The sequence below is a fragment of the Cyrtonyx montezumae genome, unplaced genomic scaffold, assembly GCF_038088225.1.
Source record: "Cyrtonyx montezumae isolate F1298 unplaced genomic scaffold, pur_monq_1.0 scaffold_29, whole genome shotgun sequence".
In the NCBI taxonomy this organism is placed as follows: domain Eukaryota; kingdom Metazoa; phylum Chordata; class Aves; order Galliformes; family Odontophoridae; genus Cyrtonyx; species Cyrtonyx montezumae.
Window position 1 is genome coordinate 6,672,116 of NW_027072033.1, and position 288,358 is coordinate 6,960,473.

General features: G+C 44.2%; 2 protein-coding genes across 2 annotated transcripts; one reads left to right on the forward strand and one right to left on the reverse strand.

Annotated features, from left to right (window-relative positions):
- The first annotated feature begins 17,393 nt into the window (after positions 1 to 17,393).
- Positions 17,394 to 143,890, forward strand: PAX5 (paired box 5). Its single transcript, XM_065740640.1, has 10 exons — positions 17,394 to 17,545; positions 23,471 to 23,636; positions 27,633 to 27,830; positions 31,800 to 31,864; positions 32,999 to 33,127; positions 63,674 to 63,849; positions 85,315 to 85,444; positions 118,334 to 118,435; positions 136,579 to 136,665; positions 142,750 to 143,890. Exons 1-10 carry the CDS (start codon positions 17,500 to 17,502, stop codon positions 142,824 to 142,826), a joined length of 1,176 nt encoding a protein of 391 aa, XP_065596712.1. The 5' UTR covers positions 17,394 to 17,499; the 3' UTR covers positions 142,827 to 143,890.
- A 113,271-nt stretch (positions 143,891 to 257,161) lies between these two features.
- Positions 257,162 to 282,712, reverse strand: LOC136051290 (maternal embryonic leucine zipper kinase-like). The gene is made up of 17 exons (XM_065740646.1): positions 282,584 to 282,712; positions 281,152 to 281,237; positions 280,593 to 280,709; positions 279,318 to 279,461; positions 278,469 to 278,537; positions 277,361 to 277,453; positions 276,142 to 276,240; positions 274,909 to 274,977; positions 274,241 to 274,339; positions 273,272 to 273,358; positions 271,833 to 271,961; positions 267,394 to 267,531; positions 266,465 to 266,684; positions 262,835 to 262,928; positions 262,230 to 262,398; positions 258,251 to 258,354; positions 257,162 to 257,611 (listed from the first exon to the last, which is right to left on the reverse strand). Exons 1-17 carry the CDS (start codon positions 282,645 to 282,647, stop codon positions 257,434 to 257,436), a joined length of 1,959 nt encoding a protein of 652 aa, XP_065596718.1. The 5' UTR covers positions 282,648 to 282,712; the 3' UTR covers positions 257,162 to 257,433.
- Between the last annotated feature and the right edge of the window lie 5,646 nt (positions 282,713 to 288,358).

Sequence of the window (288,358 nt, forward strand, 5' to 3'; positions counted from 1 at the left end):
CCTGTGGCACTAGGCATGGTGCTGAGCATGCTTTCCCAGTGGGCGCACAAGGGACAGCCCAGAACTTTCACTTTCCATTTCTGTAAGCCTTTATACAGGGACTTTCCTAATACTTGTACCACATTTTCAACATTACTTGCATGTAATTGCAGCCTGCATTTTGAGCCTAGGAACATTAGCACAGCCATATATGTGTTGGCTGGAAAAGTCTATCTTGAAGGGCAAAATGATCCAGTTCTCTCATCCCCTCAGCTTTGGGCCAGGTAAAGAAGAAAAGTGAACAACCTCCCAAGTATGAAGGTTTTCTTTCCTAGCTGCATGTAGGCAGATCCTAGAAATAGAACTGCGGCACCAGATATATGCAGCAGATAATTTCCAATAATCTAATCATGATGCCTTTCAGAATAGTATTTTTTCTGCCTCTGCTTATTACAAAAACCCTCTCAAACATATCCAAAATTAATTGTTGTAAAATGATTGTAAGACACTGTGAAACATTGCCAAATGTTACTTTTAATATGGCAAGAGGATGATATTGGGTTGTAATACAATAGGCAATCACTGAGGCTTTAAGGAACACTGATGGACGTTCCTGCCTTGAGGCTGTTGACCCTGGTTCCTTTCCCCAGGCTTAGTCTTGACGTCCTGGCCCAGACTTATTTAACATGTTTGTGACACTGTTGCAATGGACACTTGGCAGTAACGGTGTGTCTTCTATTGCTCTGGTTTCCGTCAGTGTAGATGGGTATGTGGAAAACGGTACAAACTTTTCCCTCAGATAAATGCCAGTAGCATTCAGAGCCCCAGTCTGTGAGAGTCATTCCCAGCACTTGCAGCACAGCTTTTTCTAGTTCAGCAAATTATGTGTGCAGGTGAGGTCATCAGGAGCCAGAATGACTTTTTCTGAGCCTGCCTGAAGAAGAGCACTGAAGCACAGTAGTTTGTGTAGCACTAGATTTCTAACTTTGCCTTCATATGGCATAAGAAAAGTAAGGTCATTTGTTTGCCTTCATATCTTTTACTTCTCCTTGAAGGAACAGCCCTCATCAGAGCTTGTAGGTCATACTATCCAAACTGCCTACATCCTGGGAGGGGAAGAGCCATAGGTCCATTGTACAGATGCATGCAGGCTTGTGTTGCTGCTGCAGAGCAGATTGAGTTGCCTGCATTAAATGCAAGGGGATTTACATGTGATGCTCAGGCACTGGCAATTTTGCACATGCACCCTTTCACACTTTGAGTCCTGCATGGGCCTTTGCTCAGCAGTGCAGCTTCTCTGAATGGATGATGAACTGCACCTGTCTTGCATCTGGACTCAGTCCAAAGCTTTCACATCCTCTGAGCACTTCCCATGTGATATGCACTGATTTGCACAGTAGGTGGGAGGCCCTGAGCACGGAAACTCAGGCTCCAACACTCAAGACAACTAGAAAAAGAGGGCTGGCAGCCCCTTTTTATCTGGTTGCTGTTGTTGTGAGACCTCTGTGCACCATGTTCTGCTGGGTTTTGCTTCCTGCAGGGAGAACATCCCCTTTTCTTCCTCTTCCAGAACCCACAGCTCACAGCATTCCAAGATTCTAAAGGTAGATGGGAACATTCAGAGATGTTGCAGAGGAGAATTTGCAACATCTCCAACTGCTTGGAGACACTTCAATTTCCCGAGTTTTCCCTGAGACTGCAGAAGACTAGCTGTTATTACCCAACAAGCTTTAAGCATTCTAAAAGAAGGAAAAATAGGTTTCCCACATGCGTAAACTGGCAATACGCAGTCCGAATGCCAGTAGGTGGCACCCAAGAATGTGCAGCTCTGTTGGTAGACTTTGTGCAAGCCTTGCTGCTTGCTGTCTGCAGCAACTCTGTGCTGTCAGCCTCTGCTCTCCCTGCGGCCACAAGGAAACCTGCAGGACTCTGCTCCGGGGCAAAGAGCTGCTGAACACACCCCCCAGCAAGGAAACACTTGTTTCTTTTGGCTCTTTTTTAAAATGTATGATTTCAACTGCCGCAGGAAACAGTGTGGAGGAATCCAGAACTATACTCAGTGATTATATTTGTTATTAAGTTGTCTGTGCTGGGATGCTGCTTTCTGTTGCACGTAGCTTCACTGGACATCAGTCCTGTGCAGTGAAATGGCCCCAAGAGCTGCTGCTGCTTCCTAAGAGGCTCTGTTCAGAATGTACAGCTAGAAAGAGCTGGCCTGTCTGAGAGCATTGCTGGGGTATAACACGAGCATTGTCCACGTTACTGGTCTTTACTGCCATGTTTCTTACATCTCAGAAAAGTGTGAGAAAGCATCTTAAGAGTGTGAGCCTCCAAGGAAGTCAGACTAAGCGTGCATAGCTGACCGTGCCCCAGTTTCAAGATCTTAGTTTTGCAGTCTCTGTGAAATGCTATTTGTACTTAGACTTGTGTAAGAAGGTGGGTTGTGTTTGTGTCTGATTTCCTGTGCTGAGCAATGCTGTCAGTGGCAGACGTACTGCCCTCATCCAGCAGCTGTAAGCAGAGATTGCTTTTGTGTGATAGGTAGGCTGAGGGTTCCGTTGTTGTTCGTCCTGGTCTGGCAGAATGCTCACGGCTGAGGGGATGAGGCAGTTCTGCCCCTCGAGGTGTGAAGGCAGAGCTGCTCCTGCCACAGGAGCACACGTTTGGGCACAGGGTGGACGGCCTTTCACAGGACACGGTGGGCGTAGGGCTGCAGAGAAGCTGCGTTTGTCCAGGGAACACTGGGCAGGGGACTAGGAGAGCAAGAAAGAGAAAGCAGATGAGCCACTAACAAATAAACGAAGTGGCAGCTGTCTCCTACTGTGAGCACCAGTTTGCTGCACTCACCAGCTGAAGAGCTCCGCCCAGAAACATCACTTCCAGAAAACTTTGCACTGAAACGGGGGAAAAGCCGTCAGAGGAGCGCGGGCAGACCTCGAGGCACTTTCCTGCCGAGTCCCAGCGGGGAAACCGCCCGGACAGCCCGGCTTTAACCCGGGCCGCGGCCCATCCTCACCTTATGTGAGCGCCACAGGAACGGGAGCACTCAGAAGTTAATTAAATTCCCACCCACCACCTGGGCCCGCTCCTCCTCCTCCCACTGCTCTGCTTTGCCACTTCAACAGAACAGCGGGAGAGGGGTGGGAGCGTAATTACGGAGCTCCATGGAGCCAGCTCCGCGGCGCCTCGCGGCTTCTTAGTTACAGCTTCGGCTGCACCGCTCCGTGTGCGGACAGCGGGGCGAGGGGGAGCGGGGCCGCGGACGAGGGGCGGGCAGCAGCAGCCGCCTGTAGGGCGGCCCCAGGGAGAAGCCCAGGCGGGGGGATGGAGGGGCTGGGGAGAGGGGGCCGCGGTGAACGGCAGCGGAGTAAAGGGGAGAAGAAGTGCTGGCGGAGGGCAGAGCGCGGTTTGCCAGCTGAACGGTGAGAAGCAGGCTGGGCACCAAGGGATGCTGAGCGCTGACGTGGCCCTGCACGCCCTGCTCCCCACGGTGCCGCATACCGGCTCCTCATTCCTTCTCGGGCAGTGCTTAGGCTCCAAAACTGAGTGGACGTCCCTCAGTGCGGTTGTGTAGAGGGTGAGTTGTGGAGGACAGAACTGCTTTCCCAGTATATCAAAACTTCTCCGAGAAAACATTTCCTTTTCCAAATCACCCTAATTTTCTCACTGAGTGGGCAAAATAATTGCAGTGGTGTCCTGCCTATCTCCCAGTTCAGGCAAATAAGAACCTTTAGCGTTTTCACGTGAAAACCAACAACAACAAAAAAATCCCTTCTGTAAAGAGCCAACGCCCTTGCTGTGAGGATAGACAGACCATGCCAGCCAGGAGATGATGCCCGTTGGCTCCGCTTGTCCTTGAGCAACCATCCTCTGGAAAACAGCATTTCTGCTGCCCCCTGCTGCAAGGGTCCCATGCCCAGGGGAACGCTTACCTTTCAGACCCTAAAGATCTGCAAAAGCAAGTCATTCAAAAGAATGTGAGGGGGTGAAGTCAGAGCATGTCTCCAGTATAAAACCGTTTTGAATTTACCTGCAGCTTCTGAAATGAGTAGAATTGTGAATTTCCTCTTCTCATAGAAGGGAATGGACAGTTCAGAGTAGGTAGGACTTTGCTTGAAGTCTTGGTGCCGCTCTGTCAATAGTTAACTCTGACTTCATGATTTCCATTTTATTTCGGCAGCTCCTAGTCACTGTTTCTCTCTCTCTCCTTTTCTTTTTTTTCTCCTGGAAAATTTCCCTTAAGGAACCACCAGTGATGACCCATGAGACAGTGTGTGAATGCTTTGCATTCTGCAATGCTTTGACATTTGGCATTCCTATGGCGTTATCCCCCATCAACGCAGAATAAGTTGTCAGAGCATGAAATTGGTATTTTTACATATTCTTAACGTACAGATGTCATCTGAAAGCCATGCACAAGCATTATGATTAAATTCTCTGTTTCATTCTCTGCCTATGAACAGATCTGTTTGGAAGATTTATTTCCTTTTGGGGGGCTATAGAGAAAAGACATAGCCTTAAAAAGTGGCAATTCTACCTAATATCACTCTCAAAAGGTGAAAGCTAAGTTTAAGACATTGTGCACTGACTGCAATGTAGACTCATAAATGCAGAGCAATAGTATTCAATTTTTAGCACCTGTGTTCCTGGCATGGTAGCAAGAAGTGAACAAGTACCAGATGGGATATAATCAGTGACTCAGTTTCTTGTGCCAAATATATCAACATGTTCCAAATCAAATCTGCTCAGAGTGTACAAGTTTGTTATTCTATGTTAATTACCATCTAAGAATGGCAGACTCTTACGGGAGGATTAGTATGGCTAAACATAATGTACATGGAGAAAGAAGAGGAAGGGCATGAGAAAGCATCCGTGTGGGACCTCACACAGCTTCATTTTGTTTGTTTGATACAGAAGGATGAGGACCTTTTCAAAGCTACCTATTTGGAGGCAGATCTGATGCCCTACCTTTGCTGTCTGCCCCTGTCTGAGGGAGCTATGCTGTGATGGAAACAAAGGTTGGTGCACAGTGATACCAGAGGCTGTGCAGTTTCCATCACTGGAATTTTGCAGATCAAGCTGCAAGCATTCTTCTCTGACCTCATAGCTGACCCTGCTGTGGGCAGGTTAGACTGGAGACTTCCCAAGGTCCCTTCCAGCCTGTATTGGCCTGTGGTCCTGTTTTCTCATAGGCAGAAGCTAAAACAAGAGGTTGTTCAGCTCTGACATAATAGTTCTTTCTGCTCAAATTCTTCACAGATTTTGTCCAAAGGGTTCTTGGCACTGCTAAGCACTTCATCCTGGAGCTGCTGTTTACCATGCTTATTTAGATGCTTGTCTGGAGTCCATGAACTTCTGCTGGATTACCCTTAAAAATGAATTATGCAAAGCCATAATCAACCATTCCACATCCCTTCCCTGTCTTACTCACCATCCTCCCAGTAGCTATTGCTCCATTGGGCAGTTCCAGTTAAACATGGTAGAGTGGTGAGAAACCTGAAAGGAAATGGAGTCACAGACATTTTAGGAAAACCAGCATGCTTGTAGAGATGGGAGAATTAGATCTGTGTCCTCACAAATGACGGGGCTCCCTGATGAGCTTGGCAAGAATCTATGTGGCCACCTGACTTGGATGTGGGCTGGAAACAGCTGCACTACAAGTAATCCCTTGCTTAGTGATGGCTAGAGGGGGTGAACATGGCTTGGGAGTGCTGTCAGAGGAAGCTGGGGACACAGAAGATGTGAAAGTGTAAGTAAGAGGGTGGGGGAATTTGAGAGGAAAACTCCTCCTCTTTGTCAATAAAGTCAGAAAAAAATGTAAGAAGGAAACTGGGCATATTGTGGGGAAAGAGGCAGATAAGGATATAGCAAAAATAAAAACAAAAGTTGTAGACTTCATTTGGTTCCATTAGTTATTGGAAAAATTGCTAGTTGATGATACCCTTATTCAAAATTGAAAAGGATGAAAAAACATGATGACAGTTTGGTTTTAAGCACAGATCGTAGTCTTGAAGACTGTTCAAGAGCAAATTTAGAAAGCTGTAGACTCAGTAAAAGTGAGTGCTAGAAAACTCCTGAGGCTGCTCTGTGATTATGATGTTGCTGCATGTTGTGTTCTGAAATCTTCATTTTTCAATCAAATGGCTAATAACAGGCCACATAGCTGCTCCTTGGCCACATGGTCCATGTGAAAGACCTATTTCACAGGCCCTATCCTCCCATTACAGGGAAGTCTACCATTGTCTTCTGGGCAGATGAACAAGCACCCTCCATCCAAATGCACGTCCACAACTCACAGGAATATAGAGCCTATGCATCCAGGAGAACCTGTGATTCTACAGACACGGGTTGAGCAGAGACTTGTAAGGAAATTTTTGTGGAAGACTGCAAAGGATTTGCCCCAGAGACACCATTTTGTCTCTCTCCCCTCCCCTTCTGCTCAGACTCCTGTCTGAGTGTTGGTCTGGCTAGGAAATGCAGCAGCCAGTTGTTCAGCCAAGCCACTGTCATCAAGTCCATGGAATGCACCAGAACACATCAAGGCAGTGGAGCCTTTACACAGACACTGGGCCTCCAGTGGCATGTACCAATAAAAGTGATGGGAGCAGATGAAATTAATCTGCTTGCAGTACCTCAATTCTGTACCTCTTACTTCTGTTGTAGTGGGCAAAACAGGTGGTAGGTGGATGTTTGGACTAGATGACCTTAGAGGTCTTTTACAACCTTAATGATTCTGCAAGTCTATGTGTTTTCTTCCAGTGCTTTCCAGAAGGCTGAGGATCTTCTTCACTGGGCCCAGGAACAGATGTAAATTTAAGCATGGATTATTTTGCCTGTGACAAAAGGACATGCTGAACCTTTGGTCATGGTTTGTCGTTGCTGGGGTCTCAGAGACCTGTGGCCAACAGGGTAGTCCACTCAGATACATACATGATGTCATCAGAAGCAGGCCAGCAGAGGAGAAAATAACCCATGAAGTTAGTGTAAGAGGACATGGCAGAGCTAAGGGACAACTTCCATTGACTGAAGGAAACAACCAGGAGTAAGAAGTTAATCCTGATAGGGAGAAATCTGTCGCGGTACTCTGCAGGATTTCTCTTACTTCATTAAGCTCTGACATCTCAGAGGGCAAATCCACATTGTTACATTGTCACTTCTGCCTGAAAATATGTGTGCCAGCGCTTAGTGTAAGCTTATTTTTCCTTCTTATTTTGTGAGTGTAATTGTGCAATAAATCGAGTGGAGGGCTTTTATTTACTTGTTAGCAGCCAGCGAGTGTCAGGTCCTATCTTCAAACAAAGGTATCACAGCAAATTCAGAACAGAGTCAGTCTGAGCCTGGAGAAGATGTGATCCAAGCTCTGTAGCCCTAGTACACTGTCCTGCAGTGGTGTGGCCATGGCAGCAGCATGGCAGCAGCACAGCCCCTGGCTTCCCCTCTCGGTAGCACCCACTGAAGGAGCCTGTCTGCCTAGGGAGACTGAGCACTGCCTGTTCCCAGCACAGCCTCCAGCTCTGTTCTCACTCAGTTGACCAAGCAATCTCTGCACCTCTCTACTGGAGATTTGTCATCGTGTTTGCCTCTTTCCCACTCCGTGAACAGCATCGCTAGAGATGTTACATGCACTTTTGGTAACTGGGAGAACTGCTGTGAGTTCACTTGCCAGAGCATGCATCCAGGAAAAGCTGTCCTCTTGTGCATACACCAGGTAGACACACTTTGCATCTAGCAGAGCATCTTTCCTTCCTCCCATGTGTGATGATTACCAGTGATATCAGGCACCTTCTTAGCAGGTGCTGTTGCTGCTTCTGCAGCAGGGCAAACTGTCATCTGTTCCCTTGCCCACGTGGGGTGCTGGAATGTGGTGCTGGATGCTGCTAGTGCGTGTTTTGCAGGAGTGACTTGGAGCCTGCTGCGTGACTCTGGCATTGCACCACACTCCCCAGCTGCAAAAGCCACGCAGGAGAGCAAAGGGCAGGTACGAGAGCAGAGGTAGACAGAGAGACGTCTGTCCCATGTAAGGCTACAGGCGAGATAATTTGTGTGCGCCCCGTGGGTTATGGGAGAGACAGAGGTCCCCCACCGACACCTAATCAAAGCACAGTGCTCACCTGCTGGATGTGTCATTCCCGAGCAGAGGCTGCTGCAGGAGCGCAGCGTGCCGAGGCGGAGTCCCAGAGGAGACCGGAGGCTCTGCTACGGCAGAGAGCTGCAAGCACCTGAGAACAGCAGTCCTGCAGGCAGAGACCTCCCGGTGTCATCGTGGCCGCTGAGGCCTCATTATCTTTACCCCCTCCCCCTTAACAGCTGAACGGCGGGCCGTTTCAGACAAGCAGAGAGGCGCGGGTCCGTCAATACTCCTTTCTGGTTTCCGAGAGCAGGGTACTAGAGGGGTCGGGCTGGGCGCAGGAGATGTGCAGAGCCATGGCACTGCTCCTGGAAGCCCCTCTGCGGAGGAGGGATCCGAGCTGCGGGGAGCTGCCAGCCCCACTGCCCCCAGGCAGCGCTCGGACCTCGTGGGTCTTCTCTCCCAGCGCTGGGGCTGCGCCGGGAGCAGCGCGACGTCCTCTCGGTGCCTTCCCCGAGCGCCGTGTCCGCGTCACACCCTGCCGGGCACGGCCAGCACGGCCGGACGGGGTGAAACAGCCCCGCTCCGAGGTGCACCTCGTGCGGATGTGACAACAGAAACGTCTGCGAACAGCTCTGCGGAAACTTCAGTCGTGGGTCGCCCCGCAGCCCGGCGTCTCTCCTTTGCTTTTACCCTCGCTAGGAGCTGTGGGGCGGACGCTGTGCCCTGGCAGCGCCCGGCCGCGCCGGCTGAGCCGCATCCCCGCTCCCCCCAAAACGTCGCCCGCACGGAGCAGCTCTGCTCGGCCGAATCGTTTCTCCCCGCAGGGCCGGTGCGCTGCCCGCGCGCTGCGAGCCTCCAGGAGCAGCAGCGGGGTAACACGCGGAGCGAGGGCAGGGCGGTGGAGAGGAACGCCGATGGGAAACGCACCGAGGAACGTCCGCTCCCTCCAGCAGAAGGGCGGTGGTGGCTTTCTGTAGATGAACCCACTGCTGCTGGGTGCCCTTCGTCCCCACGTGCTGGGGCTGGCTGCCTGTCGACGAGGCACCTCACATCGTAAGGAATGCAGCGGTTCTGGGGTTCCTGCCCAACTGTCAGGAACGTCCAAATTGAGATGATCCACCCAGCACTACTTCCTCTGAGAGGCAAAAGCCAGGGAACAGGGGAACTCCTTCTGAGGATGGCCTGCTCAGAGCAGTTGAAATGGACCCACTGAGCTTATGAAAATGACACATGCAGGGCTGAGAGAGGAAGGAAGCTGCAACTGTTGCCAAACATAGATGGAAATCCCGCTCTGAGCACCAGTGGCCCATTGCTGCTGCTCACACATGAATGAGCAGTGCACAGCATCCTGAGGCACACATGGCTCTCTGCAGGGAAAAGCAACAGTGCAACGTTCTTGTGGAAAAACTGCTGAAAACATTACTCTTGAAAGATATATATATATATACATATAACATATGTATATATATATTTTAAAGAAGCTATGCTGGGAGTGCAGCAATCATAGTTTTTTTCTTGAGGAAAAGTGATTTTTGTCCAAGGTTTCTCAGAAGGGAAGAACATAATGAGAACAAAAAACAGCCTTTGCTTGAACGATGCACGTAGGTTGGGAAATTTCTGCCAAAACTGTTAGAATCCGGTGAGGTGGTGCACAGTGAAGATCTTACAGTGAGAAGTGACGGCTGTGCTCAGCCGGGCGGTGGAGCTAAAACTGCCGATAATTAGGCAGGGAGACATGCATGCCCCTGGAAGCAACACAAACGAGCTGTCAACAGCTGCCTTGTGACTGCTGGGTGGCAGATGGAGCCCATGGGCTTACATCCTCTGAAGCTGCTCAACTCTTCTTCCACCGCTTCGTCTGCAGCCTCAGCAACCTCCTGCAGCAGGGGCAGAGCTGCCCCCTGGGTGTGGAATGGGGCCACGCAGCAAGTCCCAGTGCTGGAGATGTCCACAGCCAATCTGGTATGAATACAGTGTGGTATCCTGCTGCTATCCATCTGCTGTGAACCATTCACCACGCAGGAGGGCACACAGCACTGCAACACACGGGGAGAGAGGAGGCTTCTTGGAATGAAAACGATGGAATCCTAGAACCATACCATGGCTTGTGTAGGAAGGTCCTCAGAGATTGTAGAACCAGGGAATGGCTGGGTGGCACAGAACTTCAGAGCCCTCACAGCCCCACTCCGTGCCATGGGCTGTTTTCCCCCTCCCACCAGATGGGACTGCCCAGGGCTCACTCAGCCTGGCCTTGAACACCTTCCACGACAAGGCACCCACAATTTCTCTGGGCAGCAGTGCCAGTACCTCACCACACTCTGAGTAAGGAATTTCTTTCTAACATCAAACCTAAATCACAGAGGAGAGAGGGGTGCTCACGTAGGCCACACAGAATCTAAAGGATAACAAAGTGAATCTGTTCTCCTGCTGTTCAGTGGTGCTGCATTAACAGGTGTGGGCTGGAATGGAACACAAGAGGGAGGGCTGCTGGGGTACATCCCAGAGCTCTGGGTTTGGGTGCCCACTGTGGTGTGTTTCAGCACTGCCTCATCTGAGGAGCAAAGAACCAAACCTCTCCAATTTTTGTCTCACTTACCTATAACTAGTCGATTTTCTGCTGTAGTTGCAATAGTTTCCTTTAAAGAAGCACAAATGTTAGGGCTCTGTCAACCAGAAGAGACTCCTCTGATACAAAGATGCTGTACACGTAGAGTCTCAAGGTAAGGCATGTAGGAGTTATTTTGATGCCACGCTCTGCACAACGTCAGCTAACGCTGCGTGGTGGATTCACACGACATTGCCTGCTGGAGTGCCACAGAGTTTCCAGGCTGTTTTCTGAGGTATTTAGGTTTATTTCAATGTTTACAACGCATTTGTTGTTCATTAAACATATTTACCCAGGCTAACCCAACACGAAAGAAATTATCTTGTTTACACTGGAATCTTGACAAAAAACACAGGCAGAAAAGATAGACAAACACTTATAACCTGACTGCGGTGTGGAACATTGATTCGCTGCCACTTCCAATTTTTCTCATTAGAACTTATTTTATTTGAACGTAACTCAGCACTCCGAGTAAATGTGAAGTTGTTAATCTTATTACTGTAAGGAAAACAAATTAATTATTATGCATGATATTGGAAATGGGTTGTTAGGCTGCCATTGGGAAGATTAGGAAAATACACTCATTACTTCAAATGATATCTGATGTACATGTACAGCTCTGTTCTTAATCACTCGCGGTACTCTGATCGCAAACGCAGCAAGCAGAAGAGCCTTTCTGCCCAACTGCGAGACGTCAGCCCGTGCTCTGGAGGTCGTGCTGAGGGCTGCAGCTTGCAGCCAGTCTCTCACGCATTGCAGTGCCGGCGCTGGGCAATGACAGTCGAAGCCGTTGGGTGAATCCAGCCCGGCCGCGCCGTGGTGTTCCCCATGCTGATGTAACTGGGTCCTGCCCCGAGCAGGAAGTCATTCAGCTTTACAGGCGCATGTCTCTGCCCCGACGGCGTCTTATGGATGCTGGTGGGGGGAGCACAGGGGCACTACTCTTCCTGTCTGCGCGCTCACCGCACTCCTCAGGCTGTCTCTGCTCCGCAGCGCAGTGCAGCGTGGTCAGCGCTCACTCCACGTGGGTCTCCTCCTGGTAGGGTGGCACAGACAGCCCCAGCTCTGCCGGCCGCAGAGTGGTAAGGCAGCTGGCCACATCGCGCTGTTCTTGTTTTAATACGGCACGCACCGCAGCTGCCTCCCGCAGCCCCTGCCCCGCCGGTGCGTGAGCTGCTGCCGTGTTCGAGCACAGCCGACAGCCCGGAGCTGTACGTGGATCCTAACGACGGGACTGTTAGCACGGGGCTCGGCAAATCCGTGCGAGCCGCGGGTCTCAGCCCTCCCCTCTCCCCTTCGGCGTCGCCGTGCCCCCTCTCAGCTCGGGGCAGAGCTTCCCTCGCGTGGACACTCGCTCTCCCCGCCTGCCTGGCCTGCACGGAGAGAGGAGCAGTTGTCGTGGCGTGTGATAGCGACAAGCTTTTATTTTAGTATTTTTCACTCAAGCATAAAACAAAAAAGAGGGCAACAAAGCCGTGAAAGCAGCGTGTCGGAGCCGTGCGCGGCGGGAAACAAGGGGTTAAAAAGAGCCCCGTGTGCCCGAGGGCAGAGCTGCTGGAAGCCTCGAGGTCAGCTGCTACCACGGGGAAAGCGCGCGTCCCGCGGGGCGCGGCACAGACACGTGCGCGCAGCACACGCGGAGCAGCGCTGGGGGCGGTCCGCGCGGTGCTCCGTTCGGGGATCGCTCCGTGCGGGGATAGCCGTCCCCGGCACCGCATCGGACGGGCCCTCCCCCGGCCCCGGCAGCTCCGCGTTGCCCACGGGCAGTCCGGCCGGAGCGTAGCCGGTGGCGCGCGGAAACCCTTCGGTTTCCCTTCGTCGGGAACGCGTTGGGGAGCGAACGGCTCTTCACGGGGATTTAGGGCTCCCTGTCGAGCAAATGGGCCGGGCGCTATCACGCGGCTCTTCTCTAATTTTATTGATTTCAAAATTTAAAAACTTAAAGAAAAAAAAAAAGGTTTCAATTACGGCGCCACCTTTTTGTATTTCACACCTAATGATCCTCACGCAGCGGTGTAATTGGGGGTGAGCGACGTCGGGAGTTAATGACAGATTCTGCGCTGCCCTCAGAGCGTCCTTTAGCCACAATTCACCGTGCGGCGATAGCGAGAAGGGCTCGACATCACCTGCTCCGAGCGCCCTAAGCCCGAATTAGAGCAATGCAAATAAAGAAAGAGACAGTGCGCCAAAAATACCCCTAGAAGGGGAAAAAACAATCTCTTGTGGTAACTGCTCTCAGCGGGACGAGGGGCTGAAGCTGCCCCACACCAACGGCTGCGGGTGTTTGTGTGCGTCCCGCGTGGAGCAGTGCGGCGGGTCCTGAGGGACACGGAGGAGCCCCGGCGCCGTGCGGGGAGCGGCTCCGACCCTCCCCGGTGTCAACCTGCGGGTGCTATCACGCTGCAGAGCACGCCCCGTTTGCCGGGAGCATTGCGGCTCCATGTCAAGCACACAGCGATGGGAACGTGGAGCGGTACAATGAAGGGACGAGGTGGGGGAGGGGGGTGTTCGCGAGGGATCTGGGAAGGCGTCTTGGGGTATATCTCTCAACAGAAATAGGAGACGGGAGAGACTCGGTCTCTCTGGACAAAGTGCCTCCGCTCCACCACGGTGACGACGAACACCCAGGCTGCTTTTGGTGGCTCTGAACAAGTGTGACCACCTGATGCCTCGGGCACATCCCTCTAGGGCCCTACGGCAGCGCCTGTCAGGGGAACCTGACGTTCCAGGCACGGAGCCCAGCCAGAGCTCCCCCAGTGTGTGCCTGACAGCCTTTGTACCCAGGGCTACTGGAAATGGAGAAACTTCTGCTTACAGCAGTATAGTCCGAGGCTTGAAAATGTATGAACATATTCATCCAGCCCAGTCCCTGCTCTTCTTACAAGCCTGCAGTGAATGAGTGGCCGTGTTGCACAGGGCTGTGCTAGTTGGAGTGAAAGCACGTCCTGAGGAGATCTGACGTTGGCTGCTGTGGCTGCTGGAGCTGTGTGAGCCACGGCACTCCTGAGGGGCAAGAGAGGTGCTGTGGAGAACCTGCTGGAGGCACATGGCTGTGTTTTTTTTGCCTCTGAAGGTCCTACGGGAAATGTTCAGAGTTATTCGTCTGGTTGGGAGTGAAATATATTGAAGATTCTTTGGCAGCTGAGGTTCACCCCTGCATCTGTGTATGTACATGGCAGCATGCTGATGGAGACCTGCACTTACTGACCCATCACCCATGCAGCTTGTTGGGATCCTGCACTGGGAACTGCCTGGCACCCATCCTGGCCATGTGTCTGATGTGTGTTACGTGTTACGTGCTTGAGGCTGCAGTCCAGCAGCCTTTTGTCATTCTGTAGAGGAGAACTGGGTTCTTATTATGAAACATAATGCAGAGAGGACCTGAGTCCTCTGGGCAGTGCCTGTGTGCATCTCCCTTGGGCCCCACAGACCCCTGGGTTTCCTGACCTCCCTTCCTCTGTGTGTTTTTCCAAGTACGTTCATGCAGACAGAGGGCTGACATCAGCCATACTGTCCTTGCTACTGGCAGCTAATGAAAGCAGACTGCTTGGTGGCACAGCTTTCTCCCCTTCAATCTGTCCCTTCTCCAGGTGATTTTGAAAGTGGAGGGAGAAATCTGACTTTTCTTTTTTCCCTGATGCTTTGATAAGAACAGTATTGGTGGACTGGGGTAGGGGTTTCTGCTCTGGCACGGGCATCCTCCTGGGAATGCCGGTCCTGGTTGCTGTGTGCTGCGGGCTGAAGGCATGGAGAGTGCAGGATGCGGTGCAGGCAGCAAAGGTACCGTGGAGTCATGCAGTCATCTCTCGGGCGGCAGAGCTGGCGCATGTGGTGGGAGAAGCGGGCACTGCTCACTGTGAGCACAACAGCACTGGGTGAGGGCACAACAGGAGCAGTAATGCACACTGATCAAAAAGGAGAAGTCGCGGCATTTCCCGCCCATCTCTCACACTCTGAAGAACGGGCAGGTTTTGCTCGCTGCGGGACCGAGCGGCACTGATGGTCCGGGACGTTGCACCTCCCAGCATCAGCACCGCCGTCCGAAGGGAATGAAGCGCTTCTGAGTGGGGCTCTCCTGCGCGGGACAGCGCTGCAGCCGGGGTCGCCCTTCCCAGCCCCATTCGGGGCTGCCCACACACTGTGCCCTGAGAGTCGCGACCATCACGGCAGGGAGTGGTCCGCTGCCCGGGACAGGCCGGCTCGCACCGCCGCGCTGCCTCCAGCCGTGGCTAAACCCGTCCCAGGGGTCCGTTCTGTCGCGACAGCCTGCTGGGCGCCCGCAGTGGCGATGGGAAGTGAAAAAACAGAGAGGGTCAGGACCCTGTGGCACTGCTCTGTGGCAGAGGGGGATATTTGTGCGGCAGCAAGACGCGCTCCGGTTGCTGCCCAGGGGTGGAATAGCACCGGAGTCCTGCTCTGGATCAGTCGCTGCTGTGCGGCCCGAGGGTGACACAAACGCAAACGACACGAGGTGTGCTGCCGGGGCTCGGGGCTCTGCGCGGCCCTCTGCCCCAGCCCACCCCACACCTCCCTGGGTCACCTCTTGAGAATGGGCCGCCCAGACCCGGAGCAGACAGTGCCGAGTGGGCACACGGTTCTGCCCGCGCTCCGCTTCCGAGCGGCCCCGAGCCGGTGCTGTGGGCTGTGAGAGCACCGCGGGGCCGGGGAATTACCCTTTCACTTCCGAGGTCTGTGAACCAGATAGAAAAAAATAAAAAAACAAAACCCATGACCTCACCACCTGAGGGAAGGCAGCAGCGGCCCTCGGAAGGCCCCAAAACTCAGATTTATGCCGCGCCGCTGCTTTTCTCCCCGCTCCATGCGTGTCGGCCACTCGCCTCCCGCAGCGCACAGCGCAGCCCTGGGGATGCTGCGGGTGCCGCGGGGATTCCCTCTTCCTGCAGCCGTGGCTCCGCGGTGCCCCTGTCCTGGTGACTGCCAGATACAAATCCGGGGTCATACCGCGGAGCTGCTTGTTGGAACGGCGCTGTGGCATTGTCTAGAGACCCTTCCAGCTCCCTGAGCCGCGGCCCCGTGCACAACCCCTTCAGGCCCTGCTGATCGCAGACGTTTGCCGCCAGCAGAAGCGGAGCACTTCTTTTCCTGGGGGATACCTCCGGCCCTGGCCATACTGCTGCAGAGCCGCCGCAGTGCACGGGACTGCGGGGGCACCGGGCTGCCTATCCCAGAACCCGGGCCCCGCTCCTGAGGATAGCACCGAGCGGGGGCTCCCAGCGGCCCCTCCCCAACGTGCGTTACCCGAAGCCGAGCCTCGTCCCCCCGTCACGTCCCTCAGCTGGCGGGGCTCAGGACGAGCATCGGGACCGCAGAGTCCGGAGTGCTATTTTCAAACACGCACTTACACTGCGCAGCCCGGGAGCAGAGCAGAGCCCGGGAGCCGACCATGTCCAGGGGCCCAAGGGCGCGTGGGACGTAGCGGGTGGGGAGACTGTAGGGGTCCATCCCACCGCGGCTTGTTGTTTTTGTTTGCTTCCTTTAAAAATCATTATTATTTTATTACGTTATATACATCTATATATTTCTTTTTTTCTTTTTTTTTCCTCCTGCTCCCCGAGCAGAGCTGCGTTGCTCACACGCAGTGCGGGTGTAGTGGGCTCCGTCGCTGCAGTTAACGGTGTGTGAGAGAGCCGGGGGGAGAAGCACTGCTGAGAGGGGCTGTAGAGGCCGGGGAACACCGCTCAGGAGCGGGCTCCAGTTTTCGCACGGATTTCGTTCGTTCCATGTCCCCGCGGGGAGGGGCCGGGCCCCGCCGGGCGGTGCAGGGCAGGGGCGAGGTACGGTCGCTCCGTGCGGGGCTGCTCCGCTCTGCTGCTGCTTTCTGTTTCTCCTTATTTCTGGGAAAGGAACAAAGAACCTGCTTTTTTCTATTTTTTTTTTTTTGAGGGGCTCTTATTTCGTTTTTTGTTTGTTTTTGGTTTTTTTCTTCCTTTTTTATTTTTTCCCCTTGGCAACCACACTGACAAATAAACGCTGCAGCCCCTGCAGCCCCCGGCCCGACTCCGCGCATCGGCCGCCCTTCTCCCGCCTGCGGCCGTGACACACAGCGCGGGGAGAAGTAACGGGGCCGCACGGGAGTCCACCCACTGCAGCGGGGCACAGCCACTTTCCGCCCCCGCGGTGGGGAGCAGAGAAGGGGAAGTAGGCGGCAGGCGGGGTCGGCCGGGCGCGGCTGGGTCGCTGGTGTCGGTGGACCCCGGGCGGGTCCGGTCCGTGCAGCGGCAGAGTTGGGGCTCAGCAGGCTCGGGTGTGCCTGGGGACATCCTGTGATGCTGCAGCGCACAGGACATGATCTCACACGGCGAGGGGCTCCGCGGCTTCTTAATCATTTCACGGTTCCTTCAGAAGCTTTTTTCCACCTAAAACGTTTAGTTTCAGCTCAGTGAGCGGCTGCAAAAGCTCTGCGGGGAGCGGAAGGGTTGAATTATTCTGACCTGAGAGAGCCACGCAGGAAAGAAAAAAATCAAAAAAGTGAGAAAAGAAAAAAAGAAAGAAAAAAGGAAAAGAAGGAAAAGGGAAAAGAGAAGAAAAGTGAAAAAGAGAAAAGGATAAAAGAAATAAAGTGAAGAAAAGATAAAAAGAAAAGGGGAGAAAAGAAGAAAAAAGAAAGAAAAGGGAAAGAAGAAAAGAAAAGAAAAGAAAAGAAAAGAAAAGAAAAGAAAAGAAAAGAAAAGAAAAGAAAAGAAAAGAAAAGAAAAGAAAAGAAAAGAAAAGAAAAGAAAAGAAAAGAAAAGAAAAGAAGAAAAAAGAAAAACGAGAGGAAGGCAGCAGCACACTAGGTGCAAACTTTTTGTATCTCCTTTCAACCAACTCCTCCAGGATAGCAATGGATTTGGAGAAGATCTACGCAGCCCCGCGGCCCGGGCGCACAGGTACGGCGCGGAGTGATGGAGGGACCGGGGGACGCGGCGGCCGAGGAGTGCGGAGACACTGCGTCCCTCTCGGAGCCGCCGCCGGCGCGGTGACCGGCGCCGTGGGGGGGCGCGGCGGGGCGGGGGAGCGGGGCCGTGCGGGAGCCTTGCGGAATGCGATGAGCAATGCGATTCCGCAGCGATCGATGGGGCCTTTATTGGTTAAATCGCCCGAATAATCGGTCCGTCGATACCGCGCTGCACTGCCGCGCCCGGAGCGCCGTCGGGGGGGAGGGAGGAGGGGGCAGCGGGGGGCAGAGGGGACCGGCGCACCGCACTGTGAGGCTGCGGGCGGGGCGCGGCACGGGGTGCTTCCCGGGCCCCCGACCCTTACCGCCCGACGCCCGTTGCCCGCCCCACGCTCGTCCGCTCCCAAGGAGCGCCGTCACGCCGCAGTCGGGGGTGGCGGTCCCGCGGGGGGTCCCGGTCCCCGTCCCTGTCCCCGTTCCGACAGGCTGTGCAGACGGGACGGAGGGGCCGCAGTGCCGGGGCTGGGGGCGGGGAGAGCCCCGTATCCGCGGGCAGAGAGCGGGGGGGCACGACCAGGGCCGGGCGCGCCCTCGGAGCCCGGAGAGCGGTGGTCCGGAGCGCCCACGGGGCGGGGCGGGGCCCGGGACATGTCGCGGCCGTCGAGGAAGGCCCCACCCCTTCGGCCCCGCCCCGCTCCTCCCGGCTCGGCACCGCCCACGCCCCCATTGGACCGCGGCCCGCCAATGGGTGCCGGCTCTGTACGGCGGCCAATACTGGCGCCGCCGAGCTGAGCGCGGCGATTGGCCGGGGAGGGTGAGTGACGGGCTACCGCCCCGCCCCCTCCCCCTCGCGTTTCGCCGCTGTCCGGCGGCTCGGTGCTGAACAGCCTCCCGCCGCGCGTCCTCCGCGGGCGCGGGCCGGCGCGTAGCGCGGAACTGGGGGGGGAAGGGAGGGGAAGAGCTCTGGGGCGGGGAGAGGGGCGGGGCCCGCGGCAGCGACCGGACAGCCCGCTTCCCCCCCAGCCCACCCTTCCCTCCCCCAACCCCCGCTCACCACCCCGCCCCCGGTCCTCCCCTTCCCCGCCACCCCCCCCCGCCCGGCACAACCCAGCGGCGCCGGGGGCGGGCAGCGCGGGACGCGACGCCCGGCTCCGCGGCAGCTCCGCGACGGCACCGCGGGCGGAGGCGGGCGGTGACGCTCCCCCACGCTGCCGGTGCGGCCCCGACGGCGGCCGCCGACGGCCCCGCCCCGCCCCGCGCCGCGCGCCCCCCGCCCCGCCCACGCGGCCGCCACAAGTTCCCGCAACTCGCACGGCCCCGGACGCGGGGTGCTCCGCGTTCCGCCCGCAGCTCCCAGCGCCGTCGGGGCGCGCCGGGACGGCCTCCCCCAGCCGCCGCCGCCGCCGGGGCCGCGCGGTCCTCGGGTGTGGGGGCGGCGGGCGCGCCCCGCGCCCCGCCCGAAAGCGGCGGAAGAAGCGGGCGGTGCCGCCGTTGGATGCCCGCACGCCGCGCCGCTCCCCGCTCGCTCCTCTCTGCCGCGCCATCCGCCCGTGATCTCCGCTCGCGCTGAGCGCCGCCGCCGCCGCCGCGAGGTGCGCTCCGCGAGGCTGCCGGACCGCCCCGATGGAAATACACTGTAAGCACGACCCGTTTGCAGCAATGCATAGTAAGTAGGCTGCCTGCCCCCTCCTATGGCGCGGCGGGCTCCGGGCTCCCCAGTTCGCGGGGCGCGAACCGAACCGCGCGTTGCGGCCGAGTGGGAGTGGCGCGGGGCCCCGAGGCCGCTCCGCGCCCCATGCGGGGACGGTGCGGGCGCGTTCCGTGGCGGAACCCCGCGCGGAGTGCATTGCTGACAGCGGGTGGCGGCGGCGGGCGCTTTGTTCCCGGGTTCGTTTTAATTCTGATTCATTTTTTTTCCCTTGGATTTCTTCTGTGGTAGAGAAAGAGCCTCTCGCGCTCATATACTCACACACGCTCCAAACTGTATTTTTTTTAAGTCTTCTATTATTATTATTTATAATCTTCTTCGGTCTACATGGCTCGCGGTTATACGTTCGCAGGTTATACGTACCTATTTTCCGAAAGGAAAGCCCCGGGAGAAGCGCTCCCTCCGGGCGGAAAAGTTTCCCGAGCGATACTGTCATAGCATTTTGATGCACATCCATTTAACCAAAATAAACTCAGCTGCGCGGAGGGCCGTGTGCGTGTCGCCCCTAAAGAAGAAGCCGCTGCTCTGTGCTCCGCGCCGGAGGGAGCGGCGGAGCAGCAGCGGAGTGCGGGGCCGGCGCGGCTGTGCCTTTCTCCGGGCGCAGGGAGAGGGATCCTCGGGCGCGGCGCCGTGACACCGCCGTGCGCGGTGCATTCAGCGCTGCGTTACGGCGGGGGACGTTGGGGCAGAACGAATCTCATTTCCTGGTGCGCCACGGCCCTTCCAGCGCCAGAAATTTGTTTTCGACATAAAACGCCGAGAGCGAAGGCCGCGGGTCTGCGCCTCTTCCCTCTCCGCTGCCCGCTCCAGCCGTCCACAGCCGTCCCCTCTCCGTCTGCGGTCCGGGGGGAGCCGAAGCAGCTGGGTGCGGGCGGGACGGCCTCTGCCTTCCCCCAAAACGGCGCTTTTTAAGTTTTTTCTGTGCCTCAGCCGAATCAAACGACACTTTAAAAAGGAGAACTCCAGTGGCGCCAACAACGCGCTATCCGGTGCCGCGGTGCCTCAGAGCTCACGGAATGTCCCGGTGTAGGGCTCCGGGTGCGGGAGCAGTGCTGCCCCGCACTCAGGCACGGCCGCGGGAACGGGCATCTGCTGCGGGGATTCGGTTGGAAAAGGGAAGGGAAAAATCGCTTCCCTCGCTCTGACCCCGCAGCCGCTCACGGGAAAATCTCGGCTCTCTCCATCCTCCGTCTTTTGCCCTGCTCCGCGCGGAGGTGCTGAGGGCAGCGGAGCGAGGAGATCGGGACGGAGTCGGCGTGCGCGGGGCACAAGAGCGCCGTGCGGGCTCCGCTTCGCGGCCCCGCTCCAAGCGGCGGTTCCCGGGACACTCGCGGGGCGCGGCGCCGCGCCCGCTGCCGGGGTGAGGGCCGGGCCGGCCGGGAGCACAGAGGCACTGCTGGCCCAAGGCGGGAGCCACCCGCAGCCTTTGTTCGTGGCGGCTGCGGGGTGCACGGCTCGCCGGCCTCGGGCTTGCGTCCGTGTCCGGGGTGAGGCCGAACCCGTATCCAAAGAAACCCATCCTCCCTTTACTTCTTTCCTTTCTTCCTTTCCGTTCTTTCTTTCTCTCATTTCTTTTTTAAAATGTTTCATTTTAAAAAATTTACTTATTTCTTCCTTTCTTTTCATTCTTTCATTTCATTCTTTCTGTGGGGACCTGGGGGTGTTGGTTGATGCTCGGCTCAACATGAGCCGGCAGTGTGCACAGGTGGCTAAGAAGGCCAACAGCATCCTGGCCTGTATTAGAAATAGTGTAGCCAGCAGGAGCAGGGAGGTGATCATCCCCCTGTACTCAGCTCTGGTGCGGCCGCACCTCGAGTACTGTGTTCAGTTTTGGGCCCCTCACTACAAGAAGGACATTGAGGCCCTGGAGCGTGTTCAGAGAAGGGCAACAAAACTGGTGAGGGGCCTGGAGCACAAGTCTTATGAGGAGCGGCTGAGGGAGCTGGGATTGTTTAGTCTGGAGAAGAGGAGGCTCAGAGGAGACCTTATAGCACTCTACCACTTCCTGAAGGGGGGTTGTGGTGAGGAGGGGGTAGGCCTCTTCTCCCTGATAAGTAATGACAGGACGAGAGGGAATGGCCACAAGTTGCGCCAGGGAAGATTTAGATTAGACCTCAGGAAGCATTTCTTTTCTGAAAGAGTGGTCAGGCACTGGAATGGCCTGCCTAGGGAGGTGGTTGAGGCACCATCCCTAGCGCTGTTCAAGAAGCGTTTAGATGAGGTGCTTAAGGACTTAATTTAGTAGTTGGGTAGAGATAGTGATAGGAGGATGGTTGGACTAGATGATCTTATAGGTCCTTTCCAACCTTATGAACTTATGAACTTATGTGTCTTCCTTCCTCCCTCCCTCCCTTCTTTCCTCCCTCCCTTCTTTCCTCCCTCCCTTCTTCCTCTCTTCCTCCCTTCCTCCCTTCCTCCCTTCCTCCCTTCCTCCCTTCCTCCCTTCCTCCCTTCCTCCCTTCCTCCCTTCCTCCCTTCCTCCCTTCCTCCCTTCCTCCCTTCCTCCCTTCCTCCCTTCCTCCCTTCCTCCCTTCCTCCCTTCCTCCCTTCCTCCCTTCCTCCCTTCCTCCCTTCCTCCCTTCCTCCCTTCCTTCCTTCCTTCCTTCCTTCCTTCCTTCCTTCCTTCCTTCCTTCCTTCCTTCCTTCCTTCCTTCCTTCCTTCCTTCCTTCCTTCCCTCCCTCCTTCCCTCCCTCCTTCCCTCCTTCCTTCCCTCCTTCCTTCCCTCCTTCCTTCCCTCCTTCCTTCCCTCCTTCCTTCCCTCCTTCATTCCCTCCTTCCCCCCTTCCCCTCCTTCCTTCCCTCCTGCCCTCTCTGTTTCTTTCCTTCTCCTACCTCCATTCATTTCCCATCCTTCCTCACCCGGAGAATTTCACCACTGAGCACTCTGCCCATTATTTCGTATATGTAAAGCCGCCGATAGGCGCTGAGCTCCTGGTCCCACTCATTACCACGTTGTAGGGTTGACCCCACGTTTTGCCCTTCCTGAAGAGCCGCGTTTCTCTCCCCTGCCCGCGCCGCCTCCAGCACAGTAGGGCAGCAGCTTCTGGCCCTCCCGGAGTTGCTGCAGCTCCCGGGCTGCCGCGCCGCCCCACTCCACTTCGGACACGGTTGAGATGCCTCGTGAGCACAAGGCTCGGCCCGGCCGCGGGGACGGAATGCTTCCAGCGCCGGTACAGGCGGAGCAGACAGCTCTCCGCTCCCCGCAGGTTGCAGCAATCACGCATCTCACGTGGATTATTGACAGTTTTAGAAGGTGTTTGCAAAGTTTGGCACCAGTATATCAGGGGAGAAATGCCTGTTTTTTTTCTTTTTCTTTTTTTTTTTTTTAATTTTTTTTAACCAAAAACCGCTCTTTTTTTTTTTGCGATTTACGATTTTTTTTCCTTTTTTTCCCCACGGAGGCATTTGACCTGTCAGTTTATTCGGGACCGCTCGGATCCTGTGCAAATAGAGTGATTTTCTTTTATTTTTGTTCCAGCATTAGCACCCGCGCTGCCCGCATTGTCTGTTTCCAATTTCTCCACTCCGCAGCCTGAGTAATTCGGACGGTTGGCAATATGAGGGCGAACTGTATGTTCTTACTCGGTGGATGGAACACAGCCTTCAGGCTTTTACACGGCTCCTCCACTCCGTCTGAGCGGGCCCCGCGTCCCGCCGGACACACGATGCATCTCGCTAGGGGCGAGCAGCACCAATCTGCTGCAAAGGGAGAGACGCGCCGCGCTCGGCTCGGTGCTTGCGTCTCATTTGTGGGATGATAGCACTGCCTAAGAGCGCGATAAATTGTTCTGGCTGAAGCCACCCCGTTTTTTCGTGTGTGTGTGTGTGTGTGTTTTCTTTTTTGTTTTACTCTCGATCAACTTAAGCAATTCGGAAAGAAACGACGCGTTTGATTTCGGATCCCGCAAACACAGAGCGCTCGCGGAGCCTCACTGCAGGAGGGTCGTGCAGCTCGCGGAGCTCCCGCAGCCGTTTCCTCCGCGGAGGGCTGCGGGCCCCCTGCACTCCACCCCCCGCACCCCTCCGCGGCGCGCGGCGTAGAGGCGGTGCGGGGCTGCGGGGAGCGCGGCCGCCTCCGCGCCGGAGGGAACGACGCGTGGTCCGGCGGCATCGCCGGCGCCGAGGGCGGCCGCAAGGAAGCGCCTCCCGCCGCTGACCGAGCCGCTCTTCTCCTGCCCCTTCCCCTTCCCCCTCCCCGTGTGTTGCAGGACACGGAGGTGTGAACCAGCTGGGGGGCGTTTTTGTGAATGGCCGCCCCCTGCCCGACGTCGTCCGGCAGCGGATCGTGGAGCTGGCGCACCAGGGGGTGAGGCCGTGCGACATCTCCAGGCAGCTCCGCGTCAGCCACGGCTGCGTCAGCAAAATACTCGGCAGGTACGGAGAGGGTGGGCGTCCCGGGCCCAGCAGGAGCACTGGGCCGGCCCCGACACCCTGCGTCGCAGGCATGTGGGGTCGGGTTTGGCGACGGCTGCTTCGGGTTCCGTGTGCCCCACGTGAGGAAGTGAAGCGCTTTTGTGTGCTCGTTTTTCCCCTTGCACATCCTGTAACGGGTAATGTGAACGCAAAGCACACGTGCCGTGGTGTGAGCGGCGTGAGTCCTGCACCTGTCTGTTTGGAGCACGCGGAAACCCAGAGGTCATCTCCAGCAGGAGGGAGTGGAGGTGGAAGTCCCCACACTGTGCGCTGGAGAAGACTTCCTGAGTGATTGCACTGTTCTGCATGGCAGGGACATGGCCCTTGCACGCTCACATGCAGCCCCCTTGGAAATAAACCCTGCTGCTTAATTTGTGTCTTCTCCTACTCCTTGGTGGAACCAGGAGCACAGAGTATTGTCAGTCACTACTGATGGTCTTAGATGTGGTCATTTTGGACGTACCTTTCCATTCAGACTAAAGTTGCTCAGATCATCATGGTGACAGCACACTACTCCCTGAATTCATGCTGCTTCCTGGTTTTGTTTCAAAAGATGAAATTGATTCTGGTTAAAAAAGCCGTAAGCACCATACAGACACAGACATCATGTGCATAAAGTACTGTACAACAGTAACATTTGGAGGTACTCAAGTATTTTATATTAAGGATTTTTTTTTCTCTTATTTTTCTTGACAGTTTTGAACAGCCTCTTGAGATATTTATGAAAGTTTAAAAGTCAGCTTTGTTGTTTAGCATTTTACTGTTTGTATACATGCCCTCCTCCTTTTTCCCAATTTTTGACCAGTCTGCCTCACTGGCTGTTAAACCAATGCATGAAGCTGTAAAAGCACTTTTTGGTAGTGTGAGATCTGGTTGGGGTTAGCAGTGTTCGTGATCTCTCAGTGACTTGAGTGCTCAGAAGCGAATGTGCTTGGTGTAGTCATGGGCCCCCAGTTTTCTAGATGGCAGCGTTCTTGTCCCCATAGTGTGCTGTTATCTCCGGTTAGTTTATAGCTGCTGGGCACTATCTGCATGCCCTGCATGGAGTGTTCCTGGAGGGCCGCAAGCCACCACACCGCTCCAACTCTCACATTGTGCCTCGGTTGCACAGAGGCACTCTGGTGCTGACTGCGTGTGTCCCTCTAGGCTGATGCTGAGTGTCTTTAGAAACACTAGTGGCTTTACTGTTAGAGATGGAAACTTCCCTTGGGCTTCCCATGAGCCCACCGTGGGCTGCTCTGTCCTGCTGGAGCTTTGTGCCTGTGCTCTGCAGGCCTCTGCTCCAGGTGTGATGGGGGGGTTTCTTGGTGACTCTGTGTTTTGCTGTGAGTGTGCAGACAGCCCCATCAGGGCTAGTGTATGACTGAGGAACGGGCGACGTACTGATGGGGACAGAGTCTGGTGTTTTCACTGCTGCAGGTTGAAACAAATTTATCACTGGGTACATCTGGAGTATAGAGCCGATAGTGAAGCTCCAAAGCTTTGTCATTAAGGTTGTCAAAAATAAATTGGAATTTCATACCTCATTATTTTCATAACTAATAATTACAGTGGGTAAAATGTCACTGTAATTGGAGCTCTGTGTATGCGTGTGTGTTCGTGTGTATGTGAAAACTGAGGATGCCTGTGAAGCTCCCTACCCCTTGGCATGTCACGATGGGACTCCTCAGCCTGCATCCCCTGAAGCAGCCACAGTGGTTGTCCTGGTGCTAGCCCAGGAGCTGCAGCCTGGGTCTTCTATGAATGGGATGCGATGGCTGCAGCTAGCCTGGTCCCAAAGTGGAGCTGGGATGGGGTGCACCGTGCAGCCTGCCTTTGCCTTCTGCTGCTCCTCACTGGATTGTCTGCATGGGCAGAAGGCAACGGCAGCAGTGTCACTGGGTGACCACAGACTGAGTGTGAGCACAGGCTCTGTGAGTGTATGCTGCTGTGAAGCTCAAGGCGGCTGGGGCAGGCAGGCAGGTAGCGGTTTGGGTGCTTGACACCGGGGTTGTCCCTGTCTGGAGAACCCCACATCCTACATCATGACCACCTGGGCTATCCCCAGCAGCAGGTCTGAGATGTGGGACATCATGCACGGTGCAGTTCAGCAGTGTGGTAGGAAAACACCTAGGTGTGTTTATCATATCTGCAGTGATGTCTGGAATTGAGAAAATGACAATGTTCTGTTCCACCAGTGCGCACTGCACAGCTTTTCTCTGTGTCCTTTCTTAGCAGACAGATGCCACCAGAACAGGAGATGAAGCCAGGGGTGCAAGGCTTTAGCAGGCTTGTTGTCCAAGTGTGCCATCATTGTATTGTCCTCTGGACACTAAGTGGGAGAGCAGCTTAACTGTACCTTCATTGCACTACAGCTTGTTGCTGGGCTGGGTTTAGGAATGCCACTCGTGTTGGTCTGTCTTTGACACTTAAAGCTGCCCATTACTAATATTGCCTGGATGAGACTGAGTCTTGCATCTGTATCCAGAATGTCTGAAAACATGCACAAACACTACAGTGCCAGCACTGTGCAGGAGCTGCACACAGAGCTCTCCCCGAAAGACTGAAAGCCAGCAGCCTGGCAGAAATCTGACGAGCACTGTTGCATGTTACAGTCACGTGGACTTTAGCTGTGCAACCTGTTTGTGTTCTGCCATGCTGGAAATACTTCAGAAATTATTTATTATTATTATTGTTATCATCATTAATTTGGATATCGTGGTTATGTCAAGTAACTTTAGAGAAAATACACTGATAAAAAAAAATCTGCTATTCTTATCTGAGAGTCTTTTCTGAGCTCCTTATGAGAAATAAGGGCACAGATAAATTAATGGATGAGTTTAGGCTGTAAGGGACCACAGCTCAGTGGTAGTTGGATGAGAGCTGAGCTGAGCACGCGCTGCTCAGAAGGTGCAGTTTGACAGTGGCTGCAGTGTTTGTGTTTCAGCTGGTCTCAACAAAATTCACAAGATACAAGAAAGTGCACAAATGCGAGAATATTGCTCCCGGAGTGCTCAGCCTGATTTCATTCCTTGTCTCCCTGCTGCTCCTCAGTAGATGCAACACGACATTTTTAACAGCATTTTCCAGGCTTTCCTTATTAAAAGGGGGATATGTATGGGGCTGAGGATCTCAACTGTGATGCTTTGTTGCAATCCTACTAAAAGCAGTTGTTCCAGTGTGATTTACATGCAACAACAACAAAAAAATCCATCTGGCATATTTTGGTCAGTGTAAGTACTCCGTCCCACCCGCTTCCCTTGTATGACATCGGCAGAACTGTTTGTCCATGTTAAGATTGTGTCTGTGAACAAAGATTGTGGAGCTGGTCAGAAAAACAAACCCCCAAATGAGCTGAGCCTGTCAGGTACACCAGCAGCTCCCCTTTTCTTGTCATTTGAATTACTGAAGGCATTGTATTAAAATACATATCTATTATGAAAAATATTAACTCTTAAAGCAATAGAATGCATATTAAAACCATAAAATGGGAAAAAGGATGTGTCAGCATATGGATTGCAAATGTGCAAATAAAAGATGATTTCATGTCCTCGTGTTGCTATGAAATGCTAACAAGTTGTAGGTATCAGTGGTGTAGTATTGCCTTAGATACAAGAAGCTACTGCAAAAAGTGGTCTTCAGTGAGATTTGTTTCTATTATTGCCAGAACCTCTGATTAATTACACACATTTTCAGTTAATTTTGGATCCCAGCATGCCCTTTAATCTTGCATTGTTTCTTTTGTCTTTCTATTATGAAAAAATATCTGTTCTATCCTACGGCCCAGTTCCAATTACTATAAGTTAATCTATTAGGTGATAAAGCACTACATAGGGAGAAAATGTGTATGTGAAAGTGAAGATGTATCTTAGGATTTGCTGGGGTTTGGTTACCTTGAAATTATGTTCTCTATAAATCTTGAAGTGTGCTCTCTGTCTGTCTGTGATAACTGAAGATTTGCTTTGGATGTTGTCCCAGGTATTATGAAACCGGGAGTATTAAGCCTGGAGTGATCGGAGGATCAAAACCAAAGGTCGCCACACCCAAAGTTGTCGAAAAAATTGCTGAGTACAAACGCCAAAATCCCACCATGTTTGCCTGGGAGATCAGGGATAGACTTCTTGCAGAGCGAGTATGTGATAACGACACCGTGCCCAGCGTCAGTTCAATTAACAGGTAAAGATTTGCATGGTCTTGAGAAGGGGCTTTCCTAGGAAATGTGGTCACTGAATCCTCGTTTGCTAGTAGAAGCTGGGGTGCTTTGTGATTTCTATTAGAAATGCAGTCTGTGTGCATTTAAATAACATATTTAGGGTTTTGGAGCCGCTGTGAGGTCACTCAGGTGGTGAAAACATCACAACCATCACTATTTCCCAGGAGTGGGCAGGCTGTGCTATGGTCCTTTGCTTCCTTTCTGCCCTTTCCCATTCTCCGGTCTGTGACTTGCAGTTCTTGAAGCTGGAGATCTGTAATTATTGGATCCATACGAGCTCTCCACTCAGTGGGAAGTGCCTTTGCTCAGGCAAGGCTGAGAATGCAACTGCGTTGGGTGGCGGTGGTGGTGGTGGTGACCTGAAGAAAGACTGGCACCCATGTTCCTGGAGGAGTGGATCCAAAGCATGGCTCTCAAGGTCTTCCTGACACCTACTCAGTATTGCTGATGTTGGCTCAGAATCATGCTGGCCGCTGTCTGGTACTATCAGCATGAATATAACTAGGGTAACGTGGTTTAGTAGTGTCTGCATGCTAAATGTAATTGCTTGAGTGGCTATGAAGTCCTTTGTGCCAGTGAAGGAAAATCTCATCTGAAGCCTTGGTCTCAAATTTGTGAGTTCCCTCCTGTCATGGCTAGGGAGCATGGCGGTCACTTGCAGTTCTGAAGCTATTGTAACCTGCTTCCATCCCAGTCAAGGATTGTCTAAGCCTGTCACTGAAAAAGCACATAGAAATATTCTGTTTTGTCTCCAGACTTCCCCGACTGACAGTGAGGGATTAACACTTGGAAGGAGAGCACTTTGGCACTCTCCTGCACACCAGCAATCAGAGTCCTTCTGTTTTCTCTTGGGAGTGAGCTCCCTACCAGGCTGTGGCTTCACCGCTCCACTGAGAAAGTTCTCACTTGCATGATTTCATGCAAATTCTTTGAGTCCAGTTAGCTATGAAGTCCCACCTGTGTCTGTGGACATGATATAGATTGATGAAGTATTCTTTCATTGGCTATCTTGACCTGATTTGCATTCGTGGAGTTACTGCTTGAGCAGCAGGAGTAGCTTCCCCAGCAGTAGTGCAGAATAGTTCTCTGTCTTACTGAACTGAGTTGGGTTATTTATCCACATGGTTAAGTGCAAAAACGGGTCAGTTCACTCAGTCTTTACTACTGACTGGGAGTTCTTGTGTAACTTAGACTTCAAAACATCATTCAATAATGCTATAGATGCAGCATTTTCAGTTCAAAAAGCCGTCTGAGGCATGGTATGGATACCATGAGAAGGGAAGGAAAATCCCACTCTGGATGTTTGTAGATAGCAAAGGGCAAAATTGGGCTCATTGATCCTTGTGGGTCCCTTCCAAAGCAGTTCTATGGTTCTATGAGTCTTTGTTTCCGTAAAAGTCAGCTCAAGTCCTGTTGTGCCAGAAGCATTGCTGCTGTTATGAGAAGTACTTTGTTTATGCAGTGAGCCTTCAAGCTTTGTCCAAAAACCCACCAAAAATGTAGTAGTAGCTTGGGAATGCAGTGGGACTACATATGTTCCAGTTGTATTTTGATCCATTTTCCATAGTCTGCCTCTTGCTGCATCTTTGAATGTTTCTACATGGGCAGTGACCACACACTTATTGACATTGCATCAGAAATCACGTTTAATGATCTATTGCCAAATTACTTGGCAGGAAATATTCTTTCTCATCTGCTTGCAACTCTGGCTGAGCCTTCCCTTTACTTAATGAAGGGAAACCTCTTTTGAAATGCACATGGTCTTTGTTTAGAATTATTTTTGCCAGTCTAGGAGAATATCTTGAAAACCAAAAACTTCTGTGACAAGATCATGAAATTTATATCTAAACACTTGGCTTTAATTGTAACTCCTCTCATTTTTGTGGCACATTTGGTGGGGTTTGTCTTTACACACACCAAGGCTTTGTGGATAGGGCCATCACGCACTGAGGACATGAAGTGCTACTCTGAAGATGCAATTCCTTATTCAGCCCTGTGGTGGAAAGTCTTTCTAGTTGCTGATGTGAATCCTCTCCAGGAACCACTCAGGATGTTTTCTGTCTTGGTGGAGGCAAGTTGACCCAGCCTTCCTGCATGGTCCATTCAGTACAGGGCAGGACAGAGCTGCTGTGGTGATCCACCAGTTCTGCTTCTGCTGTGTGGAGGGAGGTGACCCCCAGGGCTATGATGGTGTCTTCAGGAAAGCTGTTGTTGCTGCTAGAAGACTGAGGGGACAGAGTGGTGCACAGAGTGGTGCACTGCAAAGCTACGATGACAGAACATGGGTAGCACATCCTTGCTACAGAGAGCAAATTTTCAGCAGATGCATCTGAGTTGCTGCCATCTTATATGAGTGAATAACAACTACTATTATTAATTAGTAACATTAATTAATATTAATAGTAGGCCAATCCTCTGCAGCAGGAGCAACTCTGTGCAACTAAGGCTTAATTAATCATTGTGATTAGCTTTGCTCAGATAAGCTGCCCAGCTGCTTTGGCATGCTCTGGTCCCTGGTCTTTCCACAGAGGAAGAAATTTTTTGTGTCAGGATGCCTCAGACACTCTTCCTTTGCTGGAGCATGAAGGAAGCCTAGGGCAGGGTGCTGTTTCCAGTCTCGCTCATACAAGGATCTTGGACGTCTTTGATGTGTGTGCTCTCCCTCCAATCTAGTTGCACAGCTGCCTGTAGCTCCCTCGTGCAAGTGGCTGCTTTGTCCAATGCAGAGGAAGAAGCAGAGACCCATCACTGAGTGAAGTCTGGAGATGCTCAGCTGCAGAGTGCTTCACTTTGGTGCTGACTCCCTGGTGCTAACATGCTTTCAAACCTACTCCTGTCCTCTCACCAGCGGCCCGTGTAATGTGATGGGGAGAGGAGGGGCAGGCAGCAAGTCCTGCTCTGAGCGGGGAGGGTCTGGGCGTCAGAAGTGCTGGTTCTTGATCAGGCTCATAGGGCTCCCCGTAAGTAAGTACCTGCTTTGTGTTCTCCTGAGCGCATTGCCCTGACAGACCTCTCTCAGCTCCCCTCCTATCTTCCCTCTTGCAAATTCCAGGCAGGCGTAAATGGTAAAAGAGTTTGCTAGGTAAACACAGAGAAATGCTTACCACAGCATTACTGCTGGGTAAACAGTGCATAAAACAGAGACATGTGATGTGTCTGAGGAGTGTGCCTCGCTCAAGCACATTTTGATTCCACTGCAGTCTGTGGCAGAACCGTGTAATCCCTGGAGCGGCTTCAGACCACGTCTTTTCTTTTTTAGCAGCGTGTCGGCAGGTGAGCATTTGATAGAGCACTTCTTAGCAACTCCCCTTTGTCCTGCAGCACTACACATGCCTTTTGTTGTTCCTGCTTCTTTGAATAGTTCCTGATTTACATCATTATAGCTCAGAGCAGAGGCTGTCCCCAGCAATGGCAATGTGGTTATCCAGCTTTTAAGATTAGCATTTAACCCAGCACATTTTGTTTTTAGTATTAATTTGGCTGAGCATAATCTTTTCAGTGGTATCCAGGTTCTTTAGATGTGTGGGCGCAGTACCCAGGGTGGTTTAGGAACAGACTTAAAAAGGTGTTCAAGCAGTCCAGGCTGAAGTCTGCTGGGGTGGGGTGTCCAGCTCCCTGAAGATGGCATATTGGGCTTCTGGGCTGCCCAAATGGCTACGGATGTCTCTTTCTTGGGCATTAAGGACTGAGTCCTCAGAAGGACTGAAGCACCAAACTCCGCAGGATCCCAGGTAGTGTGCAGGAGTCAGTAATCCAAATGTTCCTAATGGCATGGACTGGAAGCCCAAATATTGCCCTGGGTCTGCATGCAGTACACAGAAATTATTATTTTTTGTATTGGTGCAGATATCCCCAAGTGATAAAACATTTTATCATGTCCCCTGCAATTGATGATTAATACTAAGTAGCCATTTCTTTTCAACTACAAACAGGATCATACGGACAAAGGTGCAGCAGCCACCCAATCAGCAAGTCCCTGCCTCCAGTCACAGCATAGGTGAGAAAAACTTTTTTTATATTAAAAAAAAAAAGAATAATGGATTACAAATATTCTAAAGAACTTTTAATCATTCTTATGGACAGATAATTCTGCATAAAACACTTCAGCACACGTGCTAATGCACCTTCTTTGTCATTCTCCAAGGACTGAACGTAGTAAAGGAATTTTATAAATACTGCTAAAAGGTTTTGAATTTTAGCGATTATTATGATAAATAGCTTTCACTGTGAGATGGAAAATTGAAATCTAAACCAACCCCCCCCATTAATGGGGGTCTATAGAATGTCAGATAATTAAAGTAATAAATCAAGAAGGGGATACTTATTCATAACGTTTTCTGCATCATTAGTCAGTAAGTAGTTTTGAATGTGGGTTTTTTTTTTTTTTAATCTATCACCCATCCCTTCCACAATTCTTTGTGCACTTGTGATCTTCAGTGAAGGGGTAGCAAAACTTCCCAAAACTTCAATGCAAGGGAAATGCTCAGCCAGGAGCCATGCTGTGCCTGCGGGACAGTATCCATAGGAGTGCCCTGGCCAATGGGGCTGCCTCTGTGGGGAGAGCTGCCACAGCTGGGCGGGTTGTATGTGTGCCTCAGTTCTCTCCAGGCTGCAGAGTGGCTTGCTGGCCACTGTTAGCAAGGCCAGGTGGCTCTCATGGAGCTGTGCTCACACTTGGATCCTTGCACAGTGTGGTAGCACGGGCCTTTCTCCCTTCGAAATGCAAAAACAGTCTGTGAGGAGGTTAAGCAGCATCATCCTACTTTGTTAGTTTAACAGTTGCTTCTCACTGAGAAAAAGGCAGAGCAAAACAGATTTATTTTGTATTTTGTTTTGAGGAGCCTCAGGGCCTCTCAGCTACCTGCAACTTACGGCTGGCTGCTGTGTCCTCGTGTCACCCAGTGGTCCAGAGAGGCTTGCTGCTGGGCTGGGCTGCAGGCAGCAGCATCAGTGCCTCTGCTGTGCTCTTGTGCCCCTAGACCCATCAGCTCCCCAGAGGGAGGGTCATGAGCCAAGGGGTTGAGTGGCTGCTGCCTCTTGAGGCCTTCCCTGGCCTCCCATGCTGGTGACACGGTGGCAGCAGAAGGATTCCTTGCAGGCTGCCTTCTGACCACTTGGCCTTGCTTTGCAGCTTCCACAGGCTCTGTCACCCAGGTGTCCTCTGTCAGCACTGATTCTGCCGGCTCGTCCTACTCCATCAGTGGGATCCTGGGCATCACCTCTCCCGGCACTGAGAGCAACAAGCGCAAGCGTGATGAAGGTAATGGCAGCTGTTTTCTCCTAGGGCATTGAAGTGGTGAGGTGGGCCCCCTCAGGTGTGCTGGGGAATATGGGACCGGCAAGGCCAAGGCAGGGCTGCCTGTGATGGGGACTCCTGGTAATGTGGCAGCAGCCCAGCCCGGGGGTTTTCATGCAGCTTTCTGATGCTGAAAGAGGTGCTGTGGATGTGTCAGAGCTTTGGTTCGCTTCCTCCCAGCTGACATGACATCTCCCTGCCATCAGTGAAAGAGGGGAATTCTTCTTGTATGGGTTCTGTGGCTAACTGAAATTGGAAACAAACAAACAAACAAAAAAACAGCTGGGGAGATATCTTTAACTACAGAGAGACAGAAAATTATCAGTAGATTCCCACGTGCAAAGGTATGGGAGCTGTTGCCTGGCTGGATGGCATTGCTGCTTGGGGGAGGCCATGCACGCTGCTCTGCTTTGCCACTGTCCTGCACTCCAGAATATCAGGCTCCTGCTTCTTGCCTTTGAGTGCCTGCAGTAACCTGCTCCAGCTGCTTGCAGAGAGCCTTCTGTTGGCCATGTCCCCTGCAGAGGTCCCACCTGTGCCTTTGAGGAGTGGCAGAGACCTCTCTCCTGAGCAGAGAAGTGGCCCTGGAGTATTGTAAAGGAAGAGGAAAGAGGTTGTTCGACGAGGATTGCCAAGCAGAGGAGAAAGCAATGGTGTTCACCATGGCCTAGGACTCACTGGTTGGCCTGGTAGGAACATTGTGGATGTGGGACCAACCTCCCAACACCCAGGTGTACTGGCGCAGGCCCACACACTGCTTTGTGGTCAGCCCAGGTCATGAGCTGTGCGAGGTGGGGACCACATTGGGTCTTTTGCCTTCCTCTCTATTTTCCAGTCCCTGGAGGTTCCTGTGGCTGTGAGTGGGTGGAAGGAGAGGTGTGTGGGGTGGGAAACAGCAGTAGCAGCACAAACCTAACTTCTGGAGAAAACAGGTTGATGGTAGGTGAGGAGTCTGGAGTCTGAACTGTGAGAACAGGAAGAGTGCTGTTTGCAGGGGAAATGCACTGATGGATTAGAGAGTCACACTTGGTTTACTGAAATTGGGAGAAAAGCTGCTGAGAGCTTTGTGGGGTTGATTTCAGCCATGCACGTGTGAGTCTACAGCTCTGAAATCTCAGGTACTTGATGAATGGGTCTGTCTTAATTAGATCTACCGTTGCACATCTGATTTTTTCCCCAAATCAAGGCCATAAATGCATACATGAATATTTATATTAAAGCATATAGAGTGGAAATTTTATGTTTTGTCAGCCACAGAAGGAGAGTGGCATTTTGTATTGCAAGAGTGTCACAGTGCTGTCCTGAAGCATCAGTTCTTAGATATATATTGTTACAGAGGACTCTCTTATTCAAAAAAGAGGGAAGAAATTCTCTCTGTAACAGGGGAAAGATTGAAATGCTTCCAGATGCATCTTTGAGAAATTCTCCAGCCTTTGGCAATTCATTATTAGAGATCACATAATTTATAAAACAACTCCCATTGCTTTGGCAGCAGGAGTCACAGTCATTGAGGTTGCAAGTTGGACAGCACTGCTGTCTTCAGCAGACCATTTAAACTACCTTTTTAATGGCTCACAGCTGCAAATATGGAGGAGTGTGAGGAACAGCCTTTATGCCTAACCAGCTACTTCAGTGTCTTTGTTTGAAGAGGACCCTGGGAAGACTCTGCAACCCTTCTTCATCCTGCTGAGCAGAAAGTATCTCTGCATAGCTAGGCAAGAGAAGTTCATAGAAGAGTCCCGAGACTCCGTGATGCAGGTGACAGAGACGTGGGACAAATGCTGGTGAAGAAGAGACGTATGTCATCTTTAAACTGCAGACTGTATCATGACGCAGATGCACAAGGGGGCAGAGTTAACTTTACCTTTTGCTGACTTCTGAGGGCCAGAGGGAGACTACTTCCATATCAGTCCTTTTACATCAACTCTTTCTGACACAGTGCTTCCTTTCTTTGTAGCTGTTGTGAGGTGCATGCCTGCTGCTGTAAGCTGGCATTCATGTTTCATGTATGAATAGACTGTGCAGTGCTTCCTTTGGCTGGGGTGTTACGTGAGGTGGATTCACCCCTTGGTTCTTCCAGTGGCATTGAATACTTGTTGTGATTCAGCATCAAGTTTTGTTCTCCTCACTCTTGACATTTTTTTTTAGCAAATGCCACCAGTCTTTAACACAGCAGGGAGCTTGCTGGGTAGCAACAGGGGCAAACCAAATCAGACAGTCTTTATTGGTTTTTGTAACTGAAGGTGTCATTTTTTTTCCCTGATGTAACATGTACATGGAGCAGATGTGCCTTCATAGGGGATCAGTTGCTTTCACTTGTGGTTAGAGGACATGCTACTGGAGTCTGACACAAAAAGCAGGCTGTTCTGTAACTAGGCATAGAGTTACTGTCAACCTCCTTAAATTCAAGCAGCATATGCTGCTGGGAAGCAGTCTTGCTATTTTGCTTTCAGATTCCCTCCTTTGAGCTATGTGTCTTCACATGAATGTGGCCCCATAGAGTAGGAAGATGTATAGGAGCAAGTGGTTGGCAGAAAGGCACAGATTGATCTGATTGAGCCACCTTGTAATGAGCGGGGTTTGTTTTAGGAAATCAAGGATGGACATGCTGTCAGGCAGTGAGGCCCTGCGTCAGAAAGAGCAGTGTGTTCTGCCTAGTGCTTGCTGCTGCTGGTAGAGAAGGAACTGATGTTTCTGCAGGTTTCTTTCCTGCTTACTGCTGGGCTCTGCAGGTACAGGAGAACCAACGAAAAAGCAGTTGAGTTCAACAGAGTCTTTCCCCATAGTTTGATGCTGTCCTAGCTGAGAGGGATCATGAAACAGGTGCACATGTCAGACCAGACAGGGGTTGTGGCTCTCATCTGAGTTGTTTCTATGAGCTGATGCTTTTGCTGAAGCATCACTCCTCCAAAGCCATGACAAAGCTCAGGACTCTTGTTTCCTTTAGTGCTTTGTGCTGTTTAAATGCATGCTGGGCATAGTGTTTCTTTATAAGCTGGACCAGTGCCCCTGGGGCAAAGGACTGGTGGTCCTGAATGCAGCAAGAGTGAGTTCCATAGTGCAGCACAATTCTATGCTTTCCTGTCCATGGGGACTTGAGCTTCTCAGTGTGAACATGGTCCTGTCAGCTGCTGTTTGTAGATCAGGTCTAGCCAAGGGAGTACAGTTGCTATCAGGAGTAGCTCAGGTACCAGTAGAGGGAGGCCCCTTTCCACTAGTCTTGCAGAGAGACGTGACTCTCAGTGTATTTATAAAGAGATGTTGGAAGAATTGGATAAATTTCTGTTCTCAGGCCTCTTCTATGCTTTGCACAATGGATAGGTAATTTTCCTACACGGCAGTGATGACCTTTGGAGCAAATACTTCATCTTGTGACAGTTGATTATATGCCCAGGCATTAGTCTTCTACCAAGCACTTTGTTCTGCATCTGTAGACATTTGCATGCTTTTAGCAGGTTAGCCCTGTCCAAGCCCCACAACTTGGCTGATGTGGAAATATACTTGCGCTTTTATGCCTGACAAAGGATCACAAAATTTGCTAATACCAGCAGGTAGTAGCAGCACTCTGTGAACATCAGCAGCAGCCGAGTCAGGCTGAAATCTGTCTGCACACAGTAGTCACTCAGTAAGTTCAGGACTTTTGTTTTGTCAGTCTGCACTGTTAAACTGGAGAGCTCTGGTGTACAGGCACAGCCATTGGCTGGTCCCATCCTACTATGGTTAGTATTGCTTCAGCATGATTTCGTACTATGCAAGTTGGCATCCTCCTGGTTAGTGTCTGCTATTGCAGAGATTAGCACTGTTTGAACGTTGCTTCTGCTTCTGTGTATGTGCAGCTAAGATATTAACAGAGTAGGGGAGTTTTGTTACAGGTTCACAGGCTGTGCTAGAATAGTCAGGCTGTTGTAACTTGGGCAGCTGGTGAGAGGAAAAAGCTACACGGAACACTGAATGGCTTACTGCAAATTGTCAGCACAACTCTGGCTCCACACAGGGAAATGAGGCCAGAAGAAGTGCAGTAGAATCTAGCAAGACGCTCTCAGGTAAACTCCCTCACAGGACATATGTTACCCACCCACCTCTTGCTGCAGGAGAGGTCTGGCATATTTAAGTACATGTGCAGAACAGCTGTGCTGACCATTTTTCAAATTTACTGGTGTGGAGTCTTCTCAGTAATGTAGGCTAATGGAGAATTGAAAGTAGCATGGCAAGAAGACCTTTGTTCATATGGGTTGTTTTGTTTCCATTCTCAGTAACCAAGGTCCTACGTTGCTCTCTGCATACGATATGATGATGTGGTTGTTTATGCTTTGTTTGCTGAGCTCAGTTCTTTGAAAAATGCCTTTTCTTTAACTACAGACTAGCCATAGACTTAGTATGCTTAAAGGTACTTGGGTCACAGCCTTCTGTTTAGAGGGTAAGCCAACAAGAGGAGCAGAGATGCTAATGAGAATGAAAAGAAACCTTGTGTGTGTATGCATCTGCACAATCCAGTGCCTTATAAAGCCATCCCATTCTATGATCATCACATTTTCACACAGGGATGCTCCAGGTTAAGCACATTTCTAGGCATCCAAGCAGACAATACATGCAGCCTGCTTAAGCTGCAGGACACATTTCCTGTAGTGCTGCTGCTGGCTGTGGGAGATACCTACATTTGGAAATGCAAGTTAATTGCTTTACACTCACAAGTATGGATGCAAACTGACTGTGTCAGTGACGCATTTGGGGGAGCAAAACCAGAGAGGGACCAAGAAAAGGAAAACAGGAATAAATAAGCTGAATGAGGGCTAGTAATAAGAACAGTATTTCTGTATCTGTCTGTTTTTCAGTACACATGAAGTATGCTTTCCCCGCAGGACATAAGCCACACACATTGCTAGTCAGAGACTGAAAGTGCTGTGGGCAAAAGTGCCTCAGAAGTTGGTTGCAGGGCAAAAGGAAGTGCAGCACATGACAAGTATGTGCTTTAAAGAGCTTCCTCATATGGTTAAAGGCTATGCAACTTCCAGGGCCTCTGCTAGATGAGATTGCGGGGAAAGCCTATGAATTATTTTTTATTTAGCTTCCCTTCTATAAATGTTAATTGTTGAACCCACAGCTGATAACGAACTCTGCTAAGCTTGGTCTGACACAATATCCACAGCTCTGGCCCCATCTGAGGCCTGGACCAGTGATCATCAGTTGCACTGCCTGAACTGTTCTCAGTGGCATCCTGCTGTGAAGGAGAAAAGTATCTGTCTATTCTGCCCTCTTGGTCCTGCTTTCCTGCTGATACCCTTTGCCAACACAGCAGACCATCCTGTTGATGACTGGTGCCTGTGTCACACAGATGTCCTGCCTGTGTTGAAGCCCTGTGTGGTGTGAGCTGCCAAGTCAGTCAGTCTCACCTTGAGGATTTGTAAATTCTAGGAGTTACTGCATCACCAGAAAAAGCCATGGCCTCCCATTGTGAATGAGTAAAATTTCTCTAAGTGTTACAGGGAGGCACACGTGAGAATGCTACTTTACAGAGCACTGTGACATCAGCTTCCAGGAAAGCTTAATACAGAAGAAGGCTAACAAAAAGGTAGGAGCTGACAGGGAAAGGAGAAGTGGCTGAAGAATCAGGATGCTGTTCTGGGAAGCAGATCTCATGCTCTCTTGAATTGCCTGTCACTTTTTGAGGAATGGATATGAAGGCCATTGGAGGGACCTGGCTACAGGAGAGAAGAGATGAAGAGATGTCTGGGAAGCTACAGGGGCTCCCTATCAGGCTACAGCTTTCCAAGTCTTCGTAACCACTGTGTAGATCTAATAGTTTTCCAGGCAACTGATGATCTTAGTTTCCCGTTCTTTGAGGGCTGAGTTGTGGGATTCCGCTGTGCCACGTGTGGGACCCTATTCCTGCTAGCCAGTGTTGAGTACTGCTGGTCATGGGACACTTCTGGTTAAGTACTCTGGCATGAAACTGCTTCCTTTCCTGAACAGGGTGTTGGGATCTTGTCTTACTCCAGACTACACCCTTGGAACTTCCTGAATAGACTTTGGAACTTGAGCCTGCCCTGGCTCAGTGCAGAAATTAGCTGCTGGCTCGGACCTCCATTGGCAGAAATCCCCATGACTCCTCTCACCCCAAGTAAGGAACTGAACAGGGAGTATTGATGTCATTCTCTTAGCTCTTCTTTGGGGAGCTCTGTGTGGCAAATTTACAAATTACTGAAGCTTTTGAGGATCTAAACTTGCATGAGAAAGAGTCAAAGCCAGAATGACTGTGGGAGGAAAAATGAAGGTTATGGAGAGGAAAACATCACCTGCCAGTATAAACGTGCATGCTGTGACACTGTACAGCCAGAAAGTCAGTCACAGGATGAGGAAGAGCTGTGTGGAGGGACTGACATGTGCTTGGAGAATGGGACTCAGAAGATGTGTTAGCTGCATTTCGTTGCAGCTGTGATGTCTATCTAGAACATGGTTGTATGTGCATGCAGATGCGACGGTGGAGTTCATAACATCCAGAAAGAAGTGGTTGCGAAGTACATATAAAAATTAAAAATCAAAGTCTGCGGAGTCAAGGCAGTCAAGTGAAACAGGTGTATTTATTCAAGTCTGTGAAGAGGTTAAAGAGAAAGAAACTCCCTCCTAGAGAGGTGCTAGAGTTTACTTAAATATTTTCTAGGACCACTTCAGCTATGCTTATTCACTTGAGTTGTCTTTATTCTTGGAGGTAATTCCAGTGACTATAATGAGATGAAGACTTTGAAGGGAGTCAGGTTTTGCTGGATCAGCAAGTACTGATTTAAATTTCTGTTGCTGATTCAGATTGTCCTTTTGCATTTAGGGATTGCAAGCATGGTGAGCTGTTTGCCATCAGGTTGTTGTCTTCCCAGCAGAAGTGATTTTCCCTTAACCATGCATACACCGAAATAGCCCTTTTTAATAATGTTTACTCTAATTTTAATAGTTCTCTTTTTACTAGTTACATTGCAGTGATGGTTTTATTTGTGCTATATCCAATCCAGTCTACAGCTTTATGGAATCGATGTGGTTTGATTTTATATTTTTTTCTCTCTTTTTTTTTTTTTCATTTTTAACCTAAGTATGAGAATTAAGCTGCTGAAAAGTTTCTTCAGTGGTTATGCAGTTATGCCACCCTGCCCAGGGCCTATCCAACATGGCCTTGTGGACAGGGCATCCACAGCATCTCTGGTGCCTCACCACACTCTGAGTAAAAAATTTCTTCCTAATATCTAACCTTAACTCCCATCTTTTAACTTAAAACCATTCTCCCTCGTCCTGTTGCTATCAGACTGTAAAAATCTAGTCCCCTCCTGCTTTCAAGTTCCCTTCAGGTACTGAAAGGGGTCTCTTGGGAGTCTTCCCTTCTCCAGCTGAACAAACCCAACTCCCTCAACTTTTCTTCACAGGAGATGTGGTCTAGACCTCTGATCATCTTCATGGCTCTCCTGAATTCTCTCCAACAGCTTTGCATCTTTCTTATGCTGTGGGCCCCAGACTTGGACACAGTAGTTTAGATGGAGCCTTACAAGGGTAAGGATACTTCTTACCTGATCAGGTGGCTCCAAGCTGGTCATTGACCATCCAACCTGTCCTTGAACGCTTTCAGGGATCAGGCACTGGTAGCTTTTCTGACAATCTGTTCCAGTGCTTCACCACCCTCACAATGAAGAATTTCTTCCTAAATCTAAATCTACCTTCTTTTAGTTTGAAGCCATTAATCTTTGTTCTACCACTACATGCAAAAAGACATTTCAAACACTAAACTATTATCTTCTGAAGCTGATGCATTCATGTGACTGTTGCTGAGACAGCGTATTTCTGGAGTGGAAGGAACCAGGTCTGTGTAGTTCTGGTGAAGAAAGCTATGGGTCCTCTGTCAATAGGTCAGAATCCCATTGGCTCTGAAGGGCAGTAGGAATAACAAGCTTTTGCAGTTTTCTGTGCTCTTCCAAGCTTCCCATGTGGTTCCCTCATGGCTTAGCAGAGTGTCAAGATATGTGTTGGCTCTGTAATGTGATGCTTGTCCATAGATGATTTTGCACAGTCACAGGTCTGTGAAGGAAATCTCTCTGCAAATGCAGCTGCCCTTTTCAGATGAGCAAATTACCAGGTGTCTTAAGTGCGTGGGATGTTTTTGTCACTTTCTGTCTCATGCAGCCCCAGTTTTCAGTAGAGCTCTCTACCAGATTTGAAGTGGAGACCTGTAGGTTTGTAGGTTTGCCACCAACTTCACCAGAATTGGGATTTCCTCAAGCATTGTCAATGAAAATCCTGAACTTCCAGAATTCCTTACAGACCTCCTGTAGCTTCAGCTGCTCTCACCTGGAACTATCAAGTGTTAGATGTTTTTTAAAAAGTTACCTCTTCATATAGGTTTAACTAAAATCCAACTGAGGGGTAGTATCACTGATACGATCAGTGCTGGTGCTGGCTGGAATTCTTTTGCTGGAATGCATTTTCCAAGGAAAATACTCTTTTGTGGAAAAGCAGGATTTGTCAGTTTTGATGGCTATTTGTTCTAAGCATTAACATGAAATAGATTATGAATGAGTCCTTCTGGCAGGACTCTGAACAGGAACTTGCTATTGTTCAGAGAAGAGGAAATATTCATTGAATAGAATCATAAACTCATAGAGTCCTTAGAGTTGGAAGGGACCTCTTAAGGCCATCTAGTCCAACTCCCCTGCAGTGCACAGGGACACCACAGCTAGATCAGGTTGCACAGGTCCTGATCCAAGCTTTCCTTGAAAGTCTTGATGGTTGGGGCATCAACCACATCACTGGGCAGCCTGTTCCAGTGCCTCATCACTCTCAATGTAAATGATTTTTTCCTTCTGTCTAACCTAATTATACCCTCCCTGAGCTTGAAGTCATTTCCCCTTGTTCTATTACTGCATGCCCTGCTTGAGTCTGTCCCCTTCTTTCCTGTAGCTCCCCTTTAGATACTGGCAGTCTGCTCCCAAGTCACCTCATAGCCTTCTCTTCTCCAGGCTGCACAGCTCCAGCTCCCTCAGCCTGTCCTTGTAGGAGAAGTGTTCCATACCTGGGATCATTTTTGTGTCTTTCCTCTGGATGTGCTCCAGAGAATTCCTGGATTCTGAATTACAGCATCCATATCTACAGCTGCATTTGTGCAGCAGTGGGACTGTCAGGCGGGCTGGTGAATTATGGCACCTGGCTCCTGCCTTGTGTAGGACAGCTGGGATGGGTACAGCAACTTTTCCCACAGGACAGGTCCAATGGCAAACATTAATTATTTGCCACCTCCATGGTAGAAGGAACTATTCAAGTGTTAGACATTTTTACATCAGGCTTTCTTTGTACTCCACTGGAAACAGTAGTGGCTTTCTCAGCTTCTTGTCCTTCTTAGCCTTTGCATAAAGAGACAGGTGAAGGTGCACGGGGCAGCCAAGTGCTGTGTGAGCTCCTGAGTCTTCCCTTGTTAGCAGGGCATTACTTAACACAGGTTTTTTTTTTCTTTTTTTCCCACATGTAACAAAATAGCACCAGTATAGTATCTGACTTCTCCATGGCTGTGCTAAATGTGGCATTATCTGTTTTTGTCAAAGTTGGCCACCATATGATTCAAGGTTACTGGAATTTGCAAATCAAGATTGCTTATTAGACTGAAATTTCAAACTGCTGAAATCTTGAATGATAGTAGATAGCCTTTTTTCTTCTCCTGATACTTTTGAAAGTTAAAATTTTAAGCTGTATTTGCTGTTGTTGCCAAGCAGGGTGTTTCTGGTGAGCAGACAACACTGAATCAGTGAGAGGCAGAAAATAGAGGGTGTCTTGAGGCTGAATTTTTTTTTTTTCATTTCAGTTTTTGTCTTTTTTTTGATCTTTTAGTGTACTCTTTGCACCAAAGTTTATTCATGGCATGAGGTTACTGCACATGGGATTGACTGAATCCTGACCATTTTGGCCTCTCCTAGTATTTGCTTACAAATCTATTCCATTATTCAGAAGATTTGGCTAACACTGGAAAGAAAGACAAGCTGTGGGTTTATTTGCACCAGACTTGTGGCTGCATTTTCAACTTTTTTTTTTTAATTTTCTTTCTTTTTTTTTTTTTTTGTATATTGTTCTCAGGTTGTAGTGATTTTACAGAAATACTGAGTTGATACCCACGGGCTATGCATGTTGCCTGAATGCCCCAGAGTCAAGAAAAGCACCTGTATGAATTGGTCATGGCTTACTGATCAGGACACAGCAGATTTTGAAGAGGCTGTTAGTACTTCTTTCATAATTCTATACTCCCTGCCACAGGGTGGTGGGTATGGCCCCAAGCTGCTGGAATTCAAGGAGCATTTGGACAATGTTCTCAGGCATTGCTCTTGGATTTTGAGTGGTGCTGTGTGGAGCTAGGGGCTGCACTTGATAGTCCTTTCTAACTTGGGATATCCTGCAACTTTGTGAATTTCTTACAAAGGATGCTACTTTATTTGCTGTGTTTCATATTGGAGCACAAAATTCTTGAGCAGGGCCTCTTGCTTCCCAGCCATGGAGCCTGCAGATAGAGATAGGGGAAGACGCCTTCTGCAGTATGTGTGCAGTGGCTCAAGGGATACTGGCATGAGCAGAGTGTGTGAACATGCCAACAGTCTCTGCTGCTCAGGCTTTGTGAGTCCTATGCCTCCTCCCTATGCACAGACAACCCCTGCATGCTCAGCAACTGCCTGGGGTCTCAGACATCCAGAAGCTTAGACTAAACCACAGCAGGCAGCAGAATATCAGGATGTGCTGCATAAAGAGCCAAATCTCGAACTCCTTTTCTGAGCAGATTTTTCAAATGGAAAGAGTTGAGACCTATAGTGTTCCTACCCACCCCAATTGTATAAAAAATTGTCTAATAGATACAGTATTTCACTGATATTTTCCTAAGCTCTAAAAGAAGATGTATGTCAAATTGTTTTGTCATTTCATATTCAGCTGGATTTTTTTTTCTGCCTGTATCTCTGTGCGTTTGCCCCAGGTGGTCTGAGGTTTGCTCTTTGTGAACTCCAGCTCTCCTGTTGTGACAAGAGTGAGCCTTCATTGATGTACCCTACTGAAACTTGAGAAACCTGGCAAAAGTTTTTGCTTGGAATCAGTTTCAGAGCCATGGCCTTTGTTTTTTATTTCTTCATTAACCTCAGTGAGGGAGACTGGTATGTAAATGGAGGTGCTTGCATAGCTGCTTTTTTTGTTTTTCTTTGTTTCTAATTCTTTAGCAGCAACCATCTACATAAAAATTACTGTGACTTTGGAGATGGAAAGAATAGTCAAAATACTTGCACTTCTGAAACAAATCAGTGTCTTTCTTCTGTCAGACACCTAGGAAATTTGTAAACGTAATTTTCCTGTGTTCAATATCTGCTGAGAATCTCCTGAAATATATTTGTGTTTGGAGTGTGTTTATTGTAATTGGTGCATGGCACTAGCAGGAAACGGAATTTCATTTTTTTTTTCTGCAGAACCGTGTTATAGGTTGAGGTTGGAAACCGAAGATCTTAAATTCAGGTGCTTCCCCCTGACCCTGAGTTGAAGGGAAATCCAGTCAAAATACAGGACTTGTTCTCATGGGGGACTTCAACTTCCCTGGCATATGCTGGAAATATAATACTGCACAGAGGAAGCAGTCCATGAGATTTCTAGAATGTGTGGATGATTGCTTCCTGACACAGCTGGTGCAAGAGCCTACCAGGGGAGATGCCTTGCTAGACCTGCTCTTCACTAACAGGGAAGGGCTAGTAGGAGATGTGAAGGTTGGGGATTGTCTTGGCCACAGTGACCATGAAATGGTGGAGTTTGCTATTCTTGGTGACGTCAAGAGGGTGACTAGCAAAACTGCTACCTTGGACTTCCGGAGGGCAGACTTTGACCTGTTCAGGGTGCTTGTTGCAAGGGTCCCTTGGGACTCGCTCCTGAGGGGTAGAGGGGTCCAGGAAGCCTGGATGCTCCTCAAGATGGAAATCTTAAAGGCACAGAAACAGGCTGTCCCTGAGTCCCGTAAGTTGAGCCACAGGGGAAGAAGACCAGTGTGGATGAACCAGGAACTTTTGTTGAGACTCCGAGAGAATAAGAGAGTGTGTGTCCTCTGGAAGATGGGACAGGCTACTTGGGGTGACTACAGAGAACTGGCCAAGATTTGCAGGCAGAAAGTTAGAAATGCTAAAGCCCAGCTCAAACTTAGACTGGCTACTGCAGTAAAGAAGAACAGGAAACCCTTTTACAAATATATTAACAGCAAGAGAAAAACTAAGGAGAATTTTTCTCCTTTACTTGATGAGGCAGGGAATGTAACCACAGAGGATAAGGAAAAGGCTGAGGTTCTCAATGCCTTCTTCACATCTGTCTTTAATAGACAGAGCAGTTATCCACAGGGTACTTTTCGCCCTGACCTAGAAGTCCAGGACGGAGGGCATAATGCACCCCCTGTGATCCAAGCAGAGACGGTCAGAGATCTCCTCCTCCATCTGAACTGCCACAGGTCCATGGGACCAGATGGGATCCACCCAAGGGTGCTGAGGGAGCTGGCAGAGATGATTGCCGAGCCACTTTCTGCCGTCTATCAGAATTCCTGGTTATCTGGAGAGATCCCACAAGATTGGAGGCTTGCCGATGTGACTCCAATCTACAAGAAAGACCGTAAGGAATACCCGGGGAACTACAGGCCTGTCAGCCTGACCTCGGTATCAGGGACAGTTATGGAGCAGATGATCTTGAGGGAGATCACACGACATGTGCATGGCAACCAGGGGATCAGACCCAGCCAGCACGGGATCACACGGGCAGGTCGTGCTTGTCCAACCTCGTCTCCTTCTATGACTGGGTGACCAGACTGGTAGATGAGAGAAAGGCTGTTGATGTAGTCTACCTGGACTTCAGCAAGGCCTTTGACACGGTCTCCCACAGTATTCTCCTGAGGAAACTGGCAGCCCGTGGTATGGACAGGTTCACTCTTCTCTGGGTGGAGAACTGGCTGGAGGGCCGTGCCCAGAGGGTAGTGGTTAATGGAGTTAAGTCCAGCTGGTGTCCTGTTACGAGTGGTGTCCCCCAAGGGTCAGTTTTGGGGCCCATCTTGTTTAATATCTTCATTGATGACCTAGACGAGGGAATTGAGTGTACTCTCAGTAAGTTTGCATATGACACCAAGTTGGGAGGATGTTTCGATCTGCCTGAGGGTAGGGAGGCCCTACAGAGGGATCTGGATAGGTGGAATAGCTGGGCTGAGCTCAATGGGATGAGGTTCAATAAGGCCAAGTGCCGGGTCCTGCACTTTGGCCATAATAACCCCATGCAATGCTATAGGCTTGGGGCAGAATGGCTTGAAGAATGTAGAGAGGAAAAGGACCTGGGGGTGTTGGTTGATGCTCGGCTTAACATGAGCCGGAAGTGTGTCCAGGTGGCCAGGAAGGCCAACGGCATCCTGGCCTGTATTAGAAATAGTGTAGCCAGCAGGAGCAGGGAGGTGATCATCCCCCTGTACTCAGCTCTGGTGCGGCCGCACCTCAAGTACTGAGTTCAGTTTTGGGCCCCTCACTACAAGAAGGACATTGAGGCCCTGGAGCGTGTTCAGAGAAGGGCAACAAAACTGGTGAGGGGTCTGGAGCACAAGTCTTATGAGGAGCGGCTGAGGGAGCTGGGATTGTTTAGTCTGGAGAAAAGGAGGCTCAGAGGAGACCTTATTGAACTCTACCACTTCCTGAAGGGGGGTTGTGGTGAGGAGGGAGTGGGCCTCTTCTCCCTGATAACTAATGACAGGACGAGAGGGAATGGCCACAAGTTGCGCCGGGGAAGATTTAGATTAGATTTGAGGAAACATTTTTTCTGTGAAAGAGTGGTCAGGCACTGGAATGGCCTGCCTAGGGAGGTGGTTGAGGCACCATCCCTAGTGCTGTTCAAGAAGCGTTTAGATGAGGTGCTAAGGGATTTGATTTAGTAGTTCAGTGGGTAGGGATGGTGATAGGAGGATGGTTGGACTAGATGATCTTGTAGGTCCTTTCCAACCTAATGAACCTATGAACCTATGAACAGCTTCAACTGGGCAGTGATTAGGCTGACTTGTAACATGCCAAAAAAGACATCTACAGCAGAAGTCAGGGTATTGGAAATCTATCAGGGATGAACATTAGGGAAAAATGATGGCTTTCTGGTCACATGGCCACTACATATTCACGAAATTACTTCCTTGTAGCTGCTCACTGGGATACAGAAGTAGTGAAACATCAAAAAGTGGTGTCTTCCTCTCTCTGAGTCTATTTGATCACATTCAGGGGAAGGACTTGTTTCTGTTGCCTCTTGTGGTGTGTCAAGATAGAGACAGATCCAGATCCGTGAAGAGAGGTGTGTGGTACTCATGTACACAATTGCCCTTGTTGCAGGTATTATGATTGCTGGGCATTCTAGGTAAAGACATAAGCTTGTTTTACATCAGCTGAAACTGCTTCAGCCCTGTCCCAATTCTAATTCATATGAATTCAGGATAAAACCATGTTGTCAATGTACTCCTGCTGTTTTTTCTTTCCTTGGTGTATAATTTTCTTTAACAACTATCTTAGGTCTGTTTGCATACTAGCTTTCAGATTCTTCTTCATTTGGAAAGTCATAGGACATACAGTTGTTGTAGTGCTTAATGGGTTTCAGCTGTTGGACAGCCCCGAACAAGGGTCCTTTAAGCGAGACAAGTTTTATGTTGGAGTTTTAAAAAAATCATATCCTTCTGGTTTGATAATGATTTCTCAACTGTGTGATATAAAGGCTTAAAGTGCTACTAAGAAGTAGATAGCTGGTGCAGTGTCTTGCATGCTAGCTGAAAACCATTCCTTGGTTTAGAATCTGGTGGATGGGTGCATTTGTCTTCAGCCTTCTCTGACACACCTTAGTGGGAAGCAAACGGAAGTTCTCAAAAAAACCTGCAAGTGGTGTCCCTTGCTCAGAGACAATGGCTGGTAGGTCCTGCGGTTTGTAAGAGCTCAGGAGCCTCCTGCTGTATCATCAGGGCACACTCATGTTTCTTCTCGTGTGCGGAAGGGACCCTTTAAGGTCCTCTAGCCCAGCTCTTCTGCATTGGACAGGGACATCCACACCAATCAGGTGCTCAGAACTCCATCCAGCATGACCTGGAATGCCTCCAAGGATGGGGGCATTCCTTCCACCACCTCTTTGGGCAGCCTTTTCCAGAGCCTCACCTCCCTCACTGCAAAAAACCTCCTAATTTTCAATCTAAATCTCCCCTCCTTTAGTTTGAAGACCTTTCCCGTTGTTCTGTCACAGCAGATCTTGTTTAGTCTGTCCCCTTCTTTTTACAGCCCCACTTTAGATACTGGCAGGCTGCTCTCAGGTCTCCTGGAGCATTCTCTTCTCCAGGCTGCACAGCCCCAGCTCTCTCATCCTGTCCTTGTAGAGAAGTTGATCTATCCTTGGAATCCTTTTTATGTCCCTCCTCTGGATTTGATCCAAGTGGTTCACCCTTCTTCTGTACTGAGGATTCCACATCTGGATGCAATACTCCAGGTGAGGCCTTACCTGTGCAGAGCAGAGGGGCAGGATCACCTCCCTTGACCAGTTGCCTAAGACTCTTTTGATGTAGCCCAGGATATGGTTCACTTTCTGTGCTGCAAGAGTGCATTGCTGGACCATGTTCAGCTTGCCACCCACCAGTACCCCCAGGTCCTTTTCAGCAGGGCTGTGCTCCATCCTGACATCCCTCAGCTTGTAATTTCATATAAGATGAATAAGATTTCATGCTTGAAAATTAGTCAAATGAGATTTCATGCTTGAATAGTGCATGACTTTTATTTTTTTTTCCCACAAGGCTACCATTGCAATAAGAAAGAATTTTTACTTCTCTGATTTCTGTTTCCTCGTTCCTTCCCAGAGAACTGGCATCCTGGTAGCTGTTTATTCAGACTGGAAGATGCAGGATTGAGCTTTTGTAACAGAACAGTACAGAGCAGCTCTTCTCCTTCCGAGCAGATCTTTTCCTTCCAAGGCCCAGTCAGAAAGGAAGAACAACAGTCCCTAGCCATCATAACCTTAGCTGGCAATGGGAAGAGTGGCCAAGGCCTGGGAATAGATGCACCTGAGTCAAAAGACTCTTCTTTTGTGTCATGACTTAAATGTACTGCTTTTAGTTTTGAAATTGAGTAATTCTTCATTTTATTCATTCTCCCTCTCTTGCTGTCATGTTCCTTGTCACAGAGCTGTTTTGGTGCCTCACCAGTGATCCTTAATGGATCCAATAAAGGGAAGATAGAGTATGGTGATGTGAAAAATCCATGGTGCCCCTGAAAGCTGGTGACAGGCAAGTGAAATCAGTGTGAACCTCTGGGATCTCTATAGCTTGCCTAGTCAAAATTCCAGAGCTATGTCATAACTGAGGCAAGTTTTTGAGTATGTTTGCATGTAGGGTGCCATGGGTGAAAACAAACCATTCAGAGCAGTATATTGTTTCCAGAGTATGACCTTAATGTTCTTTTGTCACTCTCTGGGCTGAAACTATTGGAAAGGGAGGTATCCATGACTGGCCTTGGTCATGGCTCATGATGGAGCCTTCAGCAGATGACTGATGCTGGGGATGTGCTCCCACAAAACTTCCTGGCATTCTCACATCCTCCATCCTTCCTCCTACTATAATCCAGGTTTTCACTCGACAAAGCAGAGGGTGAGCCTTGTGATAAGCTGATTTGGTTTCAGTGGCAAAGCGACAAAGTGTGACATCCTCACAGAAGAGGAGGCACCAGAATGACTGCCTCCTGCAAGTTCTTGTTGCAAGACAAGTTTCTCGAAGGGTGATGAAAATACTGAAATCAGTGGCCAAATTGATTTCATTCTGTTGAAATTTCAAGCACTATCTTCACAAGAAAAATACTTATCTTCCTATGTGAGTTTGGGTGTGGCCTTTCTGAGTTTGTAAGCTGTTCACATCTAACCAGTTACCACAAATAGATTCTGGAACCTTCTGTTTAGAAATCTACAAAGACACCCCAGGCAATCTTGCTATCTTCATCAAGCACTGAATGAACTAGTCAGTAATCACCATTGCAAAAACATACAGAGATCCTTTGTATTACTCTTGATACTTTTATGGGCATCTCTGCATAAAGAATAGCTGTATGATTGGACAAATGGAATATAGATGTTTGTTACGCATGTGTACACGTATAAGGTGTAACTGTATACAGGTAGATCTATATATGCATATGCATACTAGTGTATTCCACGTAACTCATTTTCTTACTGAATGAATCATTGTTACAGATGAGTATACATGTTTAAACCAGTCTTAACTGAATTCATATACCTTCAGTCCAAGGGTTTGTTGTGCAGATAATTTCAAACCCCATGATAATCACCCTAACACTTGGCAAGCCCAGGATAAACTTGCTTCATTTCTTTTTTTCAGACACTAAGGAATTTTTGGATGCACTACGAGCAATTTGCAGTGTGTAGTACTCTGCTGATCAGAAGATTTTTTTATTGAATTACAATATGTTCAGTTACACTCACTCCACTAGTGGGAAATTGTGGCACCAGGAGTTGGAAAAATTCTTGTGAAAGACTTCAAGCAGTTGGAGAGCTAAGACTTGTCATCACACTCATGGAGACCCTGCCCAGGGCCCCACTTGCAAGCACTGTGTAATATCTGTGTAATTTATTCAGCTTATGCCAGTGAGCCAGTCCTTGCCCCAGAGATGATGTACTCGAGTGCAGCCATGACTAGATGTTTGTGAACATTCTCTTCCAGTCACAGGAAGGACAGTGTTAGCTGAAACATCTAACAAGAGAAGCATTGGCCTGACTGTTGCTCTTTATTTTCAGGCTGATACGATCACTTCTCTCTTTGCTGGGTAATATGGTTGGCTGGATGAATGCTTGTGTGTGGGGATGTGTTTGTTCTCACTTTGTAAGTGCATCTGTATGTGCAGTATTCTTCCTATGTGCTCATGGGCTGTATATGTGTAATCAACACAGAAGAGTAGTTGAGGTATGCATGTAAAGGCTCTTGCTTCACAGAAAGATGGATTGCTTTGATAGGCTTCTTCCTTCTCCTGCTTTTTCTTGGGTGACCACAAGGAATAGAAGGTGGCATGGGCAGAACATGTGGGATTTAATGCTGCGCTGTGTCCTGCGAATCAAGTATGCTCTGCATCTGAGGATCTTGTTATCTCTGGCTAGTGCTTGCCTGCTCATTCTGATGTGGCTGATTGCATTTCTGTGCTGCTTTGTCGTTTTAGTCATCTTCTAAATCCGTAGCTTTTACTGACCTCTGACTGCAAGGGCTATTCCTGTTTATCACTGACACTCATCTGCTAGCTCTCCAGGCCCATTTAGCATGACTTTGTCTTCCACCTACTTTTTTTATTACTGTGTGCAGAGGCAGAGGACTTGCGATCTGTGGTAGGAAATCATGATGCGTCTTTAGTTGGCTTATAAAGTGAAATATTGTGAATTCTTAAGACAGAATTCATCACAGACACTGGTAGGTTACAGCAACAAGGGGAAGATATATTACTTTGATATACACGCAGAAGTAGATATTATCTTGGTGTAGACCTTTTCTTCAGTTCAGAGCTGTCTGAACATGGCTGTCGTGGGAAGACCTGGTCAAGGAATGGTTGAGTGTACACAGATAGTGGAGAGAGCCCACAGGCAGCTTCTGCTTGGGCTGCTTGTGCCATCCATCACTGTTTGTAAAAGTCCACTCATGTAGCTCTTTGTCACAGGAACAGTGTATAAGCTCCAGCAATGTTGGGCTTGCTCTCAGCTTTGGAAACACAGCTGCTGGAGAACAGCAGCCTAAGCTAAGACAGTCTCTTGAAGGGATTTCCATGAGTGGAAATCTCTTTCAGTGGCTGATGAACATTGTAGGAAAGGAGGCTGCAGTGGCAGGAGGTAACAGAGTGGGTGTAGCACATATGAAGTGAAGTCCGGGAATCTGATGGTTATCGGCACCTATTAAAAACAAATCATAAATGGCAATACCAGATACAATTGCACTGAGATGGCAGAGGTCCTTAGGAGTCCTGATGGGCTGCCGATAGCCAGTTGAAACAAATTGCCCAGTGCTGTGATACCTCAGCTCCCAATAACAGAGGGCAAATGGCCTTCTAGGGGGAGTTATAGATTTTTCTTTGAGATATGGAAGGGGAAATAAATTAAATTATGTTTGAACATAGGGTTCTCTCTCGCTCTTCTCTCACAAAAAGAAAGGAAGAGAGAAAGAAAAAAAGGAAATGAGAGAAAAGAGAGAGTAGCAAAAAATAAGCTTCAGCAGGCATTTGCAATTTAATTGATATTTGGCAGCAGGAAGCCAATCAGTATAAGTAAATTGACGTTATAAGATAAAAATGATCGCTTAATGGGCTGCCTTCCCCTATGGATGCAGCAGACCAAATAAATACCGCCGTGCTGGCTGAAGCAGCGTGGCGGCTGTTACTGGGCACAGCCTGCTGCCACTGAACTGGTAGGGTTCTGTGTGGGCTGCAGTTTATTTTTATGGCATCTGTCTCTGCTCCCTGAGAGAAGGCAATGAGGGGTTGCACATTGATTGCTGCTCCAGCCAACGGCAGTGTGGAGAGAGCCCATAATTAATGACTTTATTTGCTGGAGCACCACTGAGAACGACAGAGTTTGTTATGGTAGGAGCCAATGCCAGCTTTCCTGGCGACACATAGAGGTGTGTGAGTGCAGAAGGTGAGGAGAGCTCTGGCAATGAGATGTTGGCAGCCATCATGAGGCTTTGGCTGTGTGGGTGGCATGGGCACCATGGACAGGGGCTGCTGCAAGGTGTAGCGGTCAGGAGCATGCTTGCATGTTTGTCTTCATGGTGTGGGATGAGTAACAGCTGAGGCAGAGTAGGCTGCAGGCCACTGCCCAGCCTACAGGTTTGGGCAGAGCTGCCACAGTTTCTTTATGGGAAACAAATCCCTCCCTCCCTCCCTCCCTCCCTCCCTCCCTCCCTCCCTCCCTCCCTCCCTCCCTCCCTCCCTCCCTCCCTCCCTCCCTCCCTCCCTCCCTCCCTCTCTCCCTTCCTTCCTGCCTTCCTCCGTCCTTCCCTTCCTTCTTCCAAATTTATTGTCAGAAACCACCACCAACTCTCCCCTGCTTGTTTTCTTGCTCTGTTTTAGACTAGAATTACAGTGAGGAATAAACGTGCCATACAATAAACGTGCCATCCACAAGTCATAGAAAATAATGACTCTTTTTTCAGTTTGATGAAACCTTACAGCTAAAGCAGTAGGGTGGTTTTTTTTGTTTGTTTGATTTTTTTTGTTTTTGAGTGTATGCTCTTTAGCCCTTGTTTTGAAGGCTGGCTCAGCTGGTCTGTTAGGTTACATATGACTGCACTAGAAAAATGCTTTAGAAAGTGTTCTATGCCATATGCAGCGCACTGTGCTGCAAGCACAAGCAGCAGGGCAGTGCTGTGCAAGGAGATGGACAGGCTGGAGTGAGCTGCGCTTTAGCAGTGGTGGTCAGGAGATGGAGACAACAGTAGGCAAGGAGGGGCTGATGCCTTGCCTCATCCAGATGCAACAATGGAAGGCTTATTTACTTTTGAATAGTTATACATATATATCTAAATGCTTTTCAAACAATGCTTTTCAATCAATACAAACTGAAAAACTAAAATAATTTTTTATTAAGAGAGAGTCTGTTTCAGCACATTCAGGGTTTTCCCTGCTCAGTGTTCTGTGTAACACGGTTCTTCAGAGATGATCTCCACTTGTGAACAAGGTTCAATTTCAGCCAGTCTCTGTTTTCCAGTAGATGGAAAGCCTAAAAAAAAATCCCCATTCATGCAGATGTATGGTGCAGTCAGAATCACATTCACTGCTGTTGGCATCTGTGGCATGGAGCAAAAATGAGAGAGACCTGTGTCTGTCATGCTGGACCTTTGCTCTCAAACTGATGTTACATATTCATAGAAATTATTCACTTGCCGACAGCTGGCTGTCGTGAAGAAAGAGGTGGTATTCAGACTCAGCAGTCTTTGGAAATAATTTGCCAAGTTCTGGGCATGTTATTGTTGTCACTTTTTCCTGGAGGAGTTAATGTGTTATGTGGAAGGTGTATAAGTGAGACCAGGAAAACTCTGGCACATGGGTAGGGAAAATCCACCTCTGACAATGGTGTGGTGGAGCTGCTCCCTGTGCTTACCTTGAGTGCAGCCCAGCAGGAGCAGGCTCACCTATGGGAGTTTGCTGGCAGAATTCTGCCCCAAAAGGGACCCCCTGCTCCCCCCTTCATCAAGGCAGGTTTGGAAATAATGGGAACGAGCACAGTTAGGTTCTTCCATAGTTCCCTAATAAGGGTGTTCTTGTGATAAGCTTACTGTCAGGGGAATTGTACAGTAGATTGCTGAGTTTACTGCGTGATAAATAATTAATGTTTAGATGACACTAATTAATTACAGTAATTAGCAAAGAGCTACAGTATTTTCCCATAAAAGTAGGGTCTTAGTTGATCATTTTTGTTTCAGTGCCTCAGAACATTTAAGGCAGAATCATGAAATAAAAATATCCACGTGAAAATGTTATTTCTCTTCTGTTACCAATTATTTTTTTTTTGCCATTTTCTCTTCTGTATCTTTTAGAATAGCCAAGAGTGCAGAGTGGTAAACAGCTGAAAAACTAAAGCAGTGATAATGGGAGCAAATACAATGTTCTGCTGCCTCAGAAGCTGAACTAAGGGGGAAACCTTAGTGCTTTGGCTTTGCTGGTTGGAAGATAGGCAGGCAGCGGTAGTGACAGTGCACCCAAGCCGTGAACGTTCTTCTACACCTCCTTAAGCATGGAACAGTGTGGTGCAGGGCTTGTGCAGCAGAGTGCACACACACTGAAGCAGGCAGAAAGTGGAAGGCAGATGTGCAGCAGCAGTTACTGGATGTGAGAAGCTGTCAGAAATTTTTGAGGTCTGCAAACCTGCATTACAGAGCTACACAGGGTTTTTAAAAATTAATGATTCCACTCAACTAACGGATGTGGATGAAATACAGAAATGCAAGCTTACATTCACACTTGGTGTGAGTTGTATTTAAAAATTATTCCTGTGTTTTGCATTTTGCATTTAAGCCATACAGCTGAGTTCACTGGAGAGATTTCTTTGTTCAGCTTTAAGCACTGACATTTGCAAATACGAGGTTGTGAAATGAGTCTTTATTTAAACTTTGCACGTCAAGAATCCACAGTTAGTAGTGGCTTTTTGTACATACTGCTTGTGGAGAAGGGGATGGAGAGTGCAGACCCACACCTTTCATTGGGCAGTGCCCACAGCTTGCAGCCATGTTGCTTGTGCAGCACCCTATCTCCTCTGGAGTTGTTCCATTTTTCTCCTTTGTGCATGCTGAATCCCATCCTGCTAAAGACTGGTGGCAATGCTTCAATGCCTTGCCAGGAGCTTGTATTTTAGGAGGAATAAAATCTGCCTGTAAATCCTCTACATTTCTTAGGAACTTTGCAGAGACCTTTGACAGGAGACAATAGGAAGGTTTTTCTTCTTATCTAGTGTTTTTCTCCTTATCCTTATCTGCTACCTGTGGGACACAGAAGTGCTCTTGGTGCCAATGAGTCAGGCATATTGGGTGAGAGCAGTGTGGGTGAACCCTGCACTCCAAGTAAGTTTTGCAGATAGTGCACTGCAAACCTTTCAGGGTATCAAGTGGAAATAATGCTTTACTGTTTTAAACTCACATGGAGAGATTAGTTTTGGCTACTGTCAGTTGAATAATAGCCTGTGTTTTTCTCATCAAGTGTCCCTGTCAGTGACAGTGAGGGATGAGTGTCACCAGGCTGCATGTCCTACAGGTCATGCAGAGCTTGCACACGTGCAGTATTAAAATCTCCCTCTAGCTCCTATAGGAAGGAGCTATCTTTTCTGCTCCTGTGCCTTGATCTGGCTGGGCCAAATCAGATTCCTCTGCAGGTACCTGAATCCTGCGCGATGAGGAGGAAGGGCTCTTTTTTTACTCTGCTGATGCAGCATGGTAGTGCCTGCACATCTGGAGAGCAGTGACCGCTAGCCCTGTGCAGCAGTTCTCTCCGGGTGTCGTCAGCACAGCGGTTTCATAAGGCTGTACACTCTCCTTCTGTCTCCTGTAGCAGAAGATTGGTTCAACATTTCCAAAGCTAAACAAACCACAGTTTCATCTTCAATATCTCTAAGTGCATGTAGAAATGATTTTTCTTTTTGAGAATGATAAAAATATGTTATGGTGTGTTATGGAAGTAGGTATGAACTGTGTTAAAGCAGATTTGATTAAACTTATCTCAGGAATTTAAAAGCACACTTTAGTTTGAATCTACATGAAATAATGTCCACACCTACACAGATTGCTGTTGAACACATCTTAGAGAAATGGATTATGGACAGAATCGGCTTCTCAAAATTACTTATGAATAAACTAGTCATGAGTTATTTTATATATGCACACACTGCACTTCTATATACTCTGGCATGCCATGGAAGCCACAGAGATGGTAGCCTTCTCCCATGCTTTGCAGCCCTGTGGTAGGACATTGCAGCTCCATGTGTGTCTGCGCACCGTGGAGGTGCACAAACCTGCTTCCTGCAGGGCAGCTCCAGGGTGTCCATTCCTCCTGACTTAGCTTCCTTGGTGATAAACCTTGGTCCAGAATTCTGCACTGGGGAAGGTATCATGGACATAATTTTTGCTGCTTTTTGAAAATAAAAGCACGTTGTAAGAGCAGTCACAAAGTGCACAGCAGCTCCATCAGCCCTGCTGCTGCTCCCATGGACTGGCAGGTGGCTGTGGAAATTGCAGTGGCTTCTGGTCTTCCTGTACGGTGCTGCCGACAGCCCTAGGCAGTGTGGCAGGCAGCCCTCTGGTGTAGAGGAGGGAAGTTGTCCTGTGCAGTGGTCACTTGGAAAGGCGTCAGGCTGCTGGCAGAGCTCCTACAGGTGCACAAGCAGTCCTGCTCCACTCAGTGGCACTATGCACATGAGCGTTTGCTTCAAATAGATGGGCTGTCAGGCTTCCAAGGGGTGTCAATTGTAAAATTTTTTATGTGGCTACTGTAGGATTCAAAATCATAGTAGAAGGCAATGGGCAGTAATCGCATGGGAAAACTGTTCTGTCAGACAATCTCTCTTTTTCCTGGTGCCTGTTCACCAGCCTGTTCTCTAGTTCATGGTTCATAGAGTCACACTGTGGCTGTGTGGCAGCAATGTGGCATGCATCTTTGGGCATAAACGCCGCACATGTGTCCTGTGTGTCATGCAGGCTTGCAGCTTTCCCAGTGAGCAGAATGCTGCTCTGCTGGTGCACAGAGGCTCCATCGCGTCTCAGCACAAGACTAGAGGTGGGTGTTGGATGACAGAAGTGGTAATTGTTTTGCTGCTGAGCAGCACTGTACCTGCACTGACTGCCCTTGGCAGGAGCATGCCCTTGTCCCAAAGCCAAATGCAGGTTGAGAGCTGGATTGTGAGGCAGCTTGAGGATGCACCTAGGCCAGCCATGTGTTTGAAGGAAAGAGCAGATGGGGAATGGTGACATAACTGTGGCAATCCTGCTCCAGCCAGCAGCTGCTGGGAGCAGTGATATTCCAGCTCCCCACACCCTGGATCTGCAGGGCTAGCAGAGAGGCAGCACCAGCCAGCAGTCTGTCCCCATGGGAGAAGGGTGTAAGCACCACTCCATTGGGTGCTATGCCTGCAGGATGTATTGGGGATGCCATGCTGTCAGCATGTTTGCCCAAATGCAGGATAGTGCATGAATGGGAGCTGACAAACGGCAGGGAATTCTGATTCCTCAGCCTTGTTGTGTTTTTACTGCCTCTCTGACTGTAAAATCAGTGTAATAGGTGTGAAAATGCAATGCTAAGATGGGAGTGTTTAGCAAAAATTCTTCTTTTTTTTTTTTTTTTTCCCCAAGCCTGGACATAAGGCAGTATGCTGCAATAGGCAGGTGCTGGTCTCTGTGTCTCCAATAAAAGCAGAGCTGGTCCTAGTATATCTGACGGGTCAAGCTTTGAAATGAAGAAGCAATAAGCCACTGAAATGGTACTATCACCGAAACATGATTGATCAATTGAATTCTATCAGAGACAGTGGGCAGTGAGATTAACTCAGGCTTGATGGGTTCAATGAGTTAAAGCATGATGTTCATTTCAGCTTCATTTCACCAGTCTTTGCTTGTGAAATTGGTCAATCAATAGAGGTTGAAGATCATATATATATATATTGGTGGCCATCTTATAGGGAATATAATCTAGCGTAGTCAGCTTCTGACTCCGGCTGCCTTCAGTGGGTAATGGAGACAGAGCAGAGACTCTATCAGTGCTATCGAAATGGCCTGATATCTTCTCCAAATGAAAAGTATTTTTGGATCTCTGGTGATTTATCTTTTTTTCCCCTCTTTCTCACTTTGATCTACAGCAAAGCCCATACCCGCCTTTGTGAAATATAGTGATTTCTCTTGAAAACCTTTGTGCGATGATCAGCTATATATACTTCAAAATATGAAGTTTCTTTTTAGTAATACTATCATTTGAAAAAATAAATAACAGACCTTAGAAAACTCAGATGGTGTAAAAACAAAATCTCTCACAGTATATATGATTCAGAAAGTAATACTTTCCTAGGAAGACCAAGAGACTGCTTGCTGCCAAGTACACATGGTCCTGAGAAGGTGGCATAAAAATTCTGTTTACATTTTAAACAAAGCCTCCCCAAGTGGTAATTAAACAAAGTCTTTATCTTCTCTGTACTAATTTACAGACATGCTACAAGGAAACAAATCACCTTTTTACCTCCCGGTAATATTTCATTTGCTTCATCTTGTTTTAAATGTGGTGAATAACATCCTTCCTAATTAGCCCGTGTTTCCCTATAAGGTGGAGTAATTAGGTATGATACCAGGTAATGAAATTGGACAGTACAAATTAGAGACAGAAACCACGTCCTTTATGCATATAGGCTATTCATTGTACTAGCTCCTTACTTCCTTAATTAACCCTGCAAACCCAAGTTGTTTAAAAAATAAAATAACCTGAAAGCCTGAAACTAAAATATTCTCTTTTCTTCATAACAGGCAAATGTACCACTAACATGTGCCCTTCATGGTACATCGTAAATATTAATAACACTGGAAGTATTCCAGTTGAAATTGTGCATGGCACCAGTTTCTCAGTTGCTGTCACCTGGCTTAGGTTCTTTTGTGGAATTACACTCCTTTAGACCAGTGCAGAATCTATCCAATGCTTTTTTGCAGGGCTGTTTCATAATGCAGTAATTAAATAGTGCTGTTTTCCCACTCTGAAAAATACCAGATAGAGTTGATATATACATATTTTTCCTAAATGTATGTCTTGAAATTTTGCCTTTTTTTCAGTACTAACCTGTAGGGTTTTAAAATCTGCTGTAGTGCTTTGTGAAGATAGGACCTATTGCCATTTGTTCTCCTTATTTTAAGCTATGGTACTAGAAATGTATAAGCAAATCACTGTTTTAAAATGAGTGACTTACATGGTGAGTATTGGGAAAAAATCTGTTGTAGGCATGTTTAGCAATTCTGGATGTCTCCTGCAGTTTCAGAAAATGTGTTGAGGAAAGGTAATTAACCATAAAATTATGGTACAAAATGCAGTCACAGTTTATCGGGTTCTTTATACTGATCTTGTCATTTGCTAGGTCCCCAGAAATAACTATGTAGTAACAAAGACCCTGTGTTTCCAGCAGAAATACATACAGGTCAGGCAGCTTTCGTTAGCAAAACTTCGCATGGCACCCCTTGGTTGGATCTGTTGGATCTGTTCTGTGCATAGCTTCTCTTAGACTATTAGGGCTTCTGTTAAGCATGGGAAAGGGTTTGCAGTGTTGTGCTGGCAGGGAAGTGTACAGCATCTAGGGTTGTTCAGAAAGTTGTGGTCATGTGGGACAGTCTCAACTTATCTATATACTCTGGTAGAAATAAAGGACGAACGTTTGTTCAGGATGAGAGTCTTCTTTCCTAAGTAGAGTGTGACACTTGGGCTCTGCATTAACCATTTTGGAAAGATGCCATAGGACAGGGGACTGTTTGTTTTGCAGAGTAGATAGGTACATGTGTAGTGCAGCTGTCAACAAAACAAAACTCTCCTAGATGCATCCACTGACTATATGAAAAATGTTTTACCTCTCCCTGGAGCCCATTTTATAACTCAAACTGTTTCAAATGCGCCTGTGGTATTTTAATTATCAAAGATGTTCTAGTGTATTCAAACAATACATAATGCTGATGGTAATTATCTCACATTTATGTAATGACTAAAAGCCAAATGTACCCTAAAGTCCTTCGTGAACTTTTTAGATGTCTTGTGCAGCATACAGAAAGTCCTTTGCTTGTAAACTGAAATCCAGCAGTTACCTGCAGTTAGTCAGAGTCTGGGAAACACAATGACAAGGAACAATCCCTTTGCTGAAAGGATGTGGTAAGAGAGCAATAAAGAAAGTGAGCATCTTTCTTGGGCAGCAGCCAAACCCTCTGACAAAAATAGTGTCTCTTCTGAGCAGCAGCCAGCTGTCCTGAGAGCTTCAGCTCTGCCTCTTTTCTGCCCAGCTGTGAAGCATGTATGCACTGCTCTCTTATTTCATCAATAGTAGACTTTGCAGGGACGCAAGGCCGAAAAGCTGATCTGGTCTCAGACCCTTGGGTTGTCGTCAGAGTCCTTAGCACACAGCAGTGTTTGAGCAGTGAGGAGGCAGCTCTCTGGCTTGCTCTTCAGGCTGCACTTCCAGTCGGATATCAAATCCTGATCTTGAATTCCAAAACCTTCCAAAGCTCAACTACTCTATTCGTTTGTTCTCATATTTTACCATGTTGCCAGTGTTGTGCCAGAGAGGCACATAATTCGGGAGTTTGTGTCTGTGTTTGTCTGATATGGTGTTTATGTATAGATTTCCCACACAGGGCAGCTTCCTTGGAGATCTACTTCTCTTCCTAGTATTTCCTAAACTTACATGGTCGGTTTCTAGGATGGTCCCCTGCTTGTGTTGACTGGGAAGGAAAGGCATTCAGGGATGGATGTGACCATACCAGAGATGTTGGCGCTTGATGGTGTACCTTTCCATACTTTTCACAAGATACCTGTGAATCAGAAGCCGTAGGGGCAGAGATGACAGCACAGCACCCAGCAGTGTGCCCTGATACTGACCTGCTAGTGCCTGCCCTGTTCTATGATTGCTGCATTCATCAGTCTGTCTTTTCCAATTGTATTTGTCACCAAAAATAGCAGAGCTGTGCTCTGTGCAAATGCTCTGTAAAACTGCTGCTTGTGGAACGTGAGTCTGCTGCACTGTATGCAAATAGAGTCTGGTCTCATTGTACTCCTGGTCTTTAGATGTATAAACTGTGTTAGAGTCACAGGGAATTTCCAGGTAATTCTAATCTCTTGGACCTTTCCCCTCTCTTCTATTGCATTCTTTGGGCCAAAACTGTAAAAAGCTTCAACTTTTATGTCAAATTATGAATAACATTACTGTTGTGTGGGGATTGGAACTTGGTGATCCTTGGGGTCCCTTCCAACCCAAGCCATTCTGTGATTTAACCTGAAATTTAAAGCTGCATTTTCATGCTCTAGAGAGAATGTTCCCCCCAGCCTTTTGCCACCAAGCAGCTAGCAACTAGAATTTTAATTTTATAAGTGATGGTTGACTAAACCCAGCACTAAATCAATTAGATATTATTTGATTTAGAGTAGTAAAAAAAAAAAAGATTTAAAGATACACTGCTCTCTTACATCTACTCATCTTTTTTTTGTACCTCTATACATATATTTGTACATTCTGTTCAGAAAACAGGCTCATATTTTTTTCAGCATGGTTTTAACTGGTTCTAGCACTTTATACATGCCAGCATGGTCTGTTCTTTATTTAAGTTGCCTGACTTAATCTGAACAGGTAAATATTCATAGATTCATAGATTCATAGATATATTAGGTTGGAAAGGACCTACAAGATCATCTAGTCCAACCATCCTCCTATCACCATCCCTACCCACTAAATTACTAAATCAAATCTCTTAGCACCTCATCTAAATGCTTCTTGAACAGCGCTAGGGCACTGTTGTTACCTGAATCATCAAATGAAAATTTAGAAGAATGTTTCTGGCATTACTTTTTACTTCAAGTGCCTGATCAGTGTAAGAAAATTTTATAGAGGTTGGTCTAGATTTTAGAAAGTGTTTCCATGCGTTATTTCTTCAAGTCTGGAGACCTGAAGATTTTCTGAAAGTGTTACATGGCATTTGTTGCAAAACTCAGCTGTGCTAAAAGATGATCTCCAATCAGTTATCCTTTTTGGAAAATCTTTGCTGGACATCAGTCATGTTGCCAGTGGCCAACTCATGTATGAAGACAAAACTAGTGTCTACAGCAGTGTGGTCTTTTCACACGGATGTCATTTGATACTTGCTTTCAGAAATTTTGATACAGAACCCATCAAAGAATATCTAAGCATTAGTCTTCGTATGCAGACAAATCTTAGCGTAAGATTACTTTTTTTTTAATGTTTCCTTCATCTGTGTAGTGTGGTGTTGCCATCTGGAGTCAAAATTTGATGATTACTGCTGTTGTAAGAGTTCCACCTTCTAAAGTCTTTAGAAATACTGCAGATCTCCACTTTCATAACACAAAAGGTGTTTTTCTAGTGCTGACAGATGAAGGAAAGATAGAAAACCACTGTGAATCTGCAATAAATCAAATGGAATAAAGCTTCTATATTGCAAGATTTTGTTTCTAACTGCTTATCTAAAAATATTTCAGACTTGTCTCATGGCTTTAGAAGCCATGAGCAGTCACTTACTACTTCTGGATGGAGAGGAAATTTTCTTGGAGCCCAGGCTTTCATCATGCCAATGAGTTTAAGAAATATAAAGTGAAATTACTACTAAGTAGTATTGTGAGCTGGGAAAGTCCTTCCTCATAGTGTTGTAGTGGCAATTCCAAATCTCAGGAACATCCTGTCTTAGTAGGGTGCTGTTAGCGTCTATGTTTGGAAAATTGACAGTTGCAAGCTGAACATGGTTCTGGAGTATGTGTCCTTGCTTCCTGGCATAGGCACATTCTAGCTCAAACCTCTAGAATGGAGCTCAGCAAGACCTGTAGGTATCACAGAAACAGTAACGGACAGTGACTAGGTAAAGCAGATCGGTTGGAGCTGATCCCAGTTGACTGTGGCTCTAGCATCAGGTTTTGTATTAATCTTCCCATGTCTTACGGCATCTTGACCATTACAAGTTCTCAAATATTCCATTACAGTGTTGAGAACAAACATGTGACTGCTACCTTTTTCATGCCTTTGGATTATGTGTGAAATCACTGATGGCAAATTGCGTTGAGAGTTCTCTGTAATGGAGGATTGATCAACGTTATCTTCAAGCAATATATGTCTTGCTCCTGTCCTCCTGTCTATGATCCTTCATTGTGTAAGCAGTGAATTACCCACCTCTATACAGTGGGTAAAATAGACACTCCTCACCATTTTAATGCCTATTTATTCTTCTGTCTTCTTTGTCCTCTTCGAAAGGTATTCAGGAACCTCCAGTACCCAATGGCCATTCTCTCCCGGGTAGAGATTTTCTTCGGAAACAGATGCGTGGAGACCTATTCACCCAGCAGCAGTTAGAAGTGTTGGATCGAGTCTTCGAGAGGCAACATTATTCTGACATTTTCACAACAACAGAACCTATCAAACCAGAGCAGGTACTGTTCCAAATGTTAAACTGTTTTCTAGATATGGTTTCTGATGGCAGAGGCTTCCTTAGTGGAAAACAACAAAAAATTATTTCTCAAATGTGCAGTAGAAAAACATGGAGAAACAGTTGTACCAAGCTCTTCAACCAAGTTCATGTTGACCATGAAAGACTATTTAAAAATGACAGAAAACACTAGCTGTGTAAATGCTAGCATGTGTTACACCTGATCTGGTCCACTTCTTATACTTTTGCTGGATCTAAAGTAGGCTCTACAGAAAGTAAGTAATAGACCTGTAAAACTCTATGCCTAATTTTGGCCCATAGTTAGCTTGATTATTCACACAAATTAGATTTTTATATCTGGGAACGGCTTATTAGTCATGTAATTGGCCATTTGCAGAGAGAAACACCCAATTAATACATGAAGGTAAATCTGTTGTCTCTTCAGATTAGCAGTATATTTTAGAAGATTTTGCACTATTTTTGGAGGGAATGTTACATTTTAGTTGACACTATACAGAGGCAAAAAAAAAAAAAGCTGTGTTTCTCAACATGCTTTTTGTTTGTAGGCCTCAGACTTAAATTTCACTGCAATCATGGGGGATAGAAGTGAAAGTATTGCTGTCAGATCCAATATAGGCCTAGCATGCAACATTTTCTATATTTAGCAATGTAATTATTAATTGCTAATCCCCAGTGTTATTAATATTAAATCTGAATTTTTAGCAAGGTGTTTGAACTTCTCAAACTGAAAACAAACAGTGATTTCCCATACAGGATTCTAAACATTTGGAAGACATTGGAGAGTGTCAGGAACATGGCAGTATATTGAGGAATATGTATTGGTATAATTAAAACAAGAAGTTCTTATGTGGAGTGGTAGAGTAGAAGTTCTGTGTGCCCTTAAGCTCATGTGCATCATGTGTTATTTTGTTTGTTGTCATTCATTTTTCACCAGTTTCTGCTGGTTCTTTGATTTTCATGATTTATATTTGTGAACACTATAAATCTAAATTCAGTCTAGAAAAAGATGAAGAAGATGCTGAAATCAATCAAAATCAATTAAATAAGCTCATTAGGAAAACTAAGGAAGTAGCATGTTTTGAAGGTGAAATGGCCTTCACGTACCACTAGATGGTGGTTATCCCATCCTTAACATGAGTGATAATGGAGAGGACAGGCACTGATCCACCTGCTTCTACAGGAAGCATTTTCAGGATTAGTCACTTCAAAGGTGTTTGGTTCTAGATCTGTCCCTGTTTGACTTTCATATGCCAATAAAGGACCCTTCCTCATTTTTCTGTATTCTAAAGTTTCTGAGTTATCTAGAACAGTAGCTTATGGACGCAGTCCAGCATTAAAACATGTTTCTGTAGTGTCCTGGCTTCAGAATATTCAGAGATATTCAGCTTTTGTTAGAGCAAGGATCTCCCTGGATCTGTATAAGCAGTTGTATTGAGAATGGCTGTGCATTAAGACTGGGGATATGTTTCTGCTGATTAGGTAAAAAGGACACTTTCTTCACTGACTAAGTAGACAAGCAGATGCTGAGAAACATATTTCTGAGAAAAATATGTTATAATATATGAAAGATCATTAGCAGAATAGTTTTGCTTAGGCGTTTTTAACTACAAATGGAATTTGCTGGTCATTTACTTTAATATAGGCTGGAGCATTCCCACTTGCTTTTGGAAGGCTTGGCTATCATTAAGGGCTCATGGTTGTTCAAAATGGGATTTGCTTTTTTTGGTGGCATGCAAAGTATATTTTCAACAGGAACATGCATAATTAATGCAAATGTTTGATTTTCAAGGGTGCGATATGAACTCTGCTGCTTTAGTAAGCAGTCATGTTTTATCTCTTTAGTAGTAAAGCAAAGCTGTCATGAAACTTACCAAGTGGAGAGTCTGTCTGACTCAATTAGTGAGGCTGAAGAAATCAAATAGAAAGAAAATATTGAACCCTAGAATCACATAATGTTTTGAGTTGGAAGGGATCTTAAGGATTACCTAATTCCAGTGCATTGACCATAAGCAGGGATACCTTTCACTAGGTCAAGTTGAAAACATTAACCATGTGACTTGGAATACCAGAGTTGTCTCTCCCATTAATTATTGTTGTGAACTATGATCTGCATTCAGAGTCTGTCAGTCCAGAATGAGTTTGAACTCAGAAGTGGGTGTATTAGGAGATTGGTCAGCAGTGGATGTTTTTAGCTATTTCTGTAGAGGAAAATAAGGAAAAGGTGCTCCTCATAAAGACATGGGGAGAGTCTAACAGGAGTTGACCCATTACTTATCTACTGTGTTAGAACTGTACAGAAGGAGCAAGTGGAACATTACTAATTTTATTAAGCACAAAAACTTCTTAATGTTTCTGTGATGGTCACCTAAAGAGGACTCCAGGTACTTTACAGGAAGATTCTTGCTTCTTTAGACAAGAAAGTATCTTTTTCTCTCTGTTTTGCTGGTCTTTTCTAATTTTCCTTCTTTGTTTGTGAGCTGGGAGCAGTCCCTTTGTCAGGGTGAGTAGTGCCATGGGGTAGCAAAGTCCATTCCACACAGCTAAACATTTGCAGTCTGAACATGTCCTCCCTCCAGCTGAAAGCTGGCACCTGTTGCTTGAATTCTTTCTGATTTATTTTCTGTGTTTTGAGCTTGTATATTGGAAAGTGTGAATTATCACACACATAAGCAGGTGCTTTTATGTCCTAAGTCAGATTGCTTGCTCACCACTGCCAAATCCTTTACTTTGAGTGCTTCCATTCTGTTTCCTTTACTTTTCTGTTTTTTATGTTTTTGTTCTTCACCTCACTTCTGTAAAATGGAGACCTGTAGGTTAACTCTTCCAAACATGTTGTGCACTTGTCAATCTGAGTTTTCGTATCTACTGTAAAAGATGACGGAGGCAGAGGCCACAGTGAATGACTACGTACCTCTGACTATGGGCTGTTGCAATGCCGAGAGGAAAGGCAATGACAAGAGAATACAATGTTAGACTGTACTTCAGTCAGAAACAAGGTCTGTTGTATGCACAGAGTGAGGCACAGATCCCACCATGTATTCATATAATTAAAGATTTGTCAGACTGTATGCAACAGGGGATGGAAGTAGGGTGTCATGCACCTCATTTTGCAACCTAGAGTCCTAGTGACACAGTTGTATATGCATCGGTGTGCATTCTGCAGCACTGATGTGTAATACTTACAAACATTTAGTGGTAGGTGAATGCTGTGTTGGTGATGTCAAGAAGTTATAAGAGGGGAAGTCTAAGGTGAAGGCTGACTTTGCGAACTGAGTCTTCTGTATCTACATGTTACTGGGGTATAATGTGAGGATAGACAGTCTGGCCTTACTCTATCCCAGGAGTGTCCTGCTACAAATAGTAATTCATGCATAAAATGAATGCCTTTCCATCACTTTTGTCCTCTTTTGTGCTTAACTCTTTTGTCTGCAAACAGCCCACAGTTTATTTGCGCTGACTGCAAATGCTGGCAGAAAACTCATGTATTTCTGGGATATGACTTAAAGCTTCAGGTAGGTGTGTGTTTGCAATGCCATCACTGCAATGGTGTTCTGCTCACGAGTGTTAACCAGCAGCACCATGCAGCCAACACATTAGCCAGTCAATATTTCTATTGACTTCAGCAGGCTTTAGATCAGGGCCATAATGAGGCATAACATGATGTGACCAGATTCAACACTATGTAGGTCACCAACTTAAAAGAGGACAGCTTGCTGATAATAGCAGATAATTCCCTGGCCTTTGCTGATGCCCTCACATTTCAGCTAGTACTAAACCGATTATCGTTTTTTTTTTTTTTTGTTTTTGTTTTTTTTTTTGTCATTCATTTCCAAATGGTACATAGATAATCTAGGTGGAAGCTAGTAACCTGAAAAACATGTAATAATATATTCACTTGTGACATGCAGTATGGCTGATTCTGGAGATGAATACAGAGAGCTGAATTCTGGGTAACTAACACTCCTGAAAAAATCACTAGTAAATCAGAAAGAGTAAAAAAGCTGTCCACAGTTTAATTTGATTGACCTTAGAAAGTGTTGTAATAAAGGAGCTGAACTAACCAAAAGAAGAGCAGGCAGGCAGATGCACAGTCCTTCCTACAGCATTGGATTTTGATCTCCAGGAATAGCAGGGAATGTCCAAGACAAAGCAAGAAAGTAGGACTTACATTTAATTTTTACTTACATTTAATCTTTCAGGGCTTACATTTAATTTTTGTTTTGACTCATTTGCTCAGCAAGTGCAGTCATTAGAGAAGCAGAAGGAAGGAATGAGATATAGGACCTTATTCCTGGTCTCTGGCGTAAAACATATATGGCTTTTTTTCCTAAGGGATACTGTGCTTGGGTGGACAATGCTGCTGAAGATTTTCTGAAATTACTCTGGAATTTGTAACAAGAAAAGTAGAGCTACTGTTTATTTATTTCTTCCCAAAACGACCTGTTTTTCAGTAACAGTTACAAATATGGAACATATCTCTGCATAAAAGGAAATATGGAGCAAAGGGCAGCTTGGAAGGCAGGTCTGTAGTTTCTACTGCTGCCCTTCTATCAACTTTGGATTCAGGCTATGACTTTATTGGTGGGAAGGAAAAAAACAAAAACAAAACCAACTCTAAAATCTAGCCTAAGAAAGCATGTCGGGGGAGGAAAAACCTTCCCATATTTACTCTCGGTAGACTATTAAGCAACACGAGGCTATTAATTTGGCTTTTGAGTCTTCACTGAAGCCCATAAAAGTGCACAGTTGTCAAATGGAGTTCGTTTTAATTTCCTTTCAATCACAGTAAATTATTCAGGTGATAAATCAGCTGGAGTAGCCTCCTGGCTGTAATAGAAACCCTAATTCCTGGCTAATTATCCAGCCCATTGCTGCCAGCAGATCAATACTATTACCAAATGGAAAGGGCGAGGGGTGTGCTTCAGGCAGAGTGGTAGAGGGACAGCAGCTGGGAGCACTGGTGTACTGTGACCCCCGATGCAGTTCATAGGTTGTGGAAGGTTAAACTGTGCAGAGATTTCCTTCTTAGCCACACTTCTGTAAGGGTCCATGTCCCCTCCTGGTCAGTAATATATGCTAAAACCTGTGTTTCAGAGGTGACTGCAGCTCTGCAGATTATGGTGTGTCCTTTTGTCTTTGCAGGGATGCTGATTCTTTGCATTTCCTGGGCAGAACTGGGGCAAGGTGCCCCTGCATGCAGGTCCACATGTGGGAGATGGTGGTGCTGGGGACTGGAGTGCGTTTCAGCTCTGTCCTTTGTGCTGTAGTCTTAAAATCATAGAATCATAGAGTCATAGAATCACAGAATCATAGAATCATAGAATGGTTTGGGTTGGAAGGGACACCAAGGACATCAAGGACTGTTGGGGAATGGCTGCAAAGGACCATCAGGTTCCAACCCCCATGAGACAGGCAAGGCCACAAACCTCCAGACTGGGTACTAGACCATGTTGCTCAGTGCCTCATCCAACCTGGTCTTGAGCACCTCCATGGATGGAGCATCCACGATCTCTCTGGGAAGCCTGTTCCAGTGCCTCACAACTCTCTGACATCCAATCTTAAACCTTCCCTCCTTGAACTTAAAACCGTTCCCCCCCCCCCCTTCAAATACTGGAGGGCTGCAATGAGGTCTCCTCACAGCCTTCTCTTCTCCAGGCTGAACAAGCCCTGCTCTCTCATCCTGTCTTCTTAGGGGAGGTGCTCTAGCCCTCTTATCATCTTTGTGGTCCTCCTCTGGACCCATTCCAACAGCTCCACATCCTTCCTGTACTGGACGCAGTACTCTATCTGGGTCCTCACGAGGGCAGAGTAGAGAGGGATAGTAAACTTCCTGTCCCTGCTGGCCACCTCTCTGCTGATGAAGCCCAGGATCACAGAATCACAGAATTGTAGGGTCTGGAAAAGACCTCTAGAGACCATCTAGTCCAGCCTCCTGCCAAAGCAGCTCCGTAGCCCAGGTTGCACAGGTAGGCGTCCAGGTGGGTCTGGAACGTCTCCAGAGAAGGAGACTCCACCACCTCTCTGTGCAGCCTGTGCCAGTGCTCCATCACTGCACTGGGAAGAAGTTCCCACACACATTTGTGTGGAACACACTATACATCAATTTTTGACCATCTCTCCTTGTCCTATTACCACACACTGCAGAGAAGAGTTCAGCCTCATCCCTTTGCCTCCCGCTCCTTAGATATTTATGGACGTGGATCACATCTTCTCTGGGTCTTCTTTTTTCAAGGCTGAACAGACCCAGGTCACTCAGACTCTTCGTAAGAGAGGTGTTCCAGGTCCTCTATCATCTTTGTAGCCCTCCGCTGGACTCTTTCCAGGGGATCCCTGTCTTTTTAATACCAGTCTTCTGAGCTGTGAGAGCATACTGCTGGCTCATGTTCAGTTTTTAATCCTCCAGGACCCCCAATTCTTGCCACTTTATATGTTGCTGATCTGACACTTTACCACAGTTCCCTTGATTTCCTGAGTTTGGTTGCTGCTGATCTTCAAGATAAGCCAAGGAAAGACTCTCAGAGTGTGTAGGAACAGGCAGTTTAGATCCCAGGGAGCATGCCTGTGTGCTGTGGAGAGGTGTCAACTCCTGGTACCTCCCGTCTGTTCTGGCAGCTGTTTAAAATGGGCAGAGATGGGAAAAGAGTGTCTTTCAAGGGAGTTGGATGCCAATTTGAAGAACATCTCAGTCTGGTAATACTTTTTCGTGTCTTTGTATTACCTTGGAATAGTGGCCAAATTTAATAAGAACAAAAACCAGACTGTTGAGGCCTCAGCCATAGTACAGAACATTTCCCAGGGAAGGAGTAGTAATTTTCTGGAGATGACAGCTGTTCTTACTGTCCTCAGTGAATGAGTCAAGAGGTTACTCCTTGCACAAAACCCTATGGTACCTGAGGTGCTGCTATTAATTATAGCTTGCATTATGTGGGGACCCTATCAGCTTCCAGTGAAGCACCAAGGCAGTGTTGCAGAAATGTTGGGTAGAACACTGTCGTCCAGGACCCTCAGAGGTCCTGCAAGGGAGCTTGGAGCTATGAATTGCCTTTGGCTCCTGGAAGCTGAGCCTTCGGCATGTGAGGCTTTCAGTCAGGTTTCTGATGCTGTTCACTGCCACCACAGCGATTGCTTATGCACATTACCATGGTACTGATGGGACCAAATCAGCACCACAGGGCTAAGTGCTTTGTGCACTGATGGTCTGGGGAAAAGCAAATTCCCTGAAGATCTTGCTATCCTGCTTCCTCCTTCTTCCCTCTCTTTTTAATCTTTGCTCTCTATGGGTGCATTCAGTTTTTTTTGTTTGTTTGTTTTTCCCCTTGAACATCTTCCCTTGGTTAAGTTAATCCAGGATGGCTTCTGTCATGGCCAGGTGGAGCTGAAGTCATTGTTTCCAGCTGCTGGCTGTAACTTCCCAGTGGAACTCCTAGCACTCTCACACAGAAGTGTAGCTTAGCCAGTGGAAAGCGAGGTTCATTGTCTCTGACTACAAGCACCAGCTGCAGACAAGTGCTTGAACCACTTCAGAAACTGAGATGTACTTCAAGGAGAATGTGGTATGCTTTTGTCCTAGATCTCTTGTGCATGAGGGACTGGACAACCCTCTCTTAAACAGTATTGGAAAATTTCAGGCTGAGCTCCATTGCTGTTAGTAACATAATTAGGGAATGTTTCGCTGTTTCCCACTCAGCCTTTTAGCCCTCTGAACATATGAAGTAAAAAGCACTGTGCTCATAGGAGTAGTGCCCCTGTCTTGATAACAAGGATGATTTTGATGTGATTTGCAAAATACAACTCCTCCTCCAGGTTTCAGTTATGCTGGACTGTTTCGTATAAATATGCTCAAGTTGCATGATGTGTCCATAGTGTGACTGTGAGCAGAACTGAATAGGCAGGTATCCCCCAACAGCTTAGCAAAAGGGCATTTTGTTTAGATGCAAAATCTTGCTAAGACAACATTTGTTCTCTTCTAGGAAACTCCTCTAAGTTTTGTAGAGGTGGAAAATTTTAGAGTAGTTCTTCCCTCTGGTTATCTTGCCAAATTTACTTGCCATTTTAGAACTGGATTTATTGGGTTAAGTAATACCATCCCTTTGATCATCATGCTTTTTGCTGATAGTTTTATTTGTTTATTTATAGTATATATTTTAAATCAGTTATATTTATTATATAGTTTAGGGTGAGAAATGAAGTTTATTATTTCAGAATATTTTAAATAAAAAATCATACCTTTATCACAGTTTTCCTTCCAAGGTTTCATGTCAACAATAGACAGCTGATGGAGACTTGTTACAAGAAGCGGTATAGACAGTAGCCAGGCTAATATAGCAGAATCTGTCCATGAGCTGAAGGAGAGCTGTGATGTACTGGCCATTCATAAGACTTTTAGTATCACATGTAAGCATAGTATCTACTCATATAGTATTTTCCTATTTGAAAAATAACGGATGGAGGAAAGAGGAATCTATAGGTAAACACACCTTCCTGTGTATTTATTTAATGTAATGCCTGTTTGCCTTGTAACTGAATGGAAGGGGGTTGTGTTGGAATTTGAAGAATGGGAACAAAATTTCTTTTCTTGGTCTCCAGCAAATGTATAGATCCTACAGGCTTTGAGTAGATCCAAATACAGTTTCTACCCATTGGTTTGGAGATTACTGCTGTTTTAAGCTCATTTTGTGGGCTTTATCTAAATCTGTCTGTCACTTTAATCAGCAAAGGCATTTCTAGAAGTGTTCTCTGCAAAGCTCATGAAGAACTAGAGATCTCAACATGTTAAAGGGCATCTCAGCAGAGCAGGATGGCAGTTCAAGAGATAGCAGGCATGAAATGTCACAAGAGAGGCTCAGGCTGAAAAGAAGCACTTTTTCACCCTGGGAACTGTCTAGCAGTGGAATAGGTAGCCTTGGGAATTGTGCAGTCTCCATGCACAACAGTTTTCAGGTGCAATTGTTGAAATCCCCAAGCTGGCCTGACTCAGAGGCTGGGCCTGCTTTGAGACACATTTGAATGTCTCAGCTTCCCCCACTTTTAAGGGTTCCTTCCAACCTGAATTATCCAAAGACCTTGATGTCCAGCCATTTGCTGTTCATTCCAGCTTTTATGATATGACTAATGTATCACTGTGGAATATGTGAAAATTATACTTAGAAGAAGAGCTGGTGAGGGTGAAGGGCTCTTCTCTGTCTATGGAGTATGGCATGAGCCCTAAGCGGCTCTTCCAGAGCAACTGCTGGATTTTGAGAAGACTACCATAGTTTCGAGTTGCCATTTGCCAAGCAAGGGGTTGAATGAAACAACCTACTAAAGAGATTGTATGATGACATAAAGAAATTACTGAGCTGAGCCACGTCCAGAAGTAAAGCTAGTTTCAGAATTCCTCTCTGTTCATACGAATAGTGACACCTTAAAAAATTGCACGGCAGCAGAATTTGCTTAACTGGAAAAAAAAAACCAAAAACCTGAATTGAGAAAAACTCTCCTGAAGAGAGTGGCATGACATGTAGGGAAATGGTTTTAGTCATGCTTCTCTCCTTGAGAATAAAACTGACTAACATCAACCACAGAGAAGCAGTTCAGACATGTCATATTCAGAGAAAAATCCAAATGGCAAGTATTATTTCACACAAGCTGGAAGCTAAGGTGGGATTTTTTTTCTGGCTGTGAAGTGGGAATGACATGACTTGCTTCCCTAAAGGCAGCGTGGGGAAAGATTTATCCTTCAGACACCTATGGATTTCTTTGGAGTCTCAGAGATGGAAGCAGCTCTTGGCTGTCAGGGTTAATATAAGGCTAAGGAACACTAAATTGGGTGGTATATCCATATCATGTGTCATGATGTGGAGTATCAACAACACAACAAAAACCACAAAACCATGACATCATGTTGAAAGTGGGATGATGCCTTTCTGAAATAGGTGATGCTGAAGGGAGCCAAGCAGAGAAACTGAACTCACTGAACAGTGTTTTTAATTTAGACTATTTTAACAATTGCAAGAGTTTGTCTAAGTAGGTAAAATACATGATTAAGTAAGGGCAAAATTAAGATAGAGAATAAATTGTCATCAAATGAAGTGGCTGAGGAATGTTTTTCAAGTTGGTAACTTGTGAGCTTCTAAAGGAAGTCTTTTGTGAAGCCAAAGATCTTACATCTTTGTTTTCATTCAGGCAAACAGTTGCTCTCTTGCTCTTGTGCTTGTAAAGAAGAGTTTGAGAATATGACCCCCAAATATACTTCCAACATAAAAACATGGTAGAGATGTTTGGGTCATATAAATAATGGGGTTTCCTTTTGGTTGTCTGTAACTGTTTTCTTGTTGGGGTGTTCTAATACTCATGAAGTATTTGGATGTCTTCAGCCTTGTTGATGTTGTAGCAGCAAAATGGTGGTTAGTTAGTTGAACCAGTCGTTCAGAAAAAAAAAAAAAAAAAGTTAGAAACTAGAATATTTCATGAAAATCTATCATCTCTGTTTTTTCCATGCTGGTGGTCCCTCACTGGAGCCACACACGAGAGTAAGGATGTGCAAGGCCTCAGTCGTTGCTAGGCTGTGAGTGTCATTCTGGTTGCTGAGCTACAGAGTCTTTTTGCTTTAAACTAGCAGCCTTAAGCACTTCAGACCAGCAAAGGTACATCTGGAATGCAAATATAAAAAATAAAGAAAATGTTTTAGAAAACAAAGAACGTATCTGAATGTCCAGCCTTCAAAGTGCCCTGACAGGAGTTTGTGGGTTAGAAGGATTTTGCTCAACTTTAACTTTGCAGAATGCCACAAAATACAAAAGTCACAAAGTTGGTGACTTACCCTGTTGGCCCTCATATGGGTGTAAATTAAGCGTACTTGGAGCTACAACATTTTGTACTGTTCTTTGGTAATAAGCTTATTGCACACAGACAAAACACAGAAAAACTCTGTGAGCTGCTGTCAGAATCCCAAGGGATGTCATACAAGCAGAAATCTGGGGCAGAGAAGTCACACAGAAAAAAACATGAATTTCATACTGCACCCTATAGTATTTTCTGCATTATTATATTGTCTACTCTTAATACTGTCTGCTATGACCTTGCTTTTTCTAAAAGATTGTTCAGACACAGAGATGTGTCAGGAAAGGGGTCAGCTGTATCATGTGGCCTCTTTTGGATATTTAGTGATTACCTTCACAACACTGCGTCCCTTCATCTGTATAATACAGACAGTTTTACAAAAGGAGTACTGGGTGGCTATCACTAACAGCATTTATGAAATATCTTGAGGTAGGTCCTCTGAAAGTATAAAAAAAATCCGCAAATGTTTTCTTATAATGTGCACAAGATATCTCAAATGTCTGGAGCAGTCAAATTGATAGATTAAAAATACCTGGTGAAAGATGTAAACCTCATGCACATTCACCGTGTGCCATCATATTTCTGCTTCACATTACACAGTAGAGATATACTGAGTAGAATACATACAGCAATCTTGCATCTTCCTCTGTAGTGAGATGCCTCAGTGGATGCAAGAGAGCCACTGTAATAGGAGGCTTGTACATCTTCCCTCCTCCAATGGCTGAAATTGTCACTATTGTTGATGAAAGTGCCTGGTTCCTTTCAGAACCATGAAAAGCAGTGTGTTTTAGTAATATCTTGGGACAACACGTGTCACAAAATGATTATGAGCTTGGTTTAAGAAAACCCATAACTGCTGAATGCCTATCCTACGAGGACAGTCTGAATGACCAGGGATTGTTCAGCCTGGAAAAGAGAAGGCTACGAGGTGACCTGATAGTGGTCTTTCAATATCTAAAAGGGAGCTACAGGGAGGAGGGGACAGACTTTTGAGCAGGGCATATGGTGACAGAACAAGAGGAAATGGCTTCAAGCTGAAAGAGAGGAGATTTAGATAGGATATAAAGAAAGTATTTTACAGTGAGAATGGTGAGGCACTGGAGCAAGTTGCCCCATGGTGTGGTTGATGCCCTGTCCCTGGATACTTTCAAGGCTAGGCTGGATCAGGCCCTGGGTAATCTGATCTAGCTGTGGTGTCCCTAAGCATTGCAGGGGAGTTAGACTAGATGGTGCTCAGAGATCCCTTCCAACTCTAAAGACTCTGAGTCTGTGATTCTCGTCTATTAGTGTTAAATGTGTTGTTATTTTAACTGGATGTTCCTCTTAAGCACTATGTTTCTATTCTACTTCATGTATAGAATGATGGAAGCTGCTGACAAAGATAATAGTGATCTGGTCATTTCATTTGTGCAGGGGTAGAGATGATTCATGAGATGTAGGGAAGGAACCAGTTATAAGAAGGGTTTTGCATTAACTCATGGCAAAATCTGGAAAGGAGAAAATGAAGGAATCCTTCTGAGAGAGGAGAAGTAAAGGGAAGATGCTGTTTTGAGAGGGAAGATGCCCACATTTTGAGTGTGGGGCATGAATCAGGAGGATAAGCATATAATGCTGCTGCTAAGAAATGGCCAGGGAGAGGCTCTGGAAAATGTGTTAGGAAATCTCTGTACTCTTCAGAAAGTAAAACTTTATTTTAGTTTGTTTCAGCTGTTGCAGAGCAATGCTTACACAAGTCAAGGATTTTTCCACTTTCAGTTCTGCCCTGCCAGTGAGGGCCTGAGGGGCACAAGGAACTGGGAAGGAACATAGCCAGGACAACTGACCCAAACTGGCCAAAAGGGTAGTTCATACCATATGGTGTCATGTAGGACTATAAAAGTGGAGGTGGTGGTGGCTGGTGTGTGTGTACTTCCTGGGGACTGCTTGGGCATCAGTCAGTGGGTCAGCATCATGCATCACCTGTTTTGTGTACTGTATTATTATTTTCCTTCTCTTTCTGTCCTGTTAAACTGCCCTTATTTCAACACATGAGTTTTATCTTGTTTTCTGATTCTTACCATGGCTTTGTGGTGCTGAACTCCTGCTTGGTTAAACAGGCAGCTCTGGCATTTTGATGGTGGGGAAGAAGCTGTGTAGGGATTGTGAAAAGACCTTTGATGAGCTTGGAGCCTGGGCAGTGCTAACAAAGGCAAGTGTTTCTGTATAAACTGAACAGCGTTTATACTGAGAGAGGAGAGAGCCATGAGAAATGAGCAACTGAGGGTGTGTGTACAGAGATGCAAATCACATCAAAATCAGAGATCAGCTGTCACCACTGCTGTCCTCTCACTGTTCCTTCAAACACTTGTTATTTGCCTGGCAAGTCTGAAAACTGGAAAGCCACTGTAGATCACTGAAACGTATGTCTATGTGTTTTTAGACAGCCTTTCTCGTCATTTTGCTTGAAGACTCCTGCTTACAAAACAGTAGGAAGAGCTCTGCTGGTCTTCCCTGCCTCAGTCAGATGAACAGTGCTTTTGCTGACCTGTGAAGGGCTTGGTTAAAATTGTCTTGTGCTCTCAGGCCTTTGCTTTCTGTCCCAAAAATGTTACAGAAGAAGCTCAAGGATGGAGGAGGGTGTGAGGGACAGATGAGGTTCAGTAGTTTTTGTTTTGTGAGGCAGTGGAGTTGCTGTGGGCATCACACACTGGCAGGCAGGGAAGTTTCTCTGCAGGTTACAGAGAGGCCAGGTCTGACTGCATGGCTGACCTCCCCTTTGAGGGCCCTAGGAAGCTCTGAACCATTCCCCCTGAGAAAGACAAGCACTGGAGACTGTGGGTGCCCTGTGTCACTGGGCTGTGCAGTAGGTGCGGAGGCCTGGCAGGCACTGGACCCTGGTGGGCATCCTCGTGACTCAGCCAACCCTGCCCCAGGCTGCTTCCCCTGGGCAGTCCCTGCTTCACCCCCTTGGCAGACCACCCAGGAGCTCTGCAGAGTGCTCAGTACAGTGGTGCTCACCTGCACATTGCCGAGGACAGGCTGCTTTGAACTGAGGCCAGGAGGTGACCTCTGCATCAGGAAGAGTCAGACTGGACACTTGGGAGACATTTTCTTACCACAAGGCTGGCCGAGCACTGGAGCAGTTGTGCAAAGAAGTGTTTGGATCGTGTGCTCATTGCTGCTAGAGGCATATGGTAATTTTTGGCTAGCCTTGAACAACTAGGTGTTCTCTGTTGGTCCCTTCCAGGCTGAGGACAGTTCACAATACACATCCAAAATACAGTCGCTCAGCCCTGCATACTCCTGCCTAGGCACAGTTCAAGCTAATCAGACCTTGGTTTTGTTTAATTTGCCAGCTCTACTTAAAAAATAACAAAAATATCAACCAACACAGCAGGAGAAGGAAGGATTCCAGCCACAAGTGCCAGCTGCTTTCTGTGCTGCTCTTTCACAGGATTTTGTTGCTCACTGTGGGCAGCTCCCAAGCAGAGTGCGTATGTGTGCGTGTGTAATTTACTGATCTGAGGATGCCATGTCTTTAACATTGCAGAGCCCATTTCCTGCTGAAATAATTTCTACAAAGAGAGGCTCCCATTATAGCAAAAGGAGCATGGGCGTCATGATTTATTATTATTTATAGTCCTGGGGCCTTGTTTATGCACGATGGGTTAGGTGCTCAGGATAGGAATGCCATTATGCAAATGACATTGAATGTCCTTACCGAGCCTAAATAATTTTTGTATTGGACGATTAAACCTCATCTGTTATTGATATGGGCTGCAGTCGGGCTATTAAAGAGTCCCAACAGTACTTACTCCCAGTAATGGGAAAATTGAGAGGAAGAGGCTAAACAATTGCCTCAACTGTGCCATGATTGTCTGGTAGGAGTGGAACATAACAAACCCCCCAAATGGAAATCGTGTTTACTACTTAGGGATAAATAAAAAGAGAGAATGCGCAATAAATTATGCTTTGTGATTTGAATCAACGTGGCAGAGAATTTTTGTACTTCCAATTTATTTGAATTTTTTGAGGGGGTGAATGCTGTGAGAAGCTGGGAGCAATCCCTGCACTGCGCTCGGGGGAAGGCCAGCAGAGGCAGCTCTGCAGGAATGTGGGAGCACTGCGTCCTTGCGCTTTCCCTTTGACACAGCTGTGTGTTCACATTTTGATCAGTGTTGATAGCTTATGAATTCCAAAATTGACAAAATTTACAGAAAAATGAGGATAATCCATCTTCCTTAGTGGACTGTCAGGAGCTGGCTATACTTCATAATCTTCAATTACAGATGCTATTTTCAGACATTTACATGCAGATATTAGAAGAAAATGAAAATGAGAAACAAAGAGCAAATGGAAATGCAGCTATTTATATGTATAAAGGAAAAACAGGTAAATTCTGGGCATTTAGATTGGATTTGGGAATCCCTTTGGAAAACCTCAGAATGGCTGCATCTGATTACAGATTTCACTGTGGAAGTAACATGTAGTGTAGAGTTTCACACATGCAGATAATCTGAAGATTTAGGCCAAAAGCCAGTCAATTATTCTGACGTATGAGGGGAAACATGTCCATGGTAGGGTGGGCTAATTTCCCCTATTTTTAGAAGAGTCTCTGGGGATTTACACAATTCTAATTGGATTTAGGTTCAAAGAAACATGGCTGTTAATTTTTTTTTTTAAACATGTATGTTTTATGTAAGGGAGTCTCAGAAATATTCTGTTTACACAAAGGAAACAAGGCTGTATCACTGAAATAAAATTTTCATGCTGTTTAAGGGAGTAGAAGTCAAACACTGACAAAACCAATGAGAAATTGGAGCTCAGCCCCAATTAGACATGTAGATGGGTGTTACTCCAAAGCAGAATTATTTCCCATGGTAGAGGTGGAAATGCGTGCATTACAGAGCAGAGGGGTGGCTGGTGGGGTGGCAGTGACAAGGCTGTGATGTATGGCTTCTCAGACACTATTCTAGTTCAGATCTGAGGTAGTTGAGGAGGGGGACTAAGAATTAATTTTCTATTCCCATAAAATTTGAGAGGGAATAGTTCTAGTGGCCATGTAGCTACTTGTGGCACCAAGTTCCTGGAACCCCAAGGAGATTAATTACAATTGCTTTGGATTAAGCTTTCTGAACCATATCTAATGTTATTAATCTTTTATCTTTATAAGTCAGGTTTTGCTGCAGAGCCTTCCAGGTGCTGGCCAGTTCTGCCCTTCTGTATTTATTTTGGAAATGCTGTGACAGCATGACTTGGACATGTTAAGTGTGAGCCCTCAGGGCTTAGCAGAGGTTTGGTGGCCACAGCCTGGGCCAAGTAGCCCAGCAGACAGCACTACACCTTAACTTTAGATCTCAGCTCTGTGTCAGCCCGTGACATTTCCATCTGACTGTCAGATGATTTGCTCAGGGAGAGGAGGGCCATGCATACGGGCAGTGCAGAAGGAAAGCCAAGTCCTGCAGCCCTGAGTTGGGGCTGTGGCAACCTTAAGCCACTGCCTAGTCAGACTGGGGTTCTGTTTACTGGTGGATACCAAGCAACACCACTGGTCTGCAGGTGGCCACACAAGTAGCAGAAAGGCACAAGACATGCTGCTTTATGCCTGCCTGTGTTTTTGCAGGTGTGATTTGGAAAACTGAGCAGAAGAAGAAAGCACTGCTGCTGTGTTAACCCAGCCCCTGGCACAGCAGAGCCTGTGTTCTCTTTGTGGGATTCCCATGTACACCCCACAGTTGGCTGTACTAGGGAGCAGTCTAGTTCCCCTGTACTATATGCCCATATTTGTCTGCTAACTTAGAATAAGCTTCTGGGTATATCTGAGAAAGAAAATTGCTGTTTGTTTAGGGTATGTTGACCTGGTAAATTACACTCCACATCTTTGCTGAAAGAAGTCAGTGATGGGGTATCTCACCACTTAACTGTAGTCCCACAGGAGATGTGAGAGCACGCCTTCTGACACTGCTTATATTATTTGAAAACAGTACCAGATGCTCCTGTATCTCTACCCTACATACACCCATCACCTCCACCACCACACATGTATCTCCTATGCTACAGCACATCTCCTGCAAGTAAAGAAAGATGTGAAGGGGAGGGCTGTGGTGAGGGCTCCTGTAAAATGCTGTGGTTTGGGAGGCTTTGTCACTCCGTGGCTGAGGCTGTCCCTCTTGGTATGCAGCTGAGAAACCAAGGGCAGTGGAGGTGCTATGGGTGAAGGGGACATTTCCTGTGTTTTCTGCTGGAGGCTATAAGACACGAATAAAAGTTGGTTACTTCTTCCTCTTCCTCATGTATTCACATCCTCATGGACTGCTGGCAAGATGTGGTATGTGAAGTGTGGAGGGTGCTCTGCAAGCACTTGCACTGTGTGCTGCACAGTTCCTGTGCAGGGACACCTAGCTTATGCTCCATCTGTTTTTCCAGGCCATGGTGGCTTCTGGAAAGTAGCCACTGGCTCAGTTATTCCTAAGTACATTTGACTATGTCAGTTTCCCCTTCCATGAAATGAATGGGACAGTAATTGCAGAGAGATTTCAAATGACACCTCCCAGGTATCTTGGTGTCAAATGGTGTTCTCAGCACCATTTGAGGGGAGGCACCAGCACGTGGCACATCCTGGTGCTGATGCAGAAGTAACTGTGGAGGAAAAATCTGGAAATAAGGCCTTTGAAACAAAGACAGATGTGAAACTTTTAGCAGAGCAGAACCTCACCCATCCGCGCTCCACAATGACAACCGTCAGGGAAGGAAGGTACAGTGTGGGCAATCCTGCATGTGCCAGTGCACTCCTGTGCATGCCGAGCTCCCCCCTCTGCCCCAGCCCCTCTGCTAGCTCACTGTACTCCCAAGCTGAGAGCACAGGGCACATGCACATGAGCCTTGCCTGTCCTTTCGGTTTGTCCTTGGTCTCTTCTTTTATATTTTCCTCATTTCACATGTCTGTGTTTTCTCTCCTCCATGCTATGGCAGTGGTGCTCCATGCTGATGAGACAATACGTGGTACAACCGCAGGCAGTCATTTTTCAGGTAATTTCCAGGATACTGAACACCTGATTCTTGCTTTTTCACCAGACAAGCAGGCCAGGGGTTCCTGCTTCACAGGGACAGATCCCACAGTCATGCAAATGCTGACTTGAAAGTAGAGGTGGAGGGGCCAGTTCTGAGACTCCTGTGTTGCAGCATTCATCCCTTCAGGCTGCTTGCTGCCTTGTGTATGTACCCATGTGCATCACGGGAGGGGATCTCTCTGCAAAGTACTGCGCACAGGGCTCAGCATCTCAGCCTGTCAGCAACGACTTTCTGCAGCAGGATGCTTCCTTCTCTTCCAGAGCTGCTTGCACTGCTGTTGCATCGGTCTAGTGCTGGCCTCAGCCATGTCCCAGCCACTTCATGGCAGGTGCTGTGTCTATAGGGGCAGTTCAGGGGCTTGCTTCTGCCCTATGCCATGTGGCTGCAAGGAGGTAGTGCTGGGTCCAGAGTGACTGGGACTCAGCCCATGTCTGCTGCCTAGTGCAGTGACAGGCTTGTATGAAGTTCCTGTGGTGGCCCCTGGTTTGTTGCCCTTCTGTTGCTTGTCAGTTTGGATGTGGAGTGGGAAGCAGCTACTGACTCTGAGGAGGGATGCAGGCATGATTTTGCCATGAGAACATGGAAACAGCTGGAAAATCCTTGAAAATTCAATTGTTTGCACCTGCACAGCAGCAGGTGCAGGCTGGGCTCCATCTCTGGAGCTCATCAAGCTCCTTCTCCCTGTGCAGTGATATGAAGGAGCACAGGTGTGCCGTCGTCCATTCTCCCAGCAGAGTGTGCTATACCCTTCTAGCTCTTTGCTTCTGCTCTGAAACAGGTGAAATCCCTCTGAGTTTGACAAAAACAAGTTCACTGATGTGGAGTTTTCAGATCATTGCAGTTAAAATTTGAGACCTAGTCCTGTTACAGTTTCCTCCTAGATTAGTTACTAGCAACTCAAATCTGAAGGAAGCTGTGATGTTTTGACATTTGCAGCACATCTGAGGCTCTTGTGTCAGGGATTCTGCAGGCTCAGGCTTGCACTGCCTCAGATGGGTATGTACAAGGAGCAGCAGGCCCTACAGCACCTGATGTCTGTGAGGGGGCTAGGCATGAGGTGTCTCTGTGAGACTGCGCCTATGCTTTCATTCCTCTGGTCTCTTTTCAGAACAGGGCTTCAGGATGCTAGATACACACATGCAGGGGAATGTTAGGACTGCAGACATGGGACTGTGCAGAGTAGTGTGGAAGGCTGGCAGCTCCACACAGAGCAGGGACTGAAGGGCCAGACAGTGGCCATGCAGCCTGCTGCAGGCCTGCAGGAAGCAGGAGGGCTGCCATGGGCAAGACTGGGCAGGGCTTCTGTGATGATTGCTCTGGATAGGATGCAGGACCAGAAGCAGCAGCTTTGCCTGGTTGCATCTGCAGGAGAAGGGCTGGAAGTATCCCTGTGGATACAGGATACACCAGGAACTGTGCTCCAAAGGAGCAGAGGTGTCAGAATTGCCACTGAAGCAGAGATGCAAACAGTGCATATCTCTGAGGAACCGGTGTCAGAGGATAGAGTTTGGGTTCATGAAGGCAAAGAAAATGTGACGGTGAGGAGAGATTTGGATGAAGAATAACATGAAAGGACTGAGGAACAGAACAAATCTAATGCAACTGAGGAACACAGAAGATGATAAGTCTTTGATGATTGGTCCTTGATGAGTAGTCTTTTGTAGAATCATAGAGCTGTTTGAGTTGGAAGGGAGACTTTAAGGTAATCTAGGACAACTTCACTGCAATGAATAAGTACACCGTGGTCAGAGTCTGGTCCAGTCTGACCTTGAATGTCTCCAGGAACAGGGCTTCATCCACCTCTCTGGGCAACCTGTTCACCATCTTTATTGTAAAAAAACTTCTTCCTCACATCTGATCTAAATCTTTCCTCTTTTAGTTTGAAACTATTTCTGCCTGACCTGTCACAGCAGACTCTGCTAAAGAGTCTGTCCCCTTTTTTCTTATAGCCCCCTTTAGATACTGATAGGCCACTCCCATGCCTCCCAGAGCATTCTCAGGTGTTCCATCCCTGGGATCATTTTTATGTCCTTCCTCTGGACATGATCCAGCAGGCTCATGTCTCTGATCCAAAGGACCCTGCAGTGCTGATTCTTGCTCAGGGTGAAAGTGTGGGTGGCTGGCAGCTATTCCTTTCAGCAAAAGGAATTTGGCACATTCATCTAGAAGAGGTTTGTATGGGAGATCTTTCAAGGTGATGAGGGTACTTGTGCCTCACACAGATTGCAGTCTCAAACGAAGCATTCTTCTGTCAGTATAAACCTGCTAATAATAAATTATAAAACTAAATTATCTTCATCTTGAGTAATAGCTAGTAACAGAGACACAAACAGGTACACCTGACCCAAAGCGCTCAGCTTGTGGCAAATTCAAATTGTGTGGTGGACTTCTCTGGCACTTGAAAGAAACTTGCAAAGAGTGAGAAGGATGTCTTGACTCAAGAAATGTTTTGTTTACTTAAATAAAAAAGAATAATGTTAACATTTTGATTTGGTTGCTCAATGAAATCATTGCAGGGTCAAGTTCAAGACTCATTACTTCATCTGCAGTGATACAGTGGGAATCAACCTTGGAGTTTTTATTGATTTTGTCTGTTCCTGTTGCCTGTTCTTCACTTGAAGTCCTAATCCTCTGACTGTTCTGAACTTACCTCACAAATAAAGGATTAAACTACTGAAAATAGCAATAGGGAAGGGAGAACACTGTAAAAATGTGTCCTTGTTTTGTGTGAATGATCCTGCTAATAAGAAACTATGGGAAATGAGTAATGAGGATGTGCTTTCTGCCATGTACATGGAAGTCCTTCTGAATGTGTGGATTGGCCTCACTGCTATAGACTGTCATAGCTACATGGAGATTGACAGGATTACAAGACAGAAGAGTCTGGTTTCTGAGGACCTGTGCTCAGTTAGTGAAGGTTTGGCTGGTGTGCTTAAGGAATTCCCACAAAATGAGAGAATTCTTACAATGGTTAAGTTATTCATTCTTAAATAATGTGGCTTTTGAAATACTTGACTCCAAATCCATTCATTAATCAAACACTTTTATTTAAGTGCACCCTACTTCTTATGAAGTAATGAGAAAATGAAGCATGCCTAAGAGAAGCTGGGAAACAGGACAGTCTGGTTCCCATCTGCTTGTTAGTGTTTTTCTCTTCCAATGACAGCACTGAATTAAGGAGAGTTCAAGTTAACAGATGTGAATGGTTTTCTTTGACTCACAAAAACCTTACACTTGTACCTTATGTGGCAGGTGCAGCCTCCACCTTGCTCTACAAAACTTCCTTTATATGGAAAGCTTTGTCCGAAGTGATGAGTTTGGCTTTCATTTTACAAAGAAAGCCCCTTTTGTTGTTTTCAAAGAACATCAGTAATAAGCTCAGACCCCTTTATTATTTTTGAGTGCTTAACACTACAGTTTACACTGACCGTGTATTTATTGCCTTTAAAGCTGGTAACTTTGAGTGAACAAGAGCTTTTTAGAGTTCCTGCATTGCAACTAGTATTTGCCATACAGGCAAAAATCTGCTGAACAGTAAGTTTTTTGTCATTAAAATGCCTTCTGTTTATTTTTCCAGGCAACTGAATATTCAGCCATGGCATCATTAGCTGGAGGACTGGATGACATGAAGGCCAATATAACCAGCCCTACTTCTGCAGATTTGGGAGCAAGTGTTCCTGGACCACAGTCATATCCTATCGTTACAGGTACGTAATTTTGCATGCACCAAGAAGTGTTGTGAAGAAGTATATGTTCACACTGTGGGGTGATGTTCTTCCTGGAGAAGCAATATCAGATGTGTAATCATTCTTTCCTGTCTCTTTGTAAATGTGTGATTTTATAGCAGCTCTGGTGAAAGTCAGATGCATAGCTTGTGTACATCATCAGTGTTCTCTCTGAGCCAGCTGATGAAGCATACCTTTTGACCATGAGGGAATATGCCTCTTTACTCCAAACCTGCATTCTAGGTACCACCATATAACAGAAAAGCAGAATGCTTGCCTGTCCTTTTGGGATTGGGTTGCTTATTTTCTTGTAGGCACTTGGCATTTTTACTGCATGAGATTTTTATGACACTTTGAGCTAGACTGAATTTTGGATGATTTTGACTTCTACGAAGAATCATGTTTTGGACCACTTAACAGAACTGTACTCGTGCACCAAGATGGAGAAATTGAACCTCTAGGATTGTCTGCATTTCTTCAGCAGGTGAAGAATAGGAGTTAAGGAACAGCTGGAATTTGATAATGCCATGGTCACCTGGTTATTTGGGACACGTCATGTAGAAGGAGATTGTCCAAATGAAAGAAAACTGTGTCCAAAAGGAATTATAGGAACCAGAAAAAAATTCAAGGATCTGTACTTCCTGTGTATGTTCCCCTGTGTGTTACTTCAATACCTACGTCTAACCTGTACAAATTTCATCTCTAAAACATCTCTGTTTTGCCAAAGATTGGATTTACATGTTTATTTTGTTACCAGAATGAAATGTGATACTGGTAGTATAGTACTATCTGGTCTTGAAGCACTGCAATCTCATTCACTATATGAGAAGCAAGAAATCACAAAGTTACATTATTATGGAGTGAAACTTAGGAAGGAAAAGAAGTGACGGTGAAGCTGGCTGAATGCTTTCTTTCTTCTGTCCTCTGAAGCTGTCTGTCTGAGATCTGCACCTAGACAAAATCACATTTAGCCAGAAGCTGTTCGAATACTCCAGCAACACTTACTTCCTTTATGCTGATTTAAGTTCTTCTTGTGCTTATCTTATTACTCCTGCTGCCCCATCTGTGCAAAACTATGCAGAAAAACATGTAATGAGACTAAACTGACTGAAAAATAACCCAGAATCCTCCTGATCCCCTGCCCCCAACTGAAGAAACTCTTCAGGAAGTTACTTTTAGGCCAGGTAAGTACTCTGGAAGAGGCTACATCCTAGTATAATTCTAGCACGGTGTTCAGGCTACTGAACTTGTAAAAATTAGTTCTAGTTGTAAAATTCTTTCAAGGGCCTTGGTGGGATGTATTCATGTAGATACAGATATTTACAATTCTGCAGATACATAAAAAGCAGTGTCACTGCTTTGAAACAGAAGCAGTGACGCTGCGGAATATGGTTAGTGGGCAACACTGGTAGTTGGTGAATGGCTGGACTAGATGAGTTTAGAGGTCTTTTCCAACCTCAGTGATTCTATGATTCAATGGTTAGGTTGTCCACAGTAGCTGTTCACTTGCTGCAGTTGTTGGCAAAGCATTTGTGGTGAGTCTGAATACTGAGGGCCTTGAAAGAGCAGATCACAGCTCCTGCAAGTTAACTATGCTAGGCAGGTCTTTGGAAGCAGGCATCCCGGAGTTTCAGAATAACTTCCTATTTAAAGTACAGGGCCACCAGCAGGATTTTGCTTGTTTTATAAACTCAGCTAGAATGGCAGGGGCCTGGTAGGCAGTGAATGTAATTATTCTTTCATGATATTTCAAAAAATGGGAATACTCCAGTCAGAGCTGGTGTTGTTTTGTGCTTTTCTGCATTTGGAGAAACCTATAGCTAGAGACTAATAATATGACTTGCCAGCAAAGCTGTAATGAAAATATTATGCATAACAATCATCAGCTTAGGAAACCTTAAACACAGAATAGGCACGAATGGTTACTTTTCACGATCAGCAGGGATATGCTGAAATCTTATTCTCAAACCATCTTTGCGACATAGGGTTTCTAAAATCATCTTGTATTTATATGTCTCCTCATGATTTGATTGCTAGGTAGGGGGAAGATTGCACGTTAACTCTCAAGGACTCAAGTAATTGCAGGTATCTTGACTCCATGTGCAAGGTTAACAGGAATAAAGTGCTTCTTACAATCTTGCTGCAGAACTCTGAGTTCCAAGTGTTGGAAAGACTCTAGAATTCATCCTGAGTAGGCTGGGGCAGATTTGCTATGAAAAAAGAAAATGAATATTTAACAAGTAGGTGAAAAGAAGGGAAAAAAAATTATAATGCCAGCTTAGTGCAGTGCAGTTGGTTTGGGTACTTCTTGGTATTTGCTCTTTTTAGAAAAGAACATGGAATATACTGAAATGGCAAAATAACATGTATTGGTTTAAAGCTTAAAAAGAACTTGACAAGCTCACAGGTATCCTGAAGATTCTTTTTTCCATGTTTTGCAAGAGGCTGCCCTGGGCAGAAGCATGACATAATTTATCTAGTGTGTTATTATGGGAATCTACCTGGGGTGCTGTTGATGCTGGCACCTTCCAGAAGCAGGACTGTCCTTAGGTCTCACCCAGAAAAATGACCTGAGTGAGCAAGTTCTGTAGTGCCTCTTAGATTATGGAGCGTTGTTCTGTTGCTGCTGGGATATTTCTGCTGTTCCTTCAGCTCTTAACACCAGCTCTTTTGAAGGCTTTTTGTGAGAAATCTCATGTTTCAGACTGCACTCCTGTGTAGCCTCTTCAATTCTATATAAATAATTTCCATCCACACTTAAAAGAACATGGGAACAGCTGTTGCCTCCTTGTTTTACTTACTGGCCATGACTAACAGCTTTCTTATGTTGCTGCCTCCTGTTTGGTGAGCAGACTGCATTTGTCAGAGCATAACTGACTATAAAAATGATGCTTGCAAACCTTGTTATGTATTTCACCTCTGTTCTCCTTCTAAAAAAGCTCTAAATGTTGAATTTACTTGTTCTCATTGAGTATGTGGAGCAAGCTTTATGAACAGCTAGCTTTGAAAAAACATGCTGTTGGTCTTAAGTGTGACAAGCTGAGATCTATAACAAAACGCATTTTACCAAGGCATGAGTAAAACTAGGTGTTTATATCTCTACTTTGATACCACTGTAAACTTTTCTAACACTGGAATTCATAAAACTCAGATTTACAGAAGTGCATGAAAACCCTTTTAAAACCAGTGCCTTTAGATATATTTTCAGGAAATATTTTCAGATTGTTATTTGTCCTTTTTCTTTTGTAACCCACAACATAGCAGCTCTTCTCTGAAAGTGCCTAGAAGCCCCAGGCATGCTCTGAGACCAGTGATGTTGTACATGTACCATACAGCTGAGTTCTACTCTGCTCTGAGGCTTTTGCAACAATCTCAGGGTTTATACAGATCTCAGAGGTAGAAAGATCTAAGCAGCAAGCCATGCTTTTTGTTTATAACAAACAAGGTGTGTGAGTTAAAGTGCCCTTGTTGGTACAGCTCTCATCATAGTTCTGGACATAGCTCCATTTTCTCCCACAAATTAACTAGTGTTTATAATCAGACCTCTTTTTGCTATGTCAGGGCAGGCAATTCAGGTGAGAAGACACATTTATCAAACAATTTTCACTTGTAACCAAAAGCTTTGTACTGCTACAGGTCTTGCATCTGTAGTAGATGCCACTGAAAACTGGAGGGAGTTGAACAAAATCCAACAGATGTTTGATTAAACATCATCTAGTCTGCTTTCTAGGAATATTTTTGTTGTCTTCAGTCTGACCAGAACTATAGTTTAGCGTTTCTAATCTAGGACTGATTATCTGTGGTGGTAAGAGAGAAATATGATGGGCAACAACTGCAAAAGCATTAGCTTTGTGTCAGCCCTACATTAGTGATCAGGAATTAACTCATGGGAGAAGTTCTGACAAGAACAGGTCCTGTACCTTGGGCCCTTGTCTTTCAAGCAATTGCCTGAGAGTCGTGGGTTTCTGATGGTGTTTCTCCTGCAAATTGTTTTTTGTTGGAGGAGGAATGGCAAATGTGAATTCAGTTTTTTTTCTTGAGATTCAAAATGCTGAGTTGCTTTTCTTCACCTTTTTTTTAAGGCTTGCACACTTTGCAGAATCACAGAATTGTAGGGGCTTGGAGGGACCTCTAGAGATCATCTAGTCCAGCCCCCCTGCCAAAGCAGCTCCCTAGCCCAGGTTGCACAAGTAGATGTCCAGGTGGATCTGGAACGTCTCCAGAGAAGGAGACTCCACCACCTCTTTTTACAGTCCATTCCAGAGTTCTGTTACCCTTACTGTGAAGAAGTCTTTTCTCATATTTACATGGAGCCTTCTGTGTTCCAGCTTGTACCCACTGCCCCTTGTCCTACCACTGGATGTTAATGAGAAGAGCTCCATCGTTTTGACACTCACCCCATACAAACTTATAAACATTAATGAGGTCACCCCTCAGGCTCCTCTTCTCCACACTAAAGAGACCCAGTTCCTTCAGCCTTTCCACATCAGGAAGGTGCTCCACTCTCTTCATCATCTTGATGGCTCTGTGTTGGAGTCTCTCAAACAGTTCCCTGTCCTTCTTGAACTGAGGGGACCAGAACTGGACACAGTATTCCAGATGCAGTCTCACCAGGGCAGAGTAGAGGGGAAGGTGAACCTCTCTTGACCCCTTCTAATACACCCAAGGATGCCGTTGTCATTCTTGGTCACAGGTCACAGTGCTGGCTCACAGACATCCTGCTGTCCACCAGGACCCATGGTCCTTTTCCCCTACACTGCCCTACAACAGGTCAGTCCCCAGTCTGTGCTGGTACCTGGGGTTGTTCTTGCCCAGATGCAAGACTCAACAGTTGACCTTGTGATATTTCATTCAGTTCCTCCCCATCCAGCTCTCCAGCCTGTCTAGATCTTGTTGGATGGCAGCACAGCCTTCTGGCATGTCAGCCGCTCCTCCCAGTTTTATGTCATCAGCAAACTTGGATCTGATCCATGTCTATAAACTAGATGTTTATAGGAGTGGGAGGCAAAGGGATGAGAATGGACTCTTCTCTGCAGTGTGTGGTGACAGGACAAGGGGAAATGGCCACAAACTGATGCACAGGAAGTTCCGCACAAATGTGTGTGAGTACGTCTTCACAGTGAGGGTGATGGAGCATTGGATCAGGCTGCCCAGAGAGGTGGTGGAGTCTCCTTCTCTGGAGACATTCAAGACCCGCCTGGATGCCTACCTGTACAACCTGGTCTAGGGAGCCTGCCTTGGCAGGAGGGTTGGACTAGATGATCTCTAGAGGTCCCTCTGAGCTGACAGCAAGTTTCTATTCCCTCATCCAAGTCATTGGATGAATGTACTGAATAGTACTGGTCCCAGTAGCAGCTCTTGAGGGACTTCACTAGATATAGGCCTCCAACTAGACTGTCCCATTGACCACAACTCTCTGGCTTCTTTCCTTCATCCAATTCACAGTCCACCTCACTACCCAGCTGTCAAGACCACATGCAAGGATGCTGTGGGAGATTGTGTCAGATGCTTTACTAAAATCAAGATAGACCAAATCCACTGCTTTTCCATCATCTATCCATCTGGTTACATCTTCATAAAAGGCTATCAGGCTGGTCAAGCAGGACTTCCCCTTGGTGAAGCCATACTGACTGGCCCTAATGACCCTTTTGTCCTTGATATGCCTGGAGATGGTGCCAAGGATAAGTTGTTCCATCACTTTTCCAGGGATGGAGTTGAGGCTGACCAGTCTGTAGTTATCCGGGTCCTCCTTCTTGCCTTTTTGAAGAGTGGAGTGACATTTGTTTTCTTCCAGTCATCAGGCATCTCTCCCATACCCCGTTGACTTACCAAAGATAATAGAGAGTGATCTGTCGAAGACTTTCACTAGCTCCCTCAGCACCTACTGGTACATCTCATCAGGACCCATGGATTTATGGATGTCCAGGTTGCTTAATTGGTCCCTAACCAAGTCCTCATCAACTGAGGCAAATTCCTCCTTGATCTTTTGGGGCCTCAAGGGTACTGGGCTCCTCAGGACAGCTTCCAGCAGAATAGACAAAGAAGGCATTTAGTAAGTCTGCCTTCTCCATATCTTCTGTCACCAAGGCACCCATATCATTCATCAGTGGGCTTACACTGCCTATATTGTCCTTGATCCATCTAGTAAGGTTTAATTCTAAGGAGGTGTTAGCCTTCCTAGTTGCTTCCCTACATCCTCTGACAGTAGTTGCATATTCTTTCCAAGAGGCCAACCTTTTCTTCCACCATATGTAGACTCTCCTCTTCAGCTTGAGTTTGCCCAGCAATTCCCCATTTAACCATGCAGGTTTCCTGGCTCCCTTTCTTGACTGGTGGGATACTCCGATGTTGAGCTTGGAAGAAATGGTCCTTGAATGCTAACCAACTGTCTCGGGTCTCTTTACCTTCAACTACCCTGTCCCATGGGATTTCCCCCAGCAACTACTTGAAGAGGCCGAAGTTGTCCCTTCTGAAGTCCAAGGTTGTGATTCTGCTTGGTATTCTTTTCCTGGCACATGAGATCCCAAATTCCACCATTTCATGGTTGCTGCAATCAAAGCTATCCTCAAGCTTCACTGCTTCAACTCGTTAGAGAGAACAAGATCCAGCAACACTCCCCTCCTATTTGTCTCATCCACCATTTGCATCAGGAAGTTATCATCAGTGCACTGTAGGAACCTCCTGGACTGTGAATGGTGTGCGGAGTAGGCCTTCTAGCAAATATCAGGCTAGGTAAAATTCCTCATGATAACTAGGGCCTATAATTGTGAGGCTGCTGTCAGCTGCTTGTAGAAGGCGTCCTCAACTTTCTCATCCTGATCTGGTGGCCTGTAATAGAATCATAGAATAATGGAATCATAGAACGGCCTGGGTTTAAAAGGTCACCGAAAATCACCTAGTTTCAACCCCCTGCCATGAGCAGAGTCATCAACCGCTACACCAGGCTGCCCAGAGCCACATCCAGCCTAGCTGTGAATGTCTTCAAGGACAGGGCTTCCAGAACCTCTCTGGGCAACCTGTTCTAATGTGTCACCACCCTCTGAATGAAAATCTTCCTCCTAAATAGACACCCAGAACAGTATCACCCATGCCAGCCTGCCCCCTAATTCTCACCCTCAAACTCTCGTCTTGCTCCTCATCCACCACTGGACAGTACTCAGAGCATTCTTGTTGCTCTTTCACGTAAAGAGCAGCTCCACTGCTTTGCCTTTTGGTCTGTCTTTCCTGAGAAGGACATAGTCATCCATGACCACATTCCCATCATGTCTCTATAATTGTCACCATATCATAATGTGCTGCCCAAACATGGATTTCTAACTCCTGCTTTTTCCCCACACTGTGTGCATTGGTGTACAGGCATTTCAGTGAGCAAGCTGAGCATGCCAAATTCACCCTAAGGGGGTGGGAGGCAAGCGTCCTTATCAATACCGGAGCACTGCCCCACCAGTGCAAGTCCATCTACAACCTCACCCCCCTTCAAATCTAGTTTAAAGCTCACATGGATTTTGTCTCTATTCTGTCCCATGTCATCACCTGAAAATGGAGAAAGGGAAGAGAAAATAGCTTATACACTAGACTCTTTCATCAAGCATCTCAAGTCTTTCTCCATTCTCCTCAGACTATGGGATGCTGCTTCCTCCCCACCTGTCTGGAAGGCAGCAGCAGGTAGTAGTCTGTCAGGTGCACCAGGCTGGACAGTGACCTGGTGATATCTCTGATCCAAGCTCCAGGTGGACTGCAGACTTCCCTATGATGAGGGTCAACTCTGCATATTGAGCCCTCTGTTCTCTTCAGGAGGAAGTTGCCAACAACTAGAACCCTTCTCTTCCCTGTGGAAGAGGTTGTCACATTCCTGAAAGGCCTGTTCAACTGAGGTAAAGTCTCTGCCTATCCTCTTTGACAGTCGGTTCCACCTGTTCTGCAAGGGTAACTAGGGAGTTGGGGCTTTTGTTGGCCCTTTCTGCTTTGGATCCCTTCCCCAGCACAGTCTTACCTGCTCTGAAGCTGGTCTCTGCATAAAATGTCTAGTTCTTTTTGTCAGTCTTAGGTCTGTAAGAGAGTTTATAAAAAAATTTAATGCAAAAAAATCTGACAGCTGAGGTTCTAGGTGAATTATGATCATAGACTTTCCTTTTTTTTTTTTTTCATTGCCAGACCATGGTTTGGATGGCAAAGCAGTACTGAGAATTGAGATATAAAAGCTCCTCTGTGTGTAAGATTCATATTTCCTAAGAAGCTGGTAGAGCAAAACACTGGGGATATTTCTTGAAGGTGAAAGGGTTGCTTAAGTTTTGTCATTTTTGCCAGCACTTCCTGCTAGAATACAAGTAAAGAAAAATGTAGTGACTGTTCCATCAACCAGCACTGTTGTGTTATGGACCGCCAACTAAAAAACAACTCAATTTCTTTCCATCATTTTTATGCCACATTAAATATTAAGTTAAAAGGAAAAAAAGAAATCCCTTCCCTTACTGCTTGCCACTATGGTTCATAAGCGCTCTGTCCATTTGCAAGCCAATGACATGTGCCCAGCTCATTACTGCTATAGTCAGCAGTTTCCAAGCTGCCTGTAATTGTTACTAATTACCTGCAGATGCATTTTCCCTGCTCTGGTTGCTGATTTCAGCATGGTCAGTGTGATAACTCTGAGAGGACTAAGTCATTCTGAGCTGACACCTTTTCTTGACTTTCCAATACAGTGTAAAGGGCAGATTGACAAATCCTCAGCCAGTCCTGACTGCAGCTGGCTGCAGCATCAGTTTGCATTAGCAGCTTGGGAATATCTGCCAGCCAGCCTTCTTGAAGAACCAGATAAGTGCATTTAATTTTAGTAGAATCTGACATGAACTCTGTATTACCCTGTTAAAAGAAGAGATGCAGAATGGGTGGGCTCCATTTTTGTTGCTCCATCCAATGTTCAAGTGAGGAATATTGATCTCCTCCCATGCTAGGACAGCTCTCTCACAGCTTTCTTCCCTTAGCTTTCTGGTCTTCCACATCACTACCAGGGTACTACCAAGTGTTCTGGCTTTCAATCTGTGTGTTTGTGCTGTTAGACCTGTACCAATGTGCAGGCTGCAGTACATTTTACAAATCACACACATGCACAGGGCAAGGTGGAGTCTGCAGAACAGTGATTCTTTTTTCTTCAAATATGAATTTGTAACTACACCACAGAAGGAATGTTACTTTATATGTTCCTTCATGGGAGGGATCACTGCTGAAGATATGGTTGCCATACAGCCAATTGCATCGTCTTTCCTGCTCATTCCATACACTTGTCAAGAAGGTGAGAATAAACAACAAAAACAGGAGCAGAGTCCATTTGCAGTCAGGAAACTTGGGGAAGGAATACTGAATGGCAGTCATTTTAGGTTATCTGTTCTGGTTTGCTCTGGGGGACTCAGGGAACCAAAGATAACTGATTCTAGGACCCAGGTTGATTTAAACATTGAGCAAATGGGATGAATGTATCTATCTGAACAGACTGCCATTTTTGGAAAAACCAGCATGGCTTGTTCTTTACTGTGGATGCCCCTAATAACTTAGAGGTGGTATGTTATACCTGGTAGTCATTTCTTCATAGGTGGCACAGGTCTGTGGGTAACACAGATAAAAGGGATGCATTTAAACTTCTGTATTCCTACACATTCTGTCAATTTTTTATATCTGCCAAGAAGTGGTAATGTGGGATAAATGTATGCCAAAAGATAGTTTCTTGCTACTGTTCTGCAGTAAAGCACTGTCCTTAGCTGGTCTTGTGCAACAAATTTGTCTTCAGAAGTGCTTGGTCTTTTAGGAGAAGTCTGTTGCCTGACTCTGGCTTGCTATGTTCATCCCATCACACCATGACTGCATTTTATGAGCCACACTTTGTCCAGATTTGGTAAAATGACTTTTACAATTTGTCATTCCTGAAGCTAGGAGATAGATGGTAACAAAGTACTAGGACCGAAAAGGCTGCCAGAAAGAAATCATCACCTGAGCTGTCCAGTGTTTGCAGCCAAGGGGTGTTCTGATACTTAAACAACAATAAAAGGAAATAATGGCTCCTCTAGAATTGTATACTGATCTTGTGCCAGGATTAAACACTGATGGTTTTTAGCATTTACTCAGTGCAGTCTGTCAGACTGTTTAAAAACAATTAGGATGCAGGTTTCATTTGAACAATCCTAGAAACCATCCTTATCATGGGAAACCTGCAGAAACCTCTCCATCTTCACAAACTAGGATTTGGACTTGTCCTTTATTTTTCACATAACTTATGTTAGGAGGTTTTATAATAGATTTAATCATGGTAACCCTAATCCAGTGGTACTCTGAGTTTTGGATTCCAAGTGATTCCTGATTAAGGAAGCACTTTTTGAACTACTGCTGTGTAAGGGAACAGGATCAGTGTACACTTAACAAGGAGCAGCCAGTAAATTAATATCTGCTTGTACTGTACTATTCTGGGATGTGCAGTAGATAGCTGAAACAGCCTTTGTTCTATTTATTTGTCTGTTTATAAGACCATTCTTATACAAAAGAATGCGTATATAAGACATAAAGATTTTCCAGGCAGTTTTTAATCTAGCCTATTATTTCTGTCTAAATTAGATATCTTAGAAGTGCAACAGCAAAATTGATAGTTTCATCTTAGTAAGAAGCTGCAAGAGTGGTGTGGTGTGGTGATCCAGGTAGAGTTTTTAATCATGGTAGAGGGGTAAGATGTTAAATGTGATAGGCTGAACTCTTTCAGTGTCTGAGTACATTCCAAATAATATGCAGCCTTACTTTGCCATGTCTTCTCTTCCCACACCAAAACCAAGTCACTGCCTCTTTTCCAAACTGCATTCTGTTTTTCACGTGACAAGAATGAAGAGAAGTTTAACTAATAAACAATTCTTCCACACTGTTGTATTTGCTGGAACTGGTGCTTGAAGGAGCTGATAAAGGTTTATTTCTCTTTTGGTCCAAGCCCTTATTTGATTTACCTTCAAAATTTTTTGTGCCTAAGGCTAAAGATCAAGGTAAATGCTTACTTCCAGTGACTATGTGTGAGCAGAAAGCACTTAGCTTAAACTAGAGCTATGTGAGGTGGGGAGTATCTGCCCTGTGGAAATGGAGAATGTCATGAATAAGGTTCTGGAAGGAGTTGTTACCCTGCTGATATTTGCTGAAACGTTGATAAATGACAGCTCTAAAGCAGTGTTTTCATTAGCTGTGTCATGGAATTATCTCTAGATCTGAGTCCGTGACAGGGACACAAGAAAAAAGAAGGGAGACATACATCAGGTGTACTCCTTATGCTCTTAGGATCATGGTCATGGTGTGGATCATTAGGAGCAAACGTGGGATCATACAGCATTTCCACCATGGCTGTTTCTCTCAAATACTGGATGCCTTTCTCAACAATATTCCATCTTCTCATCTCAGGCTCCAGATAGTCTTTGTAGGGATGTCTTTCCTTTGCAGCTAATAACATTTGTTCCCAGATGGTGTTGACTCCATTCAGACATCTACTAATACCTCCACTGATAGCTAGGTCTAGGGCAGTGCTTCCTAGTTGGCGAGCTTTGTTACCATCTAGGGACAAGCTGCTGGCCCCATTGTCCCAGCACCAAAGCAACCAGGTGACAATAGCTTCATCCAAGCGCTGTATAAACTCCTTTCTTGAGCCTTGGATTTCAGTCATCTTCAGGGCTCAACGAGTAGTGTTAACAGTGTCTTCCACATCATCACTCTCCTCTCCATGTCTCTCTTCTCATTTTTCTTAGTGGTGGTGGTTTTGGGGAGTGATCTTCCTCTACTTCCTTAGTTTCTTCTTCTTTCCATTCTAGATGCAAGGACACCCATTTCCATTTCTGGCATTCCACGGGGGCAACAGACATTGATACTGGCACTTCCTGTGATTGGTTGGGTCTGGCTTGGAGGTTTCCCCTTTTGGTTTGAATCTGAATTTGGAAACTCTGTCTCTCCAAAATAGTATTATATAAAGCTCGGTAAACACAAGCCAAGCCCCAAATAATCCATTCCTCCTCAGATCTTTTTGAGCTGCACCATCCCTTAACTTAGTTTCTCAGGATCCCATAGGTGTTCAAGAGTAAAATTGCGTGACACTGGGGGTCCCCATGCTTCTAATCTCTTTCCTAAACCTCTGCATGCCATGCAACTTTCTCTGGTTTTGAGAAAGGCTTCCTCCCCATGATGTAAATTACTATTGCAGAGAGTACATGCAGGGAGACTGATAACACAGTCCCTAAGCTGGCATCCTGAACATGTGTAAGGAACTGAAAAGAGAACCTGGAAACCAGTCCAAACATTGTATTGTCTGTTACATTAGCTGGGATGTATAGGCACCAGGCAGGTATCTCCATCCCTTAACTGACTATACATATATTCAACTCTGGCACTGAACACGATGTGCTTAAAAAGAAACCAATATGTTTTGAGGAACATAATGATCATTAGTCCTCTATATAATGCTCTTATAATGTTTTAGAGATTCATGACTGCCTGCATTCTCTGCCAATAATTATCACAGAGTTATCTCTAGATCTGAGTCCATGACAGGGACACAAGAAAAAAGAAGAGAGAGAGGGAAAGAAAAAACTGCCCCACCTTTTGCAACACAGCTGCCTGAGCAGAGCTGTGAGAGAGGGTGAGGGGTAAGGAGGTAGCAGAGGGGTCTAAAAAAACCCCGACAATGATCTGAAGAGGAATGGGAAGTGCTGATTGGTACTTAACCATTATAACCAAATTATACTTTAATTTCTGTTTTGTAGTGCAAATTAGTGTTGGTTGTTGGCTCGTTTCTAGTGCAGCATAATGCGAGATTTACAGCTCAGTCTCTACATTTAATAGATGAAAGTGCAGATGCATTTTCCAATCATCTATCTGCCACTCCTGATTGGGCCTGTCAAGTTGAAAACTTGACTAAAGGCCCCAGAAACTCTTGTGGAAAGGCAGGCAGCATGAAATACAGAAGTGCCATTTTTAATGTCAGGACAGAGTCTAACTGAAACACTGTTCATTTTTTCCGTTTTTATGTGTTCTGATCATGCTGTTAAAAAGGAACAAGCAAATTTCAGAAAGCAAATGTAGCCACTTGTATCCCACAAAGACCTATGCTATTAATGTTTTTTTTTTGACAACGCATAGCCTGACTCCGCTGGGAATTTTGCTGTGGATTTAAGTGCTGAATTTAACTGTGGTAGACATGTTTTGGTACAAAGCATGTATAGTAACAAGTTGCATTTACACAACATTTTTTACTTAAGGATTTTGCAGCCTCTAATTAATTAAATCTGTTTCTCCCCTCCCCTCAGTACCACTGCAGCATGAATAGTAAATACAATTTTAAATGGAACAGCCATGGTGGAAAGAATAAGACAACAAGGTACCAGTGCCTTCGTGCTGGCTCCCAATTGCAATGAGACTGGGTTTTTTTTTTTTTTGTAAACACACTGAACAGCTTAAGTTCTCTTTTGCTTCAGTCTCAAGTGCTCTGGAAAAAAAAACAAAAAATGATTGTGCATGAAACCATCCCCATGAAATCATGTGGAAAAATCTTCCTGGCTTTACTGGTTGCATATCCCATAGGTATTTTGGACTTGAGTGCACTCACCCATGGTTTTGCTACCATCTGCAGCCAGCTTCTGAGTGGCAATAAGAGTCCTAGGTGCTCAGAGCTGCTAGGGTGTCTTAGAATCATAAAATGTTTTGGGTTGGAAGTGATCTTTAAGATCATCTAATGTCAACTGCTATAGGCAGGGACACCTCCCCCTAGACCAGGTTGCTCAAAGCCCCATATAGCCTGGTCTTGAACACCTCCAGTGAGAAGGCATCCACAGACTCACTGGACATCTTGTTGCAGTGTATCAACACCCTCACGGTAAAGAATTGCTTCATAATATCTTGTCGAAATCTATCCCCTTCCAGTATAAAACCATTTCCTATTGTCCTGTCCACTGCCTACCCTTATAAGAAGTCTCTCCCCAGCTTTCCTGTTGGACCTCTTCAAGTGCTGGAAGACCACTATGAGGTCCCCACAGAGCCTGCTTTCCTCCAGGCTGAAGAGCTCCATCTCTCTAGGCCCGTCCTTGTAGCGGAGGTGTTCCAGCCCTCTGATCATCTTCACGGCCTTCCTCTGGACCAGCTCCAGCAATTCCATGTTCTTCTTGTGTTGAGGGCCCCAGATCTGGATTCAGTAGTCCAGCTGAGGTCTCATGAGAGCAGAGTAGAGGGGCAGAATCACCTCCCTCAACCTGCTTGCTGGTCACACTTCTCTTGATGCAGTCCAGGATACGGTTGGCCTTCCGAGCTGCAAGAACACACTGATGGCTGATGTTAAATCTTTCATCAACCAGTACAGCCCATTTCCTCAGGGCTGCTCTCAAGCCATTCTCCCCCCAACTTGTACCTGTGTTTGGGATTGCCCCGACCCAGATTCAGGACCGTTTCACTTGGCCTTGTTGAACTTCATGAGGTTGGCATTGGCCCACCTCTCAGGCTTGCTTAGGTCCCTCTGGTTTACTGTGTTAGGCTTTATTACATCAGTGGCCAGTTTGATACAGGCATTTTTTTGCTGCCAGAGAAACAATGTAAATCTCCAAATTTAAAAATGAAAAAAAGAGAAAAAAGTAAAAAAATAAAACACTCTATTTAGTGGAAATACTTTTTAATTCACTTTATATTTTTTTAATCTATGAGCATAGTAAAACATCTGATCGTGCCTGTACAATCCACCAAAATGGTATTTCCAGGTGGGTAGAGCAATGTATCAGCATCTATGTTTAGTCATATTACTTGAATAGAGTGAATGGCAACATTTCTAGGTAACATTTCTAGGACAGTGTAATCATTTGATGATGGCAATTGATGAGACCTCCAATCTCACTTTACCATCAGTAATAGCTGGACATGTACGAAATGCTTCCTATCTGTTACATTTCCATGATTGGGCTTTCCTCTTATTCATGCATAATGAATCCAGATGTTTTAATGACAGTGCAGCATATCTTGAAAGACGGGAAACATCTGTTGCAAAGGAGAAAGAAAAACTCATTTTCCATGTAGTCTTATTGAAATAGCTTGTCTGTAGTTATTTCACTGTGAAGATGCTGCGATTTCTCAGTGTCATATTTCTATGGTTCTTGAATAGCTCCAGGGACGGTGACTCCACCATCTCTCTGGGCAGCCTTGACCACTGTCTGACCAGTCATCTAACAGCCTTTCCTGTCCTGTGCTCGCTGCTGGCTGTGCCCTCTCCCAGGTGCTCCTGATGGTTGTGAACCTCTGGCAGGGCTGTGCAGCACCCCTCTTTCCTGCTTGCAGCTGTCCCTTTGCAGGTGAGGATGTCACTGCAGGAATGGCTAACATGTCTGTTTATTAGCCTCCTGTGTTCATCTACATGTGTCATGTTAACACTTGCAAAGCTATTTTAGGCAGGGGGACCCATTCAGTGACCCTGTACAGGAAGGCAGGACTGGAGGACAGGGAGGTATTCAGTCACCCCTCCAGGATACAACCTCTCCCTGTTCCCACTTTCTCTGGGGAGTCAGTTCCTTGATACCGATCTGTGCCATGACAGATCTGTTCCTGCTGGCTGCATGCTGTGGTGGACCTGCAGGGAGCAATCCCCATCTGCTTGCCCAGCTGCTGGATTAGGGTGCCCAGTGAGGGGAATGCTGGGGGTTTGTCCTTGCATATGGGACAGGCCAGGTCCCAGCACTGAGAGCCCTCACAAGCTTACTAGCTTCTTTGCCCTGAGTGAACTCTGGGGGCTGTGAAGAGGCCCCATGGCTTTCTTCAGTATCACGTGTGCCCTGTGGAGAACATGGCAGCTCTGTTCCCCATCATCAAAACTGCTTTCCTGAAGGGTCTCCTTTCTTTGACCTTTGTAATTATTCCTGCTCAATCTTTCTTTGTGTTTTCTTCTAATTATTTTTCCCTTTCTTCTCTCCCTGCCTTTTTTCCCTAAAAGTCTACCAACTTCCCTTCAGAGTATTAAGGATGTGAGTGAAATTGATGGCAGAAATGTCTCAAGTCTTTATGATGATGAATGACTTTCACTGCCAAAGCTTTTATTGTCTGTGATTTGGGAAGAAGGGGAACTGATTTATCATGGCTGACTGTCATGCCATTTAATAAAGTTATAAATCCCGGCCTACTGACTGGGACCATGAACTGGGGACCTCATCTGCCCAGTCTCTCATCTTCTTTTGTTTCCCAGCTTCTTCCCCACTCAGCTGCTTGCTCACCTTCCTTAACTGTGTGAGGGGAAATTCAAACCTGGGGAGCTCACACAATGATGGTGGTGGCTGAGTGTGTCACCCAGATTGGGGTGGGCTTGTGAGGCCTCCCACCTTGGGGAGACTGGACTCATCCCAAATGCATGTGACAGGAAAGGACTTTGTCATAGTGGCCTAAAATCAGTGTTTCATTAGCTGTTTTAAACATGCAGAGAGCTCTCAGAAAGACCTGTTGCTGCAGTTTTCAAATTGCATTTCAGTGTTAATGTCATCCTCCTAGCTAAGACGCCATACCTGTAGTTTTTGCACAAAATAAGCCAGCTGGAGTAACATAGTGCTGCCTCTTATGACTGATCCTGCAGTCAATATGCACGGCTATTTCATTCCCAGTTGTTGGTGAAAGACAATGGGAAGTGTGACAAAGTGTATTAACTGGGAGAGCTGATTCCTTTCCTGTGTTTCCTGCTTGGTTCTGCTTAGCCTGCTGGTCCACGGCACAAGTCTCTGCCCCAGTGGCATGAGCAAATGGCACTTGGAATCATAGAATCAGGATTGGAAAAGACTTCTGAGATCATCAAATCCAACCACCAACCCAACCCACCATGCCCACTGGATCATGGCCCTCCATATCTCCACTTCCTTGAACACCAGGGACGGAGACTCCATCACTTCTATGGGCAGCCTGTTCCAGTGTCTCACAACCATCATGTTGAAGATTTTCTTCTTAACATCTAAATCTATGCCATCTTTGTTTACTGCCTCTTGCCTGAGCCTGTAAGAAGGCAGCCAACAGCTTTGGCTGTGGGTTGTTAATGCCACAGCACTAGGAAGCCACACTCAGTGTTGCACCTTGTGTTGGGAAAGGCACAAATGCACAATGATAGAGGAAGACAACAGAGCCAAGTTATTGTTTTATTAGTTCTGTTCAGGACTCTGCACGTGCTACAGATCAAGCAAGTGCAGTACTATGAAGATCAGAAAAGGAATACTGGATAAACTTTGGCCAACTGCTTCACAGGGCACATGAAAAATGCAATTGTATCTTAAAGTGATTTAGTTTAGCTATTTTTTTTTCCCAACAAAAGGAAATAGAATAGTTTAGTTTTAAAAATCAAAATCATTTTGAAGAAAATTTTGAGATAGTTGGTTTCCTGTATCTTTCAAATGCTTCACTTTTGTTATCACACATAATCCAGATAAAATTTCAGCTTTTTCTCTTATTCCAGGATAAAAACATTGATGTGTTAGAAATTACATATTCGGTTGTCAGTCTGGAATGTGGTAACCCTTAATTACAACTTAACAATTTAGAATATGTTTTCTGTGAGTTTCAGGAAGCTGCTGCTGACATTTGAGGAATGTTCAGATGTTGTGCTGAAGGACATGTTTTTGTGCATAGTAAGTGGACGGTTGGACTAGATGATCTTGGAGGTCTTCTCTAATCCTGGTGACTCTATGATTAGCAATGATTGAAAATGTTTCCATCCCAAACTAATTTCCAGATGCAGATCATAAATTATTCTTGTGAGATGGAAGGCTTTTAGCATGGGTTATCACATCTATGCAACCTCATAGAAGATGTTGTATCTGTTTTCCTCTGTGCTTACTGAGCAAGCAGGGTAGTTGACTGCTTGTCCACTGCTCTCTCACTCATGTTTCAGATTCTGCCTGTGTGCTGTGTTCTCTGCCTGTGTCAAAGTTTGCAGGAAAGTCTGTTGTTGTTTCTCAGTAACATGGCATTCAGCCAGGAGGTACATCTGGAATTGTAGTGCACCTGTGCCTGGCTGAAAATGCCCTAGCCTTGAAAGGCTCTGCAATGAACTGATGCATACTCTGTCATCAGTATTGGTGTTCGTGAAAAGTGCTGAGAGTCCAACTTGAAGCTGGCAAGCTCCATGCCAAGGCAGATTTGCAAAGCTAAAGAGCCTCTCCTGAGGGCTTGCTTTCCATCTCCTTCATCCTGCTCTTACTGGTCCCCAAAGCTCTCCGGATTCATATAATCACAGAACAGTTGGGTTGCAAGGGAACTTAAACCCCCCGAGTTCTATCTCCTGCCTTGACCTGGTTGCCTGCCAAGGCCCCATCATAGAACCATAGAATGGCTTGGGTGGAAAGGGACTCCAAGGACCTTCAAGTTCCAACCCCCCTGATCAGACATGGCCAACAACCTCCAGATCAAGTACTAGGCCAGGTTACCCAGGGCCTCATCCTACCTGGTCTTGAACACATCCATGGACACAGCGTACATAACATCTCTGGGCAGGCTGTTCCAGAACCTCACCACTCTCTGTGAAGAACTTCCCCTGACATCCAATCTAAACCTTCCCTCCTTGAGCTTAAAACCATTCCCCTTATCCTGTCGCTGTCTACCCTTGTACATTGGGTACAAGTTAAGTTGTACCCAATTACAATTGGTAAGTTACAATTGGTAAGTTGATACCCCACCTTTTTATAATCCCCATTTAAATACTGGAGGGCCGCAATGAGGAGGTCTTCAGCCTTCCATAGTTCCATTGATGTCAACCACACCACTTAGTTTGGTGTCACTGGCAAACTTGCTGAGGATGCACTCGAACTCATCATTGATGAAGATGTTGAAGAGCACTGGTCCCAAGACAGACCACTGGGGGGACACTGCTCATCACTGGCCTTCACCTCGGCACAGTGCCTTGTCTACCGCCTTCTAACAGATTCCTTATCCATCAAGTAGACCTCCCCTCAGGTCTGTATCTCTCCAATTTAGGGATACGTATGTCGTGGGGGACCATGTCAAAACCCTTTCACAAGTCCAGGTAGATGACATCGGTTGCCTTCCCTTTGTCCACCAGTGTTGCACCTCTACCATAGAAGGCCACCAAATTGATCAGGCATGGCCTTCCCCTGATAAAGCCATGGAGGTAGCTGTCTTGGATCACCTGCTCATCTCTCATGTGCCTTAACATGTCTTCTAGGGAGATCTGTTCCATGACAGTGAGAGTCAGCGTTTGGCCTCCTTGATCCCCAGCCCCGGCCACAAGCTACTGCAGGTCATCCAGGCTGACAAAACCCAGGCCCAGAAGGCCCAGAAGGTACACTGGACACCATATGCATGGCCAGCTAATGAAGCATGGCTTCACATGGTGGGACTGAGCAAGGGCCTGGGAAGCCAGGACAGGCAGCTGCACGTGGAAGAAAACAAAACCAACAAACAGAAAAAACAGGCCAAAATCCTAAGGTGGGCTCCCAGCTGGACAAAGTATCTACTCTGAAGTTCAAAAGGAACTTGACTGTCACCTGTATGAGAAAGTCCAGGCTGAGGGATTCAGTCCATCTTCTTGGTCTGGAACAGGACTACACAGCAACCTCAAAGACATCAGACAGCTCTAAACTTCACACTGGCTCATGACCACTGGCATGCCACCTCAGCTGAATTTGAAGCATGAGACAGGTACCTGCAGACAAGCAGAACCAGATGGCTGGCCAAGGCACATGGCAGCAGAACCACACTCGATGGACTTGATGATCTCTTGAGGTCCCTTCCAGCCCCTGTGATTCTATGATTCTGTGATTTACCAAAGTGTCCCTATGTAATAGGTTGGAGGCACTGAACATCCCTAGCATGTGGTTTAGAGTTAAGGTTAGGGTTTACAAAAGGCATCTGGTGGAAGGGGTCTACAACAGCCCACCTGATCAAGGGGAGCCTGCTGACAAGTCCTTCTTCCTTCAGCTGCAGGAGGCGTACCACTCACAGGCACTCATTCTGATGGGGGATTTAAACCACTCTGATATCTCCTGGGACAGCCACAGTGAGCTACAAGAGATCCAGGAGATTCCTGGAGTCCGTGGATGATAACTTGCTGGTGCAAGTTTTGGATATACTGACCAAAGGTGAAGCATTGCTGGATCTGGTGCTCACCAATGCAGAGGAGATCATTAAAGGTGTTAAGATTGGAGGCAGCCTAGGCTACAGTGTCCATGTCCTGTTTGAGTCTGTGGTCTTGAGGAATGTGGTCTGGGCAAAGATTAGGGTCAGGACCATGAACTTTGGTAGAGGAATTGTTGGGAAGCTATCCTTAAAGACAAAGGAGAGGAAGAATACTGGCTACTCTTCATGGATGCCTTTCTTAGAACACAAGTGCTTTCTGTCCCTCTGCTTCAGAAAGTGGGCAGAGGAGGCAGAAAACCAGCATGGCTTGGCAAGGACCTGCTGGTCAGGCTGAGGGAAAATAAGGGATTGTACTGGCTGTGGAAACAATGGCACATCACCTGGGGAGAATATGGGGATGCTGTCCAGACTTGCAGAGAGGGAATTAGGAAAGTCAAAACCCAGATGGAACTGAACTTGGTGTGGGATGTTAAAAATAACAAGGGGTTCTATAGGTACATTGGCCAGAAGAGGCAAGCTGAAGAGAGTGTACCTCCTTTGGTAAGTGAGAAAGGAGGACTACCAGTGACAGATACGGAGAAGGCTGAGGTACTAAATGAGTTTTTTATCTTGGTCATCACTGGAAGACAGAATTCTCATATATCTCACATCCCAGGAGCTCACATCCCTGAGAATCTGTGTGGGAACTGGGGAATAAATACCCCATCCCCTGTAAGGGCAGAGCAAGTCCGAGACCGCCTCATGGGACTGAACACTTACAAGTCTTATGTGGTCAGATGACAAGTATCCCAGAGTCCTAAAGGATTTGGCTGATGTGGTTGCTTACCCACCCTCCATCATATTTGAAAAGTCGTGGCTGTCAGGTGAAGTCCTCAGGAACTGGAAAAAAAGAAACATCACTTCCATTTACAAGAAAGGAAGGAAGGAGAACCCAGGGAACTACAGGCCAGTGAGCCTGACCTCTGCTTGGAAGACCATGGAACAGATCTCCCTAGAAGACATGTTAAGGCACATGAGAGATGAGCAGGTGATCCAAGACAGCTACCTCCATGGCTTTATCAGGGGAAGGCCATGCCTGACCAATTTGGTGGCCTTCTATGGTAGAGGTGCAACATTGGTGGACAAAGGGAAGGCAACTGATGTCATCTACCTGGACTTGTGAAAGGGTTTTGACATGGTCCCCCATGACATACGTATCCCTAAATTGGAGAGATACAGACCTGAGGGGAGGTCTACTTGATGGATAAGGAATCTGTTAGAAGGCGGTAGACAAGGCACTGTGCCGAGGTGAAGGCCAGTGATGAGCAGTGTCCCCCCAGTGGTCTGTCTTGGGACCAGTGCTCTTCAACATCTTCATCAATGATGAGTTCGAGTGCATCCTCAGCAAGTTTGCCAGTGACACCAAACTAAGTGGTGTGGTTGACATCAATGGAACTATGGAAGGCTGAAGACCTCCTCATTGCGGCCCTCCAGTATTTAAATGGGGATTATAAAAAGGTGGGGTATCAACTTCGTACAAGGGTAGACAGCGATAGGATAAGGGGAATGGTTTTAAGCTCAAGGAGGGAAGGTTTAGATTGGATGTCAGGGGAAGTTCTTCGCAGAGAGTGGTGAGGTTCTGGAACAGCCTGCCCAGAGATGTTATGTACGCTGTGTCCATGGATGTGTTCAAGACCAGGTAGGATGAGGCCCTGGGTAACCTGGCCTAGTACTTGATCTGGAGGTTGTTGGCCATGTCTGATCAGGGGGGTTGGAACTTGAAGGTATTTGCTAAATAAGTGTGAAGCTACAGTGCGCTTGGTTTTAATTTCTTGAAGAATGCAAAGTTGGCAAGGACCTGCTGACACGCAGCTAAGGTTCACCAGAACCACTTTCCTCTCAAAGGAAGAAGGGGAGAAAATATGCTGAGAAAGGATTATGGGTTGAGAAAAATAGAGGGAGGTTATTTACCAGTATCTGTCAGCAAAGCATACTCACATAGGGAGATTAATTTGTTGGCTATTACTAACAGGTTAAGGCAATGAGAGCTAAAAGCAAACTAAAACCATTTTCCTCCCATTCACTCTTTCCTACCTCTGATCTGCTCTGCTCACAGAGGCCCCCTGCAGCCCTTTGCTACCAAAGTCTTGTTGTGTAAACCCAGCACAAACCTTACTTCAATGTATTTGAATCCTGGAGCATTCATGGCTTATTAGTAAAATGCTGCTAGTTCTTTGATTTTATTTTTATTTTTTTTCCCCTGTGTCTCATAGTATTTTTTCTTGAAATTCTGCTATCTGGAGTCCTATTACCACCAGAAGAGTTTTTAATTTGTCACAATCTGATAATAGCTTTCTAGGCCTCTTATTTGCAAAGAGATACAAGATACCTTCTGAGTATAAAATATTAAAATATTAAAGAGTAGAATAGAAACATAACCAAAATATCCTAATTGAACTTCTTGTAATAGGTTAGCTGCTGTCATGGTTTCTACAGTGTTGTGAACTGCCAGCTCTGAATTTGTCAGCTGGAGTGGGGAGCCTGTGCACCACATGTTTCCTAGCTGCTGATACTCATGGTTGCCATGCAGTGCTCCAGCAGCACAGGGATGGCTGTGGAGGTGGCCTCGCAGAGCCTTGCTGTACCGTTCTTACTTAGAAGCATTGCTCTGTTGCAGAAAGGAAACAACAATAAAGGGAATATGTTGCTTCTGCGTGCATTAAGATCACTGATCAAACCACATGAGATCCCATTTCAGACATAATGTGCATTGGAGGGCAAAATTAGATTGAGAAGTAAATGGAGCCTAAAATTTCCATAACTTTATTCTTCAGAAAGCTGTTCCATTGCGTGGCTTAATTCTCCTAGTTCTTTCATTCATTGCATGTAGCATGCTGGCTGGAGTGCATTTTAGAAATAATGGGTTGAAAGAAAAACCATCGCTAGTTTGGCAGTGTCTGTGAGGTGTGTAGGGGCCATTCTGGCTGAGAGTGGGAGGGGATTTGGAATGCAGAGGAATTTATTCTGACACTTCCTGCATTTTGCCAGGAGGACTTTCTGTTATTGTTGTTTTGGTTTCTTTTACATTTTCTGAAGTTCTGACCAATGGGAAATTGTTTTTATTGTAAATTACACTGCATAATGAACGTCACTTTTAAGTAAAGGTACTTCAGAGTCTGTGGCGGTGGTAAGCCTCTATCTTTCTTTTCTTTGTGAGTTTTTTGTTTCCTTCTTCTACCGTTTTACATGTTATTTTGACAGGAGGAGGCTAACTGATCTCTTAGATAAGTAGGCACGTGTTGTTTTTTGCCTTTGAATGCAACACTCGATGTCATTTCCAGATTAACACGGAAGGCTGTGCAGAGCACCTCATGTACAGTGAATCCCTTCTGAAGCAGGGGGAACTGCATGTTTGTATACTGCAGCAGTGCTGTGAATGGAGGGAAGCATGTTTAGGTGTCTGCCCCTTCTAAAGGTCTATGCAAGTGCGCATGCCTCTAGGTTGTACTTCCCTTCTCAGTTTTCCTTCTAAAGCAGTGAGAGCCAGGATTCATAGGTTCATAGGTACATTAGGTTGGAAAGGACCTACAAGATCATCTCGTCCAACCATCCTCCTATCACCATCCCTGCAAACTGAACTACTAAATCAAATCCCTTAGCACCTCATCTAAACGCTTCTTGAACAGCACTAGGGATGGTGCCTCAACCACCTCCCTAGGCAGGCCATTCCAGTGCCTGACCACTCTTTCAGAGAGAAAATGTTTCCTCAAATCTAATCTAAATCTTCCCCGGCGCAACTTGTGGCCATTCCCTCTTGTCCTGTCATTAGTTATCAGGGAGAAGAGGCCCACCCCCTCCTCACCACAACCTCCCTTCAGGAAGTGGTAGAGTGCAATAAGGTCTCCTCTGAGCCTCTTCTCCAGACTAAACAATCCCAGCTCCCTCAGCCGCTCCTCTTAAGACTTGTGCTCCAGACCCCTCACCAGTTTTGTTGCCCTTCTCTGAACACGCTCCAGGGCCTCAATGTCCTTCTTGTAGCGAGGAGCCCAAAACTGAACACAGTACTCGAGGTGCGGCCGCACCAGAGCTGAGTACAGGGGGATGATCACCTCCCTGCTCCTGCTGGCTACACTATTTCTAATACAGGCCAGGATGCCGTTGGCCTTCTTGTCCACCTGGGCACACTGCCAGCTCATGTTAAGCCGAGCATCAACCAACACCCCCAGGTCCTTTTCCTCTCTACATTCTTCAAGCCATTCTGCCCCAAGCCTATAGCATTGCATGGGGTTATTATGGCCAAAGTGCAGGACCCGGCACTTGGTCTTATTGAACCTCATCCCATTGAGCTCAGCCCAGCTGTTCAGCCTATCCAAATCCCTCTGAAGGGCCTCCCTACCCTCAGGCAGTTTGACACATCCTCCCAGCTTGGTGTCTTCTGCAAACTTAGTGAGGGTACACTCAATCCCCTCGTCTAGGTCATCAATGAAGATATTAAACAAGATGGGCCCCAAAACTGACCCTTGGGGGACACCACTCGTAACAGGACACCAGCTGGACTTAACTCCATTAACCACTACCCTCTGGGCACAGCCCTCCAGCAAGTTCTCCACCCAGAGAAGAGTGAACCTGTCCATACCACAGGCTGCCAGTTTCCCCAGGAGAATACTGTGGGAGACCGTGTCAAAGGCCTTGCTGAAGTCCAGGTAGACTACATCAACAGCCTTTCTCTCATCTACCAGTCTGGTCACCCAGTCATAGAAGGAGACGAGGTTGGACAAGCACGACCTGCCCTTTGTGAACCCGAGCTGGCTGGGCCTGATCCCCTTGTTGCCATGCACATGCTGTGTGATCTCCCTTAAGATCATCTGCTCCATAACTGTCCCTGGTACCAAGGTCAGGCTGACAGGCCTGTAGTTCCCTGGGTCTTCCTTACGGCCTTTCTTGTAGATAGGAGTCACATCGGCAAGCCTCCAATCTTGTGGGACCTTTCCAGATAACCAGAAATGCTGATAGATGGCAGAAAGTGGCTTGGCAATCACCTCTGCCAGCTCCCTCAGCACCCTGGGGTGGATCCCATCTGGTCCCATGGACTTGTGGCAGTTCAGATGGAGGAGCAGGTCTCTGTCTCTGCTTGGATCACAGGGGGTGCATTATGCGCTTCGTCCCAGACTTCCAGGTCAGGGCGAAAAGTACCCTGTGGACAACTGCTCTGTCTATTAAAGACAGATGTGAAGAAGGCACTGAGAACCTCAGCCTTTTCCTTATCATCTGTGGTTACATTCCCTGCCTCATCAAGTAGAGAAATTCTCCTTAGTTTTTCTCTTGCTGTTAATATATTTGTAAAAGGGTTTCCTGCTCTCCTTTACTGCAGTAGCCAGTCTAAGTTCGAGCTGGGCTTTTGCATTTCTAACTTCCTGCCTGCAAATCTTGGCAAGTTCTCTGTAGTCTCCCCAAGTAGCCTGTCCCATCTTCCAGAGGACACACACTCTCTTATTCTCTCGGAGTCTCAACAAAAGTTCCTGGTTCATCCACACTGGTCTTCTTCCCCTGTGGCTCAACTTACGGGACTCAGGGACAGCCTGTTTCTGTGCCTTTAAGATTTCCATCTTGAGGAGCATCCAGGCTTCCTGGACCCCTCTACCCCTCAGGAACGAGTCCCAAGGGACCCTTGCAACAAGCACCCTGAACAGGTCAAAGTCTGCCCTCCGGAAGTCCAAGGTAGTAGTTTTGCTAGTCACCCTCTTGACGTCACCAAGAATAGCAAACTCCACCATTTCATGGTCACTGTGGCCAAGACAATCCCCAACCTTCACATCTCCTACTAGTCCTTCCCTGTTAGTGAAGAGCAGGTCTAGCAAGGCATCTCCCCTGGTAGGCTCTTGCACCAGCTGTGTCAGGAAACAATCATCCACACATTCTAGAAATCTCGTGGACCGCTTCCTCTGCGCAGTATTATATTTCCAGCATATGTCAGGGAAGTTGAAGTCCCCCATGAGAAAAGTGCTGGCCATCATGCAACATCTACTAGTTGCTTGTAGAACACCTCATCTATCTCTTCATCCTGACTAGGCGGTCTATAACAGACCCCCACCACGATGTCACCCCTAAAGACCATCCCCCTGATCCTTGGATGAAGGATGGCTTGTCTCACATTATATATAATGAGGGCTTCATTAATTCCTACCTGTTAAGTGTTTGCAACATTGTCTGTACTTGTGTTACATTATGAAACATGAAAAAGCAGAAAGGGTGCTGTGCCTGTCACAGGCAATGCTCTTGGAAGTGTTTGTTCCCTTTTTGCTAGCATGATGCCAATTTACCATTTATTTTCATACAGTGTGGCACAGCTCCAGGCTTTTTTCTCCATCTCCATCAGTTCCACTGTTAGATGCATCTTCTCTATACTTGTGGAGAGACCGAGCGCTGGGTTGGTGTTCCATGTGCCTCCCAAGAGCAGAGTGTGAGCTTAGGTGAATACAGAAGGTGAGGCCTGTGTTCCTTACTCAAAACTGAGAGAACCACGTGGAATGGATTTTCCTGTCCTGCAAAAATATTTGCAGTTTTTTTCAGGTCTGTTTCCAAGTAAAACCTTGAAATATGAACTAAGTTTAATAACTGAAAGTAGTGAGCAAAATACAAGTAGTTCAGAGCAGTCTATACTCCTTGTTTTGGTCCAAACCACCTTTTCTATCTATTCCCAGCAGTTTATATTTTACATAGTGAAGTCATTCCAATCTTGAAAATGTCCCATCCCTTCCCTTCCTTTTCCTTCCCTTTCCGTGTTGGCAGTAGTCAGGTTCACGTGTTGGCACCCTTATCACGCTGTGTGGAATCAATAAGCTTGTCCACAACCACTGTGCCTGTTTGTTCTGCACTGACAGAGCATGTTTTTGCCACACATCAAGATTTGTGACAGTCCTGGGCAGGAGAGATACCTGCTACAAAGGGCAATTCTGAACTCCAACAGACAGACATCTGTGGCTGCCTTGCAGGTGAAAAATAAAATAAACCCACAACTGCAACTCCCATTTCAGAACAGTGTGCTTAATTTGAATTTTATGGCTTTAATAGCAGATTACAGTAATGCTATCACAAAGCCTTGCAGCCACAGTCACGGTGGACAGTGTGATTTCAATACCTCCTCCACTAATCTTTCACCCACTGCTCCCTTTCCCTGGCTGCTAATTTCACACAGGCACTTAAACATGATGGATAATTGTGTTCTGCTTATCAATGTTTAATTTAAGGGCTGTTCCATCTGACCTGGATGCCCTCTGCAAGAGCTATGCCTCATTATTGATTTCATGGTCACACCTGTGACATTACCTGCTTTGTAGGAAGTAGACTTTGACATTCCTGTGAGGTTTTGGCAGCCAGAGATAATTGTCAGAAGAATAATCGAGTCAGCAAAATCATTACAAGTGATCTGTGTGTTACCACTGTTTTATCTGCCTCTAATTAGGTGCAGGAGTGGTAACTCATAGTGGTGAGCATGCTGCAGTGGTTTTGATGTCTGCAAATAGAGCTCGATGAACACAGGAGGGAAGTTATTCATTAAAAGCTGCGTTCCAGCTTGCCCAGGTCTTGTGCTGGTGGAATATCCTTTCCTGGAGTAACCAGTACCTGGATGTGATCTCATCCAGACTGTGAGCACTGGTGGGGTGCAAAATCTGAAGCATTTAGCATCTCCATTTAGGATGGAGAGTGTGGCTGAAGTAAAGGCTGGTGCATGTTTTTGGTGTCTCTTGATGAAGCAGGCCTGCTTCATTCAACATGGAAAGGGTACAGGAGACTGCAAGGTAGAGGATGGAGATGAGGACACGGACGGGTAAGAAGGTCCAAGGCTGATGACAGGTACACCAATGGGTTGGGACTAGTAGTCCTTGAAGGTCTGCTCCAACAGAAACACTTCCGGTTCTGAGTCCCTTGAGGTCTTCTTCCTGCTGACAGGGTTTTGAGGTCAGTCAGAATGTTTTCCTTATAGTAATGACTGGAACAGCAGGGGTGGTAGGTATCAAAAATCTGCACTTGGAAGAACTGGTGATAGTAGGAACTGGATTTGCTATTAAGTAATAGTATTCTGGTAATAAGTTCGGCTCCTGTGCTCCCTGCTCTGTGTCCTGCCTACTTGTGACCCTGTCTGCTTCTGGTTTCCAGTGGAGGAGCACCCCAATGCTGGGCAGGATGTGAGATGTGCACTGCCTCAGGTGCCCATTTCAGAGACCTCACTGTGTGAGCCTGTCTGTGGCATGAGCAACTGTGTGCAAGGGATTCACCGAAGTGGGAAAGCTGTTTTTTATTGTACTGGTAATCTGTTCTCTGCTTGAACATGTCTCTGGAGAGGTAGATCCACTCTGTGAACCCAGTGCACTGCCCTGTTTTTGACTGTCCCCAAGCTGATGGCAACCTCAATCTGCTGTAAACATGAAAAAATGGGTGGGAGATTATGCCCGGACAGCCCGCGGGGCTTCTCAGAGAGAAAATTTACAAGTCCTCTATTGCAGAGAGTCTGTTCTACTGCATTGGAAAAAGGGCTCCTGAACTAACCCCCGACACCTGAACCCTCTGCATTTTCTAATGTGTCCTTTGCAGTAATTAATTACCTCTCCAGTGCATTCATTTCTTTCATACTGTTACTGGCAATCAGTTAGATAAAGGGAAAAAAACCAACATGTTGGTGCCCTGTGGTATTGAAAGTGAAGGGTTTTCACACTGTCAGGGTAATGAATTCTGCAAGGGTTTGAAGTACCTGAGCTTGGGGAAGTCCTTGTGTCATGTGTCTAGGAGTGACAACCCCCAGTGGTTAATTACTGCCATGGATGAGACTTGAGCTGATAGCAAAATGAGATAATTTCATTAGTAGTTAAGTGTGAAGTTAATTGGACTCACATTTACACACAGCAGTGTACAAAGACACAGTTGGAAATGCTCTTCACCTCTTTTCTTTAACAGAAGGTAAGTAAAATGAAGAATGTTTCTGAGCCCCTCCCTCTTTTCTTTCCTCCCACTGTGGTTTGGGGATGAGGGAGGGTTTCTGCTGTATGCTGCCAGACCATTATCTCGTGCAGGAGCAGAGACCTGCTGATGTCTGAGTGCTGCTTACCTTGTGTGCTTGGGGAGGGTGATTCTGACCTATTCTGCTGCTGGTTGCAAAATAATTTTTTTATGGAAGAAAATTACTTATTTGCAATTTTTCTGGGAAGCAATAATTTGCTCTCAGTGCAAGCACACTGTCAGCTCGCAGTGAATGGAAGGACAGACATTCATTGCATATCTTCTGTGTGCAGGGCCAAGCACTTTGGCACACATCTGCAGCCACTGGTCCCACTGTGCCAGTTGATATTGTTGTTATTTAGCATCATTATGTTCTAGTTTCTGGAGGAATGTAGAATAAATTCCAGCAGGAATATGCCTCCAGCTCAAAACTATGTGCAACATTTCATTCCTGTAGCAAGCTCAAGATGGGCATGTTTACAGACTGGATTAGGCCAATGTACTCCTTGTTGCAAGACACTTGGTTGGGAAACGTCTTCTGAATGTCATGTTACTTGGCATACTGCAGCAATTTAATCCATCAGACTTGTGGCAGCTTGCTAAGGAAGTGGTGAACTTTTCTCCATTGAAGAGATGGAAAAGCCAATATCATCTCCATACATGGTCCTCTTCTACTCCGCATCTGTGCTTTTCAGAGGGTGGTTCTTTGTATGGTGCTGTGACAAGGGCTGTGGAGTGCAAATAATCCTGTATTCACGTTTTTCTGTTCTAACATCACTTCTGGGGTGACTTGTTTTTATCCTTTGCCAATCAACCTTATTCCAACTAGTCCCTGGTTAAATTGCAGTTCTGGTAAATGATGATACCTCATTGTCTGGTTTGCAGAAAAAGGATACTGTAGGAAAGTGGCATACTGTTTGACACTAGTGGTATGCCATACTCCTGTGAAACCATCCCATCTCCTCAGTGTGTGCTCCCAACCACTTTCAGAATATGCTGACACAGGATGAAGATTCAGAGTCCTTCAAGCCTTATTTTGCACACCACGTGGGGTGCCCAGGGTGCTGCTAAAAGTGAAGGCATAGTGCTTCACTACTAAGGTGTGGCGTTAAGTACCTGTGACAAAGGCAGAAATCATATGTGGATGAGACAGAGCTTGCTTGGGACCTGGGAATCAAAGAATTGTAGAATTACAGAATGGCTTGAGTTGGAAGGGACCTTAAAGATCATTGAGTTCTGACCCCCAAATGTGGACAAGTGTGTCACCTTCTCAAACTGCATGGTTGTATTTTGCCTCTGTGGAAGGGCTGGATGAGTAAGTCCCTCGCATATCATGGGTTGGAATCCACATTGCAGATAGACTTTAGGGTACACCCCAGTAATGTGAAAGATCCCAGTGAGGAAGCCTGAAGGAGACAGCAGGGTCTCCTATGTGCTGAAATGGCACAGGAGGCAGTGAGGTATGACCCTAGAGTGCAGCACACTGCTCTGAATATTCATCCTTAGAGATAATGTGGACAGAGTAATTTCATGGCCTTCAGGACTCTCTCCCTTGCCAAGAGGATCAGAAGCAGTTAGTTATCTGCAGAATGTAACCAAGAGTTTGTCAGCTAATCAATGACTTGGTTAAGGCCAAGCATACAGAGTCCATTGTGCTGCTCTTTTCTATCAGTCTCACATTCCATTTGAAGAAAAGAAAATGCTGGCATCTACGACCAGCTGTCTAACAGTGGTTGCTGGTGGAAAATAAATCACCATGCTGTAGTTACGTTGTTGTTTGTTCTTTATTGCATATAAATTTGAAATAAAATTTGCAAGATGGTATCATATGAGAATTACAATCTGTTCCCTTGATGTTATGTGGGGCTGCACTGACTGTGTGGGAGCAGGAGGCCCATCCTCATGCCTTATGTTTCAAATGCAGGCCAGCAGGTACCATATAGGCACAGCTGCTTCTGGCTGCCATGAGGAGGTTACTTGGGGCAATGCTGTGCCAGGCATTGCAGCACCTGAAGTTTGGACAGTGACCTAATAGCGTGGGCAGAAACTGTTGAGGTTCAGACTCCGTGCTAATTGAGCTTCTGAGGCTGGAGGAGGTGGCTGAGGTGCTCTGTCCTGTGTGATGTGATCGCAGGAGGGAGGTAGCTCTGCCTCCAGCTACTCTTACCATGCCTCCAAACAGAAGCATCTGTTAAACTTTAGAAAAGCCCAGGTTGAAGGTACTCAGGAATAAGTGTGTTCTGAAGTTTCTGTGGCCTGCTGCTAAAGCATAGATGTGTTTTGCTCGTGCATGTTATAAACATGCAAGGATAGAGGCTGCTTCTTATCCTTGTTCTGTGCTCTGGTGGTTGGTGTTTCTCTGAAATCAATTATTCATAGAACCACAGAATTGCAGGGGCTGGAAGTGGCCTCTAAAGATCATCAAGGTCAACCCCCCTGCCAAAGCAGACTCCATACAGCAGGTTGCACAGGTAGGTGTTGAAGCATGTCTTGATCATCTCCAGAAAAGGAGATTCCACAGCCTCCCTGGGCAGCCCCTGTGAAACTGAAGCAAGCTGCAGCCTGGATGATCTCCTCCATGCATGACTTTAGGTGCAGGATCATCCAGGTGACATTTGAGCCATGCAGGCTGTGGACAAACCCCTGCTGCAGGTGGTCCCTTTTTCTTCACCTGCCTGGAGATGAAGCTCTTAGCACACCAGTGCAGGAGAGCAGCTACAGGCCCTTCCATGATGTTCCAAAGGTAGATGTTACCATATGTATGATTATTCTTCGAAGGCAATTATCCATGGATGAGTTGACATATCCAGTAGTGTCTTCACAGTCCACAAGGAGACCATGGAGGAGTTTCAGAATTTTCTCTCTGAGGAGGGGCTACACTGCGATGGATCCTTCCTGGTACAATTCACAGAAGCATCCCTTTCCCTGGTGGGCTCCGGATGTAATTTTGTTACAACAAACTGTAGATTTCCCTGAAATCTGTTGCAGCCTATGGAGCAGGCAGTTAGACTGGGATCTGCACTGTCAGAGATACTGTCTTGGAAGGGTGTAGCCACTGCTTCCTTGATACCTTTGGTGAAGTATCCACAGCTGTGGGTTCAAGGGATGTGTGCAGCTCTGTCTGGAGCTGTGTTTGGAGCGAGGGCACCTCAGCACTCTGGATGCGGGGTATGGTGAGATGGGGGACAACTACTGCTTTCTGCAGTGTTATTTGTGTCGGAGACCTGCACGAACCCTAATGAAGAAAGGTTTCCCTAGCATCAGTGAAGTGTGCTTCATAGGGTGCTCTTTTTCTTAAACAACAGCAACGTTTTGGAGATTACTTCAGGTCTCAACGTGTGTGTATTTGTGTTTCCCTAAACTGACAGATGATGAAAAGAACGCCCTTATATATCTCTGCAATCCGTCAACTCACTGTCATAATTTTCTGGAGAGTTTTCTGGGGAAGCCTCATTATAATCAGCAGTATTTCACATTTTGTTCTCTCTGACTTTACAAAGCTGAATTTTGGAGAAGCTTGGGAATAAAAGGAGAGCAGCTAGAGTTCAAAACAGGGCTTCTTCTTCCTTCGGGAATCTGCTCTTCCCCTTTCAACTTCTCACTTTGCCACAGCACGATGGCAGCTGATAGGGTAAGTAGAATTGTTTCACCTGTCTCCTCCAAGCTAGCAGTTCCTGTCTGATACTTGCAGAGCTGTTATGACAAACAGGTGGCTGTCTTCGCAGTAGTCAGGGAGATGTAGAAGCATGTCTGCCAGCAGTGATGCTCACATGGTGATTTGTTGGTTTGATTCCTCAGGTCGTGAGCTGGCAAGCACAACGCTCCCAGGATACCCACCACACGTCCCCCCTGCTGGACAGGGCAGCTATTCCGCCCCTGCGCTGACAGGAATGGTCCCTGGTGAGTCTGCAAAATAAAGGGTGCAGTGGAAAGGTGGCACTATGGAAGAAAGCATGGCATCAGTGGGAGCTGCGTGCTCAGGTTCCTGGCCCTGGCAGAGCTTGGCTTGCCCACATGTCACATAGTCACACAGTGCTCACTTGGTACTGGCTGTGGATGTGCACACAACTGTGCAGGATGGTGACATTTGGGTGTTGGCCGCAATAGCTGGTAAATGACTGGTGTTAGGAAGTCTGCACGGGCTGTGTCGGAGTGCAGGAGGTCCAGTGATGCTGGGAATCACTGCCCTCATTTCAGCCTGAAGGAAACAATAGGATTTATCCCCAGGCTTTGGTGCCTTTGATCTGGGCATAACAGACATTGCTGTCTACAAGGGAAAGAAGTATTCTGAGCCCCAAATGTACATATTAAAATTCATAAATCTGACCCCTAGTATCATACCGTTTAAAAATGAATGGTAACTTGGAGATTCTCTTTCTTTCCTCTACCTGTTGCTTTCCAAGCCTTTAAGGTCTTCTGAGCTAGCCACTTTGGAGCCAGCAAGGTCAGACAGTTACTGAAGAAAATCCCCCAAAACGGAATTTCTTACACTGTCACATGGCTTCAGGAGGTGGTGTTTTGGAAAGCAGCACTCTCTGGAAGCATGCAGTAGTCAGTGGTACTTATTTATTGTCCTGGCTATTCTAGGATTAGGTTTTTTTTTCATCCCAAACTGATTATATTATGTGAAATGTGTTCCAGCAGATCACTGAGAAATTAAGAAAAAGAAAGAGCCATTTTACTTGTGCTGGTTATGGAGGCTAGATCTGAGGTTAAGATGAAATATTTTTTAACATGAAGTATAATTTTTGGTAAGTTCTTCATTTCTTGTAAAGATAAGATGTGAAGATATGTAAGCAGATCTGAAAGGTTTGATTCCTTGCTTCATGCTATTTCTCAAGGACACACAAAGTTATTGGTAAGCTTTTCTATCCTCACTGAGGTCGTTCTTACTTCAGAGGCATTGCCAGCTGCTTATATCATTGAAGATTTGCACTTCCATTAACTTGCTAATATGACTGCAAACTGTGGTAACACTCTAAGGATTTGGAGCACCAGGATCAGTTAATCATATGTGTGTCAGGTAAGCCATGGTTATGAACAAATGAGAATGCCATGCATGAGCTTAATGTTACATATACAGCTTAGAGATGTAGCACAGTGAGTGGAAAGCAGTGGCCAGCACTGTTAGATGTGCCATCCTGCCAGTCCCTTCATCTCTTGCTCAAATACTTCCCAGAGCCCTGAGCCCCTGCCTTTCTTAAGGCTCGTTCTGCTGCTGAGTGTAAACCTGGGGACAAGGAAGGCATGGGGGAGATCGTCCCTCCCTGGCATCTGCACCAGGTGACTTACTCAGGAAATTTCAAACAGCTCGTGTGTACTTGAAGGTGGTGATTTGGAGTCTTTTAGAAGCCTTGTGGGAATCTTATCACCTTCTTTTGGAACACCTTATACCCAGCATATAGCTGTGAGCCTCTATCACCTTCCAGTGAAGGATGGGGTTTACTTTTTCTTTGCTTTTTGGTGGGTGCTGGGGAATGAATGTATCAGTGGTTACCAGCCTTTTGGGTGCACCTGCTGGAGCAGGACACAGAACTGTGAGAGTGATGGGCATGGCGGAGCTCAGCACAAGGAAATCCAGAGGTGGTTCAGTGATGTACAGTCATCTGAGCCAGTTTTCCTGGGTAATAGATTTTATTTTTAACTACACATAGGCCTCTGTGACCCGTTACATTGAATAACTGCACTGTTCCTTTCACTGGTTCCTTTAATAACAACCTTCTGCTCCAGCTAGTGTGAAGGTCAGCTGCAATTTCTTCAGGTCTACTTTCTCATTTAAGTGAGAATTTGCTAACTAGCATCCCAAACACCTTCCCAATTCTTCTTTGCCTCTTGTCATTTGCAGGGCCAGCCTCAGAGCCTGGCTAGGGAGAGCACTGCAGCCTGAGGGCTGACCCAGAGGCACCTGACAGATAAGGTCTGGGGCTGGAGAACATCCGTGGTTTTTCTGAAACAGGCACACTGCCATGACCAAGTGTGTATGCATTTGTTTTACCTTTTCACAAGGATTCATTTTGTGACCTGCTGCTTCCTTGTCATAGTTTTCAGAGCACCTGCCAGAGATATGCTTCCTTGATAAGATTTTTAATCGATAGCCATGAACTGCTCATAAGTAAGTATTAGTGAGAGTGAGGTACTTAGAGGTGTGGGAGAAACATACACATGGTAAGAAGTGAAGGGTTCCGCATTGCCTGCTGCAGGCATTGCTTGTGCTGCGGTGAGTTCATTGCACTGCTGGTGCTTGTCTCATGTCTTTGGTGTTTGTCACATGCACTGAGAAGGGTGAGGAAAATGCCTGTGCCCCTTGGCTTTTTCAGGCTGCGCTCAAGAGCCATATGGATTCAGCTTCTTGTTCTCTTCTCATGGTTTCTCCCACCGCCTTGCTCTCCATCTGAACAGGACAGGCTGTTCCCCACCTTTGCCCAGCCTTTTCTGATTCTCCAGCAGCAGGACCCTCCCACAGGAGCATCTTCCTTCAGAATACCTGTGCCTGGCACAAAACTTTGATCAATGCTTCTAGTGTTTTCCTTCCCTGCAAAACTTAAGTGTCACCACAGAATTTTCTTCTTTTATGATCCATGATGAGTGTTTAAAGTGGCCACGAGAATAAATTAATCCAATATTGTTCTCTTATGAAACTAAAGAAGCAGACATGTGGCTTTGATTTCAGTCCAGAGCTTTACAGACTAAGAGCAGACATTTCCTGTGGTTCCAGTGGGCAGTAAAGGTGACTGGGAACATGCTGCAGCTCGGGCACTCAGCACTGCTCATAGGTGCTCCTCAGAACAGGGAAGAACAGCTGGCTACAAGCACAGCTCTGTGACATGCATCCAGGGGTCCATCGTATGTAACGTCTTTATCCATGCACAGGAGGAGATGATCCCCCAGCACAAGGGTTGGCAGTACATGTTGACTGAAACAAATGAAGATAGGATAGATGTGAAGGCTTCAAACTTCCACCCATCAGGAGGTCTTCAGATGCCTGAAGAAGCTGTGTTGTCTCTCCCTTCGTGGGTTTTCAAGCCCCAAGCACCCTGGTCTGGCTCCTTGCTCACCCTGTTATGTGCAGGGCTAGGAGACTTGCTGCCTGTCTTGTGCAGCAGAATTGCTCCATCATCACTTGACTTTGTGGTTGCAGCACTGCAGAAAACACACCATGGAATCAGGAACTGGTGAGCTTCTTTCTGACATAATGAACAGAGTTGCTCAGTGAGCTGTAACAGAAGGTAGCTGGCTGAGAACCAGTGGTGCTAGCAGTCCACACAGATACACAGGTATGAGAGCTCTGCTCTGGATTGGAACCACTGTTACACAACAGAAGTGTGGATCACCCTCAGGATCTCAGTGGAGCCTACTGGCAGCTGCCTTGTCTCAGGACAGCACCTGATGGTTCCATGAGGACCTGCAGAAATTGCCCTCCACCTTTCTCACACTGTTGACCACAGTGACCTGCTGGAGCCTCCTGAGGTGCAACTTCTGGACCCATTCTGACCTCCTGTCTCAGGCCTGCCTGCTCTGTGCTTAGCAGCTCAAGCAATGTAGCTAGCTCTTGTAAATAGCTGATTTGGCTCTAGTTTCAGAGGTGCTCAGATAACAGCCCCGTTACCCTCTGTGTCCTGTCTTTTCCCCTCTTTTCTCTCCTTGTCTTTGGGAGGAGCCCTCTCCTGTGCCCTCCCTTCCCCAGGGCTGTCATTCACACTGTCCTCCTGGGGCCCTGAGCACAGGCTGACAGGAAAGGGTAGAGCATCCAGAATAGCGATGCTGAAAATACAGTCATTAATGGGACTCCTGAAACCCAGATGTCCTTTCTGAGCACCGGTAATTTGTTTTTAATGAAAAACCATGCAGTGACCCTGAACAAATGAATTTCCTTTATATGAAGTCCATGTGCAATTACCCAACTAAAGGGACCTGAAAACAGTGACATTCAAAACTGGTCTTTGAAAAGTATAAAAATAGCAATGGTGCCACTAACAATTTTTCATCAAAAAAAGAGGCTCATCCTGATGAGCAAAGCACAAAATGATGTTAGGAAAAAAGACATGGTTTTTAGAAGACTTTTTCTTTGTGATTAGTGAGCATTAATGCAGACATGCCAGATTGTGTGTCTTCTCTCTGTTTGGTCTATTTCTCCCATCTAATCCTAGAAGGGAAAACACCCTCTCTCAACCTGCTTGATACACAGTGTACAGCGATGTTTTACAAAGAACAGGAACCACAATTATGGCTGGGATCAAAAGGCAGGAGCAAGTGAGTGGATTGTGCACAGAGCCTTCAGAGATAGGCTTCCCTGACGATCTGAAACCTTTCAGTCACTGCCATCATCATATATCTATGTTATCTGATCTGACTCTGCCTGTGCCAAATTTTTCTAATAGTGTTCTGTAATCCCCTGACGTGAAGCATTAACAAAGAAGCCACTGTGCATGGCTTGGTAGAGGGCATCAGTGGCAGAGCCTGAGAGGTGTCCTCCAGATTTATCATGAGGCTGGAACTGACTGGTGACTGAAACAGTGGAGCTGTTGTCACCAGTTAAACAGAAAATAAAATTGAGGTCTTTTGTTTTTGTTTTTCTTTTTGAAAAGATCTACGAAGAAAACAAGGAATGAACCTTGACATTTCTCTGGTGGGGTGAAAAGCTGCAAGTTGTCCCCTTAGAGCTTGGTGATAATTTCTGAATCTATTTACCATCTGCTTCACTTGCTTCATACTCTGATTTCCCAACAAGGATTTTTGTCCCTGTTCTGATTATGATCATGACTTTGTTCCGGTATCTTGGCTTTTCTCAGCTCTGGTGTGGACCAGATCATACACATTTCCATCACTCCCCACCATGCCCTGCTGTGCCCTCTGCAGCACTCATCTGGCGGGGCTCTTTGAGTCAGGGTGCTCACTGATGCACTGGTATTGCTCTGGTGGACAGGTGGCTTCAGGAGGACATATGCATTCTGGGTTGGTCATTTTGGCTACTCATCTGTGGGGATGCTCTCAAGGCAGAAAGCCCAATCAGAGAAAGGAGGTGCGATGGGAAATCACAGCAGTGCTCTTAGAGGCAGGTGGAAGGTGTGATGCTGGGACAAGTTCTTGGTGTAGCAACCTTAAAGGTAATCTCAAGCTGCCCACTGGGGAGTTCACATTTTGGTCTGTTTGTATGTTCACGCAGTGCAAATGCAGCCAGTGTCCAGCATGTCCCTGAAACACCTTCGTGACCCTGGAAGCACACAGAAACTTGTCACAGCATCTGCCTTTAAAGCCAGAGGACCACTGCTAAAAAATAGTACTGACATTTGGGATGTCTTTTCTACTTAAGTCAGCTTTTTCCCAGGTCTAGGTCTGCTTTGCATAGATGTCTTCCCACTGTTCTGTAGTCTAAGAGAATAAATTCTACAAAAGTTTCATCACATATGATAAAGGAAGCAACGCACCATCACAAATACCTCAGGGCAGAAACAGATTGAATATCAACCGACAAATCATTATTACGTAGTTACTATAATAATGAAGTAGTTAAGAAACTGATATATGTTTATCTGCTGCTCATATACATTTTGAGTAAGGGGCTGCCAGGATGACAGAAGTGTAGAGGAAGATTCTGCTGTTCATCTTCCAGATGTGCACCTTCTGCACTTGCTTGGAACATACATAAGATTTTATTTTGCTAAATTGATGTAGAAATCATGCTGACAAGGACAAGAAGATGAAGGGTTAGGAAGGAAAAGCCAACAGTCTCTGGGCCTTCTGTTCCCAAACAGGTTTCCTTCCTACAGGCCAGATCCTGAGCAAGGCCCACAGGTCTCAGTGCCCTTGGCTTTCAGGGAACTGCTGATAACAGCAGCTGGGGGTGTTGTCCCAGGTATCTGTGTACAACGACGCCAGCTCAGTCTGCTGCACTGGTTCCCTATGCTCCAGCTTATAATTCTTGCCTCCTCCCTTTGAAGTGAAACAGTATGCATAACTAAACATAAGTAAGCAAAGCAAAGTGTGTATAAACAAAAGGTTCCATATTTAGGAGTGAGGAGGAGGAGAAAAAACATATTGTATTGCTCCACTCTTTGGAAATTTCTATGAATTTGTAATAACAAAATTACCATAATTTGCTCGTTAACGCTGCTAGATCAGTCAAGCATTGTTCCAAACACGCAGAGGCTGCTTCTTGCTCTGAGTCTGCCAGCGAGCTAAGCACGGTGAAAATTAGCATGCAAATAGCTCTAATTCGGCGGCGAGCTGTCAGACCCGCGTTCGGTGGCTCGTTCCGTCTGAAATCCCTGACAGCCGCGGCTCAGACAGCCCCCCCCCCTCGGGAAGACCCAATACGGAGGCACCGAGGGGCACCTCCTGAGTGACAGCCCGGCGGGCTCCGCTCCGCCGACCGCGGGGCCGGGGCTGCGGGCAGACCATAACCACGCAGTACCCCGGCTGGGGCCGGCAGACGGACGGTGCCCACGGGGTTTTATTTGGGCACTTAGACTGAAGTCGCTGTTCACGGCATAAAGCCCTCCTGTTCCAGGGCTTCGCGCGGGCGGAGGAGTGCCTGCGGCAGCGGTCATTCTGCCCGTGCTCTGCCCCGGGCAGAGGAAAGGCGTTCTCGGTGCTGCGGGTGGGGCTGGCTGCGCTTCCAGGCCGGGGGAGCCGCAGCGCTGCAGGCTCTTTCCGAGGAGTTCTGTTTGAGCGGCGATACCGGGATAAGCCTTGCATCTCCCAGGCAGGCGAAGCTGCAGCTTTTATCTCTTGCCTCAGTGCAGCGTGAGCTCACGCACCCACATGGAGATGCTGCCAGCAGCCTAAAAATAGAGGCTGTTTTCTGATGTTTCATTCAGTGCTACGAGTTTGACTCTCTGCCCATCATCAGGCAACAGTGCTGGCTGAGGAAGCAACAACAAGAATTTAGAAAGCCCTGCTGGTGTATTTTTTTCCCTTTTTTTCTTTTGTGTTTTGTTTTGTTTATTTTAATGTCATTAGAGGTTTTCCTGACCTGTTTCCTATTCTATATTTGAGAGTCCCACTATTCCCACAGCACAGTGAGCACAACGGTGCTGTTGCCCCAGCACTTCCAGCAGGAGCTGCCTGTTGTTGGGATGCTGGACGTTTGCCTGTTGACCATTAAATGCATGAGCACTGCAGAAGATAGCACAGGGAGTGCTTGGCGCAGGGCTGAACAGCAGAGCTTGCCTTTACACAGTGTCTGCTCATTCCCACTGAGACTGTGTTGCAGGATGCCAGCAGGATCCACTTAGCAGTGGAGCTGTGAGTTGGGCTTTCTGTGCTGTGCTCCACCAGTGCTCTCCTGTTGGCTCTTTTTGTGTTAGTGTTCATCATCTGTTGACAGAAGCAAAACACAAGTAACTACAAAGAAGCTGAATGTAATTAGGAAGCCATGAGGCTTTAGATTTTGGAAAGCTGTGTTTTGGATTAGCAAAGGAAGGCAGTGAAAATACAGGCAAGATACTTTTGTCCTGAGCACAGTCATTGCTTCCAAGGTGTGCGTGAAGGGCTGCCAGCTGAGCATGCACTGTGTGTGCTTGCAGGGCTGAGCTCTGCTTTTTGGGAAGTTCTCAGACCTGAGCATCAGAAACATGAGAGTATTGAAACTACTGTGTAATTTCTGAGCTTTCACCTTTTTGAGGTTATAAAAACACTGCAGCTACAAACAGCAAATAGTCACTGTACAAACAGTAGGGTGTGTCTGCCAGACAATGCTGTGTCAGCCGCTGCAGTAATGTGGGTTGGGTGGTGGTAGTGGAGAAGAGCAAGCCACTAGCATCAAACATACTGACACAGTGTGTGTAGTGTGAGAAAGTGCTCAGACCCCAAAAGTAAGCATAAGAAAAAGCATTTCATGTCCTTTTGCACCCATGACCAGAACAAGCACACATGACTGTTGGCATGCCTGCACCATACTGGCTGCATTTTGTTGTGTACTGGGTCAGCTATGCAATGAAAGCAGCAGTCAAGCAGCACCACAATGGGGGCAGGAGTCTATACTCTGGTCACATCCAAGCTCTACAGCTGAACTGACAGACGTTTTATTGGCCTGTGCTCTGGTGAATGCGGTTTCTTTTCAACTTGGAGTGTCAGACCCTGGCTAGCATGTCCTCAGCCTGCACTTGGCACCCCATGGAGGGGGTGTGCTTCGCATGCATTTTCCCAAGCCCAGGTTTCTGTTTATGCTAAAAGATGCGCCTCATTCTGGGACAAACCTGAGAGTTTTGACATTTGTGCAGCTTCACAGTCTTAGAAAACACTTGCCATGTTAGTCTGCAGTGAACTGGCTGTCTCCTGCTTCCAGTATCTGTGTTGCCAATGGAATGCAATTGGAGGCTGGAGACAAGGATCTGTCACTGAGCCCCAAACTTTCTTCTGTTTGCAGCTGCAGGAGGAGCACAGCAGAGGTTTTATTGGAGTCTGCAGCAATTCTTCTGCAGAATGTTAATTCTGACCTCAGCATTTTTAGTACTTGCTGGACTTGTTTTTGAAGACTGTGAGCTCAATTTTTTCATGTCGTTTGCTGTAGGGAGTTCATTGGACTGACTGTACATAGAGCATTCACCTTGCAGTAAACTCATGTAGTCACAAATTGATATTTAGTCCAAACATTGAAATACCTTGAGAATTAAGTGTTATCTTTCCAGAAGTTTCTGAACACATTGAAACATCAGCAAAAAAGTCAAAAGCCAGGACATCACAGTAGATGACAATGCAGTATGATGCGATGTCATCATTGTGAAAAGAAAGTAAGTATGGAATAATGGAAAGAAAAACAAATTAGGTGAAAAATTTAAGTATGATCTTAGTCAGAATGAAAGACGAAGTTTTAAAGACACCCCGTTTCCATGTCAGCACTTTTTCCTGAGGATATCTTTTTAAATGGATGCAGACAAACAGTACAAAATAGTATTTGTGTTGGGAGACTGTTCTATGTTATGCTCCTGTATCAGACAGTTGTAAGTATATGCATAGAAGGATGTAGGTCAGAAAAGCTAGATGGAGCATCTCATGCATGTCCTGCTCACAAGGACATGTGCAGCCCTTGCTGTGCCAGGGGAAGAGAAAGAACCAAAACAGGAAAGTAAGACATCCCCAGAAAGAACACATTTACCAGTTTCTAGAGCAAGATATGGCCCTGGCTGATGATTGTTCACATGTTGCCTATCAGCTATGGCTACAGTAAATTGTGAATCAGTCTCTACACCTACTGGAAAAAAAAAGTTGTGAAATTTAAATGTATTCCCCCTGATTGCTGCTAAAAGCAGTACTGATCCCATTTGGTGTCTGCTTCACTGTAAATCCACTAAATCGTTGGAGTTTCAAGCATTAGCAGCAAAGGTTACTTTGCACCACAGTACCTTTACTGTAGAATAAGTAACTCCCTCAAATATGTAGGTGTTTTACTGGCAGAATGAAGATGTGTTTGTGGACTCAGTGGCAAGATCAGCAATGTACAGGTAGGAGAAGGGTTGCTTGCTGTGTAAACAGCTAGTCTTTGGGCCAGGGTAAAGATGCTGCCATTTCTTTTCTTCCTCACACGAGCCTTCTTTGTAGCAGAGATTCAACAAAGGACAGTTGAGTGTTCAATCCTTTGCACTTACTGAAGTGGGAAAACGTAAAACCAGCATTCAGCAGGAAGTGTCTTCCCATGTAAGTTTAACCTGGGCAGTCAGGATGTTCCATGAGCTCTGCAAGGGCACAGGCCATGATGTCCTTGAGCATTAGGCTGCCTAGGAATGCTGCTTGAAAGGTATTGAGGTTCCCATTGGGACTCACTTCCTAATGTATTCTTACACTTGGCACAGTTTGTTGGTATTTCAGCTGTATCAGGCCAAGGGGGCTGCAGGTTCCACCCTGATGTGGCTTGGGTTACAAAATATTGGCTGACTTGCTCCCAGCTACTCAACTGGGAGTGTTCATCTGTGCAGAGGTCTAGAAGATGAGAGGGTTTTCCTTGCTTTTAAGGGGCTGCCACCTTGACATAAAGGGAAGGACACAGCTGTGATGTAGTGTTGTCAGAGCTGCTGACCTGGACCCAGATGAACATTGGTCTGCCCCACATACTCTAAAACAATTGCTGAGGTCAGGAGAGCGTCGGTGGAATGTCTTAGAGTATTCTGGTGTGGAAGACTGCACTGTGGGCAATGTACTTTCCTATCACTGTTCACATCTGTATTTTCACATTGATGAAGACTGCTTCCATGTCAACAGCAAAGTACCATTGTCAAGCTACCAAAATTCTTAATTTCCACATTATAGATATATTGTTATAGCTTTTAACCTCATAACTACTTATCCAATTAGTTAAATTACTCATGTAATTCCTGGAAGTAACAACATATTATGCTATTACAAAGGCTGAAATTATAAAAGGAAGGCAAAGAGCAGAATAAAGAATGGAGTGGGATATTTTCATTTGATCCCAAAGTACATTGCAATTACATAGGCAGAATTATTTCTTAGAATAATAGAACCATTAACTTGAAAAAGTCTAACTGTTAACAGCACTGCTAAGTCTACCGCTATATTATGTCCCTCAGCATGCTATCTACATGGATTTTAAATACCTTCCCTGGACAGCCTATTCCAATGCTTCGTAACCCGTCTTCAGAGAAGAAATTTTTATAAATATCACATCTCAACTTTCCCTGGCTTAACTTAAGGCTGGAGAAGAGACTGACCCTCACCTTGCTACGACTTCTTTTCAGGGAGATGAAGAGAGCAGTAAGGTCTCTCTTGAGCCCCTTTTTCTCTAGGCTAAATAACCTCAGATCTCTCAGCCACTCCTCATAAAACTTGTGCTCTAGGCTCTTCACCAGCTTCCTTGCCCTTCTTTGGACATACTCCATCACCTAAATGTCTTCTAGACAGGCTACAGTCTGCCCTCTGCAGTCCAAGGCAGCAGTTTTGCTTTACTCTCTCCTTACTATTCCAAGAATAAAAAACACTATTAATTGTTGTTTGCTATGCCTAGGATGACCTCCAACTTTTATATCACTTACAAGTCCTTCAGTGTTTGCAAGCAAAAGGTGCATTGGGTATCTTCCCTTGTTGGCTCACTCACCACCTCTGTCAGGAAGTTATCTTCCACGTACTCCAGGAGCCTACTAGACTCTTTCCTTTCTGCAGTATTTTATTTCCAGAAGACAGTTAGTAAATTGAAGCCTCTGATTCCCTCTGATTCTTACCCATAAATTTTCAGCCATGTAGTCACCATCATTTTGTTCTACAATGTTTTTGGCCTCTTTTTTTTTCTTTTTTTTTCTACTAGTTGAACTGAAAATGTATTTTAAAGTTCTCTGTGATACAGAATTTTTCCTTTTCATCCGATCTGCAGCTGTTTATTGGAACAGATTAAACAATTAATGCTATGTTGTGTTGCATAGTATGAAAATACTAACATCTGGAAAGGCCTGGGATGCAATAGCAGAGTGCATGTGTGGCAGCTTCAGTAAAAGAAGGCACTCAGTTCTGCCGGAACTCTGTCACAGAGATCAAGGGCAGCCCCACAGACCAGACTTAAAGAGAACTGCAAGTTGTTCTGATGGTATGTAACCCTTATAGCACATGTAGCAGTGCCCCTTGGGTGGAGCAATCTGCCAAGGTATACGAGACAGGCAGCACACTTCATTTTTAGCTCTGATTTCTACAGCAGAGGTATGATGGGACCACCCATCATTAGCTTGGCTTGCTTTGCTTTATTCTTGTGTCCACCCAGAGCCCCAAAATGTTGCGTAATGGTTTCTGGTTAGGAAGGGCAGACAGCTCTGTAGGGAGCAAACATGGGAGAGGAAGGACAACTTTCTTATCATCATTAATTGCAACTCTGTGTTCTGTGCAGGTGAGTTTGTAGTTGTCCTCTTTGTACTGGGAGACAGTTCTCTCCTAACGCAGTTCCAATATGGTTGCTCTGTGGCACCACCTACCTTTGTTGTATTAAAGTTAAATACCTTTGTGTACAAAAGTTTAAAGTGCATATCTAATACCTATGTGCTTGCAGTAATTAAGGTTGTAAATCTTTTTGTCATCCTGCAAAGACTGGGTGAGGTATTTCATAAAAATGTCACAGGCAGCATTAAAATTTTATGGCAGGCAGCACGGGTCGAGAATAGTACAATGACTTCACAGCAAGGTACGTCCACCTTAACCCACAACTCATTAGTCACTGATGGGGTTTCTGTGCCTAGTAGCTTCTTGGAAATGAGTAGTCTTACAAAAATCTGCATGTTTGATTTTTTAAATATGACAGCCTACTCAGGACCCTTACAAATAAAAAGGGTGCTAGTTAATGTAAAGATAGAAGAAAGCAAAAATACTGTACAGTCTATATGATAATAAAATTATATGTATCTCTCATCAGAAGTTAATTGGCAGTCTTGGTGGGACTAGGAACTTCAAAGAGATATTATCTGAATATGACTATGTGCCTTCCAGCTATATCTACAATATGCTGCTTTCTGACAGAAATGTAAAAACATTTAGCCAGAGCTTGCCAATATGTTGAAAATGTATGAAAGTTTGGGCAGTGGTAGCCCGAATCAGTGAATATATTACAGATGGAGGCAGATTGCTTCTGGTGAGTATAGGTGTATTGCTGGAAGGATTCATATGTGACAGTAAGCAGTCCATTGATCCATTGGATATTTACAGTGGATTTACTAGTGGTCTATTAAGCCTCTGTGGATGGTTTTCATTAACATAAGATGTGGCTTAGAAAAGCCAAAATATGTAAAGAGTGTGCATGTATCTGTGCATATATGTTTGCTGACCTCTCTTTTAGTGTGCATCTGTCTGTATGCGTGTTGTTGTGCATGAACTGCTGCTACCTACCAGTTACAGGGGCTCTGTCTTGGCTAGAATGGGCCACACATTTTGTCATAGCTTTATCATACTATTTACAAACAAATCAAACAGTGTTCTAGTCATGTGTAAAGATTTGCTTAAAAATCATTTGCAAACATTGTTCTTTTCCTGAGATACTACTTTCTATTTCATCCCCACTGAATAAAAAAAAAGGGAAAAAATAATTACACAAGAAACATTTCCCCTTTTTTATTTTTATTTTTTTTTCCTGTGAGTAAGGGATAAATTGCTTGACGCATTGCCAGATAACCCAGGGTCCAGATGCTGCCAGCAGCTTCCAATTTGGATGTTAAGGGTCTCACATATTTTGAAAAATACCTTCCTTTTTTTCGAAGCACTTCACTGACAGTGTTTTCCAAAACATAACTTCTTGGTTCCCTTTGGAAAAGTTTCTTCTTCACTCAAGTTCTGTCCTCTATCCAACTGCCTTCTCCCTGTTGCTCTGCTCTTGTTTCAGAAGCAGAGTTGCAGGATGCCCAAATCATTTTATCACAAGTCTGGTAAAAGAAGAGAAGCTTTCTGCCCGCTTCTTCTAGATACTGGGATTGCTGCCTTCTTAGTGTTCTTGAAACTGCTGTGAGAAATGTGGTGTACCAGGCAGATGGAGTAAATTATTTCTAAGAGGTGGCATGAGTTTCTTGTCTCATCAAGCAAACAATGAACTGCCTTTGCCATCACCATTGACCCTTCCTTATCTATGTGCTGCCACACTGCTGCCCTCACTTTTCTTGAAAAAGTGAGACAGTGAAATGCAGCTGTCAGATGGGAAATGCTGCTTTCAGGTCAGCAGCCCACTAAGAAGGAGATGGAGTGCATACTGTGATTGCTGTGCTCTGCTTTGTTCTCATTCTGTGCCCATGTACCAACCTATGCATAAAGATGGGTGGCATGCCAGAGAAATAAGCAGGTGTTTTCATGCTGGAGTCAGCAGAAATGTGTTCATGGGGCCAGTTCTGATGAGGTCTACCTGTGCTGAGAGCTGTCATAGATGAACAAGGCTCGCAGCCTGCACCAAAAGCCAAAATAAAGACATGGTACTTACATGGAAGCTGCTATCTTCCCTCAGAGGTCTCTTGCAGAAGTGCAGTTCTTGCTGTTACATGTAGGACTGTTAACTTTTACAGGTGTATTTTCTAACAATCCAGTCATAGGAAAACCTTCCAATCCTGAAGAATTTGCAAGAATTTAAGTATTTGTGACACTTGTCATTCAGTGGAAAGGTACCACTGGCTGGGTGGCAAAAATGCTTTGTGTTTGGTTAGGTTTCTAGCATCTATGCTTATACATGGTCTGAAGAACGAAGATCTAAGGGACAAATTCATTACAGCTGTGTTACCTCAATGGGGTAGGACAGCACAAGCCAGATTTCCTTCATGCTGCATGGTGACAGTGCAGTCAGCTGGCCAGAGAAGCTGTGGAACCTTTACCCTGGGAGAACCATAGTCATTAAGGTTTGAAAGGACAGAACAGGACATGGTCTGTTTCAAAGCTAGAACCACAGAATGACAGAACTGTAGGGGTTGGAAGGGACCTCCAGAGAACTAGTCCAGTCCCCTTGCCAAAGCAGCTCCGTAGCCCAGGTTGCACAGGTAGGTGTCCAGGCGGGTCTTGACATCTCCAGAGAAGGAGACTCCACCACCTCTCTGTGCAGCCTGTGCCAGTGCTCTGTCATCCTTAATGTGAAGAACTTCCTATGCTTCAGTTTGTGGCCATTTCCCCTTGTCCCATCACCACACACCACTGAGAAGATTACAACCTCATCCCTTTGCCTCCCACTCCTTAGATATTTATAGACATGGATCAGATCCCCTCTGAGTCTTCTTTTCTCAAGGCTGAACAGACCCAGGTCCCTCAGCCTTTCCTCATAAGATATGTGTTCCACGCCCTTTATCATCTTTGTAGCCCTCTGCTGTACTCTTTTGTACTGGGGAGCCCAGAACTGGACACAGTGCTCCAGGTGAGGCTCTGCTTTGAGCATGGATTTGGAGCAGGTAACCACTAAAGGTCCCTTTCAGCATGTATTTCTCTATGGTTACAACATTCCTTAAAAAAAAAAAAAAGTCAAATATGTACATTATTTGCCTTTTTACCTACCAAGATCCTCAGCTGGTTCAGTTTGACTGCAAATCTTCCCTTAGGCTGGGAAGATATTTAACGAAGTATGTGATACCCACTGTGTCTCTATGGTTTTGGTGTCCTCATGCATATCTCAGTTCCACTGGACAACCAACATTTGCACTTCTGATGTTCTGCCCCATCCTTCTTCCTTTCAGTGAGAGATGGTTTGCAGCAACATGATGCCCTCCTAGAATGGCTCTCATAGGTGTTTTCAGGACGAATGATGTTAGATGAATTCCGTATTCACAGCACCCTGTGTATAGATGTGCATGCTGCCTTCCCTGTGCAGGAACAATTTTCTTAAGTCATGACATCCTTTTCTTCATGTACTGCTTCTTCTGAGTTTTGAATTCAGAGTTTTCATTTTTTCTGCACATTGCTTTGGAAACGCAGTGGAACCTTACCTTAAAGCAAACAGGCTGATAAAAGCAAGCTGGCTGTCCCTAGGGAAGACACAGCAGAGTGGACAAGTGAGCTCACCTGCACTACCAAAGCTATGTGGTTCAGCCTCACCACTGCACCATGGTCACTGAGCTGTGTGATTTGGCCCTATGGCTGCACTATCACTGCTGGTCTACACAGCTCAGTTCTGCAGCTTGCCCAGAGGCACAATGTTCTGCTCCAGTGCTGCTATTCTGGAATGGAGCACATCCCAGGGCCCACTGCTGCAGCGTTGCTCTGAATTGTTCATCCCTCTCAAACCTTCCACCAAAACTTGCAGCTCTTAGTGTAGCAGCAGTAAGCATCACAGAGGCAGCTATCAGACCTGCACTGAGAGAAGGTATGTGCTGTTCACCATAAAGGTCTGCCACTCACATCTCTGCAGTGCAGACAGGCATGTGTGTGGGTATATGTGCGCCCCTGGGTGAATGATTTGTTGTGGTTTGTTTTTATTTTTTTGTTTGTTTGTTTTGTTTTGTTTTGTTTGTTTTGTTTTTTTATATAAAACTTGGGCTGGTTGGCAGTGCTGTTGGAAAGTATTGCTGTTGGGCCTGGAACACTTGGTGGAACCCATGATGTATTCATGCAGCATTCATTCATCTGGTTTAGCTCACAACTGCACCGGTTGCCTGCTTGTATGCTGTGATGATGATAGCAGGGCCTGAGCCATTCTCTCCCATCCCTCCTTTCAGTCCACCACTTGTTTCTCTCTCTCATTTGCTATTCCCTCTCTGCCCCTCCCCCTCCCCCCACTTCCTCAGCCTCTTTTTGCAGGGCTGATGGATATGCAGAGTATGTTAAGAAGCACACGGTACTGTCACCAAGCTGATGGTGCTCAGTGACTCCTCCAGCTCCTGGCTGGTGTGTGCTGCAGGAGCCTGACACCCTGACTACTGAGGCATAAAAAACAGAGAATTGGAAGCCTCAGCCTGACAGGCACCAGCACATCCCCAGAGAGGGTCCTTATGTGTGTGTGAGAAGGGATGTGGGTAGCAGAGGTTCTGAGGGGAGGAGAGCGAGGCAGGAGAGAATGGAACAATGAGATGTCAGACTGCTTCCATCTGCAGCACGGCTGTGTGCTCAGGAGGCATTGCTGCCTCCTTAGCAGCGTGCATGGCGTCGAGCGGGAGGGAGTGTTGTGACCCATTGCAGTGCCTGGGGTACTCAATGCTGTGTTGGTAGGGATGTGCAGTTCTGTCTCTGGTGGGTGCAGGTCATACAGGGTACATGTCTGTATGTGAGTGTTGTAGGAAGCCTCCGGTGTTTGCTGTTGAGCAGGGGAGCTGCTTCTTATGCAAGGGCAGCAGGGAGCAGGTGCTGTCCACTCCACCTTGCTCTTCTGTCTGTACACCACACAGCATCCAGCAAACACAGATGCTGCTTCAGCCCAGCAGCAGCCAAATGGTGCTCTCCCAGCAGCACACAGCTCAGGAGGTTTGTGCTACCTGAACAATCACTGGAACATCAGCGCCTCTCTCCTTGGACCAGCAAACGAGCCACTTGCCAGACATGCCCTGAGTGAGAGGCTGCTCTCTGAGCTGGGAACAAGGTGATGGCCCCAGGTCAGGCAGGTGGCTGAGCTGGGTGGTTGGGATGGGGTGCTGACCCAGCAGAGCTGCAGCTGGAGTAGGTCTGCCACTTGGCTGAGGCAGAAAAGTTCCCAAGTATGAGATGTGAGCCGTTCCATGTCTGAGAACTGGAACACATGAAGGCTGCAGACAGCATCTTCTTTCTTGCCTGGCAGCCTTCTCTTCCACCTTGACATAGGAAAATCATTCTTTCTCCTTTGGTATTGTCTAGTGTGTATATGTTTGTGAACCTGGGATGGAGAATGAGAGTGGAAGAAAGATAAGAGAGCAGAGGAACTTTCATTCATGGGAGATGTTCTCATAAAACAACAGTGATGTTTCTGTTTGCATAGTGGTGGAGCCAGGTACCCTACCCAAGGTCAGAACCTTTTATGCACTGTGCTGCCCTGAAGAGACTGCAGCTCAAGTATGAAGTAGGAGATGACATATGTAGAGAAAAATAAGATGAAGAAAGCAGCTTGTGAATAGATAAATACCAGTAACTGCTTAAGTCTTCACTGTGCCTTTGTCTGGAGGGTTTCAAAAACTCCTGAAACTGATGCAAGCATCCCTCATTCTCTGTTAAAGTGAACAGTGGAAGTGTGGGTCCAGGGCCATGTTTTGCTGAGGAGCCTAGGATGGTATTCACTACCTAAAAGATTGGTTGTTTGATCTTCTGCTAACAGGGAGACTGGCTGAGCAGCTGTGTCATAGCATTTCTTGCCCTGAGTGTTGTAGGGACATGGAGGCAATGGACAGGCTTTTAGGTCACTCTAGGATTCTTCCTCTCCATTCCCGCAAGCCATCTTGTTCCTGCAGCACAGGGTGCATGAGGAAATCCCACTAACTCGGGAGATGTGAGCTGGATTGCAAAAGGACACATAAAAGATGACTGTACCCATTTAATAATTGGCTATCCAGATGACCCTTCTACAGAGAGGGTAGTTGGCTGTGAAAGCCTTCTGTAGAATACAACACATGTTGAATAGCCTTTTTCCCCACACAAGTAGCTGTATTCTTAGATCAAATGACCTTTATTTTGTGTTTTTCTGTTTCCTTTTAATTTAGGGAGTGAGTTTTCTGGGAGCCCGTACAGCCACCCACAATACTCAACGTACAACGACTCCTGGAGGTTTCCCAATCCTGGACTTCTGGGTAAGTTGCTGCCCCTACTTTGGGGGCATGCTGCTACCTGTGCTCATTTATAAGCCAGTGGCAATTATCAATCACCAGAGTAAGCAGAATGCGTGTCCTGGAGCTGTCTTGCATCCCAGTGTTCTTCACTGATGAGATCTCCACTGGGTACAGTAAAACTCCTAGCTTCTTCGCCAGCAGGAAGCCCACTGCCATAAGCCCTTGTCTTCCCATTTCTGCCTCATAAAATCATTTAGCAGACACAAAGCATTGCTGGAAGACAGAATGCCCATTTCCTGAAGTTGATGAATCTTGTTCCTACAAAACTGGTGGCATTTTATTGCGAATGCCTTCTTCAGGGGGATGCTGTGTTTTGTGACTGGATGTTAGCCCCAGTACCCTGTGTGGTGGTGTTTTCTCGCTGGTTCCAGCCATTTGTATTTCTCCAGACCTCATGTTACATTTGTTCTTCAGTTGTGGTTTTATGGTGCCTGTTGTGCTCATGCAGTCTCTCAGATGTCTGCATGGACTCTCGCGAACAGTGGGGAGCAGGAGCCCCATGGCTCATGCAGGATCATGGCCCTCGTGTGAAGCATAAACACAATCCATTTTACACCACTGTCAAAAGATGGCCCACTTTGACCTTGTACACATGTAGAATGCAGTAATTAGAATTTTTCCTTGCATAATTTGCATGGATGAGGTAAGTAAAATACCAATTAATTGTCATCTTTCAACAGAGGAATAGCGTGCCTTAGAGATTTCCAGATTTATGGATGACAGGGCTGTTGTATGTGACCTCCAGCAGAGAAATAATTTTGAATTTTTGTCTTTTTTTTTCCTCCCTATCCAGTTTCTTTGTTTTAAGTAATTGAGTCCCCATGTAATTGAGCCACCCAGGCTGTATTCATCATGGTTCTTGTCCTTAAACAAATCCTTTGGGAGCAATAGACAGCCTCTGCCTCTCATGCCATGGTGCTGGTACGCTACTGCTATTTTCTGTGCCACACTTAAGGGTTTGTTAGTGCTTCCTTCATAAATCAGAGAACAGATCGTCAGCTAATATAGATGGGCATAGCTGTACAAAGCAAGAGGAGTCCTGGTGCTCAAATCTACAGTTACCATGGCCACAGCCAGGACTGCCTGAAAGATTTTGGTTGGGCTGTGTGGAGGAAGGTGCTTTAACCAGCCTGAAAAGTGAATGTAGTGATTTCTTAACTGATGTTTTTGTACCTCCTTTGGAATCAGATGAGATATTGTAAACTCCTGCTGCTGAAGGAAGGACAAACAAATCTCTGAATCATGTGAAGACAGGCCACAGAAACCAGGCTTTGCATGGTTTTTGTTTGTTTGTTTGTTTTGTTTTCCTTTGTTTTGTTTTGTTTTGTTTTGTTTTGTTTTTACCTGCAAATCTGTGAAGAAACTGCTAGGATATTCAGAATAAATGCAAACCCAACAAGAAACCCATCCTCCTGCATAACAAGAGTGGCTTTTGGCAAGGCTGGTTTGCAAACTCAAACCTGTGTATTTCCACTGGTGAAGGGAATGACTTGCTTTGGTGTCCTTGCTTCATTTTTGGATGATGATAATTTCTGGGGGCAGAACACAGTTTGAGTACAGTTGGAGCAAATGCATTCTCCCCTCAGTAAAGGGAGTAGACTGTAAGGCTTAGTACTTGGGCCTGTGAGAGCTGATACTATATGATATGGAGTGTCCCTTCCATGAGTTTAGGTCAGTGCCCCAGCAATGCCCCCTCCTTACCTCTTGTCCACCAGCATCTGCTGTCTCTGGGAGCTTGGAGAGAGCCCTGGTGCTATGTCAGCCGGGCTCAGTGAGAGACAAGGCACTGTTGGGTCTCAATGCTGTGCCACATGCACAGGGTGCAGCCTTGCAGGAGCAGCCTAGGGAAGGTGAGCCCCATCATAAACAGGTCCAGTGCACTGAAACAGCCAGCAGGTCTCCAGAGCCCTGCAGAGAGCCCAGATGTCCGCAGCTCTGCCTGTAGCCTTGTAACCTAACCAGGCACTCCGCATGTGGCCAGGGCTCTGTAGCTCACAGGTAACTCTGGACAAGGAGGAGCCTTGTTGCACAGCCTTGTTACAGGCCTTGCTGCAGAGCCTCAGATGCCTGATCTACCTCTCCATGCATAGCCAGAAAACTCATGTGATGTACCTGAACACCTGCACTGGAGGGGAGTTTAATGTAAGCTATATCTGGGATGCTTCCACACTTCTCAGTATACGTGAGTATATTTACTAATTCTCTCTGGAGAGCAAGCTCTGGCAGTATCAACATCAAAGCAGAAACCTTGACAAAATTAATCAGTAGTAGTACACAGACTGACACAGTTTGTTTTACTAAGTCCTCTCCCTTCACCAAGATGAAATTGTAATACCCCAAGCACTTAGCAGCACCTATGTTCAATTAACTGCCTGTTTTGACCAGGAAGAATTACTCTCCAGCAATCACACCAAGTTCAGGTCTGTAAAAGGAATTTGGAAGACTTATTTACAAGTTCAAGAAAGAATATTCGGGTTGAAAAATGATTAGGAGGAGGGAATAAGAGTAGGAACAAAGAGCTGAGGATAGCATGACAGTTTCAGTGCTTAGTCCCTGGTCTTTCTCCAATGAGTATGGAGCAGCAGTGAGAGGTGAGCCAGCTTTTCCACGGTAAGGCCATTCTTGGGAAAGGTGTGTGGGTGGAGCAGATCTGTGTGATTCCTCAAGGAAACCAGCTGCATGATGCCAGTGCTGTGCCTGCAGTGTGCTTGCTGCTCCTTTTGCACCTGTAGCTCACTCACATCTGCTCCAGCCAGCATGAGAACTGATACAAACGGGTGACTGTGCAGAAAGGCAAACTGGAATGCTGTGATCCACAACTTTAGCAGAATGACAGAAACCAACTTCCTGTCCTCCAGGGTGGTCAAGAGTAGTGAGGGCAGAAGAAGAAATCACTTTTACTGAGGCAGCTCCCCGGCCTCCTCGTGCTCTTCTGTCTGCTGTCAGCATCACCCTCAGCTCTGTACAGGATATAGCCAGCACCTCCTGCATGACATGGCACAGCTCCATCTATCACTGTCTGCAACAGCAGTGTAACCAGCCCCATGTTCCTGGAGGGCTGTGCTGGGAGGATCAGTAACAGGCACACTGGCTACTTATCTTGCATCCATCTCAGAGCTGCAGCCAGGTGTCCGCATGTATAACTCAGGAAACAATATGAGGAGGTGCCAAAGAGGGCATCTTGAGTTTTCCGTACTGTTCTGCTGATGACCTGAAGCTCCTATAATGTAGCGATGTGCACAGAAGCGTGTGCACAGACATGCTGGGAAGCAAGCATGTGCTTGGGGCTCCGTCCGTCACTGTCTGCAGGGCCTGGCAGGCACGCCAGCTCAGATCTTGCTCAACATGCACACGCTAACAGTGGATAACAGAAAGGCAGTCTAATGAAGAAAAACGATTCAATTTCATGCTGGCTTGTTGCAATAACTTCTTTGCCATTTTCTCTCATTGCTTTCAACTCAGTGCTGCCTGTGGCAGCTTTTGCTTCATGCTCTGGATTGGATGTGGTCTGTGTATCATATCTCAGTGCTAGGGCTGCTTGTGGTCATGGGGCTGGAGTGGAGTCCTGCAGGGAAGTCTGTGGGTTGCTCAATGGAGCAGGAGGCAAGTTTTCTGTGAGCAGGTGGAAAACAAGGAGGGGCCAGAAAGGGTTGTGTCAAGGAATATATGGAAAGTAATACTTATTAGAAAGAAAGAAATGGACAGAGAAAAGGATGGACAAGTCTATTTTGGATGGGAGCATGCTGAAGGAGAAGGAGTGACTACTTTGTGATATGTTGTTCTCACTTTCTACATAAAACACAACCCTTTTGTTTCAACTGCAAACTGTAGAAATAAAACTCAGCAGAAGTGCAAGGCCTTTGGAAAGCTGACACCTGCTGCACCAGGCCTCATGGTGCCTACTGACTGCATGCAGAAGTCTCACCAGGTGCTTTACCTGGAGGTGCTACCTTGCTCTGCAGCAGCTGAAACAACCCACACTTCACATTGGGTGCACTGACTCAGAAAGAAAGAACAGTAGACTGATGGTGTGGATGGAGTTGCCTTCCTGACAAGGTGCTCATAAAGAAGACAGAAGAGACAGATGGGCATGTGTGAGGGCCTAGCAATAGGCATGGTGAGTTGGAAAGGTCCTGTCTTTGGGAATTGTTTGGGCCAGTAGGGCTGGCCCTTTCAGGGTCCCCATCTGGGGCAGCAGCACTTCCTTTGCTCGCTCTTCTCATTTTGTGTCTGAAGTGCAAAGCACTGAGTCCTGGTGCCTGAGCACTCCAGGAGGTGTTTATGGGGAGAAGGCAAAGAAATCCCTGGATGTGGCAATTATCACAGAATCCCAGGGGTTGGAAGGGACCTCAGGAGATCCTTGTGTCCAACCTCCCTTCTAAAGCAGATTCCCTACGGTAGGTCACAGAGGTAGGCATCCAGACAGGTCTTGAAAAGCTCCATAGAAGGGCACTCCACAGCCTCTCCAGGCAGCCTGTTCCAGTGTTCTATCATCCACCATTTGAGCTGATAATTAACACTAAATGTCTGTAGACACTCTCTTTGAGTCCGGTGAGATTCCAGCTCTGTGCTTGACCTTTGGAGCAAGCAGAACTTGGCAGAATACCCAGAGGTAGGGAAGCCAGCTGAAAACACATGGTGTGCAGAGGACTTTTCTCTCCTGCTGACCCTCCAGCCTGCGGTGACCTTATGGGCCTCAACCCTCTGCCCACCCATTGGTCCAAAACACTGATCCTAGTGGCTCAGGAATCTCTGCAGCCCCATACAGAGTGGAGTGGAATGCCACAGAAGGTGTTGTCTCACATGCAAGGAGTGGATCATGGTAGTGGAGGTGGAGTAGCTTGAGTATTACTGTGTTGAACCTGTACATAGACGTGGGCTGGCTAACAGAGTATGGTAGAGTCTCACATAGGAAGCAAATGGCAGAAAGTGAACTTTTGGCTTCACTTCCATTATTGCTGTGCTGATTTCTGTACACACCCAACTGAGGACTCGTGTCACTCCCATCTCCTGGAAGCAGCAGCCCCTCTGCTTTGCTGGAGTTGCAGAAGTTACCAAATCTGTGTTGACATGCTTGATCATGCAGCCAAGCCTGCTCCAAAGCAGATCCTCACTTAGGTTTTGTGTTCCTCTGCTAAACCTGTCGGTGATGTAAATCACAGGAGTCTAGGAGCAAGTCCTTCCAAGGGACTCTTCCCCACTGTGGCCCATTCTGTGTATGGTGGGTATGGAACTGAGTTGGTGACATGAAGGCTGAACTGAAACAACTTTGAAACATTTTGTAATTCTTTCCCTACACCGTATCAGTTTGTTTCCTCTCTTGTGTACATAGAAATCATTTTATAGCTTGTACTGTCAAAATATGCACATGTGTAGATACAAATGATGTCTAACACGCTTCTGTATTGCAGCAAACAGTGCAGATTCCAGGAAACCCTTCAATGATCACCTAGTGGTCTGATGCTTAGCACTGCAGGGCAGAAAATTCATCAGTGTCTTCTTTTTCAGGCCTTGTGTTAGTACGTGAGTGCTTCAGCACTTCTCAACCTGCAGAGCTCTAAGCCTAGTCTTCACAGCTCACCTGTGGTTCTCAGAGCTCTCAAATTGTTGCCAGAGCAAAGCAAAGCCAAGAGACTTCTTCCCTGAAAGAAGTAGTGTGAGAAAAGGGGTAATTATTTCCTAGTCCAGGAAAATATGTTGAATACTTCTGTGTGCAAGGTTCTTATTCTTCAAACACAAGTTAAAAAAGAATTAGAGAAGTCAGAGTGTCGTAATCTTCTGGAGACAGAATAATCCAAACTTTCATTCTTAAACGTGATAAACATTTTGTGATGTGAACGACAGTAATGTTTTAGGTGAGGGGCACCAGCTGCTCTCCAACCTGCAGCAGAGCACAGCAGTTACAGTAGTGCAGCATGTGAGTTTTGTTCTGATCGCTTGACCTTCATTCTCATGAGTCAGAACCTAAGTGAAAGAGCTCTTGTTGCCGTGAGCTGGCACCTTTCCCCCCTCCAGTTCTCTTCATAGCAGTCTCTTCTCTTCCAGGCTCTCCTTACTACTACAGTGCTGCAGCCCGTGGAGCGGCCCCACCTGCAGCTGCTGCTGCCTATGACCGCCACTGACCCCGGACCCACGACTTGAGCACTTACTACAAAATACCGCCTGGGACAACTGCATTGAGTCACCTTGCTACAACCATGCAAGTCACCCTGCAAGGGAGGAAGAAAGTATATAGTAGGAACAAGCTAATTGAAGTTTTACTTTTCAGATTCTGCCAACTTAACGTTGTTTTCTTAATTCTGGTGATGTTGTCTGGGTCTCAAATGAAAGAAAGAAATAGGAGGACATGGTTCTCCTGGCACATCATATGGTCATAGAAATGCAGTAGTTTCATGTTGTTTGCAGCCGCCTGGCTACTGCTTTAATTGCTGTGGGTACCACGGCTGTAACTGGGGATAAGGAAGAGATGTGGGCCTCCCTGTGCGGGACAGCTTCCTCTTACTGCACACTGAGACAGGCTGTGAGACTCACCACAAGCTTTTTTTAATTATTATTGTGGGTTTATTTTTGTTTTGTTTTGTTTTGTGGCAAAGAAAGATCAGTCTGCTCAATTTTACACAAGCAGCACTGTAAAATACTTGCTTGTTTATACTGCTATGAGAGTGACAGCTTATGCTAAGCTTATACAGCAACATTGTACAAATTGAGGCTCAAAATACATCTAAAAATGTGTTTTGAAACTGGTGCACTGATTCAGAGAATTCAGTAAGCTTTAAGCAACTTTGAACCAGGTTAACACTCATTGTGGCTATATTTCAGGCTGATGTTACTGCTGTATGGTATCCTGTCCAGCAGCTGTGTGTGATCATGCTATATGCTGGTACCAAACCCATGAGCAACAGAAAGACGTGGGCAGTTTTGTCAGTTTACTGCCTAATATCCATTTGTGTTCATTTGTCATCATAATGAGCACTGAAACAAATTCTCTGGTTTCAAATTAAACAGCATTCAAGAAGGGGTAATAGTAGACACCTTATGTACATCTCAATAGGTCGTCTGCTAAAACTCAGTTGTGGGCATCCTGAGAGAAAGGGGGATCATATGACCATAATGATTTCTGTGGACGTATTGACCAGAGTATACTGAGCACATGAGCAGACACACCTGCTTTCTGAGGTATCTTTTTTGGGGGCGGGGGGGGTGGCCTGTCCATTTTAATGAAGGCGTCTCAAGTCATTCTAATAATATGGAGGAGAGCAGTTCTGAATTCAAGTAATGGAGAACTTTGCCCCATTCATCCTGTATTTCTTCCCCTCCTGTTCAAGGAGGGAGCACTGATGATGACATTTCATTCAGTACTCACTGCTTCCTGGGGTTATTGAAGAGAGCAGATTACAAGTGACCTGGGAAGCAATACACCAAGTTTCCTTTTCCAGGAAACTGGGAGAACTACCGATTTTTGCCTGTGCTGCTCCTGCACCAGTCCCAGGAGCAGCTACTTTTTGCTGTGTATTGTGATGTGCATATACCCAGCCACTCCTGGAAGCAAGGGGAGAGCACACCTTGCTGAGACCAGACTTAGCTCCAGCCTCTGACTACATACTGACCATACCAGCCATGCTTCCTGCAGTGATCAGCACTGGCACTGCAAAGAGACCTGTCTCTGTTTGCCTGTGTTCTTCCCAAAGCTGAAAAGGGATTGTTGGTGGTGTCCCATGAATGAACAATCAAGCTTTAAGTATTTGCTTCCAGCTTTACAAATATTTCTTTGTAACTGCAGCTTCTCCTTGCTGCCAGCACCTTGCCTCCTGCACTGCGTGTGCCTGCCATCGGTGAGGACCGAACCTGCCACGCAGTCTCTGTGTGTTCCCCAGTCTCAGTGGCATGCTGTGTACATTCTCATGCTACAAAAACACGTTAGGTTCAGGGTTCCATGCTAGGTGTTCTCTGGTCCTCAAAAGCCATAAAGATACCTAGGTCCCATTGGCTTTATGATTTGCCTAATCCAGAATTTAATTCTGTGAGCATGCGACAAAATTATTGCAAGGAAAATTATCCTTTTCACTTTTCAGTATTTGATACCTGAAACACAAACATGGAAATGCGTTTTTAATTGAAAAGCACAGGCACATAATCTGCCTGGGAAATTTTCTGAAGCTTTGCTTTGGTGTCATCCTTTCTCAGTTGTCATGACATACTGCATGGCTGTTACAACCCAGTGGTAAAGCTGCAAAGGGAAGAGTGGCTGTGTGGGGATTCTTCACACATGCTTTTGTCTGAGATGTGCACATCAGAAGTAGGGGCATATCCTGAATACACCTGTCTTTTCTGTAAGCTTGAAAAGTTAGTAGGTCATCTGACACTAGATGAAGAGGCAAGAAACAAACATCTGACTATATATCACGAGAGTGTGGGTTATGGCCCCAGAGCTGGGGTGGGGATGAGCTACACGGTACAGAGATGCCACTTGACCATTGATCAAGCTGGTCTCAAAGCTTTAGCTTGTGTCTTTCCAGTGCAGAAGAGCACCTCTTGTTGGTTATGTATATGTGCTTTCACCAGTGCTGAGTACTACAGCAAACTATTTTTTTTATAGTTCCCTGGTGGTAAATAACTTACATGGCTTTAATTTGGATAACACTGAGAACAGAGGGCAGAACAGAGACTCCTGTAGTTAGTCTACGGATTTATGAGAAGCATGGTACATATGTTGGTCGCTCTGAAGGTAATGCCTCCTGTTTATTCCCATGGAAACTACAACAGTTATAAAGAGCACAATAACACTTTGACTGAGCAAATTCTCAGCTACAAAACACTATCTTTCAACACAGCCACCACCATTAAACAATTTGAGTGCATGAGCTTGGGAGACTTCATTTTGTGTTGTAACAGCTGTGCATAGCTATTCAGAACATGGCTTGTCTTTCAAGTCAGTGTTGTTACTGCTGAAATGCAACACCCACTGCTTTGCTGTGCTCAGATCCACTCTTTGGCCTCCTTAGATCTTCAGCAAGCACCCATAAACGTCAATTGCTGCAATTTTTTTTCACATGGAGGAATTCAGTGACACAACTTTGCTTCATATGCACTTCAGTGTCAGATTTCATTTTGTCAGGGTGCCCCTCTCTTACCATCTGTCTCATGGCAACAAAATGGATCAGAATTTTGGTAGGAAGGTTCAAACTGTACTGCTGTATCACCCACATCCACCTCTGCTGTCGTGAGCCAACATAATGAAATAGGAGGCTTTACTTTTAGAGTAGCCTTCTTACATTTCATCCCAAGGATGTATGCATGCCTGTGGATTAAATGACCACGGGTGCTTAGACTCAGCCCTGATTTGCCTTAGTGATTTCATCAAGAATCTGTAAGAATTGGTCCTTGGCCACAGTTGTCTTGTGGTGCATGGTGATGGCCTCCGTCCAGTGAGCCACAGGTGGGGTGAAAGGCAGAGAAGGTGCATATACACAGGCCTTGCACAGGTCCTATCTCTGCCTGTGCACTCCAGCTCGCAACCATGGAGATGAGCCACAGATGCTCACCCTTGCACATATACCAGTGTCTGGTCCACCTCTCTCAAGCTCTGCTGAGGATCCCTGCAGATGTGGCTCCTTTATATGTGCTAGGGCTGTTTCTCTGCAAGAAACACAAGCGGGATTTAGCCCTCTAAGCATGCATTCAATCCATACTTCTAGAAAACACACATCAGTGCTTTCTGCTTTTGAGAATGACACAATCAACTATGTATATACCCTCTCCAACAACCAGCTGCTCTGCAACGAGCCTGGCTGAGAGGACATGAGCAAGGCCCTCAACATGCATGCTGTGTTCGTATGTGCTGGCTGCAGGGGAGGATGTTCAATGAAGTGGAAACTGTAAGCTTATGTCCTCTTGGTGTTGTAAAGGGTTGGGAATGTGATGAATACCATTATTAATCTGCTGAGGCTGGTTCAGTTTTTTCAGGATTAGTTTCATGGGCCATTTTTACCCAACTAGATTTACTGGTGTTGGGGCGTGGTATGTGCTGTTCCCGTTTTGGTTTGGGCAGGATGTCCTGTAGCATGGCATGTCATTACCAATCCCTTGAAGAAGTCAGCCCTATAGAGTACTTTCAGGTAGTTTCACCACTGAGCTCTTTCTTGCGGCTAGTTGGATGGTTTGAGTGCCAGCAATAGCTTGTCGGCACGGGCAGGCCTAAAAGTAAAGATTGAGAGCTGAATAGAGAAGATGCTGACATAAGACTGAAACAGCAGAGGCCATAAGCTGGTGTTATACAAACTATCTTGTTAAGGAAACTGTTGGTTCTGTGCTGTAAATGTAGCCGTAAAGAAGTCATGTTGTGGGCACTGAATTTAGCATTTGTGCCCAAAGGTTTGACTACAGAGGCATTGTTGTAAGATGGCACCCATTGCCTGCAGATCTAAGCGCAGCTCAGGACAGGATTCCTAGACTAAAATCTTTGTTATCAATCAGATCAGAAAAATGCTCCAGGATCTGGGGCCATGAGGTCAAAGAGCAGGTGTTTCTTTCAGAAACATTGAGATGTCAAAGTAGGACTTTCAAGAATGGTGGGACTGCAGGCTCTGGGGGGAACTTTGGTGTTGTATGCTGGTTTGAAGGAGACAGCAAAGGAGGAGAGAGCACCAGGAAAAAGAAAAAAGAGAAGAAAAAAGAATGGCAGAATTGAGCTGAAAGGAAAGTGAAGTTCATCAGAGAACTGATGGACTTCTGTAATCTCTCTACTAACATTCTGTAGCTGAGCTCTCTTGCACAATATGTTGCAATGGCTGTGTGTTGAGGAAGGCGCAGAGGAGTTCACTTGCTCCACTGTAGTGTACTGGCAGCTGCTTTTTGTTGATACTCATTCTGCCACACACTGCCTTGACTACCGGGATTGCATTGTATTTTGAAATCTTCTTTATTATTTTTTCTCTTCTACAAATCCTTTATTCTGAAAGAGAATTGAAGCCATGTTATGATGTTGCTGATCTCCAGGCATGATTATCCGATAGTTCCAAGTGTTAGGGCACATAGCCCAGTTAACTTGTGGGGCTGGCAGCTGGGGCAGTGCCAGTTTCAGTAAAGTGTCCTCTGTGGTGCTGTATTCTTTCCTGCATGTATATGCATGTGTGTGTGTCACTGGGACTTTTGTGACCGTGGTCCATGATGGGAGCACAGCATTAAACTTGGCTCATCCTGTAACTGTCCCTACAATGCTGGGAAAATCTACTGCTTCTTATGGATTCACTGAGAAAATGACAAGAGAGCTCTAGATGGCCAACAGCTCCTGGGCTGTGCCCTGCAGTCTTGTGCAGAGCAAAAGCAGTGCCAGACTAGGCTGCTTGCAGTGATTTGTGTGCTGGCTCTCATTCTGATCCCCAGAAGTCACTCTGCACTGAAGGTAGAGAGCTGGGTGGCAGGGTATGGCTCAAGACTGCATCAAGAGAACTGCTGTGCCCCTCTGTCAGAATTGATTAAAAACAAGTAGAATTTCTTTTCTGGTGAAGCTAATCACAGAATCATTAAGGTTGGAAAAATCTCTAAGATCATCTAGTACAACCATAAATAAGACTTGCAAATACTGAGCAAAAAGCATTTTCAAGAGGTGCTTGGTGCAAGCCAAGTGTGTCAGCATGGTAGCAAGTGTGAGTGCAGAGACTGATACACACACCTGTGTGCACTCACAGGCCCATGTGCACCTCCCAGACTCTAGGGAGGGGGGGGGTGGACCCAGCACCTGCTGACAGCCTTCCTGTGCAACTAGTGACTACACCATTGGACTCCCGTGTCCAGATTTTTCTACTCTCACCTTGTAAATAGAGATGGAAAAATGGTCAGTGGGTGTTCAGATCTTTCTCTTGCTTCATTCAGCCTTGTAGTGCAAAGAAACTTTGTCCTGGTTTTTCACTTTCTAGTGGCCTTTGTACATTCTGAAATTACAGAAAATCATTTCACTGCAAATGGAATTTATTTCCAAGAAAATAAAAAAAGAACAGGCTTTTTTTTTTCTTTTTTTTCTTAGAGATAAACTACTTTCTATTAGGAACTTCTAGCAACAAAGAAATACATATCTGTCGTATCCACCAAAGTCTGCAATGCCTGCATTGAAGCTTACTTCTTGTAAGAGGAAAAGAAAGAGAGGGAGAGGAAAAAAAAAACAAGTCTCCTTTCCTTAAAAAATGCAAATGGAAAAAAAAAGAAAAAGAACACAGACAAAAAACTCATAAACATTACTGCTGAATTGCCTTTGAAAGTAGGGGATAACATCTGTTGCAAAACAGATGAAAAATTGCTTCTTAAAATGTGTATGTTTTGTATTCTTTTTTTCTAGTAGGAAAAGAACAGACTTGAAATTTTGGTGTTTTTCCTTAGTGCTGTGTGTTGCTTTTGTGTGTTATAATATTTGAATGTAATTACAGCAGTGCCAATTTGCCAAAGATGTTGAACATTATTTTGGGGATTTTGTTTTGCATTTTACTTTGGGGAGAAAAATGGGAGGTGGGTTGGGGAGTGGGTGTGCTAAGGTGTGGGTCATAAGGGATGGGTCTTCTGAAGTTTTTTTAAATCTTTTTTTCCAATTCTTTTTCTTGTCAAAACTGAAATTTGTGATTTTATTCTAAGTTAAATGGTTGACTGCAACATGTTTTATTTTTAGATTAGTTGAAGAAACATGCAATAAGATTGGAGTAGTTCAATATCTGTGTGTCTTTTCATGAGAGTGACTGTTACTTGTGGACATTTGATTTTATGTAACCTTTATGTGAGATAATTATTTGTAAATATCTGCCATAATTTTATTGGTTCCTAAAATAAAAGTAATTTTTTTAAGTTCCAAAAGTCTGTTTTCACCTCATGTACTGGGTCGCTTGAAAAAATACCAGGTTGTTGCATTTGAAATGGGGATTTCTTGGGTTCTTGTTGAAAAGACACCCTTTGTGCAAGAGCAGCAGCTCAGGACTCAGTGCTCCTGCTTAATTAGCTGTTTGCACCATCAGCCCCAGCACCATGCTGACAGCTCTGTGCGGTGGCCAGCAAAGCCACAGTTACTGTGCAAATGGTAGTACTATACGTGTGAGGAAAATCCAGGTCCCTAGACTTCCCTGAACCCACAGGCAGGCAGCAGCCGCCATGAGGCCTCCCCTCAGGCCTGGGGCTCTGGGCAGAACAAACCCAAGGACAACTGCTGCTCCTTGCACACCTCTCCCTCCAGACCCTTCCCTGTCTCAGCATCAATCCTTTGGACATTCTCCAATACTTTTATGTCTTTCTTACACTGCAGCACCCAACTGCACATGCAGTGCTCAAGGTGAGGTCACACCAGGCAGAGCAGAGCAGGACAGTCCTTCCCCACACACACTGGCAGTGCTGGGTGTGATGCACCCCAGGACACAGTTGTCCCTTTACGCTGTTAGGGCACACTGCTGGTTCACTTTCAACTTCCTGTCAGCAGAACTCCAGATCCCTTTCTGTGATGCTGCTCTTCAGCTCTTCATCCCCAGGTCTTTATATAGAGCCAGAGTTGCTCCATTCGAGGTGCAAAATCTTATGTTTGCTATACAATTCAGTGTTAAATAGTTAGACTTGAGAAACAAAACTCATTTAAACTTTCCACAGTCCACAAATAATCCTCAGCAAACTTTGGTTTGGGGGGATACGTAGATTCTCTATTCCAGCTGCCCAAAGCAACTAGTCTGTCTGGACACACTCAGTTCAGTGTAGGTTTAGGTTTAGGTTTGATATTAGGAAAAAGCTTTTTATGATAAGGGTGGTGAGGCACTGGAACAGGTTGGCCATGAATGCAGTAGGTGACCCTGAAGTCATTGATTCAGTGGCATCTGGGCACCTGATCAAGCAGCATGTACCCCTGTTCATGGCAAAGGAATTGAACTAGATGACATTCCAACTCAAATCATTCTACGATTCTGTTAAACTGTGCTTCAACTCTAGTGCAAATCCCATCTGATGGCTTACACTCTGGTTTTCCCATCTCAGAAGGACTGTGACTGCCCTCTCTGTACCCCCAGCCCTGGGACAGACTTTCTAATAGTTACTGGTAATTCACTGGGGTGTGTAAGACTGCTCTCATGGGCTAGCATTTTTTATTGAAGCAGTATTTAATGCACTTGAGAGTAAGGTGTCATGGAACTGACTTAACAAGCATTCAAAAATCACTTTTCTGGAATTTTCTGGTTCATCCACCAGTGCTTACTCAGCCATATCTCACATCCCATTTGACTCCTGAGTCCACCTTCATACCTCACACCTCTCTCTTACTGTCACTCACCAGCTGTTCTCCACGCATGACTTACCTTGCAGCTCTGTGGAAAGCATGGCATTTGCAAAAGACCCTTTACAGCAAAAGTTATAATGCAGACAATCGTCTCACCTCCCAGTGTCAATGCCTGTATCAGTGCTACAGGACAGCATTTACCATACTCCATCACCCTTCAAGTCACCCCCAGCAAAGGCAAATCAGAGTTACAAAAAGAGGGCAGAAATCTCCTGTTCTCCCCTGTGAGACCTGCAAGACTCTTCTCATGAGAGACATCTGCTGCTGGTTACATCTCCTGGGAAGAAAGACACCAGCCCTTCTAGCCTTGCTAATCAAAACTCAGTTTCCAGACAGCAAGACTGCAGAACTGGTCTTGAGCTGAAAGATCACACTCATTCTATGTCTCAGCAGCCTATGTTCAAGAGAGATAGTACAGCTTCCAGAAACACAGAAGGAGCAGAGGGGTGGAGGAATACAATCTCCTTCCTTTTCAAGAGTGGGTGCCAGTGCTTGGGTAGCTTTCAGGGGAGAATCATAGTAGAACAGCTAAGGGATTTTTCAGAAGAGTCACAAAGAGACAACATAAAATGTGATTATTCATTCCCTTCAAACAGATTCTCGCTGCTGGGATTACTGGTCCTGGGTCTGTGTTTTAGACTTTTACACTTCTGCTCTCTTTCAGTCGTGGTAGGCTAAGAGAGCATCAAACAGTCCTGCAGTTTGCAGGCAATGCCCATTCCTCATGAAGCTCTCATGGAATTAGAGAGCTGTAGGTGCTGGAAGAGCCTCTGGAGATCATCTAGTCCAACCCCCAGCTAAAGCAGGTGCCCTACAGATGGTAGCACTGGAAAGAATCCAGGCAGGTTTTGAATATCTCCAGAGAAGGATACTCCACCACATCTCTTAGCAGCCTAGCTTGTTCCAGGACGCTGGCTTCCTCAAAGTAAAGAAGTTCTTTCTCATGTTTTTATAGAGCTTTCTGTGTTCCAGATTTGCCCATTGCCCTTTGTCCTGATGCTGGTCACCACTGAAAAGAGTCTGGATCCCATCCACGTGACACCTATCCTATAGATATTAAGGAGCACTGATAAGATCCCCTTTCAGCCTGCCTTCTCCAAGCTGAACAGCCCCAAGGCTCTCAGCCTTTCCTCATATGGGATGTGTTCCAGGCCCTTAATAATCTTTGTAGCTCTCAGGTGGACTCTGTCACATTTGGATGTGAAATACCACTTCTACTTCTGGCAGGAGAACATTGGAATTAGACCTGACAAAATTACGGTGAGAGGCACAGAAGCATTCCTCTCTCCAGGTGTGAGGCCCCATACTGCTTTTTTCGATGAGAATGCCCTTCAAGGATGCAAATGCAGTTTTACCTAAAGCCTGTGCACAAACGGCTATTGTTTAAGATGCCCTGGAATTGTCACTTAAGCTTTTCATGAATAGGAAATGAAGACCCTTGTTTAAGCAACGTTATGTCTCTGTAGTGTAAAAGATTTTGCAGACAAGGGCAATGGGCAGTCCTGCCAGGAAAGTCAGGAACAGAGTTGGCGGATACACAAAGGCTTGTATAAAGAGATCAGAGTGACAGCCCCTCTGCCAGGATCCCTGCAGTGGACCATGCTGGCTAGAGCTGGAACATCTGGAAATAATGTCAGATATAGCCAGTGAGAACTTGTAGCTTCTGCATCAGCATGTTGTGACCTAATGTCATTCTCAGTCACTCAGCAAAACAACCCCAAGGACTTGAAATGGCCGAGGGAGTAAAGTAAATTCTTTATATGCACTATCTTTGTGCCATCACATAGCTTCCTTCTGGATTCCATTTCCAAAGAGGTGGGGATACTGGCTGTATCTGAAGGATGAATCAAAAAGTATGCTTCAATCACTATCCAGCTAGGTTAACTTCTCTCTGCCTGCAGACATGTACTGTTTCTTATTTATTCAGCCTTCCAAAGGCTGTGCTGAACAAGAAGCTATGAGCATGACAGAGTCTGGATACCATGCCCTAATTTCAGGCTGAGTGCTAGGCAGTGAAAATATAGCCAAAGCTTACCAGTGTACGCATGGGAAATGTGTACATCAAGGGTAAAATTGACAAAATCTGACAGGTCACAGTGATTTCAAACTCAAATAAGGTCTGGAAGCACGAATTACCAATTGAACATATTTATAGAAGAAGCATTAAATGCAGATATTAGTTTCATCAGAGAACTTCTTCCAAAATATATACATTTGTGCACTGTGCTGCATAATCTCATCCGTGTGTGCAACCAGACTGCCAGAGCTGCTTTGAAGAGACAAGATTCCAGCAAAAGGACTTATGTACTATGTACTACAGGTACATAGACAGAAAGAAACAGACCAAGGAGAGTGTTCCCCCTATGATTATTGAGGTTGGAGAACTGGCTTCCTTAGAGGTGGAAAATGCTAAGGTGCTCAATAAGTGCTTTGCCATTGCCTTTACTGCTGGTCAGGTTCCCTGTGTCTGCCAGGACCCTGAACTTCTACATGTGGGTGAGAGGTGCAGATTCCATCCCACTGTAACAGTGGAACAAGTCCAAGACCTCCTCATGAAACTGAATGTGTATAAGTCCATGGGGCTGGATGACATGCCTCCAAGGGTTCTGAGAGAGAAGGCTGTTGTGGCTGCCAAGCCACACTCCATCATATTTGAAAAGTCATGGCTGTTAGGTGAAATCCCCAGTGACTGGAAAAGGGAAACATTACTCCCATTTTTAAGAAAGGGAGAAAGAATAAGACGGGAAACTACAGGCTGGTGAGCCTCACCTCTGTGCCTGGGAAGATCATGGAGCAGATCCTCCTGGTTACCATGTTAAGGCACATACAAGTAAAAAAGGGAGACAGTCAGCACTTCTTCACTAAGGGCAGATCTTGCCTGAGCAATCTGAGGGCCTTCTTTTATGGAGTGATGGCATCAATGGACAGGGCAAGGACAACAGATGTCATCTACCTGAACTTCTGCAAAGCCTTTGGCATGGTCCCTCACCACATTCTTCTCTCTAAATTGGAGAGGTATGGACTTGAAGGATGGACTGTTTGACGGATTAAGAAATTGCTGGCTGGTTGCAGCCAAAGGGTTGTAATCAATGGTACTATATCTGGGTGGAGGCCAATCACAAATGGTTTTCCCCAGGGTTCAGTCTTGGGACTGGTGCTCTTCAACATCTTCATCAGTAACATAGATGATGGAATTGAGTGCACCCTCAGCAAGTTTGCACATGACACCAAGCTGAGTGGTGCAGTTGATACACTGGAGGGAAGGGAAACTATCCAGAGGGACCTGGACAGGAAGAAGAATTGAGCCCGTGTGAACCTAATGAGGTTCAACAAGGCCAAGTGCAAGGTGTTGGACTTGGGCCAGGACAGTCGATCCCAATTGTGCAGACTGGGGAAAGAACTACTGGAGAGCAGTCCTATGGAGAAGGATGTGGGGGTCCTGGTGGATGAGAAGCTGCACATGAGCCAGCAGTGTGTGCTTGCAGCCCTGAGGGCCAACTATATCCTGGGATACATTAAAGGAGAGTACACAGCAGGGAGAGGGAGGTGATTGTCCCCCTCTATTCAGCTCTTATGAGGCCCTATCTGGAGTACTGCATCCAGGCCTGGGGTCTCCAGCACAATAATGATGCAGAGCTCCTGGAATGGGTCCAGAGGAGGGACACTAAGATGATCAGAGGGCTGGAGCATCTCTTCTGTGATGAAAGGTTGAGGAACTGGGCTTGTTTAACTTGGAGAAGGCTCCAGGGAGACCTCGCTGTGTCTTGCCAGTACTTGAAGGGAGCATATAAACAGGAGTGGGAATGACTGTTTACATGGGTTGAAAGTGATAGGACAAGGGGGAATGGTTTTAAAGTAAGACGGAAGATTTAGGTTAGATGTTAGGAGGAAGGTTTTCCCTCAGAGGGTGGTGATGCACTGGAACAGGTTGCCCAGCAAGACTGTGGATGCCTCATCCCTGAAGGCATTCAAGGCAAGGCTGGATGTGGCTCTAGGCAGCCTGATCTAATGGCTGGTGACACTGCCCATGGCAGGGAGTTTGAAACGAGATGATCTTTGAGGTCCTTTTCAACCCAGGCCATTCCATGATTCCATGATTCCATGATTCCATAATTCTATGAGTCTATGATTCTATGATTCATTAAGATCTCCCTTTACAGCTGGGATGAACTTAATCTTCTTCCTAGCACCTGTTGTGTTGCTGCATTTTGGTTTTGAAATGAGAGAAATGCTGATAGCAAACCAGTGATTTAGCTGCTGCTGAGCAGAGCTTACTCAAATCCCAGTACATTTCAGCTCCCGTAGCGCCCTGCCAGCGGGAGTCTGGGGGGCACTTGAAACTGGGAGGGAATAGATCCAGGATAGCTGACCCAAACTGTCCAAAGGGCTATTCCATACCATCTGGTGCCATGGAAAACTATAACAATAAGGGAGTTGGCCATGGATGGGGGGCTGCTCATGGAATGATTGGACATTGTTTGGTAGACAGTGAGCAATTGCATCACATATATAATATTTGTATATTATTATTATTATTATTTTACTTTCATTTTCTGTCCTATTAAACCCATGAGTTTTACCTTTTACATATTTTCTGATTCTCTCCCCTGTCCCAGTGCGAGGGAGTGAGTGAACAGCTGTGTGGTGCTGAGCTGCTTCTGGGTTGAACTACACCAGCAGAAAAGCAAGGAAGCCTTTTAGATTGAAATAATGACAGTTTAATAAGAGAAGTGAAGCTTTGTGCACAGGGAAAGCACCATGGAGTATTAATTCACTTATTCCCATTGGAAGGCAGATGTCAGCTGTTTTCTGGAGGATAGGAGGGCCTATCCTAAGCTCAGAGGTAGAAGACCAGTGCCACCAGCATGTACATTCTTCTCTTTCTCCTCTCTCTAAGCTTTTCTTGCTGAGCACATTGTATGGTATGGGCTATCCCTTTGGTAACTGGAGGCCATCTCTCCTGGCTGTTCCCCCTCCCAGCCTCTTGCCCACCCCCAGCCTAATGACTGGAGGTCAGCATGAGAAACAGGGGAAACAGAGTAGCTCTTGAGGCCATGCAAGCATTGTTGATCTAAATATTGGTGTGTAGTCAATGCAATTTTGTTCAGCAAACTGAAATATATTCCTACCAGGCTGCTCTGAAGGAAATTAACTCCATCCCATTCACTGCAGCGTAACATTCCTAGGACAGTCAAAGAGGAATGAATCCAGGCACCACTGTGGTGTGACTTCCCTATTAAACCTCAGTCACGTCACAGCACTGGGAAAGGCACACCTGATATGAGATTGCTAAATTCTGGCACCTAACTCTATTAAACTCATTGTAAACAGTTCCTGATAACACTTTAAAATAATGGTCCATTACTGCAGTAATGCTTAATTAGAATGGAAGTGACAAATGGAGTCATCATGATTAATGTTATTATAATGAGTACATCTGCAATTTGCTGTAACATACAGAAATGTCTGGCTTTCCAAGAAACCCTCAGATACAGAGGGTGTCTTTTGTATTCATAGGGACATAATAATTCCTCTGAAGGAATCTCATCATAATTTAGCTTGAATTAATGTACATTTATCACACTGTGTTACCCAGTGTAGCAATTTATCTAAATCCTATATATGTAATGTAGACTGTATACTCTTGTCTGAGAACACTCAGTAATGGAGAAATCCTTTGAAGGAATACATTTACTGTAGATCATTAATGCTCAGTGTGTTAAGTGGCCTTTAAATTAAATGAAATTAAATAAACTCTTCTTTAATATACCAATATAACTTCTTTCATTAACAAACACATTAAGGCTTTTTTTCATTTACATACAGCTGATGTAAGCATATACCAAAATGTTCCATTAGTGGCACAAAATGTGATTCAGGGTGTCTATGGTAAGAGAAGGCAGATGAATGCATGGGCTTGGCACGCTAACTTCAAGTCTTTAGAAAACTAAATGCTGTCCTGCATTAACGTGTTGGAAAACAAACAAACAAACAAACAAAAAACCATCAGCAATGATGCCATCAGCAGGAGGTGGGAGGGGATCATCTCTCTGTACTCAGCAGTGGCGAAACTGCACTTCAAGTTCTATGTTCAGTGTTGGGCCCCTCACTGCAAGAAAGACATTGAGGCCCTGGAGTGTGTCCAGAGAAGGACCATGAAGATGTGAAGCATCTGGAGCACAGTCCTATGGGGAGCAGATGAGTGAACTGGGATGGCTCAATCCGGAAAAGAGGCTCAGGGGAGACCTCATCACTTTCTATAGCTCCCTGAAAGGAGGTAACAGCAAGAAGGTGGTCTCTGGCAACACTGACAGCAAAGCTATATGGGTCAGAGATAAAAGTGGGTTTCATCAGTGTAATAAATCCCCAAAATAGCACTTTCCTTCTAGAAAATCTGTGAAACATGGTTTTCATCATGTTTTTGAGTAAGACTTAGCCACAGCTTCTACACTGGTGTTTGATACCCGTATTTATATATATCTTATAATAAATCTTATTTATACAAGAAGTCTGCCTAAAAGTTTTCTGATGTGACTTTGCAATCCTTTTTCCTTGGCATTTTTAATCAACAATAAGCATCTCATGAAAGTGGAGGAATAATCTGCCTTTGTCCCTGCCGTATGATTTCTGCCACTTCGTGTGTGCAATCAAGAGTAAGACAAGTGATGGCTGTTCTTGACTGGAGGAAACATCACTTTTAACGATCTTCTCTAGAACTTGACTTGAAAATAGAGTAAGTTTGCAGACAACACTAAACTAGGAGGAGCTGTTGACTCTCTCAGGGTTAGAGAAGCCTTGCAGAAAGACCTTGACAAGTTAGACGGCTGAAGAGTCAAAACTGCATGAATTTTAACAATTAACCCTATCTGGGGAACCCCAGATATGCTTGAAAGAATCATAGAATCATTGGATGAGTTGGAAGGGATGTTTAGAGTTCATCTAGTTCAACATCCCTGCAATGAACAGGGACATCCAAAGCTCAATCAGGTGATCAGAGCCCTGTCCCATCTTACCTTGAATATCTCCAGGGATGGAGCACACACCACCTCTCTGGGCAACCTGTTCCAATGCCTTACAACCCTTATTGTAAAATAAACCTTCTTCCTTATATCCAATCCAAATATTCCCTCTTTTAGATTGAAACCATTTCTGCTTGTCCCATCAAGCAGATCCTCCTAAAGAGTCTGCCCCATTCTTTCATAAAGCCCCTCTTTAGAAACTGGAAGGCTGCTCTTAAGACTCCCCATAGCCTTCTCTTCTCCAGGCTGAATAGCCCCCGCTCTCAGTCTGTCCTCAGAGAGAAGATCTTCAATCCCTTGGATCATTTTTGTGACCCTCTTCTGAGGTCTCACCAATGCAGAGTAGAGAGGCAGGATCACCTCCCTAGATACACTGGCCACACTTTTGATGCAGCCCGAGATACTGTTGGCTTTCTGGGCTGCAAGGGCTTGCTACTGGTTCATGTCTAACATGCCATCCACCAGGACTCCCAGGTTCTTTTGGGCAGGGCTGTGCTCAATCCTTCCATCTCCTAACTTGTACTGATGGTAGGGGTTGACACAACCCAGGTGCAGGTTCTTGCACTTGGATTTGCTGAATCTCTTAAGGTTCTCCTGGGCCCACTGCTCAGCCTAAGTCTTTCTGGATTACAACCTCAGGCATGTCAACCATACCACACAGCTTGGCATCCCCAAACCTGTTGAGATCTCATTTGATCTCACTATCAGTGTCATTGGTGAAGATGTTACACAGCATCAGTCCTAATATTGACCCCTGATGGATGCTGCTTATCACTTACCTTCATCTAAACGCTGTACCATTGACTACCACTCTAGGTACAATCTTGCAACCAGTTCCTGGTCCATCAAACAGCCCACCCACCAAATCCATATATTTCTAATCTGGACAGAAGGGTATTGTGGAGGACTGTGTCAAAAGTCTTACTGAAGTCTAGATAGATGATGTCACCCTTTTTGTGAATCAACTCTTCCTGATACTCAACCTAAACCCCCTCACGGCACAATTTGAGGCTGTAGACTTGCATCCTACCACTTGACACCTCAGAAAAGAAACCAACACACTCATCACTGCATATCATTTTAGGTAGTTATAGAGTGGAGAGATTTTCTATCAGCTTTCGTTTTGCCAGTCTAAACAGCCTCAGTTCCTTCAACCAATCCTTACACTTTATTTTCTAGTCCCTTCACCAGCTCCTTTGCTATTCTCTGTACATTCTCTAGCAACTCAATATCATTCTTGTACAGGGGGGTGCAAAACTCAAGGTGTGGTCACCACTGTTGTGTACAAGGTAAGAATTACTCCACTGGTCCTGTTGGCCACACTGTTTCTGATACAAGCCAGGATGCCCTTGGCCTTCTTGGCCATGTGGGCACACTTCTGGCTCATGTTCAGCCAGCTGTCAACCAGCATCACTAGACCCTTTCTTCCAAGCTACTTTCCTGATCCCTCTGCAGAGCCTTCCTATCCTCAAGCAGATCAACACTTTAGTCTGACCTGCTGTTTTCTGGAAATGTACTGCAGGTGAATACAGTTATCGATATCAATAAAGATATTAAGCAAACTTGCCCCACTACTGAGCCCTGTGTAATACTACTTGTGTCTGGCCACAGATTTGATTAAACTCCGCTCACAATGACCATTTGGGGTGAAACATCCAGTCATTTTTTTTAAACTTAGCAAATAGTACATCCATTTAAGCCATGAGCAGCCAGTTTTTCCAGGGAAAGACTGTGGGAAATGGTATTGAGTACAGCCTTTCTGTCCTCCACTAAGCAGGTCAGCATGTCATAGAAGGAGATCAAGTTAGTCAGGAAAGGCCTGCATTTCATGAACTCATGCTCACTGGATCTGATCACATGTCTGTCCTGTCCTGTATGTGCTGGCACACAGGATAATCTGTGTTCTTTCCTGGTACTGAGGTAAGACTGACAGGCTTATAATTCCTCTGATCTTACTTCCCTCCCTGCCTGTAGATATGCATTACATTTCCAACCTCCAGTCACCGGGGACCTACTCAATTAACCAAGACTACTGGTAAACTATTGAAAGTGGTTTAGCAAGCACTTCTGCCAGTTCATTCGGTACACTTGAGGGGATTCTGTCTGGTACCATGGATTTGTATGAGTTTGATAACCGTTTCCCCTTTGACTATAAATTCCTCATCCTACTCCCCGTCTCTATGCTCCAGCTCAGCAGACTAGGTACTTGAGAAGAATTAGTCTCAAAAGCAAAATCTTGGACAAATAAGGCATTAAGTACCTCTGCCTTTTTCTCATCTCATCATTATGTCTGCCTCCACATAAAATAAAGGTTGATGTCCTTCCATGATAAAATCACCCACTGAGTGGATGAAGGGAAGACAAATGTAGTTTTTCTGGATTTTAGCAGGGTCTTTGCTACTTTCCTTCACAATATACTTCTGGGTAAGCAGTGAGATATATGTACACATGTTTTAAGGATAAAGAAACACTTGAACACTTAGAAAACACTGAGGAGATGCAGGTAGGTTTCAGAACACCTGAAATCCTATATGTCAAAATCAGAAGCTGCTGGCATCATCTGGATCCTGGGTTATCTGGCAATGTGTCAAGCAATTTATTCCTTACACACAGGGAAAAAGGAAACAAAACATCAATAAGTGGAAAAAAGGGAAATGCTTCTTGTGAAATTATTTTTTCCTTTTTTATTCAGTGAAGATGAAATAGGAAGTAACAGATCTCGAGAAAAGAACAGCATTTGAAAATGATTTTCAGGTAAATTTTTCTTTGTACATAACAAGATCACTGTTTGATTTGTTTGAAAACAGTATGCTAAAGCTATGACAAAATGTGCTTTCCCATTCTAGCCAAGGCAGAGCCCCTGGAGATGCTAGGTAGTGAAACAATCTGACAACGTGCACTCATAGCATCCCAGGTAGTGCTATTAATGCCACACAATTAATTAAGCAGTTAAGTTGCTCCTTGAAGGAGCAGCTAGGAAATACTACGCTGACTGTTAATTACCACAGCCAGCAGTGTCAGGCGCATTCTGCTTCTATCATGTAACATTTGTAACACCCTGAATAAAGCTGAATAAACATTGAAAAGGAGTTCTTAACTGTTAGTATCTACAAAACAGCCTTGTAAAGCTGTTTGGCCTGGTGAAGTGCTGAAGTCCCACTCTGCTCTGCCCTTGTGAGGCCCCACCTGGAGTATTGCTACCAAGCTTGGGGTTGCAGCAGAAGATGTGGAGCTGTTGGAGTAGGTCCAGGGAAGGACGGAAAGATTATCAAAGAGGCTGAAGCACCTCTCCTACTACGAAATGCTAAGGCAGCTGGGCTTACTCTGCCTGGAGAAGAAAAGGCTCCAGGGTTACACGGAATCACAGAATGTCAGGGATTGGAAGGGACCTCAAAAGATCATCTAGTCCAGCCCCCCTGCTAGAGCAGGACACCTAGATTAGGTCACCCAGGAATGCATCCAGGCAGATTTTGAATGCCTCCCGAGAAGGAGACCCCACAACCTCTCTGGACAGCCTGTTCTAATGTTCTGTTACCTACACTGTGAAGAAGTTTTTCTGGTATTTGTGTGAAACCTTCTATGTTCCAGCTCGCATCCATTAAGTCTAAGGGTTAAGATTACTTCACTGCAGCTTCCAGTACTTAAAAGGAGCTTATAAATAGGAGAGAGACTGACTTTACCCAAGTGATGGTGATAGTGGTAGGACAAGGTTGGAATAGTTTTGAGCTAAAAGATGAGAGATTCAGATTAGATGACAGGAGGAAATTCTTTGCTCAGAGTGTGGTGAGGCAGTGGAATAGACTGCCCAGAAAAAATGTGGAGGCATTCAATGCCAGTTTGGATGGAGCTCTGGACTACCCAGGTTATTGGCAACACTGCCTTGGTAGGGAGATTAGAATTGGGTAATCTTTAAGGTCCCTTCCAACCCAAGCTGTTCTATGATTCAATGATACTAAAACATTGACTCTTTGGAAAGATGAGAGGCCTTGCAGGGGTATCCAGAAAAATTAGCACTCTGAGCCATCAGCAATGCCATGAATGAAATTCAAGAAAGAAAACTGCTGGGTTATGCAGGACATTGAGTTCTGGGACCCTGAACACACATGCAAAATAGGAGATGAGTGGCTGAAGAGTATCTCCGCAGAACACGAGTCAACATAAATTAGCAGTGTGCCCTGGAAGCCAGGAGGGCTAACCACATTTTTGGATGCATTAAACACAGTGCAGCCAGCTGGCTGAAGGAGCAGATCCTCCTCCTCTATTTGGCACTGGTGCAGCCCCAGTTTGAATCTTAGCTGCAGTTCTGAGCTTCACAACCTAAAAAGAATGTTATGGTCCTTGAAAGTATCCAGTGGAGGGCAACTAAGATGGCAACAGGACTGGAAGGTAAGTGCTGCGAGGAGAAGATTTGGGCACTTGGGTTATCTGGTCCAGAGAAAAGGCAGGAGGTGACCTCCTTGGTCTCTGCACCTTCCTGAGGAGTGAAAGTAACAGTTTCTTCATAATATGCAGGAGCAGCACAAGGCTGAGCAAAGGGAAATTCAGACTGGACATGAAGACAAGTTTGTTTACTGTAGTTAGACACTGGAACAGGTTTACTAGTGGGGTAGTTGATGCCAGTGTTCAAGAAGCATATAGATAACACTCTAAATGGTATGTTTTATTTTCTGATCAGCCCCAAACCAGATTGACAGAATTGATGATCTGTGTATGTCCCTTCCAACTGTAACTATTGTATTGGACTGTGTTGTACAGTACTGTATTGTATTCTGTTCTGTTCTCTTCTGCTCTCTTCCATTCTGTTCCATTCCATATTGCCACGAGAGGAAGAACTCCATCCTATTCAACAGGAAAAGGAGCAGTATGAGATCACTGGTGCTCTCTTTTTTCATGTGGATGTTTTTGCCCCTGTTTTACACTGTGTGGCCAGTTGAGTACTTGCATGTATATCTTCTTTATACCTATATAGAGAAGACTTCAGGCATGCTTGCTGGCCTTGTCTCCCTTTCTCGCATCTTTGATAGGGAAAGATGCAAGGTTGGGGAGCATCCTCATGCTGCAGTGCCAATTGCTACAATTCAGACATTATTTCTCAGTGCAGTATCTGGAAATATTTGTCTGTCTCCATTAGACGTACCCTACAATTTTGCTCCTCACACAGTGATTTTTCAAAGATTTTTTTGAAAGGTAGTGCTTTTCAGAAATACTTCAACTATTCAGCAGTAACAGCAGCAACAACAACAACAAATGCATGGATTTTCCTTTCCTGTCTCCCAGTGTGCTTTCATACTGGTTAATAGTAGTGGTTAATATTTACTACTTTTGTTCTTATACCCTTGGCAGAGATGCCAGGAAGTTATTATGACCAAAGAAGAAAGGAGAATTCCAGGAATTGCCCAGATATGCAAGAAAAACCCATAGCAGAGTGAAGACTTCAGTTATGCTGTAATTACCCTGTGTGCCATGCAGTGCTGAAAGTTCTCTTTCTATCTGGTGTACAGAACAGGAAACTCACTTGGTCATCAGTCCATCACCAATGTTAACCAAGAGTGTTTGGCATCACATTGGACTGAGTGCTGCATGGACTCAACATCAGATGGGCTGTGTCCTGCTAAAAAGCAGCAGCTGACATTGATAAGGACTCTTTTTCTGCTGAAAGGTGGGGAAAGCATCACGAGCCACCAGTCAGGAATCAGTTGTTGGAAAACTCTGATCTAGATTCCCAAAGCAGCCAGACACAGCGAGTTCCCACACACTGTGGGAAATGTGTCCCATATGTCAAAGGCCAGAATGTTGTTCAAGTAAAGGAGAGGAGACACGTAAAGAGTGGTAAAAATTAACAGGTGACCTGGAAAAATATCCACACAGCCTTGCTATTGGACCACTGTGCTAACAGGGGATAAGATACAATCCATGCAGAGAGATCAGGCTCTTAAAAATGATAACAAAGTTGAATATATTGACTTATTTCAACTTCTTAGCTAACTCAATTCCTCTGTTTAACTAAGTTGAATTACTTACAGAGTGAAATGAACAAATACTGGGTTGACATTGTACCTACACAGAGTTAGTGGTGAATAAGTTTGTCTTCTAGCATGACTCACCTATGGAGAAAAGTTACAACAAATCAGTATTTGAATTTGAAGCACTTCCACTGTTTTAGAGAATTCTACCATGACACTGGTACATTGAAAATCAAATTCCTTACAAAGCTAGGAAAAAGGATCACCAGTTCACATCATTAATCTCAGGTCTGACCAGGTAGCTCCGACATACTGCTGGACAGAAGGCAGTAGCTATTCACTGCAACCTCAGTCACAGCACAACACAGCAGCTTATTTTCAGAGTATCTGATCTATTAAATATGGAGGTGAAATGCACAATTAGTATCATAGAAATGAGCTTCAGACTATGGTACATCTTAATTAGCTATGTAATTTTAGTTATGTTCCATTTGTAGACTCCAGTCTCCAGTAATTACTATTAGAATGTTGATTTTTTTTTCTCTTTTTCCTTTTTTCTTTTTCTTTTTAGCCTTGAAGCATAAAGGAAAGAGAAGTATTTGGCAAACTGAGAGGAAAGTTGCCTGATTTAAATGAGGTTTCAGCATACACACTCTTTTCCACATCTCACAGTAGGTGTGGACTGCATCTTGGCTTTCAGAACTTAAATTCTAAAGTCAACCAACCAAGCATCTCTGCTAGTCTAGTCTCTTGTGATGGAGTCTATACTTACTTTCCCAGTTCTGGTAGGATCTATTGATATTTCATCTCAGGGTTAAGGAATACAACAGATACTAACTTTTATTTGTCATATTCTAGTCTGGTTTATGGGAGCCAGGATTATTGTTTAAAAGAAATTATGTTCCCCCAGGCAGGAAGATGCATCATCATTCTTTATCTGAAATACTTTAGGAAGTAAAAACTTCAAGTCTTACACTTGAAGCACTGCTGTTAGCAAGGAAAGGGCCCGCTTACAGTTGCTTTTATTTTCTCTAATGTCTCCTACTGGTTTTAACAGTAGCAACATGTTAGATATCAGCAGGCCTCAGACACCCTTAAATGCGATACCCAGATATGCTCAATGGGATTGACATGACAGTGCATAGTACTTTAAAGTGTGTTTTGCAAAGGGTGAATAGAGGTAAGCCCTGGGAGCAATTCCCTATTTCAAACAAGAAGGTGAAGGATCATATCTCCAGGGAGGCAGGCTGCAAATGCCGTTGGCAGATGAAGCAAAATCACTGATTCACTGGAAATGCTGATGAGAGAGCTGAGCTCACTCCTGACCAGTTGGTTACCTGTTGGCTTGGAGAGGAGTGAAGGAACTGGTCAGGAGCCACAAGATGAAGGGTTTTTTGAGAAAACATTTGCATTCAACATACTAAGAAACTTCCCTGGAACTGTTAGCAGATCATGGAGAATATACATTTCATAATTCAGTAGACTTTTAGTCAACAAAAAGTCACTGAAAGCACTCAGCATGTTATCCTGGGGTTTATTTCCCCAGCCTTGCAAAGCATACATCACATTGCTGCTTTTATTCAGAGAGACATTTCATTAAAGTAGAAAACACTTTCATACGATAGAACTGCCTTGAAAAATTACTTAGAGTAAGACCTTCTAATGCTACTCATAGATACTTATTAGCTAATTAGTAATTAACTAATAGCTTATAATTAATTATAGTAAGAACAACAATTACTAGTTCTCTGGTGATACAGAAGGGCTAGACTGGACACAGCAAGTGACTACAAAAACAGCACCAAACTATGATGCTCTTTCTACTCAAACTTCTCAGCTCTGCATTTGATCTGCAAATGTCTGTCTCCTGGATTGCAAGAGTGTCATGGAAGTTCATTAGGCTGGGAATGGGACTCCAAGCGCTTCACACTTATTCATGTAAGTACTAGGGAGGAGGATGTCTGCTAGAAAAATAATTATCAGCCTGAAATATTGGCTGAATATACCTCAGCAATATTGTCTTATTTTTCAAGGCTGTGGTCACTCTAACCAAGTTTCCCCAATCACGTCTGGGATTCATCAGAGGCAAAGAACTTGCTTAATAATTGTCAATAGTCAGTAGTCAAGAGAACCACTGTCTGTAAAACATGCCAGAAAAAAGGAAATCAACATCTAGACAGTGACAACATTACCTTGAAGGGTCTGTTTCATCCTACTTCAAAATCATAGGCATTCCAGTGGAGATGGGATCCAGAAGAGTGGGACTATGCAACACTCTCTACAAAGCTGTCACGGGGACAAACTGAAATAGCAGAAAACATGAGAAGGGGTATTTTCCCCTCTCTCCAGACTCTGACAGATATTTTTGGTCATGGGTTGGGAGAGTGTATTTCTTTCAGAGTAAGAAAATGTAGAAGCTCATCTGTTGCTCATAGATGGTTAGCTATACCATCCCTGTTCAGGACAATGCTGCTTCAGATGGCTTATATTTTCCATGGGTTTTGTAATGAAGACCAAGGAATAGGAGTGCTAATGTATAACTTAAGTGAAAGGCCATGAGAGAATCAGGACTGACAGAAATGGTTGTCTCTGAAATACTACTGCTCTGTACCAGAAGCTGGTGTGTGAGTAGAGCTGTTTGACACAATCCAATCCATTTGAATCCTCCTCAAGTGAGACAAATTTATTTATAGCACTGGAGTCCACAGTGCAGCAGAATATTTGTTTTTAATGTTGGGAATGCACCCAAAATGCCACCCTAGACAGTCAGGTAGAAGAAAGGAGCCAAGTACTGAGCAGGCAGGTTTCTTGGTGAAGGACAGATGCAGGGCAGATCACAAACTACTTACAGCCATAAATGAAAGCATTTTATTCCACATAAAATAATGAAGTCCCTTGTGATGGTCCAGCCTGAGAGCAGAGAGATAGTGAAAGAAGTTCCAGGGAAGGTGTTGTAGAGAGCAGCTTTCTGCATGGAGGGAAAAGCAAGATCTATCTATCATGACCAAAGCACCTTAAATCAGTACATTTCTTCCTGTTCGTTGAAGAGTGGAGTTCTGAGCCCTGAGAATTGGCTGAGGCTCACCTGTCCCAGAAGAGAGGTAGCCCACAGCTGGCCAGGGACATTCTCCAGGGACTTCATCCAGAGAAGCCTAGTGATCTTGCTATTGCAGAGCTGTGATTTTCGAACTCAGACAAGGAGAAGAGCACCTATTAATCACTTCTACTATGTGCCTCTTCCACATCTCTTCTCTTCTGGCCTTTTAAGTGAATGGGGCTAAGCTCTTTCAGTGGTGCCTAGCAACAGGATAAGGATCAGTGGGTACAATGTGGAGCACAGAAAGTTCCATATAAACATCAGAAGAAGCTTCTTTACTTTGGAAGTGACAGAACTCTGGAACAGGCTCCCAGAGATGTTGAGGAGTTTCCATTTCTGGAAATATCCAAACCTGTCTGGATGTTTTCTTGTGTAACTAACTGTAGGGATCCTGCTTTAACAGAAGAGCTAGACATAATGGTCTCCAGAGATCCTGCATCTATTGTGTATCCTGCATCCAGCTATGTTACGGGAAGTTCTGGTTTCCTAACACATTCCCGTAGCTTTATGGAGGTGGAACATCCTTAAGGTGCTTTACAGAATCAATCCAGAGGTGTAAGCTTGAGATTTGTACCTGAGTTGAGCCCAGGATTTTCCTATTTGTCCTAGATGTGTTGGCAGGGGAATCAAAAGGTGGCTAGGTAATACAACAGCTGAGCAACTCTCAGTCTTGTTGCTAACTAAAGAAAATCAGGTGCCTTTGATCTGATCTGCCACTGGGCTTGACACAAACCTGTGAACTGTTTTCATTAGGAGAAGACACCAGCTGCTGAGGCCCTCAGGGGAGTCCCAGAGCTGCAAAGGAGGGAGGGATAAATGAATTGTGTCACTTTGCAGCGGCTTGGAAAAGGATAACAACATATTGCAAGCTGCACCTTGGAGATCTTGCTGTTCAAATAGGGGAAGAGACAAGAGATGAACAGAATGAATCATGGCAATGCCAGTGATCACACCAAAACCAGAACAACATGATTTTTTTTCTTTTGCAAGAGGGACACCACGATAATTACAACTGACCTCTTTTCTTCCAGAGATAAACAACATATTCATATCTCACTCCAGGGAATTTAGGGAACTTCCCTTTTGGAAATGTTAATATTTTCTCACATTTCATTTTCTACAAAACTTCTAAAACATAGAAAATCATCTGAAGAATTCCCTGAATTTTAATGCTTCATCTGGCTTTAGAAAGGAAAGGGGATGCTGAATGACAAGACTTACTCCAAGAGTAGAATTTCTAAACTTCACATAGCTCTGCCAAGGAGCAGGAATAAAATCTCAACCTCCATAGTGGTAAAATCTGAAGACATGACAGGTTAGTGGAATGTTTAATGTTGTAGAATAATCAGATGTGAAAGGTTTGCTTTTTTATTTAATTTTTTTTGCTTGAACCATACATCTTTCACACAACAAAATGCAAATTCATACAGTTATTAACATGGAATGATCTTAGGCTTGTAGGAAGGAGGCATTCATCTCTGGAAAACAGTGAGAAAGAAAGAGACATGGCAAGGAACAAGGTGCTGAACCAGCTGACCAAGACCTACTAGGATCTGTCTGTAGGTAACAGTTCAGAAAACAGCCTCTGAAGGTCTGAGGAGTGGGATGGCATGATGGATAGGGAAGGTGCAGCACTAGTGGTACCACTAGCAAAGTAAAACACCTCTGATCCAGAAAAGATGGAGACAAACTGGAGATGGGTCAGTCTGCTAGAATAGTTTGGGGCCTGAAAACTTGTATTGGGAAACAGAAGAAGAATGTGTTTGATTGATCCAAAGGTCAGTTGAAGACTGACTTGATTTATCTGGTCTATATATGGGAACTCTGAGCACAGCTTGTGGTCTGATAGAGGAGATCTTCTCTGCTGAGCAGAGCAAATCAGGATAAGGGTGTCAAGATTTGGGTCAGTTGAATTCAGAATAATGTACAAATTTAAGTTGGAGCACTGGATCATTTTCCTTTGCAATTAAGTATATATTTCATCACTGATAACCCTGAACACAACATTGCCTATTCTGCTAGCAGTACAACATGGATGAGCAGACATTGCAGAGCCAAAGGGATGTATAACAGAGCAGATGTACTAGTGTTTTTGTAGAATAAGGCACAGAATCATAGAATCACAGATTCACCAATATTGGGTAAGACCTCCATTGTCAACCAGTCCAACCATCTACTACAACTAATATTTCCCCACTAAACCTTAGTACAGCAGCTAAACGTTTCTTGAACACCAGCAGGAACGGTGACCTCCCTGGTTGGTTCCAGTGCCTAACCACTTGAGTGAAAAATTTTTTCCTAACATCGAAACTGAATATCTCCTGGTGCAACTTGAGGCATCAGTATGGCTGTTGCTTTCTCAAATACATAGGTTGTGACCATGATACAGGCAGACCATCAAGCATCTGAAGTACAGTCAGAAAAGGTCTGAGGACTGAGTGAGTACAGACTTCTGGATTTCTGAGCATCTGTATGATTGCTTTAAATGTATACTTCGAGTCAATAAATTCCTACCAAATATTTTCTAAAAAGGGGTGAGTACATGTGACAAGACTCTTACAATGGAAACAGTGTGAATGTTAAATTAACAAAAACACCTTAGAAAGTATGAAAAGATGGGTAGAAAACAAACAACAACAAAAGCAACATAAGAAACCAAGCTCATACCAAGCAATTCGTGTCACTTTTTTTCCCTCCTGTGTACTCTTGCTCTGTCCCATTTGTCTAGCAGTAATCTACATTTCAAATGATTACATGGGAAGCTGAAGTGGTAGTGACAGGGATAAACGAAGCTTGTTAAACTAATAGCTGCACTAATGCCCAAATATGTGAACTTCCAGAGTCAAGCAGCATCCAAGGCTGCCGGAGCTGTCAGCCTTGCTCCCCCTGGGCTCGTCCGCCAGCCACTGCCACATGATGAATGGCCCTGTCGAGTAAATTCATCCGGGGCCCAATTAAATAGGCAGAAATGAACTAGAGCCATCAACCAGGGGGAGGGAGAGGGAGAGAGAGCAAGAGAGAGAGAGAAAGAAAGAGAGAATACTGAAAAATAGGTGGGAGGAGGGGAGAAATATTCTGCACAAAGTCAAGGAAGCTCCAAAGCAGTGAAGTCATTCTGTCAGAAAATGGCCATTTAATGCTTTGCCGAGCCCACGACAGATAAGTCATCTGAAGAAGCTTAGTGGAGTCCCAGGGCATTTCATTTATTAATTACCAGCTTCAAGCAGGGGATTGCGACAAGCCTCTCTCTGCTGCTCTCACTGTTTTTCTCCCTTTTTGTCTCCTATTCACTGTCAGCTGTTCACTTCCTCTCTGTTAGACAGACAGGGCAGCCACACATGAGCAGGGAAGTTTGACATATCATGGGAGAGATAGTAGGAAAGAAAAGTTAGGAGTTTTTTTTATTTCTTCCCTTTTTATTTTTCTCAAAAAAATCTTGCTTATGTTTCTTCACTGGGAATCTGCTATCCCATTTCCTTGCTCCTCCTGCTGTGTCTCCAAATCCTCCCTTACTTTTCTGGAAAAGGACCGATTCAGTACTGGCCACCACTTTTTAGCCTGTAGGACTGTGTCCCTTCCTAATCAGCAGTCCCTACTCCCTGCTAGCTCTGGGCCACAGGCACAGTTCCCTGGATCTTTTTTTCCTTCTTGAAGATGGGGGTTACATTTCTCCTTTTCCAGTCAGTGGAAACTTCACCAAAGTGCCATGATCTTTCAAGTATGATGGATAGCAAATTGGCGACTTCATCCACCAGTTCCTTCAGAACCTCAGAATGGATGGATCTTGTCTTGTCCCACAGATCTGAGCACCTTCAAGTTCTTTAGATTGATTTGAACCTGATCTTCACTTACAGCAGGCAGATCTACTTTCTCCCATTTCTTTGGTCTCTGCAGCTTGGGCGGTGTGGCTACAGCCCCTGCCAGTGAAGACTGAGGGAAAGAAGTCATTGAGCACCTCCATGCCTCTCATGACCAGGTCTCCAGTTTTTTTCTGGAGAGGGTCCGTGTCTTTCCTTCCTTCTTTTAATTACTCATACACCCGTATAATTTCTTCTTTTTTCCCTATATTTCCCTGGCTAGATTTAATTCTGTCTGGGTTTTAGCTTTTGTAGCTTGATCCCTGGCTGCTAGGACAACTTCTCTGTAGTTCTCACAGCTAATCTGTTCCTGCTTCCACTCCCTATAGACTTCCTTTTTGAGCTTGAGTAAATCCAGGAACTCCTTGTTGATCCACAGAGGCTTCCTGGCATTCTTGCCTGCCTTCCTTTTATTCAGGGTGCACTGCTTCTGGGCTTGGAGAAGATGGTCCTTGAATATGGACCAGCTTTGTTGGACCCCTCTTCCATCCAGGTCTTTCTCTTTCACCCTGCCAAGCAGTTCCCTGAAGAGTTCGAAGTCTGCTCTCCTGAAGTCCAGAGTAGCAAGCTTGCTGCACACTCTTTAACACCCTAAGGATTTTGAACTCCACCATTTTATGGTACCTACAGCCAAGGCTTCCCTTGGGCTTCACATTACTCACCAGTCTTTCATTGCTGAGGATAAGGTCCAGCATAGCAACATTCGTTGTGGCTTCCTGCACTGCTTGGAAGAGGAAGTTATTAACAACACCTTCCAGAAATGTCTTTGAATTCTGGTCCACTGCTGTGTTGTCCCTCCAAAAGATATCAGAGTGGTTAAAATCACCTATGAGGACCATGTTTTGTGCATGTAAAGCTGTTTCTATTTATTTGTAGAGGGCCTCACCCCTTGGTCTTCCTGATCAGGCAGCCTATAGCAGACCTCCACTATGATTCAGGACGAGAGGGAATGGCCACAAGTTGCGCCAGGGAAGATTTAGATTAGACCTGAGGAAGCATTTCTTTTCTGAAAGAGTGGTCAGGCACTGGAATGGCCTGCCTAGGGAGGTGGTTGAGGCACCATCCCTAGCGCTGTTCAAGAAGCGTTTAGATGAGGTGCTAAAGGACTTAATTTAGTAGTTGGGTAGAGATAGTGATAGGAGGATGGTTGGACTAGATGATCTTATAGGTCCTTTCCAACCTTATGAACTTATGAACTTATGAACTTATGATGTTTTCTTCCCCTGCCTTCCCTTTAATTCTAACCCTTAAGCTCTCTGTCAGCTCCTCATCTATCCCCTGGTAGAGCTCCATGGACTCCATGTGGTCACTGATGCAGAGGGCAACATTCAATTGCATTCTTCCCTGCCTGTCTTACCTAAACAGTTTATACCAATCTATTCCTACAATTCAGTCATGAGAATTATCCCACCACGTCTCAGTGATGCCAATCACATCATAGTCCTGTGGGGATGTACACGCATGCAACTCTTCCTGCTAGTTCTACAAACTTCACACATTGGTGTACGGGCACTTGAGTTGGGCTACCATTGAGGCTGATTTACCAATTAGAGTTCCCTTATACTATACCTTAGATGCTGTCTTACTGGGCTGTGATCCTGCTTCAGGTCCAGGGCATTATTACCATTGTCAGCCTCAAAGTGTAATGATTTTAGTATCCCCACCCCTGGCAGCTCTAGTTTATAGTCCTTCTGAATAAATTGGTAAGCTTGTTGCCAAAGATAGTCTTCCACTTGTCTGACAGATGAATCCCATTCTCCCCCAGATGACCAGATCTCTAAAAATCAGTTCCAAAAGTAGCCAATACCCTGTTCACGCTTACTGATTTTCTTAATTCTGTCAGTCTTCTCCCTCCCCATTCCTCTAATCTGGAGGACTGTCGAGAAAACTACCTGTGCTCTTGAGTTCTTCTCTACTGCATCCAGCTCCTTGTAGCCTCTCTTGATGTTCTTCAGGCCTCTGAGAGCTGTGTCACCTGTGTCTATGTGAAACACCAGCAGTGGGTAACAGTCTGTGGGATGTACAAGATTGTTGTATCAGTCCATTCATTTATCATGGGATCATGGAGTCACAGAATCACAGAATTGTTTAGATTCGAAAAGACCTCTAAGATCACCAAGTCCAACTGTCAACCTATCATAACCATGCCCACTAATTCATGTCCCCCAGTGCCACACCTCTACAATTCTCAAAAATCTCCAGGGACAGTGACTTCACCATCCCTCTGTGCAGCTTGCTCCAGTATTTGACCACTCTTTCTGAAAATAAATTTTTCCTAATATCCAACCTGAATCTCCTCTGGAACAACTTGAGGCCATCATCTTTCCTCCTAACTTCTCCCACTTGCAGGGAAGACCAGCTTGGTACTGGCCTCTCCCTGGCAAAGTTCTTTTTCTACATTATGCATATCCATCTGAAGAAAGAGCATGCACAACTGAAGGCTGGAGAAGACAGAACACTCAGAGCACCAGATCTGGCTAAATGCAGTCTCTCTCTGTCTGTCTCCCAGAACAGCTGGAGTGACAGCCAGCACTAGGCACAGCTTTGTTTTATAGTCTTGCGCTTCATGAGGATCTTTTGTAACTGGATTTGAAGCTGTTGCTGGAAGAGAATAGATCCTCTCCTTGTCTTGTTTACACTGTGCACAATACAGTTGCTTTTTCTGGTCTACAAAAGTCATCAACCAGAATGTAAATGTCTGGCTGATGGGAAATAAAAGAAATGAAGGAATTGCAGACAGAGCACCAAAAACAAAAGAGTCCAGCTGTTGCTGTCATTCAACTGAGTGTGAAGGAAGCTGCAAAAAGCACCAGCTATGAAGGAAGGGAGTAAACTGTGATTGACATCCATTGGATGAAACTAGAAACTAGTGGTGAGCACTCATAAAACACCACTGAACAGTGCATATTCCTTTTCCTCTTACTTTCCATTAGTTTAGGTCATGAAACACGAATATTTCATGAGAAACATTCTCTGGTACATCTGTAATAACTTTATCTGGCATGGGTGCATCTGGAGGATCAGCCTGATGTCCACCCCTTGTCCCGTCCTCTGCACAGATGTCAGTGGGCGCATCTCAAGGAACAAACTGGCATTGCTTGAGATGAAACAGCTCCTTAACCCGCTCCCAGTCCCTGTTTTCATACTAGTTCTTGTTAGGGCAATAGTTAAGTGAAAAACAAGCTGTTAGTATTTCAGTTACTTTCACATCACAGAAACATAGAATCACCGAGGTTGGAAAATACCTAAAAGATCATATGGTCCAACTGTCCACCTATCACCAATAGTTCTTACTAAACCTTGCTCCTCAACAGAACATCTAAGCATTCCTTGAATACCTCCAGGATCAGTGTCTCCACCACCTCCTTGGGCAGCTCATTCCAGCACCTGACCACTGTTTCAGGGAAGAAGTATTTCCTGACATCCAATCTGAATCTTCCCTGGTGCAACTCGAAGCCATTCCCTCTAGTTCTGTCACTAGTTACAAGAGAGAAGAGGATGACCCCCAGCTCCCTACAACCTCTCTTCAGGTAGTTACAGAGACCAATAATGTCTCCCTTCAGCCTCCTTCTCCAGACTGAACAATCCCAGCTCCCTCACCCATTCTTCATAAGACTTGTGCTCCAGATCCCTCACAGCTTTATTCCCTTCTCTGGACACACTCCAGGACCTCGACGTCTTTCTTGCAGTGAGGGGCCCAAAACTGAACACAGTACTCAAGCTGTGGCCTCACCTGTGCTGAGGACAAGGGGGACAATTAATTCCTGCTCCTGTTGGCAACACTATTTCTGATACAAGCCAGGATGCTACTGGCCTTTTTGGCCACCTGGGCACACTGCTGGCTCATGTTCAGTCGAGTATCGACCAATACCACCAGGTCTGTTTCCTCTACACAGTCTTCCAGCCACTCTGCCCCAAGCTTGTAGCATTGCCTGGGGTTGTTGTGGCCCAAGCGCAGGACCCGGCACTTGTTATTTTTGAAACCCATCCCAGCCCAACTGTCCAGCCTGTCCAGATCCTTCTGTAGGGCTTCACTACCCCCAGGCCAATTGACACTTCCAGCCAACTCGATGTCATTTGCAACCTTTCTGAGGGTGCATACAATTCCCTTGTCCAAGTCATCAGTAAAGGTATTGAAGAGGACAGGCCCCAGTACTGAACCTTGGGGAACATCACACAGCACTTGGCTGTATTTCTCCCTTGGCCCCATTCTTATGATAATTTCTGTAAACAACAGAGTAATCATTATGAGGGAAGGGGTGTGCAGGTAGGTGTTGGATGGTATTCAGTGAAGTGCCAGAAATAATCAGAATTATAGAGTGTCTTGGGTTGGAAAAGACCTTCATGATCACCCCAACTCTAACTCTAACCCAGTTCTAACACCCTAACTCTCCAGCCCAACAGACAGACATTTCTCTAGCAAAAAACTGAGAAAATTTGTTGCAGTTCAGGGTATTCTATGACAAAGAAGACTGTGGGAAGAGAGAGGGGATGGCAGCCCTTCAAGAGGTCTGTGTTCTCACCTGTGCTAACACTTGACACTAGTCCTGGGTGCATACTGGTTTCCTAATGGTTCAGGTTGCATACACTCTTGTAAGAAGGTGTCACTTTGGAGCACAGCAACCATTCAATGGTACACAGCGTAACTCTCTCAATATTGAGTTCAGTCTTGGCTCTGCTTTCTTGAGCAGTATAGTCATGGCTCTGCCAGCTTTGCGCATCTGTCCAGGCACTCCCTGCACAGCACTGAGTTTGTTCATTTGTCTTTGTCTTGTTTTCCCGATCCTGCCAGCCCAAGCTGGTGTGTACCATTCAACTGTAAGATGGGGCACAATTGGTCTCCCTCCTGTGCTCACTAGTTCTTGGCTTCTTGGGTGGAAGGGAGCCTGTTCTGATTCTTCACAGGACCTGTTTCCTTTCCACTGTGGATAGCACTAGAAAGACAGAGCATTTCCTTATCTCCAGCATTCCATTCTTTTGTAAAACGTCAAAGTCAGTCTGTGCTTTTGTTCTCCTTTCTGTCTGCTGTAGCATGCTTTGTTCCAGGTTTTTCCTTTTCCCAGGCTGCAGGTAAAGCCAAACAAAGCCTTCCAAAGTCGAAGATAGTATCTCTGCTAAATGATGAGTTATTCCGTTTGTCGTTTAACTAGCTTTTCCCAGTGCTTCACAGACAACTTCAGATTTTGAGTTTCTGAAATAATGCTGATTCTGTATTTTTCTGATTGCCATGATACTGAACATAGTCCAGAATCTGGCAGAAGAAACAGATTAGTCTGACAGTTTATTATTTCTTCTGGCCTTCTCCCTATACTCTGTGAACTTTTTGCTTTGTATATTTGTATACTTTTTGCACATTTCCTCTGAACTTCATAGCTACTTCTGTGGACAGTCTTGTTAGTGATGTTACATACTTCTTGAATGAATTAAGAAACATTATCAACTATTTATTCTTTCCACTACTGTATGGACAAGATTTGTCAGTTCTTCAGGAATTTTGCCCTGTGTGCACACACATTCCTCTGTGTTTCCTATTTGTGTCACCTATAGTTTACGTTTGGTTTTGCAACTTGAAGAGGCAGAAGCTTTTTGTGCAGAGGTCTCATTTGCTTTGCTGGTGTCTACACATACAGCAGTTAACATTGACAGGCTACTGTGAAATGGCATTGGCACAACTCAGACATTTTCATCATGAAGTCCAACAGAAATTCAGGCATATCTTCCAGAATGGGAAACCACCTTTGACACCCTCTGCCAATGGCAAAAGATATATTCTTCAGCTCAATAATACATAGACGGTGGTATAAAGTTATAAAGTAACAGGAGTGTTTGTTGTCAAAGCATTGTACTCCTTTGCCAGGGAACAACAGGATCATTCAGAACTCTCTGCAACATCAGGGATCAGAGGATAACTACAGGAATAATTTAAAGAGAATTTCTGTTTGCACAAAAAATGTGAGATTTCTTTTTCAAAGGAGTAAGATTTCTCTTACAAAAAATTGATTCCTGGAAACACTAATGGTAGTTAGTAATTAGAAACTGGTGCTTCAGATTTGAAAGTTCCCAGTGGATTTCACAGACAGACTGTGACTTGTCAGTTCAAGAAATGTTTTCAACAGATCTAACTTCAGAGTATGCATTTGAAAAAAAATAATATTTGATTTCCGTAATGCTTCACTTGCTAAAGCCAATAGGGACCTTTGAGTTAAGAGAAAAAGACCATGTTATTAGTTGCAAAGTCAATTCTGATAGATAATTCTATTCTCATATAGGCATAGAAAATCTTCTATCAGAAGTATGCAATGCTTATCTCAATTGAAAGGAATGATTGTTTGATTAAAATTAATTGTGATTTTATTTATTGTGTGGGAGAATGTGAGCTAAATGAAGGTGTTCCAACAAGAAATGCAGACTTAAAAAAATGCAGGGCTCAGCTTTTTCCAGCTTCAGTAGGAGCCTAGCAAGTAAATTTGGTTACAAGAAACACTATATTAATGCTTATTAATACTGGCACTTAAAACTCAGATTTGAAATGTTTGTATCTGCCTGTGGAGCTCTTTAGAAAATTCCAAATTACTATTCCTGCTACTGGTAGTTTAGAGCAGAGTATATGGTGTTGCCTGTAAATCTGAAGTTGGGATCAAATACTCCCATTCTCATGGTGTGTCCTGTTGCTATCAACAGAGGTAATGGTTGCAGGACTGAAAATCTTAAAAATTAATTTTAGATCAGTGTACTATTAGATGAAGGCAGTAAAAAAATTCCTTCACTAACCTGGAAGAGCAAAGGCTTTATGATGCTGTCTTCACAGGTGAGAGGGTGTCTGGTTTCTGTCTTGAGCTCTGAAGCTGGGTGACATGAGGACAGAGGAATCCGGTCATCTGACTGTAGCCAATAAAACATGTGTGTTTCGTGTGAGTTAGCCCTCAAGACTCACCAGTTGTCACTAGGCAGAGAAACACATCACAAATGTATTCCTCATATTTGTTACAGAACAGGAGCATGTGAACCAGAAAACTGCTTAGAGAGGTGACAAGGCAGCTAATAAAGACCCGGAGACTGGCTCCAGAATGCATCACTAGTCCCTTTTTCTTTGCGAGGCTTAGAAGACACTGGCCAGTTCCTGACATAACTCCTAGTGCAAAAATAAAGTGAATGAGCTGTTTTGATGACTTTTCAATACTTAAGTCTATTCCACCTCCTTCACTGAATTAAACCAGGGGCGGAATTTAAAATCACAAGGAGGGGATAGGAAACTTGATGGTTAAGGAAGAAAAAAAAAAAGATGTACATTGTATTTTGTAAGAAGTAGACTATATCACATTTTAAATATTTCATATTTTACTCCAATACAGATTACTGTGAAAATAACACAATTAGTGGGAATGCGTGAATAGAATGCTCACTTCACCATAGTAAAACACTGATGAGAAGAAACAAAGTCAAATAATGTATCTGGAATCAGGCATACATAAACAGCTATGCAGGTACACCTGACCCCATAATCTTCAGAGGTCAAATGTTCTCTGGGATTGCCACAGAAGTTTCCTCACCTCAAAGGCCTAACCTCATGCAGATCAACCTCCATTCTCTCCTGCATGTTGCCAGGGCATTCAGCTCCTTGTCTTCCCAGCACCTCACTGCCTTTCCCCAGGCTCTCATTTTCTTTGGTTGGAATTATAGAATGGTTTAGGGTAGAAAGGACCTTTAATGATCATCCAGTCAAACCCTCAGGCATTAAGCATGCTGAAACAGAGCCATCCCTACTTCCAACAATGGACAAGTGGCTCCCTGATATGAGACCTTAAAATACACTCTGAACAGCTCACTTGATATCTAGATTGGAGAACATTCCATCATTCTGAGTGTCTTTTTTTATCTCAGGGAGAAGGCTTGTGTAGAAGAAAGGGAAGGGAGACATAAGAGCAGAAGACTTCTACTTTTTACATAGCCTTTTAGTGACATAACAAAGGGGTATGGTTTTAAACTAAAAGAGGGGATATTTAGACTAGATGTTAGGGGAAATTCTTTACTCAGAGGATGGTGAGGCCCTGGAACAGGCTGTCCAGAGAAGTGTGGGTGCCACATCCCTGGAAATGGGGGCTGCAATCAGTCTATAGCAATTTGTCTTTGCTTCTCCTTGCCCCTCACTCTTCTACTGCTTTAGGATTAGTTCCTTCCCATAGGATTAAGTCCTTCATGAGCTGATCCTAAATAGGTTCTTGCCACAGACCACAGTTTTCAAGAGCTGCTCCAGCATGGATCTGTAAAATAGATTACTGAAACAAACTGCTCTAACATGGATCTCCCATGGGTAGCAGCTCCCACCAGACCATCTTGTTGACTACAGGTTTGTCTCCACAGACTGCAGTTCTGCATGGGCTCTCCATGGGCTGCAGCATGCTCATCTGATCCACCATGGGCCTCACCACAGGCGGCAGGGAACTTCTGCTCCATGCCTGCAGTATCTCCTGCCCTCCTGCACTGACCTAGATGCTTGTGAGGTTCTTTTTCACTTGTTTTCTCACTTTGATCACCCAGATGCTGTTTCACAGAAGATTTATCTCTTTCTAAAAAATGCTGTTCCAGAGGTGCAACTGGCATTGCTCACTGTATCAGCTTTGCCTTCAGTGTGTCTCTTCTGGGGCCAGATAGAGATGGCTTTTACCTATTCTGGAGCTGCTTCTGGACTCTATGTCTATCCCCACAGCCTCCTTCAATATCAAAATCTTGCTAGATTAATTCAATACAGATGCCATCAAAAAATGATAATCCAGTTTAAAATCAAAGAAATGAGTGAGATAATGAAGAAGAAGTGCTGATTAACTAAAACTGTGAAGGAGGTTTGTAACCTTATCTGCAAAGCTGGCTAGCTAAATCACTGCTTCAACCACTTGTTTCTGATGTATTACAGTATGACTTTAAAAACCCTGCTGGAGTCTTTGCACATCATTTCTGGAGAAATGAAGGAAAAAATCAGGATAACTGCACTGGAAATGAAATCAAAGGAAGAGGAAAAGATCAACCTGGCTCAAGTCAATGGTCTGTTGAACCAGTATCCCATGGTAACAGCCACAAGACTTTTTTTGAATACTCAAGCAGATTTTCTGGTTAGTGAACAGCCTTAGTTCTAAAACTAACTGCTTCAGTCAAATTAAAAACGAAAATTTACAATTCAAGTAGAAATATTAACAATCATTTACATAATTAACAAGCATCATTTAAATCTCATTGTAAATATTAAAATACGTAACAGAAGAAATTGTTCTTTAAGAATTTAGAATACTTTCCTGCACGATCAGAATCAAAAGCATCTGGACTTTTAAAAAATTATTAAATGCTGAGGCAATACTCCTAAAAAATGAAACAGAGACCAAGGAGAAAATATTTTTTGCTTTCTAAAGGAGAACTGTTTTTTCAGACCATCACATAGTTTCCCAAGATTCTGCTTCAAAATAAAACAAAGCCTGATACTTCATAAGAATTTGGGATGCAGACTTTTCCTGCTTTGCTGGAGAAGCCAGTTCATACACAGGGCCATAAAAAGTGTTGAAACTTGGAAGCAGATGTCTGTATCATTCTCACCTCAGCTGAATTTGGTATAGTATCTAGCTTACCCTACTTTAAATTTTCAGCTAATGCAGTAATGAAGATAATTAAGATTTAGTCTTAAAATCACAGAATCATAGAATCATAGAATACTTTGAGTTGGAAGCGACATCTAAAGGTCATTTAGTCCAACTCCACAGCAATAAACAGCATCATGCACAGCTCCATCATGCTGCCCAGGGCCTGCCAGCATGTTCTTGAAAGTCTCCAGGCATGGGGCATCAACACTATCACTGGGCAACCTCTCCAGTGCCTCACCACCTTCACTGTAAAAGATTCTTTATATCCAAGATAAATCTCTCCTCTTTAAGCTTGAAACCATTCTCCTTGTTCTGTCACCACATGCCCTGCTCAAGAGTCTGTCCACTCCTTTCCTGTAGCTCCTGTTTAGATAATGAAAGGTTGCTATCAAGTCACCTTAGTGTCTTCTCTTCTCCAGGCTGAGGAGTCACAGCTCTACCACTTCCTGAAGGGGGGTTGTGGTGAGGAGGGAGTGGGCCTCTTCTCCCTGATAAATAATGACAGGATGAGAGGGAATGGCCACAAGTTGTGCCGGGGAAGATTTAGATTAGACCTGAGGAAACATTTTTTCTCTGAAAGAGTGGTCAGGCACTGGAATGGCCTGCCTAGGGAGGTGGTTGAGGCTCCATCCCTAGCGCTGTTCAAGAAGCGTTTAGATGAGGTGCTAAGGGATTTGATTTAGTAGTTCAGTGGATAGGGATGGTGATAGGAGGATGGTTGGACTAGATGATCTTGTAGGTCCTTTCCAACCTAATGAACCTATGAACCTATGAACCTATGAGCTCTCTCAGCCTGTCCTCATAGGAGAGGTGTTCCATTCTGTAGACAGGCTTTTATCTCTTCTGTACTGAGGACTCCACATGCAACACTTCAGGTGAAGCCTCACCAGCATGGAACAGAGGGACAGGATCACTTCCACTGATCTGCTGACCATGCTTCTTTTGATGAAGCACAAGGTAGGCTGGTATTCTGGGTTGTGAGGCCACATCGCTTTCTTATGTCCAGCTTGCCATCCACCAATACCCCCACATCTTATTTGTCAGGGCTGCTCTCAGTATTCCTAATAAGAAACTCCCTCAGTAGAAGTGAAAATCATCTTTATTTATCTGAGAACAGAGTGAGGGATAATTTGAACTGACAGACAGAGATCTTGTGTAAGATCAGTAGCGTGCTTCAGTGCAATGCACTGAAGTTGGACCCACTTCAGGTTTGCTAAAGAAGAACACTGAAGCCTTCTAGACACTCAGATATCAGCACAGCTTTGGAAGTGACTGCTCCTTTCCATGTATGTGAACAAGCAGGTTGCCAGATGCTTTGCCCTTGACCCTGGCCAGGAGCTGTCTGGGAATGGATGAGTTCAGCCCAGCCAACACAGCTGCAGACAGGCAAGGAGTCACTGAGGAATGGTCTGTGTTTTCCTGGCATTTCAATACTTGTCAAGCCAGCAATCAGTTCACACCTCCTGAATTGTATTTTCCTTTGCAAGTTCCCCAGCACAGATCTTTTTCTTGTGCTGTCAAATCAGGCAAATTTAAGCAAATGCCAATAATTCCATTTAATCCCTAATTTTCTTTTGTCATCATCATTGAACTTAGCTTATTAATGATTTCTTAGCATTTCAGCTTGAATGGGCATTCATAGATTTTCCTTCTTTTTAGGTTAAATCTAGAGTAATCGTTGGATGTGTTTCTGTCAGCTTTTAACTGTTCCTTTCTCTTGCAAGTGGCCAAGGCAGTGTATGAATTTGAGGACCCAGATGGGATGCAATGGGAGTAGAGAAAGGACTTTATATCACGGCACATCATCACATTCATTATGCTGAATGGCTGCAGCACTTCATCAAGTTCTAATTATACTTGCCTGACAAATTGCTAGCCCTTTCAAGTGGAGATAGAATATCTTTGACTGAGTCCATTAGGGCTTGTATTTTTTGATAGCTGAGTTTGTGAGTTGTCTATTATACAGACTTTTTTCTCCAAATAAACTAATTTTTGTATGACCACAATGCTGTATTCAGTTACTACTTGTACAGGTCCCCTAAAAGGCAGAGAAGTGAACTGTATTATCACTTTTTGTTTTGTGCAGTTACTAAATTAGAATTTAACACCTGAAATTAATGACTAACTGGAGGGAGGCTTGAGAGAGAGAAAAGTTAATGAATTGACTAAATATGATAGCAGAGGAAAGCAAAGAGCTGTGCTTCTTCTATCTGTTTTTCCAAATTTTACTGAAGCAAGAAACCAGCAATTAAATATTAGTCCCAGGGTGTTCATGAATCAAATGAGCTGAAGTAACACTGAGAGATGCCAGGTTTTGATTCTCCCACTACCAGGCAGGTGACATTATTACAGGAAGCCAGACCTGTTCTGCTCTTCAGAGCAGCCCCCCATCTGGTTTAATGCCTAAGGTGGCCTGGGACACAATGGTCCTGCCTTGCTCTGCCCAGCCAGGTCTGGAGTGTCCAGACTGATGGCAGCTTTTTTCATCAACAGGATTACAACAACACTTCTGATTCAAGGAGAAGGAAGGCTATGCTGCATGAAAACAAGATTGTGGGGGAAACTTGGACATGTTTCTGCCTAAATTTTCTCTTTCAATTCGTACATGCAGCAGATCTCAGTCACAAGATGAGCTAGTTGGTACTTACAAACAAGGAACAACTGGGAATGTCAAGGCTGGGCTTGGATGCAGTTACCATGAGATGCTTGAGTTTGGGATCTATCACATTTCTAAGAAACTGGTTGCATAAGCATTGAATGTTCCTCCTTCTGAACATGCATCCTAGAATGTACGGGGGATCTCTGGGCCCGTCTGGTGGTAACCTTGTGAAACATTTAGGGGGTTTCATTGTGTGGCAACAGCAACTCAAGTTCATGGGACTCCCCCATTGAGTTGCAAACAGCAACTCCACTTATCTTCACTGGACCCTTCCTTGTGCAACGCTATCCACCATTATGGTGTCCTTATCTTCACATAACCACCCCACTGAGTTTCAAACAGCAGCTCTACCTGTCTTTACTTTTCTTCAAAGGACCACGTATTTCTGTGGTCCCTGTGTTCCTAAAGCTACCTCTTTGCACAAGCTATGAGGCCTAGTTTTAGTAAGTCTCCTTGATTCAGTAAGCTTAGGGACAGATATGTGAACGGTGAGGTGGCTTGAGAACTGACTGACTGGCAGAGCTCAGAGGGTTGTGATCAATGGCACAGTCTAGCTGGAGGCCTGTACTAACGGTGCTCTCTAGGGGTCAGTACTGGGCCCGGTCATGTGTAACAATTTAATCACTGATCCGGATGAACGGACAGAGAGCACCTCAGCAAGGTTGCTGTTGATGCAAAGCTGGGAGGAGTGGCTGACATCAGAAATCTCTGCTGCCATTCAGTGGGATCTGGACAGTCTGAAGAGCTGAGTGGATTGCAATTTAATGGGGTTCAACAAGAGCAAGTTGAAAGGGTTTGTACCTCTGAGTCACTTAAATTCCTCTTCAACTGACCTAAACATCTATGTTTCAATGACACAGCTTCACTTGTTCTGAAGACTGGTCTGCAACAGTGAGCTCTTGCTCCTTCACACTGCATAGCATTGCTGATAAAGTGTGCCGTCCTGAGCCCAGTCTGTTCAGTGTATTGTGCATAATTAATTTGTTCTTTTCTGGAAATAAGCACAACAGAAGCCAAACCAATACTTTTTTCACTTAATAGAGTCTTTTGCTTTAATGTTTGTTATGTGTAGAAATAAATGCTTAACTGAAAATTATTAAGCTAAATTTAAAACTCCCTGACTCAGAGTTACAGGATGTTGTGCCCTCACCTTCTTTTTCCAAATGTCCAAAAATCTCCCTTTCCTCCCACTTGTTTTGCAACATAAATTGTAACTACTTTTTGAAAAAGGTAATACTTAGCTTGGTCTTTATGTAAAATAATAAATTCAATACTTAACAGTTGTAGTACTTCCTCCTGGGTCAGTATCATCTGACAAAAATTTCTGTGTAGACCGCTGGAGTTGCAGTAACAAAGATTCAAGGCAAAGTCCCATGGAGGACACTGTAAAGATCTTTGAAACAAACTACTACAAGGTTGAGGGAACTGGGCTTGTTTATCTTGGAGAAGAAAAGGCTCCAGGGAGACCTCACTGTGTCCATGTTAGAAGGAAGTTTTTCCATCAGAGGATGGTGATGCATTAGAACAAGTTGCCCAGAGAGGCTGTGGATGCTCCATCCCTGGTGGCATCCAAGGCAAAGCTGGATGTGGCTCTGGGCAGCCTGGTCTAGTGGTCACTGACCCTGCCCATGGCAGGGGGGTTGAAACTAGATGATCTTTGAGATCCTTTTCAACCCAGACCATTATGTGATTCTGTGATTCATGATTATAAATAACAGCCACAGCTCAGATACTACAAAAAGGGCATAGTATAATATCATGCAGAGATAGGCAGTGTGATGCCTTTTAGAGGCAATTTGTAATTTGTATGGTACAGCAGAGCTGTATCTGGAAGTGCATTTAAAGGGAAGAGCATGCATAGTTCGCTTTTTTTTTCTTTTCTGTGTATGTGTGTGTGTGCATTTTTCTTGAGGAATACTGGTCCTGTTCTGGAAATTTGCCATATGTCAAACCCTACTGGTCCTAATTGTCTGTCCTTGTACTGTGCCAAACAGATTCTTAAGACCTGGTAACTTCCTCCACCTAAGTTTATTTCCCCATTCTTTCGGGAGGAAAAATGACTACTTCAAAAGAAAAGTGTTCCTATTTCTGGCATGTCACTAGATCTATTCCTTACTGTAACTGCTATTCTCAATCTGACCATGTCATGTCAGTACCACAAGTGCAGTATCATCTTGTTTGTGATATCAGCTTGGTTAACTGGATTCCCACATTTCTATCCACCGATCTCTTTTCTGTGAAACAAAACAAAACATCAAAAATCAAAACACCAATAACTTCTCAATGCATTCAGATACAGATCTGCAAACCTGCTGGGGAGCACTTCTCGTCACCCCTACATGTGCTTAGGCAGCACTGCAGCTTTGACACACATTTGACTGAAATAAAAACTGACAGTGCTAAGCCATTTTATGTGCTCAGCTACAAAAGATTTATGCAATTATCTTTCATCAGAATTTATTCTGTCATCTCTCCACAGTGCTATTATCCTTAAAAGTTCTTAAGATGGAAAACTGAGAAAGAATACCAGAAGGAGAAATCTTATGTCACAGCAGCATGTGTGGAGTGGGAGAGATTACAGCCAGGGAAGTAAATATTCCCTAGAACAAGAGCAGGCTTGGAAAAGTTTCTGTAAGAGCCGTTGATTCTGAACATTACCACCATTGTTCATAAATTAACAGTTACCAGATAATCTACAACTTTCTAGATACATTAGTGAATGAAACTTTTCCAAATGGACACCATAGTCAGTTATAAGGTAGAGAAAGAGCAGTTTTGCTAATTATATGAACATTTGTTTCCTAGCTATGTCTTCCAAGGGCTGCCAGGTTCCACACCACAAGGTGCTCGCTGGGATGCTGCTAATGGAACAAGTTCAGGGCCAATGTTCCTGAAAATCTCTTGAAACTTTACGATAAGCATAGTCTTCTATAAGCTATATTTCACAGATGTTCATTGACTTTGTTAGAGATGTAACCCATAATTCCAGAGGGAACTGTGTCTTAATACTACTGAATAATTTGGTAGGTTAAAATTCTACAAGCAGCTTAACTTGGTATTTCATTAGATCAGATATAATTTTTTGGAAAAAAAAATGCCATTGGTGTCCATGAATTTTTAGTAAATTGATGCCAATTATCATGTCCTTCTTCCTTTAATATTTCAAAATTGTTTCAGCAGTTTTCAGTTTATCTCACAGTAGGATGCAAAAGGCTTATTTCCTACTATGTGACCAAAAATATTAATTTTCTATCTGATTCTATTAAAAAAATTCTTACTTATCAATTTGGCAGTAAACTTTTCACTTCATAAAAAGCAGCAGTCATTTACTATGCATCTTCTAAGTATTTTATATTGTTTCATTTCCTTGGGAATGCAAAGGCAAAGACAGAGATTATGGCTTCTAAAATTAAGCCCCTTTGCTATCATGGGATACCTTACTGCTCTGCCTCATCTCCTGAAAAGTCAGTAGGATTTTGATGCTGGAAGCATGATCAAGTTCTGTCGGAATGAACACACTGACATCTGTTGACTGGCTGCAGTTTAGAGAGAACACAGTGTTTCTACCCAGCCAACAGAGCTGTTGGCTCAACTTTAGGGACTAAGACATGGGAACTGAAACACAAAACATTGCATTTTTTGTTTGTCATCAGGAAATGCCTTATCAGGGAGCATGCATATCTTTTTGGTGCTAAGGTTGTGATCACAAAGTCTATTAAGAGGACATTAATGAACTGCTTGTAACTTGGAAAGATCTATTGCTTCTGAATATTTATGGTTACATCTTACTGTCAGAATTTCTCAACTATATTAAAGCCTTAATGTGCAAGGCTTTAAAAGCACATCACAATGCTTCCTATATCAAAACGTTCACAGAATCTGAAATTTTGTTGATTCTCCCAGTACTCTGAATAACTGCAAATCTACAATGGGAGAAAATACTAAAGCTACCTCCCATAAAGGTATAGGCAGTTTCCTAAACCACGAACTTTATAATATTCCATAATTCAGATTTATTCATAAGCAGAGATCTGAAGTGAAGTACTAAACTGAGAAACAGCTCTGAGACTGCCACATTTTGGTTATTTTCCTGAAAGAATCCTTTTCAGTCCTTCTGAGGGACAAGTGCACTGGCCAGGGTGGGATATTTGAACATTAAGAAGAGAAATCAGCTTGTGAGGAAGAACTTTGGGGAAGAGACAGTATTTTTCTGAGGGAAGGGGAGGGGAGGGGAGGGGAGGGGAGGGAAGGGAAGGGAAGGGAAGGGAAGGGAAGGGAAGGGAAGGGAAGGGAAGGGAAGGGAAGGGAAGGGAAGGGAAGGGAAGGGAAGGGAAGGGAAGGGAAGGGAAGGGAAGGGAAGGGAAGGGAAGGGAAGGGAAGGGAAGGGAAGGGAAGGGAAGGGAAGGGAAGGGAAGGGAAGGGAAGGGAAGGGAAGGGAAGGGAAGGGAAGGGAAGGGAAGGGAAGGGAAGGGAAGGGAAGGGAAGGGAAGGGAAGGGAAGGGAAGGGAAGGGAAGGGAAGGGAAGGGAAGGAAAAGAATTTATCTGCATGATAGTGAAGACTGCAATAACTTGATCTTATTGTAATTAGGACTGAATAGTTTAATTTCCATTACAATTAATGCTTTCACATATGTACCACATTTAAACCACCAATTCTTTCAAAAAGATTGACTGTGAATTATATATTTATCTTAACTGGTTCCTGTAAGATCTGACAGATTTTTAGCTCTCATAAAGTTATTAAGTTCATCAGAGCATCCAGGTATCACCTGGATCATAATTTTTTGAGTAATTTTCTTGAATACAAATGTTGATATTTTAATCAAAAGGAAAGATAAACATTCATCTGACTTAGTATGATGTCTGTGAGGTAGGTTTAAATTACATTCCATATGGCCCATGCTAATGTTTCATTTCTCTCACTCCATGAGTTGGTAATAACTAGACATACTCATCTAGTCATGAACACACCACCCATTCACTTTGATCACGTTCACAATGCTTTTTGCACATTTCCAGCTCAGCCACCACTTTTAATGGCACAGAACTGAGGGAGCTTCTTTTGAAACATGTTGTAGCCATCACTTCTGAGGACAAACCTGGGACATTCATGAAAGTCAAATCTTACAAGGGCTCTCAGACAGCAGTTTTAGAGGCTCTAAAAAACTCTTCTTCCTTCAGAGTGCTAGATTGATTTTATAATTTAAAGAGTTATAAAATGCATTACTTAAAGGGTCTCAGGAAGATAAATGTTGATTTTAATCTTTATTTTAAATTTGTATGTTGTATAACAACAAGAAAAAATCCTGAAGCATCTACTTTCCCTTAAAGGCAAAGCAAAAAATAATTCCTTTGAAGTAGTAAAAAATATTCCAAGAATTAGAATGCTAATTGAAATAACTCAGAGAATTTATTTGCTTTGAAAATGTTGTGTGTATATTATGCAGTGTCCCACAGCTAAAGTTGAGATGAGGAATAGGAAAAGGCAGTTAACTGCTGTATACTTGTTCTACAATTATTGCAAAGTATAACAGACAGAAGAAAAGTATCATAGAATCATAGAATCACATAATGGTCTGGGTTGAAAAGGATCTCAAAGATCATCTAGTTTCAACCCCCCTGCCATGGGCAGGGTCAGTGACCACTAGACCAGGCTGCCCAGAGCCACATCCAGCCTTGTCTTGGATGCCACCAGGGATGGAGCATCCACAGCCTCTCTGGGCAACTTGTTCTAATGCATCACCATCCTCTGATGGAAAAACTTCCTTCTAACATGTAACTAGAATCTCCCCTTAGTTTAAAACCATTCCCCCTGTCCTATCATTGTCAACCCATGTAAACAGTCATTTCCACTCCCTTCAATTACTGGAAGGACACAGTGAGGTCTCCCTGGAGCCTTTTCTTCTCCAAGCTAAACAAGCCCAGTTCCCCCAACCTTTCATCACAGGAGAGATGCTTCAGCCCTCTGATCATTTTAACAGCCCTCCTCTGGACCCATTCCAAGAGCTCTGCATCATTCTTGTGCTGGGGGCCCCAGGCCTGGATGTGGTATTCTAGATAGGGCCTCACAAGAGCTGAGTAGAGGGGGACAATCACCTCCCTCTCCCTGCTGTGTCTTCTCCTGTAATGCAGCCCAGGATATAGTTGGCCCTCCAGACTGCAAGTGCACACTGCTGACTCATGTGCAGCCTCTCATCCACCAGGACTCCCAAGTTCTTCTCCACCGGGCTGTTCTCCAGGAGTTCTGGAGAATACCTGGTATTGATTGCCCTGTCCCAAGTTCAACACGTTATACCTGGCCCTGTGAACCTCACTAGATTCACATGGGATCACTTCTTGAGCTTGTCCATGTTCCTCTGGATGACTCCCCTTATCTTCCCCTTTCCACTGATGCCTTTACTCCATCATAGAAGGCTACCAGGTTGGTCAGGCAAGACCTGCAATTGGTGAAGCCATGTTGGCTGTCTTGGATCACCTCTTCATTTTGCATGTGCCTTAACATGGTAATGAGGAGGATCTGCTCCAAGATCTTCCCAGGCACAGAGGTGAAGCTCACTGGCCTGCATATCCCCAAGTCATCCTTTCTTCCTTTCTTAAAAATGGGAGTAATGTTTCCCCTTAGTATCTGGTGGATAGCATGATAAGAACCTGCATTTCAGTTGGCTGTATTACAACCTTCTCTGAGCAGGGGAACATATTAAGCTCATTAGCTGCTTCAGCCTTTATATGCAAGATGACTGAATCAAAAGACAGTCTCTTTTGCAATTATCTGCTACAGGATGGGAGACACCATCTCTGAGGCTACCAGCCTCCTGCAACAGTATGCAGAGTAGATATTCCATCAGACAGGACTGTCTGAATGAAGTGATCATTGCTTCCACAGTTTCATTTATATATAAAGTTTTCTTCTTAATAGTCATGAAAGTGCCCCTAATAAAGGCCAGAATGTGCTTGTAAAGTAACTTCCTGGAGAAGCAAAGATAACTTGTCTTAAAGTTTGTCATTTCAGTCTAATTGTTGTAACATTTAAATTAAATGAACTCCATAGACTGGAATGGACCTGCTGTCATAAGAATGACCTGCTCATCACATGTGGATACAACAGCATCTGATCGTAAAACAGTGAAAAAAATTAAAGCAGGGCTGAAAAGGATGAGTAAAGGTGAATAATTCAAGGAGAGAAATTTAGTGTTATATTGGCAATAATAATATGCACTGGTCCACATCTGATCTTCAGCTATTCCTAAATTAAACTGTGATTATAAAAATATGAGAAAGAGAATCTGTAAGTGTTAACTTGCTCAACAGGACTCTGCAATTAGTAAGCTAAAGGTTGATCAATATTGACTTTCTCTGATAGCCTTGTGTGTTTTCACACTAGGTGAAAAATCCTGACCATTATGGCCATTTCTGATGCAGGACTGTGCCCATAGAAGATTTTTTTCTGAAGTTCCAATCCTACAGATATATCATCAGCTGGACCTAGGCTTCAGGGATCTGGCCTTCTGTCATCTATTCTCAGGAAGATCCCAGAACTGTAGTGTTGATGTTAGCAGACACTTCTGAAGGTTGGCTTGCCCAGTCCCTTGGCTCAAAGCAGAGTCAGCTAGGGCAGATTGCTCACAGTCACTTGCAGTTGGGTTTGGAACACCTCCAAAGATGGAGGCTCTACTGTCCCTCTGAGCAGTCTGTTTCAGTGTTTGATCAGCCACCCTCATAGTAAAATGTTTTTTCCTGTGCTTAAATGGAATTTCAGTTATTTCAGCTTATGCCTATTGCCTCTTGTCTATTTACTGGACATCACTGAGAAGAGCTTTCTTCTGGCTTTTATATTTATCTCTGTAATATATTTGTATACTTCGATAAGATTCCCTCTGAGCCTCCATTTCCTCAAACCAAGCAGTACCAGCGTTCTCAGACACTCCTTGAATGACACGTACTAATCCAGTCCCTTAATCATCTTTGTTATCCTGCACTGGACTTCTTCCTGTAAGTGCATGTTTCTGCTGCTAGGGAGTTTAGAGCAGGAGACAGCACTCCAGACGTTTCTCATCAGAGCAGAGGGTTAGAATTGCCTCCTTCAACCTGCTGGTGATACTTCTTATGTGTCCCAGAATATCACCAACCTTCTTTGCCATCAGGGCACATAATTGGTTTATGTTCATCTTCTGTCTATGAGGCCCATAGCTGCTAGTCTGCAAAGCTGTCTGTCCTGGTGGATGCTGTTATTTCTCCCTAGATGTAGAACTTTCTATTTCCTTTTGTTGAATTTCATGATAAACCTCTATGCACCATCCTCTAACTTGTTCAGGTCTCCATAAATGGAAACACAACCACATCATCCACTCCTCCTTGTTTTTATGTCACTTGTGACTTTGTTGAGGATGTACTCTGTGCCACTATCCAGACAGTCAAATGTTGTTGAGATATTTGCTCCACTTTCAACCTGTGAAGTCCACCAGCTGGCCACCAACACTGATGATAGCCCTCTGGGCCCTCTTGGTCAGCCAGCTCTCAGCCCACCTTACAGTCCATCTGTTCTTCATGAGTTTGTCCACGGAAATTTTGCAGGATACAATTTAGAAAGACTTGCTGATGTCAAGACAAATCTCCATTTCTCTTCCCTTGTCCAAAGAACCGTAGTGGCAGAAAGTTACCAAGTTTGTCGGGTATTAATTTCCTGTTGTAAACTTATGTTTTGTGCCCTCACTTATGATCTGGGGCAAGAGCGGGTTAAGAAACTTAAGGATGATTCAGGGTAAGAGAAGAGAGATTAATGAAGGTAAGATTGATGAAGGCACCACCTGGGATGGGGAGGACAAGACTAATAGAAGTTAAGTAGTAACAATATGACAGCTGAATGGTGGTTGAGCAAAGACAATAAACTGCAAAACCATGGCTAGCTGAGGTCCAGACAGAATCAGATTTCTTCCTCAAAGCAAGGAAGACATAGGGCCTTCATCTTCAAGACTCCTCCACCTGTGACCATCAGGAGACTCTGCACACATTCAACCTAGAGGAATTCAAGGCACTATCATTGCAGTTGTCTAAGCCATCCTACCATGACTCTGATAGTGATGACGACACGACTCTGAAACTGCACACATACCTTAAATTCCTCCTATTTGATCCTCTTGCATACAAGCATTTCAGAGACACCTATACTGATTTAACAGAAAGAGTTTTCCCATAAGCCTTTTCCTTTTTTAATGTGGACACTCTTTGGATGGACTCATGTCAACCCTGGTATATTGATTGTGAACTTCCTTACCATTTACTTTACATTGTAACCTTCATTTGCTGCTCATTTGGTTTTGATTACACTCTCCTCACCGTACAAATAATGACTGAATGTTCTCTGTACCTAGTTGGTCAGATATCTTTGCCAATTATTTAGGTAGATGCCATCTGTTCAAAGCAGCCTTCAATCCACAAAGGGGTGCTTATGATCCCTGTTGCCAATGCAAGCTGCATAACCGGTGGTTGACCTGTAAGATCTGCCCACTCCTTCTCTAGCCCTCTAGTGCCCTTCATGACCTGGGTCCCACCAATTATCAGTTTAGAGCTATTAAGTCAGCACTGACACTTTCCAGACTACACTCATAGTAACTTTGGTGCTCACATAGAAGTGCAGGGGAGGAGAATTGTTTGAGAGTCACACAAGCCTTGTCAGTCATTTCACAACATCCTTAATTTGAGTCCCTTTCAGGAACCAAACCTCCTTAGGCGACAGGATAGGTTTGCAGGTGATATGCAGAAACTCTTCCACTGCTATCCCTCGCTGCTTCCTCCTGGTGCTGATGTGGGTCAGAGGAACCACAGACTTCAGTGTTCTGTTGGATGATTCTACTGTGAAGAAGGGCAGTGTGTCCACTCCATGACTGCAGAGTTTCAGGAGGAGCTAGGGCCTTCTGTCTGGTGCCAGAAATCACAAGTTTCTCACCTTTTCCTGGGAGCTTCCCCTTCGTGCCCCAGCAAGCATATATAGTGCCATTTTCTTCTCCTGTGCGGGTGGGCATTTAGGCTCTTGAAGTTTCAGGAGCTGAGAGTCAATACAGTTGATGCTTTGGCTCATATGAGTGGACCCTTGCCCACAGGATTTTATGTGCCTATAGCTGTTCTCTGCTCTCCAATGAGACTAACAAAGCTGAGGAGATTGGTTGCTTCTGTTGTCAGGACTCAAAAAATCAGAGTGACGCAGAAATCCTGAGAAGCTTCTACCTCTTCTGATTTGATAGTGGGAGCACTGACATTCATACCAACATGCTCTCATGTAAAGGCCAGGTGGGAAGAGGAAGAACAGGAAGGTAGGTTCATTCTGTGAGACCCTGGTCACACCACCAGTCAGACAGCAGCCTCCAATACAAGCTTGTCCTCAACAATTTAAAAATCTATTCAATTCCTTATCTCATTGTCTCTAAGTTGTCTGCTCATTTCTCCTTCAAGTTCCCCTGATTGCAATCCACTTGCCCTTTCTGTTCTCACACACCTTACTTCTAACATCTCCCTATTCTTCTCCATTTGTCACTGTTTTGTGGAGATGCAGTTCATTGTACCTAACAGTACTTCTCACTTCAAATGCATCAGCAATTCTCACACCATGCCTGGAGCGCATTCATGAGCTGGAAAAAGAGATCCCAAGGGCCTGAGAAGAATTAACACACAGAAATCCTTCCAGGAGACTATAACAGCCTGCTTGGAAGCATTAACTCAGATTTCTGCCTGCACACTGCTGCTGTGTTGAGCTGATCTTACACACATGACTACTTTTGCAATGGAAACAATTTCTAAAGATTCTTAAAACTTTTCATTCTATTTAGAACCTTGGGTAATGTTCTCTGTTGTGATGTACCCATGAGAGCTGAGGAGGTTGGTAGAGTGTCAAGAAGACACTCAATAATCTTCACAGAATCACAGAATTGTAGGGGTTGGAAGGGACCTCTAGAGATCATCGAGTCCACCCCCCTGCCAAAGCAGCTCCCTAGCCCAGGTTGCACAGGTAGGCGTCCAGGTGGGTCTTGAATGTCTCCAGAGAAGGAGACTCCACCACCTCTCTGTGCAGCTGTGCCACTGCTCCATCACTGCACTGTGAAGAAGTTTCCACACACATTTGTGCAGAACTTCCTATGCCTCAGTCTGTGGCCATTTCCCCTGTCCTGTCACCAGACACTGCTATCTTCAACCAATACTAGAGAATGTGGGAAGTGCCTGAAGACTGGAGGGAATAAATGCCACTCTTGTTTTTAGGAAAGGCAAAAGGAGGACCCGGGGAAGTACAGGCTGCTCAGCATTACCTCCATCACTGGGAAGGTGATGGAGCAGCTACTCACAGAAACCATTTCCATGCAGCATCAAGAAAATTACCAGGATCAGTCAGAAAGGATTCAGCAGGGGGAAGTTGTGGTTGATCAACTTGATCACCTTCTATGACAAAAAGACAGAAAGTGGTAGGGGAGAGCAATAGATACAGCCTACCTAGACTTCAGTAAGCCTTTTGATCCTGTCTCTCATAAGATTCTTGTAGAAAAGCTGATGAAGTATGAGGTGGCTGGGCGGACAGTGAGGGAGACTGAAATCTGGTCTATTGGTTGTGTTCAGAGTGTGGTGATCAGTGACACATAGTCTAGTGGTGTGGCTCAGGCATCAGTACTGGGTGGAGGATGGAACCGGTCTCTTTTCAGTGGTACCTACTGCCAGTACAAGCAGCAGTGGGCATGAACTGGAGTACAGGAGATTCCCTTTGACCGTAAGGAAGCATTACTCTGCTGTGCAAATGGCAGTGCCCCGGCACAGGCTGCCTACAGAGGTTGTGGAGTCTCTTTGGAAATCTTCAAATACTGTTTGTACGTGGTCTTGGGCAACCTGCTCTAGGTGGTCCTGATTCAGAATGGCTTTGGATGAGAGGAGCTTCAGAAGACCTTTACAGAATCACAAGCTAGCTGAGGTTGAAAAGGAGCTTTGAAATCAGAAAATACAGTGGTTTCAGTATGAAAATATATTACAGAGATAGACCATTATTTACAAAAAAAGCAACTAACAAGCTACTTTTCAGCAAGAGGGAGCTGAACTGGATTAAATCCTTTCAAATTAGCTTAAAACAATTTGTTTTCACTTCCTCTGTTTCACTTTCTTAGTTCAGATTTTCTTGTTCTGTTAAGCCATTTCTAATGCTGTGTTGCAACTCCCTGATGCCACTGAACATTGCCAGGGTTCAAAATGGATTTTTTTCCTGTTAAATGTATAGCTTGTATTCCACTCTTAGTATTAAAAAATAAAAAAAATCTTTTTTAAAAGGGTGTATGTGGGAAGGGATGGGTCCTGCAACTCATTAAAATAGAAACCCATGTCTCCAACTTGCTCTGCAATGTGTTTTCAAAACCCTTAAAAATTCCACTGGCATTACAGTTCAGAAGCATCTATAGAAAGTCGAAAGCATGAGCACGAGTACACAGATCTGCACAATGTTAACATAAGTAATGCTGAACATAATTTATACATCCAGACAGAAAACAAACTTTTGGCTTTATGGTAACATTGAACAGCTGTTATGAGATTTTACTGGGTTTAGTGTTAGCATCGATACAGAAAAGAGCATAGTGCATGACTTAAGTATGTGTGGCACAGAGGGAGCATTATAGTTAGTCACAGTTGGCCTGCCCTCCTGAAAGGTCCAGATTGTTATGTGTCACGGTTGGAAGATATGATAGAATGGTACGGTGTGCATTTAAAGAGAGGATTCTACATCAAGACTTAAAAAAATTGCACTAATAATCAAAGAATTCAGATTGTGCTGCAAAACATGGCATTTGTTTATAGTTAATACAGACTCAGCAATTAGTTTTAACATTCAGTGGAGCCAGTGTTATTGCTTGTGAAATGTAGGCAGCCCAAATTAGGGAATATCATTTACCCTCCTACTCAAAAACCTTAAATTCTGGTTCTGCTACTGAAGATTGAACACTGAAAGTACCTCCTGCAATTGCCAGACATTGACAGGTGGCTGCGGCAGGCAGTGGAGGAACAAAACCATGGCAGAAGAAGTCCAACAGCCCAGCAGAGAAAGAACACAAATAGAGTTTGAAGTCAAAGCTTTCAAACCCACAGCTGGAAGTCTTGCTGCTACATGAGGTAATAAATAGGTGTAAACATGCACTGCCTCTGACACAGCCATGTCCACAAGCTATGTCTGAAACAAGCCCCTCTGCTCCACTTGTGAGTTCCGTCACATTAACTCACCCCATGTAACCATGACAACACATGTTAAAAACACACTGTCAGGCTTGAGAAGGCTTTGGCTCAGGTGTGCCCAGTGCCTTCAGAGCTAGAGCACAGCTGATTTCTGCAACAGCACTGCCTGTGCCTTAAGTTGTTAATGGCTCCTTAATTTTGTTCATAATGAGCAGGAGCAGAGCAGCAAGACCTCTCACTGCGTCTGCCTAGTAGCCTCCAGCATTTTACTTATGCTTTCAGTATGTGACCTTGAGAGATCTCGAAAAAAAATCCCTGGAATGAAGGAAAAAAAACACCAAAACCTTGCATCTTTAGCTGGATATGTAGGCTTCGAGTGAGCACCGAACTTCTTTGTCAGAGTTGCAACGAGGGAGCTTTGACTATGTGTGGCTCTAAGATTTTTATCTCACAGCCAGGGTCAAACATTTACGTTTCTTACCAGCAAAATCTTACTTCTCAACAACAGCCAGGGGCAGGCAGGGCTGCTCTTGGCCTGCAAACAGCTACCACGGGACAGCACCCGACAGGATCTCTGTCTCAGCAAGCAGATTGCCTCCGTGATGTGTCACCTGTGGCCACTGCTCTCCAGCAAAACACAAGCTAAAGATTTCATGGGACTACAAATGAGGCTCTCTGGGGAGCTGGTGGCAAAGACAGGAAAATTATTTGACAAGAGGCATGACTTAAAATTAAAAAGGCAACAACGGTGGCAGCAAGAGCATAGGAAGTGGAGGGGGGGAGTGGAGGGAAAGCATGAAATCCATCAAACCCATATTTGTCTCATTAAAAGTATTTTTAATTTATAATGTCCTGGAATGTAGTTGTCATCCAGCTGTGCAGCCATCAGCATGTTGCCTCTCAATTTATTTTTTTTTTAAATTCCCCTCTCCCACCTCACTGGGACTGCCATCTATTTCTTCTCATCAGAAGCAGTTAGAGTCAATGGATTCATTTGTGGGCAATGGGAGCTAAGAGACAAAGGTGACAATATAATTAAGGTTTTTAATTCTATGCCTGAACAGTTAAGTCCAGAACTCATGATAATTAGCTGGCTAAAATGAAAGATCTTTAGTTGTTATTTTCCCTTTGCTTCATGTAATCGTTCACTTTGGTCAGCCACATTTGTCCTTTGATCTGAATCCTTGCTCAATTATGCTCTGTCTTTCCATTTCCTCCTTTGAACTGCAGTAAACATATTAGTAGTGCAGTAACATACATACATTGAATGTGGGCAGCAGGCAGTGTCCCTGTTCACACACTGCTGCTGAGTGCCTCTTGTGCATGTTAAGAGGAGGAGAGTGCTGCCAGAGGAAGGTGACTGCGTTGTTTGAGTATGTGAGAGAAGAGTGGATGGAGAAATAAGTAAATAAGGAGATGGGTAAACTCTCAGTGTCATAGAATCATAGAATGGTTTGGGATGGAAGGGACCTTTAAGATCATCTGATTCCAACCCCCCTTGCTGCTATAGTCAGGGACGCCTCCCACTGGACCAGGTTGCTCACATCCTCATCCAGCCTGAACTTCAGTGCTTCCAGGGAGGGGGTATTCACAACCTCACTGGGCAATTTATTCCAGAGTCTCACTATTCTCATGGTAAAACAATTCTAATACCTAGTCTAAATCTATCCTCTTCCAGTTTAAAACCATTTCCCCTCATCGTGTTACTACCTTCCTTTATAAAAAGTTCCTCCCCAACTTTCCTGTAGGCCCCCTTCAGGTGCTGGAAGCCCACTATAAGATCTCCTCAGAAGCTTTTCTTCTCCAGGCTGGGGAGCCCCAGCTCTCTCAGCCTGTTCTTATAGGAGAAGTGATCTAGCTCTCTGATCATCTTTATAGCACTTCTCTACACCTGCTTCAACTGCTCCATGTAATTCTTGTGTTGTGGGCTCTGGTTCTGTATACAATAATCCAGGTGGGGTCTCATGAGAGCAGAGTAGAGGGACAAAAAATAAAAAAATCCTAGCCACTGAAGGGAGAGTATCTCTTGTACCTAGGCTGCTTCCTGAGACAGAGTGCTGCATAGCCAAAGACCTCTTTGCTGTCTGTCTGGCTGGGCGAGTTCAAGTCTTCTTTCTATTGGTCTACCTGCGAATACCTTGCCTGGTATCACCAAGAACCTATATGAAGCTATTTTGTTTCGTTGTTAGCAGAGCAACATTACAGAACCAGCTCATGGGAACTGTCACTGTGCACAAACTCAACATTTGTTCAGAATAAATGAGCTTAGAGGCACAAAGTAAAGTCCTACAAAACAAGCATGAGTATTCTCCTACCTGTCTTGTCTTCTTAGTTTATGACAACAGCATTCCTTCCCCCTTCTAGACACAAAGCCCATCTCTCCTGACCTGTTCTCATGTTGACAGGTGCTGCACAGGCAAAGGCAGGACTCAGGATGCCATATACCAAGACCTTCCTTTGGGGCACTGTCAAAAGTCAGGATTACAGGGCATGGTATGGCTTGGTTCACTGTAAACTGTAGATAGTTTTAAAAATTGATCAATTTACCTGCCTAGCTTCAATAGAAAATAGCTAAATAAACCTCTTCTCCCCTCCATCCAACTTCACCTCCCCTTCCCCACTCTTAGCTCCTTCTTGTCTTCCCTTCCCCCCACCATTTTTTCTTGATTTATATTTCCCACGAGTGATTGCTTGCTTAGTCCAGGATTCTGAAGTACATTTCTGATGTCCCTCTCCTGTTGCATCACACCTTGAAAGTAGGGATCCAAGCAGGTGCAGAGGGATCTCCCTTCAATTCAGAGTTGCTCTGGGTGGACTGAGGGAACATGGAAACCAAATCTTGTGTAATCCAGTCTTCTCTATCAAGGCTGGCAGACTCTAGAGCTTTAGGTCTATTGGCTCAGTAAATATTAGTCAAAAAGTGTCATCCACTTAAGAGGTTTCAGAGTGACTTTTTTTTTTTTTTTTGTGATTCAAAGATCTAATGAGTTATACATTCAGTAACTATAAGAAAGATGCCCACTTCTGTTGAACATGATTTGGTAACTCAGAAGCGTGTAATCTGGTGAAAAGCAGATATGAGTTTAGCCCAAATGCAGGAACAGGCAGCAGGTATTGTAGAGCAATAAGGTAACATCTATCTGTAAAGTTTCAGCAGGAATAAAACGTTGCAGAAAGTTAATCAGTCTTTGCACTGAAAAAAAAAAAAAGAAAAGAAAAAGAAAGGTTACAAGAAGTACTGGTAGAATGTTATGCAACACTAACTTTGACTTATCACGTAACTTAACACAGAACTCCAATAAAACCCTGCAGAGAGACTATTTTGGCAAGCAATTTGCCCTCTGACCTGCCTCTGGCCCTTGATAGGACTCTCATTGCTTCAAAACTGAGTGGACTGGAAAAGGGACAGAAAAAAATATATCTTTAAAAAGAAAAAAAGTTGTTTCTACAAAGGAAAACTGAACACTAACAAGTCACATAAAAAGTAAGTAGATGTTATCTGCTCCTTTGTTATTTTTGGGTATGGCATTTCCCACTCCATGTCCTCTCCTTTGGTTACCTTTCAGCCTGTGGTGTAGAGCTATTACAGAATTATAGAATCAGAATAATAGAATATCCTGGATTCGAAGGGACCAAAAGAAGTCTTTGAGAACAACCTCTGGCTACACAAAGTACCACTCATCCCATACCCTGTGTCAGAGCAGTGTTCTAGGAAGGAATAACCACATGCATGTATGTTAAACCTCATCAGATTCCTCTATACCCAACTTTGTCCATGTCGTGTTGAATGGTAGCCTAGAAGGGAGGGAACCTGAGGAACTTCAGCCTTCTACACCAAAATAACACTGAAGCTCATAAGTTCATAAGGTTGGAAAGGACCTACAAGATCATCTAGTCCAACCATCTTCCTATCACTATCTCTACCCAACTACTAAATTAAATCCTTTAGCACCTCATCTAAACGCTTCTTGAACAGCGCTTGGGATGGTGCCTCAACCACCTCCCTAGGCAGGCCATTCCAGTGCCTGACCACTCTTTCAGAAAAGAAATGCTTCCTCAGGTCTAATCTAAATCTTCCCCGGCGCAACTTGTGGCCATTCCCTCTCAGCCTGTCGTTATTTATCAGGGAGAAGAGGCCCACCCCCTCCTCACCACAACCCCCCTTCAGGAAGTGGTAGAGTGCAATAAGGTCTCCTCTGAGCCTCCTCTTCTCCAGACTAAACAATCCCAGCTCCCTCAGCCGCTCCGCATAAGACTTGTGCTCCAGACCCCTCACCACTTTTGTTGCCCTTCTCTGAACACGCTCCAGGGTCTCAATGTTCTTCTTGTAGTGAGGGGCCCTGTCATGGTTTTATGATTTTTGGTACTGGTATTCCACATCATAACATCATGTAGTGCATTTAGAGTTAAAGAGTTAATGCTCCAGCTCCGTGGACCATCGATAGTTCCAGGTATGCCTGTCTCAGAAGAGAAGAAGAACTCCATTCCCCAGAGGACTTTGCGATGCTTTGCGTTCTTACGTGTTTACGCTCAGAGGGAAAGATAAAAACTGTCTGCAGTCACGGGACTCTCTCTTCCCTTCGGGACCGAGCTCGGCAGTGGGTGTTTGTTGCAGCCGTCCGCCTTCAGCGTTAGCGTAAGGCCTTCGGTTTATCGGACACTCTCTCTCTCGCTCATTTTATTTGATTCATTTGCCTCAATTCCAATTATATTATATTATATTGTGTTATTTTTCCTTTCTGATATCTATTTAGTAAAATAGCTTTCCTCCTCAGATCGTTGCCACTGTTTTGTTCCTAGGCCCATCTCCCTTCTCCTTTTCCCTTTTCCCCCTTCCCCTTCCCTGGGGTGTGGGCCCGTGGGTCCCCTGCCTAAATTGTCACGGTACCGGGTCAAACTGTCCTGCAAACCGTGACAGGCCCAAAACTGAACACAGTACTCGAGGTGCGGCCGTACCAGAGCTGAGTACAGGGGGATGATCACCTCCCTGCTCCTGCTGGCTACACTATTTCTAATACAGGCCAGGATGCTGTTGGCCTTCTTGGCCACCTGGGCACACTGCCGGCTCATGTTGAGCCGAGCATCAACCAACACCCCCAGGTCCTTTTCCTCTCTACATTCTTCAAGCCATTCTGCCCCAAGCCTATAGCATTGCATGGGGTTATTGTGGCCAAAGTGCAGGACCCGGCACTTGGTCTTATTGAACCTCATCCCATTGAGCTCAGCCCAGCTGTTCAGCCTATCCAAATCCCTCTGAAGGACCTCCCTACCCTCAGGCAGTTTGACACATCCTCCCAACTTTGTGTCATCTGCAAACTTACTGAGAGTACACTCAATTCCCTCATCTAGGTCATCAATAAAGATATTAAACAAGATGGGCCCCAAAACTGACCCTTGGGGGACACCACTCGTAACAGGACGCCAGCTGGACTTAACTCCATTAACCACTACCCTCTGGGCACAGCCCTCCAGCCAGTTCTCCACCCAGAGAAGAGTGAACCTGTCCACACCACGGGCTGCCAGTTTCCCCAGGAGAATACTGTGGGAGACCGTGTCAAAGGCCTTGCTGAAGTCCAGCTAGACTACATCAACAGCCTTTCCCTCATCTACCTGTCTGGTCACCCAGTCATAGAAGGAGATGAGGTTGGACAAGCACAACCTGCCCCTGGTGAACCCGTGCTGGCTGGGTCTGATCCCTTTATTGCCATGCACGTGTCGTGTGATTTCCCTCAAGATCATCTGTTCCATAACTTTCCCTGATACTGAGGTCAGGCTGACAGGCCTGTAGTTCCCCGGGTCTTTCTTACGGCCTTTCTTGTAGATGGGAGTCACATCGGCAAGCCTCCAATCTTGTGGGACCTCTCCAGATAACCAGAAATGCTGATAGATGGCAGAAAGTGGCTCGGCAATCACCTCTGCTAGCTCCCTCAGCACCCTTGGGTGGATCCCATCTGGCCCCATGGACTTGTGGCAGTTCAGATGGAGGAGTAGATCTCTGACCATCTCTGCTTGGATCACAGGGGGTGCATTATGCACCTCGTCCCGGACTTCCAGGTCAGGGCAAGTACCGTGTGGACAACTGTTCTGTCTATTAAAGACAGATGTGAAGAAGGCATTGAGAACCTCAGCCTTTTCCTTATCATCTGTGGTTATATTGCCTGCCTTGTTGAGTAAATGAGGGAAATTTTCCTTAGTTTTTCTCCTGCTGTTAATATATTTGTAAAAGGGTTTCCTGTTCTCCTTTACAGCAGTAGCCAGCCTAATTTCAAGCTGGGCTTTAGCATTTCTAATTTTCTGCCTGCAGATCTTGGCCAGTTCTCTGTAGTCACCCCAAGTAGCCTGACCCATCTTCCAGAGGACATAGACTCTCTTTTTCTCTCGGAGTCTCAACAAAAGATCCCGGTTCATCCACACTGGTCTTTTTCTCCTCCGGCTTGACTTACGGGACTCCGGGACTGCCTGCTCCTGTGCCTTTAAGATTTCCATCTTGAGGAGCATCCAGGCTTCCTGGACCCCTTTACCCCTCAGGAGCAAGTCCCAAGGGACCCTTGCAACAAGTGTCCTGAACAGGTCAAAGTCTGCCCTCCGGAAGTCCAAGGTAATAGTTTTGCTAGTCACCCTCTTGACATCACCCAGAATAGCAAACTCCACCATTTCATGGTCACTCTGGCCAAGACAATCCCCAACCTTCACATCCCCTACTAGTCCTTCCCTGTTAGTGAAAAGTAGGTCAAGCAAGGCATCTCCCCTGGTAGGCTCTTGCACCAGCTGTGTCAGGAAGCAATCATCCACACATTCTAGAAATCTCAAAGACTGCTTCCTCTGCGCAGTATTGTATTCCCAGCATATATCAGGGAAGTTGAAGTCCCCCATGAGAAAAGTGCTGGCCATCGTGCAACATCTACGAGTTGTTTATAGAACACCTCGTCTGTTTCTTCATCCTGACTAGGTGGTCTATAACAGACCCCCACCACGATGTCACTCCTAAAGACTATCCCCCTGATCCTTATCCATAGACACTCTACTTTGTCATTTCCAACCACTAGCTCTTCAACATCAAAACACTCTCTGATATAGAGAGCTATGCCACCACCCTTTCTTCCCTGTCTATCCCTTCTGAAGAGCTTGTAGCCATCAATCCCAGTATTCCAGTCATGGGAGAGGTCCCACCATGTTTCTGTAATAGCCACAAGGTCATAGTTAGCCTGCCTCACAATGGCTTCAAGCTCTTCTTGCTTATTGCCCATGCTGCATGCATTGGTATAGATGCACTTCAGCTGAGATATCTGCCTCACCCCTTTCTCCAGCACAGCCTCCTTAGGCTCTTTACTGGTGAGCCCTGTTTTATCCCCTTAAAACATGTATTCTTCAGTCATGTATACTCAGTGTACTGAGAATGTAGATTTAGTCATCAGACCAATTCTCTTACCCTCCCAAGTAATGTTTTTAGGGAAGCAAGTGTTTTTTTGGGAAAGTGTATATTCTTTGTTGTAAAAAATTGATTTTGACTGAAGGGCTCAGTTCAACTCTTGTTATAGATCTTCAGATCTTCAGGTACAACTGATTCCACAGGGAGTCTTTGGATTTATTATGCTAGATTCCTTTTTTTTTTTTTTTTCCTTTTTCCTGACAGTTTCTTTCTTTTTAAGACTTTATTACTGAAACCTCACATGCAATGTACCCTTCAGAAACACTGGACAACAGATACAGATACTCTGTTAAAGCCAACAAAAACTGTCCCATATAGTTGTTGGGAAAGGACGTGGAAAGCTCATGCCACACCATTCATTTTGATTTTCTTGATGTATAGTTTTAATTTTACAGCTTATTTTGATATACACATCAGTACTCAAATATGGTGTGCAGTTGCTGGTTGCACTTTCCATTACTTTTGAATTATCTGACCATCTGATCTTTGCATAAGTCAGTTATTTCAATCATCCTCAGGATTATACTTTTTGAGGCCTAAAACTGTGAGCCGAAGGCTTTGACCAATGAAAGGAATTTGATTCTACCTGAGAGGAATTATGAAAGGCTTTTTCTGTGCACTTTGTAAATTATCTAGACCAGCTACACCATCTAACTCAAAGACAAACAGCTTTAACTTGCTGCTTGTATCCTTGGTTGCTAACAGAGTTTTCACTCCTTATATGGTATAACATCTCAGAGATGGCCAAGATTTCTAATACTGTACAAGTATACCTACCCTCTCCTTTTTCCCCCTTCTCCTTTCTCAGCACATGGGTCTGTGTCATGGTTTTGTGATTTTTGGTACTGGTATTCCACATCATAACATCATGTAGTGCATTTAGAGTTAAAGAGTTAATGCTCCAGCTCCGTGGATCATCAATAGTTCCAGGTATACCTGTCTCAGAAGAGAAGAAGAACTCCATTCCCCAGAGGACTTTGCGATGCTTTGCGTTCTTACGTGTTTACGCTCAGAGGGAAAGATAAAAACTGTCTGCGGTCACGGGACACTCTTTTTTTCCTTTGGGATGGACTCAGCAGTGGGTGCTCGCTGCCGTCTGCCTTCAGCGTTAGCGTAAGGCCTTCGGTTTATCGGACACTCTCTCTCTTGCTCATTTTATTTGATTTATTAGCTTTAATTCCAATTATATTGTATTATATTGTGTTATTTTGCTTTCTGATATCTTATTTAGTAAATTAGCTTTCCTCCTCAGATCGTTGCCGCTGTATTGTTCCTAGGCCCATCTCCCTTTTCCCTTCTCCCTTCCCCTTTCCTGGGGCGTGGGTCCGTGGGTCCCCCGCACCAATCGTCACGGAACCGGGCCGAACCTGCCCGTAAACCGTTGACAGTCTGTGAGTCCCCTGCCCCATTCGTCATGGAAGCAGGCTGAACCGGCCCACAAACCATTGACACTCCAGGCAAACTTGTGTGTGTTCAAAAAACCTGGACTAGCTGTTACTACAGCTTTTTTACTCTGTAATTCATTCAGTCTTATGCAGATTATTTCTCTTTAGAAATATGTGAAAAATGTTAAAAAATAACTGATTTTGGAGCTTGAGCAGCTTGAAGAAATGAACCTAGAAAAAAAATATGTTTTTCAGTGATAAATTAATTATGGGATTAAAAGTGTTAACTCCGTTAAAATAAAGTTGTAAGCTTCTTCCTACCCACCATTTTTGTTGTTATTCTCCATTGTATCTCCATGTTGAAACACAGAAAAAAATCTGATTTTAATTTGATCCTAAACGTGTACTTTTGCATTACCTGTTAAATGGAAACCATTAATTCATTCTGATGTTTGTTTTCTAATTTTTTACTCCCCTTGGAATCAATATGGATGAAACAAGGAGGAGGGCAGGTGCTGATGAAAAAAGATGCCACAGTACCTCAGGAAGTATTTGCCTGAATGCCACTGCAAACTTAAAGTTCAATGCATAAAAGTGACCACCTTTCTGAAAATGAGGATAGCTTAATGAAATAATTATCTATTTATAATGATCATATAGACAATTCTTGTGTGCACAGTGCTGCAGCCTCTGAGCTCTGAGAATGACAGTGCTGCAGGTCTTTGGGTGTCTTCCTGTGTACAAGATATGACACAACAGATTTTATTAACTGTATGTATAACCGCATGCTGGTGCATACTGAGTTAGGTAATGGCTAAGAAGATGGAGTCATATCCCAGAAAGTGGTCTGCAAACAGTTACAGAGCTGCTGTACATGGGAAAAAAATTACACCGTCTATGTGTGTGGTATGAAGCATTTTAATAGTGTCATTGATTGGCTTCAGTTGAAAGGGTGTCATGGCTTTATGATTTTTGTTATTGGTATTTCACATGATGACATCATGTGAGGCACTGGGAGTTAAAGAGTTAATGCTCCAGTTCTGTGGTCTGCTGATTATCCAGGTATCTGTTTCTCAGAAGAGAATAAGAACTACATACCCCAAAGGACTTTGCATTTCTGTTTTCCGGTCAGAGGGAAAGATGAAAATGTTTGCAGGTCACAAGACCTCCTTTCCTCTAACTTACTGCTTGTCTTGGCAGTATGTGTTCCCTAGCTGTCTCGCCTTCAGCATTAGACTAAGGCCTTCAGTTTTTGGTCACACACTGTCTCTCATTTATTTGATTTATTGGTTTCAATTCCAATTGTACTGTATTATATTGTGTTATCTTGCATTCTGATATCTTATTTAGTAAATTAGCTTTCCTCCACAGATCATTGCTGCTGTTTTAGTTTTAGGCCCATCTCCCTGCCTTTTCTCCTTTTCTCTTTCCCAATCTGTGGGTCCACATGTCTCCCCACTCCTTAAGTCACAGAACCAGACCAAATTGGACCATAAACCTTTGGAAAAGGAAACTCAAGGATCATCAAGTTCCACATCCTCCCCAGTCCCTACATCAAGTATTAGGTCAGGTTACCCAGGGTTCCATCCAACCTGATGTTGAACACCTCCATAGATGGGGCATCCACAATCTCTCTAGGCAACCTGTTCCAGTACCTCATAATCCTTTGACTGAAAACCTTCCCCCTGACACCTAATCTAAATATTCCCTCCTTGAGCTTAGAACCATTTCCCCTTGTCTTGTCAGCTGTAGCTAGGTCTGCATCTGGTTACAGCAGCTTTTGTAATACTAGACTTTTGCTGACCTCCGAACAAAGAGTCCTTTCCAAAATCAAGTTGGAGATGATACTCATGAATTCATTTGTTGGGACAAAGTGACGTATTAGTAGTTGCCTGCTGCTGGGCAATTTTAATCAATTTCAGCTTCCTCTTTCTTACAGGGACATGTCAATTGGAACAAGGAAAATAAATTTTTAAAGTCTATTTGTGTTATTTCATATTATTCCCTGTTCTCTACCACACTATTTGCACAGAGAGCTATAAGCAAATGAAAGTGCAAAGAAATCTAAACATTGTGGATATACCCAGTGTTCTGATCTTGTCAAACCTCTTCCATAAAAGTCATCATTTGTAAAACAACTGGCAACTCCCTGTGAATCTCCCGAGAGCTGTCACCACTCTCATTCATCATAATTGAAGAGGTCCACCTGCTACAGGGTCGATCTCTCAAATATACTGATGCCTGACATGCAATAGATATGCCTTGTCACCACCTTGATTTTCAGATGCTGTAAGGGTCCAAATGAATATTACTTTTTCCAGAATACTTTAAGCACCCATGTCTGCACCTGTGAGACAGAAGGTTATTGGCCACTGTGTCACTAGTTTCCTTTGTCTTTCCTTTACATCTTTTCCTGCAAGGCTGGGGAAGAATGCAACTAGAACAAATGCCTCTATAATCCCCAATGGAAACAACAGAATTTCACTGTGTATTTGGACATTTAAGATTTGTTATGAGTGGAGGAATCTCCTTTAGAATGTGGGTCTTATGTCTTGCTAAAAATCACATTTTGTGGATGTTTTGCTGCACAGTTCAGAAATTTGAGAAGCTACATTTTATCTTTTGAAGGCTTTTTATGTGATAAAAACCTACCATCTTTAGCTATGCCTAAAAGTAGAATCTAAGAATGGGAGGGGATAATGATAGGGATATTAAAGATCTCAAATCATAAAATAGCAGAAGTCCACAAAACCGAACTCAACACTACATGAAGATAAGACATAAGAAATGCTTCCTGGATGTCTGGTCTTGGACAATGGAAGAACACACATTCTCATTCCCCTTGAGAAAGATTTAGAAATGAAAAATAAATAAATAAAACCCCAGAACAGTTAGAACAGTGCTCAACACAAACTGATGAGAAATTAATTCTCAAGGCAAAAGACACATCTATGTCATAGAAAAAGTCTACACATCTCCAGGCATCTTCATCTTTTTACAGCAAAGTGATGTTTCATTAGTTGATCTAAAATGCTGTCTCCTTAATTACAGCAGAGGAAAACCAGTCACAACAGGAATGTCCTAACAACTACATATAACTCAGAAATATTTAGTTTTGATTGTAAGTGTGCAGACCAGTGAAACCAGGTCTTCTTGAAATGACTCTGCATTTTGCATTACATCATGTTGAGTCTGTCTGACCAGCAACCCTATGCAGTTATAATTAATATTATTTTATCTGCTACATGCTCCCTTCACACTCCTGCTTTGGCTAGCTTCCCTGTCTTTGTGAACAGGGAAGGATGTGTTTGATTTCCAAATTCGGTGAACAATCCTGCCATGTCCAAGAGTGGTGTTGCCTGCTTTCATCTAAAAACATCAGGTATCTGGTCATCAGAATTATGGGAGAAGGGTGGATTATTAGATTTACTTGCAGACTGTAAATAATAAAACCCTTCAAACGTTAGTGCTGTAACAGCTTCTTAGATTATTTGTATATGTATGTGTTAAACTTAGCTGTCGGGAAGCTTGAGATAATCGTGAATTTTACCGACTGCATAAAAGAAGAAATATTGAAACAACAATTTAAGCATTTCTTGCTAACACTGAAATATTCACAGGTAGAATTTAACATTTTTCAGTTTATGATGTTAAGTGCTCAAACAAAAATATTAAGAGGAAAAGAGAAAACTCTTCTCATAAGAAAGGGAAAAGCTGAAATACGAACTGAGAAGGGAGCCCATTCATTTATAAAATAGAATTGAATCTCAACTAATAGCAGTAGAAGAGCTATTGAACAGATGTTAAAATGAAATCTGTTTCAGTAAGCACCTATGGTTTCACAGGGCCAATCAGCCAGTCCTACATCTGCCTTGCATGTCCTCAATGTGGCTCTGACTCAGGCTGCTCCTCAAATAGAACTCCCCAGAAACATTTCATTCATATTCTGCAGTGAGGGCATTCCATGCAGTTACTCACAAACTTTTTCTGTGCTTGTATACACAGAAACTGCATCTAACCAGCCTTACCCTGGTTAATTTGCAACAAAAGGCATGCTACTTCTGCAGCTTTGCCTTTCCTGACCCACAGAGAAAGATGGGCCTTTTTTAAACCCTGATCTATCTCCCTTTATAAGGAAAGAGTCCTCCCCCTTTGCTCAGCAAGTCTGATGGGTTCCAGTGCTGGTATTGCTCTATCCTCCCCTCTGCTTTGTCAGTGGGAGGAGTCCACAGGAGCACAACTTAGAGGCAGGTGCTGGAGCTTGTTGAAGGCATACCCTGCAGACAGAGTAGCACTGGGCCAGTGAGATAAATGAAGACAAACCTTTTGTACACAAGTCCTGCTGGGAGTTAGAAATAGAAGCAGCAAGTTTCTGTAAGTAGCTTCTCCTGTGTGAAGTGATGGAAAGCCTTTACTTTAGCCACAGTACAGCCAATCTTCTTGAAGCAGGTCAGCATCATGTAGTGCCTGTGAGTCCTGGCATCACTGGATACCCAGACAACCTGGAGAGGACATTGCCACCACACTGGAGAAAAGTATTCTTTACTTCAGGAAACAAGGCCCACACAAGCCCAGCTTGCACCTTCTCAACTCTCCCAGTGTCTGTGCCCTTCTAAAACAATGTGTAGTTTACACAAATATGACCTGAGAGTTTTCCAGTTGTGTAAGCTTGTCCATCCAAGCCTTCTCTGCAAAGGGGTAAGCACAAACGGAAAATAAGTGACATCTGTGGGGATCTGCAAGAGACATGAGCAGAAAGCAGACACAAATCAGAGGACTGACATACTTCACAGGTCTGTGGTCTCTAAAACTTTGAATTACATGAAGAATTACCTGGAGCTTCTGCTTCTAAATTACAGGGTTTCTAGATAGGGGTCATAGAATGGCTTGGGATGGAAAGGACCCTGAGGATCATCAGGTACCATCCCCCTTGACACAGGGAGGGCCATCAGCTTCCAGATCTGTGGTACTAGACCAGGTTGCCCAGGGCTCCATCCAACCTAGTCTTGAACCTCCAGGGTCAGAGCATGCACAGCCTCTATAGGCAGCCTGTTCCAGCACCTCACCACTCCCCATGAAGAACTTCCCCTGCACATCCAATCTAAATCTTCCCTCCATGAACTTAAAACCATTCCCCCTTGTCCTATCACTGCCTACCCTTTTAAAAATTTTGATTCCCCTCCTTTTTATAACTACCTTATAAAGACTGGAGGTCTGCAATGAGATCTCCTCACATCCCTCTCTTCTCCAGGCTGAACAAGCCCAGATCCCTCAGCCAGTCTTTGCAAAGGAGGTGTTTCAGCTCTCTGATCACCTTTGTGGCCTCCTCTGGACCCTCTTCAACAGCTCCACATCTTTCCAGAATCGGGGGGGCCCAGATCTGGATGCAGTACTCCAGACGGCACCTCACAAGGGCAGAATAGGGAGGGAAAATATCTCTAGCACTCTTTAAAATGAAGCTTTTACTTCACTTCATTTGAACTTCCAGTAAAGTTATTTTGTCTGTGGATATTTCAATTTGTAGTGCTGGAAAGGCTTTGTTTTGTTTCATTGTTATTGTTTAATTTGATTTAGTTGAAAATAACCATTTTCTGAAGTATATGATTGCTTTTCTGGATTGTGTTTCGCTGCATTGTTTTGCATCACTGAGTGGTTATCCAAGTGCATGTCCAACATACTACTTGGACATGCACTTGGATAACCACTCAGTGATAATATGAGGTTTGTCACTGTGCACAAACACAAGAAATCAGAACAGAAGCATACTCTAACAAAGTGTTTTATATTCTTTCAGGTACTTTTACAGGATTCTTTACATCCTTCAGATGCAAATCACAGGAAAACCTAGTTGCTACAGTCAGCATCCTGCACAGCTACATAAGCCACTGAAAAAGCCCAGGGATTTTGCTTTCATGAACAGTTCATACAGAAAAAAATTTTAACGTAAGTGGAACTACTAGTCCAGACATGTTGAAATGTTTTCTTGATTGAAAGATAGCACTGTTAGATGACAGAAAGAAAAACCACACCATGTTACTAGCAAGTTCTCTAGCAGGTGGAGACATTCTTTAAAAGTATTTAAATTTTCAAGATTCATACTTGCCAAAGAACATGTTTACTTTAAGCCTGTTCTTAAGTCTGCTTGCTCTAGATGAGCTGAACTCAATGATTCCTATGGGTCCCTTCTATCTTGGGATGTGCTATGATTGTATGATTTAAAATACAACCAGTTGTGTTTCTCTTTTAAAAGCCAGGAAGTAAAACAGTGGGACAGATATTTCCAAATAACATAGCAGCCTCTATTGGCTTACAATGGGCTTCTGATCTTTCAGGAAATAACTAATTCACACATTGAAATTGTAATTATTGAATATTCATTCTGTAATACAATGCAGACTGGGACAGTGTTTGGAATAATTACAAGAAAAACAATTGTATTTCTTCTGAGCCTTGTGATTACTTTCAAAGCAGGAGATTATGTTCTACATAATTTTTAACACCACATCATCTATTGGACCTAGTCAAACTGACCTTATCTCCTCTTAACCCAGACATACCGTTTAGAGTCCCTGTACAAGAGCTCAAGAGATACAAAATACAAGGGAGTTACACAGTTTCAGGTTTTTGGAAGTGATTGTTTCTGGGTCACTCAAACTTTCATCAGGGTTAGAACCTGCGATTTCTTCAATCCCAAGTAATGGTCTCTCTGTTAAGCCTCATGTGTACCAGAGATATTCATGTCAGATACTAGGAAAATTTCTTCTCAGAGTGATCAGGCACTGGAACAGGCTGCCCAGGGAGGTGGTGGAGTCACATCCCTGCAGGTGCTCGAGAACCGTGGAGGTGTGTCACTGAGGGACATGGTTCAGTGAACATGGTGCGGGTGAGTTGGAGGTTGGACTGGATGATCTCAGAAGTCTTTTCCAACCTCAGATATTCTATGTCTCATACTTTCAGGTAATTGCAGTTCTTGAGTGTTGGGTCACAGAAGAACACCATTAAATCACAAATGGGTAAAACCAGTGTGCAGTGGACATATTCAGCAAATAACAGGAGAAAAAAAGAAGAAATAAGGCAAATTTAAATTAATTTGCTTATACAGTCACATTTCAGCTCCAGCTTTACATTTTTTCAGTCTTCATAGTACTTTCTCCTCCTCCCTATGATCCGGGCAGCGAGGACTGGGGCAGGGCCCTTCTCCTGCCCGCCAGTGCCACCTGCCGGGGGAAGCTGCGGGAGGCGATGGCTCGGGGCTCCGGCCCAATCGCCTGGAGAGTTCACCTCCTAGGCAGTACAAGCCTCCAGACTGGGTATATGCAAGTTCCGCCTACCTTGGACACTATGAACCACCTGTCTGCAGGAGATCAGCATTTCTGAAAATTCCATCGTTTGTGTGATCTATGTGAGAAAGTAATCTTTTTGTTCGCGGTAAGAGGGAAGGAACCTGTAAATAAGTAACTGTAGTTTGTGATTTAGCATGTAACGTAGATGAACATTCCGCTTAAGCAATCAAAAAAAGCCACAAAGTATAGACACTATTATAAGGAAGCTTAGCTTGCGAAAACACAAAACTTGCGCAAAAACCGGGAGCTAGCCTAAACACGCTCAAGCGCTCAAGGACTAGTGATTATGCAATTAACCAATGAGAGTTGTTCATATGAATAACATACCAGAAAAGGAAAAGCCACCAGACAAGGTCAAGAGGAAGATATGGAGGAAGACTACTTACTTCAACCCATACGACCACCGGGAGGCAAAAGAAGACCCCCTAGCAACAACTGGATCATGCGCCAAGTACACCACAATGAGGAAGTGAAAAGGACACGTATACGGAAGACGGACTGTATAAAAGGATCGGGTATTGGTTCAATTGTTGCGACAGTCGGTGGAACGCAGAGTCCCCTGTCGCCCAGCGCTGCATTGCCTCTTTGCTCTTTGCTCAATTTAATTAATAAAATTCAGTAGTTGAATTTTTGATTCCTAGTCCGTTTAATCTATTTATAACAATCTACTCAGCCAGAATATTTCACTACTGAAGGAATAGCTGAGCAATGAAGACCACTCAGACTCCATCCAGGAGATGCTCAGGCCTGAGAAACTAACTTCTTGTATTTGTACTGCTCTTAGTCTCAGCAGTAGAAGGCTGAGGCAGTCTGACACCAAGCCTGTGCCATGCAGAGAAGGTGATGTTGAGTGGGAGTGGAGAACAGGGAGTTTTGTCCTCAGGTTTGGAAGTTTGCTGACTAAAACCCTCCTGCCCTGATATGCAAAGAAGCCTAGAGAGAGAGTTAGAAATACTGGGAACTGAAGCCACAGTGGTGGCATGCACAACAGTAGAAATCATCTCTAGAGTTTAACTTAGGCGTGTTCTCATTTCATGAAGTGGGAGGGTAGAGAGAAGAGGGAATAATGGTTTCACAAACAATACTGTGAAATACATTTCCCCTGATGGCTGAAAAACCACTGCGAGGCAGATCCCCTTAACTCTTGGTCATGATGGGTCAGGTATAACCCACCTGTTCAGTGACAAATGATTGCAGGCTGCATCCCCACATCATTTTCTTGTTTTCCAGAGTGAAGCAGGGTTTAACAAACACAGGTAGTAAATGGCTTAACCTACCTCAGGCACAGAAAACCACCATTAAGTGTTGCTGCTGCAATTTGCTCTTTATTTCAGTAGCTCCCACAAGGCTTCCATCAGAATCCATTCTGGCAGTATCTCACCTCCAGATGATCCCAGTGATACTCCCAATGCTGTATTCACTATCTCTTCCAGTTCTGAAAAAGCACATGTGCTCAACTTTGTGAGGCCAACTGCATTTATTTGTGAACTTTTCAGAGGTTTCTGTAGGTACATGGAAGAAATTCAGCGCTTCTGATTACAGAATTTTGCTGTGGCTTCTTTCAAATTTGTTTTTGGCTGTGGTTTTCATCTTGAATTTCATTGTAATTGGTTGATTGATTTTATTAAATATCTATATATCGTTTATATCTTTCATCTTTTAACTTTCTTTGTCTCACTTTTTCTCTTTTTTTTTTTTTTTTTTTTTTTTTGTTTGCATAGCTGTCATTGCATCTGTATTAAAAGAGGTCCATGGAGACCAAGGGAAGAAAGCATCTGAGACTGCAGCCATGGCAGCTACAAGCATTTTAATATTTCATGTTTTGGCATGCCACATAGCCACATAGAAGAAGCTGGAATATATACATATATATATATATACGTGCATATTTTTACCCTCCTACCAATTTAATTAAGATTATTCATAGGGCTTTTCATTTTAAATCAAACTTGTTCACCATGTCCTTGAGAAAACTTTGACACATCAGTCGTTCAGCATCTGAACTTCGCAGATAGATGATTACTTCTGCTCCAGAAAGTCCGAGCTAAGCAGTGCCTCTGCTAAAGCAGAGGGGTTATGTGTTTCCTCACAAGGGAAGCAGTATGCCTAGGACTTGGCTACTCAGCCATTTGCATCTGGTCTTATCATCTCAAAACTTTCATTAGAAGTCCTGTAGTTCTCAGGGAAGATGAGCATGGATCTGGATTTCCATTCTCTGCTGCATCATGCACTGTGGAAATAAGATACCACCTTCTGATTTGGCAACAGAACTATCACTCATATTTCACTATTCCCATTCAGTCAGTAGAACAACACGGCTGTCACACAACTCCAGGGCTGTCAGAATGCTCTTTGTTCATTTCAAACTAAAGTCTTTAAACCTCAACAACTCTGTAAAGCAGCACTGCCTCTTCCTGATCATCACCAACACTAAGAGTCTGAAGTAGTTGTTATTTACATAAAAATGATTTTCTTCTAAACTCAAGAATCCTTAGTATCTGGGCAGCTCTTTTTGGTAGTGTTGTGTAAAAAGTCTCAGCAAAGCATAAAGTGTTGTAGGATTAATTTATTTGAGAAAAACTTCCACAGACACCCATGTGATACTATCTAGCCCATTGGTTAACTTAGCAGCTTTGAGTATAATAATGTTGTGTGGGACCTATTCAACAGCATTGTTCTGAAAGTGGACAATAAAAAATTGTTAGATGAAAATGGACAATAAAAAATATCAAAATACCTCTGAGAGGTTTAACTGTGTTTATATGAGGTCTTCCTAAAGGTTCTGATCTGTAAACAACAGTGTTGTTAGGGGAAGAAGATGCTCGCTGTGGCTTTTAACTTTTCCCTCTTCTGCAAAAGAATGCAACTCCTAGAGCCTCTGGCTACAACAAAGGAGCTTTCTCAGGAGGGAGGCATTCCCGGTGGTGGCAGGCTTGCAGAAGCAGTGGCACATCAATCCCTGGATGTGCTGCTGCATTGGGAAACTCCAGACAGTTCCCCCTCCGACAGGTAACTGATTGGATTAAGAGGCCTGTCTGACAGCATGTCTGTTCAGCCACGCAGGCTAATCAAGCTCCCGATCCTGCCTGCTAATAAATCCTGCACTGGGGACCATTCCGCTTGATGATCTCTCCGTGGGGAGTTTTTAAGGCTCCTCTCTGTGAAAACTACTTGGAGTCTATTAAAATTGAAGCTCTGCTGTTGTCATGTAGTCCCAGAGAGTTGTGGGAGGTGCCTGTCATGCAGGTGGAGGTAGCTATTACATATTCAAGTGAAAAAATAACCCCTTCCGTGAGAAGGCAGACATTCCCACCAGCAAAGGGGAATAAAAAGACCTCTGTTCACCTCTTGTTCTATCTCTTGCTACCTCACAAAGGATGAGACTTAAGAAACATAGTTCAATAGCACACTCACTGTACAATGACTACAGTGCTGTTAAACACATATTTGATGAAGTGATTAAGCAAAAGGCTATTTTTTTCCTTGCCTTTAAATCCTCAGTCAGCTCAGCTGCATCTACTCTTCAGAAAGACATGTTCCAAAACAGCATTCAGAGCTCTCATAACCGGACAGTAGGCTCTTCTAGCCCACTGGATACACAGTCTGGATACTACAGCTTAGTAATTCCATGATGTAAGCATTTGCTTTGCTTTGCGTGGAGGACTGACTACTCTAGCATGTCTACTTCCAGTCAGCTCCTGAAGGACACTTCCTAAATAAATCAGAAAACAGCAATTGTAGGACTTTATATATATATATATACACATCAGATGGTTAAGTAAATAACTGTTATAATTATTTTCTTCATGTTTGGAAAACAAATGGGAAGCAGTCTGAGAAATGCTGAGTACAGCAATACAATGAAAAAGCTTTCAGTTTGTAAAGCTGCTGTGGCTTTTGACTCAACTACCACACAAAAGGAAAATATAAACCAGTATCCTTTTGTTAAGATAAAAAGTTAATGAATCACAGGCTGCGCTGATGCAAAATACTACTGAGATTTCAGCTTCTGTTTTCACTGAACAGTCTGAAGAAGCAAATTCTGAAAGCATATCAGGCTTGAGATTATATTGTCAATATACCAGAGACAGTCAAGCTATTTAAATGTCTTACACATTCATAATACAGCATAAACGGTTTGGATGGAATTAAATATGTATCTGATTAACCATGTGAGATTAAACAACATTCAAGTAATGAATAAGTATGGACAAGCCATCTTGATGGCTTAGAGATTTCCTTCTCTGAGAAAAGATCTCTCTATACCTTTCCCCCAGCAACCGAAGTTGCTTCAAACACAAAATGTTTTGTGTATACTTTCTTTTGTGGCTGGATTATGTTCCTATGTCTTTGTACTGGCATTCACAGTCCATACTCTTGAAGTCCATTATAAATATAGCTGTCTGCTAGCAACCACTTGTCTGTAAGGACAATAATTCATCTCACAAATTAGCATGAAAACCATAGTAATATTAAGGCACTAGTGCAGTAATAATAACGTTAAGGGACTGGATTTAAGCAAGTGACCCTGGAGTTGAAGGGTTTATTTCCTGTTACTGCTCCCTTGAGCCATTCGGTCCCACATTAGCAGTTCTTGGGAATGATTAAATGTAGAGTCAATATCAAGTATGTCCTCTGAACAAAGTCCAGGTACACTTCCTTCATCTCATGACTCGTGTTAACCTCTGCCACCAACTAGTGAGATTTCAAAGATTGGAAACATTTTTCTCCCTCTCCTTCCACTTCAGCACAAAATAACATGCTACAGCAACCACTGACTGTCTATGAAACACCCAACAAAGTCTAGAGTGCATGGGATCTTCACAAAATTATTTTCAGGATATTCTGGTGCCTTTAGTCTAAATGAGCATTTTTGTTATTTTGCTTCACACGTGAAAGAAAAATTCTTCAGCTGTCTGGACTTCCACATTCCTTTTTACAGTCCCAGTCTGTACCATTCTCTCTAATTTAGGGAGATATGGATTTGAAAATTGAACTGTGTGATGGATAAAACGATGGACGGTTGCAGCTAGAGACTTGTAGTCAATAGCTCTATGTCTGTGTACCGGTGTAGGCCAGTTATATCTGGTGTCCCCTAGGGGTCTATCTTGTGACTGGTGCACTCCGACATCTTTATCCATGACGCAGACAGTGAGACTGAGTACACCCTCAGCAAGTTTGCAGGCTACACCAGGCTGAGTGTTGCAGTTGATAGACAGAAGGAAGGGATATCATCCAGAGTGATCTGGAGATGCTTGAGAACTGGGCCCACAATCTGATCTAGCTGTAGATGTCCTTGTTCAATGAAGGGAAGTTTAAATGAATTACTTTTATAGGTGCCTTACAAGTTAAAGAATTCTATGATTCAGTGATTCAAAGTGCATGCTGTTGCACTTGGGTTGGGGCAGTCCCTGATATGTATATCTAGAGTGAGAAAAGCTCATGTCCAATAATTATTCAGGCTCAGGTAGGAATCTCAATGAAGCATGCTTTATTCAAACACTTTTTCAAAAGTGGGTGTCTGAATGGGTAGGAACAGTGTAACAAACAACCAAAAAATATCTATACCCTTACTCTTGACCATAGTTCCCTTCCCCAGTTCCCCAGACTGAATGCAATGGGGTTTACAGCCGATCTGGAGTTGTTCTTTTTATTTCTCTTCTTTTAAGACACCTCCTCAAGAAGGATCTGCTTTGTTAAGGCACCCCAGCCTTAATCTTAAAGGCTGCAAAGCATCAGTGGTATTATGTTTGTAGCCCAGAACTCCCCCAGAGTTACCGGTTTCCCAATTCTTGCTCAATTCTTGTCACACAGGCCTACCTATGTGCTGTTACCCAGTCCCTCACAGCAACAGGCAATTTCTGGAAGAACAACATAACATTCCATATATCACATTAGGAGTACATGAGAGTGGCTCTGCTGTGAAGGATCTGGGGTTTCTGGTGGACGAAAAGCTTAATGTGAGACAGAATTGTGTGCTTTGCAGCCAAGAAGGCCAACTGGGCTGCATCAAAAGAGAAGTGAGAAGCAGCAGAGTGAGGGAAGTGATTGTCCCCTTCTACTCTGCTGTTGTGAGGCCTCCTCTGCAATGCCATGTCCAGGCCTGGGGCCCCCAGAACAAGAAAGATACAGAGCTATTGGATTGGATCCAGCAGAGGCCATGAAGATGGTCAGAGGGCTAGAGCACCTCTCCAATGAAAAAAAGCTGAAGCAGCTGGATTTGTTCAGGCTGGAGAAGAGAAGGCTTCAAGGAGAACATTCATTGCAGCTTTTTAGTACTTCAAGGATTATAAAAAAGCTTATAAAACAGATGAAAAGTGACTCTGCACATAAACAGATAGTGATAGGACAAGGGGGAACAGTTTTGAACTGAAAGGGGGGAGATGTAAAATAGATGCTAGGAGGCTGTTTGTTACTCAGAGGGTGGTAAAGCACTGGAATAAACTGCCCAGAGAAACTGTGGATGCCTCATTCCTGATGGTATTCAAAGCCAGAATGGATGGGACTCTGAGTTACCCTAGGTTGTTGGCAATGCTACCACAGTGGGGTTGTTAAAACTAGGTGATCTTTAAGGTCCCTTCCAGTCCAAGTCACTATGATTCCATGATTCAAACCAAGGTAACTGAGAACAGGATAAATAAGTGAAACAAGGAAGATAAAGATGGAAGAGAATCAGGTCAGGGAATAATTAAGCAAACATGGCAAACAGATGTCAAGGGGCCCTAAAGGAATGCACCCGTGAGTGCTGAGGAGGTTGGCAGAATTCATGAAGGAGACACTCTCAATAATCTTCAACCAATTCTAGAGAATTTGGGAAGTGCCTGAAGACTGGAGGAAAGTAAATGTCACTCCTACCTTTAAGAAGGGCAAAAGGAGGACCCAGGGAAGTACAGACTGCTCAGCATTACCTCCATCTCTGGGAAGGTGTTGGAGCAGCTACTCACAGAAACCGTTTCCAGGCACATAAGCATCAAGAATATTACCAGGAAAAGTCAGCAAGGATTCAGCAAGGGGAAGTTGTGGTTGATGATGAAAAGACAGAAAGTGGTAGGGGAGAGTAATAGATAGAGTCTAGCTAGACTTCAGTAAGCCTTTTGATCCTGTCTCTCATAAGATCCTTGTAGAAAAGCTGATGATGTATGAGGTGGCTGGGCAGACAGTGAGGTAGATTGAAATCTGGTCTATTGGTTGTGTTCAGAGTGTGGTGATCAGTGACACATAGTCTAGTGGTGTGCCCCAGGCATCGATACTGAGTCCAGTTTAACACCTAATTTGTTGTTTAGGTTCCTCATTAATGATCTGGACGTTGGGGCAGAGTATACCCTCAGCAAGTTTGCAGATAATACAAACTGGATGATATGGCAGAAGACAATAAAGTCATCCAGTGGGACTTTAAGAGCTCTTGGCAACTGACTCTGAATGGCCATGCTTGAGCATGGAGACTGAACAGCTGATCTCCAGTGATTCCCTACAGAGTCAAATATGCTGGTCTGCTGCTCCGGATTTTCTAGAAAACATAGATTTAGGTATAATTTTACCTTGTTCTCTTCTCTTCAAGACAGACTAAAATGAGAATGGAATTTACAAGGCAACAGAAAAACTTCAAATGAGGCAGGAACAAAGCCAACTCATGAGCAACTAAAACCATTGAGGAGATAGCCCTTGAGTATAATTATTGTTCACTCTATGAGAAAAACGTTATTTATTTTTTTCCCCTAACACAAACAATGAACAAATATTATCAAATACCTGAAATCTGGGACAAAAAACAGAAATTATTCCATGTCTTGTGCTCCTTTACATGGAATCATTTCTACAGGAACAACAACACTGTTATCACATGTAAAATGTTGTTACCTTCTTCATTTAGAAGCTGTTCAAACTTTTATGGTGATGTGTGAATATTTCTACAACTGCAGATTGGAACAAGTTTCTATTTCCTTGTTAAGCTTGTTATAGCAATAATGTCCGTTTCTAGTATAAGGCTGTTAGTGCATTTGTTTCTCTATCCTTCTGTTGGATCAAGAGGGAACAAAGAGTGAATGTGTTTTTTTTCTCCCTGGAAGTACATGGTACACTGCTAGCAATTAGACTATTAGTCTGTTTTGACATGGATGATCATGTATAAGGAGAAGCACTCTTCAGTCTACATCACTGCCGCATAAAGGTGCTAAGATCTTTTGCAGTAAGAATAAAAAGACTGCAAGGAAGTCTTCAGTTCAGGATGGCAGCCTGTAGTGACAGATATAAAGGTATCAGATATAAAGACATAAAGACTGAATTCACATCTGGTTGCACCCATGTATAAAGAAGTCCATTCTTGAAACCCAGTCAGTAGTTTCAAGGAAAATAAAACATAGCAGATTTAAGGTTATTTAAGTTAAATTTGAAAGACTGTGTATCCTGTGCATTTTGTTAGTTCTGTAGTACACTTCCATTATTTAAGGCCACTTTTCCCCAGCTTTTACATTGTATTTTGCACAGAGAAGTACTCATAAAATGTGACATTTGGTGTACTGCAAAACAAATTGTGACATTCGTCTTTTGAGAGGCGCTAAAACTAGGCAGGGAAGAGCACACAAATACTTTGCATCATGCCATCTTAAAATACACAGAAAAGTTCCTGTATTACAGGGGTGGGAATCTTAACACTAATACACACTGTTTTTGACTTGCTAATGGATCTTTTGGAGGGGGTATATCTTGCTATGTTTCCATGACTCCATGAGTAATAAATATCAGCTCCCACACATTTAACACTTCTGTCTCCCTGCATCTTCCACACAGAGATAGTTTGTATTTTTTTATACAAATGACAGTGGAAGACAGAATCACAGAATCACAGGGATTGAAAGAGATCTCTGGAGATGACGAAGTCCAACCACTTACTAAAGCACCTTTATGACCCTTGGCTGGAGGCCAATAACTAGCTTAGTTGCTACTAAGCAACTAAGAAGCGTGGTAAGTAGCTTAGTTGTTACTAAGCTATGTTGTACAGAGTCAAGGCCATTTGCAGTGAAGGGCCTAAGGAGAAACAGGATAGCTGACTTAAACTGGCCAGAGAGTTATTCCATGTCCTATGAAGTTGAATGGAGGGAGCTTTGTAGGGGGTGGGAGTTCCTTACTCTCTCTTCTGCTACTTGGAGGCCTAGCTGGGCATCAGTCAGTTGGTGGTGAGCAATTGCTTGTGTATCACTTATACACATCCATATATACATACATACATATATAGATAGATAGATGTATATATGTATATATATATATATATGTAAATTCATAACTATTATCCTTTTCTCAATCTTGATAAATTGCTTTATCTCAACCCACAATTTCTATCCAAGACCTAGGAGCTGACCTTGAGTCTCCCTGGGGCCTTTTGCCAGAGGCTCCAAATGGGACTGTTCTCCCTGTCTGTAGTATAGAGAACATTTTTAACATCTTATTCTGTCCCAGGGGCTACTGCATGAGCTATCTCATGTTTAATTTTATATTTGAAAAGTCATAGCAGACATGTGAGGTGTCATGGTTTTAGGATTTTTGGTACTGGTATTCCACATCATAACATCATGTAGTACATTTAAAGAGTTAATGCTCCAGCTCCGTGGATCATCGATAGTTCCAGGTATACCTGTCTCATTCCCCAGAGGACTTTGCGATGCTTTGCGTTCTTACGTGTTTACGCTCAGAGGGAAAGATAAAAACTGTCTGCGGTCACGGGACACTCTCTTTCCTTTGGGATCGACTCAGCAGTGGGTGCTCGCTGCCGTCCGCCTTCAGCGTTAGTGTAAGGCCTTCGGTTTATCGGACGCTCTCTCTTGCTCATTTTACTTGATTTATTAGCTTTAATTCCAATTATATTGTATTATATTGTGTTATTTTGCTTTCCGATATCTATTTAGTAAATTAGCTTTCCTCCTCAGATCGTTGCTGCTGTTTTGTTCCTAGGCCCATCTCCCTTTTCCCTTTTCCCTTTCCCCCTTCCCCTTTCCTGGGGCATGGGTCCGTGGGTCCCCCGCACCAATCGTCACGGAACCGGGCCGAACCTGCCCATAAACCGTTGACATGAGGTCCCTAGACTAGACTATAAAAAGGTAAAATAGTACCCATTTTTAAGAAATATAAGAAGAATGATCCAGAGAATTATCGACCTGTCAGTCTCACATCTGTGCTGGGAAAGTTCATGGAGCAGATCCTCCTGGAAGCTATGCTAAGCCACATGGAAGATATGGAAGTGATATAGAAAGACCAGCATGTCTTCACCAAGGGCATGTCCTACTCAAACAATCTATTGGCTTTTTATGATGATGTAACTGCATCAAGAGATGAAGGAAGAATCACTGATGCCATCTATCTGGACATCAGTAAGGCCTTTAACATAGCTTCCCACAACATCATTCCCTCCAATTGAAATGAGCGGTGGATCAGGGTGGATAAAGAACTGGCTGCAGAATCAAACCCAGAGAGTGGTGATCAATGGCTCAGTATCCAGATGGAGGTCCGTGATGAGTGGTGTCCCTCAGGGTTCAGTGGTGGGACCAATACCCCTTAATATCATCATCAATGACATCAACCACAAGATTGAATGCACCCTCAGCAAGTTTGTGAATGACACCAAACTGGCTGTGGGATGGGATACCATCCAGAGGGACCTAGACATGCTTGAACAGTGGGACCAGTAGAACCTCATGAGGTTCAATAAAGCTAAGTGTAAGGACTTGCACCTGGGTCTAGGCAACCCCACTATCAGTACAGATGTTGGAATGAAAGGATGAGCACAGCTCTGCTGAAAAGGTCTTGGGGGTATTGGTGAGTGTAAGCTGGAAATGAGCTACTCATGTGCCCTCACAGCTCAGAAGGCCAACTGTATCGTGGGGTGCATCAAAAGAAGCACAGGCAGCACAGCAGGGTGAGCGAGGTGATCCTGTCTTTCTACTCTGGGCTGGTGAAGCCTCGTCAGGAGCACTGCATCCAGATGTGGAGTTCTCAGTACAGGAGAGACACAGACATGTTGGAGTGTGCCAAGATGAGGGTTGCAAAAATGATTCAAGGGTTGTAACACCTCTCCTACAAGGGCAGGCTGAGACAGTTGGAGCTGATGACCTGACAGTGACTTTTCAGTACCTAAAGGGGAGCTACAAGAAGGAAGGAGACAGAGTTTTTGGCAGGGTATATGGTGATAGGACATGGGGAAATGGTTTCAAATTTAAAGAAAGTAGACTTACACGGGATATAAGGAAAAAGTCTTTCAGAGTGAAGGTGGTGTAGCACTGGCACAGGTTGCCCAGAGAGATGATGGAAGCCACGTCCTTAAAGACATTCAGGACCAGGCTGGACCTGACTCCGAGTAACCTGATCTAGCTGTCCTTGTTCATTGCAGAAGTGTTGGACTAGATGATGTTTAAAGGTCCCTTCCAACTCTATCTGTGATTCTAGATAACTTGTTCAAAGGCTTATTGTTGCTCTGAGCTCCATGTGAAATCATTCTTTCACATCACTTGTGAAAGTTGACAGTCTCTAACAGTTAACAATCTCTCTGTAATCCAAAATACATATTCTTCAAAAACCTGCAATACTTATGAAAGTTTGTATTTTCTTTTTGTTAGTTGGCGGAAACAGCTGTTTTTTTACTGATTGCATACACTGGGATTGGACAATGACTGTCTTGCGATTTTATTCCTAAGAAGTGGATCACTTGAACGTAATTTGCTTGTAGTCCACCGTTTGCCTTCACTGTCCATTTTCACACTGTCCATATGGGACTATTGAAGGGTGAGCAAATCGTGCTGATTACTCCTTCATTCTCCAATTGGCAAATCAGATGATGAATAGGAATTAGGGGGTCCCAGTTGGTGCAATACTGATGCTGGTGCACCACTGTAGTAATGATTGGCACCTGACAATTACGGTGCATTGGCCGGGAAACAAACTACTTAATGTTAGCAAATCAGAGATTTATTAAAGTGCCATACAGAGAGTCTCAGGTTGCTGAAGCTAGCTTTGACCATCATAGATCAGGTTATAGGCTGGGTGATCTACCAGAATCTGGACACTGCGCTGAGTTTTTTTCTCTTTTGGCCCGATGACAACTATGAAGCTGTTCTTTATTTTAGAAGTTCTATGTAAAGGATTAAAGGCCATTATGTTCAGAATTCTAGAGAGAGAATTCTTAGAATGTACTGGTTTCCTATTAAGTTTGCCATTCTCTGTTTTTGGAGTTATATACATGTATAATCAATTGAGGCCACTGATGGAGACACCTGGGGAACCTCAGTTGTTCAGAAATCTCAGAGGTGATCATGGATTGGTCTAAAGGTAAAAAGTTTGAAATGTCACCAGGAGAAGAGGTATGACATGCTAAAGGGGCCCCACCATACAATGAATTACCTGTAAATGAAAAGAAATTTGTGCTTTCGCAGATGGATCATGTTGTACTGTGACGAAGCAACACAGATGGAGATTGTCTGTATGGAACCCTACACAACAAGTTGCAGAGGCCACTGAAGGAAGAGGAAAAACAAGCCAATTTGCAGAGGTAAAGGCTGTCCAACTGGCCTTAGATGTTACTGAATGTGAGAGGTGGCCAATGATTTATCTTTATACTGATTCGCAGATGGTGGCAAATAACCTCATAGGGGTGGTTGCAGCAGTGGAAACAAAACAACTGGCAATGAAGAGATAAACCTATTTGGGCTTCAGAATTGTGGAAAGACATTGCTGCCCAAATAGAGATAAGGCTGTAAAGATCTGTCCTGTAAATGCTCATATGCTCAAGAGTTTGGCTACTAAAGAAAAACAAAATAACCAACAGGTAGATAAAGCCTCCAAAATTGAGGTGGCTCAAATAAACTTGGACTGGCAACACATGGTTGAATTATTTCTAGCTCGGTGGATTCATGAGACAGTGGATCATCAAGGAAGAAATGCAACATAAAAGTGGGCTAGAGGTGACGTGGGGGACTTGACTATAACAAATGAGAATGGAGAACTGGCTTCCTTGGACATGGAAAAAGCTGAGGTGCTTTGCCTCAGCCTTCACTGGTGGTCAGGCTCCCCGTGTCTGCTAGGACTCTGAACCTCTAGATGTGGGTGAGAGGAGTGGATTCTGTCCCACTGTAACAGTGGAACAAGTTTATGTCTCCTCATGAATCTGAATGCAAGTCCATGGGGCAAGGTGATATGCATCCCAGGGTTCTGAGAGAGATGACTGATGTGGTTGCTGAGCCCCTCTCCATCGTATTTCAAAAATGGTCAGGTGAAATCCCCAGTGGCTTGAAAAAGGGAAACATTACTCCCATTTCTAAGAAAGGGAGAAAGGATGATCTGGGGAACTACAGGCTGGTGAGCCTCACCTTTGTGCCTGGGAATTTCATGGAGCAGATCCTCCTGGTTACCATGTTAAAGCACATATGTGACAAAGAGGTGACTCGAGACAGCCACCATGGCTTCACCAAGGGCAGGTCTTGCCTGATGTGGTCTTCCAAGATGGAATGACAGCATAATGGAGAAATGGGCCCATGTGAATCTAATGAGGTTCACAGGGCCATGTGTGAGGTGTTGCACTTGGGCCAGGGCAATCAGTGCCAGGTATTTTCCAGAACTCCTGGAGAGCAGCCCGGTAGAGAAGAACTTGGGAGTCCTGGTGGATGAGAGGCTGCACATGAGTCAGCAGTGTGCACTTGCAGTCTGGAGGGCCAGTTATATCCTGGGCTGCATTAAAGGAGAAGACACAGCAGGGAGAGGGAGGTGATTGTCCCCCTCTACTCAGCTCTTGTGAGGCCCCATCTGGGATACTACGATCAGGCCTGGGGCCCCCAGCACAAGAATGATGCAGAGATCTTGGAATGGGTCCAGAGGAGGGCTGTTAAAATGATCAGAGGGCTGAAGCATCTCTCCTGTGATGAAAGGTTGGGGGAACTGGGCTTGTTTAGCTTGGAGAAGAAAAGGCTCCAGGGAGACCTCACTGTGTCCTTCCAGTAATTGAAGGGAGCATATAAACAGGAGTGGGAATGACTGTTTACATGGGTTGATAGTGATAGGACGAGGGGGAATGATTTTAAACTAAGACGGAAGATTCAAGTTAGATGTTTTTCACTCCCCAAACCTTACCCCTTGATGTTCCCTGTTGTGGTTTTGTGGTTTTGATGCCGGTATTCCACATCAGAGCATCACGCAGCAGTGAAGGAGTTAATGCTGTGGGAGCAGCAGAGGGGCGGAGCTCCGCACCGGATGCCAGGCGGCGCTCTGTCTGGGCGCGTTCCTCTGGGCTGCCGTGGAGGTTCAGCACGTGTGCTTCCCCTGCAGTTTCCTCCTCAACGTAAGCTCACAGCTTTTGGTTTGGAAATTTTATCTCTCTCTCTCTCAGTTGTTCAATTTTATTAGATTTAGTAAAGTTACCGTTCCTTCTCAGATCGTGCCGTTGTCTTCTTGTAGACCCATCTCTTCCCGCTGTTTCCCCCTCCCCCCCAGAGCGCGGCTCTGCTCGGGCAGCCGTGGCCACTGACACAGTTTCTTTTTTCTCTCCTCTCTCCCCTCTCGGTTTCCCTTGAGTCACTGTCACGGATAACACCGTGACATTCCCCCACACAACTTGCACAATCAGCAACGCACAAGGTCAGCATGTGCTTCCTGTTGTTAAGGTGCTATTTCCACGTTCCTTGCTGTCTCTACTTTCTCACTGCTCCCATGGCTTTCTGCCAACCAAGGCCATGAGGTCACTGTCTCTCCCTGCTGATACACTCTCAACATACTCCACACACTGTGTGGCTTGAAACATATGCCGTATCCCATGCTCCACCTGAAACTCCATATTAGGTCTTGAGAATCAAGTCCTGTGGTGACATGACAGTCCTGAAAGAATTGAATCGGAAGTGAATATTAGACATGGAACACAAATTAAAAGACAGGCCAAAACTAAAAGGCACAATAGCCCTGTCTTGATAATTCTCTGAATCCATTTGTTCTAATACATCTTGCCTGAATAATGTTTTAAGGGAACTTGGTATATACAAGAATTTATATATTCATACTTGTTTTCCCAGCCTGTATTTAATTGGTCTCAAAAAGTAAGCCTATCCTTGTTGGGCTGTAGCTCCTACTACTGTTGCAAAATAAGCATCTATAGGTTCTAATCACTGTCAGTGGTTAGAAGAACTTGGAATGAGCCTTCCCACTTTGTCTGCAAGGGTGAATCTTAAGGAGATCTAATATACACATAGTCTAGTAAAATATCAGTTATTGGTCCATCAAGGTCTTGGGCTCTATTTCCTGAATCAATTTTTCTATTTCCTGAAGCCACTTCTGTGGCTAATCACATATTCAATTAGTACTTAATTCCCTGTCTGGGTAGAAATTCCTGTTTGTACTACATAAGGTCTTCCATACAGTATTTTGAAAGAGCTTAATCCATTTTTGGTTCTAGGTTTCGTTCTGATCTTAGAAGTACCAAAGGCAATGGCTGTGGCCAGGATAGTCCAACTTCCTGGCTCAGCTTTACAATCTTAATCTAATTAAGTGATTCATCTTTTCTACCTCATCACCTGCCTGCAGTCAGTGTATGCAATTGGCAGTCTATCTCCAGTAGCATGCTGACCTGTTAAGACATCCTTTGCAATAAAGAGAGTTCATCAATTGGAAGATACTACTTCAGGAACCCCAAGCCTTAGTATTATTTCCTGCTGCGAAGCCTTGGTTGCTTCCTTGGCTTTACTGGTACTGCAGTGGAATGCTTCTGGCCACCTTGAAAGGTATCAATTAGAACTAACATATAACAGAACCCCCCCTCTCCTTGTCAATTTCAAAAAATCAATTTGCCATTGTGGCCCTGGAAGGTTCCCTCTCCCAATAGGCCCCACTTCCACCTTATTCCCGGTACTAGAATTGTACAGTCATTTTCAAATACTTACAAAGAGCATCTATTCCCCCAGTATGTTTTATTATGTTCCCTTAGAACCAATTTCCGTAAGATACTGAAGGGCACAATTTTATGTGTCCATCTGGGTATGCACCCATCTGTCAGCTTGCTCTCTTTTTAAATCATTAATTAGATTCCTATCCTCTCTAAAATACTCTACAGGTTCTGACTCGGGTTCATAGATACAAAGTTCATCATCTGGAAATAAAGCCAATCAAATTTCCTTCAGCTGCCTGTTTTGCCACTTGATCCACCATCTTATTTCCAGTTTCCTGTACAGTGTTACCTTTCAGATGTCCTTTCCAATATATATATTTAGTGTGTATATATATATATATATGTAATAGTATATAAATGTATATACAGTATATTAGTCACACACTTTGGTAGATTTACACCATGCTGAATTTGTCTTCCTTGCATGCGAACAATCCTTTATCTTTCCAGATGGTACCATGAAAGTATACCATGCCAGTGCATACTGAGAATATGTCCACATATTTGAGGCTCTTGTGAAGGCATTTAGTTCAGCCATCTGAGTTTCAGTCTCCACAGGTAATGGTTTTGTTTCAATTACCTTGTTGGCAGTAGTTACTGCATATCCTGCCTTATGGCTTCCTCGTCTTACAAAACTGCTTCTGTTGATGAATCCAGGAATCCTCAGCATTGTCCAGTGTTTCCTCCTATAGGTCTGGCTGACTGGCATAGACAGCCACCAAGCAGTTATGCATTGCTGGCAGGAGAGAGCTCTGCATCAACGATCTGGGCATTTGGCAAATTGCTTTCTTCCTTTTCTTTTATCAGTTGAGCTTTCTGTTGAGAAACTTGAAAACCATTTAAACCAAGAAATTCAGCAAACTCACAGTGTACTGTATACAATCCCCTTTTGTTACTGTGGCATTCACATACTGACAGTAAAGTTCCACCTTGGGAATGAGGAATCCAAGTCTTGAGCTGACTGGTTCTCAAAATCATTGGGATGTTCTTACAGCTCTTGGTAACACTATCCACATTAACTGAGTCTTTTCTCCCCATATTGGGGTTTTCCCACTCAAAGACAAATAACTGTAGACTTTCCTTCAGCAAAACCAGTCCGAAAAAGGCATCCTTCAAATCCAGAATGGTAAACCCCATCTCTTCATTCCCTAACTTGGTTAATAAAGTTCATGAATTTGTCGCCACCAGGTGTACATCTTCAACAACTTTATTAATTACCTGCAAATTTTCTACCAAATGGTACTCTTGCCATCCAACTTCTGCTGGCAAGGTTGGTGTGTCATTTTAGAATTCACATTCAATCAATAATCTGAACTACAAAAGTTATCTATTATTTCTTCTATCCTTCTACAATCTTGTGTCCTCAAAAGTCACTGCTCTAACCTAACTGGGCTTTTAACTTTCTGTCTTTGCCAGGCATCTGTGATGCCCACACTCCCGGATATACCTAATTTAAGATCTCTTTGACTTCTGGGGATATAACATTGTTTTCTCAGATAGTGTTAAAGTTAGACTTTAAATTTTCAATTTATTGATCTTGTTTGAACCTTAGCTCCAATTTTTATCAAATTTCATCTCTGCAGACGACAGCTATTCTCGCTTCCAATTTCTCACGCCATCCCTGCCCTGTTTGCAGTAACACACTGTTACAGCAGCAGATTCTGGCTCTGGCTCTGGCTCACTCTCTCTCTCTGAGAGTTGTGCTTACAGCTGCGGCAGTGGGGTGGTACAGGGGTTGTTCTAGTGCCAGGACACGTCTGCCTCAACTGGAGCAGTCACAAGCTGTAAGATCTCAAGCTCACTGTTTTCCTTAACCCATTTGCCATTTTTCTACAGTTCCACAATTCATACCCTCAGTTTCAGTTACACATACCATCAGAACACTTTGTCCAAAACCCATGAGTCAAACTATACAGTCCTTTATCTTCCACAAGCACCCAGTACTTAGTCTCATGATAAGAATACTGAATTATAAAAACTGATATCTACTTCATTTATGTTCCTGTTTCTTATTCAATATCCCCCCCGCTCACCAGCAATCTTTCTCCAATGAGCCAAAATCCAATCTAGAGGGTCTATTTTGGTATTTATTTAGACATCCCCTGTCCCATAATAATCTTGTATGTTTTGGTTGATCTTAAATATTGGATGAGTGTTTAAACAAGAAATGGAATTCCACAGAAAACATTATTACAACACAAATGTGTAGCAATTACATAGACAGTGACCATGACTGACACAGTTCCTATAACCAAGAAATAGAAAACCAGTTCAGACATTTATTCCTTCCACACAGTCCTACTTGCCTGGCACTTTAAACACTTAAGTGACATATATAAGACCTCGCTTTATCCATCTCTGTCTGCTCTCCTCGCAGAGAGCACAGAACCATGGATCGAGACTCCACACTCACTCTGCAGCTGTGCTGCCCCTCACTTGTACAATACTCTCACACATGATCAAAAGTTATAATGAGTGTTATGTACTTTACAATAAACGCAGTACCAGGCACTTACAGTATATAACCAATGTAATTATCCCAAATATCGTGCTCCCACTACTCAAGGTGCTGCTTAGCACAAACCTGCCTTTTCCATTACTCAGGGCACATGTCAACACAAGGTTGCCCCTTCCTATTTACCTGTCTGGAACCATCCACCGGGGGACTGGGGCAATAATGCCCTTGAGCACCTTGCATAGGATGTCTCCTCACGACTTACAGGTTCCCCTCCAACTTAACATATCTGGTCTGCTGATAGTTCTTGTCTGCCCCCGCAGTGATCAGGTGAGGGAAGGGAGCCCTTCTGAGAAATCTCAGGGCACACCAGTGTGGTCCCCACTCTCAGCCAGTCCTGCAGCCAGGCAGAATGCCTCCTGCCAGGCTTGCCAAAACTGACGTGTGGGTGTTTATTAAGGTGCCAGGTGCGAGGGGGATATCTCCTGCATAACTCACACACCAAAGGGAGAAGCAACTATGTATTTAAAGACACACACATCTCCATTACATTCCAAGGACCATCCCTCCTAACCATCCCTCAAAACACCCTTCTGTGTTTGCTATTTTCAGCTTTTGAACTCTTTTCTATAGCTGCTGGATGCGTCCATGAAAAGACATGAAATGGTCTGATAAATTCATGCAACACATTCCTTCAAAGTCTTCACATCTGTGCCTGCTTGAGAGCAGCAAGAAATCAATTGCAGCTCTATTTTGCAGTGTAGCATGACAAACTGAGTTCACATTCTGCAGAAAGCACTTTGGGAGTTGCAGTAGATTGTTTGTTAAGCCAGCACCCCAATTTATTCAAAGTAGACAGTGCTTCAGCAATGGCTACCCCCGGAGCAAAGAAAGAGGCAGCCACAATCAATCCCGGATTCCAGCACTCAACCCAATTGTTGCCCTCCATGCTAAAGGCATGAGTGCTTTGCCTGGCCTCTATTATGGTCATGGTATTTTGCAAAAATCATACTCATATTTTACATTAAGACTGCTAATTTTAACAGGGAACAAGGGCCTTATTAAATGTACATGGGGATCTGTGGCCATGTCCCTGCTGTTCTCCACCTCTTTCTGTATTTGCTGCCATACATCATGAGGATCAAGGGGGGAGAGGTCTGGCACCTGTCTGGGGTCCACCAGGATCAAATGGGTCCACTGGCTCGGGATCATCCCTCACATCACCCTCCAGGAGCGACACTGAAGGCTCAGTGGTGCTTGTAGGTATAGATCCCTAATGCTTTTTCAGAGTTTCAAACACTATGCACCACAGTTTTAAGAGCCCTGGTGCAACGGTGTTTGCTCTTGTCACCAGGTTCCACAGCTTTACTCCCTCCTGGTCCCATGTTTTGGTGCAATGGAGGGACACACAGGTCCCATGTTTCGTGAAAACCTCATAAGGCATTCCACTTCATAAGAGTCCATAGGTACTTGGTTTTCTTTTTTTTTTTTTTCAAAAATCCTCCAATTACTTGGAATTCTGCTTTCTGCTCTTACTAATTTCATTTCCCATCATTCCCCACTACTCACCTTTGTGCAGCAGAGGCGATTATGCCATGCATGGTCTGTCCTGCTTCCTTTCTTAGCAGCATCAGAGTTCAGCAGGACTTGCCACCGTTCAGGCCATGTCAGAGTCCACTGATCCTGGGTCACTGTTCAGGCACCATTTGTGGCAATTAAGGCATGGATTGAGGGAAAATTATAAATATGGGGAGGCCTGGCTTGTTGATTGCAGCACCTTGCCCTGAACCTGCGGTGCTAAGCTTTATGTGTTTACCATGGTGGAGGCAACCACTGGTGTGGCAAATAAGGTACAGACTCTGATAACAACAGAATACCCTTGATTTATTTACAGTGCAGCTTATATAGCCCAACAAGCACAGCTCAGAATTTTTCACTACCCAAACCTTACCCCTTGATGTTCCCCCACACACGATTAACAACTTGCACAATCAGCAATACATGAGGTCAGCATGTGCTTCCCGTTGTTAAGGTGCTATTTCCATGTTCCTTGTTGTCTCTACTTTCTCACTGCTCCCGTGGCTTTCTGCCAACCAAGGCCATGTCTCTCCCTGCTGATACACTGCCAACCAAGGTCACTGTCTCTCCCTGCTGATACACTCTCAACAAACTCCACACTGTGTGGCTTGAAACATATGCAGCACCCCATGCTCCACCTGAAACTCCATATTAGATCTTGAGAAACAAGTCCTGTGGTGACATGACACTCCTGAAAGAATTGAATCAGATAATAGGCCTCATTTCAAAAATTCTCTTGTAAATACTTGGGCCAAAGATCCTTTGCGTTGAGTGGATTTATCATATTCTCTAACGTGTATGAGCTTCCAGTAAAAATGAACGATACAATGGGCCGTTTATCTTGAAAGCAATTGGTGGTGGAACATTTAAGCAGTGGGAGAAGCATTTGGCAGAAGCCACCTGGTTGGTCAATAAAGATATGTCAATCAAGATGGTCCTACCCAGTCCAGCTCCCTACATATATATACAGGAGATACATAAGCAATTGCTCACCACCCTCTAACTGATATCCAGCTAGTCCCCGAGCAGCAGAAGAGAGCCAGAAGTCCCACTCCTTTCAAAACTCCTTCCACATGTCAAATAGTATGGAATATTCCTTTTGTTGGTTTAATTCAGCTGTCCTATTTTTGTTCCCTCCCAGTTTCTTTGTCCCTTCACTGCAAATGGCCTTGGCTTGATATGGCACTGGTTAGCAGCAATTATATACATCGGTGTCTTATCAACATTATTTTTCTGCTAGAATCAAAACATAGCATATATGAAATAGCATCTGCTATAAGATAACTTCTCTGCTGTGTGATGCTTCCTCAGACACTCCAAAGGCAACAATTCCATCACAGCTGAAAGTAAGACATTCACAGTTCCAGGATAAGCACTTCAAATATTTTTCCTTAATAAACAGATGCTTGAGCTAATTCTCTTTACATTTACTCTGATCTCCTTGCCTAGAAAGAATTTGATAAGTAAAAAGAGGAAGCTGCATCTTATGTCCAGGCCTAAATGGGATACTTCTAAGTAGGGATAACTGATCTCTCATTGTTTTTGATCAGGCTGTTGCTCTTCCTTATAGTTCTCTTTGTTCATTTTCTCCCACTGTTCTGGTCTGGAAATGTTTTATGCCAGTGCTGCTGGGCCTGTGCTACTTCTAAGTAGTTATATAACATCATCTTGCACACAAGAGATGCTCACTTCCGACTTGCCACAGATGAATAAAAACTTGCATTAATAGTTAACAGTAAAATACTGAAGCTGTTCCTTATGCAGGTGTGATTGATAGCTTCCATTACAATCCATTAGATATTTTATTCTTGTTAAATGAGGAGCAGACAACTTTGTCAAGTATTTTTAGTTCCCCCTGGTCTTACTGGCTCAATCTATTTTCAGGGATGTCCTGTAAATGACCACATATGGCTTTGTGTCTGTAGGAGTGATGACCGAACAGCTGGCTTTCGTTGCCCACCAATTTACCAGAGCCCCCGTTATTGTGACTCTGACAGCACAAGGGAGCTTTGTAGAACTAACAAAATACATCTATTGTCTAATTGTCTATTTATCACCTTCCAGGGATTTGTGGGCCTCTCATCTGAAAGCAAAGGGGGGATGTCCTTGAACAATGATCCTTGTCAAGGCAGTTGCTCACTTTAAATTAGAATCTCATTGCTAAATATCTAATTTAGACCTGCTATCAAACAGAAAAAGTGGGTATTCAGTACAAAGTGCCAGATGGGGAATTGATTCTATCTTCTCTTAGGGTGCATGATAAAAGTGCCAGACTTGACCACTCCTGAAGGTGGAGGTAACTCCTCAGAGGCAGGCAGCTTTTCATCATGGAATTAGCACAGGACCCACCAAACAGGAACTTCCAAGCACCACAGCAGAAGAAAGAAAAGTGTCTTAAGACAAAGTGATTTTTTTCCACTCCTGATCAGCAGTATAGCAAGGAGAGAAACATTTGTACTTATTTCTTTTCATAAATAAGCACTGGAAATTGTTCTCTCATCTCTCTAAGCTGAGTGTCAACTTGCTTGCTTGTACTAAAAATGTTGAGACTGCAGTCCTGCATTAGGTTTATCAAGCTGTTTCCAGTCCACAGCAGAGCGTTTCCTCTCATATCCTTTGTCTTTTCTCTTCTATGCCCTAGGCCAGATTTACCCACTGCAAACAGGAAATAAAGTTTTCTGTAACAGAGGGAAGAAATTTTTCTCTCTGTTTTGTCTCTGTGACATCTAGAAATGTATCATTCACTAGGAAAGTGACACTGATAAAACCATGATAGCATAAGCACAAAGATGCTTCCTTTAGGACATCTGGCTCTGTCTTTCTCTTCGCATCCATGCTCGTGTTGACAGTACTTTCACTCTGATCCAAAGCTCAGTGAACAAATGGACAGAGATGGGATATTTCTCATTCAGGTCTCAGGTGCATCTGGTACTACTTAGGTTTCCCTTTAATGCTTATATTCATTACTCCAAGGATAGAAACGATATGAAATTAAAATACCTTTTCTTCTTGCTCCTACAAATTAATACAACTGAAGTCTGTGGAGGCTTTTGGGGCCCTTCTGTACATCTTCTGTTCTTCCAGTGCTTGTTGCTTGGCCCACTTCACATCCTCTGGCCCTCAGCAGCAGCCACAGGAAGAGAGCACAGTTATCAACAGCAAATGCTAGTGTTCTCCCCCTCAGCAATACTGGACAAACCAAGCACAGAGGGGATTTTGTGTTATTCATTTGAACAACAATATTATATATACAATAATATTCTTCATTTGAAGAGTGCAGCCTCCTCTCCTCCATGGCATCTGCCACTAGTGTCTGACTTTGGTCACCACATGCTCTTCAACTCAAATGCCACGTCTGCTAGAGGCGTTGAAGGAAAATGACCTTTTTTTGCAAAAATTCACATCCATTTTCAGCAAAATGAGAAAGTCGGCACAGTGAATCTGTTTCCCCCGTGGCCTCTGCACAGCTGCACTGAAGGAGAAAATCTGCCTTCCCTTCTCAAAATATGGCTTTGGAAACATGCATAGCCAACCTGCTCACTGCTCTTGCAGAAAAAGGCTTTGTACTTTTCAGAAGTTAGGCTGTTAGAAATAAGCTTAGCAGAATATGGTCAGACATTTCCTTGTGGCAGATTGTTCTGCATTCCAGACCAGTGGAGTTGTGTCAGGGTAGACGGCAGAACGCAGATCTCTGACTTGCTGGCCAACATGCAGGTAGTGCATGCAGTCAGCTGCGTGCTGCTAGCAGCTGCCCAGTCCTGTTCTGGGCCTGCAGCTCCAGAGGGCCACAAAACAGAAAAAAAGTTGCACACATGGCCTATACACAGTGTTGCTGTCAAAGATATATGCTATCATCACTCACCAGGACATGCCACATGACACACGGTTTGGGCACTCTACTGTGACAGCGCATGACAAGCACACTGGTTCCCAATCAGACACCCACTGGTTGTTGTGCTCAGTCCACAGCAGCACAGCGGTGCCTGAGATGTTTGTTCTTCCTAACAAGAGGAGAGTAGGTTACAGACATTACTGTGCAAATCCTTCCAATATTTCAAAAAATGCTCCTGTAAGAATAAGATACCACATGCTACTCCAGAGGTCTTCATACAGAAGAAAAAAATATGCACAAGTTTTAACCTACATCTATTGCTTGATTATTTTCAAGAAGTTGGTATATGCTTAGATGCAAAACATCTCATTTTCAGTCATTCAATAATGTCTGCTTCCATCTAAAGCCTTTATGTGCGTAGGTTGTTCCAAAAGTAGTGCCTTCTTTTTATTTCTATGAAAACTATAACGAAGCACAATAATTCTATTTGATAGATAAAATTCTCAGCTAGAAAACACCCTTTTTCAACATAGTCACCAGCATCAGCATTTTCACCAGCAGTGAACAAGAGCCTGCATGCCTTGCTAACACAAATCTTGACCAGTGGAGATAAACATAGTCACTACTGCTGTAACACACCACCCACTGCCTCACTGTACTCACATCACCTGTTTGGTCTCCATAAACATTCGGCAAGCGTCAGTGAATCTCGGTGGCTACAACTTTTTCTGCATGGAGGAATTCAGTGACACACCTTTGCTTCTTATGCACTTTCATGTCAGATGTCATTTTGTCAGTGCCCCTCTGCAGCCACCTGTCACATGGCAATATAATGTAATGACTATTAGTGGAAAGGTTCAGATTCTACTGCCAAATCATCCACCTCTGGTACTGTGGGCCAACATCATAAAATAAGAGACATTACTTTCGCAGCAGCGTAATAGTAATTAAAAACAATGACTAGACTTATATCTATCATCCACCAGAAACCAGCCCAGTGACTTGTGCTGAAAACACTTGTGTCAGAGGGGCTGTTTTCCTGAATTCAAATCAAATAGGGTGGGATGATCTCGTACAACTGACTCTGCTGAATGAGAATGCCTCAGATAGAACCAGAGATAGAACACTTCGGTGGATGTTCATAGGCTAAGGGCTCTTTATTGTATTCCCATCACTGTAAACAAGAATTTATTTATTTTTTTCTGTGGAGAATTCCGAATGGTTTTTTTTTTTTCACTTATAGCCTTCCTTTTTTTATACAAGTCTCACTGAAATGATGTGAAATTATCTTCATATTGAAGCTCTTTACATACATATTGCAGACAGCTTCTTGTTCTTCAGTGCCCTCCGCTTCTGGTTGCTTTCAGATACTAGCTCCCAAACATAGAATGCAAACATGGTAGATAAAACTTCATGCTCCAGCCTTCTTCATCCCCAGCAAGGCTTGTTTATCCAATAATTTGGTCTGACATTGGATTTCCGGAAGAAGCTTCTGTATTCAGAAGCAAAAGGTAGGTAGAAAAAAGAGAAAGATACAGGTGGTTGACCAACAAGCACTCTAGAATACAACTCTCCCTGTATTTGGATTCAGTGTCCCAGCTCTGCTAACCACTTTGAGTATGCACCACACTACTCATTTTCCATTGATCATTACTTCTTGTCATGCATTTTTAGTTGTTTAAACAGTATAAACTTTGTTAAGCATGCTAAATACACACGCTTAGCATACAGTCCGGTTCCATACACTAACAGCCTTGTATTCACTCTACATGCTGTATCTGGGAATTTCCTGTTCTTATATGTCCTGCTCTGGAGGCATGACAAATGTCTTGTGTTGCCTGGCTTCCCTGTTTGTTAGTTACTTTGTGACTACTTACAAGTCATCCTCTTAAGTTTCCCTTTGCTTTAGTTGCACTGGGGCTTCAAGTGGGAAATGGGATGCGAGCATCATTGGTGCATGCATCTGGGTAAAGAAGGAGAACATCAGGAAGTCGGAAACACAAAGAATGCCAGATCAACCCAGTTTGCCTTGTACCCATTCTTGAATCAGCAGTAAGAAATGAGCTGAATGGGAGGGAGCTTAGCAACTTACTCATGTGGTTGCTCTGGTGCTGTACCCTGCTCCTTGGTTCCTGTTGCCTCCCTGACAATTAGGGGAAGATACTGAGAACTCAGGTATTAGATCTACCCCAATATTTCACATTCTTGTAATTCTCAGCTTTGCCTATGTCATCCAAAATTTTCTTGTAAGATGTTTCTCCTCTTACAATTAGAATCATAGACCATTAAGGAAAAGACCTCTAAGATCATGAAGTCCAGCCCCAACCCATCCTCACCATGCCTACTAAACCATCTCACTCAGTGCCATATCTCTATGGTTCTTGAACACCTCCAGGGTCAGTGACTCCAGCACCTTCTTGGGCAGCCTGCTTCAGTGCCTGATCACTCACATAAAGAATTTTTTCCTAATATCCAACCTGAACCTCTACTGGCACCAAGTTGAGGCCATTGCCTCTCATCATATTGCTGGTTACCTGGGAGAAGAGGCTAACACCCACATTACTACAACCTCCTTTCCTGGAGTTGTTGAGAGCAGTGAGGTCTCACCTGAGCCTCCTCATCTCTAGACTAGACAATCCCAGTTCGCTCAGCTGCATCTCATAAGATTTGTGCTCCAGACCCTTCCCCAGCTCCTCTTCATTTCTGTTTGTAGGCCCTTAGACTCAGTTCAGCTGTATAAACAGTGGATCATCTGCCTCCCCTCTAGATTATTATTCAGAGTAACGTCCATCATTAATCAACAACAGCATCAAGAAGGTACTGTTCCTCTTAAAATTGGACACAGAAAGATCAGATGGACTTCTGCATTACATGACTTCCAGAAGAAAGTGAAAGCTGCCTGTGCAGGCACCATGTCATTTACGGTCAGATCTTCTCACTTTTTTACAGAGAGCAGGAGTAACTATGTGTTTCTCCATTTCTCTTGTTATTTTGTTTGTTATTTTGGAATATCACTCTGAAAAAATCCCATTCTCTGATGAATGGCCTGGCTTACAAAAGGTGGGTGACAACATGAATGGATTTTTATATCTCTGCTTAAATAAAGGATCACCACAGAGAGAGCTTAGTAAAGATAAAAATTGGTGCAGTCATGTACGCAGTGCTGCACCCCTTCTTGCTGTGGGAGAGATTTTTGCACCATGCGCCTTGATACGATGACAAACTCATCATCTCCCTTCTCAGAAGGGAGAAGGCACTTAAAGGATAACATCAGTACATCAGCACTAATAATTTATAATATTCATATTTATATTAACAGGGCATATATTAATAATTATAAAAAGTTGTATGATAGATAAATGCTAGTATGCTGGTGGGAACGTAAGCTGTAAAACTGATGAAGTCCATGGAACGTGGTCAGACTTGGATTACAGCATGAGACAATGAGAACACTGGAACCACCTGCTATGTGTTTGGCTTACAATGGTTACATCAAAGGACTGTAAAAGAGATATCAGCTCCCATGTGAACTGATAGATCATGTGGGATATGTGCCAGTCTGGTTTTCCTAGGACTTCCTCTATGTGAGATTTGTGCCCTTCTGAAAGGTTTCACAGAGACAATGATAATTGCTTGAAAGCTGAAGGCAGGTCACATGTTCATTGCGCACAGACATGCCCTGAATAGAGTCTAAATGACATAATGATGTAAAGGTTATTCTGTTACCAAGAGGTAAAGAAAGATAGTTCCATGCATTGCTATCTGTTCTGCTCACAAAGAAGCAAAACTGCTTCTGACAGGTTCTTGGTGATAACAGGCAAAGTATTCACAGGTAGGCCAACAGACTTGTAGAGAAAGAAGAGTTAAATTCTCCCTACTGGTGAGGAAGACCTCTGACTATGCAGTGCTCCTGCTCAGGAAGCAGCCCAGGTCCAAGGTATGCACACCCTCAGTGCCTAGCCCTTGCATGTGCCCAGAGTGGCTTCACCCTGGGTCCACTCTTTCTGGTCACACAGGGAATGCAATTTGTCTGCGTTCCTTAGGCTGGACACACTCCTTCACCAGGTGCTTATTCACCAGTTCAGTCCTTGATCTAACAGTTCAGGAGAATCATAGAGCTACCATAGTGGAAACTGAGATGAAATACTGATACAGTTTAGTTCTTTCTTTTTTTTCTCTTCTATGACTGAGAGCATGTTAGCTTTCAGGCATGTATTTCTGTGCACACAGTTTGTGGCAGTGCGTTCTTTTGCTCTAAGACTACAAGCAATCAGTGCCAGATGTATGCTTATTATGGAATTGGATATTAAATTTTTGTACAAATTATCTCATTTGTAGCTCACTCAATCTGCCAGCTTAACAGCACAGTCCCACTTAAGCTTTATACTGTATGCTTCAGGAATTATTGTAAGGAGGTTGGATCTGTATGAGGAAGACAGAAATCATGGAACATTTACTGTGATGTCTGACAGCAGAACAGCCTCTAGCTGTGACTGGCTCTCCTTACCATGGCAGCAACCAGTCTGGAATTAAGCTGTCAAGACCTCTACATTGAACACATGAATTAATTAAGCAAAAAGATAGGACTGTGATAGACAAGGAATTACAGGTTGTGTGCAGCAAGCTACAAGTCACTGGGCCAAAAATCTATCACTGTACTCAATGTGAAAGATAACCTGTAAAAGAAAAACAGCAAAAGCATTTGCTGCAGCAAACATCTATGACCCACTTGAAGCCTAAGTTTGTCCTAATGGTGGCATGGCTAGGAGACCTACTGAAGATTGAGAAAGCACATTCCAGAGAGGAATAAGCTAATCTGAATCTAGAGTGATTAAGCTACCAGGCCTGGAAAACAATCTGTTTATTATCATCTTCCTAGCACAAAATTCTTCATTCCTTTGGGAATGATTATCAGCTAGATAACACAGTATGACTGGTAGCTGGTCCAAACACACTTTGCACTCAAGAAGGTAGCAAAGGCCTACGGCTTGCATGTCCTACAGAGGCAATGAGTACAGCACTGATCATGTGGTCTTACTGACTAGCCTTTCAAAATTAACTGCAGTCAGAACAGGAAAACCTACTTTGAAACATTTGTTTTTTTTTCTCTGGAGAAAGCAAAAGAAAGTCCTGGGATGTGCTATGTGATGTAGATGAAAGGAAAAAATCCATGGCTGATTCTCTTGGCTCCATAGTTTTTCACTGGCAGGTGGCTATAGGAAATGGGAGGTGGATCTGGGGACTGTGGTCAGGAGCAATCTCTTGCGACTCCTGTCAGCATCTGAGGAAATGTGGCTTTCAGAAATTAGATTACTTACAATAGAAAAATACTTGATACCTGTAAAAACTGCCTCTGTCAAACAATACATTGAAAGGTTGTGTCTGACCTATAGATAACAAGGCTGTTTGTGATTCTTCTCTCTGATTCTTAAAGCAGCAGCTAAAGTCACCAGAGCTGCATGCATTGCATCCTTCTCACAGTAAGGGAAAACTGCAGGTGGGCATTACCTGTAAGGGCCTTCCCATATGCTCTCCAGCCTTCTGCACAGAATCATAGTCACTAAGACTGAGGCTGGAGGCTGTGTTGTACAGCTCCTGTCCTAGTAGGGCCATTCAGAGCCAGTTACCCAGTACCAAGTCCAATTGGCTTTTGAACTTCTCCAAGGACAGAGACATCACAACTTTTCTGGGCAACATGCTCCCAGTGCTCAGTCATCTTCATAGAAGATAAGTGTTTCTTCGTGGTAAGAGGAAATACCCTGAAGTTCAGATAGGCCTATTGCCTCCTATCCTGGCACTGGGCACCACCAGCTCTTTGCACCTTCCCTTCAGGTATTTATATACACCAATGAGATTCCTTCATGAGCTTTCCTTTCTCCAAACAGTCCCCAGCTCTCTCAGCCTTTCCTCATAGAAAATAAGCTCCAGTAACTTCACTGTCTTTCCAATTCTGGGAGCCCAGTACTGAACACTACACTTCAGATGTGTCACCAGTGCTGATGTGAGAAGCAGAATCACCCTCCTTGACTTGCTATAGACAATCCCACCATTGTGTCCTTGTCACTCTTTGTTGCCTTGTGTTCAACTCCGTGCTCATGAGGCCCTCCTGGTCCTGCTCTGCAAGGCTGCCTTCCAGCTGAGAAGTCTCCAGCGCATATGGATTTATGGAGCTGTTCCTTATCCAGATGCAGGTCTCTGCATTTGTCCTTGTTGAACCTAATAAAGTCTCAATCTGATCATTTATCCAGCATGTTGGCATCTAGACAGGTTAAAGATAATTGTCTAGGTATACATTTAAGATCTAGAACTTTTTAAATAGTTGGCTACACAGATACAGTCTTACCTGAGCTGTAATACTTTAAAACTGGAACAAAAAGTATCTATTTCCACACTCAGGGAAACAAATACATAGACCAACGGGTGGTATGAAATAGAGGTCAGAATTGCTTCTGACCAGTTTATGGATAATCCAAGAAAGGCATTCATAATCTGATAATAAGGAAGGAATAGTTTACCTTACTCCAAAGATAAGGGCTTCCTGGAAAATTCTCAGAAGGAAACAATCCCTAAGTAGACATCTTTTCTCCTTGTCTGTCAGCCCATAAATTAGGTGAGGGAGGTGTGGACCCTGGCTCCACCACTTCTGGTTGCACAGGTGAATTGCTTACTGCTGTGCTTCCAGGGTTGGCCATGCAACTTCATCAAGTGCTCAATCACTGGTTTAGTCTGTGACTAAACAGTTACCATTCAATGTATTTGGGCATTACATATATGTATATGTACTCACACATGTGGAAAAAATGAGAGGAGTGTGAGAGTGAATTGGTTTGCACAAGTAGTTGGTATGTACAGAGATTTTTCCCACAGCACCAGGAGAGATCCTTTGAGGGAGAATGCTGGAGGCATGAAATGAGGCAAAGGGATGAAATAATGTGAGATATAACACATAAAGAAGAAAAGTTCTGAGAGGGAATCTCCGGCACAGCGGGGTTCTTGGTCATCACACAGCAATGCTGTGTGATGCTGGTTTCTGATGTTGTGCCCTTAGTTTCAGGTGAAATGAAAAGCCACAGATATTACCACGGGAATTTCATGCCTGACCAATCTAGTGGCCTTCTATAATGGAGTGATGCCATTGGTAGACAAAGGAAGGGCAACTGATGATGTTTACCTGGACTTTTGCAAAGCCTTTGACATGGTCCTGAGCCACATCCTTGTTTCCAAATTGGAGAAAAAAGGATTTGAAGGGTGAAATATTCATTCAGTAAAGAATTGATGGTTGATTTTTCATTTGGATGGGTGAGGCAGAGCGTTGTGGTCAACAGCTCTATGTGCAGATGGAGGCCAGTGATAACTGGCGTCCTCCAGGTGTTCATCTTGGGATTGGTACTCTTCAGCATATTTGTCAATCTCATAGACAGTGGGATCAAGTACATTCTCAGAGGTGAATAATGCAGTTGGTATGACAAAAGGAAGGAATGTCATCCAGAAGGATCTGGAGAATCTTGAGAACTAGGTCCATGTGAACATAATGAGATTTAACATGCTGCATCTCAATGAGGACAACCTCAGATATCTGTATAGACTGCAAGAATATACTGAGAGAATCCCTGTGAAGAAGGTTTTGGGAGGTCTTTTGGATGAAAAGCTGAGACAGAAATGTGCACTTGCAGTCTGGAAGGCCATCTGCATCCTGGGCTGCATCAAAACAGAGGTGACAGAAGGATGAGGAAGGCGACTGTCCCTCTCTACTCTGCCCTTGTGAGGCTCCCCATGGAGTACAGTCCAAACCTGGTGCCCCCAGCACAAGAAAGGTGTGGAGCTACTAGAGTGGGCCCAGAGGATGCTGTGAAAATGGTTGAAGGTCTGAAGTACCTCTCTTATAATGACAGGCTGAGAGCTGGGTGACTTGCACTTTGCTTCTGCACTCCAGATTGCACACAGAAGTCTCTGGATCCAGTGTGACCAAGATGAGATTATGGAAAGCATTCTCTTTTGTGAGGAAGATGTCTTTAACCTGGAGAAGAGAAACTCCAGAGAGACATCACTGTGGCTTTCCAGATCTTGAAGAAAGCTTATAAATAGAAGGGAGACCAACTTTTTACACAGTCTGATTGTGATAGGACAATGGCAGATGACTTTAAACTAAAGACAGGAGAATTAGCTCAGATTTGAAAAAGAAATACTTTACTCAGAGGGTGATGAGTCACTGGCATAGGCTGCCCAGAGCAGCTTGATCTGGTCAGGGGACAAAAAAAAAATCCCATAGCTTAAAGATCCTTTCCAACCCAACCATGCTGTGATTCAATGGTTCTATGACTGCTGGGTGACATTGAAATAAACACCATAACAGCAGACATCCTTTCAGGACAGGCTGTCATCCAGAAACAGTCAGCGGGGAGATAAGCAGGCAGGACCTTTTGGAAAAGTAGAAGATGTGTATGGTTGCTGCTTTTTCCCTGCACATCGTGGTGATTCTCAACCAGTAAAAAAGAATACCAGTCTTGAACTCTCCCTGTTCAAGTTCAAAAGGAAGTAGGGCACAGTGGAGGAAAAACATCTTATACAAAGCCAAGCTGTGGCTTGATTCTGAACTCACAGTGATCCACAGGTGGATTCACATACGCTCCACAGGTGGAGTCTATGCAAGGGAAAATGAGGGAAATGTTTGCAAGGATGTTTTGCATAAAGAAATGCAGGAAATTCTCTGTCTGCGTACCAAAAGGGAAGATGGAGGTAGTGTGTATGGGGGCAAGGCAAATGTCCCAAACACCAAGGAAGGTGCAGAGGTGACAGGAACGGGTTATGAGGAGGCTGACAGAAGAGAATTTCCTGTTCTACATGTGTCTACTACAGTTATGAGGATGTGTGTGAAGTAAAGAAACTCCTGCTAGGTGCCTGGCATGAGAGTACGCAGCTATTCTGCTCACTCAGCTACTGTAGAGTTGAAAGGTAAAAGCTCATTTGATCTCGATTTTCTGTACAAATACAAACAATGAAGATGGGATCTCATGATCCTTACAACTTTTAGGATTTTAAGCAGGATTTGTTAGAAAAAACCCAAACAAACAGCATATGAGGAAAAGCCACCAACAGATCCACGTGCATACCTCAGTGACTTGAAAGGATGTTATCACAAGTAGTGCCATTCAAGCAACAAATCAGCATTGCCTATGTCATACGAGCTCTGAACAACACTAATCACCTTGGTTGAGTGGAAAGTCTTCAGTCACATGGTTTAGCATGGTAGCGTTTCTATGGCCCATCAGAGTCAGTATGTTCTCACTGGGCAGGAAATGATATAGATAATAATTCTGTTGTCAAAAGTGCAAAACTTCATTAAAAGTGTAAACCCATTTTAACTTGGAATGTGACTAAATTCTGGTATGTTCTTATTTGCAGTGGAATTAACGCTAAAGTTAGAAAGGCTCATTCAGTATTATATTCAGATAACTTCCTGCAGAAAATACAGCATATATTCACAGAATCATAGAATCCTTAGAGTTGGAAGGGACCTTTGAAGGCCATCTAGTCCGACTCCCCTGCAACGCACAGGGACACCACAGGTTGTCCAAGATCAGACTGTCCAAGGCCTTATCCAGCCTTGTCTTGAAAGTCTACACAGATGGGGCACCTGTTCCAGTGCTACATCATTGGGCAACCTGTTCCAGTGCCTCACCACCCTCACTGTAAAAGACTTCTTCCTTATATGTAAGCTAAATCTACCCTCTTTAAGCTTAGAACCATTTCCCCTTGTTCTATAACCACAGACCCTATATATATTTCTGTATTAGAAATAGTGTAGCCAGCAGGAGCAGGGAGGTGATCATCCCCCTGTACTCAGCTCTGGTGTGGCCGCACCTCGAGTACTGTGTTCAGTTTTGGGCCCCTCACTACAAGAAGGACATTGAGGCCCTGGAGCGTGTTCAGAGAAGGGCAACAAAACTGGTGAGGGGTCTGGAGCACAAGTCTTATGAGGAGCGGCTGAGGGAGCTGGGATTGTTCAGTCTGGAGAAGAGGAGGCTCAGAGGAGGCCTTATTGCACTCTACCACTTCCTGAAGGGGGGTTGTGGTGAGGAGGGGGTGGGCCTCTTCTCCCTGATAAATAATGACAGGACGAGAGGGAATGGCCACAAGTTGCACCGGGGAAGATTTAGATTAGACCTGAGGAAACATTTTTTTTCTGAAAGAGTGGTCAGGCACTGGAATGGCCTGCCTAGGGAGGTGGTTGAGGCACCATCCCTAGCGCTGTTCAAGAAGCGTTTAGATGAGGTGCTAAGGGATTTGATTTAGTAGTTCAGTGAGCAGGGATGGTGATAGGAGGATGGTTGGACTAGATGATCTTGTAGGTCCTTTCCAACCTAATGTACCTATGAATCTATGAACCTATATGTGTATATCACTTAGCATAGTTTGGGGAAAAGGTTTGGTGCACTGTTATCAAATGGAATTCTACTGATTATTTACAAGGCATACTCTCAAAGATCCAGACTATGATTAAACTAACATAAAATATGTTAATACACAAAAAGCACCAAATAAGATGTACTTGCTCAGGATTTTTTATTTTGTTTATTTTTGGTAGGATATGATGAGATCATCTTTGTGCTAATTGTGTCTCTACTAGGTACAGGATTCAAGACCATAACCCACCAATGTTGAATGAAGCTGCCCAGAAAAATAATCATTTTTCAAGATGAGCTTGTGCTCATTTATATGAATATGATTTGTTGATACACCTTTTTTTCCATCTTCCTTTCTTTCTGTTCTGTGCACAGAAGGAGGATCTTCTATTGTAACTTTTATTGTAATAAAACTTGGCATGCCAGCAGCAACCCAGAGATCATCATGACCTGTCTAAGAACACCTGAGCCCTACTTAGCCAATTTTATTAATTTACCTTGAACAGTCCCTGATGTAAAATTTAATCAGTTCTATTTGATACAACAAAAATTCACTGGCTGCTCTTGTTATATTTAGTGTAGAGTTTGTAGAAGCTCTTGGGTTTTTCTGCTAGAGAAGAAATTTGCTTTTTCTCTACGACTATCGCTAAGTGAAATGATATACATGAAAAGTAGCTAGAACAACTACTTCTCCAAACAGGAAAAAAAATAAGCAAGCATATAGATCCATTCAACTTATATGTCTGTGACCAGAATGGGATACAAAATAGAGATACGACCTTATTAAGATTTTAGATGAATATTTGCTCACAAAGCAATTAATTACAGTTCACAAACTCAGACACCTGTATATAGTTGAGGAAAACAAGAAGCAGATAGGGATGCACTACCAATCCTCGAGTTTATAAATTGGTTGCAAATGGTCAGAGAGAAAAATAAATAAATAAAAAAGAAGTGAAAAAAAAAAGAACAAGATGACTATACACCTAAAAATCTGTCCAAAATCACATAATCACAGCACATTAGAAATGCAACACAGGGAAACATGGCTTGAAAGCTGCTGAGAAGACCAATGCATCATCTCATGCAGCCTGTTATACATTAACCTGCTACATATTGCAGCATCTTTTCCAAGTGGGTGACTTGTACTTTGCCTCTGCACTCCAGATTGCTCACAGAAGTCTCTGGAACCATTGTGATAAAAATGAGATTCCGGAAAATGTTCTCTTATGTGGGGAAGATGTCATTAAGCATGATGATGATTATTTCAGTTCCTCTCTCTGACAGTTGTGTCTGGAAGTTAAGACACACTTTTCACTTCCTATTGGTGGAAGTCAGCCTCTTCTCCCTGGTAACTAGTGAGAGAATAAAAATGATGGCCTCAATTTCATGTGACAGGCAAACTATGGCTTAGTTTCCATTACTGAAACATGGTGGGATCATTCCCACCACTGGAGTGCAGCAATGGATGGCTATTAGCTCTTTAGAAGCAGTAAGCAAGGAAGAAAGGGATGTGGCGTTACTCTCTTGGAAAGCCAAGCTGCTTTCCACTATCGATCAACATTCCTGGTCAACCGGAGAGGTTTCAAAGGATTGGAGGCTTGCCAGTGCAACTCCCATCTACAGAAAGGGTTGTAAGGAGACCTGGGGAGATATAGGCCCATCAGCCTGGTCTTGGTGTCAGGAAAGGTTATGCAGCAGATCATCTTGAGGGAGATCACACAGCATGCAATTTGGACAGGTTGGATAGCTGGGCTGAAGCCAATGGGATGGAGTTCAAAAAGACCAAGTGCTGGGTCCTGTGCTCTAGCCTCAGCAACCTCAGGCAGTGCTACAGGCTTGGGGCAGAGTGGCTGGAAGTCTGTGAATAGAAATGGATCTAAGGATGTTGTGCCAGCATTGTACCCAGGTGGCATCCTGGCTTGTAGAAGAAATAATGTTGCCAGCAGGAACAGCAGGTGATTGTCCCTCTGTACTCAGCACTGGTGAGGCCACACTGTGCTCAGTTTTGGGACCCTCACTACAAGAAAGACATCAAGTCATGGAATCATAAAATGGTTTGGATTCAAAGAGATCTTTAAGATCATCTTGTTTCAACCCCCCATGCTATAGGCAGGAGTACCTCCCTCTAGACCAGGTTTTTCAAAGCACCATCCAGTGTGACGTTGAATGCTTCCAGGGAGGGGGAATTCACAGCCTCCCTGGGCAACCACATGCAGTGTTTCACCACCCTCACAGTAAAGAATTTCTTCCTAATATCTAGTCTAAATCTACCCTCTTCCAGTTTAAAGCCATTTCCTTTCGTCCTGCCCTTATAAAAAGTTCCTCCTTAGCTTTCCTGTAGGCCCCCTTCAGCAAGGGCAGGCTACCATCATGTCTCCCTCAGACACTTCTCCAGGCTGAAGAGCCCCAGCTCTCTCAGCCTATCCTCATAGGGAAGATGCTCCAGCCCTCTGATAAACTCTGTAGCCCTCCTCTGGATCTGTTTGAACAACTCCATATCCTTCTTGTTTTGGGGGATCCAGAACTAGACACAATACTCCAAGTTTGGTCTCGCGAGAGCAGAAAAGAGTTCCTGAAGGGTACAGAGAAAGGCAGTGAAGCTGGTGAGGGGTCTAAAAGTCTGCTGAGGAGCAGCTGAATGAGTCAGGATTGTTCAGTCTGGAGAAGTGGAGGCACAGGGGAGACCTTATCACTCTCTACAATTTCCTGCAGGGAAGTCGTGGCAAAGCGAGGATCGGCCTCTGCTCTCATATAACTAGCAATAGGATGAGAGGTAATAGTCTCAAATTGCACCAGGGGAGATCCAGACTGGATGTTAGGAAAAATTTCTTCTCTGAAAGAGTGGTTAGGCCCTGGAACAGGCTGAACCAGAGAGGTGGTGGGGTCACTGTCCCTTGGAGGCGTTGAAGAAATGTTTAGATGTTGTACTAAGGGATACAGTTTAACAGAGAAATATTTATGGTAGGTGGATGTTTGGACTGGATGATCTTGAAGGTCTTTTCCAACCTTGGTGATTCAATGATTCTAAGTAGCAATAGGGGAGGCTCAGGTTCGATATTAAGAAAAAATTCTTCTTTGAAAGAGAGGTCGGGCACTGGGATAGTGCCTGCCCAGAGAAGTGTTTGATTCACCGTCCCTGGGAATGTCCAAGAACTGGAGATGTGGAACTGGGGACACAGTTTAGTGGGCATGGGGATAGGTTGAGGTTGGACTTGGTGATCTTGGAGGTTTTTTCCAAACTTAACGATTCTACGATTTTATGAAAAAAATCTCCCTTGACCTTGGAAACAAGAATCATGTTTTGCTTCAATCCCATATGACTTACAGTGTTTCCCAGTTAGATTTTAATGAAGGAGACCAGTAGAAAAAAGCTCAGATCAGTTTCACAGATCTACTAGCACCGTGGAAAACAAGAATGATCAGTATCAGAGCACAGAGAAAAACCCTGCCAACAAATGCACACTGGCAGCAGACAGTTCTGTGACATGAGAGAGGGTTCCTGTGGCCTGCAAACCTGCTCACCACAAGGCTTAGTGCCCCTCCACCCCACTGAAGCCCCAGCAACTCACGTGTGTTTAGCACTCCCACATCCTCAGGCTCAGCAAAGGACAGATATGAGCTCAAAATTAATAATCACATGCATGAGCCACAGCCCCACAGCAGCATCAGCAATTCTGAGGGTGAAGACTGTGTAGGGCAGGTATGCCTCTATGTGATGTGTTTGTCATGAGTTTAAAGCGATAGTGGTCAAGAATTCCATGTCTGGGGCCACTTAAATAACCTGTTAAGAAGTGAGTGCATTTGCAGGTTTTTATCTCAGCCATCCAGTTTACATGCCCAGAAACCTGCTGTGATTTAAACGTTCAGATAATCAGCATACACAAGACCATGCGTGTAGTGTTGACCACAAATGTTGCTGCTGCAGGAGGTTCCACACATCTGTTCCTAGCACCTCACTCTCAGGGCTTTGCTCTCATCCACCAGTAGCATGCATTTTCCCCAGTCCCAGGTGGCTGTGTGTATGGGGACTGCTGAGTCACTGCCTGATCCATTGATTGAGCACCTGAAGGAAAGACCAGGTCAGCCCTGGGAGCACAGGTGAAGGTAGTTCCTGTCTCCACCCATCTTAGACCTCATTTAAGGGCTGACTGCCACTAAGGGAGAATCTTTTGTTGGAGTCTCCTCCTCTGGATTTCTTTCCCTACAAGCCTAGATCCTTGGAGATGGGTGAGTATTTGTTTTTCCTTCCTTTTGTAACTTTTTTTTTTTTGTGTGTGTGCTGGTCCCTTTACATTTTCACAGTGATACAGCTCTTGTTCTGTGCATCGTTCTTCCTGAGGACTCTGTTGCTCACATTTTCACAGACACACAGGCCAAGCAGCAGGTGAGAATAAATGGCTGTGCATACTGCTCCTGGAGCAGAAAAGTAGGAATTACAGGACAACTCTTTCTTCTCCAACCTATCAAATGCCTGCCAGACCCTGAAAGTGTGGGAAGCCCTCTTTATGGAGTTACAGTGGAATGCTCTCTCTGGCAGAATATCCCATGGGGAGTTTTCTTCAGAGGCAAGAAAGACATGCTGAAAAGCTGAGAAATGGAAGGCCTTCCCACTGATCCTCATCCCTCCTGCAAATTGTGTCAAAGTGAGAACACAGATAATACAGTGGTTATTTTTGTGTGTTGTTGGACTAAGCATATTATTATTATTATTTCATAGTTATTTTCTAAATTGAGTTGGAAGGACTGAAGAAAAGCTGCTAGATGAAGCATAATTGTTTGTTCTCTGCTAGGGAAGCACAATGAAATCTGCCCTTTACTCTAAGCAAGACCGCTTTTCTTTGCTTTCCTTTCACAAAAGGAAGTTCCTTGAATTAAAATTATCTCAAAATATAAACAGATCGTATTTTCCCAACAGTTGAATAGGCTTATTGTTTCCACCATTTATGTTTAGCATTAAAGCTTAATCACGAAGTTGTTAACTGTAAGAAAATATTAAATGAAAACAGAATACAAAAAAAACTAATAAGTATTGGCACTTGGAAATAAATTTCCAATTATTGAGCACTTGGAAATAAATAAATATTTATGCATGCACACAATGGAAAATTGCAATTAAGAACTTGAAGGGTCTGAGAGTGATTTGTCTGGTCATTTCAATTTAAATTGAAATTGTAACTAATTTCTAGTCTAGTAAAAATATATGGTGTCACATTAGGACTTTTAAAGAAGCTTCCTTTAGGGAATGCTGGAAAGCTAGTAAGCAGTACATAAATAACAGGATACTGGAAACTGAATAAATTTTCTGCCGAAAACCTAATGTGATGTAAAGAAAAATGTGTGTGGATTACCATATTTTCCCTAATGAAGCACGGGCCTCCTTTTAAACCAAGGAAACTGTTCACTGGCTGTCTGAGTCTATTTGATTTTGCTAGTGGTGGCTGATGAAAATAAGCACATCTGCCTGATAATTTTTTTTAATTTGACCAAATATGTAAATGATTCTTCATTCTGTACAAAAGCTGTAGTCATGTTATCTAACTGTACTGTCTTCCTCTTCTCCTAGAAAATGTGTTCTGTTCCTTGTGCCTGCTTATGGAAAATTGGATTAGTCAAAGTTTTTAACTATACTAAAACATATTTTCAGAATTTAGTGAATCAGTTTATTTAAAACTATTTTAACGTGTATATCCAAAGAAGAGAACAGCATACTCATGCTCTATTTTGAAGCTAGACTTAACGTGGCTGTATGACTATATGGATTTTGGGATGCAAAAGGTATTCAAGACACTGGAACGAAATGCTACTGTCCTGGAAGTCAACGTCAGATGTAGTAAAGAAAATGTTAATAGGTTATGACTGCTTCCATCACCTCCACTGTACTTGTATACATCCAAAGATTTTGGAGATTGCTCAGTACTCTCCCCTTCTCAAGCAAAAATCACCTTCAGCAAATTGGTCAGGGACTTGTCCAATTGGGTTTTGGATACCTCTGAAGATAGGAACTTCACAACTTCTGTCAACAACCAAAGCAGCTATCATCTCTTGCACCACCAATAATCTTTCTTTTCTTCACAGCCTCCCTTTAGGTATCTATATACATTAATGAGATGACCCAGGAGTGTTCTCTTCTGCAACCTGAATAGTTTCAGCTTTCCCAGGGTCTTTCCTCATAGAAGGAAATGCCTGAGGGTCTAGGCCCCTCCCCCTTCACTCTGAGGAGAAAGTTCTCCAGCGCTGACCTGCTCCTCCAAGCTCCTCCAAACATAACCCTAGATGTTGCTGACTTCCTTTGTGCCTTAACAAGGGCAGCTTCCTGATGTTCTATGAAAGATCTGCTGAAGACACTTTAAAGCGCTCTCAGCTTTCACAAAACACTAAGAAACACAGTCTCTGGATGAAAATCCAATACTGCCTGAATTGCAGGATGCTGCTGTTGTGTGACCTTGTGCAAGCACTGCACATAGTTGGAGAACACAGAAGAAATTGAATCAGATATCTGAAGAACACAGGACGGAAGAGAAAGATCTTTCTCCTGACTGTGCTTGGAGTATGGAGAATCCATTAAACTATGAAATCTCTAAGAGACTGGTTAGTGAGATACCTTTTCTTGAAATATCAAGAGTAAGTTTTAATAGTTCAGCATAGACTGTAAATGAGCACTGTGCAGTCTCACATAATTACAGCGGGACAGAGTTGTAATATATTATGTGGTACTGGTGACAAAACGAATCTATGAATATATACAAGATATTCTGAGGTAACAGAAAATATTTCCCAACATTAAATAGGCTCTGGGGACAAGAAAGTAGCAAGCAAAGCTTCTTTGAAGCTGGCATACTACTAAAGCTCTCAAGCACCCAGAGGCTAAATCTTTAGGAACTGGTTTTTCCTGGCAAGTAAGTTCTAATGATGAAGCTTAAACTTTATTGGTCTCTCAACAAACCTCGGTGGCATTTAGATATCTAAGAAGCTTTCCATATAGCATTCGTACTTATATTTACAACTCATCACTATTTCCATACATGTCAGAATATTAATTTCCTTAGCTGATACTTTAATTATATAAAACAAAGTGAAAACAAATAGACCTAATAGCCTCAACCCCAAACAAATATGAAAAACAAGTCTGCACTGCTTTTCTTTGAGTTATGCTTTTATCAGCTCTCTGTGGATTCATTCACTATTTTAGCTGCAAAATGTTAACGTCTTTTGATTTTCCTTTCTCCTCAAAATTTAACTCTCTTTTTGTCAACTTCAGTTATACGTATTGGTCCCAGTCCTAACAGAGGCTAGTCACAACTTCTCTTTGTCAGTTTCCTGTTGCAGTTAGGATTCCTAACTATTCTCCTGCCTGCTCTGCAAAATCATCTAACAGAGCAAGTTCTGAAACAAGAGACAGGGAGAAAAAAATAGAATGGCATTCTCTACAAAAAATAACATTTTATATGTTAGAATTTTTAAGCACTTGGTTTAAGAAGTGTGTTTACATCAAGCTTCGAATGGAAGAAATATAGGCCAAGTTTAGTTGCGTGCTCAGAGAAATGTTAACATTGTGGAGAGCTAAAATACAAGCCTAGAGTAGCTGTACCAAGAGCACACTGATGTTCATAAATTAAATTTGGAGTGTAAAAGAGAATCCTAGTGAAGAGAAAGTAGTAAGATCATCCTCGTAGGCATAGCAAACCAACCGATTTAAGTCTGACTTACATGTAAGACTGTACTCAACCTGACTGCCTGCGATATGAGTAGTTAGAACTCATTCTAGGCCTGTCTGCCTGTGTGCAGATACTTCCATAAGCTTGGAGTACAGCCCATACACCTCTTTATCCACACAGCTTATTTGTTTGTTAACCCGTGTTTTTGTCTCCCTCTCGATTCCACCTGTGATGAACTGAAATAGAATTCCAGAATTCTCAGTATAAAAACAACAGTAACAACAAAATAATCTAAGAGTGTTGATGTAGTTTAGTTTAAAAAATAAGAAGAATTAAGAAAAAGCAAGTGAATCTCACTTCTCAGCTACCCTGCTGGTTCCTACTACCAGATGTCATTCATCCACAGCAAGAAATATTAGCAAAAAAAATAAAACAACATAACAAAAATGTAAATATACTTTTGTATTAAATGCTGAAATTAAAACCCTGGGAATGTAGAAACAAGCAAAAAATTCAATTTTTCAGGTGCTTGGGAATAGTGATCTAAAATACATATTACGCAGCTCTGCTAGACATTAACGAGACTGTTATGAGTGTGCCTCATTCAACTAGCCCTTTCATTTTCTAGATTTACAGCAATTCAGACCAAGTCTCAGGGAGAAGCTGAATTCTTGGGAAAAGTTTGTATTCGTGCAAGGAGGCAGAGCAAGCGAGCAGAAATCAGAGCTTGCACCATACTCTAGCATGCCAGGTATGGACCAGTTACCGCCCTCATTTACAGTGTGGGCTTCTTTCGCTGATTTCCAAGTGATACTTAGCAGGTTTTACTTTCAACAGCTAAAAACCAAATGGAGATCCACTATTGCAGCTGAAGAGGTCATGCATAGAAGTTACTGATGTGCTGATATAGAACGTTATGTATGCTTCTGTCAGCAGTATCAAACTATTCATTATCATTCATTATTCCTTATCCTTTTTTTTTTTTTTTTAATTTAATCAATTATTATCAAGCTCAACTCTTGTGCTGGGCATATTCCACCTGTAATATCTCCCTTTGTGGCATTCACTGTTTACATTAAAGTTTAAGGGGTGTTGAGATAATGACCCCTCTTATCTCAAGGGTGCTGTTTTGTTTCTAGGCCTATCTAGGCACATGGGTACATGGACCCCCAGCCCCATTAGAACCAGGCTTTACTGCTGGTACACATTCTATACACATCTATCAGTTCATGTGACTGACCAGGCTGGGCTTGAATCACAACCTTTCCTATCATTTGTTGGTCAGACTCGTGTCACTGTATGTTCCTGCCAATAGTGTTCCTCCTTTCTTCTGTTATTTTGCATACGAGAGGTTCTTGACCAGAAACACTTAACATTAGTAACATTTCTAACTTTCCCCTGAAATTCGCTGGAAACATCCCAAGTTCTTCACCTACCAAAAGAGCAGCGAAGTGATAACTTACAGTTTGAAAAAAAGCGATGGAGACTTCTACCTTGGTCAGTAAGTGCTCTGACTAACATACTCTTCTGGTTGATGCATTAGGGGCTGTGGATACTTGTATCCCCTGTATGTAATTTCTAGATGAGCAAACCTCACCCAGGAAAAAGCAAGTGATGCAGCTTACATAAAGCACAGACCACAGATCCTTTCATGAAAGAAAACCTGCAGCATGATGCCATGAGCCACAGCTCCCTTTCTAGGTGTTAATGGGCATCTGTATGTAGAAAAGCTCCAACAGAACTACCCTCAGATACTGCTGCTTACTTGTATATCAGTGCGGTTGTTGCTCACATTTTTGGTTGTTGCATACATTCCTGATGCAGGCTAAAGGTATCATTGCATGACGGAAGAAATAAAGCTTTGGAGATGTATTGTTTCATGAGGGAAATCCTAACACCTCCATCAATTCCTATGTTTCCTCCCCACTTCTGCAGATTTCAGGTGTTATTTGTACTAACATAGAATCAGTGCTTGCTTTCTGTGTTCAGCAAAGCTGATAGCATCTGAAGAGTCTGTGGAACAGTCCTCTCTAGGTGTACCTGGCCAAGGTACATCCTTATCAAGGGTGATAAGGATGTGAGTGGTGGGATCCAGTTCTGGTCAGGCCACCAGTGAGCAGGGGCATGCGAGAGCATGGAAACGTTCATTCCAGCAGAGTTAACCTAAGGGGTCTTGTGTTTCTCTGGGTTATGTGCTCACCTTCACTGCAAAGGGGAAGGTGGGAGTTGCATCCCCCAGCCTGGCAGAATCTTCTGCAGCCATGCAAGAGGGGGCTGAGGCAGGAGCAGAGCAGGAGGCTGCCCTACTCTTGGCTCTCTGCCACACCTAACACCCTCCCTTCTCAGTTGCTTGCAAAACAGTTACAAACGTTTCCTTCGCTCGCAACAACTTAAAGGTGCTGCATTACTCTTAACATAACCACCAGGGAACAGGAGCATCAGAAAGAGCGCTCACTTTTTAAGCATCACAGAGGCTTAGAAATGAGCTGTAGCAATGTTTTACATAGGATCACAGTTTAAGTCCTAGCCTTCTCGACTTCGCATTTATTGAAGACAGCTCTATTTGGTATGGCACTGAGCACATATTTCAGCTCTGTGATCCACAGCTGTGACTTAGTTAATGATCTCAATAAATCCTACTTAAACAGAGACAAGAAGAGAATTATGCAAATGCATTTCTGTATCACATGTACTTGATAACTGGAATCGTACCATAAATGAGCCTCAGAATATCAACACCAATAACTTTTTTTTTATTGCAGATATGAAAAACGGAGAAGTGGAGCTAGGAGATAGTTTAAAAATTTTTATTTCAGTCAAGTTACAATTGCAGAACATGTTGCAAAAGTTGACAAGTTCCATTAAAAAAAAAAAAAAGGAAATATGCAGGGGGAATATAAAGAAAGGGGGCGGTTAAAACTATGAGATAAGATTTCTTAAATACAGCTGTGAAGGAGATCACAAATTAGCTTTCCAAACCGATTTTTCTAAAATGATGGTTAAAGCTTCAGTACAACATTGTGGCTTTCTCAGCAGCAGTCACATTTGGCAGCTAGATAAAATGTCTTCCACCAGGCTCTCGTAGACCCAAGCATCACCTCCAAGCCTCTGCCTCCTGATACCAACCGCTTCATTTTTATCGAGCTGACACACTTCTAACTCAAACTTAATAGATTCTTTGCCAAAATCTGGCTTCGTTTGGCATTTCAGGATATAGCTGTACAAAACAAAGGAGAAGAAAAATAATCATTTAATCAAGTTTCAAAACTAGCATTTAATGGTTTTGAATGAATAAAAGAGCTTTGCAGGAAGTACTCCTCTGGCAGTCACATGACTGAGCAAACAGCCCAGGATGAAGTCAGCTGAGAGTTGTGAACACCGAAGTCTGACAATTATGCCTTCAGAGGTCCCTTCCAACTCTAAGGATTCTATGATTCTATGACCTCTTGGCCAAATATTTATGCATTTTAACTACCAGGAATGAATGTTACAGTTAGACATGTTATCTCTCCCAGTTGTCTGTCTCAGATTTGTGACTATATTATAGCTAAACTTTTGTATCAACATTTTTATTACAGGGGTAGGACGACACTCACAATGGCCTCTAAGTGCTATGCCATCATTAACTGCTTCATATTTGTCAGAGAGCTCTATGGGAGCTCATTTAAAGCTGTTTTGTGTCATGTGGACAATTTTTAATGCACATATTCATTTAATGTTCCCTATGCTTTTTCTAAAAGTATTATGTTTTACAGATTGGGACACAAAAATAAAAATAAAATATTTGCTTTATTAAGGACTATGGTGCTGACTATTTAGGCATGTACAGGGTGAAGCCATTTTGTTTTCCACTTACCCCTTCTTAATATATTCCACTTGCTTCTTTGAAAGGACAGAGATTATTTCATTCAACAGTTGGTCTGGATTCAGTAGTTGAGTCATGGTAACATTACAGTGTGCCTAAAAGCAGTCAGCTCATTAAAAAAAAAATCATAGAAAATATATTTTTCCTAAAATTGAAGATATTACAAAAACTTTTCATGCCAAAAGCTGCAAAACATTTATCCACATTGACAAACGCTTCAGTTCCCCAGTATAATCATCATTAAGACACCGGAATAATAGCAGGAACACTAACCAGCAACTTCTGAACAATTAATATCAAAGCATGTACTAATTCTAGTCCAGCACAAAATCTAAAGCATCAGTGATGGCCCAGGGAAGCAAAGTCATGGGTATGCAGTCAGAAGTGCTTGCTTGACAGGATTACAGAAGACGGCCATGAAACCATATTTAGAGTACCCCCCAACACTACCCCTACCACACAGTGGGAAAAATGTCTATACTGTGTTGCTTTGCTGAGACTGAATGCTTAAAATGTCAAGGAACACACATGGTTCTATGAGGCTTTTCTATCCCTTAAGTATCACAGTGAAAAAAAAAAACAACAGCAAAACAAAACAAAACAACAAGGTAATTTCCTACCTTAAGTTTATGGTTGCAGTTTTGTTTGTTTATATCACATCTAATACTATACATAACAGATTTGTCCACTAAGTGACTGCTGCAACATTTAGACACCCATGTGTAGAAAAGAGAGGGGGTACACCAACTGTCATAAATCACGAATACACAAATACTATCACTGTCATAGAGACAGACCAGAGAAGACAGAATGAGCAATGAACACAGGTAGCGGATGTAAAAGGCAGAGTGAAAAAAAGGAAAAGAAGAAAGTTCTTCAATTTCCTGTTCAACCTAGAACATGCACAAATCCTTTCCATAGCATCTGCAGCAAAATATATGAAGTTTCATCTTCCACTAAGGTAATTCAGTGCACCAGTGATCCTGCATAAGGCTATGTATCATTCTGCATCAGTTTCTCTTGTCCAAGCTTCTAGAGACACAAAATTTCATTTGTTTCTGGTTGCTCAACATCCTGAAATATTAGTGTAGTCTGGACTCTTGTCAAATTAGCTGGTTAGGTTTGTAGTTCCAAATGTCTTGAAACGGTAAGTGCCACCTGATGATTTAACAAGCATCACTTTGTTAAGCTTCCAGATAAGAGTACAGAAGCTGAATTGCATTTAACCAAACAGCAAAACACAAAGTAGTCCTCTTCCTAATAGACAACCTTGGATGCATCGACCACGAGACAACTGAGTTCAGGATCTTGCATGGTAGAAACATGGCAATAATTAGGACTGCAGCCCTAGACTTCAGGAGAACCAACTTTGACCACTCCAAGGGCCTAATATCCCATGGGTTAGAGCACTGGAATGTGAGGGAGTCCAATACAGCTGGTAGACATTCAAGCACCACTTCCTTCAAGCTCAAGACTGGGGAACCCTTATGAATAAGAAACCAAGTGCAGGTCGCAGGAAACCCATAAGGATGAGCAAGGAGCTCATGGGAAATCTCAGATAGGAAAAAGAAAGACTATGGAATGTGAAAAAGGGTCTGTCCACTTGGGAGAAATATAGGAATGTTGTCAGAGCACGCAGGGATACAACAAGGAAGGCTAGGACACTCTTGGAATTAAACTTGGTGAGGAAGGTCAAGGGCAACAAGAAAGGTTTCTGTAACTATACCAGTAGCAAAACGAAGATGAGGGAAAGCGTGGGTCCATTGCTGAATGAAGCGGGTTCCCTGGCAACAAGGGACATTGAGAAAGTGAAGTTATTGAATGCCACCTTTGCATCAGTATTTACTGACAAGATGCCACACAGGAACCCCAGACTCTGAAGGTAAGAGAGTCCAGAGAAAGGAAGACTTCCCCTTAGTCAAGAAAGATCTGGTCAAAGATCGATAGGCAAAACTCAGTGCACACAAATCCACAGCCCTTGATGGGTTGCACCCGCAAGTGCTGAGGGAGCTGGCAGAAGTAACTTCTGAACCACCCTCTTTCATTTTTAAAGGTCATGGAAAATGGGATAAGTGCCTGAGGACAGGAGGATACTCAGTGTCATTCCATCCTTCAAGGAGGGCAAGAAGAAGAACCTGAGAATCTACAGGCCAGTGAACTTCCCCTCCATCACTGGAAAGGTGATGGAGTAGCTTATTGCAATACCTTCAAGCAAGGGAAAGAAAAGAGGGTTATCAGGTGTATTCAACATGGGTTCACCAAGAGGAATTCACAACCATTTTATTTTATATATCCACTTTTATTTTATCCACTCCATTTATCTCATACATCCACAAGTGTATGAGTCCTGACAAGATGTATCCCAGAGTCCTAAGGGAATTGGCTGATGCAGTTTATCTTCATCAATGACTTTCACAGTGGGGTTGAGCACACCATCAGCAAGTTTGCTGATGACACCAAGCTGTGGGGTGCAGCATACACCAGAGGGATAGGATGCCATTCAGTGGGACCTAGACAGGCCTTAGCAGTGAGGCCAGGTGAACCTCATCAGGTACAACAATTCTAAATGCAAGATCTTCCACATGGGTCAAAGCAACCCTCATGAACAATATAAACTGGGCAATGAAAGGCTTGAGCATAGCCCTGCCAAAAAAGACCAGGGGGTGCTGGTGGATGGCAAGCTGGACATGTGCCAGCAATGTATCCTCGTAGCCCAAAAAACTAAGTGTATCCTGGGCTACATGGGAAGCGTAGCCAGCAGGGTGAGGGAGGTGATCCTGCCCCTCTGCTCTGTGCTGATGAGGCCTCATCTGTAGTACTGCATCCAGAGGTGGAGTCCTCAGAACAAGAGAGACATAGATCTGTTGGCGTGTGCCCAAAGGAGAGACACAAAAATGATTCACAGGATGGAACACCTTTCATATGAGAACAGGCTAAGACAACTGGGGCTGTTCAGCCTGGAGATTAGAAGGGTTTGAGGTGACCGGATAGTGGCCTTTCAATATCTAAAGGGAAGCTACAGAAAAGAAAGGGACAGACTCTTCAGCAGGGTCTGTAGTTTTAGGACAAGGAGAAATGCTTTTAAACTCAAAGAGGGTAGATTTAGATTAAACATAAGGAAAAAGTCTTTTACAATGAGGATAGTGAGGTGCTGGAACAGGTTTCCCAGTGATGTGGATGATTCCCCATCCCCGGAGATTTTCAAGGCAAGGCTAGATCAAGCCCTGGGCAATCTGATCTAGCTGTGGATCTTCCTGTTCATTGCAGGGGAGTTGGACTAGATGACCTTCAGAGGTCCCTTTCAACTCTAAGGATTCTATGATGATGTCAGGTAGATGAGAGGAGAGCAGTGGATGTTTTTTGTACCTTGACTTCAGTAAGGCTTTGAACAGTGTCTCCCATAACATCCTCATAGACAAGCTTAGGAACTGTGGGATAGACAACTGGACAGTAAAGTGGACTGAGAACTGGTTGACTGGTAGATCTCAGAGATTTGTAATCAGTGGTACAGTCTAGTTGTGCCTTCCTTATGAGGAAAGTCTGAGAGACCTGGGGCTGTTCTGCCTGGGGAAGAGAAGATTGTGAGGGGACCTTATCAATATTTTATATCTGAATCATAGGTGTCAAGTGGATGGAGCTAGATAATTTTCAGTGGCAACAAGCATTAGGACAAAAGGCAATGAGTACAAACTGGAATGCAGGCACTTCCATACAGGAATGAGAAACAGCCTCTTTACTTTGAGGGTGTCATAGTAATGGAACAAGCTACCCAAAAAGACTGTGAAGCCTCCTTCTTTGGAGATATTAAAAACTCACCTGGATGTTTTCCAGTGCTATTTAATTTAGATAAATTGCTTTGGCATAAGCAGGACTAGCTGATCTCCAGAGTACAGAATTTTTCACAAGGCTATTCCTAATTGTATTTAAGAAAAGCTACCCTTTCCATAAAATATTTCTCTAGCAAACATACCTTAAGTTTTCTCAGCCCAGCTCTAGTGAATCGTTTCTTTTTGCTTGGTGTAAGCATTGTAATCACTTTATCCAGGCCTCTTACAAGGCTTCGAAACAGTTCAGCCTTTCTCTTCTTTTGGCTGCTACCCACATGAGCTAGTTTGAGGTCTAAATCCACAGAATTACACCTGTTACAAAACCAAATTAATTAGTTCTTTCCTCAGCATTCAGACAGTAGTTATTTCAGACACATTATTAGAGTATTACCAAATGTGACAGAACAAAGAAAACAAAAGCAAGCGTAGTGAGAGTTTCAGCTTACAAGTCAGTTGAGCTTTAAAGTCAGAAATGCATTTTAAAACTGCAGCATTCTAGGAAAACAGAACAAGATGGGATTTATGTTATGGAAAATAGCAAAGCATTCTGAAGATAAGTGACTTCTAATTTTAATTTTTTTTTCTGCTTTCAGCATGTCCCGCTGAATACAGAAAGAGGTTTCAGGGAAGTTTTAACCAAGAGAAAGGAAATATAGCTTGCCGTTGTGAAAAAGGATTCCTTGGCTGTTCATGGATTAAGGTAGCACTGCTCTAAACCAAAAACATATACAGATAACTGGACATTTACCTTCTCTCAGGAAGATCCTCATTTGCTGTCATTTCATATGTATTTATTGGTGTTTCTGGCTTCTTAATAGGGGTGACTGTTGTGCACTGGCTCTCTGAAAGACAGTATCCAAACCAAAGCTTAGAGGATTTCTTTTTCTTCAGTCAGGATTCCTCATGTTTAGTAATTAACTTTTTTAAAGCCAGCCTCCTATCTATCTCTAGTCTGCACCTTCAGAGTGATAAAATAGGTTTTAACTAAAATAACAAGACTACAAAAGAAAACTGAGACTGATTTCTCCAGGGCTCTATAAGTCAGTCCTCGAGATCAACTGCTTCGGAATCGATACAGCCGGAGCTGTAGTGTCACATTTTGAGGTACAGGGGGGTTTTCGGGAGGTTCCTGTCTCACGGGAACCGAGCGAGAGCGGCTTGTCCCTTCAGCTCCCGGCAGCTCTCTGTGAGAGGCTGACCTGGTGTAGGCGTTGCCAGGGCAACGGCACCCTGGCCCACACCCTCAGCTCTGAAAAGGCCTCAGGTAGAGCAGCGACAAGTCACTGCCCACCAGGCATAGGGAGGAGTGATCTACAAGTGAGTACCACCCCCTTACTGTGCTGCTGTAGGTGTGGGAGCTCGTGTGGCAGGGTGCAGGATTACTATTCCTCCTCTCTTGCGAGTTCATCCTATTTATCGCCAGTCTGTGTCTGAAGGGTTGTGTTTTATTTTTATCTTAAAATTTTTTTTATATATATATTTATTTATTATTAGTAGTATTATTATTTATTTTTTATTATTTCGTTATCATTCATATATATATTATCATCATTATTATTATTACTTTACACTATATTTATTTATTTATTTATTTTATTCTTTTTATTTTTGTGCCATGGTCTCTACTAGACAGAGGGCTTGCCTTAAAAAGGCTGTGGCGACCCAGACAGAAGGTCTGCCTAGAAGTGTGGCTACACAGGTCTCTGGTTGCAAGGAGTGCCAGAGCCTGCTGCTGCTGGAGGAGGGTGGCAAGCAGTTCTCCTGTGTGAGGTGGGAGCAGGAGGAAGATCTGCTTAGCATGGTGACAGAGCTGAAAGGAGGTTGAGAGACTGAGGGCCATCAGGGACTGTGAGCGGGAGATTGACTGGTGGAGTAGCTCCCTAGAGCGCCAGAGAGAAAGGCACCGGGGAGATCCCCCGCAGTTGGTGGTGGACTCCCTGACCTGTCCCCGTTGGGCAGAGGGGGGGGATCTGAGGGATGGGGAGGGCTGGCAGAGAGTCCCTGCTCGGAACTGTAGACAATCTCATCCTCTGCCTACCTCATGTCCCCAGGTCCCTCTAAGCAATAGGTTGCAGAGTTGGACATTGAAGGGAGATAAGGGGGGAGGTGCGGGAAGATTTCCCCCAGGAGGTCACCAATGGCAAGGCAGTCAACTCCGTGCACTGAGACTGCCAATGCCAAGAAAGAAAGAAAGAAAGTGTCACCTTAGTGTCTTCTCTTCTCCAGGCTGAGGAGTCGCAGCTCTACCACTTCCTGAAGGGGGGTTGTGGTGAGGAGGGGGTGGGCCTCTTCTCCCAGATAACTAATGACAGGATGAGAGGGAATGGCCACAAGTTGTGCCAGGGAAGATATAGATTAGATCTGAGGAAAAAATAATTCTCTGAAAGAGTGGTCAGGTGTTGCAGTAGGCGATGTGGGAACTCTTGTGATGTAACGCGATGGGAGTAGGCACCTGCGGGGTGATACCGGATGTGACGCGATAGAACCCCTCCCTTGCTCTGTTTCTGACTATGTGGTAGCTTGTTGGGAGTGCCACATTGGCAGTAGAATGCTTGGGGGTGTGGACACACAATGCATATAAGCGAGTGCTTGCAGACAATGAACGCCATTCGCTGCTCACCACATTGGTGTGAAGTGCAGTCATCTGGCTCTGGCCGCAGGGTCAGAGTGCACACCCTTGTGGAGCCAGTCGTAGACCTTTAACACAACAGTCAGGCACTGGAATGGCCTGCCTAGGGAGGTGGTTGAGGCACCATCCCTAGCGCTGTTCAAGAGCGTTTAGATGAGGTGCTAAGGGATTTGATTTAGTAGTTCAGTGGGTAGGGAAAGTGATAGGAGGATGGTTGGACTAGATGATCTTGTAGGTCCTTTCCAACCTAATGTATCTATGAATCTTTGAAAAGTCAAATCTCTGAAGGACCACTGCAATTCAGTATTACAGGTCTGGCAGGGATAAGGATTAGAACTGCTTTCTTTCTATGCCACTGGTCTCAGGACAAACACTGAGAAATTTGCTATGTCAAAAAGTTGTGTTCTGCGTCAAGTTAGTTCCTTTATATGAAAGGTGTGAATTAAATGACCACAATTAAGGTGTGAATTACATGACCTACATGTTAAGTAACACCCTAAAAAGTTTTAAGGTCCACATGTTGGAATAGAGTTCTGTGAAGCAGTTTTGAATTTGTGGAGAGTTTAATGGTAACAACTCAATCTAAAAGCCCATAGATTCAGCTTTACATAGCAGCAGTTGGCCTTGGACAGTGATGTTCTCAACGTTCCCAATAGATACTCCACCATTTTTTTTTATTTCTAAGTACTAAGTATAGGTTGTACTACTAAGTAAGAACTTCCAATACAAAATATCTAATTGTTTAACTCAGGAATATCTAACAGAAATGTGTGGAAACCATACTTCTGCACTTCTCATTTAAGAAATACCTTTAAAATTACTTTTTAAACTTATCATAAGACAAACACCACAAGTTACCACATACAATCTTAAGACAAAAATAAAACTATGTGTGAACAACTAGCCTTTGTAATGCACCTCACTGAACACTTAACAAAGGAAAGTGATATGTCCAATAGCCCTTAATAATTTAAATAAGCCTGCTAAGATCTAGTGTTTCTGAACAATATTCCCTAGCATTCAGAACAGAATAATCTTAGATTCTAAGAAATGCTTAATATTTTAAGGGGCAGAGTTAACATGTACAGTTATCAACACTAGAACAGGCTGAGTACAAATATTTCAGAAACTCAGAAGAGCTGATACAGCGTGGATACATTTCTGTGGTCCACCACATAACTGTAGGTATATATATTGTTAGCCTAAGTATTTTCAATGCCATGCTGAACAGATACATGAAAGTACTGGTATACGATACAATGAGAAATCCAGTAACTTAAGTTTCTTTTAGCAAGATGCAATAAAAGCACACTTAAGTAAAAGCATACCATTTTCTTTCACTCAAAATAGTTGCTCAGAAAAAGATATAATGAACGTTGAAGAAATTTTCTACTAAATCTCCATGGAAAGTGGAACCACATGCTAGTTTTAGGAACACAGGACTTGTCTCATTGTCTGAGTGCATCTAAAGGCACACTACTGTGAAACTGTGATAACTTCTATAATTAATAGATGAGTAACATGCCCTGACATATGGTTAAACCTCTTGTAGTACTTTGTCAGATGTACAGACTGGTGAATGTATGTGCTCTGATAAAAAAAAAAAAAAAAAAAACCCAAATCTTCCAGAAACAGAAGTTAAAGATCTACAAGTATTGTGTTCATATTTAAATTAAAAACAAACAAACAAACAAAAAAACCTCCTAAGCTACACACGTTCTACGCTTTCATTTGTTAGATACAACATACCTTTGAAGATAGGTTCCTGAAAGGGTATGTACTGCTTCTCAGTCTGATTCATGGGAAAGTGGGCCTTTGGAGCAGGAAGCACGAGGGGCCGTTCATTTCTTAATGCTGACTCTGCATTAACATTTTTTTTGTTTGCATGCTTTTTAGATGCCACTTTTCTTGTCACTGGAGTTGACAGTGTGAATTCCATATCACCTGGTTGAGTATCATGCCTTGAATTCTGCCAGAGATATAACAAAATAAAGGTATTTTGATCACATCCAGAGAAGTTACTGTCAAGGAAATTCTAACATCTAAGCAGGTCAGACACAACGCTTATAAAAATATCATACACTGTTTGTCTATTGAACAAAATAGTTAAAAAAAACTCTTCAGCACCTCTGATTCTCTCCTAGAATGAGTTTGCTCCTTGCAGTCAAATGCCATTCCTTTATTTGTTCATCTAAAGTCAACATTTAAGATTACTCCTCACCAACTTATCTAAACAAAGCTATGAATTATCATTTGGCTTAGCTGCAAAATTCGAATTGCTTCACTGTGGATTTTTTTGTCCAATTCAGAGAGATTGAATTTCTTTCGGTATCTTCAAAATTCTGTCCAGGTCCAGCCTAACTCAAAAATCTTGTTCACTGTGTCTATCACTTTCCCACTGCATTTTAAACTCCTCATTGACTCCTTTACTCATTCCCTTGCTGTTTCTGTGCAAACCAAATATTAAAGTTAAGGTCCTCATCAAGCAAATCATGACCTACAGGTAGAAGGCACCAAAATTTACGCCAAACATACTTCTTTGCTCAACCTATATCTCCCTTTGCTCAAGGTCCACTAGATACTTAAATATGTAATAAGCATTATATACAAGGAGAAGTAGATTTCTGGATTAAGAATTGTATTTTTCTGAAATAAACTAGCATTAGTTCTTCAGATACCTGCTTTGTTCTGCGAGTACTTAGAATAAACTCTTCTAAGGGAGATTCTTTAAACAGAGAAGCTGCATCAGAAAATTCCATGGATCCAAATGCATATGGCACATCACTGCAGTCTGGCACATCTTCGTATGTCATAGCCTTTTCAGACTGAAAAGAAAAATTGAATTGAGATTCTTTTGCAGGATTAAAAGGAGGAATTCATCAGAAAAAATAATATCAGTAAAATCTAAATATGTTTTCTTTGTAAGCTCAAGCCATTTATCACAACCTGTGCCAAGAAGAGCAGCATCTCATAGCCTTTGATTTGAAAACTTGGACCACAGGCTCTTTTCACCAAAAGTCAAATAACAGCCTAGAAAGAACCTTAAGAGAAGAGTGTAGTGAAGTCTTAAAGAGAGTCGCATAAGTCATATCCAAAACATATTTTTATGGAATCGGTAACACTGCTTGAACCAGCATTTGGAAGCCTATGAATAAGCCCAGGCAAAAGTTACTTACTGTATCATGGAATTCATGATTTCAGTCAAGATTTATAACCTTCATGTCTCACACCACATATGACTGTTACATCAAAACATCCTTTGTTTCTAACATCTTTTTATGATTTCAGGAACCAGTTACTTACGGATTTATTTCATATCATTTCACCAAAATGGCATACAGCTACTTTATTAGTCCTGAGCTAGAAAGGAAGCATTTTTGGAAACTGTTTGCAAAAAGACTGTGTTATGCATATTCTTGTGCCATCAAATTCATAGAATCACAGACCGGGTTGGCAGGGACCTCTGGAGGTCATCTGGTCCCACACTCTTGCTCAAACAGGGCCACTTAGAGTAGGTTGCCCAGAACTATATCTGTTGCCTTTTGAAAATCTGCAAGTAGGGAGATTCCACCACATTTCTAGCCAATGTATGACAGTGCTCAGTCACCCATGTATAGAATTTTTTCCTGCTGTTTAGACAGAATCTCTAGTTTCTGCCCATTTCTTCATGTCCTGCCACTGGGCACCAATGGAAAGAGCCTGGCTACACCTTCTTTGCATTCTCATTTTAGGTATTTAATCACACTGATAAAATCCCTCTGAGCCGTCTCTCCTCCAGGCTTAAAAATGCCAAGTTATTTGAAAGGTTCTGTTTTCTTACTTGCTTGTCTTCACATGAGACCAGTTCTAATTAGAGGCACTTGCTAGTTGGGTATTTTGGCAGTTTGAGCATGTATTCACTTGTGTTATCTACATTCAGGCAAGTAAAGTTCGTCCTAAGAACTGCAGAAGGACTAATAGGCTGCAGTGTTACGTGGACATGATTTTCATAATCACACATGAGGGCATAATGCGTATTCTAAATATCAGTACTAGCCAGACCTAATTTACCTGGCACCCATATCACAAGTAGAATAGAGTAACTTCACTGTTGCTGAACCCAGAAAAAATAATGATCTGGGTGTCAAAGACTAACTCACTGTGATCACAGAAATCACATTATACCTATTCAGCAACTCTTATGATACATGATGTGTTATCTAGAACTGGTAATCTTAGAACTCTCATCAGTATTACACAGAAGCTGTATGAATGAACTGAAATGATTTACATGCAAGTGAATCAGATGCCTAATAATGTATTTATTCTGAGAGTTTGTCTTTACACAAAATAGCACATTTAGCTAGCTTCATTTTACACTGAATATCAGCGCTCAAGAAATGGTTTATATTATGTCTGCAATTTTATTGAAAGCTTCAAGTTTGTCAAATATGATTACCACTGACATCACATGTAGCTCCACATTATATATGTGATCACAAGCAACCTAGAAACTTCACTAGAAACTTCAGACCATTTCCAAAGTACTGTATTTACACTTGGCTACTAAAGTATGGGAAAAGAAATTACCATCAGAAATAGCTACAGATAAAATTGTTCAAGAATCCAAGTCTCCAGAAAAAAAGTAAACCAAATCCTCTCCAAAATTGTGTCTTAAAACAAAAAACAGATGAGAAAGATGAGTTCTTCCTACTTTAACCACCCACTCATGTAACAATCATGTAATTTCAAAGTATGCTGCCCCGATGAAGAATGAAGATGCTTCAGAAAGCCTTTCTTACTAAGCCAAATAGAACAAGGTACCAAAACATTTAGAGCCAAACATGGGAAGGTGCTCTAAAAAAGTAAGAATCACAAGAGACAACCAGGAATGCTTACACAGTCCAAACAATGCACAATTTTAGTTCCACAGTCTGCCAAGAGGAGTATAGGCAGTACTCACAATGCATCAAGTATGCAGCTTATTCCAGTCAGGGTATTTTGTAGTACCAGCCCAGCTTGCTAAAACATTTTAATGAGCAGTCTGTACTGTTGGTATAGAACAGTTCAACTGGAAGAGAACTTCACAGATAGTCCAGTCCAGTTGTCTCACTTCTTCAAGTCTAACCAAACCTTAAAAGATCTTTATGCATAAACCTTAAAGCATAGAAGTGTGACCATGACCAGCAGGTCAAGGGAGGTGATTCTGCCCCTTGGCTTTTATTGGGATTCTATCTTGAGAACTGCATCAGATACAAAAAGGACATGGAGTTGTTTGAGCAGGTCCAGAGGAGGGTACAAAGATGATCAGAGGGCTGGAGCACCTCCCCTATGAGGACAAGCTGGGAGAGATGGGCCTGGAAAAGAGAAGGCTCTGTGGAGACTTTATAGTGGCCTTCCAGTACCTGAAGAGGGCCTACAGAAAAGCTAAGGAGGAATTTTTATAAGGGTAGGTAGTAACAGAATTAAGAGAAACAGCTTTTAATTGGAAAAGGATAGATGTATACTAAGTAGGAAGAAGCTCTTTACTTGAGCGTGAGTCACTGGAATAGGTTACTGAGCAAGGTTGTGGATGTCCCCTCCCTGGAAGCATTCAAAGCCAGGCAGGATAGGACAACCTGGTCTAGAGGGCCTATATCCCTGCCTATAGCAGGAGGGTTGGAAATAGGTGATCTTTAACATCCCTTCCAACCCAAAATATTCTGTTTCTTTTCAATGATTTTATATATATGAGGTTACTGTACTTTGATTTGTTGAGCTACTTAAATATTGAGAATGATCTTACACAGAACTTGCTTAGAAGACACAAATAAATTTGCTAAAGCCTAGGCCCACAGACAGCTGGACTTTTACCTAGCTGTAAATAAGGAAGGCCACAGAGCTGACTCTAACTGCAAGATATGGAAGTAAGACAGTCCTGAAGGACTGGAGAAAACAGATCACCATGAGACAATGAAAGAAACCAATCCAGAGTAGAAAGATCTCCAGCCTCAATATTGGTCACTATTGGTTAGCACGTATGAGTGATAGGCTGGGAAAAGGGTATTTCTTTGTTCTAGGTCCTTCCTCAAGGGCAATCATCTTGAGTTGTTTTTATGACTTCAACTCTGTATGTCTTTTTTTTTTTTGGTGGGGCACCAACCACCTCCCTAGGAAGCCTGTTTCAGCAGTTGCAACACTCACAGTAAAGAAACGTTTCCTACAGTGTGGTCTGAAGCTCCACCAGTGTAGGCCTGTGCTATTTCTGCATGTTCTATCATTGGTTCCTAGGAGTGCACCTTCTTCTGCACTCCCCTTCTGAGGGAGTTGCAGAGAGCAAAGAGGTTACCTCCTGGCCTTCTCTTCTCCAGACCAGACAATGCAAGTGCCCTTAGCCTCTTCTCAGAGCACACACCTTCAATCCTGTTAACAGCTTTGTTCCCCTCCTTCTGGCTGCCAAGGCACACTGCTGGCTCGTGTTGAACTTGTGGTTACCAGAACCACTAGAACCTGTCCTGAAGTGCTGCTCTGCAGACACTTGTCTCCTAATCTGTACATTTGTCCATCCTCATTCTGTTGCTGGTATAGTACCTGGCACTTTACTGTGTTGAACTCCATGCCACTGCTTATTGCCTAATGCTCTGATCTATCTAGATTCTTCTACAATGCCACTCATCCCTCCTGGGAGCCTACAGCACTTCCCAGTTAAATAACATTAGAAAACCTGCAGAGGATGCACTCATCTCCTGCATCCAAGTCATCGATTAAAATGTTGAACAGGACTGCTCTAAAAATGGAGTGTTGGGAACACCAGTTGTGAGCACCCACCAGTAGTTGGAGCCCTATTCACTCTGACTCTTTGAGCTCTGCCATTGATCAACTTCAATACTCAGAACAGCCTATATCTGCTCATTTCACGCTTGGATAACTCTCCTGGAAGGATGTTGTGGGGGACAGGATCCAAGATCTTACTGAAAGCTAGAAAGATTACATCTTCTGCCTTCATACACTAAGTGGGTGGCCTTAACATAGAACAAGATTTGATGACCAAGACTTTGGCTGGCTCTACGCATGCTGTCTTACCTACGTAAGATCTATGCAGCCCTTCAGCACATCGAAGCACTTTTACCAGAATATTGTGCTGAAATCTAAAACTTACCCTTAAGTTTGCTGATTGTGTTGTACTGGCATGTCCTGTTTGTGATGGAACTCTTAAGTGAATGCACTTGCCACGAACCTTCTTGGACAGAAGCAAGAAATATGTTGCTGACATCTGGTCGTAGTTCCACTAGAAAACAAAAGTATTTAAAGCTTGACAGAGAAATTGTCAGTACAAAGAAAGCATACTGTTCTAAAAATTTCTGCATGCCTGGAATATTTTCCCCCTGATATGCAACCATCCCTTCACGTCTGCTCACATTAGAGCAGTTTCAGACCTCAGTTGATTCATACAACATGTTTGAGATAAAGAAGCAGACTATGCTTGCTTTTGCTTGAAAGTCAGTGTGTAGTACAATTGCTGAAAGTGGAAACTAAAGAAGGTGCCAGAATCTCTCTGCTGAAGTGAATGGCGAAGTTCCTGTTAATTCAGCTGGTACAGAATTTCAGCGGGACTCCCATTTTTGGGGGTCACGTTTCAGCCCAACTCCAAGGGGCACTGATATTCATTCAGCAGCTTTTTGACTACTATGAGGACCACAGGTCCGATGCTTGACAGGCTCACAGTGTAGTACAGTTAGCTTGAGTTACTTATAAGCCATTATAAGTCCTTTGATAAAGGACTGTGAAAATATCACAGATAAAGTGGAAGAACTTATTCCCCTTGTAGGTAGATTATTTCCTGTACTTGAAGAAAAGTAGCAATGACTCCACAAATGAGCTTCTTTTGGTAAAATTTATATTTTACATCTATTTCTACTAAAGTAATGTGGAAATCTTAACAATTCTTCCAAGTTCTATCACATTCTATTTAATAAAAAGACAATTCATTTTCAAGTGATAATTTTCAGATTCAGGTTAAAGCCAGAGTGTGCATCATGTTTTAAATCTCACCTACAACTTAGAATGTCATTATTGATATTTATACAATACCTCAGTTTAGCTCTTCTCATTTATTTTCAAAAGTTACTGGAATTGACAGTTTCTATAAGAGTTTGTGAATTGCAATTCCCAAAAACTTGTTTGATTGTCTGAGTGACATATTTTCCACTTATTATTGAAACATTTCAAAGCAATGAGTTAAGCCAGCATGTGACATCTGTTGTTCATCCGTAAGTTTCTGTTTTAAGTCCATTTGGTCTTCCAGAGATTCATAAGGATTTTAGCATGGTAAAAAACAACAGAAAGTCTTAGGAAACACAATTAAAAGAGAAAAAAACAACAAACGTGAACTTCACATATGTAGTTATTAGCTACAGCTAGACTGTGAAGTTCTGCAGGGGTACCTTAGCTCTGAAAGGTATGAAAAATTTCATGTTTGAGAATAGGTATGCATTAGTCTGTTAATACAGTAAGTTATTTTCTGAAATAGTGGGCCTAAAGACAACAAATTACTGACATTATTACCTCTTATTATTACAATTATTATTGAATTATTACCTCTGATATTAATGCTGATATACTCTCTCTACTCTGGTTGTGAAACACAGAAAGCTCTGTTACACAGTCTTCATCAAGGTGTCCTAGCTGCAAGAACAAAAACTATACTGAAGCTACGATTTTCAAGTCATCTGACAGAGCCAAATCTCACCATGTCAGTGCTCTGATGTGCAGCAGTCAATTCAGTAATTAGCCATGGTTTCAGATTTCCTGTTTTAAATAGTTAGAATCCTGTCTGAATATTGCAGGAGTAAACAGAGTTATTCAACTTCAGCAACTAGACCCTCTAAGGCAACAGGTTCTGAATTCAAGTACAAAAGCCTGCCAGCAGATGAGACATTTTACAGAGCAGAAGTTACACTTTTCTTTCGTCTTAAATAACTAGTTAAGTGGCACGCTCAGCCTGCTGTTTGCATGTGCAGCAAAGCTGTTCTTCAGAGAAACAGTGGCACCCAGTGGCTAACAGCAGGCATTGACTGCAAATACACTGCAAAATCTCCCCCACACACTCCATTTCCCACCCAAGCCCCAACCCTACTTCCCCAGCCTCTCACACACATAAAACAATTGTGAGACAAGGAGACAGTGAGGACAAACACACTTCCAGAGAATCATAGAATTGCTTGAGTTGGAAGGGACCTTAAAGACCATCAAGTTTCAACCTCCCTATTCTAAGCAAAGTTTCCACTCACCAGATCAAACTGTCCAGGGCCCCATTCAACCTGGCCTTGAATACCACCAGGGATGGGGCATCCCTACCTCCTGCTGTATCCACTGCACCACTCTGCAAACTTTCTGAAGGTGCACTCAGTTCCGCTCTCTCTCAATTCACCCTCTCGATGAGGATGTTGAAGAGCACTGGTCCCTGAGCAACACCACTTGTCACTAGCCTCTCTCATTCTGTGAGGATGGCAGTGGTCCAGAAAAGATTCCAGAACATAATTAGGCTTCTTTAGTAAATGTACTTACTGGGCATTCACTTTCCCACTGAACAGCATCAGAATAACTTTGCATGAGCCAAGGGTGACTTAGCAGACATTCAACTGTAATCCGCTTCTCTGGGTCTACCTAGTGGGCAGTAACATTCAAGCTGTTAATTAAATCACTGAGAAGAACTGAAGAGACAGTTTGACTTTTTCTAAGAAAGTCAAGGTGCCTAGAAGCACAAATAGAAACCAGCAGTATTTCATCACTTCACCAACAGGAAGGTCAAACACCTGAGCTGTGAAGAACAGTTACGGAACTGATAGTTTCAGAAAAAGTTCCACAATCATTTTGCATTTATAAAACTACTTAGATGTAGCCCAAATGCATAGTCTGTTCAGCTTCCTTTATGAAACACCTTTTGATTACAAACCACTTTTATTTATACAGCACAATTAAGAACATCCGAATGCAAGCTGCTTGAAGACTATTTAATTACTCAAATTTTAATTATTTCTATAACTGGTAACTAGTACTATGTTATTATCTGAGAATTTTCAGCAGAAGGCAATGCTAACCTTTTTTCAAGGATTCAAAGGCATGGAACAGTGTAACTTGCTTAAACACTGAATATTTTCTAAGTACTCCATCAATGTTTTGAGCTTACACAACAGCATTTTATAGATCAATCTGAATAGAAGCAGCACTTTTACCTGCAGCAGCTGGTCAAGTAGCAGCGTACTACCAGGTGAAAGCCACTCTGGAACAGTGTATTTTCCTCTCTGCAATTAAAAGTAAAGTTAATTAAAATAAATAAAATAAAATAAAATAAAATAAAATAAAATAAAATAAAATAAAATAAAATAAAATAAAATAAAATAAAATAAAATAAAATAAAATAAAATAAAATAAAATAAAATAAAATAAAATAAAATAAAATAAAATAAAATAAAATAAAATAAAATAAAATAAAATAAAATAAAATAAAATAAAATAAAATAAAATAAAATAAAATAAAATAAAATAAAATAGGATTTAGAATGAACCTTGAGCAGTTAGCTCAAAATGAACTGTTACATTGTTTGGATGATGTTGGCATTCCTTTTCCTTCAAAATGTAGGAACAGGCATACACAAACTTAATTTTAAGAATCACTTGAATAAATTTAATGGTATAATTAGCATTTACTTGACTGAAGGCAATGCTAGAAGGCAAATTTCTCACAAGAGTTACAAAATGCATAAGATCATACCAGAAATGCTTTGTTCTAGAGAAAGTTATGGCACATACTCAATTTCCTTAAGTATTACCCAAATGAAGCAATATGTAGCATTACAGGGAGAGGAACACTGCACACAGGTGCTACAATCCTGATTAGATTCAAGCAGCTTTCTTAAAACAATTCTGAGTTTTAGATTCCAGGACACTTCAGGATCTATAATGTGTGAAATTCAATTCTACAGCAATGTAGAAAACTGCTGAATTTTGAAGGCAATCTATGGGGTCCTACATTTCTGCCTCAGTCTGGAAGAAGAAATTCTAATAGCAAATGCAGAACTTTGCTCTTCCTAGACATGAGAAGAGCTGGCATTTAATAACATTCATTTCTGGTAAATCAAACAATATATTTACATTCCTAATACAGGTAGTGTAGGGAGCAGCCAGACCAGATACAAAATTCTAGCCCACTGGCAAGAAGATAATTCTTAAACTCTGTATGCTATCATCTTACAGGATAAGGCTACATTACCACATAGGACAGCAAAGTACAGTACCAAATCCACAGAATACTGGTAGACAAAGCAGCTAAAAAAGGGACAAGATTCAGCAGACAGGCTTTTTCACCAGCAGCATAGTTCAGCATGTTCTGCCATCAGAAAAGCAAGGCCTCTTGTCATGCTCAGCTACGTCCCTTCTCAGTGTACTCTAGCACAATTGATACCTACTATTGTCCTTCTGTAGACTGTCATCATATTGTCATCATCAAAAGGAAGAAAGCCACACAACAGAGCATACAGCAGTACACCCATGCTCCAAATATCTGCCTGAAAAATAAAAAGACAAGTTTACAAACCCAAAGCACCTAAAATGGCTTGCTGACACTGTATTGTTCACCCTTGCCAAAGCCCACATAAAACCCATGAAAAACTCTCTCTCAGAAAAAGAACCTTACAGTCTCAGAGGAAGAGTACAACCCTAATTCTTCAACTGTTCTTCCACTCAGAGCACTACTAAAACCAGATCCTCATGTTCATCTTAGCTCATCATGCTGCTTCAGTACCTTTTTATCTACAAGGATTTCACTGTCAAAAATGAAATCAAACCCATCACAATGGATTTAGCACAGTTATGTATTACTGGCTACAACAAGAGCAGTCAGCGCAGTCACCTGTGAAGTTCTGCTGCTGTTCTGTTTATGTATAGGCACAACAAGGCTCATACACCTCACAGTGCCATTCTCACTCTGACTGTAAAGAAAAAGGAGCTTTGAAAAACAAAGCAAGAATTAGAGGTGTCATAAAACCATGACAAGAGGCCAACAGCAGTGGTGCAACGGTACCTGAAAGAATCACTCCATCTTTAACAGCACAGCAACTCAAGAAGTATAAGGGCATTCCAAAGTAGAGTAGTTTGGACAGATTAACAAATACAAGTAGTGGGTTTCTAAGTTCTAGACATGAAATCAAAGTTGAAAAATCTTTCACATTTTCATTTCTCAGTTTTAGTACATTGAACAATGCAATGGAAACAAGTCTTCATACACTACTTAGAAGCTAAAGACAAGCCTGACAAAACATGCAAGATCCTGAGATTTCACAAAAATTTGACAAGTGACGGATAGTTAACAGAGCAAGTTGCTCTTTCAAAAATTTAGTAATAGAAGATCTTTGAAATCACTGTTTTGTACAGCACTAAAACAGGGAACAACTGGGATTAGCCAGAGGCAAACCAGCCAGCTACGTGAACTGAGGCCAACTGCACTTTTCTAATCTGTGACATCTGACAGCTTCTGAGAACTACCGAGTAATGCAAACCAGCAGAACTCAGGAGGGAAACCAAGTGAGTATATCTGAACTCCACTGCCTTTGAATGTTCTGTGGGGAGGGAAGGGGAAGAGGAGAGAGGGGGGAAAAATAATCAAAAAACTAAAACCTGTCCACTCACCTGTGAGCCAATGTACGCTTTTCCCTGGATGAGCTCTGGCGCTACATATGCTGGGCTTCCACAGCATGTCTTCAAGAAGTAATCAAGGCCTCCCTGGAATAACAGAGGAAATAAAGAGAAGAATTTGTTTTAACAGAGTATATGTCTTCTGGTAACAACACTTCAGAAGCCTTGGAAGCTTCTTCTGCTGTGTGTTCTTTCATTCATTGTATATTCTGCCTTCATTCAGTAGGTGAATTCACAAAGCAAATATTGTCTGAGATCACAAGTATCATATAAATTTAAAGATTCCAAGCTGCTCACTTATCTAGTATCCTCGGCATGATGCATTATTTTCCTCAGCTGATCATCTAATAAGATAAACTGACTGTGAAAACATGAAACTTGGAAAGAAGTAAAGCAAGGCTATCAGGCTTGAGGCTCGCTGGTCGTTTACAATATTTAATGCAGCGATTTCACTAACTTTATGAAGAACCACTGATATAAAATACTTTCATATTCAGAGTATCCTATTACCTTGTTCTAAACAGGTCAGAGCAAGATGAAATTGTACCACTGAGATGACAACCTGTTCTTGATTACCTGCACAATGCTCTAACTTTGGAGGAAAAATGTCTCGATGACAAGTAATTCTCTTTGAATCAGTAAGGCAATCTTCCCAATAAATTCTTTCTTACTGACACCCACCTTGCAAACTAACTAAAGGCTCCTAGAAACCAGTTTTAAGATCAAGAAACAATTCAGTTCAAGCATACGTAACCACAGGATCCGTATATGTCATCTGAAAAACTCATTCGGTGCTATCCACAATCTCAAGCTACGTATACATCTTTTGAAGAAAGATTTACACCTATTAGAGACCCTTGCATAAGTCAGAAGGTGATACACATACAAGATTATCTACATCTTAGACTATGAAAATAGGAAGTTTAAGAGAACAGAATCTAACTGTGCTTCTGAGCAAGCTGTTAACCACTCTCACAAAGTTAAGGCCCTTCCAAGCAAGATGCAATTGCTTGTCAACCACAGGAACAGCTTGAATTTAGGGTGTTTGGACAAGTCCCTGTTGCATACTGTTATCAAACATGCAATACACAGATACACTTACCTTTGGCTTTGCACAGAGTCCAAAGTCTATCAGCTTCAAATTATGTTCCTCATCAATCAGCAGATTTTCCTGGTGAATGGAAAAGCAGTCAGGAACGCTTCTCACCAAGTGGACAAGGAAATGTATTTTGTCTTCCATTATTTCTTGTTGTGGTCAGTGGTTAGCAGTGTACTAAAAGCGCTCTCTCTTTTAGAGATCTTCACTGACTGCTAACAAGTACCCATCTTCTAATATCCCAGGTGGGAAATACTAGTTTTTATCTGCTGGAAAGGGCCTGGGGACTAGGAGGACAAGTGGTGATAGACCATAAGCTGAATGCAAGCCAGCAGCATGCTCTGACAGAAAAGAAGTACAACCATATCACAGAATTACAGAATTGTAGGAGCTGGAAGGGACCTCCAGAGATCAACAGAATTAAGATAGCTGACTTAAGGCTGGCCAGAGGGATATACCATACCATATGACATCAAGTGGAAGGAGTTTTGAAGGGGTTGGGAATTTATCTGGTTCTCTTCCACTACTACAACACTGATCAGTAGGTGGTGAGCAATTGCTTTCGCATTTGTCATAACTATTATCCTTTTTCTTTTCTCTATCTCCATAAATAATTTTACCTCAACCCATGAGTTCTACATTTGTGCTGTTTTGTTTCCCCTCCAATTCTCTTCTGCATTCCACTGGAAAGGAGGGGTGTGAGTGAAGTACTGTGTGATGCTTAGCTACCTGCCAGGTTAAACCACAACAAAGGGATAACTTCCTCTGTTTCCCAATGGAAAAAAAAAAAAAAAAAAAAAAAAAAAAACCATGTTCATTATTATTTATGAAAGACGAACTACTGTTCAGGCTTACTGGTTTGATGTCTCTGTGGGCATAACCCTGACTGTGAACATAAGCAACTGCTGAAACAATCTGTCGAAAAAATGCTCGAGCTTCCTCTTCTGAAAGGCGGCCCTTAGAAACAATGTAATCAAACAGATCCCCTCCAGGACAATACTGAAAGAAAGGTAAAGTCATCTGAAAATGTGTTTAGAATGTATCAGAGAAAGATAAGTGACAATGAGAGCACAGAAAGCACTCAACAGCACCTACAGGATTCTTCCATTCCTTGCGCTTAATCAGAGCAGTACACACAAACGCTCCAGTCACACCATGGGTCATCGCTGTGGCAGATCAAACAAGCTGAGAAGTCTGAACCTTGCCTCAAATTTTGTAACCGAAGTATCGCACTCATGTCATGGGTAGTACAAATTACTCAGGACATGACAGCAACTTGGGAGCTCTGGTTCCTGCAGACCTTTCAGATGCTACTTTAAAAAACTGAAATGTAAGTCAGTAACAAGGTTTTATGACTCTTGTTATTGGTATTCCACATCATAACATCATGTGAAACACTGGGAGTTAAAGAGTTAATGCTCCATTTCCATGGACTGACAAATTACTGGGCACCTGGTTCTCAGAAGAGAACTACATACCCCAGAGAACTCATTTTCTATTCAGAGGGAAAAATAAAAGTCCTAGGACTTCCTCTTTTTGCTGTGCATCTTGGCAGTGGGAGCAACCTTGCCATCTCGCCTTCAGCTTTAGAGTAAGGCTTTCAGTTTCAGATACACTCTCATTTTATCTGATTTATTAACACCAATTCCAATTATATTGTATATTAGATCAGAATAAAAAATAACACAATATCTTTTTTAGTAAGTCAGCTTCCCTCCTCAGATCATTGCCACTGTTCTGTTTTTAGGCCTCCCTGCCCTTTCACAGAATCTCAACCCCCTGCCCTTCTCCCCCCTTTCCCTTTACCAGGGCTTGGGTCTGTGGTGCCCTGCCTCATCAGCCACAGAACCAGGCCAAACCAGCCCATAAACTATTGACAGTTAGAAAATAAAACTAGTTCACCTACTGCGAATGCTGATTATTGTTTTTTACAAAAATACAGAATGTGTATGTGTGTTTATATATATATATACACAACGTTTTCTACTTAATTTTCAAACCAATGGATCTTGAACCCATTCACCACTGAGATATTTAAGAATCATTTAATTTCATCTTTATTTTTATATTATTGTGTACTGCTAACGATAAAAACAGTAACCTTAAGAGTGGCAGAAACATATTTCTTACCTCTAAGATCATGAATATTTTCTCTGATGTCTCTATTACATGATACAATCGGCAAACATGTTGATGACTTAAGTTCTTCATGGCATCAATTTCTGTTTTAACACGAGGCAAGTCACCCTTAAAAGACCATAAAAGCAAGCTACAAAATCGCTAATTTGACACACCACGTACCACATCTGACTACTGTGGAACATAAAATGTCAAAGCATATATATGACAGTTCAACATCTACTCAGCAATGGCTGACATTACTCGCATAGAAATTCTGGAACACAGATCTGCAAAAGCTGAAACATAAAATGTCTAGTATTTTAATTAGCATTTTGTTGAAGTTGCTGTAATAGTATTGAACTTCTACTTTACAGCTAAAGAATATCACCCTCTGCACAACACAGAACAAGATTTGTGGTAGTCTGTTAAACTTTTTCCTATTCTACAGCATCTTTCAAAAGGCAGTTGGACTAGTAGGCTGCATTTCTATATGCCACTGCCCTGTGTTCTTGACAACTCCACAACATCAACATAAAGCATTATCAAATTAAAATATCTTTTGGCTTACCCCTAAAGCAACTTTGTCCATGATTTTTATTGCAACTTTTTCACCAGTAAGATGATGTCGTCCAAGTTTTACCTTTGCAAAACCACCTAAAATTCAAAATACAGATGCATAAAGTTGGGTGTGAATATTTCTCTACCATAATATTACAGATAAAGCAGAGTACATTGCATGTAATCATAGAATCATAGGGGTTGGAAGGGACCTCGAGAGATCATCACATCCAACCCCCCTGCCAAAGCAGGTTCCCTACACCAGGTCGTAGAGGTTAGCGTCCAGGCGGGTCTTGAATATCTCCAGAGAAGAAGACTCCACAACCCCCCTGTGCAGCCTGTGCCACTGCTCCGTCACCCTCACCGTAAAGAAGTTCTTGTGCACCTTCGTGCGGAACCTCCTGTGCTGCAGCTTCTGTCCGTTCCCCCTTGTCCTGTCTCCACACACTGCTGAAAAGAGTCTGGCCTCGCCACTTCGTCCCCCACACCTCAGATATTTATAAACCTGGATCAGGCCCCCTCTCAGTCTTCTTTTCTTGAGGCTAAAGAGACCCAGTTCACTTAGCCTTTCTTCACAGGGGAGATCCTCCAGGCCCTTCACCATCTTTGTGGCTCTGCGCTGGACTCTTTCCAAGAGATCCCTGTCTTTTTTATACTGGGGAGCTCAACACTGGACACAGTACTCCAGATGAGGCATCACCAGGGCAGAGTAGAGGGGGAGGATCACCTCCCTTGACCCGCTAGCCACACTCTTTTTAATGCATCCCAGAATGCCATTGGCCCTCTTGGCCACGAGAGCACACCGCTGGCTCATGGACAACCTATCGTCCACCAGGACACCCAGGTCCCTCTCTACAGAGCTCCTCTCCAGCAGCTCATCCCCCAGCCTGTACTGGTGCATGCAATTATTCCTCCCTAGGTGCAAGACTCTACACTTTCTTTTGTTAAATTTCATCAGGTTTCTGACTGCCCAGCTCTCCAGCCTGTCCAGGTCTTGCTGCATGGCAGCACAGCCTTCAGGCATGTCAGCCAATCCTCCCAACTTCGTATCATCAGCAAACTGAGGGTGGCCACTATCCCCTCATCAAGGTCATTGATGGAGATGTTGAATAAGACTGGACCCAGCATGGACCCCCGGGGGACACCGCTGGTTACAGGCCTCCAACCAGACTGTACCACCAACAACAACCCTCTGTGCTCTGCCAGTCAGCCAGTTCTCAACCCACTTCACTGTCTACTCGTCTATCCCACACACCCTTAGCTTTGTTATAAAATAACGTTTTAATTAGAAGAAAAGCTGATTAGCATAATCAATTTCCAACTATTTTCAAAATTCTATTTCAAGTTCATACACTCAGAACCTGACTTAGTGCAGTTAATCTGTTCTCTGAGAAATTACAGAGTGGAGAAATAGACTGTTTTTGTACAAAGATTACGCTTACCTGTTCCAATTGTTTCATGTAATTCATAGTACTTGAGAATTTCCTCATAGTTGCTATCAGGCATTCTGAAATCCGCAAGAACTTGAGATCCTCCAAGCACCTGCGATGAGGAAGTGCAAGCAGCATTCACCTTCTACTTTGGACACGTGCTTAGAAGCAGAAGGGACACTTGCGGCAGCTCCAGCACCGCACGTCCCCACACCAAAATGTGTGCCCGCTCACCTAGCAGTGAAGACAAACCCTGCATGACGCTGACTTCCTTTAGCTTAACAATACAGAACGCCCGTGGGGCTGGACTACAGCTTTAGGAAGCAGTGGAAGCCTTTTCCTACAAGTCTTTGCCTCTGCGGTTCAGCACAGAGCTCCCTCTGCAGATCGCCCAGCGCCCGAGGGAAGGCCACTCCCACCCGGATGAGTCGCGCTACCTCAGCGGAGAGAGGCACGAAGCGCTACTCCGAATTCCCCAAGTTCTCTTTGCAGGGCTACCCCGCCTCCTCCGCATACCAACACTGCGCTCCGATGGCTCTCGGGATGCAAGGCCGGACAGAGCCAAACAGGAGCGGGGACACACAGCAACTCCGCAGATCGCAGCTCAGTGTGGCAGTTAACATTTGAATTTCGTTACTAGGAACGCGCGCTTCCGGCCGGGACGGCGAAGGAACCAATCAACGCCGCGGCAGAAGCACTGCCGCGATCACGCAATGCATGATGGGAGGCGGGTAGAGACGGATGTGTCTGTGGCGCCGCAACGGCGCCATATTGGATGGGTCTCCGTGGAGCTGGCCTCAGTTCACGTAGCCAGCTGGTTTGTCTGTGGCTGATCCTTAGCAATCTCCACTAACTGTTCCCTGCTTTAGTGCTACACAAAACAGCAAATTGCTCTGACATTCATCACTTTTCCTGCCTCTAAAGTACACGCTCATCAGGCTTTCTGCCCTTCCTTCTGTGCAGGGAGCCCTGATTGCAGGACTTGGAGACTTTTCTGTGAGCCAAGAGCAATTTCACAGCAAGAGAAGGCATTTGTGGGTTGAAGGCCTGTCTTCTGGCTAGATGTAAATGCGCTGTGGCTGTAGGACCTGCAGTCTTCCAGTTAATCCCTGATGAGAAAGCAGCAGCTGCCTTCCCTTTCCCACCCCCACATCTAGCAAGGTGTGCTCTCCCTGCTCTTTGGAAAGGGCTCAGGGTAGAGAATTGTCTGCAAAGGTCAGGGTACAGCTTGAATTCCACCAAAAGAAACCACACCCCAAGAGCCCTTTCTCTAAATGACCTTAACATCGCGTGTTCCACAACAAGCAGCGTAAGTTTTTAATAGTAAAGAAAAATATGAAGGATGAACTTTAAAAATAATTCAAAGGGAACACAGGAAATAGTTTCATTTTTGTACATACTGTACTTCTATTAATTTATACTTCCATAAACACATAAAACAGAGGGCTCATGAACTCTACCAGTTACTACGTTTGTATGTAATTATATTAGCATGGGGAGCAAGCAAGCATCCTTCTATTTTTGTTTATACAGTGATCCATAGTGATAATTTGGTTATATACCATTCCTATATAGAATCATTTGATACTGGGACTATCTGTATGCACTTCTGTCCACATTCCATTATTGTTTTTTCTAAACTTATTCCTTACGCCTTCTCTCAGTTTCCATGGCAGCACTGCCGTTAGCACTAGTTAGTGCTTGTTTGTACAAGCATTAAAATTGCTGGTTTGTTTAAATGGAGAAGCCTTTGAAGAAGAAGTGTCAAAGCAGGGAGATTTTTGTTTTGTTTTGTTTTGTTTTTCAGGTTTCAACACTAAGGAATTCTAATTATGTGGTGAGGACTTCAGTCATTTAATCATTCATGAGAGAGCAACTAAAGTGGCTAAGGAGACTGAAAGCCACAAAAAATAGTCCATTTCTATGGGTGGATACACATTCAGGCCTGGCAGTGCAAATGGTAGAAGAAGCAAAGCAGCTTCAGTCTCACTGACTGCTGAAGAAGACTTGTGCTTTGATTCGTTGGTGGGAAAAGGCTGTGATAACTCAAGTCTGTCAGTTACTGCTGTGTTTGGAATCATCTGAACACGAAGAATCAGTGCCATTCTGCAAAGCAAACTAACTGGAAATGTCAGAGCAATGTCAGTGATGGTGACTTCATGCACCTACTGAGAAGGATTTCCAGACCTGATTTGATACCTATGCAGCACTGAACTCCAAGTAAAGACCTCAGGTTTGTACTCTTAGTACAAATAAGTATCTCAGGTCAGTATTAATTAAAGGCAGTGTTCTCATTTGTGTATTGCAGAACTGGGCTAGGGAATGTGGATGAGACAGTGACCCACTACAACCAAATTTTTGACACAGGAGATAAACAATATACAGCTAAGCACACAATCTTGGATTCCCTAGAAGACTTCACTTCCCAAAAATATCAAAAAATGCTACAAAATCAAAGCAGATAAAAAGATAGCCTCTTATTTTTTTCTTAATGTACATACTTAATGCTGACCTGTTGATATTACCTTCTTTCCATGTGGAATAGAAAAGCACACACAGAGTGTTCATGCTTTTGAAAAGAATATGCTCAAACTGGCTATATTGAAAAGACTGACTGAAAAGGCTTACAGCAGCCGAAAAGCAGAATATAATTCCCACAAATGGAAACAGAAGGAGTACCACAAAACTTGCAAGGATAGAGCAAAGACAGTTAGAGCCTAGTGAGACTCAGAAAAATGAATGACATAGGTTTAGCAATTGGAGAACTAGACAAAAAATCCTGGATACCCTCCAACTGGAGTGTCTTCATCTGGCCTATGACAGAATTGAAGACAAAACTTACATAGCCAGAAATGGTACAGACGTGGGCAAATAAAAGCAGCATGCCCATCATGAACACAACATCAGATGGCTTGTACAGTCAATGAATACACTCACAGATCACATTCAGTAGTTCACATTACTCTAAAAAACAGACACTGACTTATCTGTTGTAGAATACCTATTGCCTCCTTATGTATCTCACGGAAACAAAGCAACAGTTAATAATGTTCATGATGTATGTGTTAGGATGGGCAGTTACTTCCTAAAATGCAATCACCCCTACCAAATGCAGGCAAATACCTGAATTTGTATGAAGGCATTATTGTATAAAATCTTAACATCAGATCAGTTATTGCCATCAGACACAAGACAGCTCAAATACCAACAGCTCCTAAGAAAGCTTCACAAAGAGAATTAACTAAAAACATGGCTGTATGTTTTTGTAATATATTTACTGTGACTCTTTAATTCCCTTAGGCCTCAGTAGAGCCCAAAATCAAATAAAAAACACGATGGTTTCTAACAGAAAATATAAAAATAATAATAAAAAAACCCATAAGATTTCCATTACATCTAGCAGGTGTTCTGAAACATCAGAGTAATACAACATGCATCTGGGTCAGAAGTAACAGATACAGGCAGTCCTACTGTAAATGGAAGGAACTGATTAAAAGTAATGATTCTACATTACAAAATTGATACTATCATTGTACCATCTTGTGTAGATAACTCACACAAAAAAAGAGATAACAAACATGAAGGCTGTCTTAATTTTTAATTTATTTTTAATCACACTTAATACAATACACGTTTTGTGTTCTTTTTTCTCAAGTGCTGTACTTGATCATTGTCACTGATTATGACACTGATCTGTATCAGTTGTTCATTTCCATAAGTAACTATAACTTAGGTATAACAAAGGTAGCACTAAGAAAACATGATTAGCTATTCATAGGATACCCTGAAGCTTTTCCAGTGCACCTGGGGCTACCTAGGGTACTCAAGGGAACTCACCCAGGGGAACTGCCTTTCAGCCAATCAGACCCCACCAGGAAAATCACCTCATGTACTGTAATAATGGGAAAACTGCTCTCTTCTCTCAGACATGCATTGTTTGGCACAGATTCTTCCATAGCTACTCTTTCATGAATTGCATGCCATTTCTGACTGGTCATTAAAGTATTCATAAATTCTGGACAAAATAAAAGAGAAAAAGAATATAAAGCTTTGTAGAGCTAGTACTGAAATCTTTAAGTTATTAAATTCATGCATATCAATGCATTTACCAGGGAGTAAAACAAACAAACAAACAGTATTCCAGAGAATTACATGAGAACATTCAAAACTAGTTTTAATAAAGGACACATTTGCCATAGGATACTAGTCCTCACAAGACTTCACAGAATCAAAGAATTGGAGGGGTAGCCCCTACAGATGACCAAGACTGACTGCCCCACTAAAGCAAGTTTCTTACAGTAGGTCACAAGAGGAAGACATCCAGACAGGTTGTGAATATCTTCAGGGAAGGAGACTCCATAGTCTCTCTGGGCAACCTATTCCAGTGCTCTGTCACTCAAAGTAAAGTTCTTGTGTTACACTGGAACATTCTGTGTTCCAGTTTCTGCTTGTTGCCCATTGTTCTATCTCTGCAAACCACTGAAAACAGTCCTCATCTACTTATCTCTTACATTTTAGATATTTATTATCAGTTACAGGATGTCTTCTCAACCTTCTCTTCTGCAGACTGGAGTCCCAGGTCTCTCAGCCTTTTCTTGTACAGGAGATGTTCCAGGTCTCTATTCATCTTAAGACCCTCGCGACTTAAATGAATTCAAAGAGGAACATACATCCCTACATTTGGGATACTATTCACAGTGTCTACTTTAAAACAACATTTTTAAAGCTCCCTAGAGCACTCTTAATTTAGCTTGTGCTAAATTTTCTGAATCGTGATCATGCAGAAACAACTTGAGTAGACTATTATTTTTGATCTTCCCCAGTGCTCAAGGAACAGCTGATAGTTTATGTTCAGAATACAGCCACAGGACATTGGGAAGGTCCTTTACCACAGGGGTCATGGATGGGGTCATGGATATCCCTGTGTTTCCACTGGGACTGACCCTAGCTGTGTTCCAGTGTGGTACATTCAGACTCATCTCAAGACAGAGAATACCATCCAGCCCCCATAATGATGGGGATCATGTGTTTCTTAGTGGCTTTTTTTTAAATTACTATTACTTTTTTTTTTTTTTAATTTGTTTTATTGTAGATAACTTATGAGTGCAATAGTGAGAGTGGCAGAAAATGGCTGGATTACCCACTAGTATCACAATAACAACACAGGTATGACAAAAGTGGGTGCTTTTCCTGTGTTACCAATGCAGCCTCAAGAATTAGAACTATCATGTGTTATCTAGGCTGCTTCTTCAATTCTAGTAGTGGATCAAATGTGAATTGAACACGATTTGATGTTACCAGCACTGGTATGTATGGGAATAGCTTTTTTAGTGTAATTTCACCACTTCATTATCTGCAATGCCTGGTCATGGGGCTATTAACTTACCAATTAGCTTTTTCTTATTTTGCAGAGGCAGAACCTGGAAAGGAATCTGAAGCTGAGCTAACAGTGGACCCTGTACTATAGAGTGATTAACTGTCTTTCATCCCACTAATGAGAATGCAATTAATATGACCATACATCACTCAAGACAAAGGTGCACACTATTTTACTTTCATTCAACATCTGATTCTTAAATAGAATTTTGGAATAGTGCCTGACAAATTTTTTGTTTCACTGATCCCTTCAATTGGCACCTATGTCAGGGACCTAGAGACCCTGACTGAAGAATGATCCTGGGTGGAACAAGATATTCTGAAGTTTTAAAGGAACTGATATTTGTGAATGTAGCTGTAAATGCTTTGTTTTGTAGGATAGGAATGACCTTGGTAGATTATCCTATTTTT

Bases quoted from the DNA above. Each gene is read 5' to 3' on its own strand.
- PAX5 (XM_065740640.1), top strand. From the start codon at position 17,500: ATGGATTTGGAGAAGATCTACGCAGCCCCGCGGCCCGGGCGCACAG. The intron at 85,445-118,333 runs GTACGTAATTTT...TTGATTCCTCAG, and splicing joins GTCATATCCTATCGTTACAG to GTCGTGAGCTGGCAAGCACA. The intron at 118,436-136,578 runs GTGAGTCTGCAA...CTTTTAATTTAG, and splicing joins GCTGACAGGAATGGTCCCTG to GGAGTGAGTTTTCTGGGAGC.
- LOC136051290 (XM_065740646.1), bottom strand. From the start codon at position 282,647: ATGCCTGATAGCAACTATGAGGAAATTCTCAAGTACTATGAATTACAT. The intron at 281,238-282,583 runs GTAAGCGTAATC...TTTGAATTTTAG, and splicing joins ACATGAAACAATTGGAACAG to GTGGTTTTGCAAAGGTAAAA. The intron at 267,532-271,832 runs GTAAGTTTTAGA...CAGTCTGAAAAG, and splicing joins CACAATCAGCAAACTTAAGG to GCTATGACATACGAAGATGT.